The following is a 288358-nucleotide window of genomic DNA, read 5'->3' as shown; positions in this document are numbered from 1 at the left end:
GTAATATACTCTCTTAGAGTCCTTTTCCTCTACTAGTTTTATCACAGCTTATGACTCTTTTATTATCTATGTCCTTTTACATCTTTTAATGTCTCTTTTCCTTACAAGGTCAAACAGACTCCATGAGGGCAGTCTGTTTGGCTAACTGCTCTGCTCACAGTGCCCTCAGCGTAATTATCTAGGAACTGGGAGGGGGAAAAAAAAAGTCTGGGAAGTCACTTGAGAAAATCAGTGTGATATTATTTCTAAAGCCATTCAATGTTAAGTGACATTTGCAGTTTAATCCTATATGGAAAGGAAAACCCCAGCCTTCCATTTTTTGCACAAATTGAGAGCTTTTACTTCTTATAATTCTTTGCAAATCACTTAACTGCATATAATCCCTACCTCTGGACTCATTTTTTTTTTTCTCTGTCCTGGTTTTATATTAGTAAATAACAAAGTCAGGTACCAGTTTTCATCCTCTCGGACTAAATTACATTAAACCAACGACAATGAAAAAGAAAACCAGAATTGATTGGCTTCATTTCCCATGTACACAAGGATGCTCAGTTTAAATAATAGCCTTAAGTGTTTCATGGGTAGACTCTTTCCACACGTTTCTGGTTTCAGGCTGCCTCTGTGCCCTGATTGTCCTTGCAGTAAATAAATCAACAGGGTGTGTAATCTTGTTCTGTAACCTCCTGCAAATCCCAGGGATGTGCAGAATTCATCAGCTCCAAGGTATGTGAGGCTGGAGTTTGAAGAGAAAATCCTCTCCCTCTTAAAGAAATGCCCTTAGCGGGGATTTTTACTGATCGGTCACCTTCACCTTAGTGATGTGGATGTATGTTTAATTTTTCACCAAGAAAAGTTCATGGAAACTGAGATCCTGAAGGAATGTTACATTTGGGCTGGTATGTCTTATTAGTTTATTTTGTTCCCTAAAATCTGGTTCCCAAGAAAATAGATATATTTAAAATTATAATTGAGAAGAATTAATTGTGACTAGGTGGCATTATATATTTTTTAAAGCTATGCATTTATAATTTATGTTGTACAAATTAGAAAACAAAATCAGAAGGATGTTTGTAATTTGGAAAAATTGCAGACATTCCCCAATTACTATTATTATTTGTTTTTACTTTGGAAAACGAAGGGAAGGGAAAAGGGATTTTTACGTTAGTATAAAGTAAACAGGCCCCTTGACTCTGAAAACCAGTTCAGTAGTAAATAACCGAGATTTGCTAGCCATTGTGACCCTATTTGAGAAGATTGTATTGCTTTGTCAGATCCGAACTTGTGTCAGAGAACCACGTGTCAACTTTCCACTTAAAGATTAGGCAGCCAAGAGTCGGTGTGTCTGGTTACACAGAATACAATCTGTCCTTGACCTGTGGCTTTACACTTGTTCTTTGCTGCAGAAACAGTTTCCAAGAGAGCTCAGAATGGTGCTGATGTGTAGGAAAGAACTTCATCTCATTACTTCCCTCCAAGCAACCGATGCCACAATGATAATAAGAAAATAGGAATATTATTGAATTTTCTTAATGGCGTCAACTTACTACCCTCAAGTCTGGTATTTTTCAAATCCCATTAAAGGTTTGTAATCCATAGCTTTTTAAAGAAGTCCTTTCCCCTTCTCTAAAAAGACAAAGGAAAAGATTTTGTTACTGTGCACACTAGAATAGTATGTCTTCAAAAGTAGAATAATTTAATTTTAGAACATTATAGATTTCCTTAAGAGCAATTTATGCTCTGTGTCTATGTGTGGGATGTGTGTGTGTGTGTGTGTATTTGTATGTGTGTGTGTGTGTGTGTGTGTGTGTGTGTGAAAGAGAGAGAGAGAGAGAGAGAGAGAGAGAGTTAAAATCTCTCAACTGTCTAAGTTTGTCAGGGTAATTTGATCTTTTCCTCTGGGGCACACATGGAATAGTATTTACTGAGACTAATGTTACCAAGATGGTGAAAATTTGCCCTTGATATATAGGCTTTCAAATGCTGAAGAAGTAAATGTAAATAGGTAATGCTAACCTTTGTTACTTAGTTACTTAGGAAAGATATACTATAGCTCCTGCCCCTTGCCTTCCAACTGTCCTTTCTCAGCACACACTTACTGACACACAAAGTACATTCTAGATTTATAATCAAATTACAGGAATCTGGAGAGCCCAGCCACTGTAGTAAATTGTTTTCTGAAAGTCATGTTTGTGATTCACAAATGCTGGAAAAGCAAATGCTAAAACTAGAATTTTTAAGTGATAGGATACCCTTGGAAACATTTCATTTAGGAGCAACATATATATATATATATATATATATATATATATATATATATATATATATATATATATATAAAACCCCAAACCCTAAACCTGGCATGTTCGATTTAGCTAGCTTTTTGCAATTTTTTTTTAAAACTCAAGTTTTAATTCATTTCATAAGTATTGAGATGATTAAAACCTAACATGGAAGAGTTCTGAATATGCTTACAAGTTGATGCTACCCTTTAGTTCACTAAAAAAAAAAAAAAAAAAAAAAAAGAATAGGCTCAGAAATGTTGGTATGAATTCAAGTCACCATATGTCCTCTTAATGATTATTTGGAAACAACTAGGAACAGACCTCCCACAGACAGCTTTCTGTATTACTAGATTTCTTCAAAGCATAGACTAAGAGTCCAAGTTACTTTGAGCTTCAGAATGGGTGAGAAGCAGGCTCCAAGTAGACTTGTAAATGAATTTAACTGGTTTGTTGGATGGTTATGCAGAAAGACCTTTTTAAAAAACAGACAATGAATTGTATGTAGCCTCTGATCTGTTTGTATTCAAAGGCATTATACACTCAATATTAGAAAAAGTGGAGGGAAAGGGGGTCATAGTGACTGGTAGGGGAATCCATAAAACTTCTGCAGTGCCAAAGATTCCTGACTTTGAAAAGAATGGGGTTCAAATTTGGTAAATCATTCTTAAAGTTTAAGCATTTGCATTTTTTACACCGTTGTACAATATCTATGATGTTTGTAAAAATTAAAATAGACAACGTGTGATAAAAGTAATTTATTTTTTTCTTTCTACATTTTTATTGGTGCATTATTGTTGTACGTAATGATTTGTTGTTAGATATTTGCACATGCACCTGATATAACTGTAACTTGGCCAATGTCGCTCTGTAGTACTTGCCCTTCCCTCTCCTACTTCTATCCTTGGTGCCTTTCCTATACTGATCTTCCTTTGATTTTCATGAGACCCCTGCCCCCCAACCTTCCCAACCTTTCTTTTCAATAAGCCAAAAGCACCATGGAAATGAGAAGCTTACTATTATTTGAAGTACACAACAGAAAAGAGTTGAGACCTGTATGTACATAATAAAATAGTAAAACTTTTGTAGGGGTAACTTTAATGAAAAGGTAGAACAATGGAAAGGCTCATGCTAGTTTGTTCAGGCTGGTGAGAACTAATTCATATTCAGGAACCATGTGAGCTGGGTTGGCGGCATCATGTTAGTAGTTTGAAATCAGCCATGGATGGCAGGTGGGGTGATACTTACACCACAGAAATTGGCAAGTACAACCATTAGGGTTTCGTTCCTTTCCCTCCTTTCTGTGAAGAGGTGGACCAGCAGGTCCCTGGATACTTAATTTTGAAGGTTGGGATATTGTTTCAATAATCTGTTGCTATGTAGCAAAGCACTCTAAAATTTAGCAGAGACATACAATGTCTACTGTTGATTATGTCTCAGATTCTGAGCAATGACTGGTCTCAGCTGGGGGATTCTTCAGCTTCATGTAGAGTCAGTAAGGTCTGTAGTAATCCAGAGGATTACCTGAACTGCAGGATCCCAGAGGACTGATTCTTAGGACTGTTGCTGCTGGTTGTTGTTGTCTGGGAGCGCCCCTGGAACTGTGGATAGGAACACCCATGTTATCTTCCACCTGGTCCTGTATGTAACTCGGACTGCTTATAATATTAAAGCCGGGTTTCCAAGTAGAAGCATCCCAAATGTGAACATAGAAGTTCCAGATCTCTTAAGGCCCAGTTGTAGAAGTTGTAGACCATTACTTCATTACATTCCATTGATATAAAAATAAGCAACAAAGAATTTGTTACTATATTAAACTCATCACAGATAATGATATCCAGATCCATTTAAATCCAAGAGTATTCAATCAATTGTGGATATCAGAGTTTCTAGTGATTCCCTCCCCTAATTAGAGATAAAATTTCCTTTTTTTTTTTTTTTTGGTGGTATTAGGGATTGAAATCAGGGCCTTACCCATGCTAAGCAGGCATGCTATCACTGAGTTACACCCCTGTTAGGGTCTGTAAACAAGTCGGGATGGCTCCTGGCATTTTGCCAGAGGGAGTGGTTTGTGAGGTGGTGCCAGAGAGCCATTAAGTGTGGAGATTCTTTATTGGTTGACTGCTGTATTTAGTTTATGTTAATTAAGATAAGCTGTGTGGAATGTATATATACCCCTCCTGTCCTATGAAAAACGGCTTTCACTCCTGCTGTATCAATGTACACAAGTTGTTCGTCACCCCCCAGTTATTTTGCTGCAGCCGGACTTCAGCACACCCCCAGCCCTTTTTATATTATTTTGAGACAGGCCGCTACTAAATCGCCCAGGCTAGCCCCAGACTTGTGATCCTCCTGTTTCATGTTCTTAAGGAGCTGGGATCACAGGTGTGTGACACTGCACCCAGCTAGTTTACTGTTTCAGATGATATATTTTGCCATGCTTAAAGTTCCCTTTAGTCTTGGTGTTTCACCTATGCAACTGGCCAAACATCTAACTGTTGAAGACTTTCTGAAAATAGATTTTTTTTTTTTAAATTACAGCATATCCTTGAAAACATACTGTATGCTTTAAGGGGAATTTTGAAGGATGAAAGGAAGCCAACCATAAGCCTAATCAGGATTAGGAATCATTTGGGTGGCTGAATGGTTCATGTCTGCAAGGCTACGAAAGACAATCTCATAGGTAGCTCAGGGGAGGAAATAGAACTGGGGTAGGTGGAGAGTGGGATTTACGATGAAGTCTAAAGGGTCCCTGTTGGTCAGTAAACCTCACAGGAAGGATGTGGACTTTGTGTCAGAATGTTTCCTGCTCTAAGATATCTAATTAAAAGAGAATTATCATCCTACATAGTAAGAACTCCTGATCATTGTAGGGTTGGTTAAAACAACAGCTCACTCTGTCAAAGGTCCAGTCTGCTGCTTTGTTCTTCTCCGGCCATCCCTCCTCCCCATGGGTGACATGATATTGTATTGCCTGGACCTAACACACCAAATCTTCATATGGCAAAGCCCAAAGGCAGAGCAGATCATCAGGGGAGGGAAGAATTGGTAGTGGTGTTTCATTCATATCTCTCTCTGAGACAAAGAAAATCTTCCCCACATACCACTGAGCAAATTTCTTCTTACGTCTGATTGGTCAGAATTGGATCTCATGCTCATCCTCCAACCATCACCACCAAAGGAGAATGGATCAACAATGATCCAGCTCAGCTAGTCCCTAGGAACTCTGGAGGAAGCTCAGTATTTCTTAAACATGTCATCCTCTGCTATCTTGACAAAGTTCGTACTGGCAAAGTATAAGGGGGATGTGGCTATGGGAGCAACCGACAGTATCTGTCAGGTTTGTTCTTAGAATATCACCACAGTTCTGTTGGATTCATCCATCCAGTTAGCATCTTTTCAGGATCTAGAAGTGCAAGGTTATGATGCAGACCCAAGAGGCAGGTGTGGGGCTCAAAACAGATAGACTTCAATTCAGCATAGTCCTAGAGGAGAATCAAAAAAATAGCAGATATAATTTAGATTTACTAAGAACTTACCGTGGACCAACCACCGTACTAAGTACCCACTCTCCATCCAATATCCTACTTAATACTCGAAATAGAGGGTGTTTTTGGCTTCAAAACTGTTGAGAGTTGGTAATTCTGAAAATTAAAACTCACCGTCTCTTTATCTTCAAGGGTGGTCTGGCTGAACACGTTGATGAGCAGTTCTTTCCTGTTCTACCTTACGGTAGCATCCCTCTTTCCCAATTGGCCTCCCTAGTACTCCCACTTTCTCCACCATCCCCCCAACACTGTTGAAAGAATGGAAGTCAGGGAGATATAAGAGCTAGAGGCCTCAAAACTTTCCAACAGATCCCAGTTCACCCTCTCAAAGTCCTGGGATAATGAGAAAAACAAAACAAAAGTCATACAAACAATGGTGACAGCACATCGCAGACTTTCATTTCATGTCAGTGACCTCATCATTTGGACCAATTTAAGGTGGACTGATGGTTGGATGCATCAGTATCAAGGGTGAATATCCTGAATACTCAGATTAAAACTCAAATTGGTTTTGAGATTCAGAATTATTTTGATATTGGATATTTTCACGGTTAATCGTACTGAAAGACCTTACTGCATAAATGCTTTGACCTCAGAAATTTGGCGAGATATAGAAGGAGATTACCTGTATGTCCTTATTATTTCTAGCTGCTTGATGGAGAAAGGGAATGATTGACCTCTGTTATAGAGGACATTTCAGCAAGAAAACAGTCATTAGATTCTTCATGTGGCTTTCCTGACCAGGCAGCCAAGTTTACCAAAGATTATTATGTTTTCCCTGAATCTTCAGGAGTCCATTGTTTATAGTTTTTTTTTTTTTTCCTTTGGGGAATATTTTCAGGAAGAGCTTAGTCTAGGAGATTTTCTTGTAGGAAGTCTGGGGTCCAATCGGGTAGGATATTTTCAGCCCATAGATTGGGGTGTTTTATGGGCTCATAAACACATTGCCCTCCATTAAGCAGAGTGAAACAAACTTAAAGTCAGTCCCCATGATATTTTCTAACATATCATGCTTCTTTTCTGACACATAATCAATTTCGTAGGATGGCAAGCATCCAGAGGGGATTGTGAAATTTAGGCAATTATTTGGTTCCTCTCATCCCCAACTGGTTTGATATTAGTTTTATTTAAATATTTTGCCAGTGGCTATAGCATTATGTAGGCTTTGCAGTTTTTATTTCTAAAACAATGCCATTAAGACCATTCTTCAACTTCAGAACTGCAGAAGTGGGATCAGATGTCTCTCTCTCTCTCCTGTCTCTTTTGGCAATGCCTTATTTTCACTAAAAGAGAGCAGGAACTTGGTGATAATGGATCTGGAAACAAAGGAAAACAACAAGCAAAACCACCCAATGGAGCCTTTATCCTAGTTTCTTTTGGCTCAGAACATCCCTACCCCTGGCAAAGCATGTCTCCAGGGAGACCATCCAACCAACAGCTTGAAAAAAAATAGTACTTTTAAAAGTCTTTGGTTGTGAGAATGAATTGAGGTGATTACTGGGGTACTTGTTTGGCCAGATTCTTTGTTCTGTTAGTAAAATAGCAGCAGTGAAATATGAAAGAAGAACGCATTTTAAGAAAAGGAAAGCAACTCTACCCGAAAAACACACTGCACTAGCTATAGTGGTCCTTAGGTTCTGCTAAATTAGGGCAATTGTACACAGTGCCTATGTGTGGGGTGCATGTGGCACAGGCATGTGCTGGGGACAGGGAGGGAAAAATTTATCCAGCTGTTGCTGAGTGAGAGGAGGGTCTGATTCATACATAATGCAAGCGGTTAATTATGCATGCGCATGCATATAATCAGACATATGTGCCACAGAGGGAACAACAGTCATTTTCAGCTTCAAGTCCTTCTAGGGAGGACAGAATGAAAGGCCCCTTTGTCCTTTTGTGTACCTTGAAGGTGGGCCTGGAAAGTTCTACAGGTAAGGTGTTGAGAGAGACCCTGACTCCCCTGGCCATCTCTCTTTGACCAGTGTGGAGGGGAAATATTTTAAAGTATATGTCAGTAAAGTATCTATCTGATTATTTACTCATTTCCACAGGAAGCATGAACTCTGCTTAATTTCTCTTAAGATTTCATGGACAATACTGTTAGGGAGGAAAATGCATCTTAAGTTTTTTTTTTTTTTTTAAATAACTTTCTTTTTCTATTCGGTCTCCTTCAGTTATCATGATCAGGAAGAAATTAATTTCCTGCTTTGGTAAGAAAGGGTTTACTTTCCAAAACAGACTTGACTCTCCTTCCCCCTCTTTTAAACTCTGTTTCCTTTGCCTCTCACAAAGAAGAAATTCTGTAATGAAAAGAGTGTAAGTTTAGCTTCTTTCTAAGCCGGTCTCTGCCTGACATCTTTCACTGAATTACACTAGTTGTATGGTGATATTTGGGAGGTATCTAAAGATAACCAGAAAGATTCACAGTGTACAAATCTATCATAGACTGTGAACAAAATGATAAATATATATGGTAATAATTATTAGCACCCATCTCTCCTGCCCTAATTTCTAGAATCTTGTCTCTTTTTGGTGCTTCTAATTCACAAGAAGTATATAGTAGAAATGATCATGTTACATGATAACTCTCTGATCATGGCGATTGATTCAAGGTTAGCTAATTAAGTGGAATGTATTTTTTTCCTTGGGTCAAAAAAAAAAAAAAAAGAAAAAAGGCCCATCTGACTGGTCTGAACCATAACATATATTGCTGTAGTTTTTCACATGTAGTAAAACCTGGACTGTATTGATAGAAAAAGTAATACTGACAGTGTTGCTCTTGGTTGAAATTCTTTTTTTTTTCCCCCTTTCTCTGAGATGAAGTCATATACACTTCTTGGGTTCTATGAAACAACTTAGTATCTTCATTCATAATACATACTTTTCTCTATGTTTAAACTAGTTTGAATTGGGTCTCTGTCACTGGCTGGGAAAAGAGTCTCAAGAGACACAGCAGCTGTCTTTCAAAAGAAAGTCAAAAATTTGCTCCTGGTGTGGGTCTGTGTTTCTTACTGGAGGAAGGTGCCACACTAGCAAAATGGCAATGGAGTTTAGAGCCAAAGGTGGTATTAACTTCCTGTTTTGTCCTTTATAGACTCTGGTCCCTTCAGAGAATCGCTTAACCTCTCTGATATTATTGTTTTCCCTGCAGTATTATTTTTGAATTGAGAAATAGCACATGTAAAGTCACAAGCATGAGAAGCACCCAATGAAGGGTAATTGGACTCTAAAAATAACCATTGCAATGACTTAAAACAAGCTCTCACAAGTGTAAAACTGCAAACCGGAGTTTGAGTTTATTTAGGTGGTTACTTTCATCTTTGCTTCTCTTCCTCCTCCGTCGTTTCCTCCTCTTTTCTGTCTTTGTGCCTATTTTTTCCTTTTCAGCTCATTTTCCTTTTATAGTACTAGTGATGGTACAAAAGTTCAAATATTCACTCACAGGATTGCGAAGAAGAGGCAGCTTCAGGGTTAGCTTGGAACTTTCGAGCACAGGGTATTGCCAGAACAATTTTCTCAGTGGTTTTAGATTCCCTGATTTGGGGTCCAGGATTCTCAAGGTGACCCTGGGTTTTGGTTTGGGAGCCTCAGGTACTCAGAGGCAGAGACGTGAACACAGGTGTGTAACAGGGGAGTGATTGTGGAATAACATGAACGGGTCAATCAGAAAGCCAGCACCGCAGTGAACAGAGGGAGAATTACCCCCGACTCCAGGTAGGAGCAATGGAGACCTCAGCCCACCCCCTGCATAGGGACCTCTAGACGGGAATGATCCTTTAGAGGGTCCCAAATAGATGTAAGGTGATAGACCTTTGTGTCTATGTCCAGGATGTATCATGGATGCAGGAGGTTGAGGCTGTTTCCCTCAGTGAAGGGCAAGTTCTAGAGAGAAACTCTTCTGGCAGCAGTTAGCAGCTTGCACTCCCAGCAGCTGGAAGAACAAGACCCTGGTCCTGAAGGAGTATCTAACCTGTGCACACAGCAGCCGAAGTCTTTGCACCCCAGGCCCACCTCTGAATCCATCATAATAACTGAATACTGAGCAAAGGGCTCTTTGTCGGTTGCAGAAGCCAATGATTTAAAAAACTTTTAAGACTGTATTTTTAAAAGATTGCTTTTTACTCCCTCCATTTCCGAGTATCTGTTGACTTCTGGGATTTGGGAAAAAAATATTCTTCGATCACAGTGTACTGGGAGGAAAATACTCCTTGTGGCAGAAAGTGATATTTAGATGTTGCTAATTATAGTCTCATTTCTAGTGCCCAAACAAGGTGCTAAATTTCATGACATGAGGCCATCACCTCCGTTTGAGGTTGGGAAGCCATTGCTGGGCTGATCCTAGGAAATGGATCCACTAATCTCTGTAATCCAATAGGGCACAGAGACAAAGGACCTGCATTGTCAGCACAGGCTGGGAAAGGACCCGCTATACTAAAACTGATGAGGCATGAAATTCAGGGCCTTTAAGGGCTGGATATAATGGATTAATAAAGAAGAGAGAATAAATAGAGGAGAATTTAAAATTTCACCCTACCTTATTTTTGTTTCTCATTCAAAAGAGGATGGCTATCACTTGGTCATTTTAATCAAGTTGAAACAGCTCTATTTTGAGGACATCTGAGTGATTGTTCCTGTTTTATTTAGGTCAAGAGCTGGAACACTTAGCCTCAAGCAGTTCTGTTGTGGGGTCTTTGGATTTTGTTGAAGGCTCAATTATTCTTTCATTTATTGGGCTCCCATAACACTAAAAGTTATTAGATAGCTGGGTGAGGATATAGCTCAGTGGTAAAGGGCTCGCCTAGCATGAGTGAGAGATCTTGGCTTTGATCCTGTGCATAGCAAGAAAAAGTCTTTACTTTAAATGGTCCAATTTGTACTTTCTATTAATTCTTTTTTAAGGGGGGGGGGGGGAGAGAGAGAGAGAGAGAGAGAGAGAGAGAGAGAGAGAGAGAGAGAAAGAATCTCTCTTTTTTTTTTTTTTGTAGATGGACACAACACGACGCCTTTATTTTTTATGTGGTGCTAAGAATCGAACCCAGGTCCCGCCTGTGCTAGGCAAGCACTCTACCGCTGAGCCACAATCTCAGCCCCATAATTCTTTTTTTTTTTTTAATTGAACCCAGTGTCTCATGCATGCAAGGCAAGCACACTACCACGGAGCCATATCTCCAACCTTTTTATTTAACCAATTTATTTATTTATTTTTGAGATAGAGTCTCTTTAAATTACCCAGGCCAGCCTAAAACTTGCAATCCTCTTGCCTCAGCTTCCCAAGCAGAGGTGGACTTGGATTGAATTATAGGTGTGTGCTCTGAAAATTCTTTTAAAGATTCTTTTGGTTATCTGTGTAGATCTAAACTCTGGTCAAGTGATTTAAGCTTAGAGTGGGAAGAACTATGATGTATTCAGTTGTTTAGCAGGATGCTTTCAAAAATATACTGAAAAGAAAATAATATTTTAAGAAAATAGTATGGATTTCTGTGTCGTGGTAGATATATGTGGGTTTGGATGCCCAGAGATTTTCCTTTCTCCTGGAAACTACTGGCCTTGTGATCCCACTCACATAATTGTACTGGGAAATACAAAATTTTAATGTGACAGTGCCTTATACTACAGTTTATGGTTCTAGGATCAAGCATTTGACTAAGACTGGGTAAGATTTTCTTTTCTTCCTTCCTTTGTGTGTGTGTGTGTGTGTGTGTGTGTGTGTGTGTGTTGCCAGGGAGGGGATCTAGGGGCTCCACCTCTGAGCGACATTCTAGCCCCTGGGTTATAATTGTCCATGAACTCCTCCAGATGTGAGTCTGGGAGATCTGGTGGCCTTGGTCCTAACCATGTAGAACATGCTACTCTATGGAGAGAAGAGGGAACTAATGGAGAGAAAGAGAAAGAACAGGCAATGTGTAAGTATCTGTTTCCATTTTTTCCCTAAAGCTTACATGAATCCTTAACCTTTGCAAAATCTGACTGATCATTCCTGACTTATTTCAGATACCTCCAATCCTTCCCTAAGCAAGCCCAATTAGCACAAACTATATTTCTATCGTTTGTAATTAAATATAATTACAGCTAAATATAAGTACATATAACATAAAGCGAAGTTTTCCTTTCTCTTAGACCAGCAGCAATTTGGTTTTTTTTTTTTGGCTATTTTAACAAATTATTACAAACTTAGTGGCTTAAAACTGAAACATTCTCTCAGAATTCCAGAGGCCAGAAAGGGACACTCCAGGTTTTTCAGGATCCCAGGGAGAATCCTTCCTTGCCACCTCCTGTTTCTGGTGGCCTGAGGTTCTCCTTGGCTTCTGGCAGTGGCGGTTCAATACAGGGCTCTGCGCCTCTCTTTTCTGTCACTCTTTTCCCTGTCTTTTTGTACCTTCCAAATTTCCTTCAAATGGTGGTTCCATTTCTAGTTTTTTTGAAGAATCTCAATACTGCTTTCCAGAGTGGTTGCACCAATTTGTAGTCCCACCAGCAATGTATGAGGGTTCCCTTTTCTCCACATCCTTGAAGAAACAGCGACAAACCCACAGAAATACAGTTACCTCATACTCTTTAATAAATGGTGCTAGGAAAACTGGAAATCCATACGTAGTAGAATGAAATTTAACTCCTATCTCTCACCCTGCACAAAAATCAACTCTAAGTAGATCAAAGATTTAGATCTTTGCACCTACAAGAAGAAAAGGTAGGCCTAACCCTTCAACATATGAGCACAGGAACTAACTTCCTTAACAAGACTCCTAAAGGGCATGAAGTAAAATCAAGAATTAGTAAATGAGAGGGCATCAAACTAAAAAGCTTCTTCATAGCAAAAGAAACAAGAGGGTGAAGAGAGAATTTACAAAATGGGGAAAAAAAAAACTTTGCCACCCTCACCTCAGTGCATTAATATCCAGAATATACAAAGAACTCAAAAAACTTAGTACCAAAAAAAACCCAAATAACCCAATCAATAAATGGGCAAAAGTATGAAACAAATACTCTTCAAAAGAAGAAACGCAAATGGTCAATAAATATATAAAAGAATATTCAACATCTCTAACAATTAGAGAAGTGCAAATTAAAACTAAACCGAGATTCCAGTTTACTCCAGTCAAAATGGCAATTCTTAAGAATACAAGTAATAATAAATGTTGGCGAGGATATGTGGAAAAGGGAATGCTCATAAAATCCAGGTTTTGTTTTTTCTTTGAAAATCCAAACTACACCTGCAAAGACATAGTGGCCCCTTATTCAGATATGTTCATATTTATAGGTCAGTGTCTGGTGAAAGTACTTTTGGAAGGGGCCACTATTCAACCTGGCACAACTGGTTCTCAATAAGGAGTGGTTTTGCTTTCCAGGGTTATTGAGCTCAGAAACATTTTTGATTGTTACTACTTGGGTTCCTGGTGGTAAAGACATGTTCAGAGGCCAGAGATGATGTTCAACGTCCTGCAGTACACAGGACCATCTCCTATAAAGAAAAAATTTTCCGATTCACATTGTCACCAGAAATGGAGACACCCTGCTTTAGGCATAAGATTATTATAATAATATATCAATCTGCCTAATGCTGACTATGGACAACTGATGTAAGTGCTGACTAAATACTGAGACCGAACTCATTGAGTCAGCTATCATGTAATGGAATTGTGACTACATAATTTAATTAGTAACCAATTGCAACTAATAAGAGTGCCATCAAGCAGAATAATTCTTTAATTATTTCATACATATAAAGGCTCACAGTTCCCAAAGAGCTTATATGCCTATTTTCACAAGTTTAGGATTCATATTTTAATCATACTGAAATGTAAAGTGCCTCTAATGTATATGTTTAATGTGGCATTGATTCCTACTTTGCTTCAAAAACTGTTATTAAGTTGATGGTGTGTCTTATAATATGTGTTGTCTTAGAATCAAAGACATAATATCACAATGTATTTTTTCCTTCTAAAAAAAGCAAAGAAGTAAGCAGATACAAAGTGCTCTTCCAGCTCTTTTTTTTCTTTTCTGTATAAATTGGAAAGCATTATACAAGAGATATTGAATCACAGTCTCTGGAGATGAGACCTGAAAGCAGCATTTTAGCAGGTTTCCAAATGATTCACATTTAGATCATGGAGTCAGTGCCCACTTACCAGATTTATAGATTGCTAGTATGTAGAAAATATTTTATGCTTGGAGAGAAGGTTTTAGTCCTTTATTAATTGTATGACCTTGGGCATGTGCAAAGCTCTGGGTTCAATTCTCAGTACTAAAAAAAAAAGACAGAGAATGAAGAAAAAGTAAAGAAAGAAATTCAGCATACTACAGAGATATCTTCATACTCACATTATCATAGCACAATTCTCATTGGTCAATTTATGAAATCAGCTTAGTTGCCCATCAACAGTTGAATAGATAAAGAAAGAATATTATTCAGCCATAAAGAAAAATCAAATCATGACATATGTGGGAAAATAGATGGAACTAGGGAGCATCATGTTAAGTGAAATAAGCCAGACTTAGGAAGACAAGTGCCACATGTTTTCTTTCATATATGGAATCTGTAAAGAAAAAAAAAAAAGAAGGCAGGAATGTAAAAGAGAGAATATTAGAGAAAGGAAGGGAATCAATGAGACCAGGGGAGCAGGAAGGAGAGTAAGGGTGGGCTATGGAGGAATGGTAGAAAGAATATAAAAATATATTATATACACATTTGAATATGACAGTGAAACTCACTCTTTTGTATAATTAATATGCACTAAAAGTTTTTTATAAAAGTGAAATAAAAGTAATCTTACTTCTATCCTTTCCCCACATTTGGGGGATGGCTATTGATTATTTATATGCTGAAGCAGTAAGAATAATTGATAGAGTTTAGTTGACTTTTTAATCTGATTAAAAACTTGCATCCATTTATTTACTCATTTTTAGTGTTGCTGGAGATTGAACCCAGGGCCTCGTGCATGCAAGGCAAACACTCTGCCAACTGAGCTATATCCCAGCTTGTCTGGAAGGCAATCAGCACACTCACTATCAGAAGCTGAGTTCATGCAATAAAGACAACTTTGAGGGAAGCCCTTTGTTAATGATATAGAGTAAGGTTGTTATACTTCAATTGTGCAATTCTGATTTGGCAAGTGAGTTCTGAACACTACTTCAAAAAGCAATGCTTGGTCTGCAGCTGGTGTGGACATTCCCTGTGGCCCATTTTTGTAAAGTTTGATGGGAACACCCAGTAATGGCAATCTGTTTATATGTATGGTCTGTGGCAGGTTGGAGTAGGTGCAACAGAGATGGGAGAAGCTAAGCATCTTAAATTTTTATTATCTGGATCTTTTGCAGGAAAGTTTTGCAGGCCCCTGGTCTAAAGTGATTAGAAACCAGAATCAGAATGTCTAAGATTGTATTCTGGCTGTGCCACCCGATCCACCATGCTTGTCAGCTTCTCTGCATCAGTTTCCTGTCTGTAGGAAGAGGATAATAATAGCACAAGCCTCATAATGTTGCTGGAGGATTAAGTGAAACCATGCAGGTGAACAACTTAGTACACAAATGCAACTTTGCCTAAGATACCTGGGGAGAGTATTTTTTTTTCATTTTTAAAAAATTTTAATTTGTCATATATGAGAGAGGAATACATTACAATTTATATTACACACAGAGAGCACAATTTTTCATATCTCTGGTTGTACCAAAGTAGAGTCAGACTATTCGTGTCTTCATACATGTTCTTAGGATAATGATGTCCATCTCATTCCACCATCTTTCCTACCCTCCTGTCCCCTCCCTTCCTCTCTCTCCTCTTTTCCCCTTTGTCCTATCTATAGTTCATCTAATCCTCTCATTCCCTCACCCCCACCACATTATGAATCAGCATCTTTAAATCAGAGAAAACATTTAGCATTTCTTTTTTTGGGATTGGCTAACTTCACTTGGTATTATATTCTACAATGCCATCATTTACCTGCAAATGCCATGGATTTTATCCACTTTTAATGCTGAATAATATTTCATTGTGTATATATACCACATTTCCTTTATCCATTCATCTACTGAAGGGTATCTAGGTTGGTTTTACAGTTTAGCTATAATGAATTATGCTGCTATAAACACTGATGTGGTTGTGTTCCTGTAGTATGCTGTTTTTAAATCCTTTGGATATAGACTGAGGAGAAGGATAGCTGGGTCAAATGGTGGCTCCATTCCCAGTTTTCTAAGGATTCTCCATACTGCTTTCCATATTGGCTGCATCAATTTGCAGTCCCAATAGCAATGTATGAGTGTGCCTTTTTCCCCACAACCTTACCAACACTTATTGATGTTTGTATTCTTAAGAGGTGCCATTCTGACTGGAGTGAGATGAACTCTTAGAGTAGTTTTGATTTGCATTTCTCTAATTATTAGAGATGTTGAACATTTTTTTCATATATTTGTTGATTGATTGTATATGTTCTTCTGAGAAGTGTCTGTTCAGTTTCTTGGCCCATTTATTGATTGGATTATTGTTTTTTTTTTGGTGTTAAGATTTTTGAGTTCTTTATATATCCTAGAGATAGTGCTCTATCTGATGTGCTTGTGGTAAAAATTTGTTCCCAAATTATAGGCTCTCTATTTATCTCACTGATTGTTTCTTTTGCTGACAAGAAGCTTTTTAGTTTGAATCCATCCCATTTATTGATTCTTAATGTTAATTATTGCGCTATAGGAGTCTTATTAAGGAAGTTGGGGCCTAATCTCACAAGATGGAGATTTGGGCCTACTTTTTCTTCTAATAGTCACAGTGTCTCTGCTTCAACCTAGGTCCTTGATCCACTTTGAATTGAGCTTTGTGAATGGTGAGAGATAGAAGTTTAATTTTATTTTGTTGCATATAGATTTCCAGTTTTCAAACCCAGAAGCTATCTTTTCTCCAATATATGTTTTTGGCACCTTTATCTAATATAAGCTATCTGTAATTATGTGAGTTAGTCTCTGTGTCCTCTATTCTGTACCATTGGTGTACCAGTCTATTTTGGTGCCAATACCATGCTGTGTTGGTTACTGTTGCTCTGTAGTACAGTTTAAGGTCTGGTATAGTGATGCCACCTGCTTCATTTTTCTTGCGAAGGATTGCTTTAGCTATTCTGGGTCTCTTATTTTTACAGATGTGTTTAATGACTGCTTTTTCTGTTTCTATAAGGAATGTCATTGGGATTTTGATTGGAATTGCATTAAATGTGTATAGTGCTTTTGGTAGTATAGTCATTTTGACAATATTAATTCTGCCTATCCAAGAACAAGGGAGATTTTTTCATCTTAGAAGGTCTTCTTTAATTACTTTCTTTAGCATTTGGTTGTAGTTTTCTTTGTAGAGGTCTTTCACCTCTTTCACTAAGTTTATTACCAAGTATCTTTTTTGGAGGCTATTGTAAATGGCATAATTTTTCTTGTTTCCCTTTCAGAGGATTTGTCATTGATGTATAGAAGTGCCTTTGATTTATGGGTGTTGATTTTATATCCTGCTACTTTAATGAATTCATTTACTTGTTCTAGGAGATGTCTGGTACAATTTTTGGGGTCTTCTGGGTATAGAATCATATCATTGGCAAATAGTGCTAATTTGAGTTCTTCTTTATGTCCATATCCCCTTAATTTCTTTCATCTGTCTAATTGCTCTGGCCAGTGTTTCAAGAACTATGTTAAATAGAAGTGGTGAAAGAGGGCATCTCTGTCTTGTACTAGTTTTTAGAGGGAATGGTTTCAGTTTTTCTCCATTTAGAATGATGTTGGCTTGGAGCTTAGCATAAATAGTTTTTTCAATGTTGAGATATGTTTCTGTTAGCCCTAGTCTTTCTTTCTTTCTTTCTTTCTTTCTTTCTTTCTTTCTTTCTTTCTTTCTTTCTTTCTTTCTTTCTTTCTTTTTAGTTTTAGTTTGACCCAATATCTTTATTTTACTTATTTATTTTTATTTGATGCTCAGGATCAAATCCAGGGCCCCACATATACTAGGCAAGCACTCTACTGCTGAGCCACAATCCTAGCCCCTTTCTAGTGTTTTGAACATGAAAGGGTGCTGTATTTTGTCAAATGTTTTTTTCTGCATCTATTGAGATGATCATATGATTCTTATTATTAAGTCTATTGATGTGATGAATTATATTTATTGATTTCCATATGTTGAACCAACCTTGCATCCCTGGGATGAACCCCACTTGATTGTGGTGTACTATGTTTTTGATATGTTTTTGTATTCAATTTGCCAGAATTTTATTGAGAATTTTTGCATCTATGTTCATCAGAGATTGGATTATTGGTTTCTTTCTTTGATGTATCTTTGCCTGGTTTTGGAATCAGGATGATATTGGCCTTATAGAATGAGTTTGGAAGTGCTCCTCTTTTTCTATTTCCTGAAATAAATTGAAAAGTATTTGGCATTAGTTCTTTTATAAAGGTCTTGTGGAACTTGGTTTTGTTCCCACTCAGTCCTGGGCTTTTCTTGATTTGTAGGCTTCTGATGGTGTTTTCTATTTCATTGCTTGAAATTGATCTGATTTAGTTTATACCATCCTGATTCAAATTGGGCCAATCATATGACTCCAGAAATTTGTCAATGCCTTCGATATTTTCTATTTTATTGGAGTACAAGTTTTCAAAATAATTTCTAATTATCTTCTGTATTTCTGTAGTGTCTGTTGTGATATTTCCTTTTTCATCATGTATGTTAGTAATTTGAGTTTTCTCTCTTCTCTTCATTAGCATGGCTAAGAGTGTATCAATTTTATTTGTCTTGTCAAAGAACCAACTCTTTGTTTTCTCAAGTTTTTTAATTGTTTGAATTTCATTGATTTTAGTTCTGATTTTAATTTTTTTTTCTGTCTTCTACTGCTTTTGGTGTTTGTTCATTCTTCTTTTTCTAGGACTTTGAGATGTTAAGTCATTTATTTGTTGACTTTTTCTTCTTTTAAGGAATGAACTCCATGCAATGAACTTTCTTTTTAGAACTGCCTTCATAGTGTCCCAGAGATTTTTATATGTTGTATCAGTGTTCTCATTCACCTCTAAGAATTTTTTAATCTCCTCCTTGATGTCTTTGCAATCCATTGTTTATTCAGTAGCTTATTATTTAGTCTCCAGGTGTTGGAGTGGCTTTTATTTTATCATTGACTTCTAATTTCATTCCATTATAATGTGATAGAATGCAGGGTAGTTTCTCTACTTTTTTTTTTTTAAAGAGAGAGTGAGAGAGAGAGAGAGAGAGAGAGAGAATTTTTAATATTTATTTCTTAGTTCTCGGCGGACACAACATGTTTGTTGGTATGTGGTGCTGAGGATCAAACCCGGGCCGACGCATGCCAGACGAGCGCGCTACCGCCTGAGCCACATTCCCAGCCCTCTCTACTTTTTTATATTTTCTAAGAGTTGGTTTATGGCAAAGAATATGGTCTATTTTACAGAAGGATCCATGTGCTGCTGAGAAGAAAGTATATTCTCTCATTGAAGGATGAAATATTCCATATATGTTAGTTAAGTCTAAATTATTGATTGTATTATTGAGTTCTATAGTTTCTTTGTTCATCTTGTGTTGGGAAGATTTATCTAGTGGTGAAAGAAGTGTATTGAAGTCTCCCAGAATTATTGTGTTGTAGTCTATTTGACTCTTGAATTTGAGACGAGTTTGTTTGATGAATGTAGATGCTCTATTGTTTGGGGCATATATATTCATTATGGTTATGTCTTGTTCATGAATGGTTCCCTTAAGCAGTATGAAATATCCTTCTTTATCCCTGTTGATTAACTTTGGCTTGAAGTCTACTTTATTTTATATGAGGATGGAAACCCCTGCTTGCTTCTGCAGTCCATGTGAGTGGTATCTTTTTTTCCAACCTTTCACTTTTAGTATTTAGATGTCTTTTCCCAAGAGATGAATCTCTTGGTGACCGCATATTATTGGGTCTTTTAAAAAATCCAATCTACAAGTCTATGTCTTTTGAGTGGTGAGTTTAGGCCATTAACATTCAGGGTTATTATTGAGACATGATTTGTATTCCCAGCCAATTTTGTTTATTTTTTGTTTTTAACTTGACTTGGTTTCTCTTTCATTAGTTTTTCCTTTAATGTAATACCTCCCTTTGCTGATTTTCTTTGTTATTTTTCACTTTCTCTTCATGGAATATTTTGCCGAGTATATTCTGTAGTGCAGGCTTTCTAGTTGTAAAATCTTTTAATATTTGTTTATCATGGAAGGTTTTTATTTCATCATCAAATCTAAAGCTTAATTTTGCTAGATGTAAAATTCTTGGTTGGCATTCATTTTCTTTCAGAGCTTGGTATATGCTGTTCCAAAATCTCCTGACTTTGGGGGTCTGGGTAGAAAAATCTGCTAAGATACAAATTGGTCTACTCCTATATGTGATCTGATTTATCTCTTTTGCAGTCTTTAAGATTACATCCTTATTCTGTGTGCTAGGCATTTTCATTATAATGTGTCTTGGTGTATATCTGTTGTAATTTTGTACATTTCATGTCCTATAAGCCTCTCATATTTGATTTTTGAATTTATTCTTCATGTTTGGGAAATTTTCTGATATCATCTCATTGAAGAGATTGTGCATTCCTTTGGTTTGAAACTCTGTGCCTTCCTGTATCCCAATAACTCTTAGATTTGGTCTTTTAATGCTGTCTCATGATTCTTGAATGTTCTTCTCATGATTCTGTATCATCTTCACTGTGTGGTCAACTTTTTTTTTCTAGATTGCATACTTTGTCTTCATTATCTGATGTTCTGTATTTGCTCATTTAGGTCATTATCTGTTTATTGATGTCATCAATGGATGTCTGTATTTGCTCTCTTATCTCTTTGTTGAAGTGTTCAAATTTTTATGTATTTGCTCATTTAGGTCATTCTTTAATTCACAGATCATTTTAATTTGAACCTTCTGAACTCCTTCTCTGACATTTCATCCACTGCACTGTCCACGAGTTCTCTTATTGTAGTATCCTGGTTTGTTTGGGGCACTTTCTTCCCTTGTTGTCTATGTGATTTCCTTACTTGCCGTGTGGGTCTGAGGTATTACAGTTTCTACCTTATAATCTTGTAGTACCCATGAAAATTTTCTATACTTCACTTTGGTGTTGGGTTGTCAGACCCTGCAGGTGTCACAGGATGGATGGTACTGTAACTATAGGAGGTGGTGGCAATAGCAGGAGATAACTTGAGATAACAGTAGAGATGCCCCAAGATGGATGCAATGTTTCTCAGAGATGGGACTAAAAGGGTGGGACTTACACTGGCTTTGGGATACCTGCTCCAAAATGCAATTGCTTCTAGGCCCTGTCTGTTGTCCCAAGGTAGAAGTTACTGCATAAGGAAGGCTATGGGGATGACTGCAGTGTCTCAAGATGGATGTGGGTTAGACCTGGGCTCCCAGGTACGGGGAGCAGACCCAAACTTACCCTGGACCATGGCTCCCATGCAGGTCAGTGAGGTGGGTCTTGGGGAGAGTGTTTAAAGTCTAAATTCCAAAGCTCTACTTCCAGAGATTCCACCCAGGAAGTCTAGGGTGGGGTTTGTGAATCTTTTGAAAACTGCTTTCCAGGAGATTCTGGTGCAAGTGTTCCACAGTGTCACACTTTGAGGTCAATATGTGGCAAGTTGTCAGCTCATTAAGTGTTTATGCCCCATCCAATTATCTCTTCTCCTCATCTCTATCAATCATCTGCAGCAAGGGAGGGTGGGACTTGTTACTCTGCACCTCTCAGACTTCAAGTGCTCCACGTCAACCAGCCCGAAAGTCCAAGTTTGTTTTCCTACTTGTCTACAGGATGCCAGCTTTAAATTTGTTCTTAACTTAATAAGAATTCTTTGGAATGGACAGTTTACTCACCTGGTACTCAGAGTTCCTTTGGGGTGATTAGGTTTGCTCTTCTCTGTGGCTCTGTTATTATTCTCCCTTGGGTCCATTTTTTATTATATTCTGTAGGTTCAATCCAGCTGTAACTTGAGTGTATCTCTTAGGTGGAGTTTGACTGACATTTTGAAGAGAGGATCATTGAATGTGGGTAATCGGTTCTTATTGTTATTGTCTGAGGATGGCTGATGGGACAACTGATTATCTGGTAAACAGATGATCTAAGGAGATTAGTATGGTTTCTAAACATGTGGCCCGATTCCCTTTTAAGTACTTTGCCTTAGAAGTAGTAGGTTCAAAACTTTTTGAAAATCAGTGTGTTTGATATTATAATTCTCAATGAATCTTCTTTAATGTGACAGTGAAAGTGGTAAAACTTTTCTCAACTGCTCCCTTAATTTATGCCAAGTGCCTGTAAGTACACATACACAAAGTCTCATAGATTTGAATGGATTTTTATATTACAGAAGAAAGCTGTAAAATGCATATTAAAAGTCTTAATATTACCAGTTTAAAATTCAAAGTCTTAAGACTGTCTTTTTTAACCTGTTAAGAATTAGCTGTGTCTAGAAATTCATTTTGTACCAGTAATTAGCTTAGTTGTGAACAAAACCAGATCTGAAACTTTTTGAGTAGTCTCAGATCTGCCCTTTGACATTCTGATTAATGAAGGTATCAAATATATCATTTCTGAAGACACAGAGTATTAAAGCTCTTTTATAAGCTAGTTGAAATTCACATTTAAATATATTTTTTTTAGTTCAAAATTTCTAGTCTAGAGCTACCTTTGACCTCTGATAGATTATTCTTGAGTAAGATTTTTTTCCCTCTATATAAGCTAAGTCAGATGGAATACTAAGCTTTCCAAAGTTTAAAATATTTGCAAATGCTTTTATTTTTTTTTCTAAATAAGCTTAAAAAAGTAGAGTCATATTTATCTCATCTTATTTCTGGTCCTATGGATTTTTATTGGTTTAGTTTAAGAAATAGAGGCCCTGACACATTCAAACTATGTTGACTGAAGCACATCGAATCAAGCAGAACTACTTACATTTGGTTATGACTTTTATGTTCTACTATTAATTTTGACACAAGATATGTTTGCTTAAGTTTTACTTTTTTTTTTTTTTTTTTTTTTTTGGTACTGGAGATTGAACCCAGGGGAATTGTATCATTAAGCCATATACCCAGTCTTTTTAATTTTTATTTTGAGACAAGGTCTCACTAAGGTACGCAGGCTGGCCTCAAACTTACAATCCCCTGCCTAAATTCCTGAGTTGCAGGTATGTGCCACCATGCCAGGCCTCCTTCACAGCAAGTTGAACTATAAATTATTTTCTTCCTTTTTGCCCATTGGTATTCCTATTTCCACTTCACTCCACAGGTGTAGAGTATAATATATATATATATATATATATATATATATATATATATATATATATATATATAGAAGCAAAAATATAAGCATGAAAACTTCACTCAGATCATGATCCTCTTTTTTTTCAAAAGCCTTTAATGTATTTCCCTCTCTCTTGTTTATTGCCAAGTCTCAACATGGCCTTTATACAAGTGGCCTTGGCTCACTTTCATGTTTCCTGTCGTACCATTTTCTCCCTGCTCATGCTAATGAAAGAATAGGAAGAGTTGTGTCAAGAATGATCAGAGCATAAGGAGTAAATTAATCTTGTATTGTTGCCTCTTCTTTTCCGAAAACTCACAAACACTCAAACATGAATAAGATTTTAAACATCGATGTTCTTTCCAATTGAGGAGAAAACCCTGGTATCTTAGCAATGATATCATTTGTTGATTACTTTCGACAGGCTACAGGCTTAACAATTTATCCACCTTTTTATTTGTTAAGTAACATTCATCAAGCCCCTGTTTCACTCATGTTCTTAGTCCCAAGGGGAGGAGGATAAAATAAATTTTCTCCTCTAATGGAAGAAAGCATTCTAATCTTGTAATAGAGGCATTAAGCAAAGAAACAATCATATAGTGTATGAATAGTGATAATAAAGGGGATGGAGCAGGATGAGGTAAAGAGTACCATATTAGGCTATTTAAGGAAGACTTTAATAGGCTGGAGGGTGAACTCGGACTTGAAGGGAGTAAGCAAGTATGCTCTGAGATAATGCAAAAGTTCTGTGGTAGAGGGTTCTCTGCACATTTGAGGGAGAGTATGAAAGTTAGTGTAGCTACAGCAGAGTGAGCAAAGGAGAAAACAGTAGGAAATAAACAAGGAAGTGAGTGGAGGTCAACCTTACAAAGTCTCAAGGTCACAATAAGGACAACACCATTGGAAGATTTTGAGCAAATGAAGATTATGATCTGAATTAAGTTATAAAAGGATCATCAGATTGATACCATGAGAAAAAAAAATTGTAGACACATAAAGGTGGAAGAAGGAAAATCAAATAGAAGTGCTTATAACTCCTGTCTAGGAGTCAAGTGGCAGAAATCAGAGAGCTATTTACCAAACTCATGTCTTCTTTCTTCCAACCACACAGCTAGGCTGTTTCTCAGCCTCCTTATAGTTAGGTGTGACCATCTGATTGAGCTCTGTCTAATATTCTACAAGTACCAGTAAGGCACATTGCTTCCAGATCTGGCCCAGGAGATCTTCTTGTGCAAATATCCACATTCCTTCTGTTTTAGCTGTAGATGCCAACGTTGAAGATGTGCAGAAGGACAAACCATAGAATCACTGCTTGGGTGATAGCTAGCCACTCAGCAAGAGTGAGAAATAACTTCTGGGATGTTAAACAACTGAGATATTCTGATACCACACCTACCTTAGATCATCCAACCTAAGAAGCGAAGGATAATTTTCCTTTGGACAAAGGTGCAAGAAGTGAAGAATGATAAAGTGTGATCAGATTCTACAAATATTTAGCTGAGAAACAGGACTTCCTGAAAATTTGGGTGTGATAAGATAGAGAGGAGTACCAGATGCCCACGATGTTTTGCCTTGGACATTTTGAGATAGAAAGATGGAAGAAAGAATAGCCCTGTGAAGCAGAAAAATCAAGAATTTAATTTGGAACGTTAATATTGAGATGCTTGAGGCCATCTTTGGAACCATCTTATTATATAAATCTAATCATCTTGATTTTTGAGATGAGGAAACAGAGGCTTGGTAAGGAAAAATGATTTGCTCGGGGAAATAAGTTTAAGGATAAGAATTTTAATCCAGTGCTCTGTGATTTTAGCACCTAAATTAAACTCCCAACTACTTTAGCGTACTGTCCTTTTTTCAGAAGGTATCAGGAGAACAAATGTAGCCAAATATATTAAATACATTAAGCACACTTACAAAAAATATTTTCAATTTTCAATGTAGTTTCACTTTCTGACTTAGGTAATTAAAAGAAAAGAAAGGGAAGGGAATAATAAAAATGCGGAATGCTACAAAAAATGACTGTATTTTGGAAAAGTGGGATTTTTTCAGGAACTTTTCTCTGCATTCTCTAATGTGAAATCTTACTTCTTACTCTGAAAGGTGCATCCATTCACCTTGAGGAAGATTCAGATCATTTCAGATCTAAAGAACCAGTTGGAGTAAATATTCTGTCCTTAAGATTCAGAGTAGGATGTTTTAGAGTTCTCAGCCAGACAGAAGCATTTTAAGCAAGACTACAATGAGCAAAGGATTTACTTCTAAAACTCTCTTAGCAGCTCTTAATATTAAAAGGCAGGGCTAACCTACCATGCCAGATCTTGGAGTTTGTTGGAGAACTTGATGATAATACCTCTTCTACCACTTAGACTGAGCTGTGGGGCTTCGTGACTTCAGGATGAAGAACACAATGACTTAGAGGAGATCTATGCCAGAAACTTGAGTAAGGAGAAAGCCTGTCCCTTCTACTCCAATGATATGTGGGAGAAGAGTGAACACAGAAGGGGAATAAAGAAACCTAACATCTCTAGCTGTGTTCGGGAATCAATTTCTTCCTCTTGGGCTAGAATCTTGACCAGAGGAGAACACAATACATTTTTTTTTCTTTTTCTCTTTCTTTCTTTTTTTTGAGGGGTGGTGCTGGTGGTTACTGGGGATTGAACTCAGAAGTGCTTCACCATTGAGACACATCCCCTTTCCTTTTTATTTGAGGTAGGGTCTTCTTAAGTTGCTGAGGCTTGCCTCATGTCTCCTGCCTCAGTCTCCTGAGTTGCTGGGATTGCAGACATACAATAAGTTCATTTTGATGTTTGAGATCTTCCTTAAAGCACTTACCTACACTTTAACAGAATAAGAAGTGAATGTTTGTGTTCCCTAAAAATTGTATGTTGAAATCTAATCCCCCATGCAATTGTCACTGAAGGTGGAGACTTGAGGAGGTAATTAGACCATGATGGCAGGAACATCACAAATGGGATTAAGGGGCTCAAGAAAGATGGCTAGGAACTAGAAAAAGCAGTTTTGAAATTTATTTGGGAAAATAAAAGACCCAGAATAGCCAAAGTAATCCTTAGAGAGAAAAGCAAAGCAGGAAGCATCACAAAACCAGATCTCAAATTATAGTACAGAGATATAGTAATAAAAACAGTACGGTACTGGCACCCAAACAGACATGAACACCAATGGAACAGAACAGAACACAGAGAAAAATCCACATAAATACATTTATCTCAAAAGTGCCAAAAATATACATTGGAGAAAAAGAGAGCCTCTTCATCAAATGATGCTGGGGAAACTGGAAGTCCACACGTAGTAGCATAAAATTTAACGCCCATCTCTCTGTGCAAAACTCAACTGAAAGTGGATCAACATCTTGGCAATTAGACCAGAAATCCTGCAACTGCTAGAAGAAAATGTAGGCCCAACACTCTTAACACGTTGGCATAGGAACTGATTTTATTAACAAGACTCCTAAAGTTAATAAGTAGGATGGCATCAAATTTAAAAGCTTCTTCCCAGCAAAGAAAACAATCAAGAGTGTGACGAGAGAACCTATAGAATAGAAGAAAACCTTTACCACCTGCACCCCAGATAGGGCATTAATATTCAGGATCTACAAAGAACTCAAAAAACTCAACCCCAAAAAACAAATAACTCAATAAATGGGTAAAAGAACTAAATAGATACTTCTCAAAATAAAAAAAAAAATGGTCATCAAATATGTGGAAAAATGCTCAACATCTCTAACAATTAAGAAAATGCAAATTAAAACCACATTGAAATTTCATGACTCTAGTCAGAATGGCAATTATCAAGAATACAAGTAACAATAAATGTTGGTGAAGATGTGGAGAAAAGGATACACTCACATTTTGTTAGCAGAACTGCAAATTAGCACAACCACTTTGGAAAGCAGTATGGAGATTCCTCAAAAAAAATAGTAATGGAATGACCAAATGACCCACTCCTTAGTATATATCCAAGAGATTTTAAATCAGTATCTTACAGCGATGCAGCCACATCAATGTCTATAGCAACACAATTCACAATAGCCAAGTTTTGGAGCCAACACAGGTGTTTCCTGTGGATAAAGAAAATGTGGTATATATACACAATGGAGTATTACCCAGTCATAAAGAAGACTGACTTTAATGGCATTTGCTGGTAAATGGATGGAACTGGAGACTATCATGGTAAGTGAAATAAGCCATTCTTAAAAAGTCAAAGGTTGAATGTTTTCTCTGATATGTGGAGGCTAATCCAAATAAGGGGGAGGGGAATAAAAAAAATAGAAGGTAGATCAGTAGAGTAGACAAAGGGGATTGAAGGGAAGGGAGGAGGGATAGGATAGGGAAAGACAGTGAAATGAATGTGACCCAACTCTCCTATGTACATATATGATACCACAGTGAATTTCACCATTATTTATATCCACACAACACTAATAAAAATAACTATATGTAAGTAGCAGAGAGATCAGTAGCATAGAGGGAAGGAAATGGGGGGGGGAGTACTGTGGATTGGATTAGGACAAATTATGTTCCATGCTTTTATAATTATGTCAAAATGAATCCTAATGTTTACACACACACACACACACACACACACACACACACACCTAAAAATCAATAAAAAATAAATTATTTAAAAAGAAAGAGAAAAAGTTAGCACATTACTTTTTGCCTTCTGTCACAGGTGGAGACAGAGAATCATGAAGCAAAAAAACAGGCCCTCATCAGACACAGAACCTGTTGGTGCCTCCAGGTTGGACTTCTCAGCCTGTAGAATAGGGGGACATAAGTTTCTGTTGTTGAGAAGCTACTTCTATGGCATTCTGTTATAGCAACCCTAGCAGAATAGCACAGCAGGTTGCAGGTAGAGAGAGTCCAGCAGGGGGTAGGGGGCTGGGTCCAGCATGGTGGGGAGCGACACTGTTGTGTGCATAGAAGGAGGCGACTCTGTAGATGAGCCTGCAGGAAACCCCTTCTTCCGAGTAGAGGGAGTGTCTTGATGAGCCAGCACAGAAGAGCTGGGATGCTGTGGAGCAGCTGAGTCCTCAAGTGGGAAGGAAAGCTTCAGAGTTCAGGGATGATGCTTCTAAATGTAACAAATCCAGAATTTGGAGGAGTTCTAATAAATTATAAGCTTAAAGGAACCGGAAATGTCTCAGCTGATCATATTCCTGAAACCAGACCAGATTAGCGACTTCACAGCAGAAGTTGGTGAAGACTCTCTGACAGTCTGCAGGCAGAGGTCCCCCGCTACCGCACTGTGAGCGGTCACTCTCCATACACAGGTGACATCTCAAAGATGAATAAGGAGAAGAAAAGACATCTCTAAAAGACAAAGAAGTTAGTTGAAATATCCTGAGTCATTCAAAAGAGACGATTCAAATAGAAACATATTGAGACAGCATTATTTGGTATGTTTTAAAAATGCCATCTTGTCCCCCACCAGAGTAAGGATTCATGGCGAAGATTTCATCAGTTATAGAAAGCAAAGGATTTCCTTTTCTTTGTCCATTTAATTCTGCGTAGTAAGTGTATGGTCCATTTTAAAACTGAGGTTTTTGTTCTAATGATACTCCTTCTTTAAGTCCCTTAAGACAAATGTTTAGAAAGAATTCTCTGTTCTACTCTATTGACCAAGGAAATTTCCATTAATTTGTTTGGGGTTTTGTTTTGTATGTTTGCAGGGGGGTACTGGGAATTGAACCCAGGAGCACCATACCACTGAGTTACATGCCCAATCATCATTATTATTATTATTATCATTATTATTATTATTATTATTTTGAGTCAGGGTCTCTCTAAGTTCCTAAGGCTGGCCTCCAATTTGCAGTCCTCCTCCCTTAGCCTCTCAAGTAGATAAGATTTCAGGTGTGCACCACTGTGCCTGGCCTATTTTGTATTATTTTTAAATCAACATGTCAGGAAGCCAAAATACCCTATATGTGGAGAGGACTTCCAGCTAATTATGGAAGTGAGCTAGTAAAATCAAGAAATTAAAGCTCTCTGTTGGAGAAAATATACAAAGAAAAGACCATGAGCCATTATGCACTTGATGCTTTTTACATTATGTCAGTCTCCACTAACTTATTCTTGATTATCGTAGCTCAGATTTTTCTTATTCTGGATTTTATTTCTTATTTACTTTTTATTTTTTAATCATCTATGGATATTTATTTATTTATTTGTGGTGCTGAGAATCAAACCCAGTGCCTCACACATACTAGGCAAACGCTCTACCATTGAGCTACAATCCCAGCCCTTCTGGATTTTCTGTCTTTTGTTCCTACATTCCTGTCATGGACTCATTTGGTATTTTTCTACCAGATCTTATTTTTTGAATCTCCATCAACCATAGGCTCCAAGTTTTACCACATTCTGCTCTTAGGGAAAAAAGAACTCAAGACAATCTTTTAGGATCTCTGTAAAGACTGAATAAGAAATAACCTGTCCCATAGAGTCAGTCTCCAGTCTCCAGAAGTGGTCTGCAGCAGTGTTGGGGCCTTTCTAGAATCAACTCCTACAGAGAAGAGCTTCAAAATCCACGATGTTAGTGGTTGGACAATGGGGTTGTGTTTTCATACAAAGAACAGCAACAGCAATAAGAAAATTGTCAAGAGAGATGATTAACAAACAAACAAACAAACAAACAAAATGGACCTAAGTGCAAGAACTAGCTCTAGAAGTAAAATAAAAATGAAAAGCCCTATCATCCAAGAAGACAAATAGAAAGGACAATTTTACATAAGGAAAATCAAATTCCAGTTATGCCATCTGAGTTCTATCAAAGCCCAGAGGTAGAAACAGCTTTGTGATAAAGAAAAAAAAAAAAGTTCTGCTGTGGTGATATTTACATTTATCACTTTACAAAAAGTCATAAAAACTTCAAACATATGCACAAGTAGAGAGGAAAACCTATAAATACCCAAGTACCTGTTACCTTAAAAATGAGTAACATAGCTGGCCATGATGGATCATGCCTGTAATTCCAGCAATTTAGGAGGCTGAGGCAAGAGGATCTCAAGTTCAATGCCAACCTCAGCAACTTAGTGAGACCCTTTCCCAAATAAAAAAAAAACAAAAAAAGAGCTGGGGATGTGGCTGAGTGGTTGACTCCTAGTGGGTTCAATCCCTGGTACAAAAAATAATAACAATATATTGTTCATTTCAAAAAACAGCTGTAAGAGATTTTGAATGTTCTTACTACAGAGAAATGATGATTGTTTCAGGTGATGGATATGCTAATCACTCAAATCTGATCATTACACATTGTATACATGTATGAAAACGTCACGCTGTGTGCCTTCAATATTACCCATTAACATTTTTATAAAGTGAAAAGAACCCCTACCACCACAGGCCGGGAAACAGAAATTTGATCAGTATTCCAGAATTTTCTAATCTTTGTGAAGAATGCCATGCACAGTATCTGTACCAAATAAAGTTCCGTTGTTACTGATGTGTTGGTAGAAGTCTAACTTCCTTTCTGGCTCTCATCTTCTAGTTTATTTTCCTTTCTGCAAAGCAGAAGGGAAACGCTCAAGGAAGAGCGACTTACTCTGGAGCCAGTACAGAGTCGGCTGTGGAGCTGCCCATCTGGGCTCCTCTGTCACACAGGAGCAATTGGACAGGTCCCTCTGGAACTCCAGAACTCTCTTCCTTTCCTCAGGCCTTTTCTTTAGGGTCTAAGCATTTTAACCAGATTTTCAGAATCGACGCTTCAACCCTGGGGGCTCCCCACTGCATCATGATACATTTTGTGATATATATTCTGTTACATTGAGCCATTCTGTATCTTTCTTTGGTTAAGTAAAATTACTGTTGTTTTTTTTTTTAAGTTAGAGTAAACATAATAGCAGCTGATATTTATTGAATACTGGCTGTTTGCTATGTACTATAAGTAGCTATTCTAATGTATGTTTGTACTTTTTCGGTTCTAAGGAATGAACTCAGGGATACTCTACCACTGAGCTATATCCCCAGACCTTTCTTTTATTTTTTTGTTTTGAGACAGGGTCTCACTAAGTGGCCCTACTGGGTTCAAACTTGTGATCCTCCTGCCTCAGCCTCCTAAGTAGCTGGGATTAGAGGTGTGGACCACTAGGTCAGGCTTAGGTTTTCCAATTCAACTCTATGCAATAGGTACTATCAACAGTTCCATTACCTTAACCAAGAATACAAGCCAACAGCAAATGGTAGAGCTACATTTTGAACTCAAGAAGGCTGATTCCAAAAATCTAAGCTCCTAGACATTACAGCACAGGGCTTCTTGCACATGAAAGTACATATCTCCCTATTTAATAAAATAATAATAATAATTAATAAATAATGGATCTACCTGCCTTTAAATAATTTGCCTCTGATATTTATTATATTCTTTGTTCTTAATATTCTAAATATAATTCTGTTGGTAGGGTTCAATTCTAAGTTTTCATATATGGGATGAATTCTTGTTTAATTTTCTAGCAAAGTCCCATAAAATTGCATGCATATGATGCAGAGTGGCAGGGGAACATTCCAGGACCATCGTGAAAAGTCATAGAAGTCAAGTATTCAGTGTTTCATGGTTGGGCTGGGATGTGGCACTCTATACAGGGGTTGGTAGAAGAGGAAACTGGGAAGGTCAAGGCAGGCCAGCTGGTCCTTAGAAAGGGCAGTGAGTAGCAAACTGTTGGACATGTACTCTACACCATTGGTGCTGAAAAGAATTTTAAGGGAGAGAGTGACATGATCTTTGTTATTAAAGGCAGCTGTAGCAGCAGAATTAATAGTGTTTCAGAATGGACAGACACCATTGATATTGGACACCAAATCTTGACTTGACATACTTTCAGCATTTGCAGTGCTAAAGGTCATTTTGCATGTCAGCACCTAGAACATGAGGAATGACATAAATCAGACTTACCTATTCTGGCCCCAGAACATTCCTTTTTGTGTTAACTGACATTACAGATTTCTCCACATGTGAGGGAAAAAAAATGGGTAGATTTCTGTATGAGGATATTTGAAATAGAAGGTGCATTAAGAGATTTATAACAAGCCATACTTTAAATTGCTAGTAAATCTATGAAGGAGATGTCTCAGGTTATCAGAAATTATAACTTCCAATTTGTGGAACATCAAAATCATAGAATGTGCTTCAAGAAGTGACTTAATACATCATTCAACACTAAATCTTGTCTTCAATGATGGCACTCACATGCCATTTGATAATATTAAACTCTGAACCTTGAAATGCCCCTTTTCATTTTTATCTAAAGGTATTTACCTTGCTAAAGGAAACCACTATATCCATTTTTAAAGGGGAAAAAAATAAATGGGCCTCCATCTGAGGAAAAAGTCCATTTTTATTCTAAATCTTAGCCAAGGTGTCCCATGAATAAAGCTAAAGGACAGATTCTCATTTCATCTTTCACCTGCATGTGAAGTTTTCATAGATTTAACTATAAAACTTCAAAAGTTCCTTATCACCAGCTTTTTATCAGAAAAATTCATAGTTAGAAGTATTGGAAAATGATTTCAAGATACATTTCTATAGGTAAGAAAAAGTAAGCTTCTTTCTACTGTATATCAGCTAAAGTGTGTTTATAGAAAATTTCACAGAAATAATCATATGCCCTAACAGCAGACAAAGAGATGTAGCTGCACCAAGATGGGGGATTGTGAGACCAGAGTTTGAAGAGAACTAAGCAAGACTCAGACACCTGCAATAAGAGCAGCCTGGATTTTACTTTTACATTTCCCATGAAGTTTACAATGGAATAAGGTTATCCTACAGGAACAAAGTAGTAAATGAATGATTTGAAAGCTGGTGAGGGACAGGGGCAGGATGAAGAAGGACCAAGTTCTTGGTTAAAATGCAGATGTATTTTAACAGATCTCAGGTGGAGTCCCAAGGCGCCAATGTGGCAGTGCTCTGCAGGATTAAGAGTTGAGTTAGAATCTGGAGGGTGTTCAGTTCCCAGCTGGGGATGAACGAATAACATATTTGTGCCCTCAGCTCCCTCCCATCTCTGTGGCTTTGGCAGTTAGGAAGCAACAGAACACAGATGTAGCTAAGAAAGCTCTGCCTGGTGCACTGGAGGCCAGAAACTCAATATTAAGATAGGTTGACAAATACTGCTTATTTAAGAATATTTTTCATTTAAGAGTTAGGTCCAGCCAGGACAAGCTGAATCCAGGTGTGTTTGAGGAGAATTGGAAGATTGAATTTAATAATAGCAATGATGGTAGTGGTATTGGCAGTAGCAATAGTGGCAATTTAGCAGCTCAAGGACTAGTTCACACCTGTAGAGACTCACCTTAAGAAGGTTTGCTCCAAGAACTGCATGTGGGTAAATGTGATCTCACAATTCCAGGAGACAGGCACTATTGTCATCCCCATTTTGAAAATAGGAATCCAAAGGAACAGAATCATTGAGTAATTGCAGAAGTCATAACTGGTACCTAGCACAGTCAAGATTCCCGTTCATTTAGTCTGGTTCTAGAATGTGTGATGAAGACACAGCATGCTAGCTCTTACATAGATCCCATGGAAAGAGCAAGGAATTTCCAGGAGAAGATGGAGATTCTCATTTTGGTTCTGTCCTTGGTTTCCTGTGGGACCTTGAAGAATATTATTACATATACATTCATTTGATCATTTAGGTTTTCTGAGCACTCCTTCTATGCCAATTGTGCTAGATGCTTGAGATTGATGGTAAACAAGGACAGGTCCCTGTCTCAGGAAATTCACAGTTGAGATCTTAATTATTCATTATGACTATAGAAAGTGCTATTTAAAAAAAAATAAAAAGTTCAGTTGCTATTCAATTGCTATAAGTTGAACTTATAGAAAGGGATGCTCCCTAGCCAGGGACCAGCACAACTGAGCTTCAGTTCTTCCATTTAAAATATGGAAAATATATTTCTTGTTTCATGTAATTGTTGTGGCAATAAAGTGAGCGACCATTTCAGAACATGCTATATAAAAGTAAAAATTACCTACATTTAAAAATATTACTATGGTGATTTCTAGAACATGCTAATGTTTCTGAGAATCTGCTTCACATCAGTTTTTACTACCCACTAGTACTCTGTACAGAATTCAGTTACTTTATAGATATTAAAAACCTTACTAGGTGGCCTATAATGACTGTCAGGCTTTCTAGCCAGAGAAGAGGCCCTGGCTTGGAAAGAAGTAGAGATAAAAAGGCAAAAGTGATAGTCTTTCCCTCTTTGTACCTGTAGGCACTTTGCAGAGGAAAAAACAAACCTGCATTTTATCAACCTCAGTGTTTGTCTGCCCTCTAACTGTATTTCATAAGTCATATAACAGCATACTTAAATGCCATCCAAAAATGTTTCCCAACTTTTTCAGTAGTTTGCTTTTCTATCTGACTTTTTAAATATGTATTTTTTTTAAAAAAGTCAACTCTGAGATGAAACATTTTTTATTATACATTTTGAATACAGTATTTAAATATGCCTGGCAGTCAGAAATGAGATTCATGTCACTGTATTTTAGAGTTTCCTGTTCAAATTCTGCAGCCAACCTAAGTATTGTTTTTCTTCTTGAGAGTAATTAAATCTTATTACAGTGGCTCCTTCTACCTGAGATCACTTCTCTGACTTAGAGTTCATTACTGTGGCTTCAGCTAAGAAAACAGACTGTTCAGCCTCTCGGAAATTCAGATTTCCACACATGTACTTTATTCTTTTAATCATGAAATAAATAAAAGCCCTCGTGCTTTTAAAGAGAAGAGGCTTAGCTTTTCAAATTGCAGGGTTGATTCTTTTTATTACTATAGCAAGGCATTCTGCTGAAATCTACCTCAGTTACAGGGCCGGGTGTGTGACTGGAGACAATAGACAGCATAGTAAAGAGAGAGAGAGAGAGAGACAGAGAGGGAGGGAGGGAAGGGAGAGAGATGGTTTATATTAACATTTAGATGGCTTATTGAAGCAATTTTCCACTGTGGGCTTATAACACAAAGATCTTTGCTGAAGCCCATTACTTTTATCCATCTATCTCTATCTCTAGCTATAGTTTTATCAAAGAAAACTTTCTTAGGTTCCTAGTGAGTTCTTTTTTTTTTTCTTTTTTAATTTATGCATATACTGAATCCCAGATTTCTGGGTATCACAAAGGAAAAGTTTGATCTATCAGAGAATTTTTCTTTGGGGAAGCACAGTACCGACATCATTTCATCTCATCTTTGGATTCCAACCAAGCCACCGGGTCCTTTGATTCCAAATAAGAAAAGGAAGTGCTTTAAAAAAGGTAAAAGCTTCCTCCTCCATCGGTTTATTTACTTCTCTTTATTTTCTTTCTGGCCCACCCACTGTGATCTTGGTGACGGCTGATTCAGGGGAAGGATGATTCAAGCTGCTGTCAAGCCAGTTGTGAAGAAAAATAAGAATTTACGTGTTCTCCTTTCAAAATGATTGATTTCCCCAGCTCCACATTTATCATTTGCCTCATCATTACCAACTCTTCTCAGCCCATTGCAGGGTGACCTTGTTAGCACTGTCTGTCCCCTTCCTGCTACACTGGGCCGCCTGGAGGCTTTGTCTGTGTGGTGTAGGTTAATGAGGGTCTGACTCATCCAGTGAGGAGCTCACCTTTCCAGTGATCAGGCCCAGAAATGCTAGAGAAAGGCACAGGGCCTGTACTCAGATCTGCCACAGTGACGATAAAGGAATGTCCTCATCTTCTGGCTGAGATCATCCACAGGACCTGCGCTGCATAATTGTCAGACAGCCGAAAGGCCCCTCCTAGACCTTGCTAAGTCCTGTGCTCTCTGGGGTCAATTCATCATCCCAGATGACCTGCTTGGCCAATTGCAGTGTGCATGTCCTCTTGGGGCAAGGGGTGGGCAACAGGCCTCAAGCCAGGCAGCCCCAGTATCCCACCGCAAGTGTCCCTGAAGCATCCCTGTTTTATGTATCTGGAAGATTTTAAATCTTTGATAGTAAACTGATGATCATGTTTGGTATTGAATGCCAGAGTTAGAGAAGTTTTAATGGTGAAATGAGAAACTTCAGAGAGATTTTGCACTTGAGGCAGGCCCTGAGTCCCTCTCTTAACCTCTCCCATCATCTCCATCTTTCTCACTCCTCTGCTGCTCCCGGGGTGGTGGTAGGGGGTTCAGTGGGAAAACTTAAACAAAATATCGCAAGACAGCATTTTCCATCCAGTGGGTCATGACCCATTAGTGGGTTATAAAAATAAATTTATTGGGTCACAGCCAACATTTTAAAAAATGAAATAAAATAGAACATCTGGGTTGCCATGAAACACATTATTTATTGAGGATCATGACAAAAAAATATTTCAAAGCTTATGCCCTCAGTAATAAATTTCAGTAACATCTTCCTATACATAAAATAATCATTTAAAAATTCCTCAAGTTGGTTAAAACAAATATTTTATAATGACTTGATATTGACCACATCTGATGATTAACAGAAGTGAAAAGAAATCACAGGCTTGCCCTCACCTAGCCTGTCACTTCATTAATTTTTCTTAAAGCAATTTCCAAATTGTCCACTGTGGAGAATACAACTGATTGAGAATACAGCTGATCCAGGACACAGGGGTGTGTGTGTGTGTGTGTGTGTGTGTGTGTGTGTGTGTGTGTGTGTAATGAAGAATATTTACATATTTACTTTGGCCTCTATAGAGAAGGAAGAGAAAGACACATTGCTAGAAAAAGGAATCTTTGGATGCAGTTCTTTCTTTCAAGACTTTTTCTTTAGATGATTATTTTAAAAGTTTTAAATATAAAATGGTTTCGATATTGGCATCTAAATCATGTAATCTGTCTTCCATATGTTGTGTTTGTCTCTCTCTGTGTGTGTTTTCAGTCTGTGTATATAACCCCAATGCTCAGAAGCATTGCTTTATGTTAGAATCATTTGCTTCTATGACCTTTGCCTTTATTGATTTGTTTTCTTTTTCCCTATTTTTAATGTTGCCTTTGAGATTAAAGTCATTTTTCTTCTGCAATAGTAGATGAACAGGAACTTTGATGTTAGGAAATAGAAATTCTGATAAGGGGAAAAAAAAAAGAATGAGTAGTTCCATAGTGGGTTTTTTTTTTTAAAAAAAATCTATTCAGAAAGCAATGAGATGTAAGTACCGTCTCCTTCATAAACACAAAGGTTATATAGCTAGAACGCACACAAACATACACACACATACATACACACACACACCGAGGTCGTGAGACAGAGAAAGAGAGAGAGAGAGAGAGAGAGGGAGGGAGAGAGAGAGAGAGAGAGAGAGAGAGAGAGAGAGATAGAGATAAAAATAATACCTAAAATTTATGGAGTACTTATTATGTACCAAGAGCTATTCTAAGCACTTTAGAGATTATCTCATTTAATTATCAAAACAAAAGGGAAGCATTGATATTATTTGAACTTTTCTGAAGCTTAAATTAGATTTATGGGGGTTAAGTATTTTACTCAAAGCGCCATAAGCAATAAATGAAAGATTTCAGAAAGGTGGTCTAACTACACCAGCTTTGTTCCCAACCACTGAGCCTTGGCTAAAGTTCTTCAAATCACAATCCTTTGCCACCTCCTTTATAAATAAATGGAAGCATCGGATATTGATCATGTTCATCATATTCGTTCACACCCATACTCATTCAATTCAACAAATATTTATCAACTGCCTACCATATGCTAGGACCTAAACTAGATACTGGGAAGATCATGTTCAGTCGAGTCAGAGATGAATAAATCTGTAGCACAAAGTAAAATATGTAAAAGTATATGTTACCCACGTTCAATTCTAATCAGTTTTTTGTCAACTCTGTAAGTGATTGGATAAAAGGATAGAGAGAAGCAGCACATTCTGTGAAGTCCGTTTTAGGAGTTTTAATAATAACAGCATGGTAGGATGTATCACGAATTAATTTTGTCGCCCGCATCCAGTTATTCCTAGACATTGTTCCTAAAAGGAGCTATGAACATGATGGAATTTTATAGCCAATTTGTTTAGCTTCATTACTTTACCAAAAGGCTAATAAACTAGCTAAGTTTTAAATAATGTCCCATTCTGTTGTCCGAGGGAGCTCAGAATGTGGCAGTCGTATCAGCCACAGGAGCAAAAGGACCAAGGTACTGGGAGGAAAAGTACCTCAGTGAGCTTCTGTTGTCATTGTTAGCATTTCCTCCACAGAAAGCACACGCCCACCTGGTTCTTCTCATGGCTGCCATCCCATGGTGCAGTCATAGAGTGATAGCCAATCAACCCTTTCATTCCTAGATGAATGGCTCCCACCAGAAGCCCTAAGCATTGCCTGCTAGTGCAGGTGAGAAGACTCAGAGAAGGTGCAGCCTCAAGTCTCAGCCGGGTTGGGTTCAAATCCAATTCTGCCTCCTCCGCAATGGCTGTGTGACTTTCAGCAACTTGCCAAACTAGTTTTTAATTTCTCGTCTTTCCAAAATGCTCCAGCCACACAAAAATGTGTAGAGAATGACAAAATGATAACACCTACATTCCATTCCTACCTTAGCAAGAAAACATTCAGAGAGGAAGCCCCTATGTGTATCTTCGACTTCATTTCTCTCTACCAGAAAAGAACCATTCTAATTTGGTGTGTGTCATTTTTTTGCACATTATTCTTAAGTATTTTTACATGTGTATTTATGTCTAGGCAATATGCACCTTTGATGGGAATGTTTGAAACAAAACACATAAATTGTGTAATACTGTTAGTATACTTTGTCATGTGTGTTTTAGATGGAAGATTCTGTTGGGGAGGTATAGTTATCTCTGAATTTCAGTTTATTCTCTGTGAAATGAGCACAGTAGGCATGTTGCATTAGGTAGTAAGCAGTGAAGATCTTAAATTATTGTGTCAAATGCATGTGACACTGCATTTGGCACATTGTTGATATTTAAGAAAATGTCATTCCCTTTCAGTCCCAGTGTTCTACATCTGGAAACTGAAAGGAAGCAGCCACATGAACAGCAATGTTCAAATGACAGTTTGCTACTAAAAATTCCCATTGGTATCAAAATGGCCCCACACAGGACAGGCAGGCTGATTATAGACATTAGTGTCTAATGTTCCCTAAGAGGACCTAGCCAAAGTATGCTGCTTTACATAGTTATAGTCATAATTTCCTTCTGGTCTTTCAAACCAGGATTAGATTTCTGAATATGAAAAATATAAGAGTCCATTTTATTGAAAAGCCTGTGTCAATCATCTCTGATGAAGATATTACACAAGCACAAACAAGTGGCAGTGTAATTTAATGTACTCCACTTCTATTTTTTTCCTCAGTCTATTCTTTCTACACTCTTGTGTGCAATTCCCTATTTTTGTTATTTTGTATTTAATTGCCTCTGCTGAAGCAAACATATTGTGGAATTGCCAATTATCTTATAAATATTCAAATCATGTATTGCTTTCATTGAGAGGGTTTTAGTTTTTTCTGGAATCCCAACAAATTTCAATCCATCATTCACACCATAAAAAAATGTTGTAGTTTAGAAACCTTTGAATGCTTTGCCTGAGTTTTAGGTTTCTTATAACATGTGGCCTAAAGTTGGCTGAAGGCATGCTTACATAATGTCAAAACATGGTAATTCAAACATTCAATAAGAATTGCTGTCAATTTGTAGGGCAAAAGAAGGGAGAATCAAACTGAATTTTTAGCTTTGTACAAAGTAAACAACTGATTTATTAATGCAATATTTTGCTTTTTTTCCAGAATATTTATCTGATGTGTGAATGTAGGCACAATCGTAGAGAACACAAACATTTGCTTGCAGTAAACAACATTAAAAAGGAGAAATTCTCACAATCTCAATGTAATAAAACATGTTGAATCACATCCTAACAGTAAAGGTTTCGTGGGAGGAATAGAGCTTTTGCTCTAAAGGTTTATTATTTTGCAATTGAACTTGACTTCCTCGTAAAAGCCAGCACCAAGCCTTCAATTAGAAATACAGTGGATGGCAGTTGTGTGTAAATCTGATTAATAACCTATCTGAAAATCCTCTTACACCAGCTGATTAAAGAAGATGAAGTTGGTCATCTAATAAAAGGGAACTACTAAGTCTCTAAATTATACCTATAGGCAGAAGAGCTAATTGTTAAAAGGGTAATGCTCAAAGCATCAAAGTTCTATTCTTGAAGCAAGCTTAGTCCAAGGTAGATTTAGTGTGATTTACAAAACAAACATAAAGAATTATTATTCCAAAGCTATTATCTTTCTGTAATTCTTGTTCCCCATTTACAATGATGACATAGTATACAAAATGCTAGGAGATGCTAAAAATATCTATCTCATTTGTATTAGGCATTATTCTTCAGAGGTGGCAAAAGCTGCCCCAAAATTGCACAACACATTACTAAAATATTTATTTGAAATAACTATGTTTAACTGAAAATTCAGTTAACATTGATAAACTTGGTTTCAAGATTTCGCGCAGTCAATAGGATGAGATTCTTCTCAATAACTGCCTCTGCTCTGACCCACCAAAATATTTAGTTGTCTTTAAGAAATTCAAATGGGACCTCAATTCACATGTAATGGGCCTCTCAGGTATTGTTTAAATGAGTAGTTATATGAAAACGAGGCCAGTGATTTTGGCTAGATTCTTGGCAGTAGGAGGCACAAAATCATTCTGTTTTTTTTTTTTTAAATGTTAGCATCTGTTATTCAGTTCATACAGTTCGTCAAATTGATCATTACTGTCAATAGTCCAGGGACAACTGAAAAATCACATTTTCCATAGGTTGTTACAGGCAGCCCTTGCTTCACACAGTGGTGTGGGCTGTTAAGAGTAACGGTGTGTGTTACACAGCTCTGTATCACTGTGACAAAATACTGATGCATTTAAGCAAGAACAATTCATTTTGGCTCACAATTTTGGAGGTTGCAGTCAATAGTTAGTTGGCCCATTATTTTTGAACTTGTGGCAAGACAGCACATTATGGTGGGGTCTTGTAGCAAAGGAGGAGGCTCAGCTCTTGGTGGCCACCAAGCAAGAGAAAGAAAAAAAAAAAGGGGGTTTCCAAGGATGCATTCTCAGTGACCTAACTTCCCCGCACTGGGCACCACCTCCTCAAGATTGTTTCTTTTCCTCAAAGTTCCATTTGCTGGGGACTAGTCCTTTAACACATGAGCCTTTGAGACACACTTATCTAAACCATAGCATTTTGCAAGCCGAAGTGCAAAATTCTGAAATCTTTAACACTTTGTCAAAACACTAATATTATGTAATGTTATTATATTATGCATTCGTGCAACATTAATCGTACTGTGATATAGATATACATATATATATATGTATAGCAGTAAAAGTGATATTTATTTAGTGCACTATAATTTAAAATGTTAGAAATATTTCTTTTGTTAAAAATGCGTAGCAAGAGTAATTTAAACAGTACTCATTTTATTCTCCTCATGTAACTTATGATGCACAGTAAGTATCATTCCTATGCCTCAGCTAATTGTCATATACCTTAGTTTGATTAGCTACCACCATTTTATCCTTTACATTCAGTACCCTAATCTGAGAATCCCTTTAATGTGAGGACTTTGCTGCTGTTTCTTGCTCTGAGACCTCTTCCAATGCCACACGATTTCTGCATTGTGTTGGCAAGTTACCTTCACTGGGTTCCTTTCCCTATGTATCTAGATTGTCTCGAAAGGAAATAGTGTCAATCTTTCCATGCTCCACCATTTCTCCTATAACTCCATGTTCACGAAGGTCAAAATTCACTTACACTGATCACATTTTTTTCTTCACTGCACTTTCACCCTTGTTGGTATATTCACTCTTTCGGTTATCAATTTTTTTGTAATATGTCATATGGGTTTATCACCAGGAGATTAGAAGGTGATACAATTGTATGTGTTGCTGTCTCTGTATGAACTGAATAACAGATGCTCAGTGACCTCGCCCTGACAAACTTCGAAAGATGTGATGTGATTAGTCACTGATCATGATGTGCATCTGTTATTTACACAGTGATTTGTGGACTGAAGAGCTAGCAATGAAGTTTGGACTTTGTGCAATTACTCCTGGTAATATACCATGGTAACTAAAACTTGAACCATGCTTTTGAGGGACTGCTGTTACACCATGGTAACTGAAATCCGTGCATATTAAACCATGAAAAGCAAAGCCTGCCTGTATTTGATTGCTCAAAACAATTCTTGGGAGATAGATTAAAACAGCTATGATCAGTGTCACAATAAAAGAACCTGGAAGTATTTAATTCCTTGTATCAACAAAGCTCATGTCTCAACTTTCAATCATAAATAAAAATGTAATTTCATCCCCAATTTTTTTTCCAGTGTGGAAGGTTAAAGGAGGGGAAAAAAGGTCAGTCTAATTATAATTCACATCTTGGAATTTAAAAATGTAGATACTGATCAAATTCTCAATGAAAAGATTTTTAGATTGACAAGCAAGTTAATTTCCTAGGATCATATTTGAGTAATGCACAATTATTCCTAATAAGATTTATCATACATTAGCATAAACACTGTCTTACTCATCTGTTCGTGCCTAATGTTGTGTATAAAACAATAATATTGAACTTATAGAATGTAAAAAGATCAGTGTTCAGATGTAGAAATAATGTTTATATATGGAATTTATATATGAAACTATAACATTACATACACACAGAGTCAATTACTCTGTAATGCTTATTTGAGAATATGCATTTGTTCCATTAGGGAACAATTCAGCATAATGCAAATTTTGCATTTGCTTATGCATGATTTCACATGAGAGAAGCACTAGAAGAATGCAGAAAATGGCACCCAGATGAACCAAGCTGCCCAGGAAGACACAAAATGCACAGACCTCAAACATCTACCAGCTATGTTATTTTACTATGTGCATGTTGAGCCGCATTCATCCACACTAGTATGACAACTGTCTGTTGAATTGCAGATGACTCTTTTTCTACCAATTCATAATAACTTTAAGCTACAATTCTGATGCCACTTTGACATGCAAATTTCAGGGATCTTTTTGAGGTAAAATAACATACTTATCATAGTATTTTTGCACATATTAACCATTGAAGATAGAAAAAAAATTGTGTTGCTGGTTTAAGTTCCTATTTCTTTTTTATATTTTGCTGACAATGGTCTCCCCCAGCCCTGCAAGGTCTGTGGTTTTGATTGTGCAATTTTGCATAGTGTAGTGATTTTGAGAAACACATTACCTTTTAATATATAGTAGACTGTTAAATAGAATGTATTTATCTTTTCTTTCTCAAGATAAAATTAAGGACTCTAAAATTACTTAATGTTTAAGTGGTTGGTTCCATTGTAATACGTTTGCTTTCTAAGGCTTTAAACATCTTGTATGTAATAAAGTTAAGTTAAAAAAAAAATGCCAAAAGAATGAGTACCCAATCTGACCTCTGAAAAGAGACCTGTGACAGCAGAGGTCATTGCTACTCTCTCAGTAAAATCTGGAGCTGAGAAGGAGAATTTTTCAGTTTCTGCAGAATAAGGTTCTACCTGTCTAGCTTTGAGTTGTCTAAACTAGCTGTTCTCAAACTGGAGCGTGCTTCGAAATTACCTGGAGGGCTTGTCAAAACACACGTTTTGAGTTTCTGGTTCATTAAGTATGGGGTAGGGCCCCAGAATTCGAATTTCCAGTAAGTTCCCAGGTGATGCCAGGAACAACTTATTTGTCAGGTACAGTATCTATAGCCCATTTTATTTTTACTGGACTATGAAAATAGTTAGATTTTAATATTTAGTAAAACAAGAGAAATAATTGACATGATAATAATGAATATATTTGAGGAATCCAACTTAGACTATACTTACCTTGATATCAATTCATTTCTAAGTTGATTCTAATTTTTTTTTTTAAACAAAGGAAGGGACACATGAAAGCCAAAGTGGCCCTGATCCTTTTAAGTCATGACATGGCCCTGGGCGGCACTGCTGTAAGAAGCATTTATTGAGAACTACTACTACAAACTTATTTATCTTTGAGATGTGTTAGGGCTCTGTGTTTTATTATAGCTTGTTTTGACTCTGTGACATTTTTACCCAAAAGAAACAATTTTTTAAACCTTTCCTATGATGCCAACATAGTCAATTGGGCAATGATCTAATTGTTCATGAGGAGACACAGAGAACAATCAATGATCCAAAAGGTACATCTGATGTGTTTGTTCTATTCTTACTCAGATGTAAGTTGCAAATTATAATTTGCATGTATTATGTTCCCAGAAATTGCAAATGGATCAGTATAAAAATCCAACCAGCTGGGAGTGATGGCACATGCTTGTAATCCCAGATATTCTGGAGGTTGAGGTAGGAGGATTACTAAAGCCAGCCTCGGAAACACATCAAGATCCATCTCCAAAGCAAAAATGAAACATGAAGGAAACATAAAAATTCAACCAGTGAATCTGGACCACAATACAATAGTTCAATAATACTCTACGTTTGAACAGACACTGTCCTGTTCAAAAAGCACTTTCCCATTTAGATTTATTTGTTCCTCAAAACCTCCTGTTTAGTAGGTGGTATGTTGAGCAGCAAAATTGTTATATCTAGTAGGAGAATAAACAACAACAACAAAAATCTCCACCTCACAAATCAACCACAGGAGAAATAAAGTCAAAACCAACAGCCCTTTACTACCTTGGCTACAAGTCTAGTGTTTCTCATCCTTCCAAACTCACTGTACTACAAACTACAAAATCTCAACTGGCCCAATCAGCACATTTGTATTATACTACATCTTTGAAAGAGGTTATCATTGAAAATAATAGACAAAATTTTTTTGTATTCTATTTGAAAGATCGTACACATTCATTTTGGAAAATATGGGACCTATTTGCTATCAAGTAAAAAATAATAAAAAGTAATCTGTAATCACTCCACAGAGACAACTGTTGGTAATATGTTGGTGTTATTTAAATACATTGTTGCTTGCTTCATATAAGGCATTTTATAAAACAGATGATACAGTTTATAATGTTTGCCATTTAACTTTAAAGCTTATTAACATATTACAAACATATTAAATCCTTGAGCTAAAGTTATTTTCACAGTACTCCATATGGACAGAGTTTTGTTCTTACATAACTGATTCGGATGTTTCTTATGTTTTTCTGTTGTAAACAATGCTCTGGTGAATATTTTTTGTGCATGTGACTAAATATTTACTTAATTTGTAGAAATGGAATCTCTAGGGTACAGAGACTGATATTTTCAAGATTTCTGACCCATATTTTCAAACCACGCTTTAGTTCTCAGAGTCCTCAAATCACAGTGACAAGGAGGTACTATGTCGTGAGATCATTATCTGGTACAAAAAGACCAAGGGACATTTACCAAGAATTGAATTCTGCAGCAAAACACACAAAATGTACTCTCTAATTGAAAGGAATAGGCCAAGGCAAGCTGAGGGCAAGAGAGGAGACAGACGAGGACACAGGGAACCAGGCCATGCTGCCTGCTGTCTGCCTCTGCTCCCTGACTCCTTCCATTCTCACCAGCTTGTGAGGGATCTGTGTCTGCTACTGCTGGAGAGGTGGTGATGGCAGGGGGATTAATTCCAGAAACTTGAAAAATTACAAGAATCTCCCTTTTAAATTGTAGTGCCCTGTGCGAAGCTCTGACCACCTCATCCAAGTTATAGCTCCAAGAAACTTCCCTAAGACGAGGGAGGTTGACTGTTCCTGTCTTTACCTTGTGGTTCTGGAGAAGTGGTGCATGCAGCCTCCGTGACACGTGACTCCACAAGTGCACTTCCAAAAAAAAGGATGATAAATAAGTGGTAAATAACCCTAGTGTAGGTTAAACTGCATTAGAGTTAGTTGAGTCTCTAATACTCTGATAAAATACGGAGATAGTCAATTTAGAAGAAGAAAAGCGTTATTTTGTCTCCTTTGTTCAGAAATTTTAATCCCTGGTCACTTGGCTCTGTTGGCTTTGGTCTAAGGTGGTACAAGACATCATGGCAGGAACATGGGGCAGAGGAGGCCTGGTCACCACATGGTAACTGGGAAGAAAAGACAAAGGATTGGGCTAGAGTCCCTATAGCCTCTCGGGGCAAGCTCCCGATGACCTAATTTCCTCCAACTAGTCTCTACTTACTAAAGGTTCCACCACCTCCCAGTGGTGTCTGAAGCTTGAGACCAAGTCTTTAAGACACGGGGACATTACAAATATATACTCTAGCGATGCTTAATGACAATGAAGGAGAGTGGCACCCTGGAATGCTATGTTGAGAAGGTTCCTGAAGCTACAGACAAAATAGGTGGGGTAGAGAGCTGCTAATGGTTGGCAATATCTGCCAGAGGGGCCGAATGAAGCAGGTATCACAGATGCTCCACATTCACTAGGTCTCTTCTAAAGTTCTCTTTTAATTATTGTCTTACTCTTAGTGACCAAAACAATAGCCCATTGACTGACTTACAATGTAGTCCTTGTACAATGCATAACTTGACCTCAGTTATAGTGATAGAAATCCACTTGGGCAAGATTTTCTGTTTTTAATTTTTTAAAAATTTTTGCACTATAATTAAATATAATAGAGGGATTCATTATGCCATATTCATATATGCACATGATAGAACTTGCTCAATCCTCCTTCCCTATCCTTTTTTAAAAAAATTTTTAAAATAAATTAATGCATTTAGCTTATTACAATTTTCCTTCATGTTTTGGTTTCTTTTCTTTTTTAAAAAAGAAGGTAAAAATATCTAAAGGCTATTAAAATATATCTCAGCTCTATATTATGAATAGTGAGCATAAACTCAAAAAAAGGAAATCATGGGAAAAAGGAAAACAGAGACCAAAGGTGAAGGAGAGGCCAGTAGGAATTTAAAGTGGGAAAGAATGACAACTTATGTAGTTGGGGAAAAAATGAGGATAAATAGGGACTAAAGCAATAAAGAAAAGCAGTGGGGGTGGGAAGGACTAGGCGGGTAGGAAGGAAAGAGAAAAGTCTTACAGTTCTCCAAAAGACTATTTTTGTACAGATGAGCTAAGACTGAGCACAGACAGAAGGAAATTCCTCCATAATCTTATCAAGTCATTTGAAGTAAGCTTTGAGATGCTGTCTCCATGGAGCCCAGAAGGACTTACTTTTGTTGAATATGCAATTACATGTTGAATGAGGAACCCAACAAGTGGTATTGACCAGTTTCTTCTAACAACTAGCTTTGGGCATCCTTAGCTTCTGTTAAAGCTGATAATTTATTTGAGGACAATGAGTCACAATAGTGACATCTCGTAATATTCTCATATACAAATTTCCTAAACTCAATTGAAGAAAATGCAAATCTGCTGTCAGAGGCAATAATGTCTAGTAAGACACGTGATGCAAATAATCAGTGTAGGGGTGTCGCTGTTATAGCAGGCATTAAAATGGAAATGACATTTCATCAAGGTCACTCTGATTAGTTTGAATATTATAAACAATTCTGAAATACCAATATGTACTTTTCACCAAAATTTTCTTGGTCACTTCCTGTGAAAATGTTGGTACTTTTGGAACATTTTGTTCCTGTTTAAATATTCTCTTTGAATCTTCTAATATTGAATAAAAACCAGGTCACCAGACATTTCTTATTGGTAGTCCTTTCACATAAATGACTTACGGTATGTTGCATTTTTTATGGCTAAAATATGTGATAACCACTTTGTGAAATACCAGATCATTTATTTGTTATCAGCATATAAGTGAGAATATTTCTTATTCTGTCAATTCATGATATAGTGTATTTATCAGAGTTCCCTGAAAGAACATCCAAAAAGAGTGGTAAAAGAGAGTTTAGTATATAAATTATTTTTGAAAAGTGTGAACAGGTCAAGGGAAACTAACAAGAGTCAGTGAAGTACCCCAAGGCTGACAGCCATTAGAGGTTGCTACTAGTCTTGGGTAAAAGGAAATAAGGGGGTGGTTGCTAGAAGCACATGAAGCCTGCCATTGGGATAGGAGCCACTTACTAGAAGCCATGTGCTCAAACAGAACCGTAAGCGATGGCCTGGCAGGAAGAGAGTGGGGGAAAATAGACTGGAAGCTCTTTCCCTCCTACCCTTCAAGTTCCAAACAGAACCTTTCATTGGCTGGACCCATTCAGAATCCAGGGGGCAATAAAGCCCAGGTAAAGTCCACAGACTATTAGCTCCCTGAGATCAGAACAGAGTAAAGACAACAAAGAATAGATTTGGAGAGACAATAGAAAACACCCAGCACCAATAGTTTTTGTGTTAATTTTGCTTCCTCCCTCCGTATTCGATTAGCAGAGAAGTTCCAATATGAAAATGTTCCTAGTATGTGACTCTGCCTATGCAGGGAGAATGGGAAGTGGCAGATTGTTTAGTACAACAGCATTCAAGGCCCTTCTCTAGGCTCACGGACAAGAAAGTAGCTCTAACTGAAAAGTTCAAATGGTGTGACTGGGATAACAGCCTCCAGGGTGCCCCCACTAGCAATAGTCTTTAGAATGTGATTTGGAACCAGGTAATACTGGTATTGAGTCCCTATTTCTGGTATTTGCCAGTCCTGTGAAGTTGGGCGAGGTTTGTGCTGTAGCAATGTGGTAGCCACGTGTGGTTATTTAAATGTATATTTATATAAACTAAAAGAAAGTAAAAACTCAATTCTTTATTTGCTCTGGCCACAAGTGAAGAGCTCCATAACTAACGGTGGCTAAGGGGTTACCATATCGGACAGCGCAGGTATGGAATACTTCATCACTGTAGAAAATTCTGGACAGTGCTGGGCTAGATACCTAAACTCTTGGAAGTCTTCCTGAAGTCATTTGTAAATTGTGACTTTCTCTGAGGATTAAATAACTTAATACACGTAAAATTCCTAGTAACCTGCAGGGCACAGCGTAGAGGCCCAAAACATAGAAGCTATGGTAACGATAACAGAAGCAACACGATTGTAGTGTGTCATATCCCTGCTAGGCACCTCTAGCAATATGGTCACAAAAGGCTCCTTGCCAAGGCTGTTGAGGCTGCCAGGCCTTAACGATGATCACACAGCTGCTGCCGATAAGGGCTGGAGGTCCCGGAGTCGAGAGGTCCCTGGGCATTGCTAGGGGGTGACTGGCAAGCCTCTGGGTTGCAAGTGTGGTCATGCGAGTCCTTGTTGAAAACACTGCTTTGTCCTGAGACATCATTTCCTCAATCTTCTGAATATGAAACGATACTTATTTTTTTTTTCTAAGTGGTTTGGAATATTGTGTGAACATATTCTTTTTCACAGAATCTGATTTTTGTTTTCCTTGTATCTGCAAAGAAAACGTGGTTCTAGTCTTCTGCAGGACTTCTATCAGCCTGGGCTTATAAAGCAAAATACCAATGTATCTCCATATCATAACAAATGATTGATTTGACTCAAGCTCAGCCATGGTACTTAACCTCAAATAAGATAGGAAACTTTTAGCCAGGTGCAGTGTGCACGCCTGTAATCCCAGTGGTTTCAGAGGCTGAGATAGGAGGAGAGAGAGTTCAAAGGCAGCCTCAGCAATTTAGCGAGATCCTAAGCAACTCACTGAGACCCTGTCTCTAAATAAAACACACAAAAAAGGGCTGAGGATGTGGTCTTTGAGTTAAATCCCTGCTAACTGGGGCTTTTAAAATTTTGCCACTGGTGTTATTTACTTATTTGTATTTTAAAATGCTGATTTAAAAAGCCCTAAAATCAAAGCTCACCTATTATTTGACTATTTTAAAAAATATAAAATAAGAAGTGAGAATCACCTTCTTCCTTACCAATCCTAATTTCCCAGGATGATCCCTGCTAAGAATTAGTGAACAATGTTGGATTTTTACAAATATAGACATGTGCGTACATGCATACCCCAAACACATTTACAAGTATGGAATCGTATTGAACAAGTTTATTTGCCTGTTTTTTTTTCCATTTAATACTATGTTTAGACTTCTTTTCCCCCTCAGATCAAATTTCATTATTTATTTATTTATTTATCTATTTATTTATTTTCTATTATTAGTTGTTCAAAACATTACAAAGCTCTTGACATATCATATTCATACATTTGATTCAAGCAGATTATGAACTCCCATTTTTACCCCGTATACGTATTGCAGATTCACATTGGTTACACATCCACGTTTTTACATACTAGTGTCTGTTGTATTCTGCTGCCCTTCCTATCCTCTACTATCCCCCCTCCCCAAATTTCATTTTTTGGTGATTGCTTGCTATTTCATCGCACAAATGCACTACAATTTATTGAAAATATCTAATATGTGCTTTAATTTGCCACTAAAATAAAGCTACACTCAGCATCCTATATGACATTTTCATATATCCTTGCTAATGTTCTGACCAAATAGATTTCTAGGAAAAAAGAAATTTAGGTAAAGGGGTTTGCTAACTTTATATTTTAATATAGATTAAAAATTACTTAGCAAAAAAGAACTTGATTTGTACCTCATGAGATTGTGTATTTCTTCACACTCCTGCCTGAACTGAAAATATATTCAATTATCTACCCATCAAATTGGCAAGTGTGTGTGTATGCATATGTGTGTGTGTATTTATGTATGTGTGTGTGTGTGTGTGTGTGTGTGTGTATAAATATATATATATATACTGGTATATATAATAAGTGGTAAATACACACCCATATATTTGCCAGTTTGATGGGTGAAACTGTCAGCTTACTACTTCAGTTCATTTACTTTACCTTGGTTATTAGTGAAGTTGGTCATCTCTTCATAGTTATGTTGGCCATTTATATATCTTTTTCTGAAAATTGTCTCTGAATTCAAAATCTTCAATAGTATTTATACTGGACATTATCTTTCATATATTAATTTTCAGATGTTCTTTGTATAGCATATTGAAGATAAAAGCCTTTTAAACTGGTAGTGGGTGTTACAGACCCCTTTCCCCAGCCTTAGATTTCCCCTCTCTCTCTCTCTCTCTCTCTCCCCCCCCCCTCCCCTGAGCTTTACAATGTGATTTAAATGCCCAAACACTAATCCTTTTCTAAGGGTACCCAGAGCAGACAGATCTCTATCCAGAGCTGAGGCATGCTCTTAGATAGGATAATGGTAAACTCATCCTCTTTCACATTTTTAAGATTCTGAGGCTCTGAGCATGACCACATTACCGGGAGAAATGAAAAGCTGAAGTGGATGGGACTCACAGGGAATCACGTAGAAGACATTTTCTATAGAAAGCACCTAATACTGAGCACAGTTCACAAAACCCAATTATGAACAATTGGTTGTGCTGAATGAGGTCAGTCCCACTACGATCTGATGAGATGAGCAGGTCATTAGAGTTGTCTAGTTGCTCAAATAAAGGACTCAGGTGAAACGTTGAGAAAAGAATCAGGTGTCGTTAGCATTTATTGTCTAATATGAAGATTGTTGGATGATAAGTGGCTGAAAATTTGTATTTGGTGATTTACTTTTCATATTTCTCCACACACATTTATAGAAATTATTTTCCCCCACACCCGGGAAGATTGCATTAATGCTATAATGAGATTTGAATGTCAGTTGACATGTCCCTTTGTTTATCCCCACGTCTGGCTGTGCAAGCTACTTATTTACATGATAGTCCTGAATAGCACTTGTATGGCTATGATTTCATTCATCTTGAGTTCTCTGTTATCTAAATAAAAATGAATCTCCTCAGGCATCAGTTTGGGATTGCAGTCTTTGAAATACAGTAGTAAACTGCCTGCCTCAGCAAATGTGGAGTTCAGCTCATTCTATCACCTTGCAGAATTATAATTCCCCATTTGGAGTCTTGAAATGGAATGATAGGGGGAAATGGGAGAAAAGACATGACTGATCAAAGAATTCATGGTGCTACAAAATGAATTTTTATGCCTTTGCTCCACGTCTTCTTTGTGTTTGAACAGGTGTTGCATTTTGCAGAGAAGTTAACATTTTTTAAAAAGTTGACTCTAAGTTGAATTTCTGTATATCACATCATGGTAACTTATTGACTTCTATAAAATTAAGGGTACATTTTTTAAGGGGAAAATATTAACCTTCACATATTAAAACTCAAACATGTATCACAAGAACATTTTAAAACTAAAAACTTTTTACATGAAGCCTAAGGAATAAATCTAAGAATAAACTACAGAGTGAAAAAAAAAAAAACCCACAAAGGAACTTGGTCATTTTTGCATTTGAAAAGAAACGTGAAGATTTAAAAGAAAAATAACAACACCACTGTGCTGAACAGAACATGCCAGGGGCAGAATTAAACAACTGTCTTATGAAAGACATTTTTCATTTTTAACCAGGGTATGCCTATGTGTGCAAAAAATAATCAAGTGAAGAGTGAATAATTCAGCTCATCAACAGGTTGCTTCATGTCAAATTGATACAAAGCCAATGAGGTATTTTGGAGAATTTTAGAGTATTTGTCTTACCAAACACTTTTAAAGAAAAAAAATGCTAAGCTCCAGTAAAATAAGCCCTGAATTTAGAATCCAAAAACCTAGGTTCTTTTGTTGCTTGAGGTTTCTGAATCTTCATTCCCTAATCTAAAAATGGAAAATGTTATTATTGCCTGAAATTCTGGTGAGGATAAAATGAGATAATGCACATAAAAGTATGTGGGAAGTATTCAACACAAAAGACAGGGCCCAGGAATGGCCCACACACTTACATTTTATACTGCACCATGCATTGTATGAACACTTCTATACTTCTACATCTGCATTAAATTAATAGTTTATATATGACATCCAAGGATAGCCATGATAGAGATGGATTCTCAACCTTACCAACAATAAACACAAAATGTGTCCTTAGGACAAAAAGAAAGCTTGGCTCCTGCTAGTATTAATTTAAGAAATAAATAATTTCTAGCTATTCATTTATTCATGCAATAAAGCATCATTTGTGGCCTACAAGGTACTACATGCATGATAGAATTGAGGGGGAAGGGCTCTGCTCTTTGCATTTTTATGATCTATTTGTGAAGGTAAATAATAAGCAGAAGAGAATAACAAAGTGTCATTAGTGCTGTAAAAGAGGTTGGAACAAAGTACAGCCAGAAAGAATTTGTATCAGTCCAGCAGAGTGTCACATAGAGGCAGATATTTAATAGATACTTTTGGTAAAAGGTTTAAAAAAAGAAGATTTAGCTATTGTCTAATCATCTTGACATCTCTGCATGTAAATTTGTATGTGTGTTTGTTTTCATTATTTGGATTTATTTTTCAAAACAGTCATTCAGAAACGTCTTTCCTGGAGCTTGGGGTTCACTTGGTGATCTGCCAGGTGGACTTTGATAAGAGGTTTTCTACCAGATGCAAAAGAAAGCAACATAGGCAATGGGATCCTTTCTTCCAAAGATGTGGCTGATTTTGATGTGATTAATCTCACTGGTCAAATAAGACAGCCCTGTGCTGATTGTGTTATTTAATTTATATAGGTTCAAAGACTGCCTTTCGATGTATGGTAAAAGTACAAAAATTCGAAGAATCAGTCAGGATATATAATGTATATGTGACTTGTATTATATTTTTATAGTCTGACATTCAGCACAAACCTACAATCACCAATTCTCTAGATTCTCCACATCCTAATTACCTAGAATGTTTGATTCTCTGAAAGATGTGAGACTTGCTAAGCTTATTGGATCTTGAACAAATTTACTTTCTAAGTAGATTTCATAAAAAGCAATTTAACTCTGGGCTTCTTAAGGACATGTAAAATGAAAGGAAGGCATTAGGTTTTCAATTTTGTTTTCTCCACTAGCCTCACTTCTCTGCAGTTTTTTTCTTTTTCTTTTCTTTTTTTTGGGGGGGGGGTCCAAAAAAATTCTGAAGGCAGTGCTCTATGGAAATTATCTTATTGTTCCATTGTTTTGTTTGCCTCTGTGCCTGCCCTGTACCACCATTTGAGAGCTTGTGTGGTGTGAGGGGGCAGAAGATAAATAGAAATGGAAGGGGTGATTGAGAATCAGAATCCCTTATGAAGCTCTGTCCCTGTTTACTCTAATCCCACTCCAGATGGTTGTAGAACCAGTGGTCAAATAGCTACAATGGCCCATGAATATGTTTTGAAAGAGCACAGGACTTGAATCATTTGGCTTAGACTTTACACATCTTGTCAAAAATAGTGCTCATAGGAGTTAACTGGATTAGACAAAAGGGAATGTAGAGAAAGGAGGGGGAATAGGAATAGGAAAGGCAGTAGAATAAGTTGGACATAACTTTCCTAGGTTCTTATATGAATGCATGACCTGTGTAACTCCATAACACGTTCAACCATAAAAATGGGAATTTACGCTCCATGTATGTACAATATGTCAAAATACATTCTACTGTTATATATAACTAAAAAGAACAAATAAAAAATTGAAAAAAAAATCCACAGTGTACATAAGGAGTAGAAAGGAAGTTCAGGAATGTGCAAGATTAACTGGGAATTGTTAGCAGATGATTAAGAAATTAGATTGGACAAATCCTTGAGACAATCACGCAGACACATAAGGTTGAAAACTGTGATTCACAAATAAAGAAAAGAATTCACTAATTTGGACTCACTAATTATGAGTAATTAGCGTAGGTTTCTCCAGAAGCAAAGCTCAAGTCAATCTTGTATATAAGTATAATAGACCCCCCTTATCTACAGTTCCCACTTAACCACAGTTATGGTCCACATACTCCAGAAACAGTAAATGATAATTCTAGATCTAAGCAATTCAAAAGTTTTAAATAGCTTTTATTATAGCACATTGTCATAATTATTCATTTTATTAATTATTGCTGTTAATCTGTTACTGTGCCTAATTTATTATTAAACTTTATCATAGATATGTATCAAAACATTATATATGTTTGTATATGCATATGTGTGTGTATATATATATATATATACACATACATTATATATATGTATACACATACATTTAGTTTAATACTAATTTGTGGTCTTAGGTATTCACTGGTGTCTTAGAACATATCCCCAGGTCAAAAGGAAGGACTACTGCAGTCACTTTGGGAATGTGATCCTAGGGAGCAGTAGTTCAGGGACAAGGGAGGTGAAACAAGGATGAGGGAAACCTGAGAAAAGAGGCTTTTGCAGGTGCCCATAGCTGCAGTTGTCTAGTACTTGTTACATCTTTTGAGAAGGCTTAGCAGATGTATCTGGGAGCTGTCCACAGGGTGAAGTAAGGGGAGGTGATATTCATAGGATCCCAGCCCATAGTAGTCAAAAGTGAACCATGGGCATTAGCTCTGGGATACACTTAGATTGCATAAGTGTGAGGGCCCTGGCATCCACAAACATCCTGAGCTGAGTGTTGGAAAGTGGAGGTGGGGATCCTGCAACCTTATACCTGCTTGAGCTGGTCAGCTTTGTGAAACTGGTTGTTGCAGCCATGGTTAGAGAAGAGGAGGATTGAAAGGACTTCAAGTCTCTACAAGCATTTTCTTTTATACTAAAAAAAAAAAAAAATCTTTCAAAAGTAAAACAAACAGAGCTTTTCACAGTGAGCATATTTAGTACCTAAATGAACACTGGAATATCCTGTGGAGGATTTTTAGTAAATAGAAGTGTGCGAAGTGGATTTGGTATGACAAGGACAGGCCCTACATTTGACAGTTGCTGGCAGTGTGAACTTGGACAGGTTACTGTCCATTTCACCGTGGCTTGGTTTCCTGATCTCCAAAATTGAGGGAAAATAATATCCTTCTCATGGGATTCTTGAATGCTAAATGAGATGATGAATGTGGTAGCGTGGTTAGCATTTTGAGAAAGGGGCACTCATCATAATAATTATTTACAATCCATCAAAGACGGCACACAAGGCAATGCGGAGAGGCCTTGCCATTGTTAGGGGTGCAGATTTCAGTTGGCCAGAACCAGGAGACACAGAGAGAACAAAGCAGGCAACAGCTGGTGGGAGCTAGTGGAGGAGCTTTGTTGGACCCTGGGGACTGCAGATTGCGCAGAACAATCAAAGCCAAGTTGGGAGCTGGGGTCAGAGATCATACGGAGGGCAGAGGTCAAGTGTGGCGACTGCTGGTCTAAAGCTAAGAAACAGAATGCTCAGAAGCTGGAGCTCAAATCCCTGTCAAGGGTCAAAGGCAGGCAAATGGTCATGCCAGCAGACATGCTGCTCCATGAGAGGCCTTCATTGTCATGGATTCCTGCCACCCTGAAAACAAATAGCTGATTTCCGAGGTGCGGTCAGCCAGCTGTCGGAGGAATCAGACAGCCTTGCAAATGATCAGATCGTGAGACAATTAATAGGCGATGTTCCAATAAAATACCCATGTTCTTATTCCAAGAAGTTATGCACTATTACTAAAGATGCACGCTGTTTGAGCAATTCTTGCTTACAATATATAAGGTGTAACCAAATTTTCAGATTTCCTGCCTATTTCTGCCCTGGCCTTACTCCTATAAATTGGTATTGTGATCAGAATTCATTTAAAATAAATTCTCTTAGTCTCGTGCTTCCTTTTGTTCTAGGTCTAAAAATGTTTTACACCGTTCCTCCCTTTACTGATTCCAAAACTTCCATCCATCCATTCATTCATCCATCCAACCGTTCAGTGATTCAGTCATTTCATCATTTAACCAGAAAATATTATGTATCTTCTATATTACTGCTTCAAAGAGTTGTCAGAGTAAAATGAGACAATGGCAAACAGTATGCCCTCAATTCAGGGCCCTGGGATGGCTCATCTGCTTACCTTTTACAGGATGCTGTGCATTTTGCAAACTCGTCTTTATTTTGGTTTCTGTATTAAGTTAATAGTTTCCATGTGACATAAAAGGAGATAGGTGTCCAGTGATACCTCCCTGAAGTTTCAAATTCATTTAAAGGCTGATTGTGTTGAAAGTCTTTTTATGCTCGAGAGCCACCAAATATCTTCTCACTGATACCTCTCTTCACATCTTTTGTCCATTTTGCTAACTGGATTGTTAGTTTTTCACTGCTGAATTTTGAAAGTTCTTTCCATTTTCCATTCTTGGCTATGTGGTTTGCAACTATTTTCTTCACAGCTGTAGCTTGCTGTTTCATCCTTTTAGCAGGCTATTTCACAGAGCAAAAGGCTTAATTTTGAGTAGGTCCAATTAAATCTAATTTATCATTTCTTTTCCTTTTATGGATTTTTGTTTTGGCATCAAGACTAAGAACACTTGGCCCAGCCCCAGATTCTGAAGATTCTCTCCTACGTGTCTTTCTTTCTAGAAGTTTAAATTTTGCATGTTTTATATTCAAGTCTATTATCCTTTCTGACTCTTGTGTAAGGTGTGAGAATCAGGCCGTGATTGAATTTCTGCCTTGGCTGTTCAGCTGCTCCCCATGACATTTGTTGAGAATGCTCTTTGCTTCATTAAACGCTTTTGCACCTTTGTCAAAGATCAAGGGGTTATATCTGTGTGAATCTATTTCTGGTTCTATTCCTTTGCCAATTCCATAAGCTCTTGATTATTGTTGTTTTATGATATCTTCAAATCAAGTACATGATTCTTCCCACTTTAGTCTTTTTTTTTTTTTTTTGAAAGTTGGGTTAGCTCTTCTAGTTTCTATGACATTCCATATACATTTCAGAAATAATTTTGTATATATCTGCAAAAGTCTTGCTGGGATATTGATAGTAATTTTATCAAACCAGCTATCAACTGGTAATAAATGACACCCCACTATGTTAAGTCTTTCACTGAATAAATGTGGTATGTCTCTCTATTTAGTTGGGTCTTCTTTGATGTCTTTCGTCAGAATTTAATGATTTTCAACACATAAATCCTGTATAACCAATCCACCGTTTTTGACTGATTGTAAATGATATTGTATTTTAAATTTTAGTGTTCATGTATCCATTGCTAGTTTACGTAAAAGCAATTTGGGGGGGATATGTTTTTGTATTTTTATTTTTTGTTTTGCATCCTGTAACTTCGTTAAAATCACTTATTAGTTGTAAGAGGGTCTCTTTTTTTTGTTGTTTGGTTTTGTTTTTTAGATTCTCTATGGGATCTTCTTCATAGAAAAATCCTGTCATCTGAAAATAGGGGACATTTTATTTATTCCTTTCTACCTGTTTATTCTTTGTTACCTATTTAAAATATAACTACCTCAAGTGATTTTTCAATATGCATTTAGAACCACAAAATTTAGAACACAGTGGCATAATTTTTGCTCCAGCCATCAAACATAATTTGGAAAACTCAAGAGAAAGTCTATGGCATTTAACCATATTTTTTTTGCTTGTTTCAAATGTTTTATACAAAAATATTGCATTTTTTTTCTTCCTAACATTCCAAGGTTTGTCTTTTATTATTTTCTTTCTTTAGCCATTCTTTTGTAGGGAAAGGTAGCTGGTGACAAACTCTCTTAGTTATTTGTTACCTGAGAATTTCTCGATTTCCCTTTTGTTCTTAAAGGATATTTTCTAGATGCAGGATCCTACACTGACCATTCCTTTCAGCACTTAATACATGCTGGGCCATTTCCTTCTGTCATGAGTTTTGATGAGACATCCAGTGTCACTCAAGTTGTTCTTCTCCTGCTAGTAGGTGTTGTTTTTCTCTGCTTTCAAGACTTTTAAGTTCGACTCTGATGTGCCTTGAGGTAGATTTCTTTGGGTTTTTCCTGTGTGGCTTTAGCTTGGCTTTTTGATTCTATAGGTTATGTCTTTTGCCAAATTTTGGATGGTTTCAATCATTATATCTGCAGTTTTTGTAGTTCCAAACTCATCCACCTCTCCTTAGCACCCCCATGTCACAAATGTTCAATCTACTGGTATAGTCCCACATGTTGTGAAGCTCTGTTTATTTTGTCCACTGCTTATTATATTTTTGTTGTTTATGTTTCTTCATTTCATTTTTTTTTTTTAAAAAGAGACCTGTATTCAGAAGTCAAAAAGGCAAATACTTCAAACTCAGCCTAATGCATAAGATTAGAAAACATTGCCCTTTAGCCCAGATGCCTTGAATTTTGGCCCAAGACTTCAGTCCCACCACAGACCAATGAATAGGATGGACTTGGAAGCAGTTGGTGCAGGGAGCACCCAAGTACTTCTGCACTCACCATCTCAATCCACACAACAGAATGGGTACAACTCTCATCACCATCTTACAAATGAAGACAAAAATGAAGCTTAGAAAGAGGCAGGATAACTTGCTAAAACAGCCCAGGCTGGTTAGGGTGAAGTGGGAGTAGAACCACGGGGCATTCCTGAGATTGTGCCTCATAGATTTTCAACTCCATGGTATCTTACTAACCAAAGGCTCCAGCTACTCTTCATGAAAACTCATTGCTGAGATGCTATGATAGGTCAATTCCTGGATATCATGGACTCTGACAGCTAAATTTGCCTTAAGAACTCAAGATTCTTACCAAACCTCTCTTAGACTTTACCACAGTCTTTAATACTTCAACCCAACCAACATTCCCTCCTTGTCCTTCACTTGAGATCAGTCACATTGCAATGACGACTCTCTCAACTTTTCCCAGTACCCTCCCCTATTTTTTATCCAACTTAGTCATCTCCCCATCTCCGTTTTGCTCCCACTGCCCCAAATCTTTGTATGTCTGATAAATCTTGACATCTGCTTCCTAGGAGACCCGAACAATACATACAAGCAGGTAATGTGATTTAAGAGACTAAGCAATTGACTACCACCCCATATGTAATAGAAAGAAACAAATGTTTCTGTAGGATTACTTGACATTCCACTGAGAAGATCAAATAAAACATGGGGGAAGATTTGATCATATCTTTAATTGAATGCAAATGCAAGTTTTCCTTATTATTCAAAGTTCATACAGCCTGGTTTGCCCTGGGCTCTGCCTGTGCTCAGACACTGGCCTAGGTGTGGATCATTTCTAATTTATCATTTAATCTAATTCTGCATTTCTTGTGAGAATTGTAGACTTATTGCTTTAATCTTTATAATACTTAGCAGAGCACAAAATTTATCTGGCATGCTAGTGACATTACAACTGTAAGGTCTTTTTTTTTTTTTATCAAAATAGATTGGGATTTGTCAACAACATTGCAAAAATTGATGTAATTTGCACCCCAGCAATTATCCCATTCATCCCCATTCCAATTTTCTAAATGGTCTTTAAACAGGGGTGTGGTGAATTCTTGGAGGACTGATAATAGGCTACATAACCAGTCTTACCTGTCCGACATCAGGGGTAATTGAAGCTCACCTGTTATCCTCTGGGCCACTGCAGCTGGGAAGCGAGAACCTGAGTGTGAGAAGCTTTTGTTCACATAGGCCACACAAATTGATTTCAATGATTCACTTAGTTACTCACAATAACTAATGTACAATGATTCTGTTGTTGTTGTTGTTAAACAGACTACTGACACTGAAGAGTGTCAGAACAAATTGAAGTTTTACCAAAATGCCAAGAACATTCAATAGCATGTTTCAAAGCATATTTGCAACAAGAAAAAAAAATGAAATAAAAGTAATAGACATAGAGTAGATGGCATATTGTTAATGTGCAACAAAAATGAGTGCAAATGTTCTCCATTCCTAGTGCTTTCATCTTTATCATTAAATCGCAAAACATGGAAAATAGAAGTTCAGTTTAAAAGAAAGAATTTAGGGTTTGAGGTGTAGGTCAGTCATAGAATGGCTACCTGGCATTTTCAGGGCCCTGGGTTCCACCCTCCGCACTGGGGAAATAAAAAAGAGTAAAGAAAAATCCCAGATGGGTGAAAAGATGACAAGAAATCATGTGACAATTATATGAGATAAAGTCTGTCTGAATTACATTTCAGGGAAGAGATAATCATGCCAGACATTGATTATCAGATGCAATAATTGCTCTAAATGCCTGATATAGATTCTCTAAGTTTATCCTTAGAGGGATAGACGGTGAAAAGTTGAAAGGGATAGAAGTTGCTATTATTCACATTCATCCGATGAAAAAACTGAGGCCCAGGGAGATTAAATCACTTGCCCCCTGGCAAGGCTGGTAGTTTAGCACAGATCACATGACTTTAGAGTCTTCCATAGAGTATATGGTTCACAGACCAGCAGTATTGTATTTGCCTGTGGATGTGCAATCATAGGCTTGTGGAATCAGACTCTGCACTTTGATAAGGTCTCTTGGTGAGTCTTGTGCACATTGAAGTTTGAGAAGCATTGCTCTGGAGCCCAGATGCTGACTCTTAATCATATGCTTTGCTACCTAAAGATCCAGTGCTTATGAGTACAGAACCCTATGAAGGGGCTTAGGAATGAAGAAGTACGAAAGGGATAGAAGGCGAGGGATGATGGACAGCCTACCATGAATTTCACAAAGGACATTTGAGGGAGGAGAAATCAAGAGGCTAAAGACCATTGTACCTGATATAACCTCCTGGCAAATGATAAGTCAGAAAGCTCAAGGGTGATCATGAAGAACCAATGTGTGTTCACCAAGAAACATCTGTCCAATCGACCTGATTGATTTTATGGCCTGACACAGATCTATCTATCATGAAAATACCACAACTCTATTTCACATGGATGTCAGCATTAAGAATGAATTCAATAAAGTCTTTCATGCTACGCATGTGTATAACATGGATGCCTAAGGAAAATGGATAGATAACTGAAAAAAAAAGTATCCAAAGCAGAATGATCAATGGAAACAAATAAACAAAAAATTCTATTCTTTCATTCATCTGAAAAATGTTTATCGAGCTCCCGGTGCAATCCAAGTTCTCCTCTAGTGCTGGGGGTGTAGTGATGAAGAAGACAATATCCTGATGTCATGAAACTTAACAACTAAGCAAGTAAAGATAATGACAAAACTCACACGTTATCTCAACGGGGAAGAGAAGACATTTGAGGTGCTGATATTTGACCAGAAATCTAACGGATGAGATGAAGCAGCCATTGGGGGCTCTGATGTAAGAACATTCTAAGCCAAAGAAATAGCAAGCAAACGAAGCCTGGGCTTGGGGATGAGCTGGGTGTGTTGGCAGAACAGTAAAGAGGCCTGCGAGTCCAATCAGTCAGTGTAGTCTTGAAAGCTACGGCGGGTACAAGAGAATTCATTGGAGGATTTTTAATTGGAGCATGATGGGATCCAACTTAGGATTTAAAAAGATTATAACTTCCACACAGAAAATGGATAAATAGACAAAAGGTAATTCTAAAACTTTTTACTAGAAATTTAGATGAGGACTCCGTTGGTTTAAGGTTTAATGATTAAGTTTGTACAGACATCTTAGCTAAGGTCTTATATGGTAGGTTTAGAATTTGTAATTAAATGTGAAGTCTAGATATAGTGTCCAAAATGAGCAGAAATACTGTAAAAGGATGTAAAAAATAGAGGTCTGAGCTTAGATTAACAACATAAAAATGTCCTACAGTCCAGTAGGACTTGAGAGAAACATAGTTTAGTTGAATTTACAGGAAAAGGGTAGATGTTGCTTAACTGTATGCCCAGTGTGGGATAACATAATCATTTTAAAAATTCTGATGGAGTTTTGGGCCGCATGGACAGAATAAAGATTCTTAAACTTGAACGTGTGTTAGAATCACTTGGGAAATGCAACACATACACATAATTTTCTAGAATTGTCCACTTTAAGAGTGGCATGCAGAAATCTACATTTTTAAAAAAGGTTGAGGGCTGGGGTTATAGCTCTGTGGCAGAGCACTTGCCTCGTACTTGTGAGGTACTGGGTTCGATCCTCAGCACCACATAAAAAAAAAATAAAAAACAAATAAAGATATTGTGTCCCTCTTTAAAATAAAATAAAATAAAGTTGAGGCAATAGGTCATATTTTGGGAATCACTGTTGTCGAGTAGCAAGGATAAGAAAATTGTGCACTATTTTCAGAGCTCATTAGTTTACCCTACAGTTTTGGGTTCGATTAGGGAACTACAGGTATTAGAAGGACTAAAATGTAGCAGGATCTCTTAGAGATAATAGTGGCAGGTCTCTTTAAGGTCTGGTGCTTGGAATTCTATTTCTAATTCCCACTTTGTTTCTGTCTCTTTCTCCTTCTGAAAAATTCTCCTATTTTTCACACTGATTGGAAACAAATACAGAGGTGGCTTAATTTTGACTATTTATATAACTACTTATATTTTACTGTGTCTATAGCTAGTTGTATAAATTTATGAACTTGTGACATGTTTTCTAGAATTTAACATTCCTTTCCCTTGCCTCAGGAACAAAGTGGAGAGAAATCTTGCCCAGCTTAAATCAGAGTGCACACAAAAGAAGGTAAATATTGAAGAATTAGAATAGCTTCAGTGGGGGAAAATAAGTAGAGAAACCACATCATGTGAATACTGAAAAGAACTTGAGATGATTAAACTGAAAAAGTAATTTTTCAAAAAACAGGGAGCTGGAATAAGAACAAATTATATGAGCTTCATAAAACATGATCAGCATTAGTTCCGATGAGGCAGAACTTCCTAGTAATTATTTATATCTCTCACATACTCTGATGAGTTCCTTATTAGAAAGGAATCAAGCAGAAGATGTAGGAAAAGTAATGGACATTGAATGAGACTATTGAATAGGAATTTGCTAAGATTCCTTCCAATGCAGTCTGTGATTTTTATCTCTTCTATTGAGTTGATCCAAATGATCTGCTGAAATATGCCATCTCCAAGAAGAATGCAATCATGGAGTTAATCTTGTTATGGCAAGCTGTAACTATAGCATAGTGCATAGATCAATTGAAAGGCCATATCTGGACCACAGCCATCTTCCCATATCATTCAGAATAAATCTTTTTAAAGAGCAGGAGTATGAGGCATGAGCTTATTCCAGGGATGTTTACCATCCCAACCAGAAGGAAGGAGGTAGACTCAGGCTAACTAAGACAAAAATACATAAACAAAACAAAACAAAAAAAAATTAAACAATTCTAACTGATTTTAAAGTCTACCTGTAATTCATTCAGTTAAACTTAACATTTTCTTTTCAATCACTGTTTCTGGTTATTTTTAAATGGAATTTCAAAACACTCTAATACAGAAAAGTAAGGTGGTTAAGCTTTTTGGCATAATGTAAAACTCATTACAATTTTATGTTTAGAATGAAATTAACCGATTTTAGATTAAAAAAAATCTGTGTCTATGGAACTTAAAAATGTGTCTTCTGTTTGCATAAATGATCGAACAAGTTAAAATACTTGCTAGGATTTGATCATTATTGTGTATCCTTCTATATTTCTGTGATGATAGACTCATCATCACTTAATAGTTAAAGAATATGAGGCATAAAAAGACTTAGAAGAGTCTTAAAGTCATCAGTAAGAAAAGAGAAGTTTTAAAATCATCAGTAAGAAAAGAGAAATTGATCTATTTTATGTAAGCCCTGTCCTAAGCCCCCACCCCCATCCCCAGTTCTAAAATCCTCAACTCTGTGATTTGATAAGCTCCTGTGAATAACTGACATAGGGAGCCACTGTTATTGATAAGCATGGGTCATATTTTTTGGCATGATCTAGTAAGAAAAAAATGAAGAAATGTTACATCCAAAGCAACCACCCTCATGCTCTTACTCCAGATACTAAAACAAGGCAGCACTGATTTTTTTTTTTAAGCACAATGTGGCAGACACTTACAGTACCCACCCCAAAATCATTGGCCTATCCTCGATATTAACAGAACCTTGATGATTTGGGAGAAAACATACTGGCATTCCTGAAGACTTTTCTTTAGCTCGACGTGGCCATATGAAACAGTCTGACTGTTGGGAAATGTTTTTCTTCAATAACAGGAAGAAAGATGAGCTGCTCACTTTCAAGTCAAAGTTGATGCTTAAGACTGCTCACCATCCTGCCACCATGGGAATAGGACCAAAGAGTCTCAGAGATGCCAACCCAGGGCCATCAAAAAACAAAGGAACTACCCATCTGGACTTAATGTGAAATAGGGTAATGAATGCCTGCATATCTGGGCCCAACATAGACTGAACATCCTGTAATTGCAGCCAAATACTCTCTGACGTTAGTCGATTTACTATTAGCCTTTCAAAATCCTTTGCCTGGAATGCTACTTGGATTAAGTATCAGTATAGCACACCAATTGGAAGCTTGGAGTCTGGATTATATCCCAAGGGTTTAAAGTCCTCAGCAAAGTAACTGGATGTAAAATCAATATGCATACATCAAAGGCATTTTTGTACACATCCACTGAAAGAGAAACTAGGAAAACCAACCCATTTACAATAGCCTCAAAAAAAAAATACTTGGGAATAAATTTAACAAAAGAGGTGAAAGACCTCCACAATGAAAACTACAACACACTAAAGAAAGAAATTAAAGAAGACCTTAGAAGATGGAAAGATCTACCTTGTTCTTGGATAGGCAGAATTAATATTGTCAAAATGATCAAAAGCATGTATAGATTCAATGCAATCCCAATCAAAATCCCAATGACATTCCTTATAGAAATAGAAAAGGCAATCATAAAATTCATCTGGAAAGATCAAAGACCCAGAGTAGCCAAAGCAATTCTTAGCAAGAAGAGTGAAGCTGGTGGTATCACTATACCAGTCCTTAAACTAGTCTACAGAGCAATAGTAACAAAAACAGCAAGATATTGGCACCAAAATAGACTGGTAGACCTATGGTACAGAATAGAGGACACAGAGTCTAACCCACATAACTACAGTTATCTTATATTAGACTAAGTCACCAAAAATGTACATTGGAGAAAACATAGCCTCTTTAACAAATGGTGCTATGAAAACTGGAAATCCACATATAACAAAATGAAATTAAACCTCTGTCTCTCACCATGCATAAAACTCAACTCAAAGTGGATCAAGTACCTAGGCATTAAACCAGAAACCTTGCACCTAATGGAAGAAAAAGTAGGCCAAGATCTCCATTATGTCAGATTAGGCCTCAACTTTCTTAATAAAACTCCTATAGCACAAGAATTAAAACCAAGAATCAATAGATGGGATGGATTCAAACTAAAAAGCTTCTTCTCAGCAAAAGAAACAATCAGTGAGGTGAACAGAGAGCCTACAGAAGGGGAGCAAATTTTTACCACAAGCACATCAGATAGAGCACTCATCTCTAGGATATATAAACACTCAAAAACCTTAACACCAAAAAAACCAATAACACAATCAATAAATGGGCCAAGGAACTGAACAGATATTTCTCAGAAAAGGATATACAATCAGTCAACAAACATATGAAAAAATGTTCAACGTCTCTAGCAATTAGAGAAATGCAAATCAAAACTACCCTAAAATTTCATCTCACTCCAATGCTATCTCTTAACTTCGCAACATTAGCAATGTGCTTAAACACTCTGTGTCTGTAACATAAGAATAATAGTAATAATAATCCTGATCTGCAGAGTTTCACAAGGTTAAAAGAGAACACATTTCAGGCATTTTGAAAGAAAGTGACTTGCATATTTGGTAAATGCTCAATAACTGTTAGTTATTGTTATTATCCTAACAATGATGTCACTGCTGAAAACTTGTGGAAATCTTTATCTGAAATTGCTATCAGAGACTGCCTGAGGATCACACAAGGAAATCAAACTCTTTATTGACTGCATCTGTATCTATCTTGTTAAAATTAATTGACTTGATTTTCTAAAACAGCCTTAGGTTTACAGTCAGCAGAAAGCACAGAATAAGCAGAAAGTACTAGATATCCCTTCTTCTGCAGACCATTTTCCTATTATTAGCAGGAAGCATGGAGATCCATAGCAATAGATTGGTTTTATTGGGAACTGAAACCAAAGGGGAAGGGTGAGCACTGGCCGGAAGAAGAAAGCAAAATAATTCCTGGAAGCAGAAGCAAAGCAATGCAGGAATGACGCACGCACTAGGGGAACTTCACCTTGGAAATGGCTGCAGCACATCGACAAAAGGCAGATGGAGAAATAGACACATCCCAAATAGTAGTAGGTAAGTTACACTGAGTAATTATCATGTGCCTTGCAGTCTTCTAAGTTCCTATTATGACTGTACTTTCATCTTCACAATACCCTGCAAAGTAGGTACTACTATGATGTTATTATTCCCATTTTATAGACAAGAACTGAAAGATGGAGTGTTGATATGTGTAGCAAGGTCTTGGCTGAGATTTCCACCCAGTCTGGTATTAGGATACCTACTTTTATTTACTATGCCATAGCAATTCTCAGGTATATCATGCCATGATGAGTTTCATACTGAATGCAACCAGATTTAAAGCAGAAATACAGTGTGATCTACACATATGTATATAATGTTTCCAGGAAAATTTGTGTCTTTAAATTCTTTGACAACTACTGTTTATCCTAAGCCTCAAGTAGACACAGATTGATATGTTAATCTCAATTTTATCTTTAATTTTGTGATGCATTCAGCAGGTGAACAAAAAGATTTAATTATAAAATGCTTTAGTAATGAAATGCCGGTAATTCATTCCCAAGTAAGCAAACCGCCAGAGAGTCCCTTTCCAAATCTAACATATTCTACAGAGATTTTCTCTGTCTTCTAGCAATAACTGAGATCTACCTCCAATCTAAGATGCTATTTTGTTAGCTTTCCCTGGCTTTCGTAATTTTGGATGATTGTCTATGAAGCCCCGAAACAGAAGGCAAGAAAGTTGGCTCATAGTGTTCGTCATACTGGACACGTGCCTCTGAGACAGCCACTTTCCCAAGAGCTCAGTGATTTCACAGAAATAGAATTACAGATAATCAAGAAGAGATGTGCGAGACTTTTAGATACGTTATCGTATTTTAGTGAATTGAAGAAATGTATTGATAGAATTACTATTCCATGAAAGGGGGTCTAAAAATACAAAGTCATAGGAATTCAGTGCAAAATATAATTTTGTGCCTATCGTGGTTCAAAGAGACCTTAAAATCCAGCAAGGCAAATGGACATGGAAAAAAAATAACAGGTATCTACAAAGTGTTATGGGGAATAATAGAGAAGAATGGTACTTGTTCCATTCTGGGAGTTCACAAGAGGTTTCCTGGAAGAGATAATGCTTTAGCTGTGTATTAAAAGATGAGTCAGACATAATTAGCCTGTGAAGAAGGGTGGGAGGAGTGTTCCAGATGGAAGGGCTAACTCCCACAGAGGAGGGAGCTGGGAACACACGTGGGGAATTGAAGGGGAATTACAGGGGCATAAAGAGAAAAGGGGAGTTATTGGGTGGTAATGTTGGAAATGGAAGTCAAAGAGGGGCTGGATAATTAATTTCATGTTTTGTGTTTAAATGATGGGAGTTTTAGAAGATTCTGAGTAGTTTAGATTATTCAAGCTGCCATGTATGCATAGTTTTTAACTGGTTAAGGCAGGAGATAGAGGAACCAATTATGAGCAAACAGGATGACTCTGATTACTCAGATTATGCTAATAATAATGAGAGTGGAATGAAGGAGATACATTTAAAAAGTAAATATTTATAATATAAAATTTACTCAACTTGGTAACAGATTGGATGTGTAAAAGGTGGGTAGAGATGGAGAATTAAAAGCTGGCCTCTTTGGGGAGCTGATGAAGTGGGGTGCCACTAACAGAGGTGGAAAACAGCAGAGAGGAACAAGTTGGGGGCTGATATGCTAAGTTCCATCTGGGCTCATGGCTGGAGCTTTCCATTTTACATTTAGGTTGAGAAGTCCAGGCTGAGGCTTGGAATCAAGTCTGGGGCCAGATAAATAGATTGGAAGATCATCAGACTGCAGGTGCTAGGTGGATCTGCGAGACGAGAGAGGCTACTCAGGGATAGTGGGAAGAGGCATGGTACAAGTAGCTCACTTGGACTTACCAGGTAGATGTCTGGTGCCAAGTTCGGGCAGAGTCCTGGGAGCCTAGAGATAGTCAGATCTGGATAGGGGAGATTGTCATGACGTGCTTCCTGCTTAGGAAATTGGTTTAGGGAACTAGCAACTTGCTCAAGAAGTAGCAAAAATGAATCAAAAGATTTGAACCTAAAAGACCAAAGTTAGTTATTTAAGGAAGTCCCTGAGTTCTGTCTCTCAGGAATATGGATGATTCACACCCCTACAAGATATTCATATTTCACTCCTTCTTGGTTTTTTGAAGTTATAATGAGAGAAGTGTGAATATAGGAGACCATACTCCTTCCCAATGCTGAATGATTTGTCATAAGCAGGGTCTGAAAACTTGCTCATAGTGATTTCAGGAACCTTTCCAGTTCTGTTCATTTGGAAAAAAAAATTCCCCCAGGTTTTGGGTAGTTGTTTATTTCTAGTCCTTAGAAAAGTGCAAATTATCCCAAAGACCACTGGGCAAATGTGGTCTTGCCCTTGGGAGTAGCCTCGCCCTGGAGAAGCATCACTTGGAAGACATCAAATTCCCGGAGCTTGTCCACACATGACAGCTTGTGAGAGCTCCTGAGGAAATAGAGATTATAGAAGAAAATATCATCAGATAGCACGCAGGTCTGTCTTTCCCACCTCCTATGCCTTTTGCTACTAAGCAGATGGTGCTATGGCACTTGTTAGGAGCCTGGGCCTAATTCAAGAGCATATCTTTGTTTTCACTGTAGCTACTGAATTTGAGAGACCTGGGGAGAATTAATATACCTCAATATTCCTCTAACATCTTTTCCCTGTGTGATACATCCATTCTCACCTGCTGTTTTCATATTGTACCCCTCTCATCCCTCTGTCTCATATTGAAAGCCTGCTGAGCTGGAACACAGCCTCCATCATTCTTAACAGGCTGCACACACCGCCAGAATTTGGCAAATGGCAATGCCCTTCTAGTGGAAATCTTTTCCCAGGGCTTCTTTCCCACATGCTCCAGGCCAGCAGGGGTTAACTAGCATTCTACCCCTGAGTCCATCTCTGGGAAGCAGACGTGCTTGGACTTGCCTGGCTTGGGACTTCTGTAGACTCTTTCACTGTTTTAACATGTTTTTGAGTTGGGCAAGGGAGATCTGGGACAATTGTCACAACTATTGCTAGAGAGAAACTCAAAGCAAGACTGACAATTAGTTCAACTGGAAAGTGTCCTTTAATTACAAATTCACCAAACTTCCCAATCATATCCACCACACTCTGCTTCTCCTCCAAATCCTCCTTCAAGCTTACAGATCCCTGTCTGCTCTTGGAGCTCTGATTCCCCATGGAAACGGGATTTCATTCCTGGATAGAGGTGCTGAATTCTACCACTACTGGCCACACCCTCAAAAGAAATCTTAACAGCTCAATTCAAAAATTTGTCATGAGGTCAAAACTCGACTCAGCATCTTTGTGGGTCACAAGTTCCGTGTACCTTGTTAATCTAGGTGGATGAATGGATAGATCGAGTGAGTGAGTGAGTGATGTTTAATTTTGTGTGTCAATTTAGCTAGTCTACAGTGTCCAGATATCTGGTTAAACATTATTCTGGATGCTTTTGTGAGGGTGCTTTTTGAATGAGGTTAACATCTAAGTTGGTGGACTTTGGGTAAAGCAGATTAACCTCCATAATAGAAAGAAGGTGAGACTCTTCTATTCAGTTGAAGGCTAAGCAAGAGGGAATTCTCCTAGCAAACTGTTTTTGGTCTGGAACTGTAACACTTCCCTGAGTTTCCAGCCTGCTGACCCACCCACCAGATTTTGGACTCTGGAAATTTTCACATTCATAGGAGCCATTTCCATAAGATTCGCTCCCTACCTCTTCTGTTCATCTAAATATCTACATCTGTGTGTGTCTACATTAGTGAGAGTTCTCCAGAGAAATAGCACCATACATACATTGAAACATTTGATGATTTAAGCAACTCTTGGTTTTCTGTCCAGTCCTTATGAGAACACTTGAGTACCCAGGCTGCTCCAGTCTAGCTCTAGAGGACAATTCCTGATAGAGGAACAAGAGTTCCCCAATCGAGTAATTTCACTCAATGGAAATTACTCCCTGCCTTTCTGGGGTATAACTGCTTCATTTTAACCACGTTTTCCCCCCTACACGTATCAGTTTGAATAATTATTATTCATCTGCTGGACCCTTCACCGGATGCTGGTTGTAAATAGCCCTCATCATCACCCATCACCACAGCTGGTAATGAAGAGAAATGTGTCAGGTAATAAGGAGAGCGGCTGCCATCATGGTAATGAAGAAAAATGGACAGAGATATCACGGGAATGGCATCTCCACTATTTCTTGGGGGAATTGGCATGAGGCAATTACTTTCTTTAATTCTCCCTTGCTTTTGTCTTTACAAACTACTTTCAAATTCCTTACATTCATCACAGAATAGAAAATTGAACTAGAGCTTCAAATTTAAAAAGGTGAAAGAGCTCATTGTTGTGATGCTAGTCTTAAAAACAAATGAGAAGACTGGCTATGGAATTAATAAAAAGTATAATAATTTGGGGGACCATTCCTTTTTGTTGTTATTTTTTGTCATTACAACTAAACTTTCTGTCGTCTCCATGTAAAGACAGACTCCCAAGAGAAATAACTCTGAATATGCTCTAAACACACACACCACAGCCACACCCATTGAGATAGCACCCACTGGCAAGAGAATTGAGCACACGAGGCAGGCCTACTTTCTCTTCTGCTGGTAAACTCAGGCCTAAGAGCAGCATAGAGACCAGGCTCGTATCTATGTATATAAATATATTAGGGAAGGGATTGTTTATTTGGGGCCCATAATTTCAGAAGTTTCAGTCCATAAACATTTGGCTCCATCGCTCTGGCCTGAGGTGAGGCAGAATATCATGGCTGAACAGTGTGGTGGAGGAAAACAGGTCAGGACATGATGATCATGGAGAAAAAAGAGAGAAAGAGATACAGAGTGCGTACATCTCGAATACTGAGCATTGTAGGACATTCCTGCTATTGAGTTTGGGTCAGATTCTTCAAAGAGACAATGGTAAGATATCAGAGTCTGATATTACAACACTTGTCATGTTGCATTATCAAATATTCCATTCTTTCTCCCCTGTAAACACCTCCTGGACGTAAGAATATGTTGGCATCCTTCCTTACTGAAGGATTTGCAAGTCCTGTCATGTGTGAGTAATGCGTAAGGGCCCTGAGACTCCTGTCTCCTGGTTATCTGTGGTGACCAGCTAACCTTGGGTGTGACAGTAGTCTCTCTGAGACTTCATTGTGATCTCCATTGGATGTTAGTAAAATGGGATCATTCTACCCAAGATTGGATCCCTTAAAATTCCTTCCAACTCTAAAATCCCAATCCTGTGGACTGAGTCTTGAGGGTCTTCTCCAGGATGGTCCCAGGGAGCCATACTTACACAGCTACCAGGGTGATCAAAGAATTTTTTCCATCTCCACATTAGGAATGCTCCAACCCAGAGCAGAAGTCTAGCTTGTACCCTGAAAATTTAAGAAATATGAATGAGTTTAAGAATGAATTCTCAGTAAGATTGTGAACATCTATGGTCAAGGCTTATTTACAGGGAACTTCTCATCTCAGCAGGAAGGTGGCATTCAAAGGGATGAAAACCTGGTTGAAGGTCCCGTTTCATCAGGGTTGCTGGCCTGGAAACTACCTAGGGCAACAAGAGCATTTATATATGGCTTAGCCTGGATATACACATGGCTGGCAAAAAGCTAAGAAGAAAGACTTCCCAGAGAACGAAATGAAAATATGTTGCTTTCGTTGTTTTGACTGACTGATAGCAAATGAGTACTCAGAGCATCTTCTGCAAAAGCGAAACAGCAAGTAATTGCTTTTTCTTTTTCTTTTCTTTTTTTTTTTTTTCAGAAGAGTTTTTCCATTTCTCGTTGAAATGGAAGAGTCCTTATATGTGGGTTCTCAACCAGTCCTGTGGGTAGATGGTGAAGCTTGATCTGAAAATGGCTTTTGGGGGGGCTGATCGCTTCCCCAGGGAGGAATGAAACAACTGGCTGGAAACTCCCCACCCCCAACCTTTGACCTCAAAGCTTCAGGAAAAAAATGAAAACAGGAGTGAGCAGAATGTCTCCTCTTGATAAAAAGATTGAGGATCTCTGTTGCAAAATATGACTGTTTCTTTAAGGCTTCCAGGGAAATGGAAGATAGGTCAAATCTATTAAGGGAGTGGGCGAGGCATTTCCTCAAGAAAACTACAGAATAAGAACATTTTTTTTTTCGGATAAAATCAGAGTATCGCTTGTTTGTTTTTGTTCATTTCACATTTATTTACAGATGGTAGAAATAAATATTGTAATTTGGGTTTGAGAATAGCTAATTATTAGAAAAAAAAAAAAGAATAAAGACCTTCAAAGATGGAGTGCCTGCAGTTCCCATGTTGTGTGAACTTGCCCCCGATCCCTTGGCCTTTCCTTTGTCGAGTCTGTCTCTAACCTCTCAGCTCCTAGAGAATCATCAGGAAGTAGCCCTGGTCTAACACATATTTTATTCTTCTCTCTAGCCCCCAATAAGACATCGTATTAGATTTAGTTCCATCATAAGAGAAACAGAAGGGGAAGAGAGACACATATTTTTATATTAATACGATATCTGCCATCTGCTTTTCTCCTGGAATTTGTGAGGTTTCATTAGACATTCAAAAAGCCCTTCAGAGGACCTCACAAAATAAACCAAAGGTAATGCAATGATTTCCTAAAGCCAACACTTGTGTTTTATCTTTGATGTCCCCTGGACTATGCCAGAGTTTGGTCAGATAGACAAAGGAGAAATATTAAACCATTTTTATTTCCGCTGACCTTTTTCAGACACAGAAGTAATTTTGTCTGAGTGCTCTATTTCAGTATGGGGCAATAACAGCTGGGCAGGGATTTTACTCAACACTTTGTAAGGTTTATACTCAACTGCACTGGACAGATTGGCATTTTTATATTAAAGCAATAGAACATTGTTATTAAGACACAAGTCGGCTACAGCTTCAGGAAGGTCCTGAATCAAGTAACTTTGGCGGGACCTTTAGAGTCTCCATGACTATAAAAAATCTGGCGTTCTTGAAAAATCTGTTCCAGCCCAGGAAATATTCTAGTAGAATGATCTGGAATCAGACTACCTGGGTTTGAAGAGATACTTGCTTACAAATGCTGTGATGTTCAGAGACAATAGGTCCTAGATGTTAAGAATACAAGCTTTGGAACTAGGTTGCTTGGGTTGAAACCCGAGTTTCACCATTTACCTGCTGGATAATCTTAGGGGAGTTCTTCAGGGCTTTGGACCTCAGTTTCATCATCTGTGGAATGGGGACAATAATGGCATCTCTCCAAATGTGGAGGACAGGGATGAAATAAGGTGATGCAATAAAATGCTTTAAACGATACCTGGCACATAGTAAGCCCTCAATAATTATGTTATCTAGAGTGATGCTATTATTCTTTCCAAAACTTCATCCAAAGCCTGGAAAAGTCAACAAATAAAGGGAACTAACAAGGAAAACTCTGGGGAAAATGCTAAATTTAGTAAAACTGGAAATCAGGCAGCCTGTACTCTTGGACACTCTCTGAATTTTGGACTTTCCTGTCAGTTCCAAGTTCCTCCTATAACACTGTACCCAAGATTCCTTTTGCTCTGCTTCTCACCGTACCACTCTCATAAATTACTTTTTACCCACATTATTTCCAAGGACTTTGTCCTTCTCAGATGACAGTTAGCAAAGCATCAAAAATTTTGAAGGTATTAATGAATATTTGTGATTCAGTGTTACCTTTTGACATTATGTGTACATTTTTCTAGAATAAAGATCGACTACTTACAGGAGGAGTGACCAAACCTGAGAACTTTAGGTAATAAGTAGGGTGGGTAGAGATGATATTTTAAGACAGGTAGAACCTTTGTTTTTATCTGAATCACAGTTAAGCTGCTATTTTGACAACCCACAGAGCAGGTCCTAGAGTTAAGCGTTTAACATAAAGGATTACAGACAGATTTGGGGGCTACAGCAGAACACTGTGCTTAAACCAACCTTATTAGGTTGACAGGCATGACATCAAGGCTCTAGTGTGCAGTTCCCAGGGCTCCTGTCAAGAAATCATGACAAATTGGACCAGCCAAATCTTTCAGTCACATCCAGTTTTCTCGAAGATGCAGATACACCTGCTTCAGATGCTTCAGATGCAGGAAAGCCAAGATGGTAGAGCCAGCAAGGACAGAAAACATAGCAAAGGCTCAGCATAATTTCCATCATCAATTATTACAGATCTGGACTAGGGAGCATTCTGAATTAGAAAAAGGAGTCAAGAGTAAGGGTACTCCAGTTCTAGATCTGTCTCTACTACTAAGCGACTGTGTCTCTTGAAGCAAGTGATTATGCTTTCTCTTCAAGGATCTTATTTGCAGAACTAGGGGAGAGGTGCCTGAAAACATTGTCTCTTCATTCTCCCAAACACTGTCTTCCTCATTCCCAGTGAGCTTCTGAGGAATCCCTAAAGCTTCACAGAGCAATTGTTAATGCCACTCTATTGGAAGGCAAATGGCGTTTCCTGACAGGTTTTGGTTTTTCAAAGTTTCTCTCTCTCTCTTGAAGTAATCTTTTGCTACCTGTATTTGCTCTCTTATGGAGTGATCAGTTTTTGCCTGTATTTGCTCATTTAGGCCATTCTTTAGTTCACAGATCATTTTAATTATGAGCCTTCTGAACTCCTTCTCTGACATTCATCAACTTTGCTGTCCATGGGTTCTGTTATTATAGTGTCCTGGTTTGTTGGGGGCACTTTCCTCCCTTGTTTTTTCATGTTGTCTATGTGTCTTCCTTTCCTACAGTGTGGATCTGAAATACTACAGTTTCTTCCCTATATTCTTATAGTACCTGTACAGATTGTCTGTACCTCACCTTGATGGCTTCCAGACCCTTCTGGTGTCCCTCAATGGATGCTACTGCATCTAAATGTGATGGCGGCAATACGTGAGTTAACTTGAGATAATAGTTAAGGTGCCCCAAGATGGAAGCCATGTCTTACAGAGATGGGGCTGAAAGAGTGGACCTCACACTCCGTTTGGGATGCTCGCTCTGAGATGCAGCTGCTTCTAGGCCCTGTCTGTTGTTAAAAAGTTAGAGGCTACTGGATGGGGAAGGCTATGGCAATGACTGCAGTGTACCAAGATGGAAGTGGATTAGGCTTAGGCTCCCAGGTGTGTGTGGGAGGCAAACTCTGACCTACCCTAGACCTGGGTCCTGCCAAGTTGGTGTGGATGGATCTGAGCCAGGCCTGGACTCCCACAGGAGTCTGCTGGTCAGAAGAGGCAGTCCTGTGCTGGAAGTTAGGCTCTGGCAGATGCCTGCCAGTGGAGGGGTGGACCCAGGCTTACTATGAGCCTGGGTCCTGTGTGGGCTGGTGTGGACTCAAATGGCGTTTCCTAAGCAAAGGAAATCATGAGGAAATCAAGATGCCAAGATTCATGTAGGCTAGGGGAAAGTAAGATGGGATAAATCAAAGAGTAGAAAGAGTGAATCCAAGATTACCAGCTCAAAGACTTTGATAGTAAAAGGTAGTCAAATAAGATGGGGTAGACAAGTGTGACCGTCACCCGAAGGAGATCCTTTTCCCTTCTTCTTTTTAGTGATGCATTATAATTATACATAATAGTGAAATTCATTGTTGCCTATTGGTACATAAATATAGCATAATTTGGTCCATTTCAATTCACAGTACCTCCCCGTTTCCTCTCTACCTCTCTCCTTCTGGTCCCCTTCTCTGCTCTATTGGTTTCTCTTCTATTTTCACTTAACATAATGAACTCAAGTTCCACTGATTTTTCTTGCAAATGACATAATTTCATTCTTCTTTATGGCTAAATAAAACATACACACACTCGTGTGTGTGTGTGTGTGTGTGTGTGTGTGTGTGTGTGTGACATTTTCTTTATCTACCTAGGTTTGTTTCATAATTTACCTGTGACAAATTGTGCTGCTATAAATTGGAATGTATATATGCTATAGTGTGCTGACTCTAATTCTTCTGAATAAGTACCAAGGAATGGTATGGCTGGTTCATATGGTAGTTCTATTCCTAGTCTTTTGAGAAAACTCCAAGGAGATTTCAAAAATACAGATGCCCATGCTCTATCCTGAGCAGTTATATGGGACTTTCTGGATCTTTGCTCTCGACTTCAATATATTTTAGAAGTTTTCCATATGATTCTAATGTTCAGTCAGTGATGAAAAACATCAGTGATAGATTAGGTTTTCTGTTTTTTAACCAAAAAAAAAAAAAACAAAAAAAGTAAGAGTTTTGAGGACTGGGGTTGTGGCTCAGTGGTAGTGCATGTGAGGCACTGGGTTTGATCCTCAGCACCACATATGAATAAATAAATAATAAAGGTATTGTGTCCACCTACAACTAAAAAAAATTAATTAAAAAAAATGAGAGTTGTACCAAGAGACCTCTAATGGCAAACTCGGGAGTGCCAGTTACCTAGGAGAGATAAAGATCAGGAAAAGCTCCAAGATGAATCCAATGGCAAGTGAGGGAATCTTAAAGAACAGTGATGCTGTGATATGAATCTTGGAAACAGTGGAGGGGAGATGGTTCTGGAAGGAAGGTGAGGAAATTGAGTTGGAGTAGACAGCAGGACATCTCAGAGATCCCATCTCTTCACAATATTTAAAGTAATTACTTTGACAGTAACTTTAACCTTGAATTGGCTACTCATTCACTTTAATAAAAAATCCAGCTGAAATAAAATGGAAGTAAAGAAAGATGGAAAAAGAGCATGTCATGGGTTTCTCTGACCTTTTGTTTCTGGTGGTGGTTTGTTTGCTTTGTTTTGTTGGCTTGTTCAACTTCTTTGGGGAGATGTTAATAATTCTTTGTATATTTATGAAAGTTATGAACCCAATTCTCAGGAAAAAAAAGGACACTCTAATGTAGACAAAAAGTTTTATTGGAGTCCATGTTAATAATCCTTTTATTAAAATAGGAACTAAAAGAGACCAAGGTAAAGTTTTTCTTGGCACCGTTATTACCATTATTGTTGTTGCTCTTATTTTAAGATGGAGATCTACAGACAGAAGACACTAAAAGTAAAGAAATATAGGAAAAGGATGCACTATATAGACATTTCTTTCCCCTTTAACCAGGAGGTCACTACAGAGTCTCAAGAGGAAACATTTTCTTTCCAAAATGCTTTGGAGCAATTTATGTCATCTTGTTCTTTATTCTTCTGTTAAAGGCTGATGTGAGGATGGGAGATGCAGTGGTAAAGAGCTTGCTTAACATGGGTGAGGCTCTGAGTTTGATCCTCAGCACTGCAAAGTAAATAAGTATGTAAATAAATAAATAAAATGTTGATATAGTCTGTGTACCTCTTCTTAAAACATCTTGGTAACCACAAGAAAATGTGCCAGCTCCTGATAGCTATCTGTATTTTTTTGGTAATGTCTGCATTTTCTACAAATAAAATTCCAGTGTCTAAAACTTTTGATTTCAAAAATCGTGAAAACTGCTTTTGTTAGTTCTAATAGAGAAAGGCAGCTGGATCTCCAATGCTCTGTTTTAATTTGAATTTCTCCAGCCAGTGATTTTATTGAAAGTGAAATTCATATTCCTGCTTAGTGTTAGCATTTCAGCTCTAAAACAGGAAAATCACAGCTTTAGTAACAGAATTGAGAATGAGGTCTTGGCATCTTTCTTAAAAGGAATTTGGATAAGACGTCTTAGTAAATGCTCACAAATTACTCACACCGTATGTCTAAATATACACAAACAGGTTTAGAAAACCTGGTTGAATCCGATGAAATGACTAGGTATGCAGAAAATAACTGGATTTTCTTTATGAGATTCTTATCAACGTGAGCCGTATCTGTTCCAAGGTAGAGAAGAAGGGAGATGGGGTCAAGATCACGACCAAGAAGGAGGTTATATACCTGAGCTCTCTTTATCTTCATGAAGAAGTTCATCTAGAGATCAGGAAAATGGGCTATAACTAGACTACGACTATCAGGAAAATGGACTACTAATCCCTATCACACTATGGGAAGAGGATAAAGAAGGCAGTTGTGACTCTGCTCGCTTCCCCTGAGCACTGGCTTGTTTAGAGTTTGAACAAACCCTCAGGCCACCCAGGTCACAATCAGGGTGAACCCCCAAATATCATGAGGAATATTTTGAATCTGCTGGAGGAGTTTAAAAACTCTAGGAAATACTTCCCTTTGGAATTTTCCCCAAAGATTAGAATGATTTATAAGACTAGAGGTAGCACTTATTCATAATTCACTTGAGATGACTATCCTCACATTGATAGAACTTCTTTCATATAAAAATATTGTTGTTTTGTTCTGAGAAAAAGGATAAAGAAGGTTTATTGCTTTGTTAGTAAAGAATGTACTCTTCTTGTACCAGAGGCTGTGATTCTGCATATCAGCAGGAATAGGGGGCTTTTAAAGAGATGATTTGAAGGCTACATTTCAGTGTTCTCTTTTGGAGTTGTAATTCACTTGTTAAGTGACCATCTCCTAGGATGGCCATTTCTGAGATCTTCTGGTGCCATCCCCAAAGTCTGGATTACTTTGTCCCTATGGTGGTTATATTCAAATGTAACAGTGGACCACTGTTATATTTCCTTAGTGTTAATTTCTACATTCCATTTTTGTGGAAAAATGGAAGATGACATCTAGAAGCTGTTTCCTACCAAAAGAGGGTAAAGTTTGGGGAAATAACCCAAAGTCCTCATTCTCTAGCAAGTGGGATGTGGACAGTTAAGACTATTCAGCATCAGAGCAGTTCAGAGGTCCACAGTGGCAGATGGCAAGTGACTGGACAAGGTATACATAAGTCAGGGATTATTCTAAGCCAACAATAAATAAGACAGCAGAGCATTATTTTGTTTTGAATAATTAGCACAAAAGCAATTAGCATTTCAGCCAGTCTCTAAAAACCCTGAAGAGAGTAACATATAATCATATCAGTGGAAAATAGATCAAGTTTATCCATGTAGGAGGTTAGAAAGATTTGTATGTCCATGAGATTAGACTCAAATTAACTTAGAACAAACTTGTATTTCTACAGTTTTTTATGATTATTATTAGGCACTCCCACACAAGAACTCTTCCTCTATAGCTGCCAGCTTTACTTACTTTTAGTAGAGCTGACAAAAATGTGCATCTTAAGTTTCATTTAAAAAATTTATTTCCTTTTAAAGGTCCACATAGCACTGCACTTAGCCTATGCTCCTCTGCCATGTGTTTAGGACCAATTTGGTCAAAATTGACCTCGTTCCGAACTACTTTTAAGAGTCAACTAAGATTCCTCAGAGATTATTCTTTGGAATGTGTGTGAAGTCTCTTGGCTTCTTTAGCTTTCCTCTACCAGTTATGCCATCTGCCAGAATGGATCAGGGTCTGGCTGACCATGTGCAACTTCTCTTAGAATCATCAGGGATATTTCCCTCTTTGATGACCCTTCTATTTGCAGAATGTGCACTTGTTGGCTTCCTGTTCTCTAGGGTCCTCTCAGTCTCCCTGATCAACAGATTGGGTAAATCACTGGAGTTGCAGGGCCAAAGAGGGGTCCTGAAAGTTTCTGGGTCCTGGCTGACCTTATAGGGCAAGGACCAAAGTGTTGGCTGCTTTTCCCGTGGATCTTTTTACTTTCTTGACTTTGGTTTCCACGTTTTTCGTTTTAAACACTCTGCAGGCCAGTTTCACCAGTCTTAAAGTGAGAGTAACAGGTTATAACTTCACTATCTATAATTTACAGTTACCACTTTCATTTAATTGGTGTTAATATTGGTACTGAAATTCAGCATTATATACTATTAGTCTTATAGAGGATGGCTTATTATGTCAAATTAACTAAAGTTGTTTTATTAGAAGTAGTCTCTCTGCAAAACGCTAACAGGCAATAGTTATAAAGTTTACAAGGAAAATACAAAATGAAATTAACAGAGCAGAAATAAATTAATTTGTATAATAGCTATAAGCCAAAACTATTATTTTATAATCTTAAAACTTCACTTAGTTGTATATTATATTCCCCTGTTTACTTTGAAATCATAGTAATCTTTACAACAAAATTTGATCTTTTGATCAAACAAATTTTTATCTTTTGAGCTCAAGTCTAGCCTATTTTGGAGTCATTCTAACATGGTGTAAGGTGGGAGGCAGAGTCTTAACTCAGGTAAGATGTGGCTTTTGACAAATAATACAATGTTAATTTTACAATGTCACCTTTAACACATCAGGCTTTTATTATCTTCCAAAAATACATTTAAATTTCAATTCCAATGTGAAGAGTAACACAAAATTATTTATATAACTTATTGACAAAAAGATTACTTTAATCAGCTATAAAACATCAAGTGACATGAATAAATAGCAACCACATTTGTTATTTCTATACAAATCTGAGACTTTTGCTACAGACCATTTTAACACCAATTTGGAAAAGTGCTCTCCTAAGCTTTATATTTAATGAAGTTTAACTTATAAATATAATTTAGAATCCATAGTTTATGATAAAAATAAATCACAGGTCTGCATGGGTTAGCAAAAATCAAAGGTTAGCCTTAAAACTCTTAAACATTTAGAAAATAATGGTTATAAATTGACATAATCAAAGCAAACAAATATAAGACAGATCTTCAAATGACAGTGTGGCCCTTCTATGTCAAATCCAATTCTAAAAAAAAGAACTTATTTATTATCTTGCCCATAAACTTACATAAACTTTCATTTTATAAACTTTTACATGACACTTAGACAAGGCTTAGTCAGATATAGTTCTCAGATACGTACATATACCTATCTAGTCACATATATTAAGGGTGTCAACTATATTGTTATAACCTACAGAACAGTTGTTTAAACAGTTACAAAATGATCATTTAAGACTTTAAAGCAGGTACAAACTCTAATTCCTTTAGGACTTTTTTTCCCCAAGTATTAAGACCAAATAAAAACAAGAAAATTATCTTGATAGATAAGAGCACATCAATGTTTCAAACTTTGCTTCATATCAGTTCAAATAACTTTGTGCTAATTATAGCCAATTTAATCACAAACACAAACTTTTTGAGATTTATCTTCCACAAACCTTCTGCAACTTACTTAAACATTTACAACTTCTTTACATCCTTAGTTTTATCTCCTTTCATCTTGGAATTTAGAATATTACTTTACCAGACAAAATACTTTCTCATCCAGAGACAGTTCTTTTTTAATTTTTTTTTTAGTTGTAAATAGACATAACACCTTTATTTACTTTTATGTGGTGCTGAGGATCAAACCCAATGCCTCACACATGCTAGGCAAGTGCTCTGCCACTGAGCCCTAAACCCAGTTCTAAGAGACATTTCTTTTACCTTCTAATTTCCATACTAAAATATTTCCATACCTCTAACTTTCTTTCATCTTTTTTAGTTTCAGACCCTTTCTCAAATTTATATTCTGAAACAAACCTTATAAATGTTATCTGTGCATGTGATTAACACAGTCATCCCAGGAGAGGTTTGGACAATCTGCCATACACAAAAACTGTCTTATTCTTTTCTCTCCCAGGTGGCATTCAAGAGGTTGTAGCACAGGATGCTTTTGAGGCTGACCTGTCTGCCTCATCATTATCCCAATGACATCAACTTTAAGTGAGTTCTCCACTGCCAACTGTACTCAGAAGCTCCTTTGGGGCCTTTTTCTTACACTAGGCATATTGATATGCAATGGAGGAGGCCCTTTCCAGAGTTTTCTTTAGGCTTCTTTAAAGATCCCTTTGCAGAGGCTGCCTACAAAACATAGGTTGGTCTTAGTTTGTCTTTTTATTTTCTGGGTGCAGTTATGTATTCTGCCAGTCTCCCCATTTAGTTAGATGGAATATTGTTATAGCAAGAATTTCTTTGCCCCGTGATGGATATGCCTTGGCCAAATGAGGTGTTCTGTCAGTTCTTAAAAAGGGAAACTATTCCTGTCCCCAGATCATAAACTAACATTGCTGAAACCTACTGCCACATCCTTTGTGGCCAGCAGGCTCCTGGGCAAAAGGGGATGAAAGGCAGGGCAGAGGCCAGGTTCTCTTTGACCATTTTTCTACAGCTTGAGCAGCTTTTCTGGAATTTTTTTTTTTTCCAGTTAAAGGCTAGTGTTCTTGACCACAGTGAGGCTCCTTGACCACAGTGAGATGATCTGCAGCTGCCTGGGGCCAGGCTGAGAAACAGTTCTGGGTTTAAAAGAGTTAAATAATTTTAACCCTTTCTCTGGTATCCTGCTATCTTTGAACACCAGAGCAAGTGCCTTTGGCACCTTCAACTTATCATGCAACTGCCTAAATGCCTGTACACACAGAATCTCCTTCATATCCTTTACCCCTGACAGATCAACTTCAATGTCAAGATTGTATGATAATCCATAAAAGTCATTCAAAGGCCATATTGTGTTGTAGTAAAACCATCTTTTCTCTTAGGCTTATACCAATAGGTGGCCCATTCAGCAAGATCTGTCTGCTCAAGTGACTACTGGTAAGATCAAGGCAGCATGGCTCATGTCTTAAAGGGCCAGTAACAGATACAAAAACCAGATGAGAGAGTTTCACAGAAACCAGGGCTCACATCTAGAAACCATTAAAACTGACAGACCTTCTACTTACTTTACCTTTGACAGACCAATTCCAACTGCAAGATTATATAATAATCCAGAAAGCTATTCAAAAGCCAGATCATTACAGTAAAACATTATCTTAGACAGGCTTATATATATATATATAGGTGGCCCTTTCTTCAACTTACTTTACCTCTGATAGACCAACTCCAATTACAAGATTGTACAAAGAGTAAACACACAGAGAAAGAAACAACAAGACACAGAGAGTGACAAGAGAGGAGCCCCAAAACCATGGCCAACAGATGGGAACCTTTAAATTGACCAGCCAAGATCTTACCCAAGAGATTACCTATGGGATCAATGCAGTACTGGCCATGTCTTAAAAGGGGCAGTAGCAGATACAAACAAAACACACAACTATAGGGAATTCCCAAGCCCAGGGCCAACAAACAAATGAGAACCTAGAACAGACCAGAAGGGAATAAATAACCCTGGTTCTCAAGTTCCATTTAACCCTGAGTCCTACACCAGTGGTGCTACAGTTGTCCCCACAAAGATGAACCAGATGGGGCTGGGGATGTGGCTCAAGCGGTAGCGCGCTCGCCTGGCATGCATGCGGCCCGGGTTCGATCCTCAGCACCACATACAGACAAAGATGTGTCCGCCGAGAACTAAAAAATAAATATTAAAAAATTCTCTCTCTCTCTCTCTCTCTCTCTCTCTCTCTCTCTCTCTCTCTCTCCCACTCTCTCTTAAAAAAAAAATGAACCAGATGTTTCTACAGAAGAACCAGATGTGTAGAATCAAGGGTCTCTTTATGTACACCAGGGAACTTACCTAATGGCCAAAGGTGTCGTGACTTTACTGAGTTCAGTTTTCTTTTTCTCAATGTGGACTATGGTGGAGCAACCTATACTGTTCAGAGAGAGAAAGCAGGAGTTCCCTGAAGCAAAAGGAGATTTGGCAGCTGCTGGGATGGTCTATCAATTCTTCTCTTTATTCACAGGAATAGCCCCCTGGTTCGACTGGAGGCAAACTCACCCATAATCTAACTCTCTTGAAATTCTCACGAAGTTCACCAGCACCTTAAATCCTCAGCTTGAAAGTAGGGTTCTTTGGAGAGCCAGGCCTGCCCAAGAAATTTGCAGCAGGGGCTGCTCTCAGATCCTGTCTGGGTCGCCAAATTTGTTGCCGAAAGCTGGATCCTCGTCCCTGATGTCAATCCAATAATGAGGACATGATTTTGCGAAAAAGGAAAAAGACATTTTATTGCTTTGCTTTACAAGGAAGAAACAAAAGGGACTCATGTCCCAGAGGTTGTGATTCTCAATATAAAAATACTTGTTAGGGGAACTTTTATGTTCTCTTATCATTAAGCACCTGCCCATATTAATAATGCACACCAGAACACAAATCTATAACTGCCAAAGCCTGCATTCGAACCCCAGCGTATTCCACAACAATTGAAAGTTCAACCTGCCTACTGTAGAGAAGAGCCAGTGTTTTAAAAATTTGAACCAGAGGATTGACATTGATTGAGTCAGCCTTACACTAACCTCAAAATTTTTTCAGACCAGAACTCCCAAACTCAACCAAGAAACAATGCTTACCTACATCATTGCTCATGTTGCTTCTTACATATACAATTTTCTTCTTATTTTCTTTACCTTTGACAGACCAATTCCAACTGCAAGATTGTATAATAATCAACATGAGAGCTTTCATGCATACCGGACTGCTTCTAGACTGCTGTGCAATTTGGGTCACCATGGGCTGAATGGATGGCAGAAAAGATGGCCTGCGGATTGATGGCCAACCTAGGGCAAGAGGAGACAAGAGAAGCCATGGGCAGCAACAACCTCTGGCATATAGCAAAGTAAGATCTTGAGATAAATGTGCCTCCTGGTTGCACAAATTATGTCCTAGTTGTCAGTATCATCTTCAGAATAATATTCACAAAGATAATGATAGCAAGAGTTAAGAATTAAATGTCAGAGGATATTCTAAAAGTTTTCATGTATTTAATCCTCATAGCAACTTCACAAGGTAAGTAGTGATCTTATTCTCATGTTAGGAAACTGGGGATCCAAGAAATCAAGTAATCTGCCCAAAGTTATATAGCTAGAATGTGCCAGAGAAAGGATGTTAAAGATGCAGCCTATCAAGAGCATCATGTAGGTATCTGTGGTAGGCAGGATAATGGCCCCTCAAAGATATATGTGTTCGGAATCTGTGGATACGTTATGTTATATAACAAGGAAGAACTGAGGTTGCAGACGGAATGACGGTTGCTGATCAACTGACCTTAAAATGAGATTATCCTGGATTTTCTCAGCAGTCCTCATGTAATCACAGGGTTTCTTTAAATGTGCAAAAGAGAAGCAGAAGAGTCAATGTCAGAATAGTGTGATGTCAGAAAGACTTGGCTGCCATTGCTGGCTTTGAAGATTGGAAGGGGCTATGAGCCAAGGAATGCAGGCAGATCTAGAAGCTGGAAGAGGCCAGAAAATAGATTCTCCCCTAGAGCCTGAGGAAGGAATTCTCCTGCGATATTGATGTCATATTGAATTTCCAACTTCCAGATCTGTATGATGATAAATCCATGTTGTTTTAAGCCACTAGATTTGAATTAATTTTTATAGCAGCAAAGTATTCAGCAACTGCCTGGGTAACATGTAGAATTTTTTAAAAATTTATTTGTTTGTTTGTTTTATAGTAGAATGTACTGGGGCATATTGTACACAAATGGAGCAAAACTTCTCATTCCTCTGCTGTCTATGGTGCAGAGTCCCTTCAGTAGTGTAATCATACATGTAATAATGTCTATCCCATTCTATCAACAGGTAGAATTTTTAAGATACAGACTGGTAGACATCCTTCCAGTGGCAGCGAATCACTTGCTCTGACTTCAGCAGTGAATGGAAATTATCATTCTGAAAGTCTCCCTCTCCTTCATACCTAAAATTACATGATTCAAAACAAAGACTCCCATGAGTCTACTTCAGTTGAACAGGGGCAGAAATGGCTTAGAAGAAGTACGAGTACCACAAGTATTGCTAAGATCACCAGTGTGATAATGAATCCTCTTGATTCAACCTTATCTGGAAAGCCTCTCAGAGCAACATTTTAATTGGGTTTTTCCTAAGAAATAGATATAGAAAGGAGGCAAAGGTAGCAAGCCAAATACATGTGGATTTACATCCAGCCACACTGCTGACTGCCTACATAGACCAAAAAGTCAAACTCCCTGAAACTTGTTTTGTTTTGTTTTAATTGTAAAATGGAAGTAATGATATTCATCTCTTGCATTAAATGCAATGAAAATAGTCTTTAATACACTTTAACCCCTTTCTTTCTCTTCCACACCTTCTTAGCTTTAAACAAGACTTGCCATGTCTTCTTCCTGATAAAGTAATAAGAATTCTGTCTTTAATGCCATGTGCAAATTAAAGACAGAGAGTTACCCTAAATTCATAGGAGGCTGGAAATTCACAGTAACTGGGAGGTTAAGTTTTAGACACCTCACTGGTAGTTCTCTGTTTTATTTTCTTACTCCTTTTACTATACAGGCACTGTTTGTTCCCTTTGGCATTTACAAATTTACTCTTTTTTATTTTTACAGGTGTAGATGGATTGATTCAAGAAGAGAAATAGTAGCATCAAAGAGCACCCCATCCCCGAGCATAATTCATTTCAGAAAGGGGAGTGTTTTTTGTGATTAGCTACGTTTGAATGTTTACAAAGCACCAGTGACTGTTTCGCACACCCCCCACGTGTATTTCCATTGAATCCTCAGAGCCCCAGGAATCCCATGTATTCACAGACAAGGTAACGGAGGCACAGACTCATCAAGTGAATTTTCCAAGGCCACACTTTAATATGTGGCAGTCCTAAGATCTTAACCCAGACAAATCTAATTGGGGGAGGCACTTTCTCCCTCTTCAAAGCTTACCCACCTTTTATCCCAAAAGCCCAGTCTATGTTACATCCAGAGAAGACCGTTGGGACAAATACAGAGTAGAAGAAAATGAACCCTGAAGAACATTTGAAATAGGTATTGAGTTTATGTCATTGAAATCTGATGCTGTTTTCAAATATTCATAGTAGAAGCACTAATATTTTATATACGGGCAGGTAACAGTCTGATCAACCTTGTTCTCCTAAGTAATGGTGGCAGAGAGTCAACTGACAGCCTTACAAAAGGGTTTGGGCTTCCCTATTATGTCTCAGTGCTCACATTCCTTGACCTGAAACAATCTCAAGGTTTCCAAGGATGGCCAGACTGTCAAGACTGCTTTTTTAGAGGCAGGAAATATTTCTATTTCAAGGAGATGAAGTGAACATTTTCTTGGCCGAGTATTTGATCATGTTTCTTTACTGGAAATACCTACATTTCTTTTTCCTGAATCAGACTTCTAGAACTTTTTCTTTCATCCTAAAAACAGACCATTGATCCCATTTGCTTCCTTCCCTGTCAGTGGCCATGAAGGAGAGGTCAAGTCCTTGGAGTTCTCTGCCTTATCTAGAAGATTCCCTGGGATTCCGCATGCAGTTCCCCCACCTCCTCTTCTGGTACCCGGGCCAGTTAGCCACATGCATTTCTTTCTCTGACACACAGGCTCTTTTTGGCCATCAGTAAACACACTGACCTTTGAAATATGGAAAGAAAAGCGCTTTGAAATAAAACTGGCACAAACAGCGGTCAGACAGCCGTCATCTGGAGGCAGAAACAAAGGGGAGCATAGTTTTCAAGCTGTCTTGGTAATTACACCAAGCAGTTATCACTCAGGCCCCAGTCTGCGCATTACCCCCCAAACAAACAGCGGAGGTCTGAGAAAGTACATAGGCCACTTTGTTGCTGAAGCAAGCTGGGGCTGCAGAGCCCCCCAGCTAAAAATCACATGTGGCTGGGAGTGTTTTCCAGGGCTGCGGGGCTCTTTCCTTTCTTCCTTCCCCATTAAACCCCTCTGCTCTTCTTGGCAAGGGCCTTCAGGTGAGGTAAGTGCCAATTAACAACAAAAAGCTTGATGTATTTCGAGTTTATGGCTTGGAGCTGAGTTCCCAGGAAATACATTCTTCTTGGCTGGTCCAGAAATCGTGATGGGCGGAGAGCAAGGATTCTAAGTGTGATTGAGGTTTGGTTCATTGTTGCTACTGTCCTAAAAATGATGTTCCTTTTCAGTATTTTTTTTTTTCACATGGGAAGCAACGTAAGCAAACCTGGCAAAGGACAAAAACAGTCTGAAAACTTCAGCTTTGGAGAAAATGGAAGCATAGGGCTCAGGAAACTGGGCTTGGTGTGGGAGATGATCTTAAATTTCTTATGAATTTTGTAGAAGTAAATATGGCTGGACTTGAGGAGTAGGTGAGATGAGAATATCGGGTCTTGGGGACACGTAAAGCCTTTTCTAGCTTTCAGCTTTAGACTGGATGTTTCTATACTAGGATGGTGTAGTCATTTTGCAATCATCTGAGCATAATCATATCAGTTTATGAAAAATGGCTTTGTGAATTGCTTTTAGACCATAGTGATCTGAGATTTGATCAACAAAATGATCTGATTTGATATCCTAGAGCCCTTAAAGAGGCTTGGCAATAGGAATATAAATAAGTGAAAATATATTCCCGAACAATTCCTCTAATCATTAATTGTACTCCATTGTTTAATATTTTCAGAGCCTACTGCATTTAGCAAAAGGGAATGACAGATGCATATTAAAATGCATGCAAATGCTACACATAAGCCACATTTTAATATATTGTTTTGCATTCATCATTTTAGTCTTGTGATTTGTATTTTCATTTGCTTGGGAACAAAGACTTTCTTCTTTCCCCACTTGGGAAACAAGGAAAGATTTGTTTCTGCCAGCATCCTAATAGTATTCCTGAAAAAGCAGCAAACCTAATGGTTCAGGAACTGCTCTCCACCACCTGCTTGCTAGCCCTTAACACGGATCACATTTACAATGCATTTGAAAAGGTAAAAATATGCGATCAATCAGTTGCTTTGTCCCATAATGGCAAGCAATCGTATATATATATATATATTTTTGTATTAAGACTGAAGAGACTGCCTTTTGGAAAAATTAAATTGTTTAAATGTACAGTCTTTTAAAATAGAGACTGGGGCAGAGTGACTGCTATGCATTCACCAAATCCCCTTCCCTTTTAATCTGAGGCCACAGACAAGCAGTGTTCCCCAACCACCCAAGCAATTAGGTGATTTCTGACCAGGGGAATGTGGGATAAAATATTACACACCATGTCTAAGTCTGGTCCCTCTAAACTCCTGGGCATTCCTGACACTTGTGCTTCCATTGCTTCTGACTTTTGGCGAGAAACAGAGGACCAGGGGGAGAAAGTACAGGGCTCTTGGGAATCCTCCAGATGACAGGAGATTGGGTCCTGGAGTAAAATGACACGAAACAAAATTCTACTTCATCCATCTCCTCTGATCAATGACTTACTATGAATGTGATACATATTCATTATGTGGTAGTTAGCCGTAAGGTCCCTGTTCTTCTGGTATTCACACTATGTATCCCTCTCCTACATGGCATTTGGGTTTGCCTATGTGACCTACCTCATATGGCAGAAATGATAGAGGCCTGCCTGTAATCATGTGAGTGAACTTAGAAAATGATTCTCCAGGCTTAGTTAGTCCTACAACTCCAGCCCATTGTTTGAGTTCAACTTTGGGAGAGACATTGAGCTAAAATCACCCAACTAAGCTACTTTTGGATTCTTGACTCCAGAAACTGTGTGAGATGCATGTTTACTTTAAAGCCACTAAATTTGGGAATAATTTGTTACATATAAATAGAAAACTAATGTCATATGAATAAAAAATAAACCTTTGTGAAGTGTCTGAGGCATTGGGACTGTTTGTTATAGCACTTAATAAATGCTGATGAATACAGTGTGACAGTGCTTGTAGTTACTATGTACATGACAATGAATCGGGTGTTAAAATTTCTGAGGGTAAAGACTTTGATTTGTTCTTCCTAAGATGGCACTACCCAACACAACCGTTGAACAGGAGTAGGCTTGAATAAAAGATAAAAAAAAATAGGGATGGGGATGTGGTTCAGTGGTAGAGTGCTTACCTAGCATGCTCAGGGACCAGATTTTGATCCCCAGCACCATAAAAAAAAATATTGTGGCTTTCAATAAGATCCATAATATAGTCCTATGTATTGTAGGTACACAGTTAACATTAATAAGTAACTATTGCTCTAAGGCAAGGCTGGGCTACTGTGTATCTAACCCTGGAAGATAGGACCAAATGTACCTCAGAAAAATGCTAGGCTTATATTCCAATCAAATGCATAAATTGTCATTTGCCTGACATTTATGTAAAGAGGAAACCATAGGCATATAGTTATGCTTATGTTTGCAGATTATCATGTTTATATTTGTATAAGCCAAATTCTACTTTAATAGTTACACATGTTAACTTATTTAATCCTCATATAACAGGCGGATAAAGAAAGTGCTATTATTCTTCTAATTTGACTCATGAGGAAATAAACTCAGTAAAGTTAAGCACCTTGACCTTTGTGTCAGAGCAATTCAGTAGCAGTCTCTTTACTTGATCTCTGGACTTGCACAATCCAAGGATCTTGGGGTTACTCACTATACCATTTCCTCCCCTACCTCATTTGAATTCTCCAAAGAGACAGAACAGAGCTGACCAGGCCATGAAAGAGCCACTAAATTGGAGTGGAGAGAGATATTCTCATGAGGACAGAAAATAATAATCAAGACTCTTGGTCTTGAGAGGTTGAAGTTAAGAGACCCAATGATCAAAGTTGATAAAATCCTGAAGTGCATGTATTTATTCACCCAAACTGATACATACCACAGGGATGGGGCCTTCCCTGTAGCTTGTCACAGATAATTTAGGAAAAAAGTACATTCCGCTTTCAGATGATTGGATGTAACATTCTCTGCCTGCATTCCAGCTGCATAGAGAAAAGACCCACCGTCCCAGAAGCTGCCACAGAGAAGAAAAGAATATTGCAAACCACAGGGCAATTAGGTTTGTGTTGAGCAGCCAACAGGGGGATGCTTGGCCTCCCTGCTAATTGGCAAAACCCTTCATAACTAATTCCTTCCAATGCTTGCAAATCAGCGCTAGCCCCAAAGAAATCAGAAATGAGCCAAAGAAGCACTGATAATGGGCAGACATCTCGGTGTCTGCCTCTCTAACCAGTCCCCTCGGTTCTTCATGGGAACATGTGTGCTCAGTGAGAGCTCGGGGCGTGTTTGCTGCAGGCAGGCCCCTTAGTCCACTTAGCCCAGTGTTGGGGAAAGGGGTGGAAGTTACTGTGTACAGAGAACGCTGCCAATGTGCTCCTGGGCATTTTTCATGACTTTTGAATGTTTGCTGAACTGAAGGCTTTTGAAAACTTATTTCAAGGCTGACCTAGCATCTTGGCAACGTGGATTGTGACCTGCAGAAAGAAGTTGTGGCTGACACAGAAAATTCTCACTTATTTCAACTTATGAATCTTGGTTACCAAAATATGCTCTCCTCACTCTGAGATAGGAAGGCAGATTCTAAGCCTATAATAGGGTTAGGTGAACTTTTAAATTTATTTATTCCTCTACTTCATAGAGTAATGGGTTGGGACAAAGAAGTGAATGACACATCAAACTTCTGCAAGAAAAATAGTACAGTTGGATAGCATAATAGACCAAAAAATTTGGAAGGACTTTTTAAATAAAAAAGTATTGATATGTCAATTATACCCTATTCTAAGTAATTTATATAAGAAGGCCCTGAAGGTTCAATTCTAACAGGGACCATTCAATTTCAAGAATGTATGCTTGAAAATAAGAATGAATGATTTATAATGTTCTCTAATGTAGCACGTTCACACATTTATGCTAGTAGTTAGTTTATCCCAGTCATTCTGAAATAAAGAGCCTGTCTCTACGCAGTTTTGCAGTCTTTTCCAGCTGTGGTTCACAACATCAATTCCTTGGCATTAATCCATCACGTTTAGGTTTTTCCACTAGAAAAAGAAGATAATTTTTAAACAGTCAATAATTGTCATTGTATAAATAAATTTAGGGTCCAGTAATGGATTACAAATGTACAAAGGCAGTTTTGATGATATTTCTGACGTTGTCCTACCTCTGTTCCAAAAGTCACATGTGCTCCAGCTGTATACATTCTTTTATTTCTCTCAAGCCACACAGGGGGTGACAGAGTTGAATAAAAAACTGCCACAGATTTCAATGTGTTAACTGTTCCAAACTTTTTATTTCTATTTTTTTCTTCAAACCACCTTACCCTTTGGCAGCCTCAAGTGAGTTCCCACTCTCTTGGGCTTCTGCCCTCATTTGCTCTTTTTGTCAAGACCCCGTTGGTTACACCCCAGCTGTGCCCCACCACCCCACTTCACATGCAGTCTAAGCTGACTCTTAGCTCAGGGCCATGCCACCCTAGACCCTGTTGGTCAGGAAGATTACCCAACCAATACTGTGACCACCAGGGAACTGGGGAAAACTCTTATATTTCAAGAAGCTGATCTGGAGTTTCCAGGATGGTCCACTCTTCCTTTCTACCAAGTATGGCGATTTTCCCAAAGACCAACGAACAGCTCTTCCCATTGAGAAATTTGGTAGAGGAGTCTCTTGGTATCTATCTCCTCACTTTTTAAAGAAGAAGAGCAAATACCTTATGGATACATTTGTATGATTTCAAAAAGTATGGTTGCCATAGGAAGGGGAAAGTGATTGCTAGTTGAAATAGAGATGTCAAATGGAAAATAAATTATTTAAAGAATAGTTTCAGGGTTTCAGTGTTAAGCTGTGTTTTTAAATTCTTGGCAGGCTGAAAGTACCCCAAATTAACATCCCTTCACCCTAGCCTGAAATCACCTCAGCCATGGACTGATAAAGCTAATGGGTAAATCTATATAGGATATGGTAACTCTGGAGAATGTGTTCTTGTTGACTCTCCAGTAAGATTCAAATCTGGCTACCTACCCTTTCTCTCATGCCTTCCCCCATGCACATTTCCATACATACTGTGGTATCATCTTTTCTCCCCAAATCAACTACATGAACTTGAACCAATGGATTGGATATGCTTTGGATACAACAAGGATACAATTGATCAACATTTATTGAGCCTCTATTCTATATTCATTATATAGTTGGAGAGAACAATATATAAATGGATAAGCTACTTTACAAAACAATTAGTACAATGATAGATCTCCACAAAGTGTTTATTGGAGCATAAGGGAATTCACACGGTTTAGTGGCGATTATAGGAATAAGAGATGATTCAACTAAACTCTCTAATCCAACCAACATTTTTTTTCTTTTTTTTTTGTATATCTTTTCCTGGTAAAGAGCATCTCCATTCACTTAACTACCCTAATTAGAAACATTTTCATCATCTTTCTTAGTAGCCATATCACTATTCTTGAATATTTCTTATAGAAATTAATCCTTACAGCTCTTGAACTAGTCCAGAGTTATCTGGATGATCACATGGTCTTTTACAGCAATGTCAAGTAGCTTTTCTTCTAAGGGAACATGCCATTCCTGTGGCCTCTGAAGCATTAGCAGCTGTCAACAGCTGTATTTTTCGGGCTGGGCACTCCTCCCGCTGAACCAGAGATGGTCCCCACGGAAAGCTAACCTACAGACTGGTCAGTGATCTGGAATGAAGTATCAGATGAAGAAAAGGAACAGGCCAATTAGACTCTTTCTCTTGGGAGTTTGAAAGAGAAAATATTCATAGAATGAGACAATAGTGTAGGAATTGAAAGTAAGATTATATAATTGAACTTGTAGCCATGAGAAATGCTGGGAAAATTAGGTACTGAGGGAGTGGAAATCTTGAGTTGGAAGGAGGTGTGGGATAGATACAAGAGATAGAGGAAGATAGTGGATGGACAGAAAGATGAGGGGTGTAGGGAGAGAGGTGAGGGCATATTAATGGTGGAACTCTCAAGGGAAGGCTGGCAGCCTGGCTTTGTGATTTTTGACCTTCCTCTGGTCAGGTGGTTCAGCTTTCTTCATGCAAATGTCTTTGCAACCAAGGAATACTTTGCATATGTTTTCTGACAAAAAAATCTATGATTTTCCTACTTAACTATACCAATAGAGAAACTTCTGACTGCTTCCTGCTTCTTATCTTTGGCTCCTATCCATTGCCACACTGACATCTGAATACTCTATCTAAAATGCAAATTTGATCATGTTACTCTCTTGCTACAAAATGGCTTCTCCACAACTGAGTACAATCCTGTGGTGCTTTTCAAGATCCTCCATAACCTTTCTCCAGCCTATCTTTTCCCCATCTTATACTTCCATTTCCCCTTCTTAGCTCCATAGTCACCGGGCACCTGAACAGGTTTACTCTCTCCACCTTGCCATCCTTCACCTACTTTCCTCTCAGTCTGGAATTCTCTCCTCCCCTCATCTGCCTATACTATTGTTGGTTAAGTCCTGTATCATTCTATAAGATCGAGGTTTGCATTTTAGAAGCCTCTACAGTCTCCCAAACAGAGAGAGCTCTTCCACCTTTAGCCATCCACTAGCCCAGGTACAGCATTTGTGCTACTTGTGAAACTTTATTTACCTCACTTCTACTTTTCTCAGTATTTCTCAAAATGTGGCCCAAAGAACAAGTGCTTCAGAAATACCTGAGAAGATGCAAATGCATGGTTCCTATTTTAAATAAGCATCCCTGAGACCTCTTAGGTTGCATAAGTTGAAAACTATTGCTCTAGACTTTTAAATCCTCAAGGGCTGATACCAAATACCAGTCTCCTTTGTACCATCTCTACCTGCCAGAAAATAGGTAATGAATAAACAAGAACAGTTAATTTCTTTCAAACCACAGATTAGTGTAAATGTCACAGATACAGGAGCTCAGGATCCAGTCCTGTTCACCATCTTTTCTATCCCAGATCCTAGCCCTAGACCTTGGTGTAAGATAGGTATTAAAGAAACACTTTTTCACTGGCTGAAAGAAAAGATGGTCTAGAGAAGCAACGAGTGCCATGCTGCAGGACGGAAATGCAGCCAAAGCATCAATAAGATTAGCACAAGGCCTGTTCGGTTACTCAGGAGGAGGCACCACGTAAGAGCAAGAGCTGGCAGTGCTCTGCTGTTCCTTTGTAGAAATCCTTGATGTGGGCTGTGAAATGTCAAATCCAGATTTGATTAAGCCCAACTTCAAATCCCCAAGGCAAATGTGTATCCACGGTCTTAATGTAATTATTGGAGCCACCTCCGTCTGCTATTTTCAAAAGGGCTGAGCTAGCACCCCATCATTGATACCAACTCCTACAAAATGAAGCCTGCAATTAATTCATCACATCCCAGGCGGATAATGCCTAAAAAAGCTTGATCTGGCTCTTTCCTGAAAATTGAAGTATTAAATTAACCCCCCCCAAAAAAAATAAATAAATAAAAAAGACAAGAAAAAGAAAAACAACCCTCTGATCCTAATCCTGAAAAGTCAAGAGAGAACAGGAAAAGGAGTGGGTCCTAAAGGCCACAGCAGAAATCATAGTTGTTTCTTTTGCTGAGGGATAAACTTGTGTCTGTTTTGGAAATTTTCATTTCCTCTTGAAATGATAACCTACCAGTTTTCAGTCAAACCATATTTTAAACTTTTTTTTTTTTTTTAAAGGAGAAGCCAATAAGCAGCATGAACTGCTTGCAAGGGTAATGGACTTCCAGTTGAATGATTCAGGATATACTAGTGGAAACTTGGATTTTCTTGCTGCTACACCCTTGAAAGATGGGGGCAAAAAAATCAGGCCAAAACCCAGTCCCAAATCAAAGTAGGCACACTGGGATCTATTAAATTAAACCCAAATGCCACAGATTCACTGGAGCAGACCAGATTTCACCACTACATTCTCCCAGGGAAGAGGGGTGGGGCCATCTACTCCCAAGCTCAACCACAAGCCAGAGTTCCACTTTGTTCTGTGAAATTCAGAACACATTTGCTCTCCCCACCCCCCACCTTTAAAATTTATTCCTGCCTTATTTAGGGTCTGCCTGGAACCAAGACACCAGAAGGAAAAGGCTGCCTTATTGTGAAATCCAATCTAAGTAAAAGCAAGACGGATCAGCAATCCCTTGACCTTACTCAGTGGTGAAATCTAAAACTGATCCACATGGTGTGGAGAGAGAATTTGGAAAAGATCTGATGAGCTGTCACATCACTGAAAATTTAGAGTTTTGTTTGTTAACCTATAGACAACAATTTCAATTTCTAGGAAAAAATTCCAATTTCTAGGAGCTTCCTAAACCAGGGCCAACAAGTTGGAAGAGACAAGAGTTTCTGGGTGATCCTAGAACCAAGCTTCAGTGCCTGTGACTATCTGGACTAACGCAGACTCTCTGGAGGTTAGAATAGATTCTGTTGGACATTCTGCACCAGATCTGCTATAAGAGATAGAGCATTTCCAAACCATTATCTAATATAGGAAGGTGTGGGAAGCAAATGGTTTTTTTCACGATTTTTAAAAAGTTTTTTACTTTAGGATTCTAATCCCAGACGTGGCAGTGATATTAAGGCTGGAACCCTGGTAGTCGCTGTTACTGGGAAGACTAGTACCATATTGCAGCACTCTTATACACAAATTATATTAGACATAGTTATTGCCTTTGAGAGTTTTTCTTATCTAAAAGCATCCATCCCCCACCCCTCAGCCTATATATGAAATCTAAACACTTATAAATCTCTCCCCACTTACCTTCACCTATTTTTCCATATTCTTACCATCCTTAACATATCTTCTGCCCTCTATATCAAGGGTGGAAGATCTTTCAGTAAAAAGTCAAATTGTAAATATTTCAATCTTGCAGACCATGTGGTCTCTGTCACAACTACTCATCTCTGCTGTGGTTGAACACAAGCAGTTCTAGATAATATATAAGTAAATGAGCAAGGGTATATTTCTTTTTTTGTGTGTCTATTAGAAATTAGTAGATGTAGGTCTAATTCTTAGTCCTACTATTGACAAGATATATGTGGCAATTTATTTCCACATCTCAAGGCTTCCACTGCAAAAATAACTTATTTTTAAAATTTTTGGTTTTTTTATACATATGACAGTAGAATGTATTTTGATATATTATACATACTTGGGAGCAAGGGTATATTTCAATAAAACTTTATTTACAAAAACAGCAGGCTAGATTTAGCTCCCAGGCTATAGTTCGCCCACTGTCTATTTTAGACAGACCAAATTTATTCCATTGTAGATACTAGTTTCTTCTGCTTGGTTATCTTTGTCCTTTTATCCAAGCTCAAATGGATCAATTAAAATTCTTTATGTACTGAATGATTATTGTGCTGGGCCACATACTGTCCCAGGATCCCAGGATGCAGCAATGACATACAACATTTTCAGCTGTGTTAGAATTTAGGTTCCAGTGGAGGGGAACAGACAATAAATAAGAGCCCCAAACCATACATTCCAGAAATGATCAAAATATAGAATAGAAAGAAAATAAGGAAGGATACAGGGATGGGGGTTATTCTAAGTATAGTAGTTAAGGCTTTGATGAGATAATAAGGTAGCAGAGAGAAAAATAAAGCAAATTTCAAGTTGTTTGGATGCTGTGGGTGGGGTGGGAGGGATATCCCAAACAGAGGGAACAGCGAGTTTAAGTTGCCCTAGGCAACACAGTGTTGGTCCCTTGGAGGAAGTGAAAGGACTGGTATTGTTGGAACATATTGAAGGAGCCAGGGAAGAGGCCAAAGTGTTATCCAAGGGCAAGATTTTAGAGAGCCTTACCAGTGAAGGAAAGGACTTTAACTTTTACTCATAGTGAGGTTGGAAATCACTGAAGGGTACAGAGCAAAAGCATGATATAATCTGCCTTATATTTTAATGGGATCGTCTGGAAGCCATTGGTAATACAGAGTGCAGGAAGGTGAGAGTAAAAGCCGAAAAAACCTCAGAAGAGAAATGCAATAATTTAGATGACAAGTGTTATCTGGGAAGGCAAGGGAGAGGGGTGAAGAGTTGTCAGATTCTGAATACATTTTGAATGCAGAGTTGAAAAGTATAGTGTAAAAGAAATATAGAGCCAAGAGTTTAAAAGGATGGAGTTACCATTTATCAACATAGTGAAGAGTGTAGGAGGAGTAGATTGGGTGGCAATAATCTGGATTTATTTTTTATCATGTTATGTTTGAGACGTCTATTGGATCTCTCTTGTGGGAGTGTTAAGTAGGCGGTTGGACAAATGTTTTGAAGTTTAGTGGAGACGTCATGGGTAGAGGTAGACATTTGGGAATTATCTGCAATTGGTGAATATTTAAAACCATGAGATAAGGCAGGATCACTAAAGAAGAAGTGAGAAGAGGGCAGGGATGGAGCTCTGGGACACTCAGATATTTTGAGTTTGGGTGGATAAAGAAGAGCCAACAAAGAAAACTTACCAAAAATGACCAGTGAGAAAGGAAGTGAAGTAAGGAAGAAGAAATCTCCTGGGAGCTAAGTGAAGAAAGTCTCTCCAAGGAGGAAATAAATTTTGTGAAAAATTTGTGCAACTTTGCAAATGTATTGAGCAAGTTGAGGACGGAGGCATGACCCAGATTTGGCAACAGGGGAGCTTCTGTTGACTTTGCCAAGAACAGTTTAAGGAGTGGTCAAGATGAAAGCTGATAGAGTGTACACAACAGAACATAGGAAGGGACCAAATGGTCCCTCCCTTGTTCTGAGATCCAGAAGTACTTCATTCTGTATAACGTTTTTCACCATTCTAATTATGGCTTTTATTTCCATTTATTCAACTAACCTTGAGCCATTTGAATGCTGAGTCATGTCCTACTCTTCATCCTTTATACAACACAGTACCAGGAACCTAGTAAATACTCATGAAATGTTTGTTAAATGAATAAGAAATTGTAATCTAATAAAGGAAGATTTTGCATCAATGACTATCATATGAGTATCAGTGAGTCCCATGAAGACTAGAAATATTAAAATGGATAAACAGCATTAAAAGAGGGAGTGGGTACTATATATTATATAATTTTGCATAATAATTTTATGCAAATTATTTTCCATGTCATATGGTGAGATCGCTCTGGAGAGCCAGTCCAGTTTTGTTAAAGGGAATGGATGAGGCTCTGGGGGAGTTAGTTAGGAAATTGGCCCTGTTTGTGTCCACTGTGTTGTACTTGGTATAAAATTTCATAAAATTTGTACCTCTGCTTTCTTTCAAAATTCCAAATTTACTAACTCACTATCATTGTAAGAAAACCTTCCAAATTTCTATTTCCCTATCTTTTTTTTTTCTATGATCACATTTTTAGAAATGAGATTCATCATAGAGTGTGACCTTGGCATCTGAATAACATTTGATTGATTAATACAATCTTGAGCATTCAATTCATAGAGCTATGACTATTAAGTCGAAAAGGCACAAATTATTACATGATGATTCAAGTGACTTTCTGGTTATACTATTTAATAAAATTAGCATTGAGATCTGAAACTCTGTCCAACAGTCAAATGGTGATTTTTTCCAAGGGTCCATTAAAAAAAAAAAGTAACTTCACTTCAAAGGATAAAAACTGCAATCTTTCTATCTATGAGTAAAGTTAGTGTAGTTAGTTACTGCAAATTAATTATTTGGTTAGAATTTATTTAATCAATGTGAGGAGACGTCTGTGTAAGTGTTGAGTGAGTCATTTCATAAGACCAAAGCCAAGCAAAATCAGTACTCAGCTGAAGATATTTTTCTTGCAATGAAAAGATTTCTTTTTGGGTATTTGACACACGTGGTCAAATTTTGGCATGGAGAGTAAGAAGTCATGAATTTGAAGTGCTTTAGACATATTTAGACACATTTAATATAAGAAGCAAAAAGCATATGCAACAGAGGAAATTAGGTAGAGCACTTGAATATTTTTCCCTTTGACATTCCACTTGTCAATGATACCAAGGATCAAAATACCTGTTTTTTACATAAAGGGCACATATATTTTTTTTTCTGTTTTGCAGAGAAATAACCTTGAAGAAAACTCCTCCTAAAAATCATTATTTTGTGCCTATTGAGCTTCTTATTTTGTGGGTCATAGATTTAATAGGCTGTAATGCTATTTAAACATGGTAGATACTTAATGCACCATGAAAAGCCCTTAAGCTATGGGAAATTACAAAAATACCTCAATGCCATGGTCACAAAAGTGAACGGTCTTCTCAACATGAACTTCAAAGGTAAAATTAAATTACATTTTCCATTGATTCCTGAGGGTCCTCTGACCAGGGACCATGGTGACCTGTGATGACAATCATGCCTGTCTTAGAGCTCCTATCCAAGCCAGCCAGTCGATTCTTAGCTATAGCAGCTCTGGAAATTCAGCTCTCAAAGACATCAGGAGCTTTTTGGACACACAAAATATCACCTGGTCCAGGTCAGCATAGTTTCCTGGTATCCTTGATGTCAGGATAGCAAGGCTATCCTGTTACTCAGGAGTCTTTGGTCTAAAGAGAGAATCTATCAACAAAACAATCAAATGGCCAATGAATATTATCATTTTCAATTTTGATAAACTAATACAAATCAACAGATTTTAAAATGGGTATCTAATAATTACAAGTATAATGATATTGGTTTGGAGTTTGGAAACACACTAAAACATACAGATGGAAATAAAATACCATGGTCTTAGCACTTGGTGGGAGGGTGTGCTAACAGAAGAGGAGTGACTTCTGTACAGTTGGGTTTTTTTTTTTTTTTATGTGACTTTTTGTTTTTGTACTTACAAAAGGGTCAGGAAAATGTTTACAAAATTTTATTTTATTTTATTTTATTGGTTAGAAGACTAGAAATGCATGCTTTCTCTACTAAATGGGAGAAATGCATTTTTCTCCAAGGCAATAGTGACCATCAATTGATGAGATGACCTGGATGTCTGCTCCGTAACTTTCTGGTACTAAAGATAGGCACTCTGTATATCACATTCAGAAGCAGGTTTTCAATTACAGCATCACTTGCAACTGTTTTGGCAACAGGACAGCCAAATAGCATGCGTTCTGTATGAAACACTTTTGAAAATCAGGGTGTTTTCTGTCCTGCCTTGCTCTAGTTTTAAATAACAGCTACTTTCCATTCTTTTCAACATGCTCCACAGACTATGCATGAACAGAAAATGCTCTCATTCTTTTTCTTTTCCTTCCTTGTCTTTTGTTTCATCTTCCTTCTCTTTCTTTCTTCAACCATTTTCAAGCTGGTAGAGCGAGCGTGTGTTTTGTAAGCAGGTTGGTAGAGCCAGGTTGGCAGCTGATCTCAGCTCTGACACTTCCTAACTGTGCCCCTCAGGCTAGTTATTAGACTTAACTCCGAGCTTCAGATTGCTCATCTGTAAAATGGAGATATCAATAACGACTTCCTAGGTTACTTCGGAGACTAATCGGGATAATATAATTAAAACATTGAACAGAGTGCAGCATGAGTCATAGCTACTATTATTGAAAAAAAAATTGACTTGTAAAAAACATAGGCAACATTAAAATTCTTTTGTAGCAATAACATTTGTGAGGAACTCATGAACCCAGTAACAGAGCAAAATTAGCTCAAGATGACGTTAATAGGAATGAAACAAAAACCTATGTTCCCTGTCTCTAGGCAAACTTCACTCAGCACAGACACCCAGAAGAGACTGAGGGAGGCAAAACAGACAGCTGCTAACCTGACATTTAAAAAATTAGTAGATTTTGGCTCTTCATTTGGCCCTGAAGAGAATATCTGGCCTAACAAGCTGAGAATATGTGCTATGGGTCAATTAAGGTTATAAAATAACACAAAGGATAGGCTCTCATCAGAGTTTGGTGCTTTACAATAGATGAAAAGGCAAAGAGATTTAATCAGCTTACATTGGTCTGGGCTTCTCTTCCCTACTCTTAGGGGAAGGAATCCGTGCTTTATTCTGGCTGTTTCCTGAGGAGAGCCCTTCTCCCTCCCTCAAGGATTCAGGCTAATTACAAATGCTGAGGTAGTTTCCAGGCTGAATTAAAAAAAAAAAAAAAGAAAAAGAAAAAGAAAAAAATCAAAAGGGAAGGGGTGGGGAGTGGTGTGGATTTCACAGGGAAAAAAAAAATAATTTAAGAAAAAGCATGTTCTCAGAGGGGGGAAAATTAGAGAATTAGGTCACTGAGCTGGAGCCAGGAAAAATCCACATGAGTGGAAATTGGAACGATGAAAAGTATTTCATATTAACACATCCAAAGGCTGAATGTGCCCGGCTGGGAGGATGTTCTTCCCCTCCTGGAAAGGGGAGGAGTCTGAAAGACCTCTAGGCTTTTCTATGTCATGTTCATTCACTAATCAGCGCTATTCAGTCAATCCAACACGTGGTCACAGATGAGGTGCCCTGGAACACACGAGGGCCACAGAGCAGCGATTATAATCAAAACCACTGGAGACTCTCATTTCGGCTTCTGAAATACAAAGCTTCAAAGACAGACAGGCCTCTGATGAGAACCAGCACTTTTTCTTTCTTTGCCTCTTTCTTCCTGTCTGTCTGTCTTTCTTTTTTTTTCTTTCTACTAAGTCTAGAGTTTTAGATTCAAGTACTCGATAATTATATATCAATAGAGACAGAATACATTTTGCCTAAAGCAAAGATATAAATGGCTGAAAGGGCAGGCAAAGTGTCATGTGTCACTAGACACTAGTTGAGGTTAAACTCTGCTGATGTGACTAGAATATTGACATCTTGGTTAGAGTCAATATCTTGAAATTGGTGGTGTGGCTTGACATACAGATCTTTATAATGACTTCCAGTGTGATAGGCAAATACCAAATTGGACTCCACACTGAGAATCTCCAACTTCTTCTTTTCAGATTGTCACCAAGACCCTGTCACACCTTTTCGTTATCCAAATTTCAATTGAGAGCAAGACATAAGTAATACAATTCTGAAGATACTGGCAAAAAAAAAATCAGTATTTCCTTTTGAGATTAAAGCTAATCATACTGCAACTGAGGAGATGCTGGGACAGAATTTGGGTGCCTAGTCCTGTTTTTTCCTTAGGGAAAAAAAAGGCTGTTATTTCATTTGCCTCCTAATTTATTCACCTCTGAGTGCTGTATTCTCTATTTACCTTTCTGCAGCTTGTCTGATCTAATATAGCATGCTCTTGACATTTATCTAGAAAAAAAAAAGGGAATTTTTTTTGTTTGTTTATTTCGCTTGCTAAAGTCTCGTTGCTCTGTTTCAGCTTGACTTTCTAACTCAGTACATAGCACTTACTAATCCATCTAGACTAGTGGTTCTGAACCCTGGTCCTATGTGACAGTCTAAAGAGAGCTTTTAAAATGCACAGATCCTCAGGCTTGACTGCCTGAATTAGATTATCTAAAATTGAGGTCTTGGAGCTAACCATTACCCTTTAATGTAGAGATGGCGAAAGTCTTTCCTATCTACTATGTTTTAGTGGTCTGTTGTTATGTTTCCAGCCATCCCTATATCTAATGACTTAAATCAACAATGATTTGCTCTTTTCCATAATCCTGTGGGTCAGGAATTTGGACAGAGCTCAGTAGCCTGGCATTTACAATTTGTCTTCTGGTGTTATTCAGTTGTATTCAGCTAGTGGCTGGACTGGCTTGAAGGTCTAATAAGGTTTTATTCACATAACAAGCACCTCGGTTTATTCCATGTGGCCCGTCATCTCTCCATGTGGCTTGCTTGGGTTTCCTTATAGGACAGTGTACTATAGTTAGTTAGGCTGTGTTCTTAATCAGCAGCTGACTTCCAAAGGAGAAGAAGCAAAAACTAAAAATCATCAACCATTTTTAGTAAAAACATCATTATTAAGATCACCATACATTATCACTGCAAAAATTATATCAAAAGAATAAAACTTAAGCTGAATTGTTCCTTATTCTAAGAATTTCTGCATATTTATGCATCTATAGATTTTTAAATGTATGTTTAGTAAAGTTAGTTTTATAATTTTTTGTTTCTGTTTTCAAGATACACATTTGATCAAATCTATTTCTTTTCACTACTTATGGGAAAATATCAGACCACATGTTTGGTCAATTTATTGGTCAATTTATTTCTGGTACAAGTTTTTTTGGGGGGGTGTCAAAATTAATGCATGAAAAGTGACTATCATGTGATGGGTGCTTAATAAATGTTAGTCATTCATTATTTTGGCAAACTTTCAATTCTAGAACAGTTTTAAATTTACATAAATATTGTGAAGAGGTGCAGAGTAACCACAGACCCTGTATTTTGTTTCTTCATTGGCACTGCACAATCATATGACAAATCATATAATGCATTTCTTATAAATTAATGAACCAATGTTAATATATCATCATTAATTAAAGCCCATGCATCACTTAGTTATTCTTAGTTTTTCCAAATTGTCTTTTTTGGGGGCCCAGGATCCTATCCCTGGAACCACATCACATTTAGCTGTCCTCTTTGCTCGGGTTCCTCTTGGCTATGATAGTCACTCAGATTTTCCTTGATTATCATGAAATGGATGGTTTGGAGAAATACTGACTAGGTGTTTCCTAGGATTCCCTTTAGTTGAAATGTACTTTTTTTTTTTTTCTTGTGATTTTACTAGGATCATGGGTTTGGGGAAGAAAGAGGTAAACGACTGTTTTTGTCACGTCTTATCAAAGGGATACAGTATCAGTGTGGCTTGTCATTCTTGAAGGTTCACTTTGATAACTTGGCTAAAGGAGTGTCTGCTAGTAGCTTCTTCTATAAAGTTACTCCTTCCCCCACTTTCTAAGCTGTGTCTTTAGAAGGAAATCACTATGTACTGCAGCTTTTCAGGATTACATTCAGCATTGCACTCCACTCTCTGAAAGCAGAGTCTCTACATAAACTACTTGGAAATCTGTATGGGGAATGCATCCCTTCCTTTCTTCTTCTTCTCTTTCCCCTATTATCTTACTTATGTACATCAGTATGCACTCAAGGATGTACATTCAATTTTTTAAAATTTAATCCAATACCACTTTAATTGCTCAAATGGTTCCAGCTTTCATTATTGTGAGCTCTTTCAGTTAACTCTAAATCCTTTAATGCACTCCCATTAATTTAAGCTTGCTTTTTGTTGGCATGTTCTTTTTGTTTGTGTGTTTTAAATACTACCTTTCTTCCAAGCACTACAAGATGCTTCAAGCTTGATCTATGTATGTTTTATATTTATACATATATACAGATATATCTATTGTTTTAGTCAGCTTTTTCACTCTTGTGGCTAAAAGATTCGACCAGAGCAACTGTAAGGAGGAAAAGTTTATATGAGGGCTCACAGTTTCAGAGGTCTTAGTCCACAGGAAGCCAACTCCATTCCTGGAGGTTGAGGTGAGGCTGAACGTCATGGCGGGAGAGTGGGGCAGAGGGAAGCAGCTCCCATGAGGAAGCAGAGAGAGAAACTCCACTCTCCAGATACAAATATATACCCAATTACCACCCCCTTCAGCCACACCTTACCACTTCAGTTAATCCCTTCGTTAACTCACTGATTAGGCTGAGGCCACATGTGAACTTTCCAGGGAATCATCACACTCAAACCATAACATATATATTATAAAATAAAAACACATAACATAAAATAAAAATATAATTATATGTTCATATATTTCAATGTATGTTTTACACATATAAACACACACACACACACACACACACACACACACACACACACACATATATATATATATATATATATATATATATGTTTTTGCCTTTTGGAATAGTCACTTCTCAAGAAAACTTGGTTTCTTGTACTGGAGAATGGCATTAGAAAGGAAGAACTTGACTCAGGTGTTTTCATTCCAGCTGAGCTCTTACTCCTTTGCCTTCTCAGATGAAAGAGCAAGAAAATACATATGTGTATAGTAGCCCATCGATGGACACTCATCTCTCTATATTCCTATGCCTATATTAAGCTAAACATGAGCTACTACTAATGTCTCCAACTCTAATCCATTACTACAAGAATTCTTCTAACCTCTTCCCTTTGCTTATCTGTAACCTCCCAATCTAAAAAACAAAACAAAACAAAACAAAAACAAAAACAAACTGGCTCCAAATACTTATTCATTTACTAAATTGCTCCATTCTTAAGTCAGTAAATGGTATTGGAATTGTCAATCGATATCTAACTCTATCAACTAGACTACAGTGTTTATGTGTGGTTTCTTTTGACTTTAGTTCTACAAACTTTCTCATTTTCAAAGTTAATTGATGAAGAATCTTCTCTCATCCCCTTTAGTGAGATTGTTTCGCACATTTGTAACATAGGTAGGTTGTTTTCTCATATTCTATATTGAATCCAATCTTCTAAATGAGGTTTTAAAAGTTTTTATACATTAAGGTTTGCTCTGTGCTACAAATTTCTTTGGGTTTTGACAAATGCATTATTTCACATATCTACCATTCTATCATTATTTTTATTTGTTAAAGATTTATATGGTACTTACTATGTGATAGACACTAACTCATTTAAGTCTTACAGCAAACTTATTATACCATTATTGCTTCATCTTTCATACAGAGAAGAATATTAAGACATAGGGAGTTTAAGTAACCTCCTTAAACATCAGAAAGATAATATGGGTAGATCTGGCTTGAGAATCTAGGGCATTTGTGGTCTTAACCACTGTACTATCCTATCTCTCTGGAGTCATGATTATTTTTTCTCCTATTTTGCTTTTATGACTTTTGTATTCCTCCTTTCCTTCCCTAAACAATTTCCCCTTTATCACTCACTGAATATATCACCTGCTACACCTCTTTACTAGTTCTCTCAATTATTATTGATCTCAGAAATTCAAGATATAAAGACACTCAGGAGTATCACATTAAGGTCATTACACAAAGACATAGTTATTCTGATTCTACCAACATGTGAGTGAACACATTGACTGACCTTTTCTGCTTTGGAATGAAAGGTACTTAAGCATAAATTTAAAACTTTAAAGAAGAGGCAATTTTAAAATTAATACAACTTTCTAGTCACTTGCAAATGTGTGTTTTCCCCTGTTGTTCTTAACAAAAACAAAACAAAAAAGCAGAGCAGCTTCTCTAACACTTTTATCCATTTCTAGAAGCTGCTGAACAAATGGATAATGTTTTGGAGAGCTGGATTCTGATCACCTTTGTGTCACTTCTTTGGGGGAAATAGGGCACCTAAGTTGGAAGTATTCATAAAAAGCTTTCAAGAGGATGCAAGATTTGGACAAAATGCTTATACTAATCTCCTCTCAATAGATTTAGAATAAAAATACAAATGGAAAGAGTAGGAAAATTTATTCTAGCAAATATCACATGGGTATTAAGAAAGAAGGTCATTCAATTAACTAATTACTTTTTCCATATCCTTGGTGTAACAATCAAAATCAGTTGCTATCAGAAAATCTGGGCTCAGAGAGGCGAACATCCAAGTTTGAAATTCACTTGGTTTTTAAAATCTCAACAGGCAGCATCCACAAGCTAAGGCTGTGGTATAATTAAATATTGACAAGCAACATTTCTTGGAATTCCGTGACATTTCCTTTTTACTGGGCTTTTCATCAACCAGGCCAAAATTCAGGCCAATTGCAGTATAAATTATGTCTACCAATCCTTGGATATTTTTCTGAAGCTCTCCAAAGGACAACAGGGGGAAAGAAAATTAAAGTCTATTATGTACCTACTAGATACCAGACATTTTTTACATGTTTCATTTACAACACACACACACACACACACACACACACACACACACACACACACACACACACAAAACCATGTGGATCTTGGAGACAAAGTAAAGAACTTGCTGTCTTTAATGCAAAGGGAAACTATTTAATGTAAAAAAAAAATGGAGACCCTGGGCTATTGTGTGCAGTCTCTTTCTCATGCCGGAAGTTGACGTCGTTAGAATCTGAACTAACATCTTGAGCCTTTAAGCTCTCATTCATTTGTTTTTATGGCATCTGTCATTAGCCTCTGAGATCCTGAGCTGGAGAGCAGGCTATTGGGAGATGGGCATAAGTAATAAGAAAGCAGCCATATAGAGGAATGGGAGGAGAGAGAGCACCAGGCCACCAAGAGTCCAAGCAGGGGATCTGAGGCCAGGGAAGGATTGAATAGGGGCCTCTACTTGGGATGGTGGACTGAAGGTCCCTGATTTGTTTTCAAGTTTCTATTCCTCTTTTAGTTCCAAGTTCATGGGACATCTCTAGCAGTCCATGGGGAAGTCCTCCCCTCCCACTGGCATAGGGCTGACCAGAAAGTGGAGGTGTCCTGGCCTCCTGCAGCATAGCAGCACTTCCTGTCTTTGGCCTATTTTTCCTGGGCCAGGCTCCTGAGAGGTCTTGGCTTTTCCAAACCAATGGGACCTGGGACCATCCGGCAGTAATTCTCCAATTTATTGCCCCTGTTCTACATTCCTGACCTATGAGTATTCACGGACATAGGGGCCAGCTTTCCAAAAGCCTAGTGTAGCTGCTTTAATTTTGTCATTGTCCTATAATTTCATGGAAATGGCTGCTGTAAAGCCAACAAGTGACTAATAAAATCCCTCTGCCCACTCATTTTTAATGTCATTCTGGAACTCCAGAACAGGGACCATCTGGTCTCTGGGCTTACTTTAATATAAAAGAGTGGCTGAATTGAAAATCACATTTCTGAGAGAACACTGGAATAGGTCTTGTGCTTGGGAACCCGAGGCACAGCAAAACAAGCCACACGTGACATCTGGACAGTGGAGAGATACGTGAGATGCCACATTCTCAGCTCTGTCTATTCACATACATGTGACAAATAAGCTTCAGTCCTTATTGCTAATAGCTGTCACATTTACTAAGCACCATGCCTGTGCTAGACCATAGACAAAGCTCTCTAGATTACTTTGTAAGAGGTAAGTATCCTCATTTTATAGGGAAAATAGAGCTCGAAAGAAATTAAGTGAACTTTCTCCAAACACAGCTATACTCAGAGCCAAAGTCTGTCACTTTCTTCATATGACTTAAGCAATTGGTCACATTTTACTTGTTATCACAGTAAGGGTTTTTCGGGGAAAATCCATCCTCAGCAATGGCTAATTTTTCAACGATGTAATTTGTAGAGACTCAAAGATTTGTGGAGAAATTTTTTTTAAAAATTAAGCCTTTTATTTTGAAATAATAATAGATCTAACAAAATTGTTGCAAAAATTGTAGGGTTCTTAAATACCCTTAACTTAGCCCTCTGTATTTTATTTTTGTTGTTGTTGTTGTTGTTAGCATCTAAAATAACCATGGTATATTTGTCAGAACTTAAAAACTAATTGGCACAACACAGTGAACTCAACTATGGATTTTATGAGGCCGGGGAATAATTTTTATTTTGCTATTTTTTTTTTGTAATTTTAATTTGATCAAAGTTTTTAAGATATATGGGTTTGTTTTACATGATATGAAGTTGAGTATATTTTTCATTTGTATTAATTTGTATACTTAACTAGATCTGCTCTTGCCTGATGTTGGGGACTCCAAACACTACCATAAGCAGAGAAGGTCCAGCCACACTCTCCACTGCTGATTTTCAGCATCTTCAACGCCATCTGGCTTCTTTGCTCAGATCTCAGCTGTATCGCTTGCTGGTCATTCTGCCTCTGCTTTTAGGTGCTTTCTACAAAGATCTGGCAACTTGACTCAACTTGAAAGTTTCTAACCTAAATTTCTAAGTCCCATATCCATTTTCCTTCAGGACATATTATTATGGCCAGAATTTAATTGTCCCTTGAGCTTGGTATTTGGATTTTTGTGACTTTACTTACCTCCGTAATCACCGTTTCTAAGGAGGAACCCCAAGTCCCCGCTACAACATTCATTTTGGCCTCTTTTAATAGAGCAAATGAGAACCTAAAGTGATTGGTTCAGAATTCATAGCACTTGGCTAGAGGATTAAAAGGCCCAGGAAAGGAGAAGGGACTGCCTACACGTCCTTTAGCTGTTAGGACAGACACCGCTTAAAATAAACAAATAAGTAAGCAGAGATCAAACATCATAGAAGGGTATATTTTAAAGAAGAACTTAAAAGTCCTTTCTCTGCCAAATGGCAGAAACTTTTCAGTCCCCTTTTGGAAAGGAATGCTGTTATTAGTCACAGTATTTAAACTTGGGCTTTGACCAGGCAAAACAAGTATTAAAATCAGATCTAACATGTCTGAAACAAATTTATCAATTATATATATGTATAAATTTATATATATGTACACAAATATTACATGCACACACACACACACATATATATGTGTGTGTATATATATATATACACACATATATATATATATATATATATATATATATATTTTTTTTTTTTTTTTTCCTGAAACCATTCCTTCAACTTGCTTTTCCTGGTTTTATTCCTGGGACTGAATTTTCCCAGGCACCCGGTTAGGAAATTCAGTGTCACCTTTCCTTCTCTCTACACTGACATGCAACCAGCTACTGAGAGTCCTGCCCGTCTTGCCTCTGCAGCTTTCATGTTTGCTCCTGTCTTTCCATCTTTTACCATTCTCCTTCTTGGGTTATCTCTCAAATCACCCCAACTACATGCCCCTAGAAGATATGTGGGCAGATTACTTTTTGATGCCACTACCAGATCAAAATTTGCTCCAAAATAATGATGACATTCCCATCCCTACTGGGATTAGAATGGACTTCTTACTGTGGCCTTTGAGGTCTCCGGTACTCCTGCTCCACATTTCCAGTTGTATTTCTATTATTGCACCCTTGGCACATACATTATGAACTTCCATGATAGTTTGTGTTTGTCCTTGAAAGGACGCTGCCATCAGGCATTTGCACATGCTCTTTCTTCTGCTTGGAAGAGCTTTTCTGTTCCAGTTCCTAATCTCAGTTTGTTGGTATACCATCCAGCAGAGGTTAGCAAACCTCAGCTTTTGCACCAAATCCAGTCTGGAAACCTTTTTTTTTTTTTTTAAAATAAATTCTTACTGGAACACACCATACCCATTTGTTTAGGTACAATCATGTGCCACATAATGACATTCAAAAAACTATAGATACAATGGCGGTCCCATAAGATTTCATTCCCTGGTGATGAAGTGCATACTCTGATATTTGTACAAATGACAAAATTGCCTAACAGTGCTTTTCTCAGATTGTATCCCTGTCTTTAAGCAACGTGACTATGTATTTTCATCTGTTCTTGCACTAAAACCGCAGAGGTGAACAACTGGAATATTCTATGGCCTGCAAATAGTCACTTTATGGTCCTTTGCAGAACATGTGTGAGGATGCCTGTGACCATCTTTAGTCAATATTGATTGCCCTGTGTATCCAATTGAATGTTTTTAGCAAAAAAAAAAAAAAAAAAAAAGCCCCTTTTATGTGCTAAATACACAAAAGCAGAAAAGATGGGATCTTCCCTCAAAAAAAAAAATTCGCTTTATAAAAGCTATAAATTTGTAAAATCCCTCTACAATCTGAGAAGTAAAATAATAGCAGGATAAGGGAGAGATACTTGATGGCATAGAGTGGGAATGATTGATTTTCTGCAGGCACTGAAGTGGGGGATGGATGCAGCTACTGGCTGGGGTGGGCTTAAAATTACATAACAGAGTCTATCAGGGTGATGAGGGATTAAAGCCATTACAGGTAGATAAAGAACATATGCAATGTCTTGGAGGGACATGCTACATGGTCCCTTTGGAGAACCTTAGATAGACCCCGGTGGAAGTGAAGTGGAAAAAGAATGAACTTTGGAAGACTGACTCTCATGCTCATTAGCTGAGAGGCTTTGAGCAAGTTAGCTTCTCCATTTTCTTCTCTAAGCAGAATTTATATGAACTAACTGATATGACACAGGTGAAAGTTTATAGCATAATGTTTGACATGGAACATGTGTATGTGTACACACACACACACACACACACACACACACACGTTTTATTTTTAGTATTGGGGGTTGAACCCAGGGCTTCTGGGAAAGGTAAAAGTACACACATTCGTCCACGTACAAAGTGGCTGCTCTCTCCTCTGCATCTCACATCTCTCTATTCTTCCAGTAGCACTTATTCTTTCCTGTGTTTTGTGCATCTGTTGTGTTGATGGAACTCTGTCTTCCAAATAGGGAACTTCTTGAGAGCATGGATCCTTCCTTATTCCTTTTGTGCCTCTCAAGATTCCCTGCATTGTGTCAAACAGAGCACAGACCTCTAATGAATATTTGTTAACTTTTTAGACCTTAGATTATGAAGGAACGTTTGCAGCAATCAATCCGTTGTTTCATAGGAGACGGAGAGGAAAGGACATGTTTGCTCAAGCGTTTCCAGTTTGGTGATCACGAGTTTCACTTGTAATTTCCAGGAAGGTGAACTTTGTTTCTGTTATTTTTTTCCTCCCCTCCCCTCATGGTCTTATTCTGGTTCAAGTTTACTTTTTAGAAACAACACCCTCTGTCTTACCCTAGGTATGTCCACTGCTCTTAAAGGTGTGGCCTCAATTTGTTGAGACAGTCACACTGAAGTGATCAAATTTGTATCATACTTTTAAAAATTTTTATTTTTAATACTTTTGGTAAGCTGTGGAAAGGAAACTTGAACAATCAGAAGAGCATTCCTAGTGGAGTTTTTGCAACCAGGAGGAAGCCAATATAATTTCAAATCCTTCCAAAAAAAGGAAACCTAGTCTGCCCTATATAAGGATAGTTCTATGGTTCTTGGAATAACAGGACCCTTAGTTAAAGCAGTCATTGTAGCTATCATGGGTTGGAAACTTACTATCTGGTGGACACTTTGCATCTATGTCTATCATTCAGAACAGCCCTGCAAGTTACAATTCTGCTTTTATAGGTGGGGACACTGGGATTTGAAAGGTTAAGTAGCTTTTCCAGGCCACATAGCTAAGGGACAGAGTCCAGGTTTTCTAGCAGAAGACCCAGGGCTCATGGAAGTGTCTTTTGATTTCCCTGAAGCTAAGAGGGAAGTAATGTTTCAGACTTCAACTTCCAGGTGTCCCTTTCTCCTTTCCAGCACTTTCCATAGGCTGTTCCTTGGAATTTTGGCAGCAAAATTATGGCAACATAATGCTCCAGGTCAAGGGCAACAAGCAAACAAACAGAAATAATTCTTTGATGAAAAAGAAGAGGGGGAAAGTGCCGTCAAATGTATTAAAAGGTAAAGTTGTAAAGTTGTTGGTTTGTTTGATACTGGTGATTGAACCCAAGAGATCCCAAGCCACGTCGTTTCAGCCCTTTTTTAATGCTTTATTTTAGAAAGGGTCTTGTTACGTCTTGTTAAGTTACTTAGGACCTCACTAAATTGCTGACACTGGCCTTGAATGTTTGATCCTCCTGCCTCAGCCTCCTGAGTGGCAGGGATTATAGACATGGGCCACTATTCCTAGTTAAATGTAAAGCTTTTATCCTTCCTCTATGGTTTCTCTCTTGGCTTGTCATATTAAAAAAAAAAAGTTATTTAGTAAATGAAAATAAACATTTTATATTATTAGCATGGACTTTATTGTTCATTTTTATATTGTACAATGCCAGTTTTAAATGCAAATGTGGGAGCATGCCCAGAGTCACCAAACTGACACAATTTATATTTTGTAGCTCATATATGCATGTGTATTTCATTCTTACCAGAAGAGTAGGTATACTGCCCTAGTTTAATTCCTTTCTTAATATATGCACATTCTGCCTTGGGCCTACTGATGAGTAAGGGCTGCAAGGAGGAGCTGAGGGCAGCCCTAACTCTTCCCCGGCTAACACAAGGAAGTAATAAGTAAGAAATAACATGATAAAATTCCTAAATTACTGACATTTCCTAGAATCCTTTTTTTTTTTTTTTCAATTTTCTGTTCAAAGCACATTTTGGTTCAGATATAACCAAAGCGGAGGCCACACCCTCTGCTGACTCAAAGGTTACCTTGGACTCACTTTCAAACTTTCTGGCCTTGCCTGCAGCGCAGGGGTCCACCTACAGAATTCTAGGTTTATGGGGGCATGACAAACACTGTATGCAGATGGAATAGCAAGCAATGGCGGACACCAATATTGTGCGTATCTTCTCTGTTCCAATGCATGCTCCACCATCCCATGGAATTTCACTAGCAAAGGACAAATTCTAAAATAAGATTTTCAAGAAGGTGACAACTGGACATTAAACAAAAACATGAAGCCTGTGAAACTGTGTATCATATGCACAAGAAGCTGGCCCCACCTAGATGTTGAGGTGTGCTCAGGGGGGAGGGTTCTGCAAGCCAAACTGTTGGTGAATCCTTTCTCCAATCTCTTAGTAGACGTTCCTGCTTACCAACCTCCTTTTCACCAGTGTTCAAATCTCCCTGGAAACCTTCAACTCAACTGAGCCTTATGAAGCAGAGGAAGAGACCCCCCTCGGGCCATTACTCAGCTATTCAGAGTGGAATTAACTCTCTTCTCAGTAACTCTACTTGTCTTCCTAGTGGTCAAGCTCCAACCCTCCACTCTGGTTGCAAGCCCTCATCTTGGGGCTTACCCACATCTTTATACCTTGCCTGAGTCTGCATTTGGTGATGGTACTTTAGTCTAGGTCTATAACTTAGTACAATACTGAAGAGAAAAAATATTTAACAGAAAGAAATCCAATTATTCCAAATTCTCTATACTTTGCCTTGCATGAGCATTGTCTTTATTTTTATTCAATATCAATAAGCATTGGCCAGATGACTTCTGCTGTGAGCAAGGGCCCTTCTAGGACAGAGAGAGAGAGTGAAAAATTAAAGCTCTCATGACCTCTCACCTTTGGAGACTGGAACTTGGTAATGAATGTATGATTTAAATTTAAAAAATGTTCTAGGCAGACCCCTGCTTCTCTCCTTTCTGCTCCACTAGTGTGGCTTGAGAGAAATGTGAGGGCATGTGTGCATTATGCCAGGGCAGCCCTCCAACCTCTCTCTTTTAGAGGTGACTTTTAAAAACACACACTTCACCCTATATTCAAGTTAGAAAGGTCCTCCCTTAATCTTGAATGCTGGGCCAAACTTTTCAATACCCTCTAACTGTGGTTTTCTAATTGATTTCCAGATTTCATCCCAAAGAAGTATATGGAATTTCAAGTGTCTCTGGCTTTTCCAGGTTCCCTACTTCCCTCTGTGAATTTCTGTTTTGTGTTCTTAACTCCTTTTCTTAAGAGCAGGCTTGATGTCGATGCCAAAGGTGCAGAACACTTTCAGTTCTAAATTTGAATTAGCCAAAGATCGGGCGTGAATGGTTACAGAGCTGTACATACACTTGAATTTCACCACTGAAATGACAGTTTAGTTTTAAAGAGAGTGGATTGGAAGATTATAGCTAACAGGATACAGTTTGGAGGTGGGGCAGGATGGGAGAGGGAAGGAACTAATTGTTTATTTAAAATCACCTTTGTCTGTGACTTGAGAAATTGGATTATCATCAGTTCTGCTTTGTCACGGCCAAAGTTGAATATTTTCCTCATTAGTCACTCATTCATTCATTCATTGGTCCATGATGGATTTTTATCTTGGGTCAGTTACTGTAGCAATTTTGAAATATAACAGGGAACAGGACTCAGCCCTTCCTCTGTGGTCAACGATTACAATGTCAGGGTAATATAATAGAAACAGAATATGGGACAGGCTAGCAAATCTGATCTGGAATATCAGGGAAAATGTTCATAAAGAAGAAATAGGAAATCCAGGTGTAATGCAGCATACCTGCAATACCAGCAGCTTGGAAGGCTGAGGCAGGAGGATTGCAGGTTCAAAGCCAGCCTCAGCAACTTAGTGAGGCCCTAAACAACTCAGAGAGACCTGTCTCTAAATAAAATATAAAAAAGAGCTGTAGATGTGGCTCAGTGGTTAAGTGCTCCTGGGTTCAATCCTCAGTAGCAAAATAAATAAACAAATAGTTAAGCATCCAATAATTAGTTTTCAAACTTTAGAGAACACTCTGATTTTGTAAATCAGAGACAGCCAATAATCTGCATTTTAAGCATCACAGGAGGTACTGGGGCTTGAACCAGGGCCGTATCCAAACTAAGCAAATACTCTTCCATGGAGCTACACCCCCAGCCCTCACAGGTAATTCTAATGCAAAGGTCTTCAGAGTAATCTTCAAAAAATATTTACCTAAGCAGCATTATGTTTCCATTTTCATTTTCATTTTCATTTGTGTCATTCCTGGAAAACAAAACACAGTGCTAATTATGTTTTTCAATAAGAAGTACAGTTAAGTTTTTCCCCTATTTAATTGAAAAAAACTTGCACATATTTATGGGGTACAGTATAATAATCCAATACATATATAGAATGTATAATAATCAGATCAGGGTAATGAGCATTTCCAGCTCCTTAAACATTTATTATTTTATTGTGTTGGAAACTTTCAAACTTCCTTCTTCTACTTCTTTATAAAATATGCAAACATTGTTGTAAACTGTAGTCACTCTACTGTGCTCAGAACACTGGAACTTAGTCCACCCATCCAACTGGATTTTGGTACCTAGTATCCAATCTCCTCTATCCCCCCTCTTGGCTTCCCTCCCCAGCCTCTGATAACATGTGTTTTACTTTCTACTTTTATTTCATTTTCTCATATAAATGAGATCAGGCAGTTTTGGTCTTTCTGTCCCTGGCTCATTTCACTTCCTATGATGTTCTCTAGTTCCATCCATGCCAAAGAGGCACAGTTTGATGATACATTCCAGAAAAAGTTATCACTCACTTGCACTTTTCTCCTAAAGAGTAAAGAGTGGGGTGAGACTAAGAAGACATAGGATTTGCTTCAAGACCCACTATTATTACAAAGATTAGAGCTGTGCTAATGATCGACAGGTATTTTTGTAGCAAAGTGTCTCATATATTTTCTTGAGAATTTGGAAATAGGATGCTTATGAGAATGCCCATAAGTTAGTAAGGAAGCACTATATGGATTTAACCACTTTCACTTTAACAGGTTATTTCACTCCATTTCCTTCACTTAGTAATTATTATTTTTTAAAAGATGTAGGTGTTTAGTAGTATTTTAAAGAACTAATTTTAAAACCATTAAAGTTGACATTTTTGAATTAGCATTTTATTAGAACACAATCTAATTTATAAATTCAAACCATGAAGGAACTCAGTAGATAATTATAGTCTTGAAGGAGCTTCAAATCCACCTTAATGGGACTGCATCAACCAACCAACCAGAGGCCACATTTAAATTTTTCAATAGCGCATTAAATAATTAAACAGCATAACGAATTATGTTTTGGATAACTGTCACAGCCTAATTTTTTGAGCACTCTTAAAAAAAAAACTATAAATGGTTCATTAGAGGTACTGTTGAAGCCAAAAATGCTAATGCAAGTCACATGGAACTCCTAAAATGAACTTGGCATGAAGCAGGGAGTGAACTTGCTTCTGGAAATAGCAGATTAAACAAAAACTCAATCAGTGTGGCTATAACTGAAGCATATGTATATAGACACCATGGACTTCTATGGTAAACACTGATGATCTCACTTTCTCTTTCTGCCTCAATTTTACATGGTTTTATAAAAAGCCTTTGTTTAACCTATATCATGATCAATTTCACTACAATGCCTTACTATGTCCATGAATAAAAAGAGTACTTCATGACTTTTAAGACACCAAGCCTGGAGCCACAGAAGACAATATCAGTCTTTGCATTCAACTTCCATCTTTGTTGACACAAATTCCTTTGTCCTACAACTGCAAGAAAACTATTAGATATTTTATGATGACAACCAGATGCCTGTTTCATGGTACATTTCCCCCCCCCCAAGATGTGTTTAAGAAATGTGAAGGTGCTGCTGGTTATTTCCTTCTTGAATTCCGTTATTCTATATCCCAAATAACAGTAAGTGTTAGTCAAAACCCAACATATATGTGATGTTGATGTTATCACGTTCTCTGCAGTGATTCTTCCTTGGAGGTGTTTTTAAAATACTGTGTTTTTTTTTTCTTCCATTTACATGATGTTAGTTCAATCCTACATAATCCAATCATCCTTGGCTGGAGGATACAATGGCAAAATTTCTATAACCACACAAGACTATACATTTTATATGGCATGCCTGGTTGTACTTTCTAAGGAATAAAGTGTTCTAAGGCTCTTTATTCTGAGATGGAGCCAGATGGAAGCAGGGTCCAAGGAACCTTAGAAAGAATGACACCTAAAATGCTTAACCAGCTTCAGATCTGTTAGTCAGCAGAGCGGCTCACCTGAAAAAATGAGCTCTAGTCGAGGGAGCTTGAATTCATTTACACCAGTTCAATCAAAACAACTGCTTAATTCAGCAGCCATCACAGTTGAGTCATTTATTTGACTGGGCAAGGAAAGCAGAGTTTGAACCAAAAGGCGTCAGCAAACTTGGTTTCTAGTTCCAGTTGTCACTACCAGTTGTGTGTCCTTGGGAAAAGAGTGTCACTTCTCTGTGCTTCCATTTCCATAAAATGATGGGAATGGCATTCAATCATCGCTAACATCTCACCTAGCTGGAAAATTCAATAAGTCATTTAAAGCAGTTGTTCCAGCATAAAAGGCAAGGCTGGGAGGCATAGCTCAGTGGTAGGTAGCACACTTTTCCAGCATGTACGAGGCCCAGGGTTTGATACCCAGCTCAGCCAAAATGAACAAAAAATAGGCCACTCAGGAAAGAGAGTTTGGATGAAGGACATCAGAGATCTTTGCCTGTTGAGGTACAGACTCTGCTCTTTGTATGAAACGATTAATTCATCCCAGACACCCGGTCTGCTTGTTCATGGGTTGGCATCTTCAAAACATACTTGGGTAAGGGAGAAATGAAACCTGCTCTGACCTCAGTAGCCTCTTCTTCCTCCCTCAGTCCTCTGAAAAGATAAACCCAGGATACTGGGGGTGGGGGAAAACAGAGGAAGGATCTAAATACCATCTGCCTCCATCTGTGAGGGCTCTGTGGGTGCTAGGGTTTCTGAATTCAAAATCTCCATAACCAATCAACCCAGAGGAGAACATTTTTCACATCTAAAATGTGAAATCTACATTACACTCACACTCTTAGCCTGTTTGCCTCTGTGTGTGTGTGTGTGTGTGTGTGTGTGTGTGTGTGTGTGAGAGAGAGAGAGAGAGAGAGAGAGAGAGAGAGAGGTATGAATTTCACAAAATGTGTTTCAGTCTTCAGAATGTAACTGAGTATGGCTACTTCCATAAATGTTAAACATAGAAACTTTAGGGCTAGTCTCAGTTTGCATTTCAAACCTAATTCCATGCCAGAGGATTATTGATACTGCTATTTTCTATAGTGCGTTAGCCTGGCATGTAATTCTAAAACATGTTCTTGTACAAAATGAATATTTTAAAAGATTCAGTCCATTCACTGGACTCATCATTTCCATTGTAACCGATTTTCCTATAAGAGTGTAAGTAGCTCCTGGAACCTTAGAAATATGACAAGGTTTTCACAGCTCAGATTCAATAGTAAACATAGAGTAAGATGTCAATCCAAATTGCATTTTAAAAATGTAACATTTGGAAACCAGAAGCAAATGAAAATATTGTATTATTTATAAAAGTATTTTTCATAGGGCAATGTGGAAAGGTGGAGAAGTGCTGGGATTTGATTCGATTTGGCTTGGCCTGGGTTTTATACCCAGTTCTAACATAAACTTGGAAGAATATCTTAAATTTCAAAGTTGCTCACTTCTGTTATCTGTGAAATGGGTGTGATAATACTTATTCTATCTATTCACAAAAGTAGTATTGAGGTCAAAGGTACAAATTTATGTGGAATATAATCATTAGCTTAAAGGTGGGATCAGGCATCCCCAAGACAAGGCTCCGCTCTGCTGTGGTTTTACCAGTTTGGTCTGTTCATCGCAACACTGTCATTAAAATGACCAGTGTGGGAGGGGAGTCACTTACTTTTCATTAACAGCATCTAAAGGGGGTTTTAATAAAATGAACCATTGTGAATGCCTGAACATACCACGGCATACCACGGCATGAGAATGGGTCTGGTGTTAACATAGGAGTTGGTCATTCTCTACCTTGTGGAATCTGGATCCTTTATCTTTTCTCTGATTTTGACTTTTCAGATCTGTGCTCTGTGTATCCTGAAATGATCCAGAATGGTTGAAATGGTCGTTTCCCTGCATCTGGCTATTTGCACTTTACAGGTATTTTATGAATTCAGTGGAATTTGCATTAGTAAGTTGTGCATGGCTGATGTTCATTGGGCAGCGGCTATTTCCTACTGGGAATGGCGTGTCTGTTGAATGTGCTTCCTGTTCTGCTTGGCTCTATTTTCTTTTATACCTACTGTGGGTTAAAGATTGGGTGGGACTCCCTGGATGCAAATTATCACTTGTGAAATATCACAAGTGACCAATACTAAATCTACCTCTCTCTCCCTGATAGGAACCACATTTTGCTGAGCTGGTTTGTGAGAATAGAGGAAGTTGGATACACCTAGATTTGGGGCAAGATGAGAAATTTGTTTAGGGTGCGTGACTTGGAAATGGTTCCTCTGTTGTGCAGAATTTTGGGAACCCAAGGTACTTCTGGATCTCCTCAATCTCTCATTGTAGCATCATTTAGTAAGTGCCTACTGTATTCCAACTACTTTAAATATATGATCTCATAGAATCTTCAAATCCTCATAGAGACTGCAGTAAAGTATCTTATTTGACAGGTGCAAAAATGCACACAAGAAGAGTTAACTTCCCTACAGCAACAACTCAGCCAGCTGAAGTCAGGGCCATGTTTTAATGTCAATCCTCAATGCCTGATGCTAAAGCCGTGACTCAGTCACATCTCTCCATTATGCCCCTCATCCACATCAACTGTAGCCACTCTGGACTCTAATATTTCACTTTTTAATGTTTGTTTTTAAGGTGATTTTTTTTTATGAAGTTAAAAGTCCTAAGTAAGGTTTGAGTTTTACTTCCAAACTATACACTTGCCCTTAGTAACATTGTTCAGCAACGCGGTGATGGAATTATCCCTTTAATCCCTTTTAAATAGGTTTTGAATGTGCTCTTAGCATTGTAAATGCTGAGAAGTGACATTAAAGGGTATTTAATGCACACCCAAATTTCCTCTACAACATCTCATGAGACTCACTTCTGCTTGAATAAAGCATTCCCCTGTCTGCACCATCATCCCATTCCATCTTAGCCAATGCAGACCATGAGGCTGTGACTCTGGTTCATGAGCAAAAATGTCAGTACTCGATTAGGGTGGTGCTGGCCCAGCCCATACATACATAATCAACATCTGGACACATGTCAGTTACTAGGATTAGTGCTGAGAAATTTATTTTTTCTTGCTCTCAGTGGTTGAGATCCTTATCCACTAAAATAAAGAAGGGTAAGCTTGCATAGGAATTTACAATTTCACCTTTTGCATTCTTCCCTCAAGGGGGAAGGGTATACCTTAGCCTGGCAATAATCTCGAAGACTCAGCTTTACAATCACAGCGCACTGATGAGCCTATATTGATGGTTAATAATGATAGGAAGCTAACATTTCCTTATACACTGTCAGGCACTGTGTTAAGCACTTTTAAGTCATGCTTTTATTTAATCCTTTGAAAGGAAAATACCACTTACGGATGTGATGAGGACTATACAAGATAAGACAGAAAAGGCACTTAAAACCATACCTACCTGAGTGCACTGTAAGCCTCCGTGATTGTAGGCCTGATTTTAATCAGTCACTTCCTTACTCTGGAAGGGTGGGCTAGAGCAGGCTGGTAATAGATAATTGCCCTCAATATTAACTCACATTTTTTTAAACTGATACCATTTTCAATCTTCCGTGAAACTGTATCCACACCCTAAACTGATTCTTTTAAGCAATCTCCACATGTAGTCCTCTTTCACTGCTGATCAAGTCTGTTTTTGCAAAAGAGACTGATCTAAAGTCTGAGCACAGACAAAAGAGAATGCATTGTTGATGGAAAGAGTGAACCCAGCCCATGGCGATCAGACTCGTCTGTCTCTCATGTGTTGACATGACAGCTGGACTATTTGAACACTGGGAACAAACAAGTCACGGCAGCTCCTGCAAGTCTGGGGACTAGTGTACAGACAGTGAGGTGCATTTTAGTAAGAATCCAGACAATATGTTAGAGCCCATTAGCACTTAGCATCACTAACTCGTTTTCCCAGAAACTGGAGGAAGGGGAAGGGAGTGACTAGCCAACAATGTTTCGGTAACAAAATCTTAATGTGCAACTTCCTTTATTGAATCCCCAAATTTCTACCCATCACTGATCCTGATTAATAATAAGTCTCATCTCCAGCATGAGAATGGGAGGAGGCTGGTGGGCTCTGCTTTCCTCTAATGTAGTGAGAAGGGTTTGGGCAAGTAGCAAGTAATATTTTAAGTTAATTGCCATGGTTTGGATCTAAAAATGTCCCCCTCTGTGTTGGGCTGGTAACATGTTCAAAGGTGAAAAGATTGGATTATGAGAGCTGTAACTCATCGGTGAATTAATCCAATTGATGGATTAATAAATTGAATGGACTACAGAGTGATAACTGTAGGCAGGTGTGGTATACGTGGAGGAGTTAGGTAATTGGAGGTGTGGCCTTGGAATATATTTGTCTCTGGCCCTTTCTTCTCTCTCCCATCTCTCTGATCTCTTTCTCTGTGCTCCCTGGTTGCCACGACCTGACAGCTTTCCTTCATCACACCCTTCCACCATGAAGTTCTGCTTCTCCTCAGAGGCAGAGCTATGGAATCAGCTTACTGAGGACTAAACTCTGAAACTGTGAGCCTAGGACAAACTTTTCCTCCTTTATTTTATTCTCGTCAGGTGTATTGGTCACAGTGATAAAAAGCTGATTAACATTAAGTAATCATGTTATATTATATTGGAAATGACATAGAATAAAGAAGCTCATGAATTTTCTGGATTCCAATTAGCTATATATTTGTTAAACTGCTTTGAGTTGGCATGCTTTCTAATGATGAATGGATTAAAACTTATCTAGCCAGATTTTTCAAATAATGGTTTAACAATTCCAAGATTATCTAAGGCAGTCTGCATGGCCCTCAGATCATTGTGATTAGTAATCCCTTGTGCAGAAATTGGAAATCAGGTATACAAGCAAAAATCTGTGAAAAGTGGGAATGACGAGCAAAAGAAATCTTGATTTCTCCCTATACATATTAAAGCATTTAATTTGGAAAAAAAAACACCTTATTTACTTTCAAACTGTTAAAAAGTTCACAATTTTTAAAATTGAAATTTTACAACAAAATTTTTAGTACCAGGTTTTTACCCCCTCAATTCTATGTCTATTACCCACTTTCAATCATGTTAGATTATTTTGCAATGTATTTTAAATGCTATTGATTAATTTTAAAAACTTATAGACCCTGAATACTGAACATTGACTTCCTTTTGTGAAATTAAGTATTAGGATTTTTTGTTTTTGTTTTTAACCTCGACTTTTTCCCCTATAGGCCTAATGTGATCACATAAATTTCTAGTTAAATAAGAATGAGGACAGGCTACACAGGCTGATCCAAGATGGAAAACTGCAGAGAATAATGACTTTTTACTTGGATAAAGCTTGCTTGAAATTAGTAACAAAGCTACTAACAAGTAATTCAAAAGATGCCCCTAAGTATCAAGCTACAAGTGTTGGACATCAGCCTTTGATGGCTGACCTCGTTCCTCTGGCACAGCTTGAGTTTAGAGTGTCAGCACAGCACATACTATAAGGCCTTCTTAAGTTCAGACAGAGGTCACTGCTGTTGAACATGTCTTTCATGTAGGTGATGGAAAGTAGGGCCATACCAGCACTCCAAGGCCCATACTATCCTTGTATATTGGTTGATTTATAAAATAATTCTAATTGTATTAATTTAAAAATTCCACATAAAAAGTTAGAGAACTATATATCTGAGTGCAGCAAATAAATAAACAAACAAACAAACAAACAAATAAATAAAACTTCCTGAATATTAAAAATGGTATAAAGAGAATAATTCTTTTTGGTACGTCTTATATCATGTAATCATCAAAAAAGCTGCATCTAGATCTAAAATCATGACACTGGGAATTTCTTGAAAAAGTATTTTATTTAGTGGGCTTTGTTTTGGAGAAGTTGTAGTTCATAGACCCATTGAGCAGAAGGTAAAAATATTGCATAAAACTCCCTCTCACACTTGGATACCCTCCCATCATTGGTATCCCTCACCAGAGTGGTAGATGGTTTCCACTGGTGAACCAACTCTGATGTGTCATTATCCAAAGTCCACAGTTCACAGTAGGCTTGATTCCTGATGTTATATTGGTTTGGATAAATCTGCAATGATGTATATTTACCATTATAGTGACATACATAATGATTTCACTGCCCTCCAAATCCTCTGTGTCCTATCTGTGATTTTATTATTTTTCTATAAAATTGCTTACAATCTTCTTTAAAATTGTCCTTCAAAATGGTTAATAAATTTGACATTTTTGACAACCTTTATTGACTTTTCTCTGTTGACTAGCATATTTTTTTTTTACTGAGAAAGTTCTCCATATGTGTTGAGGTATTTTATAATTGCAGAGTAAATTCTGCTCAATGAAGGATATTCTTGAGGGAGTTACTGAATTGCATAACTATCTTAGTCTATTTTCAAGGTACCTTATTTAGAGTGCTTCCTTTTTCAAATATTTTTCAGGAGACAAAACATACCAAGGAAGTTTTCTCTATTTGCAATTATTTTAACATTTTGAAAAATTTAAATGCAAAATCATGGGCCTTCTTAATTCTCTGTGGTTCTGAAATCCATTTTAAAGTGGTAGTCCATGAAAATATTTTTCTCACAGTTGAGATATTTCAAACAATTACAGAATTTCAAAATTAAATTTGTTTTCTATGTGAACTATAATTGTTTAATTTGTTCAATGATTTCCTTATTTTTATAGGAACAAATTACAATTTGTGTTCTACTCAATAAAATACTATGGTTAATAGAAAATAAAATATAAATCACAAAAGGAGTGCAACTTTCCATATATCTAGACAAAATACAAGACATTTAATGATATTTTACATGAAGAATAATTTACTCTTTACTTAGGGATTGTTTTAGTCATTTTTTTTTGTTGTTTTTGATACTATGACTAAAGGACCCAACCAGCACAACTGTAGGAGGAAGAGTTTATTTGAGGGCTCACAGTTTCAGAGGTCTTAATGCACGGAAGGCCAGTGGCTTCACTCCTGAGGGCTCAAGGTGAGGCAGAACGTCATGGAGGAAGAGTGTGGCAGAGGGAAGCAGCTCACATGGTGATTAGGAAGCAGAGAGAGAGTCCACTTGCCAGATACAAGTGTATACCCGAAGCCATGGCTAATTCCCACCTTCAGCCACCTTCCCAATTCTCCTTCAGCCACACCCTACCACATCAATTACCACTCAGTTAATTCCTATCAGGGGATTAAATCACTGATTGGGTTAAGACTCTCACAAGCCAATCATTTCTCCCCTGAACCTTCTTGCATTGTCTCACACATGAGCTTTTAGGGCCACCTCATATTCAAACCATAACAGTGATCCAAGAGATTATTTTAGAATCATGGAAGACCTCTGCGTTTTAACTCTGAATGTAGTTAGTATATTCAGATGAAGATGTGTCAACATAATAGTAAAAGTATTAAATTCTAATGAATAATAATAGTTCCTATATTAAAATTATTAGGATCCCACACATTCTGGTGATCTCTGTCATCTATATCAGGGTCAGCACACATATTCTGTAAGGGCTCAACAATAAACAATTTCAAGTTTGTGAGCATAATGTCTTATTGCAGCTACTCAGCTCTGCATTGTATGCTGAAAAATAGCTTATTATAGAATTGCCATGACCAATATTGCAGACAGTAGTCATAGGTAAAAAATGAAAGAAGCCATGTATCAATAAAACTTTATTTACACAACAAAGTAGGCTGGATTAGTGTACTGATTCCTGATGTATATGCAGATAATTCTCAAATTTCTACTGCATTTCTCTTTCATTTTATGAGTACATCCAACATGAACACTTAAATCTAAAAGATTTAAAACTCAGAATTCTGTCTCTCCAAATAAGATGGATGTATGATTCAATGTATTTTTAATTTCTCTTCCAATATTTGTTCTCCCAAATGCATTCTTCTTTGCTCCTCAACAATTCCAATTAGTTATTAATGCTTTTAGTTCTACATTAATAGTATATTCCACATCTACCTTTTTACTACATTTCCTTTGACATTGTCTTAGTTCAGGTTTTCATTGATTTATCTGGACTCTTGCTGTGGTCTCATATACAATGTGTCTACTTGTATGCTGTATCTTTTCTTATTCTACATATCCACAATTGCTAGGTTAGTCTTCTCACAGCAAGGCCTGAATATATCACTTCTTAACTCAGAAACATACAGCTCTGGTTAATCAAAACAAAGCCCAGTGTGTACCCATTCAACTTTACCAAATATTATTTCTTATTTCACTCATTCATGAGCTCAATTCCAGCTGAAGTGGATAACTTATTTTCTCCTTCATGCAAACTTTGTACTTGCAATCTTTTCGTTTCATTTATTTTCTTGTGTTATGGGCTTATTTGTCTAGAATTGCCATGACCAATATTGCAGACAGTAGCCATAGAGTTCTTCAGTTGATAGTAGGCTACATGCGGCTGGTACCCACCATATAAAATAAAGAAGAGAGGGAACGTTTTCACTATTACACAAGATTCTATCCAAGTGCCCTAGAATATCCTGCTCATATTGCCTCTCATTTAGCCCTACGTAATTTTCATTTCTGAGCTCAAATACTATCCTTTCTGGTCATAGCATTTTGTCAGCGTTGGTATTATGGCACATACTATTTTCCATTCTGAAACATGTGTTCTTCTATGTAGACTGCTATTTTCATTTGTTTCATTCTTTTGCTCCCAACCCATGTACATGGTAGGTATTTTTAAAGAATTTTTTTTTTTTTAAGAAACTTCATTGAAATATTCTCTAAAGCTTTGTAAATACGAAAATGCTTCTAGGACAAGGAGTGATGATTCTGCTTCACAAATTTACCAGTTGGAATTAAAATTTGGAACATGGAGACTGTTTGTAGAAATGATGGCATATTTTAGAAAGCCTAATGATAAATCAACATGATTTCCATCAGTTGTGACTGATTTCCATCAGCTTGGGGAGGCAGCATGGCGTAATAAAAAGAAGATGGATGTGAGTACCAGACGGCCCTGTTTTAGGATCTTGTTTTCATCAGTTACTGACTTGTCTTAGCCAACTTACTTCATTCCTCAAAGCCTCACGGAGATGGTAATAGCTACCTGCATTAGTTGAAACTCTTTGATCACAAATGACAGAAATGGAACTCCATCTAGCTTTTTAAGGAAAAGATAGGAATAGACATGTAGCCAGAAAAATCCGGTCTTCAATATGGCTGGATCCAAAAGTTCAATTAGTGTTACAGCTGTTTTTCAGAAAACCTTGAGATGCCCCCAGCAGCAGAAGGATCACATGCTCTTTATAACTCAGGGTCCCAGAGAAAGACCATTTTAGCTCCAGCAAATATCCCAGGGGCTACTGTTATTGACCTGTCTTTAGTCAGGAACGTCTTGGAACCAACTGTGTCTGGAAAGTGGAGTGGTCAGATAGGCCAAGCCTGAGTTAAGTGGCAATTGGAAGTCTGGGTCAATGTTCACCATATGGATGGAGGCTTGTGGGTCTTCTAAAGAAAGAAACCAAGCAAATCAGAACAAGCAAAGCAGGCTATGTTTTCTAATCCAGGACAATCACATTGTACAACTCCAGTGGGAATTCTGATTGTGTTCTATGTGAATGTGCCTATTGGAATTAGATGGAAATCTCTCTCTCTCTCTCTCTCTCTCTCTCTCTCTCTCTCTCTCTCTCTCTCTCTCTCTCTCTCTTTCTCTCATAGTGATTCCTAATGATGGTATAATGTAGATACAATGACAAACAACTAGTAGATATCCCCAAATATCTTCTCTTTTTAATTTAATTTTATTTTCTCCCCTCTTTCTGCTTAAACTGAGAAAAAGGCAAATCATTCAATAGTGATTAATGTCTGGAATATACTACTCCGGATTTGCTAACATTTATTCTGAAGTAAGAGGAAAAACTTAGTTTCCTCCAATATTTCCACCTCAAATAACATTCTATAGTAGATGCAGAGGATCAAGACTATAATAAGAGAAAATAATTTAGAGATGATCTACTATTTTATTATTAGAAACTCATGAAAGGTCATACAAATCCAAAGGTGCTTGATAAGTATCTTCTAATTCAAATATTACAGTAGGGGAAACTTTTTGAGCAGTTTCATCCTTATCTCTTCCTCTCCCCTGAGAAATTTCCTATTTGTCATTTTCACATTCAATCATGAACATTTACCAAATCAACATTAAGAACTGCCCTTTTCTGGTAATGCAAAAATCTTCAAATAAGCTGCTGATATGACATAGTAGTTCCATAATATTAGACGCTCAAGTTCCATCTAGCTTTCTGTTTTCACTTCACTGGAGTGTGGTGCCATCTTCATGTTCTCAAGAAAGTTGTTAGAGCCCAGGCCTTAATGTCCATGATTTAACCAAGCTAGAGGGAAAGGAAAAGAGCAAAAATGTAGAAGTCCATTTGATTTAGTCCTTTTAGAAAAGCTTTTGTAGATAACTCATTTTGTATCTTCTTTGGCTGAATTTTTGCCATGTAACAACCACCTTTAGGACAAAAAAAAAGTTGGAGATTTGTTAATAGTAAGGAAAAGCAGAGTGGCTATTGATTGGGCAACTAACAGACTCTGTCCCATATAAATTAGCATTATTTATAAGATTTTGTTTGAATGAAAGGTTCTAGTCCTTCTAGAAAACAAACCAACCTAAAAACCATTCTGTGATCAAATTGTGGGAAGAGAGCAGTCATGTGAGTTTTGTTTAATGGTATGATGCTCAAAGAAAGCAAGGTGCTTATGATATTCACACCATAGATCACAAGCACTAAATACACCTCTCTTCATAGATGTTTGGATAATAAGTAATACTTCCTTAAGATGCCTTTGAAAACTGAATTAGTAGCCTTAAGCTTCTGTTTCCACTCAGCATTCCACTCACATCTTCTCATGGTGTCCTTGTACCCATGCAGACCACGAGAATGATTGAAAATAAAGTCAAATGGGAAATGGGTGGTGGGTGCAATGCTACATGAGGGGGCTGTCACTGAAGCCCAGGCTGCCTTCCGGGGCTCCTCTACAGCACACAAGCTCCAGACCAAGAAGCTCTTCTTTCTTTCTTCTTTCTTGTTTCTTCCCATCCAACCATGGGGTAGTGATTAGGTCAGCAGGGCAAATGGCTCATTAATTTGGTTGGGGACCCAGAGTAGCATTTGCAAAAATAGCCACACATTTTAATAGGCCAACTGGACTTTCTCTCCAAGCTGCAGATTTGACAGTAACATCAACTTGCCTAAAAAAGAGAGGAGGGAATCATTTTTACTAGTTTTTTTTAATATTTATTTTTTAGTTGTAGTTGGACACAATACCTTTATTTATTTTTATGTGGTGCTGAGGATCAAACTCAGGGCCTTGCTCGTACAAGGCGAACCCTCTACTGCTGAGCCATAACCCCAGCCCCAACTAGTTTTTATCCAAATTGAAAAAGTTATGCTTTGCTTTGATTTTACCAGTCTCAACGAAGGGTTTATGGTATGTTCTCCATTCTTTACCTCCTGTTTGAGTTCCGCATGTTCTTCTAGTACTGACTCAAGTCCCACCTCTGAGCAGTTTACCCAATTGCTGTAGTCTCTCATAAAATGTGGTCCCATTCACTCACAGCCCACATCACATAGTTGGTATCCATCACATGTTGCTTTTCTGTTTGTGTCCATGGTATCCCTAACTGAATGTAAGGTTTCCAAGTCTAGGGGGCTGGATACTTTATGATCCATTGTTTTAATCAGCTTTTTTTGCTCTTGTGACTAAAAGATGCAAACAGAATAATTTTAGGGAAGGAAAATTTTATTTGGGGGCTCATGGTTTCAGAGTTCTCAGTCTATAGACAGCTGTCTTCATTTCTTGGGGCTCCAAGGTGAGACTGAACATCATGGCAGAAGAGTGTGGTAGAGGGAAGCAGCTCACATGATGATCAGACAGCAGAGAGATTCCACTCATCATATATAAAGTATATAACCGAAAGGCAGGCATACCCCCAGAGACCACCTCCTCTACTCACACCCTAGTTACATTAATCCCATCAGGGTATTGATTAACCAATTAGGTAAGGCTTTTGCAACCCAATTATTTCACCTCTGAATGTCCTTACCTTGTCTTACACACCAGCTTTTGGGAAACACCACACATTCAAACCATAACACCCAATAGGGACACTTTTGAGAATGAAGAGATGTTACTCATAATTACATCAGCAAGCCTGACCTGTCCACGTCGATTATGATATGTGGCCACTCTGTTATGGTCAAAGGTCAATACTTGACACTTCTCTTTCCCATTACCCAAAGGATGTAGTGTGATTCATATGCAAATAACACCAGACTCTTACAAATCTAGCTTAGCAAGGCAGCAAAGTTTCTCCTACAATAGCTGTTGTAGGAGAAATAGGTGGAAGATGGGAACATGTCTCCAGTGGTGAGAAATTTAATAGTTCAATATAGGAAGAAATCACAAGGTAAAAGCTTTAAATAGTCAGGTAATGATTGATCAGAGAAGAAATCAGCCTCGAATTTATATGGTCACCACCAAAAGCTCTGGGATCCAAATAGGAATTCTTAGCATAAAAACAGAGAGGGGGAAATTGAGAGGGAAAGTGTTTTCAAAGGGAATTTTTGTAGAGCATATTCTTGTTTCAGAAGCATCACATCTCCTAACCATCACACCCAAATCTGTACTAGTCTACACAGGAGGAAATAGGATCAGAAATTATAGAAATGGAGACTCACAGAAAGGTGGATGAATTCCTGTAGTTGGTACCATTCCCTGATATAATTTTTTTTTATTGTCTGGTGAAGCTCTGGAGATGACTGGAACAAAATAGAGAGAAGACTATCCCAACTAGAATGACACGGGACACAACAGACTATAAAGACTCAGGGTGGAATCTTTCTGGAAGTAGGCTCCCTAATGTGACCCCGGATTTTGTTCCTCTGAAATGTGGTTAATCCATCCTATCACACAAGGTTCCCCTGAAGAGCAAATCAGTGAGTGCATGTAATGTGCCTAAAGTAGTTGCAGGCATACCATAAGCGCTCAGCAAGTATCAGTCACTACAATTAATCATCAACAGCATTGTTGCTATCATATGGAAACTAGAGAAAATGTTCCTGAATAAAAATTCTATAGCTCCATCACAACAATTATTTGTAGAATGATGGACACTGACAGATGATACACCTCTGTTATGGAAAAAAAAAAATAGTTTGCATCCTTCTCAAGTTCATGGGTAGAAACTTAACCCCCAGTGCGATAGTATTTGGAGATGGGGGTAATTAGGGTGAGCTAATTACCTCTGGGAGGTAATTAGGATGAGCTAAGGTCATGAAGGTGGGGCCCCCATGGTGGAATGTGTGGGCCTATAAAAAGAGGAAGAAGGATCTCTCTCTCATGAGCTGGAAAGACTAGGTGAAGTCACCATCAGAAGGCAGCTGACTGCCAGCCAGGAAGAGAGTCCTCCCCAGAATCAGCCAGTATCACCTTAGAATTCCCAGCTTCTAGAAACATGAGAAATAAGTTTCTGTAGTTTAAGACACAAATCTATAGTATTTTGTTTTGGGAGGGCTGAGCTAAGACAACATCTATATTGGAGTGAGAGACAGATATGAATGGTTCTATAAATAATTGGAAGTAGAGGTATTTATGTTGCCTTTGGCTGCTGGCTACAGAAACCTTCACTCAACCAGACTTAAATAATAAGTACATTTATGATCTCAGGCAACTGAAGTGCTGAGGTAATGTGGCTCCAAGGTCTATGGTATGTGTGTTTCCAGCTTCCCATCTCTGAGGTGCTCCTCCCTCCGCTCACCATGTACTACTGACTACATCCTCCGACTCATAAGTGTCACCCCTTCCAATACAGTGTAGTAGGGTATAAAGATATTATGGCATTCAGAAAAAAAGGGTTTGGAACTTCTCTCCCAGTATCTCTTTCTTGGGGAAAAGCTTTTTCAGCATTTCCAAGCTAAATTCTTCTCATCTTTCATTGGTTGGAATTGGTCTCATGGCTATTTCTGAACTATGAATCAATAAAGGGAAGGAGATTAAATGATTGTCTTAAACAAGTCCCCTCCTGGAGCTGGTAGGGGGCTCCCTTTTCCTGAGTCCTCCTAAAACTGCTGCGAATACAGTTTAAAAGAGCTTTGTTTGCCATCAAGATACTGTGCTCAGAGGAGCAGACCAAGTTGCATTCCTCAATGGACAGAAACATCTACACCATGTGTTCTCTATTCTATAGTAGTATATTTTGTATATATTCCAACACTTTCAATAGCTTTAATCATTGCTGCTGAAAATGACATAGAATGATATTTTCCTCCTTTATGGATCACAACTAGATATATCTATCTACCTCCCTATGCCATTGTCTTTATGTAATTTCCCACATTAACACTTTCAAAATTCTACTTTATTTTCTATGTAGAGGCTGCTTTTCTTATATGCTTCCTCCTAGGCCCCATTGGATGATAACCTCCCTGAGGGCAGAGTCTGAGTTTTTCTAGGTTGATCATAGAAATTTTCAAGAATAAAGGGGTCTATGAGGTCAGGTACTTCCCTCTGAGGAGCCTTTTTCAAAAGTTAAGTGAGATTTTTGTCTATGAAAATATTGTAAACAGCAACGCTCTGTATGGATGTTTAGTCTCCTTTTTGTTCCCCATTTGAATTCCCCATTTGAATTCTGTCTTTGAATTCTGTCTCTCACAAGTAGACTAACACTGGGTCACCAGAACACAAATGTACAGTCACAAGGTTTTAAAAAAAAAAATTCAGCAAAACAACTGGTTGTTACATGATCCTTGACAGTTGGACAGAATTTTCCCCTAAATTAAATGAAGAGTTTTGGCAGCCTGTAAATGTAGCCTAAAGTATAGCAAGAGAAGAGAATTGTTTTTCTTAGGGAGGCTGGAATTTTAACAGAAGTTCACCTTATACATTTTAAGATCTATATTGTGAATGTCTCTGTTAAGCGCAAAATGAATATAATTAGTTATGAGATAGCTTGCCCTTGGCTATGGTACACATTAAGCTGCAGCATAACATCATTCACAACCTATTCATACTCTGGTATATTTCAGGACATCCTGTGCTGTAGTTTCTTAAAGCAAACACTGTATATAGTTTCAGAACCGAACAGTTGTTCCTTCAGAAGGGTTAGTAGTGGGCGAAACACATCTGTGGCATTCAAATAATCCAGCCAGACATATAAATTCCTTATGGACAGGCTCTACATTTTTTTCATGTATGGATCCCTTGCATGTAAATGAAACCTGGTACAATAAGGTAAGTGTATGTAGAATAAATAACCGAAGAGAGAGATCTCTGATGAAATATCCAGTGATGTGGTACACACACAAAAAAATGACCATTTGGGAAGGATTTTAGAGAGTTAATGCTAAGTTCCACTTTTCCAATTTTCCCACCAGAAATGATCACCATGGTACAGCTGTAATTACTAAATGGTTATGGTGAAGTAGGAAATGGGCATGTCATTCTTGGTACCTCTTAAGTTTGGGATCATTGCCCCAGCGTGCCAAATATGGAGTCCTGAAGAATAGGTAGATAAAAGGGTGAACATGCACCCAGTCTGTGTCAGAAGGGAGCTGTTTTTAAATAATAAACATTATCAAATATCTTCATACATTGGAAACCAGGAAAAGTTGAGCCTCTTCCTATGTGGTTTTCCTGAATTATTTTGCAGCCTAGAAAAGCCAACTTAAAAGGGAAGACCACAGTACATACAATAAGAGTTCTGTTTATGAAGCCTAGCACAGGAAGTGATGCTATATCTGTCTCTACAGTATGGTTAGACTTTCACAATCAAGAGTCAAGCTCTCTAGCTTGATAATCATTTAGATGTAGGTTTATAATCAATTGGGAACTCCGTGGAAACTAGGATGGACTTATCTGTTTTGTACCTAACACTACTTTACATTCTTCCACATGCATCTTGGACACAACAAATGCTGGATAGCTACTTGGTTAAAAAAAGGTTAAAAGAGACTTTCAAAGTTATAACTTATTAATTGGTAAAATAATACGTTAAAAAAAAGGAGGGGGAGAAAAAGAATTTCAGTTAATTATACTTCTTCATTTACTGTGTAAAAATCGTATGTCAAGTACCACACCCTTGGAAATGATGCAAAAGTTATGTGTGTGGTATCATTCCTGCCCCCATGAAATCACAGTGGTGTGGTTAACTGGGAATTTAAATAAAAGAACATGTCAGTTGACAACATTTATACAAATATATTCATTGTTGTTGGAAATTATACAACTGTGGTTTGCCATAAGTGTTAAGGAACTGAATTCTTCTTATAAGTCTAAAATGAACCTATTTGATATCATGAACATATTACAATAAATGACCTGCAGTCATTGACTTTCCAAATTATCTACGCCTAAATAGTGCCAGAAAAATCATCCAACTTCAATTGCTTCAATCCAATAGGTTGTTAGGTGATCGAATTGTTTGGTTTTCAGTCTATAATTTTGATTTGTAGAGATAGCCTGTAAGAGTCCAATTCTGTCTTTAATACTAAAAAATTATTATATAGGCGTATGCGTATATACACATATGCGCACATACATACATAAATATATATCTTTAATGTACATTTTACTTCACACGTTGTACATTGTGTTTGCATACATGTACAAACACATACATTACTTGAAATATACCATTTTTGATATCATTGTTACACACAAAAAAACAGATCTTTTGGTGAAGCTTTTCTCCTAGACTGTAATAGCTAGCTGTCTACAAGAGTATTACTGAATTCTTGCTAAGCAACAGGAAAAGGAATATTTGAAAGCATAATGGCCATGCAAGTGCTTAGATATTCCTTGCACACCATGATGATCACATCTGAGACTCTGTTCCTGCTTTTTTATTCTGGTATTTTTTTCCCTTTATTTCTTACGAAAGAGTCCTATCTTTGGTATGAATGTGTAGAAGTAAAATGACTAGTTCCTAACAGAGAGTGTCAAAGACTGTTGTGAGTACAATGCAGAAATGCAACAGTGAAACTGCAAACTAAGAAATCAAGCGAGGGCAGAAAAGCATAAGGTTTGAGAGTAAATTATGCAGAGGACAAACTTGTAATCATTTTGAGAAGGAGAAGAGAGGTGAATGTAAACAGTCAAATAATAAAAAAGGAAGTAACTATTCAATAGAGGCTGTCTAGCATAATGTTTAACAGCATGGACTTAACCCCCCGAATGAAGCTTCAATCCTGAATCTCCCACATACAAGTTGTGTGATTTCAATTCAGAACGTCAACTCTTTCTCTGTATCCCCTCTCTCCTTTTGCACAAGGGGAGAGGAATGCATTCTTCTTAGGATTGCCAAAAGGATGGTTCATACCACAATAAGTGGAATTTATTGAGCACCTACAGTGTGTCAGGCACTGTAGGAAGCCTATCTCATGAATAAATTCATTAACCCTCAAGTTAATGCAATGAGGCAAGCACTAATATTACTGTTCAAGTTGTAGGAGAAAACTGAGACTGGACTAGGTCAGGTGACTTGCCCAAAGTGACAAAACTCAGATTTGAATCTGGGAGAATGGTTTTCAAGCCTGCAGTGACAGAAACAGGCTACTGTATTGCTATGTCAAAGGTTTGTCATAGCTTAGAACAAGCAGGCTTCCATTTATAATAAAGAGTCATCTGAAAGAGATACATTAAAAATTAACTAGCCAGGCATAATCCCAGCAACTAAGGATCCTGAAGTAAGAGGATCACAACTTCAAGGCCGGCCTCAACAATTTAGTGAGGCCCTCAGCAACTTAGCAAGACCCTGTCTCAAAAATAAAAAAGGTTGGAGATGTGGTTCAGTGGTTAAGAGCCCCTGGGTTCAATCCCCTGGAACCAAATAAATAAATAAATAAATATATAAACAAAATTAATCAAAGTGGAAGACCAAATCACTCACCAGCAAGAAATTGGCCTGGTTCTTTCCCTGAAAGATATCATGGGATATAAGGTACGGAATTGTGGGAAGATGCCAAGATGCCCAATGTTCAAGAGATGTGATGCATTCCTGGGCCCTGAGCAGCATTATGCACAGTAGCCAAGATATGGAATCAGACTAAGTGTTCATCAATGAATGTGCGGGCTTTAAAAAAAATCTATACACTATGGAATACCATTCAACTTCATAAAGGAAGGAAATATTATCATTTGCAAAAACGTGGCTGAACTTGGAAGACATTATGCTAAATGAAATAAGCCAGGCATAGAAAGACAAACACCATATGACCTCACTCACAGGTGGAATATAAAATAATTGAAATCTTAGAAGCAGAATGAACGGTTGATACCAGGTTCTGGGTGGCAGTGGGGAGATATCGGAGAGATGTTAGTCAAAGAGTACAAAATTTCAGTGAGGATGAGTAAGTTGGAGAGATCTATCATACATCAGGGAAAACTGTAGTTAATAGCAAGGCATTGCACTTTGAAAATCACTGAGAAATTTTAAGTGTTTGTACCACAAAAAAAAAAAGGTAAGTACAGGAGGTAATTGATATGTTAATGAGACTCAGTCAAACATTTCACAATATGTATTTCAAAACAACATATGGTACAAGATAAATATGTACAATTTTTGTCCATTTTGTTTTCAAAAGAAGCAAATGATGAGTTCCTGAACAAATTCCCTCAGGAGAGCCCTTCCTTGACCTCTTTCCAAAGAGTTATGCCTAAATTGCTCACCAGAATCTTAGGCTCAACTTTGCTGGCACATCCTGTTGGGAACAGGTGTACCATCCGTTTCACTTCCTATGATATCCAGAGAAGAGACTTGAGCCTCATAAAGTTAGTCTAGACTTGGGTGCCAAACTCTGTCTTCAGAGCAGACTTGCAGTTGCTTTATTGATGAAACGCCCTTGATCTGTTGGACAGACTGTGAGTGTAAACACCTCCTGGGAGCTGACCTTGAATCCAATTTGAAGATCAGACTCCATCAAAGTATCCAATAACCTGAGTATGTTCGAGGGCATTTGTAGAGAAAAGAGGTGGACAGGGGTATTGGATGCTTTATCTAGCTACCACTGTCCCCTCTGCCAAGATGGGAAGTGGCTGTGGCTTAAGATTTCTGCCCATCTCTATTCCTCAGAAAATGGACCCCTCCTGCTTCCTGACCATCCTTCTCCTCTCCCCAGACACTGAGGGAGTGTACACCCTCCACACAATGGCCCTTGTTGAACTCAGGGTCCACAGGAAACCTGTTGGCCCAAATGACGGTCACATTCTCATGTGTTCAGCCACAGGAAGAATTTCAGTTTCTGTCTCCCCCACCATGGAGAGGAGGCTGAGGTCACAAGACTGAAAGGACCCTGTCTTGTCTCCCAACAAGAGGGGTCTGTGCAGCTGCTGGGCCCACAGCAGACAGAGGCATGCAGCAGCTGAGGCTCTTGAGAAGGCCTTTTCCTCCCACTTCCTCTGTGTGGCTTTGATTTCTTGGAGGGCAGATGCACTTATTCCAGAGTCCCTCCCTGATTCATCTGGGCAAAAAGTCTAAAGAAACCCTTTCCTTTTCTGTAGCTCCTTTTCTTTGTCTGGGAGCCTCTTGTCTGACTTACCAGCTACCAATTCTGACACTCTTTGCATTCAGAGCGGCATGAGGTAGAATTTTGTTGAATGCCAAATCGTCACTGATGTTAATTACGAACAGCCTCAGCTAAGAGGAACGGCTTTGAAAAGAAAGCCAAGGTGAGGAAGCAAGATGGATAGGTAGTAAAATGGAACCCGAACCAATTTCCCAATAAAGAACAGAAAAAAATACAGAACCAAGATCCAATTTGTCCAGCAGTTGCTGTGTGGTCCTCCATGGGCTGACCTCTGTCTCTGTTCTAGTTCATTTTTCCTTTAAACTTAGTGCATCAGCAACAGTGTTGATTTTACCTCCAAAATATTGAGCTGCTTCATGCTTCTGTGCCTTCTTGGATTCCTCCCTCTGTCAGAAATGCCTTTTCTCTCTGTCTTCCTGGAAATATCATCTTGGGCTTTTAAAACCTGGTGTAGGTACTGTTTCTTCCATCCCCAGTGATTATGATTTCACTGATCTGGATGCAGCTTGAGCATTGTGAGGTTTAAGCGCTCCCCAGGTCATTCTGATCTGCAATGGAGTTTGAGAATCATTACTCTGGGCCAGTGGTTTTCAAACCTAACTGCGCTTCTGAATCAGCTGGAAGGCTGGCTAAAGCACAGTGAGAGAGGTTCATTCCTTGAGTTTAGAATTCAGTAGTTCTGCAGCCTGAGAATTTATGTTTCTTGCTTTTTTTTTTCCCCCAAGAGTTTTGCTGATGTTTTTTCATTAGTAGTAGTACACTATTTTGTCTTCTTAAAAATAAATAAATAAATAAAAGAACCTTTGTTTTAGTGGGCAAATAAAAATTGTATGTGTCTGCGGTGTATAACGTGTTTTGATATATGTATGCATTGTGGAATGGCTCAGTTGAACTAATTAATATATGCACTCTCTCACATGCTTTTTTGGGGGGTGAGAAATTTCTCTTCTAATGAGGCCTCAGAGGATGCTGATTCTGCTGGTTCTGGGACCACATTTTGAGAATCAGCATTCTATTCAAACTCTCTGACTTACACAGGTTCCCGATCTTGCTTTTGTCACACTACATTGTTACCAACCCATCTGCTTGTCTCTTTCTGCCACTGGAAGGGAAAGGCGTTAGTTTTTTATCTCACCATGGGGCACAATCTCTGATAGATGGGAGATGTTCAATAAGTGGTTATTGAATGAGTAAATATTTAATGTCCAGTTTTCATGAAGAAAGAAAATCGTGCACCAGATTTATGCCAATCTGAGGTAATTGATCTAATAAATATGCCAGGCTGCTGAACTTCAATCTAGAAGAGGGCTTTCACAGCCTCTATGAATTACATCTTGGATTTTGGTGATAGGATTGGGTTGGCAAAGTACTCCTCAATACACTGGATAAAAGGCCTCATGCAAAAGCAGATTATATTACATTACATCAACAACACTTCTTTTTAAACTGACATTTAATGAGCATCTCTATCAATAAAGGCCATTTAGGAGCTCTCCATAAAATGTTGTGAAAAACGAGAACATTTAAAATACAGGCAAACAATGAGTCCCATTCATACAAATTCCCTCACATGATTTCTCCAGTATCATGGATCTCAAACAGGCTCCCTCACTCTCCTCCAGTGAAGTTGGCACACGTTAACCATATTGATTGTCTGATTACAAATATAGACTGTGGCAAAAAGGACTTACAAGAGGAACCCATTTGTCCCTGTGGATTATACAGCAATGTCAGACTTAATATATACTCCACCACAAAGAAATGGAACCAGGTAGTAAAATGTTATTCCCAAGTAAATTAGACTCCTATTCAGAACAATGACTTCATTGTTTCACACAACCTTTTAGAGTAAGTCCAAAGATATATTTTTAAAAAGAGTTGCTTAATCCTTATTAATTTAAAAAATAGCTACTCTCCAGCAAGAATAAATTCGCTCTCTAACTTATTGATCAAGAGAACACAAAAAAAATAAGGATGTATTAGTTTAATTATGAACCCAAAACCTAGAACTGGCAATCTGTTTGGAAGGTGTGGGGCCTCTGTGTGTGTGTGTGTGTGTGTGTGTGTGTGTGTGTGTGTGTGTGTTGTATGTCTTGCTTGCTGCCCATTTAGGCAGACTTCTACTTTCATGACCACCTGCCTGCTCTGGAAAGACAGTATTATTTTTCTGGTGCACTAGGTGACGCCATCTGGAATTTGGATAGCATCCCGGCCACACTTCTCATTGAGTTAATGGAGGATCCGAGATGAGCAACTTGCCCTTCTAAGGTTCTGGTCAATTTCTATTAATTGGAGCTCTGTGTCCCTGGTCACCTCTAATCTTGGCCTTTAGATTGGGTTCTCAGATTTGAAAAAAATGTCAAAATACCTGGATATTGACTTCTTGAATTAAATATGTCACAGTTGAGTTCCAATTCAGTAATAGTAGGTAACCCATGATTTGAATATGATTAAATGAGAAATGAAAGATACTGTAAGACCTGCTTGGCTATTTTGTCATTTTAAAAAGTACAAATCTGCCTAAAATTTGTGGGAAATGCACTCAGAATTCAGAGGGACTATATCTAAGATGTGAAGTCCACTGTGAGATCAAGAAGAAACAGATGCTGTGGCTACTTTGTGTTGCTTTCTGTTCTGTGTCTTTGATTGGTTAGTTGGCTTTGAAATTAAGACTACTGGTTTTATTTTTCCTGCTTATCCTCATCAGCCTTGGATGAGAGGACCACGTGCCCTTGGCAGGCCAGCTCCAGACCTATTAGGGTTCATGTCAAGAGTACAGAGGGCGATGTGCCTTTTATCTAAATATTTAGAATTATAACTGAAGCTTCAGACTGTTTAATAAGCTATCATCTATGCTTTTCCTTAATGAGTAAATATTCCTAATGATAAAAAGATTGTAAATGTAAAAACTATTGATTTCATTAAAAACCTACAAAATATCAAAGATGATCAAATTTAATGAATATTAGACATGTATAGGCATTCAATTGATTGGCTGTCAAAGTTCAGGTGAGCAATCAAATAAAATACATATAATTTAAAAGTTATTACATATTTAATCCACAAAATTCATTTTTTGCCTTCATTTCAGTAAATCAATTTGATTCTATTGGTAGCAATAATCTAAAGTATTAGCAATAGAAAGGTAATTATGCCTAAAATATACAAATTTCAAATATATTTTAATCAAAAATATAAAGTAAATCAGTTTATAGTGTTACAAATTTTCTCACAGTTTCAAAATATTATTTTTTCTTCTCATTCAATTTGTTTGTTAAAATGTGATGGAAAGCATAAATTATAATTATCAAAAATGTAAAAGATTATTAAATGAATCATTTTATTTTCTAAAAATGGAAAAGACTGAATCACAATTCTACAGGAAAATATGCATTTAGTTAACAAAGTAAAGAACCAGTATCTTGATTCACACACACACATCACACAGGAAGAAGTGGACAAGTTAAATAATTTGCTTTCTGTTTTTTTACTTTATCTAAGCATCCCATCTTTCAAATGCACCCCATCTTCCTGAGCAGTTTCTGATATACACAGCAGCAGCGGCACAGCCCACACGCCTTCCTGGCATGCAGATATGGTTGTATTTGGTTCTAGGACATAGGTCAGATGATTAGAAGAAGGATTCCTCTGGAGCTTTAATGGTGGCAACCTCAGATGTGGATGTTTTAGGGGCTTAGTCATGCTGAGCTGGCTGTGATTGTAGAATTCCAAGTCAAGGAGACTCCCATGTGTTCTCCAATAAATGTAGTTTTTCTGTTTGTGATACGCATAGCACTCGGACGTCCAGAATTCATCAGGTCTTTTACTCTCATAGATCTCTGCTTGGTCTCGGCAGAGATTTTCCACCTGGATTATTGAAGTCATCTCCTTAGGGTTGACCTTTCTTCTAGCCTCATTTTTTCCTTCTGAATCATGACTATTCTGCACTAAAATATATGAGCTAAGAATCACTGTTTCCTGATTTTAAACCCAGATCCCAAGATCACTTGTGAATAAATGAGATAGAGCAATAAATAAAATCAAACTCAGACACCCATGGCTAATGAAGCACTCAGCCTCCTTCACCCAGTTTATCAGAAAAAAAAAATGGAACTTGCCCATTTGGCAGAAGCAGTAGTAGTCTGATTCCAATTACTGACAGGTGAACAGCATTCAAAACAGAAATATTACTTTGTGATTAGTTTTCATCATTGCACGACTGGGCTCAGCTGCAAAGCATGAAATAATAGCCAGTATTAAATTGGGCAATCATTATGTTCCAGGCACATTGCTGAGAGTTTTGCATGCGTTAACTCATGTGATCCTACCCATTCTCCTGAAGTCAAGATAATGTTATTAAACTTCCTTTAAAGATAAAGAGACCGAGATTTTAGAGGAGTTAATTGCTTGCCTACACTCACACAGTGTGGAGGTAATGGCAGTGAGGTTTGAACTTAGGTGGTCCAACACCAAAACTCTATGCCTTATTCCATTGGGCTCGCCTGTGTCCTATTGGCATTGGGCAGAGAGGTGGGAGGTTCTGAGATTAGGTAAAGCTACGGCCAGGAAAAATGAATCACCTACCAAATTGTGTCCCAAAGGAGCAACCACCAATGCAGTGTAAGTCCAAAGGGACACAATAACCTTTGATTATTTTTTTTTAAATCTTTGATTTAAAAAAAAAAATTCTACAAGTGTAGAATCTGACAGGGGGTGATACTTGAAATAAACTCATTGTACTGCAAGGATGAGACCCCAGCCTAAGGGAAGATAGAACCACAAATAATATTATTGGGACTTAGTGCACAGTAGGGCCTTCACACTGCTTATTTTTTGAAACAGACTTAAAATATATGTATGATGAGCAAGCCCTGCAATGGGAGAGGGAGATTCTCCAGTTTCCCAAGTGAGAAAAGGGATTACGTAAATTTGCCAAAGATGAAACGTCTGATAAGATTATGAACATGGGAAGAATATAGAGTAGCATGACTTCAGATTTGGGGCTCTTTCTATTAAATATGTCCTAGTGCCTCTCACATGCTCCACCAAACCCATCTAAAGGACTAGGTAGGAAAACAGAAGCATGATATCCCACCCTCATACTTAGCCCCTTGTTCATATTGAATGATGCCTATAAAATGTCCTACAGGATATGGGGAAAGATCTTGACTCAGGGCATGTGGATATGGCCAGGACTAGCAGGCAGAACTAATTAATTCTGGAGTCCTCCCATGGGTGGGGCTCCAGCCGACCTAGGTCAAAGGTGATTCACAAGTTGAGCTGAGCCTGAGTCCCAAGACAAGAGCCTCAGTGATGGGACTGATTAGGGCCCACCCACACTGAATTTTGTCCTGTTGATGGGACTCTCCTGGGATGATAAGCCTACTGGTATTTCTAAAAGTGAGATCATTATAGATCTTTGATGCCTGTCCATGACTAGACCCACACCTAACACAAGTATGTGGGACTCAGAAAGGCCTTGGAGAAGATAAGGACATCACATGCATGTAAGGAAGAGGAGACATTCCTTTCTGTCGGAGGTTGTCCAAGTGTGTGGTTAATGGGAAGAATATGGAGATTTATACCTGCTGGGCTAGAGGACACAGAATTCAGATTGCCGCCACCTGCCCTTTCATTTCAACCAACATTACTAGCGCCCCCACTATGTGCAAGATGTGATTCTTGTCCCCAGGAAACTCAAAATACAATGCCAGGGATAGAGATAAACAGCATTCAAGTCAAACAGAATCAAGTAAGAGTCAGGACACAGGTACCAAGGATGTGTTATGATAACAACAAATAAAAAGGAGCTGTTTCTGGGGACAGTAGGAGAAAGGAGTGTTGATGTATCTTTAAGGAGACAAGAAGGTCATTCCAGGAGGAAAGAGAATGATCCAGCAAGAGTCCAAAAGATTCAGAGAAGGAAAAGGAGACCAAGAAAATGTTATCACAAGAGCAAATAAATTAGCTCAAATCTCCCTGAATGATGTCAACTGTCCCTGCTTCACTACAACCATTTTCCCAGTTCCCCCTTCTCAGTATGGCCAAAAGTCTTATTGCTTTGCTGGGGTTTTTTGTTTGTTTGTTTGTTTTTACAAGTGAATCCTTTGACCCTTCAGGTTTATTGAAAGGTATTGTCCTCTCTGCCCTCCAGGCCCCATCTTTGCTAAAACTGATTTCTCTAAAACCTCGTACTCAAGATTCACCTGTAAGCGTGGCCTCTGTTTCCATACGCCTGGGGAACCCACTCAGGACCACTGATATCAACAAAGCTGCTCCTGTGTGCCAGACACGGCAGAAGTGCTTCACAACAAATATACGTGGGGACCCAGACTTGAAGGCAGCCTTCAAGTAGCCTTTCATTCACACCCTTGGGTGGTCCACTTCTTGTTGTCCTGGGATTGGTCTATGACCAAGGGAAGACTTCAGAAGTGATGGCACATCCCTTCCAAGCTTGGCTGTACAAAACGGTGGCTTCCGTCTTGGATGTTCCCCTCTTTTAGGTCACTCATCTGGGAGAAGTCAATCCAAGCCATGGAGTAAGGAGATGAAGCCTCCTGCCAACAGTCATGGGATTAAACTGGGAATTAAATCATTCAGCTCCTTTGGAGTCTTCAGACTGAAATCCTGTCTGGGAGCTAGATGGCAGCTTCCTGAGTCAGAGGCACCCAAGGAAGCTACTCCCAGATCCCCAGCCCTCAGAGACTGTGTGAGATGATAAATGCCTGTTGGTTTAAACTCTATGTTCCGGGATCAATTGTTATTCAGCAATAGACAACTGAAATAGTATGTGTGTCTGTATCAGCTGATTCTTTTTGAGGTACAATTCACACAAGACAAAATGCTCAGATCTGGAGCATTCATTTCAGTGATTTTGACCATTGTATACAAATGACTAATCACCACTGGAAAAAAGATATGCAACCCTCCATCACCGCAGACAATTCCTTTATGCTTTTTCTAGTTAATTCCTATTTCCTACCAGAAAATCGTCGCCATTTTGGTTTCTGTCACCTAATTTAGTTTAGCCTACTTTTAAAAGTCACCTGAGTAGAATCATGCAATAGGTACTGTTTTGTGTTCCTCTTACCAGAACATTTTTGAGATTTACCCATATTGTGGCATGTATCAGTCGTTTTTTCCTTTTTATTTTATTGCTGCGTTGTACCCTATTTTATGAATATACCACAGTCAGTTTCTTTGCATTGTTGGTGAACACTTAGGTTCTTTCTAGTTTTTGGCTGTTCTGAATAATACTGATATCCTTGTAAAAGTCTTTTTGTCGGCTTAAGTTCTCATTTCCCCTGGGATGAGAAACAGAAACACTAGTTGGTAATGTAGATCTGTCTCTATTAGAAACAGACAAAAACTTCTCCAAAGAAGTGCTTCATTTTATCCTCACCAGCAATGTGCATGAGGATCCCAGGTACTTCACATTCTCTCCAATGTTTGGTATTGTTAGTTCTTGTTTTTTGTTTTCTTTTTCTTTTCTTTCATGTTTGTGTGTATACATGTTATTGGGGATTGAACCCCAACTGTATTTTACTACTGAGCTACGTCCCAAAATCTTTTTTTTTTTTTTTTCATTTTGTATTTTGAGACAGGGTCTCACTAAGTTGCTGAGACTGGCCTTGAATTTGTGATCCTCCTGTTTCAGGTTTCTCAGTCATCGGGATTACAGATGTGCACCACGGCACCCAACTTTTTTTTTTTTTCTTTTTAACAGTGCTGGGGACAAACCTAGAACCTAAAGCACATATAAGGCAAGCACAACCCCAGCCCCATCAGTCTTTTTTTTTTTTTGCCATTTACTGGGAATAAAATGATATGTTCCCCTGAGATTTAATATACTTAGTGAGTAATGACGTAATCGTTATTAGACATTCATATCTTCTTTGTGAAGTATCTACGTTTTATCACTGTTGCCACCTGGAACTTCTGTCTACTCAGCTTCCTCCTTGAAAACACTGGCTGTTAAACTAGACCTGTATCCAGTCCTCCCTGGAACCTTACACCAGCCTTTCCCCCAAGGATCTTGCCTTTCTACCCAGTCTCAATGCCGTCCCTCACCAACCCCCATCTCTACCCCCATGTTCAATTTAGACTCAACAAACATTGCCCTAAAAACCACAGCCCCAGTAATCACCTACTAAATATCTGCCCTCCACCCAGCCCTGGGATCTTAATGTGAGGAAATAATAAAGATAAGAGCAGGGGCAGCCTGGTAAATATTTAACAACTGGCTTTCTGGAAAAAAAAATAATTAATTAATTTTTAGAGTTTTGCTTGGGGGGATAGGTTTATTGGAACTACATTTACGTCTTTTTCTCTTTTTCCCTATAAATTTTTATTTTCTACATTTATGGCTGATGTATGGGTCTCTATTCTGGGGACCTCCCATTTAAAGTGTACATTCCCCTCCCCCAGAAAGATCAACTGGGGTTGTTTCAAAGGCATGATGTAAGGCTCTGTACTTATTTACCAAGATGAAATGAATTGGGGACATCTTTTCCAAACTCCCCTCTCAATTGAACGTCCCATGGACCAGGCAATGCTAGGCAACCAGTTAGTAAGAAGAAAAGAACAAGAGGAAATGCATATATTGGCCATAATGGACTATAAACATTATAGTCAGAGTGTGAGAGTATGAGCCAAAAGGTAAAGAATGGATTTTACTGAGAAGGCAGAAGGATGTCATTCTAAGCATTTCTTAGCCATAGGGGGTAAAGTGTGAGTTTTTGTAACATCTCTACCATTTCATTAACAATGAATAATAGCTCATCACCATGGCAAACATGTCCTGCACACTTGCTACGTGCCAGGTGCTGTCAATCATTCGTCTGCATGACCTCATTTTCTCCATGCAATGTCTGCAGGAGGAGGTGCTGTTGTTATCCCCACCTCATAGCTGAGAAATTGGAGGACTGGGGATGTTTAAGCAACTTGCCCAAATCCCAACAGCTAGTAATTGGCAAGGCTAGAATCCCAGTCCAAGTCTGGATCTCCACATTGGAGAAAACAAAGCTTAACGGGGAACAGAGCTTGGTTAGGACAAAAAGGGGCCACCATTTAATGAGCAGCAGTTATGCAGTAGGCCACGTGTGCAGGTCACTCCACATCGGATGGCATTCAGAGCACAGCTCTGAAAACAGATCCCAGAGAGCAAATGGATATATTGGGCAATACGGGGAGGCCATGTAACCCAGGCTTACCCCAAATACTCAGGGGATGGGAATAAGATTCATGCCCCCTGTTACTCTCAAGAGCATCCTGGTTTGGTCAATAAATTATACAGGCACCCCAGGCAATATTATCATGTAGCAGCAGGCTGTGTCCTCCTGAGGAGGAACAAAATCACCCTGAGAATGAAAAAAAAAAAAAGTCGTTTGGTTGTTCTAGCTTTTCCTTTCTCCATTCACTAAATGGGATGCACCCATTAAGAGTATGAACCAAAGGGAAAGATATAAGCCAAAGGGAAATCACTTGGCACATAGTTTTGGTCACACTACCGTGTCCTCTGGGGTTCTGGACCTCGTGTATCCCCAATCTCAAGTCTGCCCTTTGGAAGCATCCACCCAATTCATGTTGACCACGAAGCAGCCAAAGTGGGACCAGGAGCATCTCCAGGTAAGCTGAATGTTGACAGGATTCTAGCTTCTGCTCGGGGTGTTCTAGCCCTCCCTGCACACCCAGCAGCTGCAGAAGAGACAGAAAGAGTATAAGACAACAACATTCGAAATTACCAATGCTGCAAATAATCCAGGCCTTTACAATTCTAAGTCATGCTAAGAAAACAAAAAGTAAGCACTTTCCAAAGGGTTCATTTATGCTAGGGGTTAAGGGGATCTTGCCTGTAGATATTTTGATGCAAAAGAAAAGAGAAAAAGCAGGAGGTTTGGGATCCATGTCCCAGCCTACTGGATCTCCAAAGACTTCATCACACTTATTTACGATTGATCACAACTCCTGCCCTCCATAACATGGAAGATGGGCAGAGCCACAGGCAGGCAGGCAGGCAAAGCTATTGCATGATGTATTACATCTCTTTCCCAAGGAGCTCCAGAAAGGGAAGTAAGTTTCTCTAAGGACATCACCTCATGCTGACAGGGGAAAAAAATATAAAGAAGAAGGAGGAACAACAAAGAAGGAAGAGGAGGAACAACAAAGGCAAAGGAAAATAGTTTAGGAGAAACTAAACTATTAACTATTTAATCCAGTTAAAACCACGGATAGAACTGGGGGTGTAGTCGGGGTAGAACTTTTGCCTAGCATGTATGAGTTCCCAGATTCAATCCCCAGCACCGCAAAATAAAAACAAAAACCCTAAACTGAACAGCCCCGTTTATTGTTTCTTTATGACAAATGCATTCAAAATTCCCACCGTGTGTTGGCTCACACCTGTAATCTCAGCAGCGCAAGAGGCTGAGGCAGGAGCATCATGAGTTCAAAGCCAGCCTCAGCAATTTATAGAGTCCCTAAACAACTCAGTAAGACCCCGTCTCTGAATAAAAAACAAAATATGTCTGGGGATGTGACACAGTGGTTGAGTGAATATCCCTGGGTTCAATCTCCAGTACGAAAACAAAGAACAAAAACCCTTTAGTTATCACATAGCCAGCTCTTCCCAGTTTCAACATTCTTTATCACACATAAGCCTAGATGAAGGTGAGCAGAGGAAGACAAGGTTGGGGGCCAATGACTTGAGTTTGAATCTTGGCTTTTCCACTTAATGTGTTGCTAAACTCTCTGGACCTGGGCTTGCAATGTCTCCATCAAAGAGCTTTGTGTGAATGGAGTGAAGTAAACAGGGGTGCAGTACTCATAGCACGGCATGAACTTGGCAAATGGTAGCTTATTGATCCTTCATAGCTCTTCCCACACAAGTCTCTACGCAGGCCTGTTGAAGGGTTGGCTCCTTCTGCAGAGGACAGTACTGAGGCCTGGAGAGGACATGTGGCTTGTCCAAAGTCACAGCTGGAGAAAGGGTAGTTTTCTGGTTCCAAATCCAGTGTTCCATGCAGTATTTTTCTGTGTAACCTTTGGGTTTGAAGTTGTATTTGCATACATCAGATACCAGAAGGAGGAAAATATTCAGGGAGGTCTTTTCTTTGAAATCAGCCTTTGATCTTAACAAAAATTACCTTGTTATTTTCAAATAGAATAACTTTGCAACATGCTTTTTTTTTTTTTTTTCAGGAGCCTGCGATCCAACCTCACACTTCTGTGAAATAATTGCTTATACCTTCAGACTGCCGATTCGTGTTTGAGTTCAGACATTGGGGGAGTTACTGAAGTTATTATCAGTCACTGTGTCATCCATAGATGGGATGAAAGGGGTGGGTATCACAGTCATGTGGCTTTTCTAAGATGCCCCATGTCTTATCTTCAGTTGACAGCAGTACAACATGCCAGATAGAAAGGTCCTGGCAAAACACTCCTGAATTCCTTCGCCTGTACTGAAAACAGATGAAGAAACAGTTAAAGAAATCTGACCCCGGGACCTAAGAATTATTCCTATACCCTCTTCTGTAGCATGAAGTTGAATTTGATAATCTTTATGGTCTCTTTCCATTCAAAACACTAAATATTTTATTCTATTCCTCTGCCCCTTTTATTGTTGGCCTTTTAAAAGTTTGGTCAGATTGGGGCATCCTGTAATATTAGTGTTTCCCATTGAAAATTAAATGGAGATGAGCTAATATCCAATCTGTTCAAAGTTTTGTATTCCCAAGCACCCTGCTCTTGATACCCGATGATAGTATTACTGACTCAGGGATAGGGATTTTCTTGGGGTGTAGATAGAGTTTACAATCCAGGATTCACTGGCACCATTTCTTAAAGGCACACACCAACAAAGTTCATCTGCTCATCCATCCTATTTCTATTTGACCATCTATTTATCTATTTACTCTTCAAATATTTATCTACCAGTTGCTATGGTCCAGGGACAGTGCTAGATCCAGGGGCTGTGGCTGAGATTTAGACCTTGCTCTCCTAGAGATTATAGTAGGAAAGATGGATAAAAACTAATCATTTCATCAAGTCCTTTAAGGAGAAGGACAACATGAGTGGGAATATGCAATTTCATGAGAGAGACAACTCCGCCAAGTGGGTAAGAGGATGGGGCGGGATTGAGATCTACCAACAAGGCTCACGTCTTTTTATCCATCCTGACGCTGGGCCAGTTTCTCCATCACACTACGCCTCAACTTCCTCAGCTGTCACACAGAGCTATACCAGTACCTCGCTCCAAGAACTGTTGTGAGAATTACATGAGACAGTACGTGCAAAACATTGATATCAGTTTCTGGCACTAGCAAGTGCTCAGCCCAGGGTGGGAGGCACACCTGGTCTGTGCTGTGGGTCACTCTAAGGAAGGGACTTGTAATGTAATCAGTGGCTCCGGAGGCTGTTACTGGAGGATCATGAGTTCAAAGCCAGCCTCAGCAACGGCAAGGTGCTGAGCAACTCAGTGAGACCCTGTCTCTAAATAAAATATAAAATAGGGCTGGGGATGTGGCTCAGTGGTTGAGTGCCTCTGAGTTCAATCCCTAGTACCTTCCTCCTCCCCCAAAATAAAAGGGACCTGTAGGCTGGGACATGAAGCATAAATCAGAGGCGAAAAGAGGTTAGGAGATAGGAGAGAAGGAATAGGGAGAGAGAAAGGGAAGGGTAAAGAAAATGTAACAAAAAGGTAAAGATCCCAAACAGAAGAGTCATGGTACTTTAGAAAAAAATAAAGAAGATGCCAGACACAGTGGTGCATGTTTGTGATTCCAGTGACTTGGGAGGCTGAGGAGGAGAATTGCAAGTTGGAGGCCAGCCTGGGCAACTTAGTGAGACCTTGTCTCATCATAAAATATTAAAAAGATTTGGCAATGTGGCTCAGTGGTAGAGCATTCCTAAGTTCAATCCCCAGTATAATAATAATAATAATAATAATAATAATAATAATAATAATAGTAATGGAGGCTAAGATGAGGCTGTAAAGAACGGACAGCCAGATCCTGCAGCACTTTGTAGGGCTCTTTGTTAAGGGTTTTGAAATCTATCCCAAGAACATTCAGTAATTTGATGCACCATTCATGCATCTGAAAATTCCCAACAGAAAGGCAAACAGCCTATTTTTTAATCTTTAAAGGAACATATACTAATTGATAAAGAGTCAGTCTCAATCAAAAAAGTTAGTAATAAAATATCTTAGGTTTTTCTGTGAGTGACAGCCCTTCACATGTGCCCCTATCTGTACTTCTCTTTTCTCTGTCCCCAGAGGCCATTGCTGCTGTCCTTGAACATCAAAGTACACTCGCAGAACTGCATTTCATTGTCAAATGATTACATCCAGATAATTATATTATGGCTTTTAGGGACACGTGATCAATTTTTATAAAACATGAAGAAGAGTCTCGAAGAAACTAATATTCAATCCTTCTTCAGTTCTATTTTCCTCTATCTTTTGCTTAGGGCTATAGAAATATGCAGTCTTCCAAATCTGTATCTTTTTTTTCTTTTTCATTAGCTTTAAAATTAACTTTTAATAATCCTCAAAAGTCATTTCTATTTTCAGTGATGAGTTTAAAAAAAATCAGAAACAGGGCTGGGGATGTGGCTCAAGCGGTAGCGCCCTCGCCTGGCATGCGTGCGGCCCGGGTTCGATCCTCGGCACCACATACCAACAAAGATGTTGTGTCCGCCGAGAACTAAAAAATAAATATTAAAAAAAAAAAATCAGAAACAAACTGATAAATGAATATACCAGGGATCTTGGTGTCTTTCAAATCTGGGTGCAAATCCTGTCTCAGCTGTGTATTCTGGGCAACTTATTTAATGTTTCTGAGCCTCAGTTTCCCAAATTGTAAAAATAATCATAGTAAGGTTTATATTTCATTGTTGTGAGGACTATATAAGAGAATGCTTATGAATACATCTAAGTCTAGTGTCTTATAGGAAGGAAGGAGAGAAGAGAGTCCACAAAGACGAATTAATTACAAGGCAATGCGTACATACCATGACTGAATTCATTTGTTCCAGAATCAATCAGAGATTTCTCCAAATGACATCTTCTAAAACTATAAAGATAGATACATTTTTTAAAAAAATATTTGGTATTAGGTCTTTCTTTAAATTTAGTTTGATATCTTGAAGGATGTGGACTCTATACAATTCAACACATATTCTTCTGAATCAAAGGCAATATTGATCTCAAAATTGTTAACTTTTAAAAAGTCACATTGAGAAGTCACCTAAAACTTCTCTGATGCGTTCTTGTGACTATCAGCCAGCCAAGTTTCTTCTTTATGCTCATTATCTTCCAGAATTAAAATAAGAATCAGACTGGGATCCTGGGTACACAGGATATCAAGGGGAGCATCTGTGGAGAATACTGAGTAGAAAAAGAAAAAGGCCACTTTAGATGTTACCCATTCACCAAAGTACTGGGCATTATCCTCACTGATAACAGAAAATCCTCTTTAAATGGGACACTTTGCTCCCAGAGACTTTGTAATGTTGATTAGATTAGAAGGTCATCTTAGGAGCCCAGGTAATATAAGAAGTGAGTCTGAAGAGGTTTAAATACTGCATTTGGGGGAATTTGACACTCAGGGGTAATAAGGTAAATCGCCTAAGATTGTTCTTTTGAAATGACGCAGCCGATTTCTGGGATTCTAAGTTTCTGGCTAAAAATTCGCAAACAGTATTTGTTGAACTCAAGAAAGTTATTCTAAGATGAACAGAATCCCCTGACCCCTGTCCTCCATAGCTGTGCATGTAGGAATCCCAAGATGAAGTGTCATCTGACAGTGACCAGAACAACAAGGCCAGGCCAGCAGCCATCGGGACAGGCCTCAAGGTGTGCTCAGGGCATTAGCTGCCTTTTCTAAGTCCTGCATGTCCAGTCCAGGGGGCCACATGGCCACTTTCCTCCACTGCGTTGTGTCATAAGTGTGTTTCCATAAAACCTTCCACACTCCAACTGTAAACAGTCAAGGAGTCTGCACATCAATGTTCATTTTTGCTTCATAAATCACTACTTTATGGTGCCCTGAGAAAAGGAGAGAAAGGTTTAACAGGAAGACAGTAGTGAACCCCACCTTCCATATGACGGGAGGGCACTGAAATGCCACCTACTTCAGGCATTTGAAAGCAAGAACGCAAATATAGTACAGGGCTTTCTTTCCAGAAGACTGGTAGGGAGAACAGACACCTCAACACAGGGCCTCCACGTCTGTGATGAACGTGTTCCAAAATCCCCACGGATAGTTTAGAAAGCAATCAAGTAGAACAATTATACAATGTACTATAACAAAAATGAAAACACAGTCTCTCTTTCTTTCTAAAAACTTCTTATTGTGCTGTCCTTGCCCTTCTTCTTGTGACAATGTGAGGGGATGCCATCCCTACAAGATGAGGTGACATAAGTCAGCTGACACTGGCACTGTGATGTAGCGTTGAGCTTCCTTGAACCCAGCACTGAAATACCCCGACTGGCAATCTTTGACGGCAGAGCTGGGTTGCTGAGTGACCAACAGTGGGTACCGCACAGCCTGGCGATACTGCTAAAGGGATGGTCCCACTTCCAGACCAGAGGGAGTGGGAGAGCATGAGAGTTCATCCCGTTCCTCAGAAGGACACGTAATGTTAAACTTATGAATTGCTTGTTCTGGAATTTTCCATTTAATATGTCTGGACCATGGTGGATCTGGAGTAACAGAAACTGAGAACTCAGGATGGGGCAGAGTGGAGTGGGCATGACTAGAGGTGGTTAAGTCCAATGAGTATTATGAGTATCGGGGTAAAACTGTAAGTAGTGACCCAAAGGAGAAGCCATTGAATCCATCTGAAGAAGCAGTGGGAGTTGGGAGGGAAAAAAAAAAATCAAAAGAGGTAAAATATCTACTATAGACTTTGCACCCAAATATGTGGGCTATATGAGATCTTGAGGGCTTCATTCCATGTTGGAGGGCAGTTGTAAGGTTGAGTGATAATGTCCAATACATCTTTAAAATAAACACTGCACAAGGGAAGGTGGACAGGCTCTACGTCACCCACAGAGGAAGTGGCTCTGGCACTGTGCTTAACTGCCTCTGGGAAGATCCTCAACCCAGAGCCAACGACAGTCTACAGAGAACAGGGAGTCACATGCTCAATTTGAGAGATCCCCTCAAAAGACCCTTTAGCCCCAAGTCACTGTTTATTGATGCCACTTGCCAATGCTTTAGAATCATGTCTCCTTTCCCTCTAAAAGCCATTCTTTTCTCTTTTTAACTCTGAAATAACTGGGCCATCCCTTAATAAGCATGCAATTCTTTTTCAAAGATATTCATATTTCAGATAACATTTGGCAGAAATAAACAGAACCCACAAATGTCGCTGCTCTGCTCAAATAGAACTGAGATGTCCATGATGTAGCTCATCCCCAGAGTAAAGCCCACCCGCCACTCAAATTCCAGAGACTATGTACTGCAGCCAAATAGAAAGAGCAAGACTGAAAGCCATGAATGCTGGTTTGAGCCTCCAAATAGTATTAGCAGAAAGGCAGATGCATTTTATTTTTAAGTTCACTTAGAGCATTTAGAAGGCACTCAAAAGTATATGAAGAGTGGCAGAATTTTAAAAATGATCCATAAATTGAATCTTGAAAGAAAGCCTGGGGATAAATATGGATGACTGAAATCCCTTTCCACAATGTCAGAATTTCTAATTAAACTATGGGTACCAATAAAAGTATGAGTATCTACAGTCAGTTGTATTAGCATTTAAATATATACCCTCATCTATTTTCATCTAATCTTACTAGTCTGACGCATAGGAATATTTGTGCTTCCTACTTAAAATCTTTACAAAGATTATATTGTCTGTGTCATGCTTTTTAGTCTTGTTGAAGAGGAATGTGTCTGGGTTTTATGTGTATGTGGTTTTACATTTAACAAAATGCCATAGTAATATCTGAATCGACGTGCCAAGGCAAAATCACTTGTTTCTATCATTTTCAGAGTATATGCTTTCTAGTCTTTTCTATATTCTTAAATTCTTTCTTCAAAGTCAGCCAAGGAGATGATAAAAAAATATATTTTCTAAATCGCCCAATTACTTTTTAAAAAATCTCTTTTCATATATAGTCCCACCCTTTATTTACCATGCAATGTTCAATTCTTCCCTCACTGGTCTGAGACTTCCTTAGATACTGGACAGAGAGAGATAAGAACTTTAACTTTGGCCCACTAACAATAAAGTTGTTACCTAGCTTATCCAAAGTGGCATTGTTGTCTACTTTTTATTTATGCATCTTCTGGTGTCTCCTTTCATTACATACATACATCCTTACTAACTTACTTTAATGATTTATTTTATACTCTTCTATTCTTTCCCTGATCATAAGTTTGAGAGAATTATTTTTATGGGGGAAAAATAAATTCTAAATCCATTTATTGAGCATCTACTATGTGTTAGACATTTTGCTAAGAGTTAGAGATGAACAAATCCTCATTCTTACCTCTTTTTGTCCTCCCTCCATCTAATCCCTTGATGAGTCCCATTTGGTGTAACACCAAAATGTGTCAACAGAATCTGCTTTGCTCCATTTTTCTGTTGCCACCCTTTTGCCTGGAATACTTCAGTTCCAGAACTGCTTCCCTGTTTTTATTCCTGTCACCCTTGAATTCATTTTTCTCACAGAATTCGGGTGATATTTTTGACATACAATCAAATCATGTCACACTTGTGCTTCACTTTCTTCAAAGGCTTACTACTGATTTTGGAATAAAATCAGGACACTTGACTCCTACAGGTTCCTGTAGGATTTGGACCTGTCCCCTTTCTAACCTCTCCCCCACCCACGTCACTTCAGATGTACAACTCTCTTTTCAGGCACAATTTGATGCCATAGACAAGTCTTTCTAGAAAATTCCTCTCCTCAGAGTTTAAGCAGGGCTCCTTTGAATCCTTTGGTCTCAGCTTCAATGTCACTCTTTGAAGGAGCACTTCTCAGAATGACCATTTAACATAGCTCTTCCCTTGTTTGCCTTTGTTCCTTGTCTTCTTAGTAACATGAATTCCCTTGGGAAAGACATATGAGCTTACTTGTTTATGGTTGGTCCCCACAACTAGAATATAGGTTCCAGGAGGGCAGGGCTTTTGGTTTTGTTCATCTCTGCATTATACCTTGTGCTTGAAAGAGTGCTAATTCTGTAGCAGGTGCTAAAATACGTCTGTTGAAGACATAAATAAAACTCTGTCAGAGCCCTAAAGACAGAGAGTCTCCCACACAACCAAAGGGCCAGAGATAAGCCCAGAAGGTGAATAACACAGCCAGGTTCTGTTGCTCAAGAAGTTCCTTATTAAGCAAGAAAGTTTTTTTTTTTTTTTTAAGAATATAGAGCTTTAGAATTTTTAAACGAACACTCAAATATTATACCACATTTTATCTATGTCATACTGAAAATACTTTGTTGTTTTTGTTCTGCATCATCTAATTGCATGGCAATCCACTTGACAGTGGTTGAAGCCATTGCGTAATGTGGAAGCACTGGGACATATGGTGGAAATGAATACCCAAGAGCTGAGTGTTATGGTTTGAATGGGAGAAGTGCCCCCCTAAAGCTCATGTGTGAAGCAAAGCAGGAATGTTTAGTGGTGAAATGATCAGATGATGAGAGCTGTAACTTAATCAGTGAATGAATTAAGAATTTGAATGGATTAATGGTGGGTAACTGTAGCAGGTAGGGTGTGGCTGGAAGAAGTATGTCGCTGGGATTGTGCCCTTGGGGATTATATCATCCCTGGCTCCTTGGACTTGAGCTCTCTCTACCTCCTGGCTGCTTTGAACTGAGCTGCTTTCCTCTCTTGGGCCCTTCCACCATGATGTTCTTCTTCACTTTGGGCCCAGAGCTATGGAGTTGGCCGACCATGGACTGAACCTCTGAAACCATGAGTCAAAATAAACTTTTCCTCCTCTAAGTTGTCCTTGTCATATTGCTCTCAATGATGCAAAACTGACTAACATGATAGGTCACTGTGAATCACCAGGGAAGGCTGAGGATGTAGTCAAAACTACAACCACCCCAGAAGCTTCTGGAACTAAAACTCACAAGTTTGCTGGTTGTTTAGAGGCAGAGATAAGCACAGAACTCTAGAAACAGGAAGCAAAAATGCAGATGACAGGTATAGGGCATATTGTAAGTCGGCCCATATTTGGTGAAGAGTGAGATAGGCTTGTACCATTTAAATATAGTTCAGGGAACATAAATAATCAGAGAAAGAGGAACTTTCTACAGAAAGGAAGATGGTTTCATAAGCTGTTAGAGACAATGACGCTGCTCAATGTGAACTTCTCTCTTCATGGCCTGTACATTCAGACAATGAGTAAAGATGATTTATGGGTTAGGCAACCTATTATATGACCTACAAATCCACCATTAAATTTTCTCTTTGAACTTGGGAGTGATTTTTTTTTTTAATTTAACAAGCAGAGGCTCAGAAACTTTTAAGATACATTCTCAAGGTTCCTAGTAACTGGCAGGTCTTGAATCCAAAAAGTTCTTTCGACTTCCAATCCAGTTGCTATTGTCTACGTCATACTCAAAATATTAGACAGAAGTTGGGATTTGACTTTGCCCAACTTTGACAATTCTTTCATTCACTTGGCAATTTAGTTTTCATCCAATTTTATCAAATGAGAAGAGCATTTAGAGAACCTCAACAGTAAGTTTTAATTTCTGTAAATAAAATGTGCTTTCTGAATGCATTGTATTACATTAAGCCAAGCAGTGGAAATAAAGATCTGAATGTGCTGGGCTGGAAATGGGAGAAGAATAATTTTAGGCATTTTCCTCATTCTGTTTAGACAGACTGAAGATTCTTTTTGGCAGGAGGCCTTTGTTTAACCAGTGTTGCTGAATATAGAATAATCATGGGTGGGGAGTATGTTTTCCTTAATTGAGTATGTTTTCTTGAGATAAATGTGGATCTCAGGCGCCTAACTAAGTTAAAGCAAAAGTTTCCAAATTGTGGAAGGTTGTAAAAACCTTAGAGGGAGACTGCTCAGAGACAGGAAGCACAGAGCCAATGTGCCTACAAGGAGGTTAAAACTGCATACGCAGATGGGACCACTTCCACTCCCATCACGGACTCTGTCTTCCCTTGCTTCCTGAGTCTCTCCCACAAAGATCGTGTCCAAAGGCATGTCCAGGAGGCTATACTATCAGTGCCCCACTTGCTTACTCCCCCTTTGCTGCTGGTTTCAATGCAGACCTCCCCAAACACAGATGTGAAAGCTGAATGACTGGTTGAATCCTCTTTGGGGAGCATTCAATTGTCTTTTTACACTTAAGGGATTAGTCCTTGAAACAAACAGATTGTCCCTTCCCTTCTCTTTGGCCCTATTGGTCTAGGAAACCCAAGTAGGACAGGATGCCCACCCAGGTAGCACCTGCATACATGTAGCTAATTTCTTCATTGCTAGCTCAGCTGCAGGAGATGAAAAGGGGAGAGAGCCTTTAAACATTAGGCCTCAGAGGGTCAGTTGGCACCTGGGTTGATGCTGCCCCATCACAGACTGGATATTAGTCTCCTAGGGCTGCCATAACAAATTACCATCAATAGGGTGGCTTATACCATAGAGAAATTACCTTCCATGGTTCAAGAAGCCATGATGCCAGCACTGAGGTGTTAGCAGAGAGAGCTTCTTCTTGGAGACCCAAGAGAGGAGCGCTTCCAAGCCTCTCCCAGCTTCTGGTGGCTGTCATCAATCCTTGGTGTTCCTGGGCTTGTCGCAGAATCACCCTAACTCTGCCTCCATTGTCACAAGGCCTTCTCCCTGTGTCTTCTCGTCACCTACTTTTTTTTGGTCTCTTCATGTCACTTCCTGTGAAGATACCAATAATTGGAAGAAGCCCACTCAGATAAATCCAGCATAATCTCATCTTAACTAATTGCATCTACAAAGACCCTCTTTCAAAATAAGGCCCCGAGTTAACGTGAATTTTGATGGAATTTACACACACACACATACACATATACACACATACACACACACACACACACACACACACATATATTTATCTGTAGTTTTCATTTACTTTGCTCAACTAGCCATTGGACATCTTGACCTTGTAAAATATCTATCTAGAAATTTCAGGACAATGAACAAACTCTTACCGCTTACATATACCAAAGTCTAAAATTTCCAAACTTACATTTTATACTTTGAATTGGGCTTCCTTAGATATAAAATAACTCCTTGACTGAGTCACACATTATTGTTCCTTGCAAACACCCTTTGGTTGAATTAATGTAGTTAATTTTTAATTTCACCCACAAAGAAATGCAGCATGTGAGGAATCTCTCCAACCTGTCCTGATTTTCAGGAGTGCATGACGATCAGATAACCTGTATATCCAACAATTAGGTTCCCTTTGAAGCATTCCATTATTCCATTGGCCCAGAAAATAATTTCTGGTCAATTTGAACAGTTAGTTACCTAATGGCTTGCTACTCAAAGTCTGACCTTTGGACCTTCATTAGTAGAGCATGCCAGAAATGCAAAATATCCCAAGGATATACTCAAACCTACTGTATCCGGGTCTGCCTTGAGTGTTGATCCATCAGGGATTCGCAAATGCACATTAGAGTTGGAAAACACTGCTCTAAAAATATCTTTGTAAAATTGAACTGAGGGAAACCTGGGCTTTGGGATAGGATATTAAGGCCAGGTAAAGTTCCAAGGAGTGGAAAAAAGGTATCTAGGAAGACTGGGGCGAGCACAGATAAAGAGAGTAGAATGTGCAATCGTAACTACCAGGGACAAGACATAGTCCAGATATTTTGTTTTGCAGAGATCATCTCTTTTAGTGTTAAAAAAATTAATAAGTTGGGTACTATAATGATCACGAGCACTATTTTTTCCATTTTTTTTTATTGCTGCATCATAGTTGTACATTTTGATGGGATTTGTTGTTACATATTTATACATGCACACAATATAATTTGGCCAATATCACTCCTCAGCACTTCTCCCTCCGTGCCTTCCACCCCTTGGTTCCTTTCTTATACTATCTCCTTTTGACTTTTATGAGCACTATTTTATATGTGAGGACACTGAGGCAGAAAGGCTTAGGAATGTGCTCAACATAAGGGTAAGCATTTGACCCTGAAGAGTGAGATTCAAAAATGGAGTTCTTAACCACTAGGCTCTTCTGCTTACCAGAGACCAGGTTCAGAGGCCCCTACTCACTGGCAAACTGATTATGTTAAACTTTGGTTCAGAGCCCCGCTTGAGCATGCATTTCAGCTCATACTATTTTGAAGGCATAGATGACCCTGGAATGAATCCATTTCCTTCATTTTAATCAAGTCAGGCAATTGCTCCTGGAACTCATCCTTAGACTCCCAAATTCCAGCCCATTCGCAGGGTGTGGGATCACCATCCACTAACACTGAAACCACAGCAATTCGTCCTGAGCCTGGAATCTTCCCTCTTGCAGGGCCTTCTTTTGAGCATTTGCCTGGAGAGAGGTGACTACAGCTTAGCTTCTCTAGTTTTATCCTCTCCTGGGCCACTGGAATAATTTACTCTTACTCACCAAACCAGTAATTGTGTGTTACATGTAAGTGGTAAGATTTTTAGGCAGATGAGGGTTCTAAGTATCTGATGTGTTCCTCAAATGGCCCTAAGATTTTGCACAATTATTTGCAATTAAATAAAATCCAAATTGCATTTAGGATGAGAAACGTATTTATAACTTCTTTTGTGTTGGGGTAGGGGTGGGGAGTCACCACGGGTGTTTCTGATTCATTTACTCTTAGTTCTTAAAAATATCGCCCTCAGGAAGGATGGATGTTTGTTTGCCATGTCAAGAATATTTTATTGGTTTCCTTTTAGAGAAAAAAAAAATCCACATACAGCCAATTTTAAACTGACTAGAGTGCCCTAAAGATGTTTACAGATTTCAAAATTCTGTTTCTCTCCAAATACCTTCAAAACATTAAGCGGGGCTCTGTAGAGAAATGCGAAAGGAGGTGAAATGTGGAGTCTCATGAGCAGAAGGTTAAAAAATCAGAAAAACTAAGTGAAACTTAGAGGAACTCACAATTTATACTAAGATATTCATACTTTTTGAGAACTGACTTTGATGTTGCATCTGATTATGTTTAATTTCAGTGACTTTTTTCATTCACATCATATTATAAACACATTTACTTACAGACTTCTTTTGTTTATAGACACTTATAACTTTGCATTGATAGAAAATCTTGTTGCTTTGTATGATCCTGACTTTGTATGATCATGACTCTGGGGTGAACTTGATCCACTATTATTATCCTCTTTTACAAACAGGAAAACTTGATTGTACAACACATATACGGCAGAATCAGATCTTTAATTCTTTAGTTCTTAGGGAATTATTTTTTCCCATGACACTCACACAATGGCAGGCAGTTTGGGCAGAGTTGGGAGAAACACTTGAACATGTAAGATTTGTCAGGATAAAGTTTTCACTACAAATATTTAGCATTAATTAACAACTCACTACCACAATACGCTAGGGAAGCCTTCATAGCCCTCTTGATGACTTGCAACACATAAACCCAACGGGTTCTGTAATCTCTAAACTACTAGCTGCAACAGATTTCACAGGATGGCAAGAACTGCAGAAAAATAAGTGCCTGTGGCTAGATGGCAACCATCAAGTTCACAAAGAATAGAGCTTGTGGGAGGGTGATTTCCCTCCTCCCTAAATCCCCAAAATCCTGTGGTTGTTTTTCTCTTCCTTTTTTTCTAAGCAGAGAACCTAGAACATTCTATGTGAGCAGAAACTACATCTCCTTAAACTGAATACATTCATTGCAGAGTTGTCTTAGTTTAGTGTCATATTTATGTTTACCTGGCTGGGAGTTAGGCTGTGTTTACCATTTGTGGTATCAGAAACTAAGATTTCCTGTGTCCCCTGTTGTTTGGGGGTTGTTCTAGACTCCTGAAATAGGGTTTGAGGCTTGCAGTTTTTTTTGAGTTGCAATCTCTGGTTATTATACAGGAACATATGATATGTTGGTATGTGTGATGTTCTACAGTCCTGTGATTGGTTCTGTCTTTTCATGAAGCTGAATTGGGTATTTCCCTTCCCCAGGCTGGTTTGGCCCCTGGTAAAACCCCCATGAGTCAGGCTCCAATGAACTAGTTTCCTTGAGGCTGGGTCTTATTTAAGAAGAACAGAGAGCTCTGGGTATCTTTCAAACAGCTACTTCCCCTCCTTCCAGAAAGAAGAGGGGTTTTTTTTTTTGTTGTTGTTTGTTTGTTTTTAAATTGGTCTTCACAGTAGAAACCTGATGGAGGTAAAATTCAGGAAAATGTGGAAAGGCCCCTAGAATTGGACCCTCTAGAGTTTTTCCTTCCGAAACTTGTCCACATGGACCTCCCAAACAATGTCAGTTAGCATTCAGGTCACTGGTTTCTGGAGAGGTTTCTGCTTCTGCACTTCTGCTTTTGGTAAACTGAGGTTCTCTGTATGCCTCTGTCTGTCCAGTTTTGAAGCAGTAATCTGTGACCTCAGTTCTCTGAAGGGTCTAAGAAGAGTCTCTAGTTTTCAGTTTGTTCATGTTTTTGTTTGTTTGTTTGTTTGTTTTGTTTTTCCTTGTATGTATGGGAGTGATGATTTCCAAGTTCTTTCCATGTCACATGGGAAACTTGAACAGCCCTCAGTTTCTGTACACAGTGTTTTTTGTTGTTGGTTGTTTGTTTGTTTGTTTTCCCAGATTCCCTTGAACCTGGAATCTTCCCAAAGGTAATTGTGGTCCCAAGTCCAAAAACTAATAAAATTAATGGGAATCAAGAGTCTGGAGCCAACAAATTGGGCAAACCATAAGGCGGGGCCCAAACTTTGGAACAGCCTCTCTTCTTGAGGTGTTCTGTTCCCAAATGGGCCCACTAAGGGCAGCACTGCCCTTTCAAAGCCCACTGCTGAATACGGGGGATGCAGACAGAATGTTCTCTTATGCTCACACCAACTGCCTTTACACACAGGCCAGTTGTTTAGAACTGCCTCCTGGGAGGGTGACTGAATTGTTCCGTTTTGTAGATATTTGAGTGCAAAATATAATTGCTCCATATTTTCCAGTGTAACATTTACAGATTAGTGGAAGCCAGTGACATGGAAGAAGAGAGTGACACATGGAAGTTGCAGCAAGAGGTTGTTGGGTAAAGTGATAGAAAGGAAGCATCACTAATGATTCCAAGTTCACCAACAGAAACCCCAGCCTCTACACAAGAGGGAGAAGAGAGGGGGAATGGAGGACAGAAGGGCAGGAAAAAAATAGAAAATAAAGAAATAGGAGTCCTCTTTAAGTTTCTTAGTGATCTTAAAGAAGGGAAATGAGAGTCATGGTGGACTTAGTTCTTTAAGGCAGTACTTCTCAAACTTTAATGTGCCTCTGTATCACATGAAGAATCTTGTAAAAATGCAGATTCTGGTCTAGGGTTGTAGCTCAGTGGTAGAGTGCTTGCCTAGCATGTGGGAGGCACTGGGTTTGATTCTCAGCACCGCATACAAGTAAAAATAATAATAAACATCCATTGATAACTAAAAAAATATTTTTAAAAATTCATATTCTGATTAAGTGGCTCTGGGACAGGGCCAAAGATTATGCATTTTTAAAAAACACCCTGAGGACAGTGACAGCATTGGTTCTTAGAGCATATTTGAGGAGCAAGAGTCTAATGGGGCATCTTTACTCACTTATTGAAAAACAGTAACATCTACTCACCTTGCATCCTGAATTCAACATGTATGTCCTTAGTGAAAGATAATCTCATTTCTGGGACAACATCTGGCCTCTTCTCTGTTTCTGGGTCCTCAACGTCACTCAAATATCCCTCCTCTAGCACTTGAGGTCTCTGTAATTAATGACTTCTTAAGACCTTTCTTGGTGCTTAGCCTTCTTTGCATGCATAGAAGGCTGCTAACCCTGTACATGCATCTCCTAACTAGATTGCAGCCTCTCAAATACAGAGCCTGTGTCTTATTACTCCTTCACTCTTAGGCCTAAAACAGAGCCTTGCTCATTAGGAGATTGGATTGTGTAGTGAAACCATCCCAGGCTTGGGTTCAAATCTCAGCTCTATCACGCAACAGCTGTTGAAGCCAAGATAAACGGTCACTCCTTGAGTCCCGATAGTGGTGATATATGCATGGAATATTTATATCCCACAGGATTTGAAAGGAAATGAAGAAAATAAAGTTAGCTAAGTGCTGAACCAATTGTCTGACACAAAGTCAACACAATAAATTTAAATCTTCTCCCTGCCAATCCATTTATCCTCACTCACTCCTGAATAGGGTTTTGATGATCTATTCTCTTGGTGACACTCTTTCTTTGAAAAGTACCACGTCAAATACAACAATTGTGGAGATTTTCTTTTATCTCAGTTTAAGGGTCTGTGAATACCTTGGAGGAATGCTCCCTACTTCATTTAAAAAAAAATACTCCTCAAATCCATAGTTAAAACCAGCAACATGCATGATATCAATTTCTGATATGATCAGAAATTTAAAACATATTTGGAGCCAATACCACCAAATCAACATGAATGCTGTCTTTATCACTTTCCCACATTTTCCAATGTTTGCATTTTCCATGAGAGTTCTTCAATCTGTGTGGTGACTCTCAATGTATCCAGGGGCCTGCAAGGCTGGTATTTATGTCTGAGGGATGATCTCTCTGGTGTTTGGTGGCAAGAAATGTAAATGACCAGACACACTGAAAAAAAGTGACCTACAAATTACACATGCTTGGGCTGAGGCTCACCAATGAGTATTAGGATATGAATTGATACAGAAGGCCCCTTTTGGGAAGCTATACCAGACAGCCTGGACTACTAAATTAGAAAGGAGATATCAAGCCCGTCACCTGGCAAAGCAGAGAAGGCGACATGCATATGAGGTGATGGGACAGACCCAGGCTTGACAATGCAAGCATGTTGGTTTGAATGTCAGCCTCTTGCTGTTAGCTGTGTGACCTTAGGCAAATTTCTCAACCTCTTTAGCCCACTCTTTAAAAACTGAACTAGCATGATCTATCTTACAAGTGTGTTCGAGAATTAAATGGAACCAAGCACCTAAGGCATGCAAAGTGCCAAAGAGGGTAAATGTGCATACCAGGAGTCCAGTGAACATTTGCCCCCTTCTAATACCTCAGGGACAGATGGCACTTGGGGCAGACAGTCAAGAAGGTCTCGCTGTTGTACAATTCTCCCATTGGGTGAGTTTTGAAATGGGACAACACCTGAGACTGAGTGGCTGAGGAACAAACAGTTCTGCTTTTTGAGTCTTTAACAGCTGGTGCTATTATTGTTATTCCTTTCCTCTTCCTCTTCCTCCTTCTCTTTTACTTCCTCTTCTTTTCCCTCTCTCTCTCTTCCCCTCCTTCAAATTTGCTTTAATGGTAACATAGAAACAAATGGCTTATCCATAGTAGATCAGAAACGATTGTTCATAAATTGACTTGGAATTCTACCAAACCCTTGGTTCCTCTGCACTGTGGTAGTTCTGTTTAGCTGTTCTTTTATTTTTTTCCCCCACTATTTTTATTGGTGCATTATAGTTGTACATAATGATGGCATTTTTGTTACATATTTGCACATGCACACAACATAACAATATAATTTGGCTAATGTCACTCCCCAGCACTTCTCCCCCCTCTCCCTGCCTCCCACTCCTTGGTTCCTTTCTTCTACTGATTTCCCTTTGTATTAAGGAAACCCACCACCATCTTTCTTTTCCTTTCTCATCTCCAGCTTCTGTATATGAAAGAAAACATATAACCCTTTACCTTCTGAGTTTAACTTATTTTGCTTACCATGATGGTCTCTAGTTCTATCCATTTTGCTGAAAATGACATAATTTCATTTTTTATGGCTGAATAAAATTCCATTGTGCATATACAACATATTTTCTTTATTCATTCATCTGTGGTTGAACACCTAGGGTGGTTCTGTAGTTTGGCTGTTGTGAATTTTGCTGCTATAAACATGGGTATGCATGTATCACTTGTAGCATGGTGATTTTAATTTTAGGATAAATACTAAAGAGTAGTACAGTTGAGTCGTACAGTGGTTCCATGGCTAGTCTTTATAGTATTTTTTTTTTCTGGATCAGGGATTGAACTCAGGGGCACTCACCCTCTGAGCCACATCCCTAGCCCTATTTTGCATTTTATTTAGAGATAAATAAAATGTATTTTATTTATTTAGGGTCTCACTGAGTTGCTTAGCGCTTTGCCGTTGTTGAAGCTGGCTTTGAACTCACGATCCCCCTGCCTCAGCCTCCTGAACCACTGGAATTACAGGTGTGTGCCACTGCACCCGGCTCCATGCCTAGTCTTTTGAGGAACATCCGTACCAATTTCCATAGTGGTTGTCCTATCAACAGTGTGAATGTTCCTTTTTCCCCACATCTTCTCCATCTGTTTGGTCTTTATGAATGAGCTTTCCCACGCTGGACTTTCTTCAGAGTTTGAAGGTCTCTCTGAATATTAAATTCAGTTATGAACTCCAACCTCTTGGCTTCCACAAATCTTGAAACAAGCATATATGGGAAATGTAGGGAACAAACATGATCACCCAAGTCCTGTCAATGACACCGTACCTGAAGGCCACACATAACTGCAGATGCTTTTACAATGGGAAATCACATCCTGATAAATCCATTGTGGGTTGAAAATATCTCAAGTTGAAAAGGCACTTAGCACATCTTGCTTCCAGAACATCATAGCTGAATAACACATGAAGCTGTAGAGAATTCTGTGATCACATAGCTGTCCGGGAGCAGCAATTTGCTGTGGCTGCTGAGTCTCATGAGAGAGTTTTGTACCACATATTTTGAGCCCATGATAATATCACAATTCTAAACTTAAAATACAGTTCCTACTAAAATCATGTTGTTTTCATGCTATCGCAAAGTTAAACAATTGTGAACTGAACTATCATAAATTGGGAATCATCTGTACTCAAGACAACTTTGGCAGAAGTTAGGGAAAGAATAGGAATTTTTTGTTGTTTCTTTATATCAAATTTACATGAACCAGTCACTTAAGTGATCTAGAAATACAGTTACAAATCACTCTTGCAGTCTGGGAGTGTAGCTCAATGGTAGAGTACATGTTTACCATGCATGAAGCTCTGAGTTCAATCACTAGAATCCCCCCCCTTCGAAAAAAAAATCATTATTGGATTTTTATCTTAAAACAGTACACTTGTATTATAACAAATTCAAACAATATACTACTTTTGATTTATTAATTGTTTTTTTTCTGTTAATGTAAATTATTTTGGGGTAAGCCCAGGATGTTTTCTTTATATGAGATGTCTAGTCAAAATCACATGCTACCCACTACTAAGCAATGCAGACTGTGGGTCCCCTACATGTCATGGATGGAGGCAGTGTTATCACATTGGAAACCATGTCCTTGTTCAGAAGTAATCCATTTTAAAGCAGCCAATTCTCTACCCAGGGTCAAAGTAGAGAAGGCAGGAATGAGGAACTGTGATCAGATGATATCCAAGGATTGAGGCAGGGTAAAGAACCTCTAGCAAAATGCAAAGGTCTTTCTTGTGTGTATCACTCTTCAGGTCTTGGGGATTAGCTCCCAACGTGTTTCTACAAAAGGAAAATGTTAAGAGATCAAAAAAAAAAAAAAAAAGAGAGAGAAAGGCTGGGATTAAAGGAGATTTCTTTCAGTGTTAAGCCCTAGGAAAACATCACATGTGCAAGTGAATTTGAAAGAATCCATAGAGTCTTGGATAACAGGAAATATGGGTGGATAGAAGTGGCTACTGCAGGGGTAGATGGTGACTGATTAAAAGGAAGCAGCCACACACCCACTCATTTCTCTGAAAATTAGCAGCTGTTGGCTGACAGACACCTTTCCTGCACATGCTCCTGCTTAAGTGATAAGAAGTGAGAAGAGCTCTAGGCAGGGCTATTTTGGGTTCCAGGCGATCTGTGTTGCTATGCCATCTGAGATTCGTGGTTGGGTTGAAGCCGGATGTCGTCCAGCAGCTGATCGCAAAACCTCTAAAAGTTCAGTTCACTTCTCCGAAATCATCTGTCTGTGTGGGCTATTCGAGAAGGTGATTGGACTGTTCTGTTTCTTGGGGTTTCCCCACCCGCAGCTTAAGTGTACTAAAGGGATTAGTGGCATTGGTTCTATAAGCACTTTTTAAAAAGTCACCATGTTATTTAAAATGCCAGTATGAGCTCTCCTAGACTGACTGGAGTTGCCACTAATTCAAGTATTGCCCTGTATTTTATGGTGATCATTTTGTAATTGCACCAGAATACCATTTCAGCTTCTTACTAATCATTAGGTAATAGATACTTATTGAAGCATGATATTTCAAAGTGAAATGAATTAGTGAAAACTGTCCCCTAAAGGGTATGGGATACTTGTCACCTGAGACCTTACTGTGGCAGTTTGAAAACTAAACTTGCAGCTTGGGCGTGGAGAACAGCAGGGGCTAAAGCCACTTGTGAATGGCAATTTTCATTCCACATTTAGGGGTGCCCACTTAATTGCTTTAGCCACTATGTAATCCTGGGAAAGATACCCAAATTTTTCCTGCTTCTGTTTCTTCTTCTATAACATGTAGTTAATAATGAAATGCCTACTCCATAGGTTCCTGACACACAGTATGTGCCTGATTAACATTAGCTTTCAATATTGTTATTATTAAGTATTGTTTTGACTACAGAAAAGGCCTACCTATCAGTCTCCCACAAATCATTTGCAAAGATCAACTTTGATAAAGAAGACCAGGGAGCTTGGTGGTTAGACTCCAGAGTCAGGCTTTTATAGTTGTAAGGTGCTTGTAGGAGCCCTGAAGACCAAAGAGCTTTAAGAAAGAACATCATCCAAGAATACTTAGAACAAGTATTTTAAAAATCACCATGTTCCCATTTCCTAGACTGGCTTCTGGTGCTGCAATCCACTGATTTATGACAGATATTATGAGAATCACAGGATACCTGGAGCTTTGGAGATCATCTACTTCAATCACTGAGAAGTCCAATGCCTGCCTGAGGGAGTATCTGCAGCATCACCTTCTTATTCTGCCACATATTTTGTCTCCTCTCTTGTCCTCCTTCTCCAAATTCATATGACCTGGCAGCATATGCAGAGAAATGCCCAGCTCACAAGGAAAAAAAAAAGGGCAAAGAAATTCATGCTGAGACAATGGTGTGAGATTTTATACCCAGAAAGTGTGTGCTGGTGTTTTGTTTGTTTTTAAGTTTTCAAAAGGAGGATAAATAAAAGTCCCAAACACCAGCTGAGTAGACATCCCAAAAGATATTCACACTAACAGATGACCTCAGCCAATCCTCCCGAGTGCTAGTAAGCTGCGGTAGTCACTGTGAGTTAGCAGGTGAACCTCACCTGGGCAGTAACTTGCCCTCAGATGGAAAAGACCAAGTACAATACACTAGAAATTTGTGGACATAAATATAAAAATCTTCTCTTGAAAATAAAAAAAGACTTATAGTGATATAAGAGATCTGGCTCCTCCATCGTGTTTATATAAAATTTCAAAAATTTTTCAAAGAAAGTAAGATCAATATATACCAAGTGGGTGTAGTGGTGAGTAAAAAAGCTAATGAGATATTAGGCTACATAAATAAATGGATAGTTGCTAAAAATAAGAATGCCCTGGTTCTTCTGTTTTCTGCACTGGTCAGTGCTTACCAAGATCTTGTAGTCTGCTAAGTGTGCTACCTTCTTCAAAGGGCTCCAGACACAGGGGACCACAATCTTAGAAGAGTGAGCAGATTAGGGCAGGAAGCCAAATGAGGTCATGTAGGGAATAGATGAAGATTCTGGAAGCACTCAGAATCATGGCAGAGATAACCTTCAAACACTCAAGGATAAAGATGAGCACAAACAGAACCAATCTGTGACATATTGACAACTAATTGAGAGTTTATTACACGTCAGGCACAAGTTAGGAAGAACATGAATTGATTTACAAGAAAAAAGACTCTGAGAAACTAAGAATTGCCCACAGTTGATAGAGTTGGGGTATAAACTCCAGCAGCCTGACTCTGAAGCCCAGGTTCATAAGTTGTGTGCTCTCTTGCCAACGCAACAAAACACAGTTCAACTCAACAGAACAGAACTCTCAAACTGCTTGGGATATCCAAAGGTGAATTGTGCCACCTTACTCAAAAGGTAGTGCATTTTTTAGTTTCCCCAAGTAGTGAGCTTCCTGTCACTAGAGGAATTTTAGGGGAGACCACATAACCAGTCAGAGTCAAGGCAGAGATGGCTAGCGTTACTGTCCTCGTTTTCTTTTTCTGGGTGCACAGTTCCACTGCAGTGCATTTAGGGGTGGGCGGATGACTGGGTTCTGGCTGATGAATGTGGGTGAAAGTGGTTCATGGCACATCTGAGCTGCCCTTCTATCCACCCCACCCCACCCCGACACATGCCTCCCCAGTGCATGGGCCTCACCCTCTTACCCCATCTGCTGACTGGAAGGAGACTTAGCTATATCTAAATGAGGGCAGAGCTATAGACAGAAAAACCTGGGGCCCCTAGTAACACAGCCTAAGGTGAGCTGCTAAACAGAGTTGGGGTAAACAGAAGCGAGAAATGGTCTGCACTGAGGTGAAGCCAATGAAATGTGGAGGCTGTTTGTTAAAGCCATTACTCTCTTCCAATACAAACCCATTCTATGGAGAAAATTTAGATACTTGATGAACGGTTGGAATTGTTCTCTATGGAGGTCTTCTCAATTTTGACATTCTTTGATTTTTAAATTAAGAAGCAAAGCAGATTTTGAGACTATCCCAGTAAAGAAACTCAGAATTCAATGATTAACAAATGCCTGGAGAGAGAGAGAGAGAGAGAGAGAGAGAGAGAGAGAGAGAGAGAGAGAGAGAGAGAGGAGAGAACATGAAAGAGAGACTCTAAAAATCAATACAGAGAAGAAACAGTTTCTTCTGCCCTACGGACTATTTTTTTGAGAGGATCTCTGGGGGGTGTAGCTCAGTAGCACAGTGCTTGCCTAGCATGTGTGAGGTCCTGAGTTCAATCCCCAACTCTGAAAGGGAAAAAAAAAAAAAAAACCTTCTCTAACTGAATATGCAACTCAGCTACAGTTAAGTTAGAAGGAATGTAAATAGCCAAAGCTGAACCTGTCCCCAAATACCTTTAGTGAAAAGCATTTGTCCAGGGAACTTATAGCCAGGCTGGCAAATCACAGCCCTGTTTAGCTGTTCAGAAAGTGTTCATAAATGAGGGAGGTGTCAATGTACCACATCTCCCAGAGCATGGCTGCAGTTCTGAGTGCAAAGGGCTCCACACATCCACCCCTTGTCCCAGGCAGGTATAGGGTGGTTGTAGAGAACAGAATCTGAGCTTTAGGGAGTTAATCAACAACAAAAGCCAGCAGACAACCTAGAAAAAGGAGAATAGCTAAGCCTTAGAAGGGACACAGACCAGGGTATCTGGGTACTTTCTCTTCAGGATGTCAACTACTATTGGCATGGACCATCTTCAAAATTTCTGGCTTCCTTTATCATTTAGCTCAGCATTCCAGTTGCAGGAAGAAAGGGTCTAACAGGCCAACTTCTCATTATATTACTTTTCTATTGCTGCTGTTACAAACTACAACTAACTTAATGGCTTAAAACAATTCAAATTTACTTCCTCAGAGTTTCTGTAGATAGAAGAATTTCATAATGCCTAAATCAAGATGTCAACAAGTCTTGAGTTCTTTACTGGAGAAACTGGGGAATAATTGGCTTTCAACTTCATTCAGATTGTTTGCCAAATTCAGTTCCTAGTAGCTGTAAGGCTGAAGACACTCTGGCCTTGCTGGCTGTCAGCCTAGGCCTGGTCATTGCTCCTGGAGTCTGCCCCCATATCCCTTCTCATGTTTTATATGTGACTCCCTCCAGCTTTGGTATGGTGGTTCTCTTTCATACTTTGAATCTCTCTGACTTTTCCAGAAGGAAAAGCTGCATCTTCTGACTCCAGTTGCAGAACGTTGTCTGCTTTTAAGGGCTTATATAATTATTGTGCATCCACCAGGAAATGCAAAGTTCATCTATCTCATAATCGATAACCATAATTACATCTGCACAGTCTCTTTGGCTATGTAATGTGACATGTCCAAAGGTTCCAGGGATTAGGGCATCTTTGGAGAACTATTCTGTCTATTGCAGTTATGCTTTGACTGCCAGACCCATCAGGCTGGACTTCCCTGAGTCAAGATAGGTCTCCCAAAGGAATTCAAGGTGCTATTACTAAAAGAAGAGTAGATAGCATGCTAGGAAGATTAAAGCAAAATCTCTTTCTGTCTTTCCTTACATTCCAATTAGAGCTAGCATCCAGAACCAATCTCTGAAATAAGCAGATTCTTGACACAAATGTCTGAGCAGCTAGGCTCAAGACCAGAAAATTAAAAAGTATGAAAAGATGAAAGAGAATAAATGATGGGTTCAATCTTCTTAAGTCACTCCAAGCAGTGAGTTTGGAAATTTATTTTTTTTTCATTGAATCATCAACCAACCGCACATCAACAGTATCATTCAAGACTCTTTGTTAGGGGCTAGATGCAAAGTCACATAAAACCCCATGCTCTGGATTTAAAGAGTTCATATGGTCTGCAAACTTTGGAGGTCCTAAAAATTATTTAGGAACTTGTTAAAAAAATGAAGATTCCCCATCCTGCTTCTATGGTTGGAATGTGGAGCCCCTCCAAAATTCATCTTGGAAACCTAATCACCAAGGTGATAAGGTGATGGTACTAGGAGGCACATCCTCTTGGAGGTGATTAGGTTGGGAGGTCTCCTTTCATGAATGGATTAGTGCCCCGTAAAAACAGCTTTGGGGAAGGGGTTCACTTTCTGCTGCTCTTCTGCCATGTGAGGATATAGGTTCCTCTCCTCTGGAGGAAGCAGCATCAGGCACCATCTCGGAAGTAGACAGCAGTCCATATCAGACCATTAAATCTATCAGCGCCTTGGTCTTAGCCTTCCCAATCTCCAGAACATAAGAAACAAATTTCTATTCTCTAGAAATTACTCATTCTCAGATATTCTGTTATATTAGCACAAAACAGACTGTCGACCTCCAAAAATACTAATTCAGGAGATATAAGGAAAGTTCCACAAATCAACATCTAATGTGATGTCTGTCACATACTAAGTATGAGGCAGTTTGGATGAGTGAATGATTGAATTTAATAAACAAGCCTGGTGATTCCAATGAGACAGTCTGGGGAAAAGTTGACCATCAGGGTAAAGACAGAATCATGCAGTTAGTAGAGGATCCATTACATAAGGTACTTTGGCTTTATAGTTCAAAATGTTCTCAAAAAAAAAAAAAAAAGAAAAGAAAGAAAAGAAAAACAGTTCTTTATGAAATTGTTACCTGTTTCCTTTTAAAGAAACTCAATTTAGTCTAAAAGTAAGAAGTGTGGAACCAGAAAGGAAATAAGAGGCATATCCAGGAATTTTAAGCAGAATGAGGTCATAGGAAGCTGTTGTTTTCCTGCATCTTTTTTTTTTTTTAAAAAAAAGCAGAAAATTTCCACCAAAGAAACAGACCAGTTGATCTTGCACCTGTGCTTCTATGTCTGGCACTTTCCTGGATCAAACTGGGGAGAGCAGTTCCAGGCCCTGGAAATAGATGACCCACCCTATCTCTGGGACACACAGCACAAACAACCAGTCTTATTGACAGCAGTTCTCACCCAGCATCTTTGTGGGAGCAGATTCCATATCATTTTAGGCAGCATAGCAGACTAACAAAATCACACAGGGTTGTCCTTCCCTTTCCACATGCATCATCTCCCAGTCCCAGATGCATGAGGTACCTCCTTTGGTGTTCATGGAAAGGCAACTGATATGTTTTGCTTTCTGAAAAGTTAAGAGAACAGGTTTTTTAGTTCAGATGGTCTGGGCTCAACTCTTACCAAGAGTTTCCTAGGCATGGGCCTTAGGACCAATTATATAAGCTTTCTATCCTCAGTTTACTCATATTTAAATTTAAGATGCTAGTAATACTCACCTCTTAAGGCTCCTAGGAGGATTCAATGAGAAAATGCATGCAAAGTACAGTACTCAGAATGCATAAGTGCTATAGGTCCAGTCAGCCATGGCTAGAAGCTATCTGAGATTCTAGTCCTTTCTCGGACCTGTCTACACTCCTGGATAAACCCTGACTTCAGAGTTCATGGGCCAATCTACAGCCAGAGATCCCAATTTGGTGATGGTTCTGTGTCACTGCTGCCCAGTGTGTGTTCAGAGTGTTCTACCCTGCCGTCCCAATTATACCTCAGCCTGCCTCACCATATCTGTAAATTGTGGCCATTTTTCAAAGAGGAAAGCACTTATTTAGTTGCTTTGATGACCGACATACAGAGAGAAGCACGGTTTTTCAGATTAACTCACAGACTAATTCTTACCCCTTAAGTCACATCTCTGAATCTCACACTGTAAATGTTAATCATCTTTGTTTCTTAACAGCCATGTCAGTCCTATAGGGAAACTGAGGTATAAATGACATTCAAAAAGCACTTGCGATTTTTCTTTGCCAAACACTTAGAACTTTTTCTCATGTAACTTTCAAAAGCCCACTGAAATATTTGTATGTATCATTTGCAGGTGTGGAAATTAATATTCAAATGGCCCAAGTTCTCGCAGTCAGAAAATGAAGAGATGAGATTGAATTAAAGATCTCCTACTCCACAGTTCATGCTGTTTTGATTAAGTTGGGGGATGAACGTATGAACGAACATGCTTCCACATGTTTCAAATGCTTATCAAATACACATTTTCTTCTAAGATCTGTACTCAGATCACCTGCAGCTGCTGAAGACTTGTCCTTTGGCCTTTATCACTCTCCATGGGACTTTGCTTTGGCAAAGTTTTATTGTCATTAAAAAAATATTATTCAACTCTAAATGCCAAAATCCTGGAAATTGTGTTAAAAAATGTGACTAATGTCACATGCAGTGTCTCACAATCATTTCTGAAAGTCTTCATTTCAAACATAAGCAGTGATCAAATTAATTAGGGAAGATTTTTAGAAATCGAAGTATTTCTACAGAGACATGTTTCAAGTGGCTACTTCTAGATTTACTTTCTGGTAGCTTCTCTAGTTAGAATTTGGTATCTGTGATTGATGTCTATTACCATTCAGCTTGGTAACGTTTGTGGAATTATAACTGTCTTCACTTTTTCTGAATGAACTAGGAATGAACTTTCAGATTAAATTCAGTTTATTAATTTTCTGGTTCTTCAGTAAAATTAATAACATTTTTTTCTTACTGTGCCTTCCACAAATGAATAACTTGGATATGATTGCTCTTTCTTTTCTCCCTTATCCTATCAAAGGAGTTACTAATAAAAATTAGCATGGCTGGGCCAGAATAATGAAGGAAATGTTTGACCATGAAAGTAGAAAAAAATTCAGTATGATTCAAAATACCAAATATTTATTGAGTAGTGATTCTATATTCTGTTGGAAATTAAAAAGTGATATATGATCTCTTTCTGGTCTCAAGCACGTAGAATCTAGCTAAGGGAACAGCATTTATACATAAAATAAAATTTGACAACACTATGAGCTAGAATCTCCATGAGCCAAAGACTTTGGCAAAGACATTAGTAACCTAGGGAGTCAGGAAAGAAGAAATTACTGTGGGCTAGAGATGGCTGGGAACATGAGACAAGGAAAACTGGCTTGTGACTGGTTAAAGAGAGAAAAAGAGAGAGACAAAGAGAAGAAATGAGAAAAAGTTAAGTTGTCAGAAATAACAAGGAAGGAGGGGGACAGATAAGTAGTACTTTTTCGTACAAAAAAAGCAATGTAATCAGAAATGGCCATCCCCAATGGCCAGGCTGGACACTTGGGCCTTCCCTCATTTTTATGTGCAGAGATTCAAATCTGGAAGACCAGAATAACCTAACAGTAAATAAGTGCTTTTTAAAATTACTAGTACATATTTACATCAATGTTTTTTTTTAATTTTTTAAGAAAAATCTGTTCCCCACTATAACATATTTGTCAAAACTCTGGTTTCAAAATACTTGCTCTACTTTTTTAAACCAAAGGAAGGAATATTTTCTCTGCCAAAACTCTCTGACCTTACTTTTAACCAGTTTCTCCACCACGTCTGCACTTAAGCCTATTTAATACCATGTGCAACTTATTTCTAAATAAATCCCCTAGCAGCCAGGCATGGCAGCCCTTGCCAATGGTTCCAGCTACTCAAAAGACTGAGGCAAGAGGATCCATTTAGCCCAGAAATTTGAGGACAATCTAAGCAACATAGCATGACTCTGTCCCACCCCCCACCCCCCACCCCCCCACAAAAAAAATTAAATTCTACATAATATTCTTACAAAGATATTCAGGTAATTCAATGGCTACTTCCTTATAAACTTAGGCATTTTCAGGGGATTCTTCATTGAAATGGCCTCTTGCTATGCTTCTACTGGGTCCTGATTATTACCACTGTAACAGTCTAAAGTGCATGAAGGCCACCTACTAAATATTTCATTTCCTTGGTGGTCATTTACAATTTCAAGGTTTTTGTAATAGTACAGAAAGATTTAACTTACTTTCTAGACTCGTCCCAACTTATGATTTCTATTAAGATAAATTTCCTTCGTGTTACATAGAAACTTTTGAAAAAGAGAAAATTAGTGAATCTATTCCGGCCAAAAATGAGAGCAGCATTCTATCAAATTCTGGAAAGTCACTGCTGAAAATTATTCAGTTAATGACAATGATGACAATTAATTATTAGACATGTGTATGTGTGTGTGTGTGTGTGTGTGTGTGTGTGTGTGAGCCACATAATATGTGAACCATGTAGATTTTAAAATGTAAATGTGAGAAGGTTCTAGAAGGACCTTCCTGATACAATTGCTGATGATTTAAATGAACTACTACATCCAAAGAACTCGGCACAGAAATCAGTAACTTTTAGTTTTTAGGATTGTTACTATTCTGATATTTGAATTAAAGGTTAATAAGCTGAGAAACATTCATAAGAGTGGGCCATTTTAACATGTCCAAACCTCCAGCACTGGATGTTTCTATTGTAGGTCTTTGCACTATTTTCACCTTTGGACTAGCTCCATTCTGTAGCAAATGTACTTCTAAACACCAGATGAGTTTTGTACCACATCTTGACAGTTTTGTTTTTACTATGACTCAGCTTATAATAAAACAAAGCCACACATTTTCTCTGCACTGTTAATCAAAGTAATGAAAAGTTGACTTTATGAACAAAATTATCTAACTTGTGGATCTTCTCATTGTTTTCCTTGCTAAGGACATTAGGACTTGACTGTCTTGCACAAGTCAATTATTATGGACTAAAGTTTATCACAAATATTTTACAAATATTTTCAAGTAATAGGAAATGTTGAATTTCACCTAGATACCTTTTATTAGTAAATTATTTCATCTGATTTTAAAACTTTTTGAAAATATTCTGCAGTCATGGATTTTATAAATGATTTTATGACATTGCCATAGTTCCTCACCATTATTCAGAATGTATATCATAACTGTAATTTAATATTTTTACATAAATTATAATTCAAACAAAGACTGATCAGAACAAGAGCACACATACATTTTACAAGTGCTGTGAAAATTGGAATATGCCACCCTGACCCCACCGCCGGGAGAACAGTCAGTATGTTGTCCTCTCTCAGGACCAGAGACCTGGTGTTCCTGAAGTCAACACCACACTTTGCATTTCAGAGTGACACCTCTGAAATCTCTTCGCTTCTCAGCCCCCTTGGAGAGTCTTCTCACATAGCACCAAACAATAAGTGTAGGAAGTGAAGTTCCTAGAGTGAATAGGTTTCTAAAATTAAAACTGAGAACAATTCCAAGGACTGGGAAAGGGAGGAAACATTCTACAGGAATGTAACCGAAAAAATACAAGACAGTGTGACTTCCTATGGGGATGGCCCAGAAACTTGGGAAACACAGGAAGAAAAAAAAGAGATCGGAGTTTGAACCCCACTGCGATGGTTCGTTTTCTGCATCAACTTGAATGGTCTAAGTGATACCCAGATAGCTGGAAAAGCACAATTTCTGGGTGTGTCTTTGAGGGTGTTTCCCAATGAGACAAGCATTTGAATTAATAGACTGAGTAAAGCAGATGGTCCTTACCAGTGAGCGTGGACATTATCCAACCTGGTAAGTGCCCTGTAGAACAAAAAGGTTGAAGAAGAGCAAATTCCCTTTTTCTTCTTGAGCTAAGACATTGATCCTTTCCTGCCCTCTCACATCAGACATCCAGGTTCTCTGAACTCTAGCATTTAAACAGGTGGCCCTTGCTGTTCTGAGGCCTTCAGTCCAAGACAGGATGTTAGACCATTAACTTACATGGTGCTCAGGCCAGAGAACTCAGACTGAATAACACCTCCAGCTTCTCAACAACAGCTCATGAAACTTTTCAGCCTCCATAGCCATATGAGCCAATTCCCACAATAAATCTTCCCTTACATATCTGTATGTATTCCATTAGTTCTGTTTCTCTGAAGAATCCTAACATATACAAACTCTTTGAGCTTGTACCTAATAACAATGACTTTATGGACATTTTCTAGCATAATTATGTGTGATTAAGATGGTGGTGTTCCCAGAATCAGGAGTATGAGCTAGGATGACCAATCACCCTCATGTGCCTGAGACCGATGAGATTCCCAGGATGTGAGACATTCAGTGCCAAAGCCAGGAATATCTCAGGAACTTGTGGATGAGCTGGTTGTGCCACATGAGCTTGATTATCTAGATGGCCATTGAAAACTTTCCGTGGCTCTCCACTGGGTTGCTTTGCTGCCCACTGGAACTTCCCCAGTCAGATTGGAAGGAAGCAAAGTCGCAGTGAGGGTGAATTCATCACTGATGTTTCTACAGTTCTTCTCCTGGTATGTGCTCCTTCTTGTCAGGAACCCTATTTGCTGAGAAACACCATAATATTTTCCTTCCTTAGAGCTGTTCAAGGTGCCCTTTCTTATAGATTTTTTCCTAAACCACTTCCATTAGGTCAAAGTACAATATTCCCATCACCATAGCTCATGGCCCTTTTCCTGACCATCTGAAGATAAGATCAGCTCTTCTTTCTTACACGTGGCTAGATAGGAAGAACCTATTGTTAGGTAGTGAAATATGACCTGGAATAAAGGTAACTTCAAGGTAAAGCTCAGAGAAGAAAACATGTTCTTCGTATGACAGACGCAGGGGGGAGGAGAGAGCGTCTGCTAAGCGAATGGGAATAAAGACCAAGGTCAAGCTTCACAATGGTAGAACTCATTTTAAATAAAAGGCATTGGGTCAAATCTTTATGAGAGTTTCCAGCTTTCTTCTCTTCCAAATAAGTGCCCATTATACATGGATCTCAAGAGCAAAATTATCAAGGAAGTTCATGTCCATGAATACTTCAATGTCTCTCATGAACTGTGTTCCCATCATTATTCAACATATTGCATGAACAGTATTCTACCCAAAATGGGTACTCTGTAATTGCTGATGAGATAATAAAGGGTCTTGTGCACCACAATCATTCATGCAAACGGCCCACAAGAATCACCAGGATCTTGTATGCACCTTTTGTTTTTACTTTTTGAAAAAGAAACAGTGGTTTGTCTTGGACTCCATGGGTTATGAGAAGAAAAGTGTTAGGACCATGAGTGTGGGGCCATGGGATAGAAGAGAATTAAGGAGAAAGGGAAGAAAACAGAACTATGGGGCAAACAAACCTATAAAACCCGAGAATCTTTTAAATGCTAAAATGCATGCTCACTTAAAGAGAAAGGTGCTAAACAGCCAGGCTTCTCCATTCTTGGCAGCAAAACACTTAGCACTGTATCCAAACTGCCTTAGGAAATGAACAGTAGATTCAAACCTAAAAGCACCTGAAATTTTTAAAAAATACCAGTTTACATGTTAGTTAAGAAAAGCCAGCAGATGGGCCTGCTAATAATGTCAAAATCCAGTTTACACAGAGAAAAACAAATATGGATCCCCAAGTCAAACGAGTCTGAAATTAAAAAGAAACTATTTAAAAAGAAATAAACATGGACAGAAGTTGCCACCGCCCTTCCTTTGCCTGTGAAATTTTGGCACCTCTCATTTTCCCTTCTTCTCACACTTGGGTCAGGGGCAAAACATTCAGGGACCACACACTCTGGCAAAATGCAGGAATCTTGGCAAAGCCAAGGTTATCTTTGGGTCTTCTGCAGGGACTTGAAAAGAAAGCAAAATATGCTAAAAAATGGCTTCATGTCTATTGGTTTGAACCGTGTGAAATTCATAAGTAAAAAAAGTATACATATTGGCAATTTCAAATGATTAAAGCTAATAATGTGTGGTTTTGATTATAGATTCAAACAGATGCAGGTGATTATTCAAACCTTATATCTACACAGTTCAATACAAAGTCAGGTATATTCCTGACTATAATTAAAACAAAGACAGTTTCCTTTAGCTTCTAATCCTTTTGATGTTAGGTATGAACTATCAAGTTCAAGAGCCCAGTTGTCCAGGTCTGGGTTGTTTCTCCACTTCTCAGTGGTTCTGCTCTCCTAGCCATTCCCCGGGTTCTGAGTAGTCAAATAAAATGACTGCTGTGGCTCTACTTCCTCGTGTTGGGGTGTGTTTTTATTCTTGCAAGTTCATTGGTCTCACTTGGTATATTTTACACTCTAGTTCCCAAATTAGTGTTCTTGTTTTCATTGGCATTCCTCTTCCACGTTCATGTGTTTCTCCTGATCTCTCTCACCTCCACTTTTCTTGTATTTTCTTCTGTGCTTCCCTCATCCCATAAATGTCACTCAAGTGTCTTCTTTCTTTTTCCTTGGCATTTTTCTGATGTCCACAGACATAGCCTTTTATTTTTGATCTGAAATGCCATTGTTTGGAAGGCAAGCATTTTAGCAAGGCCACTGAGAATTTCCCCTTAAGAGAATCAAATCACTATTTCCCTCATTTCCTAGATTCTAGGAACCAGACCCAAACAATTCACTACCTCAGCATGGTTAGCTTAGGTTCAACTTCAGCTGAAATAGGGTGACCAAAGTGAACTTCTGAGTGCTGATTCAAACATTTGGCTTTATCCAGAGGCAATTAGATACAAAACCAATAGACAAGACTTATCTATAAGTGTTCACTATCAATAACACAAAGAACCAAGAGGTCATTAGTCACTGAAGTCCTCATTTAACGTGACTAGCTCATTATAATTAGGAATATTTCCCCCTTTATTCTCACATGATCCTCAGTGTGGGGTAATGAATGAATTGACCACCTCAGTCAAGAGAGGTAGGAGTCAAAAGAAGGTTTCCAGTCAACAGAACTCAGTATAGAACTGTATACAGACAGAGTTGGATTTAACACAAAGGATGACTACTGGGCACCTAGCACCACAGAGTGTGATTGGACAGGACAGATATTTCCACAGTACACAAGCAGTAGAGGAATGGAGAACTGGGTCATAGCACAGAAGGAAACTTCAAGTTGACAAGCCATCACCTTCAATTACCCGAGAGCCCTCTGGGGAAATTATAATCTGTAATTATGATAGAGCTGACACTGTTCAAAGCACTATGCTAAGCCCTTTAAATGGATTTTTTTTTAATTTAATTCTCATGAATAACCTAAGCAGTGCATACTATTATTATCCCACTTTACAGAAGGGAAAATTTAAGTTCCTAAAGGTTAAGTACCAAGACCAAATTAAAAGAACTTGTCTGGCCAGACATGGTTGTGCACACCTATAACCCCAGTGACTCAGGAGGCTGAGGTTGGAGGATTGCAAGTTCAAAGCCAGCCTTAGCAACGATGAGGAGCTAAGCAACTCAGTGAGACACAGTCTCTAAATAAATACAAAATAGGGCGGGCGATTTGGCTCAGTGGCTGAGTGCCTCTGAGTTCAATCCCCAGTACCAAACAAACAAAAAAAGAGCTTGTCTGCCGAAGTTACTAACTCCGGTAGTCTAAATCAGGTACAACAGCACTTTTACAGTGTCAGATATGCTTGAATTATAGCAGCATGCTCTCTAGCTAAAAGAACATATGGATCAATTTCCTATGAGGGGAGAAAATATTGTATAAAGTGATAATGCAAAATTTCAATTTTTTGTAAACCGTCCAAATTTAGGTATTACTACTGTGATGGGAGTGGGAGGGAGAGAAAGAGCTAAGAAATAGAAATACCACAGAAAAGGAATAAAGGGAGGAAGAGAGTAAATTGTCTTCCAACATTCAGTCTCTAAAAATTAGAAAAATGACATTTTTCTTATAATTAATGAAAAAATACTTCATCTAATATTTTATTAAGACTAAAAGATGCTAGAAAAACAATTCATCATTTGGCCTAATATAACTTCCTCAGGAAAAGAGAAAAGTAAAGAGAAGAGTAGAGAAGCAAACAAAACCATGCAAAAAAATATAAAATTGGAGAAGGTTGTTAAGAATTTGGGCTTAAACTAAATTATATTATAATCTTAGCATCCTATTTCTTCAAAGTTTAGTCTGCATCAATATCACCAGGGAACTTATTATAAATGCAGAATGTTAAGGCATACCCCAGACTTGCTGAATCATGATGCATATTTTGAAGAGATCCTCAGGGATTCATCTGCATATTAAAGTTTAAGAAGCTCTGATGTAGCATGTGATTGTTTTCCATAATTTAGCATACCTAAATTTCTTATGGATAAAACCCATGCATTAGCTTCAGTCAGACTTGTGTTTCTTCCTTGCTGTGAAACTCACTAGCTATAGGGCCACAAGCAAAAGACTCCATCTTCATAAGCCTTCATGTTCTCATCTGTAAAATGGGGATTATAATAATTTTCCCTTTGGTTTGTTTTGGGGGTATTATGGTTTGGATAGAAGTTGTTCCCCAAAAGCTCATGATAGACAATGCAAGAATGTTCAGAGACAAAATGATCAGATTATGAGATACGGAAACTGATTAGTAAATTAATCCATCTGATGGATCGATAATTTCAATGGATTATTGGGTGGTTCAGAGGGTAGTTCTAGTGGAAGTTCAGAATCTGCTATCTAGGTGCTAATACCTCCCTCCACCTCTCTATCTCTCTCTCTTTCCAAGGTACCATAAGCTAAACAACTTTTTTCCCTTGTGCCCTTCTGCCATACCTTAGACCTAAAGCAATGGAATTGGCCATCCATGGACTGAACCTCTGAAACCATGAGTCCCAAATTAAACTTTCCCCCTTCTAGGTTGTTCTTTTCAGATATTTTTTGACACAGCAATGAAAAGTTTACTAACACAGAAATTGGTATGGAGAACTGGGGTCATTTCTGGGACTAACCTGAGCCTGTGGTTCAGAAGTCTTTGGAACTGGTTTATAGGGAAAATTTAGAAAACTTTGGAGATGCAGGCTGGAGAAATCTTAGAATGCTGTAAGCAGATTTTAGTTAATAATTCTGGTGGGGGTTCAGAAAACCAGAATTATTCTGCCCATAGGAATGTGGACAATGAAATACTGTGCTCATAAGGCTTCGGAGGGAAATAGCCTTTTGGAAATTGTACTAGAAGTCATTCATGTTACATTTTAGTGAAGGCCTTGTCTACATTTTGCCCATGTCCTGAGACTGTGTGAGGCTAAATTTAAAGGTGATTAATTAATCTGTTGGAAGGCATTTTTTACTAATTTTTTTTTTTTTTTGAGAGAGAGAGGTGCTAGGGGTTGAACTCAGGGTGTTTTACCAGCTTTTTTTTCATTAAAAATAAATAAATAAATAAAACAGGGTTTCACTTAGTTGCTTTAGGGCTTTATTAAGTTGCTGAGGTTGGCCTTGGACTTGTGATCCTTCCAAATTACTGGGATTACAGGTGTGTGCCACTGTGCCCAGCTGGTAGAGGAAATTTCAAGGCAGTACAGCATTTATGTGACGGCATTGATATTGCTGGCTGGTTTTAGCCAGGTTTACTATGATAATCAGGAACCAAAAGCAGAAAGCAAAATTTCAAAAAGCTTGCAGAAGTTCTTCAGCTGTAAAAAAATATAAACCCAGATCAAATTGCAAGGAATTATAGTAACTTCCAAGGAAGTTACAATTGCTGCAGAGATTACCTCCATTACAGAGAAGCTAAGTACTTCCCACAGAAATTATAGAAAACATGACTTGAGGGCATCTCAGGATTCAGTGAGACCACACTTACCACAGATTCAATTATGTTAAAGTGAAAACTCAACTGAAAAGATACTGTGGGGGCACCCTGGTCACACAGGGGGCCTTGGAAATTGTTTCCCTGGGATTTAATTACCTTGCTTAGTCACTAAGGCACTAGGAGATCATTGCTTACCTGTGATCCAAGAGGGCCTACCCTGCTTGCACTGGCAGCAGACCTTGGTATCATCCATATGATACTGGCTCTGAAAGAGTACGAGATGCTGGATAAATGTGTGTGTGTGTGTGTATATATATATTTTTTTCATCCCCCACCAGATTTGCACAGACTTTACCATTCTCCTCATTTTCCCAGCTGCCACAAGCTAAAAAACTTTTCTCAACCAAACCCTTCTGCTAAGAGCCACAGCCAAGTAATATGATGCATGGCATTTTTGTTGAAAGGTGATGCCAGCTAGCCATTGAGATGATATGATTATGTTAAAATTTGCATTCATTTGCATTCATATGGATATTGGACTCCTGCTGTTCACCTCGGCCTGCTACTCCTGGAGAGTTCCCATTGGTTGGGGACCCACACCACGTGGGTCAATCGGGATTGTTGTGGGGGGGGGCGTATGGGGCATTGGCGGCAGTTTCAAATAATAAAGTTTGTTCCTGCTTGAGTGGCTCGTGATTTTGTGTCTAGCCAGACTGGGGCACCCTTCTGCTATAATGTTTTGCCTGGATTTCCTATGGACTGAACCTCTGAAATTTTGAGCCTTAAATGAAGATTTTTTTCTTCTCTAAGTTGGTCATAGTGATGAAAAGCTGACTAAACAGGGGTTGATCAATAAATGTTCCTTTTATTCATTTATTTATAGAACCCAACTCAGACAAGTCTGCTACCAGTCTTTGAGGTATTGTTTGCTTTCTAAAGTTAACAGTATATGTAATTTCGTGCTACCTGGTTTTATCTAAACTAAATTGATTATTCACTATTTTTTTCAATACAATAGAATATGGCTTAGCAAATTGCCTCTTACGGATATTATTTTACATTCTATATTCTCTTACCCTGAGTTGATGGGTAAATGATATGTCACCTCCATAAATCCAATTACATTATTTAGATAGATAGATAGATAGATAGACAGATAGATAGATAGACAGATAGATATAGATAAATAACAAGCTTGAACTTATATTATATTAACACATATTGAAAAGCTGCTCTGTGACCTGCACTAGGATAGAATGCACCATATACTACTACAATTAACTATAATTATTAATAATTACCTTATAGAACTGCTATGAGAATTAAGTAATAGAATTTTCCTCCATTATACCAAGAAGGAAAATAAGCTCAGAAAGCATGAAATGCATTAGTGATGACCACATGTAGTAAGTAGTAAAAATTCGGAAATCTTTTTACTGATTATATAGCTCTTTGGGAAGGCATACCAGGAAATAATTTCTTAATAAACCCAATTTTTCTTATTGAGATCCAAGCAAAACCAGGCTAACATGAACCTCGGTAGACAGATTCTTTCTCAAGCTATAGTTGAGTCCTGAATATCTGTGATCCCAGTACTACCACACACACACACACACACACACACACACACACACACACACACACACACAATGTTTTCGAGGCCAGAGGGCAAGTGGGTCTTACAGAATCAGGCTTAGGTTGATGTTTTGTTCCCTTATATCAATCATCTCTACATGGTAGCCATATGAGTACCAAGTCTTTGAATGCCTAGTCTTTTTACACCACTCTGCTTTGATTTCCTGCCTATCAGATCTATGGTCTTCCCTAATTAGAAGTTCTTCAACTGTAAAAAATATAGACCCAGATCAAATTGCAAGGAATTACAGGCGATAATTGAGAAGTCCATGAGAAAAACTGGCTTCAGACGTAGCTCAATCCAAGGACCAGGCACTACTACAGAACTAAACTGTCTCTTTCCCTACCTCTTTCGTTGCTTTCCCCTTCAATGGATTCCTTTCCAGACACAAAATAGAGGCTGGCAGTCACAGACTCACACACTGCCATCTTAGTGCTCCAAGAAAAGGGAACTTCTCTGTGTCTTTGGTCCAGCCTAAGTTCTGGCATTACGCTTCTCTGGACTGACATGGGTCAAGTTCCCATTCCAAGGAAGGGGGATAAAATTCTCTGGACTTACTAGTTCTAGCTATTCATTCATCCCGTGGTGGCCAGGAAAGGACTTCCGTCCTACTCCATCTGGGAGGCCTCAGAGATTAGGAATGGTTCTTCAAGGTAAATCAAGGCACCAAGGACAAGTTTATAGATGGTTGATAGAAAAAAGTAAAGGGCTTCTACACACAGGTCTATTTAGACATGTGGTGTCTCTTTCTAACCTAAATCCAGACATCTGGACTATTGGGCAGACATTTCTTAACCTTCAATCTTTCTCTTTAATCTCTGGATGCCCTAGTCTCAGCTCTGCACACACACACACACACATTGTGACCAACTGCCATTGTGGGAAAACCTTCAGGGCCAAAAAAGAACTAAAAGCTTCTCTAATCATTTTAGTTTGGAAAGTAACCGAAGAAGCTCTGTGGAATCTATGAGACCATCTATTGATGCTTTGTAAATTCTACCTCCTGAACTCAGTCAATGATCCTGAGGAAAGAAGAGTAGGTAGTTCAAGGACTAATGAAAGGAGGCCTGGGCAGAGGACGAAATTCAGGAAAGCTTTAGTCCATTTTCTTGTCACTATAACCAAATAGCAGATAATTTATGAAGAATAGAGATTTATTTAGCCCACAGCTCTGGAGACTAAGAAGCATGCCGGCATCCACTCAGCACCCTGTGAGGGCTTTCTTGCCGCCTCATAACACAATGGAGGCCATCAATGATGAGACAGAGCAAATGTACCAAAAGAGCTCTCTTTTATAACAAAATCACTCCCATCATAACCCATGGATCCATTCATTCAAACCACTTCCCAAAGGTCCCACTTCAAAATACCATTAAGATAGGAGTTTGGAGATTAAGTTTCCAACACATGAAATTTGAGGGACACATTTCAACCACAGCAGAGAGTCTATTTTTCTAAATAACTCCTTCTAAGTTGGGTAGTTATAAATTTATAATAGGTAATATTTTGACCATTGATTCTGAATTTCAAACTAAGTTGATTGGGCAATAAAATATATGTCTAAGCATCCTATTGATGAAATCCATGGGAAAAAAAGAAAAATGTTACATGCTGTCAGAGAATATATTAGTGGCAAATACTTGAAAAAGTAAAAATATCATGCTATAATATTAGAGCACATTGAAATTTTAACAATATCTATGAAATGATTCAATACAGTTTTCCTGCTTAAATATCCCAAAGTCCCTGTATACATATGCCTTGCATGAGTTAAATTACATTTTTGAGTTAATTTTCAAATATCTGGTCAACTTGTGCCTTTTTTTCCCCAGCTTTGAAAATAAAATTTAAAAATTTTCAATTCTTTAATAAGCAAAAATTAACTTAATCACAAATAGATCTGGGAGTAGGAACTGGAAGAGGCCAATGGGTTAAAAAAAATAGATGTGTACATAATTAGGGTTAGAAGAGCAAAAATGGACAGAATTGTCTTCCTTATACCTAACTTTCCTAGATGTCCTCATAACCCTTTATTCTGGCTCTGTGACCTCTTCAGAGAAACTCTTCATATGTCCTTGTTTATGACAGGACTTTGCTGAGCACCTGTCTCTACCTTCTCACCATCTGTATTTTTTTCCTTCATTGAAATAACCACGTTATGGTATTGTATGATATACTTATTTTTAAATCTGTTCAGTTAACTCTTTTCCACAGAGTAGAAGCTACAAAGGCAGATGCCCATTGTGTTGATCTGTGTATTCTTCAGGCCTCAACAGGGGCCTGGCATGGGGCAGAGCATTAATGGTAGAATCGACATCTTCAAACTGTATTGATGATTAAATTCACAAGTTAGGAAAGGATGATATTGTGATTTTTATTACTTTAAGTTTAAATTTTGAAAAATTAGAGACTGGTGGAAATTTCTGTTAGTTTCTCAACCTACAGAACTCTGACTTCATGCCACTGAATATAACCTTGAATGCAAGTGTTTTTGGTGAAGAAAACAGCTGTTGGGGTCTGTGTTCCCCAGTGGTCATCTCATTGTTGGCCTATTCTTTATAAATTTTAAAAGATAAACAAAAGCAAACAAAGAAATCCAAACCTTCTATCTTTCAGACACTTTGTGAAAATCCAAGTTCATTCTGAATGGATGGAAAATTACATTTGGGGAGAAATTTTTTCAAAAGATCAACAACGATGTCATTAGCTGGTGCTTTATAATCCCACAGAAAACACTAAGTAGTTATTTTAATTCCTATTTTCCCATTCACCCTTGAATTTATTAAGTAGCATGTAATGTAATATCATGGAAAGTTTAAGAAATTAGAGTTTTAGGGTTTCAGTCCTGAATCTATTAATTCACGGCCATGTGAGTTTGGAAAAGTTATGCATCTTCTGGAATCTTGTTTCCTCATCTGAAAAAATGGGGGGAAATAACAAAACTTACAGCACCAGAGTTATAAGGTTTAATGAAATGATGCAAAACTAATCAACAACAGTCACACAAGCCCTTTAAGAATTCTTTAAAATAGGGCCTGACATAGAACAGGGACTTGCTAAATATTTATCAGTATTACTTCTTCATTTATTCTAGGTTTTCAGCCAAGAGTTTTGAATTTCAACTTTTTTTGTGTTGGTAATCTGAAACAGATTCAATACAGTTTTCCTGTTTAAATATCCCAAACTCCCTGTAAACATATTCCTTGCATGAGTTAAGTTACATTAAAATCATATTTATGTGAGATATTATAGACTAAAGTAAATTAAAACAATGTTCCACATAAGAAAATGAAGAGCATTTCAAAAAATGTGTGTGCACACTCACTTGTTTGTATGTGTGTGTGTGTGTGTGTGTGCAAGATACACTTTGGTTGTCTCTATAAACCAGTGGCTATGATTTATAAGTCTAAGTTTCCTAAAGAAAATGAGATGATAACAAAAGCCCTCTTTGTGTTTAACTCTTATCAGGGGCAAAAAAAAAGAAAGAGATAAAACAGCATGAAATGATGAGACCAAGTGATGAAATTCATTCACAATGATTACTTTCAAGAGTAATTTCTCTTGGGTAATTGAGCGGCCTGTTACTATGGCTCTCCAGAGTGATAGCTAATGTAAATGAAGCTACTAAAAGTGGATTATCATGGCAAGAATATACTCAACCAATAATGCAATAGAAATCCATTCAAAGCATTCGGGAAAAATTCAAAAGGAGAAATGCCCTTTTTTATTTTGTTTTATTTCAGTTAATGACCTACAAAACACTTCTTCCCTGACTAACAACCAGTAAGCACTTAAAAATATCCAGCCAGGAAAAGAAATGAGTCAACTCATTTGGATGAAGTAGGAACCCACCTGAATTGTCGGCATTTGTGTTTGGTCCCAGGGACTCAGATTCTGAGCTAATTCTTTGAGCGATCTTGGCAAAAGTCTGAAATTATTTTTTGCCAATTTTTCTTTATCCTGGAAAAGATAGAGTAATGTTTTATGGATAGGTATCAGGGAACTTATTAATTTCAGAAACCTTTCTTGCAGATGGGTATAGTATTTTAAAGGTTTTATTGAAAATAATCAGTATCCTGTAGCATGAATAACACTGGAAGGATGCCTTCTTTCACAAACCCATACAAATTGCTTTTTGAATGCCCACACTGAGCAGCTGTATCTTTCCTTTCTGTGTATCTACATCTTGGCTGGGTGAAGACAGGTTCTGAAACAGTGATTCTTGCTGTTCTTTCTGGAAATATTCACCCTTGTCAATTGATTTACAGGTTTAAGCCATGTCCTTATGGCCAGCGCTGATGGAGGAGCAGCAGGCAGAGGAGCAGAGTGAGTTACATTTAGAAGCCTGCCCAGGGAATGTCATGCAAGAGGAGATAAACTCAAAGGTAGTCTTTGCATAAACAGAAGAGGTGGGTGTGATTCTATGTGGGGCAGAATCTGTTCTCTGAAAATTCTGATGAGAGAAGAAAAAGAGGAGAATCAAAAGAATTACAGTTTCATCAACTGATTTTGCAGGAGGGAGAATCAGCTAAAGAAAAGGAAGTCAAGTTGGCTAAGTCTCACAAATCCAGGTGTAAATAATGTGGACTAGAGTAATTTCACTAAGGACAGGAAGAAAAATCACGAATAATAATCCAGAAATCAATGGGCTTTGACTTTTGGACATATTTGGGGACTACTCAATTTGAAATGAGAAGGCACTTGACATTTTTTTTCCTTTACTCTTTTTTTTTTTTTTTTGGTGGGGGCTCGTCTTTTTTTAGTTATACATGCAGTAGAATCCATTTTACATAATAATAAAAGCATGGAATAGACCTTGTTCTAATTCAGTCCCTAATACCTCTCCTTCTCTTCCCTGTTCCCTTCCCTCTATTGATCTTTCTGCTATTTACCTATAGTTATTTTATTTTTCATAGTTAGTTTTTAAATTAATTTCTTGCAAATGTACACAATGGTGAGATTCACTGTGGTATTAAACAAAAGATTCAACCAACCAATGAGTTGATTAAAAAAAAACTTGAAAAGTTTTCTTCTTCTACTCAAACTTAATCTAACTCCCTCTAATTTCTTATTACATGATGCAAAGACATTATTTTACTTATTTATATATTTATTTTGAAACCCAAAGGAAGAAACCTACCAAGGTGGAGCAATTTTATTTCTACTTGTAGCAAGGGTGAAGTGGCTAACAAGCAGAACTACTGTGGAAGGGAGCCTTTAAGTTGTCCTCATGTAAACTGAGCATGATGGTGCATACCTGTAATCCTAGGAAGCTGAGGCAGGAGGATCCCGAGTTTAAGGCCAAATTGGGCCACTTAGAGAGTCCTTGCCTCAAGATGAAAAAAAAAACTTTTAAAAATGCTGGGGATGCAGTTCCGTGGTAGAGGACTCACCAATCCATGTGTGAGGCCTTGGCTTCTATTCCCACTACATTAAAAAAAAAAAATGGCCCCATGTGAGTGAATTTTCAGAGCTCCCAGATCCTCTTTCTCATCCTTTTCCCCATTTCCATTGTTTCATAGTAGATGATGACAATATCTCATTCCTCAATCTTACGAGGTCTTCTCCCATTTATGAAAACTACTTTCAGGGAAATTTTTAAACCCTGTCCCCCAAAGACTGGATCCCTACCCTAGATCACAGGTTTGAGCTGAAGGAAGGAAGGGAACCTAGGAAATTTCAGACATCCATGAGTCAGAAATTTGTGAAACCATATCAACAGCTCTCACTTAGTTGACCACCTAGCATGGGGCAGGCGCTGCCCTTTTATTTCTGAAGAGAGATTAGTGAGACAAGTAAAGTTCACCCTTCTGAAAGAGGTGCTGCCTCATCCTATATAAACCCTACTATTCTAGAGACTAAGGATTTTTCTAGCAGATTGGAGTATCCAGTAGAAAAATCTCAAGAGTGAGAACTATAAGGGTGCCAAATATTTTAGAATAAAGGGCAGAAATATTGGGAAAAATGGAACCAAGTCATAAATATAAGCAAGACAAATACTGGCAGTGCAGCCTAGTGGTAAAGAACATGGACAGCAGACATGGACCATGGGGTCAAATCCTGGACCATTGCTGCAATTGTGCAGTCTTAACTGTGGTTCTTTAAACACCTTGTACCTCAGTTTGATCATCTGTAGAAGAGGGGTAATGATAATAAAAGCGTCTACCTTCTAAGTTTATTAAAAGCATTAAGTGCTCAAAACATGGCTCCAAAATAGTTTGTTAAATGAAAATCTTAAGAAATGATTCACCCCCATATAAACCTTCACCTCTTAATCACTGGAAATGACCAAGCCCCAGAATCTGAGCAGGTCTCCACAAAGACAAAAATTCTCATTTCTTTTGCTCAGAACTGTGCCTAGATCCATACTCGGTGATAGGTCATGCTCGATGAATATTGTTGAATGAATAAATAAACCTATTTTGGTAGTTATACATAAATGTTTTGCATGAGTATAAATTGCAACAAAGTGACCTTCAGGAAACTTTCCACTTTAAGGATCTGTGATTTCTTTAAGGAACTAATGAATTGGAATGGTATGACTCCAAAAACGTGCCTTTATGATTTGAGAAAAAAAAAAAAACTCTCTCTCAATAGCTCTCTCCCCTCTATCCCTCCCTCTCTCTGTAAAACAGAATGTGTCTACTAAGTGAATACCTTTTTCTAGTTAAAAGGTTAAACAGGAATGTGAAGCACAAGAGTCTCCAGTCACCTCCATAGTGTCAAATCATTATCTTCTTTTACAATTTCCTATCTCCAGGCCTTTCAGTTGGGTCAGGTTGGCATTTCAATGCCCTTTGTGTGTGACAAGTAAAAAAAAAAAAAAATACTGGGAAAGAAAAGAAACACAAGTGAAGAAACCCAGAATCCACACAGCAATATGAGGATGGTGGTCGATGGCGCCCACTCTGCTACCTCGTCAGGATCCAGCATCCTGCCTCTGGCTCACCTTGCACCCTTGTGTCAGTTCCATACTTCCTTTCTCAGAGCATAGTTTCCCACTCTTCTGCATGCCACCCCACACTTAGCCAGACAAGCAAACAGGACCCGCAAAGCTGACCTGCTTCCCCAGGCACTGATGTCATGCCTTGCACCCCAAGGATAGAAGTCTCAGGCTGGGTTGTGGCTGAGTGGTAGCATGCTTGCCTTGCATGTGTGGGGCACGGGGTTCAATCCTCAGCACCACTTCAATAAATAAAATAAAGGTATTATGTCCATCTACAACTAAACAATTTTTTTTTTTAAAAAAAGGATAGAAGTCTCCCAGAAACAATGTTGAAAAAGTGTGGATCCCCCAAATTCTCCCTCCTAAAACTCAGTTCTCCTAATTCCCTCAAGATACTAGAATGTGACTGCTTACTTCTCCAAAGAACTGAAAATAGTCGATTCAGATACTTAGATCTGCTTAAAAAAATCTCAACCCCAAAAATATTAGATAATTTTTGTTGGAACAATGAAATAACTAGCTTGCTAAAAGTTGGACATCCACAGATGTGGGGAAAATATTTTCGATCAGGTCAAATCACTCTACCTTTGGGATTATAAATTTATTCACATTCTCAAAGAAAAAATATTAGTTATAGTGGAGAAGATAGAATTAGTCCTTTAGCTCAATAAGCAACCAGAAGTTCTTCCTTTAAACCTTGACATTTAATCAATCTCAATTTGGTTTTGGAAAACTCTCCACCTGTAGCATCTGGACATCTTTGACCGCATTGGTCAGACTTTCACTGGTCAATTTCCACCCAGGTCTTAACTCCCAACAGAAACAGTTAATACTGCCTTCTCTTTATGTCCCCTAATGGTGACAAATGTTTGTTAAAATTGAGCATTAAGCATATTTTATTTCATTTGCCCCTGCATGGGCTGCTAAATTTTGATCTAATTCAAAAGATTGATAAAACTCTTCAATATTAATAATATTTTGTTTTTGCATTATCTTAGAATTTATCCATTAAGACAGATATCTTAGTATGGTCCCCAATTTTTGAAAAATAAAGCTAAGATTCAGAAGTGTTAAGAGAGTCTTCTGAGATCACTCAGGTAACAGAGTTGGGTTTTGGTCCAGGTCTGTCTGTCTATATCTCTCAGGGACATATATACCTTTTTTATAACATGTCATGAATTCATTAACAAGGCCATGTTCAGGGACACAAGTCAGAGGCCAGCAACCTTTTTTTTTCTGAAAAGAACAAGTGGTAGTACCTTAGGCTTTGTGGACTATATGATCTGTGTCACAACTCTTCACCTCTGTCATGTAGCACAAAAGCAGCTGCATGAAAAATAAATGAACCAAAGTGGCTGTGTTAAAGACACAAACACCCTCACAGACACACACACACACAAAAACAACCTTTATTGCAGAAAATTGGCAGCAGGGTAGATTCAGCCCATGCACTATAGATTTCTTGACCTCTAAGTAAATCTGACATTTAGAGGCAAAATTTAGATTGTGTCCTGCTGAGTAGGAGTAAGACATTGCCTCAATTGAAGGTCAAGGCTAGAATTGGGAAGTGAAGAGGATGTCTAGAGCTAATGGTAAGTGAAAAGCTAAAGTAGAAGATGCCAGTAATAAGAAGCAGAGAGGTACAATAGTTATGATCAGAGACATAGGATAGAAATGTCTCCATTCCTGGCCTGGGCACCCTAGTTGTGTGGTTTTGGTCAAGTGACCTATTTTCTGTGTGTCTCCATTTTCTTACCTATAAAATAGGAATAAAACAGACATTTTTCCTTGTAGAACTGTAAGCATTAATACATGCTAAGCGTATAAATAAGGTCTAGCCTATATTAATTTGTCCATCATAAATGCCAACTATACTTGTTTGCTATATATTTTCATTCATTATCAACAAGTATTGATTTACAAATTGGCAATACAAGGATGGAGCATTACTTGATATGGACCAAGTTAAGAAAAGGAGGAAGCAGAAATTAATGTAAAGATTATTCCTGTTACTGTTGATCTGTAACTGCCTCAGAATAGTGACTTACAGGAAAACAATCATTCATTTTGCATTCAGCTCTGCAAATTGGACATAGCTTATCCGGGAAGGTTAGTCCTTGTTCCATGTGGTTTCTCTTGGGGAAGCTAGATGGAAGGTTGAGTGTTCACTTCCAAAATTTTCAGCTCCAATTTACTCACAGGCCTGCAGGCTGGTGCTAGCTGGGGCTGGGAGCTCAGCTGGGATGGAGAATGGGGGGCTTAACTTATTTCCATTTGGTACCAACCATGTGGCCTGAGCTTCCTCACATCAGGATGGCTGTATCACAAGGATAAGCATTCCAAAGAGCCAGGATAAAAGTGCATTATCTTTTAAAACCTAGACTTGAGAATTAGAGTAGCACCACTTCCAGTCCTAAAGTATGTTTTGAAAGTGAGTAACTAAGGTCAATTCATATTTAAAAGAATAGGAATTAAACTCCACTTCTGTGGAATAAGTGTTGACAATATTATGAACATGTTTTAAACTCCACAGTCTAGGTACTTACCCAAATTATTTACATTTCTCCCACATACAAAGTACACTCATGTGTTCTATGCCTCTCACAAGACTCAGATGCAGATACAGATGAAACCCCTCAGATGACGTTTCTTGTGTACCAATCCTCTCAAACTGAACACCTGTAAACTAAGTGATAAGTTATTTGCAACCTACACCTGTAAAAATCAATGGTTACATATACTTAGGATGGGCACCATAGAAGCTATTTAAAGCAGAAGAAAATAAGAGCACATGAAAGTCATTGATTCATAGTAACTATGAAATCCAGCTAACAAACACTATCTGTTTTGTTTTGCTTTGCTTTGGTCCCAATCCCAGTGCTTTGGAAGGATCCTCTACTACTCTTGAATCTCCTAGAGTTCTTGGTTTTTGGACCTCTTTTCATTTAATTCTATTCCTGTCCTCTTTAGTCTAAGCTGACAAAATACATGTTAGTGCAATTCTGTTAAAAATTCTTTAGACTTCCTATTATTCTTATTAGCATATATTCCATTAGACAAAAAAAAAAAAAACCTACCTACAAATATCTTTGATGGAAGCTCTTCTTTACCTAGGTCCCTGCAAAGTGCTACAGACCACAACCTTAAGATTATTAGAAGTCTTATTCTTTAACTGAAAGAATCTGCTATGGCCCTTAGATCCCTAGAAGAACTTTGACTGTTTTAAAGGGTTTATGAGACACTACTCCATATCTTTCTAAAGTATTAACAAAGGTTCTTTTTCTTTTATATTTGATATTTGACCTTATGCCTTTTCTTAATTTGAGAATTCTACTGTACAGAGGAACTCAAAAGGAGAAATAGTTTTATAGATGTATTTCACAAGTCCCCAATCTTTTATACTTATTATTTAAATTTTCTTGAAACGGTGTCTTTGTGAAAGTCATCTTTCTACATACTTATATCATGTGATGAAAGAAACCATTGACATTTTCAATATTCAATGGGATTTTTCTCAGCCAAATCTACCAATTCCTGACATACATTTGGTATTTCCCACATCATGGCAGATGACAGTTCTGCTAAGACTTCTGCCACAACCCAACAAGAATTCCTTTATCCAGTTTTTAGTAACAGTCTCCTCACTTTTCTTTAAGCCATTACTGATAGCCTCTCTCCAGGGCTTCTACTAAAAGTTGTTTTTAGCTCCTTTCAATTTCTGCCCATCAACTAGTTTCAGTGTCAATGTCCCATATTTTAGGTTTTCTCACAGTAGCAAATAACTTCCAGTTCTTAGAACCTATTCCGAACATCTTTTACTGTGTACAAAATATTTCAAAACTGTAGTTTCAAGCATTAGCACTTATTTTGCTCACAAATATGGAGGTTGGCTGAGTTTCAGTTAGATAGTTCTCTATTAGAATCTTCATGAAGGTGTCCAGGCTGGAACTAGGAATATCACAAAGCCTTCTTCATTCTCACCTGATATCTAGGCTGGAAGGACTCAAAGACCAAAGGGCTGAATCCGTTGGGGCACTTTGGTCATCATTCTCTCCACTTGGTAACCCCACATGATTTTTCAATGTGGTGGGTTCCTGGTAAATGGACTTCTGGAGAGGTGAAAGCTTCCAGAGTCGCTGTTTCAGGAGAAATTAGCAAAAGCTGCATAGACTTTCCCAACACCAGCATCTCAGTATTCTGTTTTTCAAGTCAGACCTGCCAGGTAAGCAGGTGGGACTTTGACTCTACCTCTTGATTCCTTCTCCTATAACATCACATCAGAAATACTTGGAGACTGTTCATTTTAGTAGGAATGCAATCCAAATGTCTAGTGATAGTCTGGTTTCTGCCAATGATGTCAGAAACATCCCATGGATGAGGCTGTTGATCTCTGTGGATGATCAGGAGAGAGATGGCTACCATTTTTTTTAAGAAGAAGATAATGGCATCAACTACTTGAGGATGTGGGTCGGTAGAAAAAATTAGAATTCCAAAGAAGTGAAGACAATCACATTCTTAACACGTATATAGATCCATCGTGTTCAAGAAGTGAGAATATGTTTTTAAGAACAGGGAAAATTGAAAATGATACTCTTCCTTCAGATTTGGGGAAACTCCAGGGTATAACCCTATGTTCCAAGAATCTCAGGCTTATTGAATATGCTCTATTGGAGGCAGGCAGGAAATCCCCTGCTGCAGAGCAGCCAGCATCTTCATACCCTGTCCTGTGAATGCAAACAGGAACTTGCTCCAAATTTTTATTGCCTTTCAGAAAGTTACGGGGCTTATGCCTTTGTATTCTCTTTATTTCTGCCCTTTATAACAGCCAGCTCAGGATTCAGCTATTGTTATAATTCAATACTTTTTTATCTTTTATCTGAGAATCTCATTCCCTTTGTACCAAGTTCGGGGTTACAATAAAGATTAGCGAAGTCACACAGAGTCAAGATACCTGGATTCTGCTCTGCTCCTCTTGGGTCACCTTAAGTGCTGTCTCTGAGCCATGTTTTCTTGTATATGTACAGAGAATGGTGGATATTGAATTGTAATGGAATTTGCTCCCATGTACAGTTTTCTTGTTTGGGGATAAATAAGGAATAAAAAACAGTGTCTTTGAACTAATATCTCTTTAGATCCTCTCACACTGTGTTGATTGCAGAAACAGGTGAATTCCTTTATTTTCTTCTTTTTTGAGACATTGAGATTTTTGAAGTATCAAAACCATCTTTAGATCTAGATTAATTTCTGAAAAACTGTGCTATCCAGAATGTTTCACCTTTTTAAGAAGTCTCCATTTTCATGAGTGTAAGAGTCTGGTCTATAACTCCTTGCTTGGAACCTAAAGCTTGTCTTTCCAGAACTTGTTGAAAAAAATGAATTGATTACTTTCTCTCTTGTATACATCAGAGACCTCTGATCCTTCCCTATTGACACTTTTCTCCATCTTTTGACACATTTCTCCATCTTTTGATATTCACGTAAGATGTTTGGGATTCTTCACTCTTCTTCTGGTCCAAGCTCCTGAAATCTTGCTTGAAATATATCATGACTCATCTCCATTCCCAAGTGTCATAGGTTTAGATTTCCTGAAGTGAACACACACATAGAATTTGAGGTACAAGATGTTTGATAGGAATTGACCCTGGTGAAAGGAAGGTGGAGGAAGTGGGATTGGGCTAAAGGAGAAGTCTGGCTGTCACACAGTAAAACCCTCAGAAAACCCAGTGCAGAGCTTACAAGTAAGTATCGCCTACTAGAGTTGACCCAGGTCAGACCAAAATTCCTGGCTATTTCTAACTGTGTCTGGTTCAATCATGGGATGCAAGCTGTTTTGGAAAGGGTTTGACTGGGAAAGCTGGATGCCTATAGCTGTTTGGCATGTTTTCTAAGAGGGATCTGTATGATGCTTCTTTACATCTACCACACCAAACATGGCCTCTTAGACTACTTGCTTCCAAATACAATATGCATGCACATGCATGAGGACTCTGGGAATAATGGGATAGAATGTGTGACATAAGGATTGGCCTAAGCCATCTGGCCTAGAGTTTACCCTAATGGTTCTGAAAAATTCCCGAACAGTGGTCTGTCCTGGTTATAGAATGATCTATAGGAAAGAGTGATAGCATGAGATTCAGAGGATTGGATTCTCCCTTCATTTTATTAGTCTGCTTTTTTCATTTTTTAAATCCAGACCAGTTCACATTGAGTGGATCCACTTAAATGAGAAAGGTCCAATTGTGCATGTGCTGCCACTAATCCACACACCAAATCAAACCATCCATTGATGCTCAGACACATCCACTGTCAGCTCTATGTTCTTGCCCATGCCATGCCCCCTGTCCATTTTTGCTATGGTTTTTTATGTCACCCTTACTAAGAAGGCCTCCCTTTATGTCCATAGCCACAGAGCCTCTCTCTCTCTCTCTCTCTCTCTCTCTCTCTCTCTCTCTCTCTCTCTCTCTCTCTCTCCCTCTCTCCCACCCTCCCTCCCTCCCTCAACCTCTCCCATGGCTTTCTCCATTAGACTATGAGCCCAGGGTCTGGCACAGTTTGTGGCACATGGACAATGTTGTCAATTGCTTCCAAGCTTTCTGCTGTCAGTGGTTGCTTTATACATTTACAGTTTTGTCCTTTCTCTGCATTCAATGTGGACTATTGTGCATTCCTGTTTGTTTTTTAGTGCCTTTGTCCTGCTCCTCTACCTATATTGCATGCTCCAAATGCCTGGTGTCTTTGTGGATGCTCCACATATACTTGAAAAATGAATAAGTTTGTTTTCTCATCACCTTCTAAAATGTCTACATGCATTAGGCCTCAGTTGGAAGTTGGAGATTATGACATTTCTAAATTCGGATGCACACGGAAGCTCTTATTTCTCCCATCTTGAGAAAGTCATGCGAACATTGGAGATCAGACAGGAATGGACTAGTTAATACTTCCAGACAGTCTGCTATTCAGCTTAGGCTGCTATAATAAAATATCATGGACTGCATGGCTTAAACAACATTTCTCACAGTTCTGGAGGCTGGAAGTTCAAGGTCAAGGTGCCAGCATTATTAAGCTCTGAAGAGAAGAAGGTCTTCTTACTAGTATGCTGATAGCCACAGTTTTACTGTGCCCTCACCTGGTAGAAAGAGAAAGATCTCTTTCTCTTACTATAAGGATAACAATCCCATCAAGAGCTTCGCTATTCTAATGAACTCAACAAAATCTGATTATCTCCAAACTCCAAATGCCATCACATTGGGGGTTATGGCTTCAAAATATCAATTTTGGACACAAACTCTTGGTCCATCCTGTCTGTACTCCAGAGAGCACGCTGGCTGCCTTTCATCCCACACAGCTGTAACATGAGTGGCCAGGTCATTTGCCAACTTGGATTCATTTCCTATCTCTTGACCTGGTCTTGCAAATCTACTGATATCATCAGGTCATTATATATTTCCAACTCACTCAGTTCCCAGGAAAACATCTGCGGTCCTAATCAGCTCTCAGTAAGGAGTGGAAGCTGTGGTAAGAACAACAAACAGACTTGGACTGAGACAAGGCCTGTTTAAATGTTGTTCCTGTGAAACCCAAGGGCAGCATTTGCATACATTTCCTTAATGATGATGTGTTAGATTTGGCTTCTTCATGCCATAATCAACTGAAAACAATCCATTGTTGGCAGTATTTTATCTTCTAATCAGTTTAGCTTTGTAGATCTTATTATTTCTCATTATTTTTAAAACTATTAAACTGAACAATAAGTGATCTTTCAGGGAAATGCTGCGAGGGAAGTGGTTTCTGGAGAAGGCCTCTTCATGGTCCTTTATGATATCTAATCAGTTCTGTTTCTTCTAAATAGTTTACTGAAAATATTCAATTGCTTAAATGACCTCATTTGAAAGAGGGACTTCCCCCCCCCCCCCCCCCGCCATTGCCTTCTTGGTTTTTTTTTTTTTTTTTTTTTTTGTACCTGAAATTGGACCCAGGGGCACTTAACCATCATCTTTAATTTCTGTTTTTAATGACTAAAAAGTATAGTGATTACAGTGTTCACCTTCCCTGTGACTGTGATTGCAGTTTTGGACATTCTACATTCAAAATGGTAATCCCCACAAGTTCTTCAAGTTGCCACACACAGAAGTGCTAACTAGAAAGCAAACAGGACCCCTGAACCCCATTCTGCCCTGTGGTACAGATACATTGTCTAGTAATTTGCTTTAGATTCATATATACCCAGAGTCCCATCTTTCCAATACGTATCACTTGTCTACCTTAAATCCCTTCATAGATCTCAATGCCCATGACTACACAAGAGAGTGGTGACCATCTCATGGGACACCATCTGGGTAAATGAGATAATTTTTATGGAGTATGTAATATAGACCCAGGAGCAAAACAGGTTCAATCAATGCTATCCATTATTACCACATCTCAAAGCATATCTGACTGCTGTGGTTCTGCTGGGGGGAAAGATTTCAAACCCTTCTTGGCATGGGGGTATCAAATATTTCATTATTTATTTCCAAGTTCATTGAGGGTCTCTCCCAGAAGTTTGCAAGAACACATCATTTGAACAGGCTTGCCTTGTTGGTGCGGGTTTCTTCACATCTAAAACAATTTTTTTTCTTTACCTACTGTAGACACATTTAGGAATTCCTGAGAGTTTTCATGTCAACACAATGAAATGCAATGATACAGGCTTTGCAGCCAGAGACCTAGGAGACGTGGATAATTCATTAACATCTCTGGGCCTCTACTTTCTCAGCTATGAATGAGGTATAAGACTTGCTCTGAAGGGTGATGATCAATGTAACAGGAAAAAAAATTATATACCTCTGAATGCATTAGTTTGGCATCAGATAATCTAGAGAGGAACAATATGGAAAATCATTTTATTGATTCATATTATTCATACATTTTTATTTATTTTTACCACTTTTTACTGAATATTTGTGTTCCCCCTCCCAAAATAATTTATGTGGTGAAACCCTAATTTACAACGTGATTGTATTTTCAGGTGGGGCCTTTGAGAAGATTTAGATGAGGTCAAAGGGGTAGAGTCTCCATGATTAATGCCTTTATTTAAAGAGAAAAAAAAATATCCCTGTCTCCTTCTCTTCTCTCTCTCTCTCCCTCCCTCCTTCCCTACCCATTTCTCTCTCACTTTCCACCTGTGAAGAAAGTGAAGATATAACCAGAAAATGACCCTGACCAAGAATCTGACCATGCTTCATTCTGATCTTAGACTTTCTGCCTCCAAACCCTAAGACATATTTTCCATTTAAGCAACTCAGTCCACAGTATTTTGTCATCGCAGCCTCAACCAAGACACCTGCTAATACATGTTCCTTTCCTTCTCCCCCATTCTCATGGCATATGTTACTGGTGTCTAGAACACCTCTCATAGAAGAAGATGATAGAGTGATACTGAATTGGTCTCAGCCATGGGAAAGCTTTAGGCCAGAAGAAAAAAAAAAATATTAAAGTCAGCTAACAGGAAGCTGGCACCCTCTCTTGCCAGGCTTCGGCAAAGAACTAATTCCCATGGGTAAAAGGAGTAATTGTTACAGGGAAACAGACCACGTGCATTTATATAGTGAGAAGTGTTTTATGGGATTAAGTGGGTGATGAAAAGTTATCATTATAATAATTTTATAACATAGACATAAAAGAGAGAGCTCAAAGAAAGACTAGTTCTCTTGTGAAATGGTTGCCATTTAATATCTTTTTATCTTCGAGCAAGTCCACTTATATCCTTATAAATCAGCAGGAGCTAGGCACATATATTTAAGAGAAGAAATGGACCATGGGGCACCATCTCCCTGTCATAGAGCAATAGGCAGGACCATCGGGGGCAAGTGAACATGTCAAGGTCAGATGCTGCCAATTGTTCTCACTCCCCGTAGAGAGACCTTCTCATGATATACACTGCCTCTCTCTTGAGAATGAGGTAAGTTCTGCTCACTTCTAGAAATAAGGTCAGTTATAAATGCCTGTAGCAGCCACCTTCTATCTTATTATTTAGAAAATGCTTGTCCGGACTTGTTATCAGAAGACACAGACTGAGAGAGAAGGGATATATTTTTTCACACGTCAGGAAGCCAGGGGCAATGTAACCTCCACATTGTAGAGAAAGGCCAGATAATAAATCTCCATGAAATACAGACTGCTCATAAGCTGCTTTTGAAGTCCCGGCTTCTTGTTAAAGAACCAAAGGCAACAGAGAGTAAACTCCTTACCTGTGTGCTTTCTGCAGAGGTGTGTGGGACTGAATGCACATGTGACATGTGATCATGGGGATAATCAAAGAAGGGAACGCTGTTTTCAGCAGAGGGGAGGAGGAAGGAAAACAACGTTTGCTGAGCTGTCTTTGGCCCTAGACATGTTTTTGCAAATGGGAGAGTCAGGATTTGACCTAGAGCAAACTGAAATTCAGAGCCCAGGTTATTTCTCAATAAGCCAAAGAAATTTCCCAACTTCAGCCTGTTCCTGGCATCTCTTACAGACAGGAATTGTGCGCAGTGTTGGGGAAGAGGCCAGTAGCCAAGGTGCTCAGCATCAAGGCAGTGACAACATGAGCTATTCCAGGAGAACTGGTCATCACAGGTGATTAATAAGGGAAGATCTATTTCAGACTGAAGTCTGCAGGCATCTCATCACACCCTAATGTCGACAGACTAAACTGGGCAGACTAAAAATTAGATCAGACCTTGTTTTGGAAACTTAAGTGTTTATGGAGATAAGGAAGGGGATGAGCTTGCCTGAACACAGACTGTGAACAGTCCAAGAGAGTTCCTGGCCGAGGGAATTCCCCTCAACATGGCAATCCAGTATTTCAAGATTGAAATTGCGATGAGACATTAAATGGGGATGGTTAAGTCCCTGATCATGAAAGTCATAGAGTAATAGCTCTTTGTGTATTTTTAACAGCAGCACAAGTTTTACACACATTCTTCTGATGGACTCGCTGAATTTGAAACGGTCTTGTCCACTCTCCCTCCTGAGACAGAGCACCTATGCCTCCATTAAACATGTTTATTGAGCTTTGTAATGTTGTGAACAACCAATAAAAAAAAAAAGAAAATGGAAAAAAAATAAATAAGTAAAAATAAACATGTTTATTGGGAGCTCAGATGGGAGAGTGCTTTGTCCTCAGTCTCCAGGGCCACTTAATTGTCTAGGCTCAGACAAGCAAAGCTTTTAAAAAATAAAATACTTGCTGCAACCCACAAAATTTCCTTCGCTTGATGTCTCCTGGTACACGGGCAGGACTCAAGGAGGGAAGCCCTCTTCTTGGCCAGAGATCTCGGGACTCCAGCCCACCTCTCCATCTCCTCTAAGACCTTTCTCCTTGCTAGACGGTCGGTCATCAGGTCAGGTTTGCTTACTGACCATTTTGAAGGTGACATTTACTATTAGTATTGAAGGTGGCACCAAATAATCAACTCCCTTGAACTTAGTCTTCTTATCTATAAAACTAGGGATAATAAAATCTATTTCATAAGTTTAATTATCCATATAAAGTGGAAGAACGCGTATCAATCACTCAGCACATATGATGACCCTTTGAATGCACATTCATGGAGCAGACAGAGCACTTCTGTGTCCAAATTGCCCCGGCTGGACTTGTGTTAAGCTCATTCTCCCCCCAGGGACCTGGACATCTTAACTCTGGGTCTGAAGGGATTCTCAGCCTCTTCTGACCTGGCTTTAGGCACACTGTATAGGTAGAAGCTAATTGGCATTTTCAGCTGGTTGTACTCTCTCACTCCTCTCCCTGTCTCCAGCCTCAGAATCTCTTGCATTAATTTTTCTCCCAAAATTCCTGCTGAGGTCAGATTTCATAGTTCTATTTTTTTCAGCATCTGCTCTTAACTAATTCAAAATTTCCCAGGTCTTATTTCAGGCTATATTTTATTAGGTATCTCCAACACTTTTCTTAGACTACAACCTTTATGCCCCCCACACCTGGGATCCATGTGGATTATGATATTTTCCACAGTTTCTAACCCTGAACCACTATATGACTCTAAGGAAGTTTCTAAATAGAGGTGTGTGGAAGGTTGGTAAGTGTGAATGCTATTTATTCATTCTATCTTTCTTTCATCCTTTCTTCATAAACTACCTATTGAACTCCTCCTACTAGTTGGCATTTTTAAATTTCGGGGAATACATATATCCATGCAAAGTAATTCCAGCTCTCAAGAAACTTCAAGATGAGCACAAAACTTTTAATACATAATGTTGTAAAGTTCTCAATAAAGCAATGGATCTCAGTATTTGCTGAACCCTGGAATCATCTGGATCCATTAAATGTAGACACCTGGCCCACCCTATACCATCCAAAAGAATAAAAATTTCAGTGAATAGGGCTTGTGCCCTGATGTATATGATCTCTTTCCAGGTGATTATGTTATGTAACCATGTTTGAACATCCCCTGGGTAGGAGGAATCATGGAATATCTTGGAATCACAAAGCAAAGGCCCCTACCCTGATGAATAAGCTCCTCAAGAATACCAAGGAAAGATGCACCTGAGCTGAATCTTGACTAGTGACTTGCCCATATGAACAGATGAGTTTATAGAAGTGCAAGTAATTCTGGGTAGTTGAAAGTGATAGAGCCTGTGGACTTTATTTGGCCAGCAATGAGAGTCATTAAGGGATTGTTAACAGGAAAATAATATGATCCATCTTGTGTATATCTAAAGTATCAGGACATCAACGAGGGAGCCAATTTTTCTTTCATCACAGTGTCCCCCAGCAAGAACTATCCTTCCCCCATAATAAAACCTTCAACACTGCTGGCACCTCCCTTGGTTTCAGACCTCACAAACAGGAAACACTACCCAGGAGCTAACCTTCACCCTATGCTTTTCTAAAACAAAGAACAGCTGTTCTCCGGCTTAGAAATGCCTGGAGTCAACGGGGTCCCCCAGGTTTTCTTAGTTGACTGCAGAGACATGACAGAGCTCCATACAGATTCGTCATGCAGAAGACTGCAGAGTCAAGTGTACTGAGACATTTTAGTTTTAAAAAGTATTTTGTCACTGATCCCATGCTGTCAGAAACCCAGGGATCATAGCTGCTACAGACAAAATGCAATTTATTCCCTGGAAGAGAGAGGAAACTCTAAAGAAATTAAACAGCAATGACACTTTAAATGTTCCTCCTCTAATTTTCAGTATTCAAGTTCATTCATACATCAATCAAGCCTATGGAGCAACCTAGGTTAGTGCTCGCTGGTGGTAGTGTTTATGTTTGCTTGCTTGCTTGCTTTGACTTTAATTCTATGATGTACAATCAATTTACTCACAGCTTTACAGGGGAAAATGAGGAGACAGAGAAAGAGAGAGAAGGAAAGAAAAAGATGATCAAATTTAATGTATGTTTTAATTGTGAACCAATCTGGTTATAAAACTGTTCAAATATATGTGTGGGCAGGGGATGAGAAAAGTGTGCCCTATACTAGAAAAAATTCCCAGGAGGGAAGTGAAAGATATTTAAAGGTACCAGGAATGTCATAGTCAATGGCAGCAAAAGCCTTATTTTTAGACTGAGAACTCTGAGGCCCAGGTAGATTGGGAAACTGGCTACAGGTTCTTGAGGGAATTACTTGATAAGAGGAGCCAGAATCAGAAATCTCATCTCCGATCCTCAGGTTTGGTTTGCTTTTCATGACACTAAAATATTCCAGGTAATGTCTGAGAAGAAAAAAACCATCTCATCATTTTTACTCATATTCATGTGGAAAAAAAATACACATATCTTACAGCTAAGTCCATTTTAGCCAAAAAAAAAAAAAAAAGGACCAGGTCTCAACACACATTTGCTAAATTTATTCAATGGTTGTTATCTTGAATAGGTGACACTCACTTACTTATCAAATTATATGCTGGTATGTCGAACTGACAGGTTTTGCTTGCTCTATGGTTCCCAAGGCTAATTATTATTTTAACACCTTCTGATATGCTAAGTGAGGCTAATAAGAGTAGGATTTCTCATATGTTTATTAGTCATCACCATCATCTCACATATGTATATATATTTTTTACTCCTTTCAACGTGTCAATAAATGATTGCATTTAAACCTCACAAGCAGGTCTTATCGTAGTATTTTTTTTTCCCCTAAGAAATACTTAATGGGAAGAATGGTGGTAAAAGGTATAGAACTGGAATGTGCAGTTTCAAATTTGTCCTGTCACAGCCAATTCATGATCTTGAGTATGTTACCTGATCTTCTTGTGCCTCAGTTGCCTTATCAGTAATAGGGAGCAACAGGATCAGGGGATTCGCACATCTATTTTTAGAATGAAAAATAAGGTATAATTCATGCAAGGTGTTTAGCAAGTCACCTGGCATAGTCTAACTATTCTATAGTGTTAGCTCGAATATTTATCCATTCATAAATGATGTATTTTCATTGCCTGTAACCAAACTTAATGAATGTTTATTATATACCAAGTATTTTTCTAAGTACTTCACAAGTAGTACCTCATTTAAGTTTTATAATGACCCTTTGAAGTAAGAACAGCGATTATGATCGCTGTCTTACGGGTAAGCAAATTGAGACACAAAAGAAGTAAAGTCACTTGTCCAAAAATCTCAAAGCTGGGAAGTTGCAAGACCAGGACTCAGTGTTGAAAAGCCTGGATTTAGGCTTTGCTCTGCTGCCCCCTGGGAGGGGCTCTGTGCTGGGCAGTGGGGTGACAGTTGTGAGAATCATACAGTCCTGAGCTCAAGGAGTTTACAGAGAATCAGCGCAGTGAGTTGACCCTAAAAGTCAGTAAGCCCTCTGCAAAAGTGTGATACAGAAGAGAGAATTCTGAACTCTCCCTAAGAGCTAAGGGGAAGCATCGGTTATTCCCAGCCCTCTGTGGAAATTCATTTTACAAAACAGAGTCCTTCCTGTCACATTCACTACCATGGAGTCCAGAGACCAAGAGAAAGAAAGGAAAACACTCAGGTTATGAATATCTGCCCCAGGAACTATTTCCTGAAACCAATCTAACAAAACAGCCTGCTCTTTTATTTTGTTTATTTTTTTAAGACTAGTTTTTCTTAGCAACTGACCATGGAACTGCCAACCAGAGCCTTAAAACTAGCTCTACGTAGTCACTGCCTCATCCACCAATCAGAGCTCACCAGCTCCTGTAAACACCAAAGATGCCAAGGAATTTACATGTGGAGATTTCTCTGCCCTAATAAAGCCCCCAGTCTTCCCTTTGTTCTCTGGACATGGTAAAAGCTACGTGGCCTCTGTATGTGTGCCAGATTGCAACCCTAATCTTTGTTTATTCCCAAATAAAAGTTCCTGTATTAGGGATCCATCCATGTTTCTCTGACTCCTATTGTTTAGCTCTGCTTGCTGTATAGTCATGCACATGCCTGAGGGTCACCCTCACTCTGGCTGCTTTTCATGACACTTGCTACCTTAAGCTGGGCACCAGCACCCAGATTCCAGGTGTCAGACTATCTTTATATATAGGCCTGTCATTTTCATGTAACCCTCTCTCATGTTCTAAATTGCCTTTCTATGGGTTGCCAGGAAAAAAAAAAAATTGGCACTCCACGAGAACTCCTTGTTCAAAATGCCACACATTACCAAGCTGATGATTCAACCTGCATTTTCTGAGTGTATCCAACCTATAAGCTCCAGTGCGAGAAACAAGTTCACACTCCTTTTACGCTCTGGCACCATCTTTCCTAAGGGCGGGGCTCTTGTTTCTTCTGTGTCCAACTTCTCATACGTATATTATGATTTCTGCTTTTGCAAAACAGGACGTTGCTTAACCAAGTCCTTCTGGGAGGAAGCACAGCCCAGCAAGCAGAACAATGATTTGAAAGTCCTGGGTTCTATTTTCAGCTCCGCTGTTGACTAGCTATGCATTCAGCTCTAGGAAGGTCAAAAGCAGAGGGTCCTTGCACTGACGACTTTGTCTGTGCAGCTGTAGAAGGAAAACATATCAGGCATCTGGCTCTCAGCCTAGGGAGCTACAGTCTTTAGAGAATAGATGTATAGTTGTGCTTTGTTTTCAGTTTTAAAGCCAAAGAACAGGACAAACTTCTGACGTGGGGAGAAAGGGCGGGTAGAGAATGAAAAGAGGAACCCGATAACCTTTTAAACAATCCAGGGGTGAAAGGATTGCTTGAGTCATTCAGATCAAAGAAACCTCTCTGGTACAAGCTGAAGTCTCCTGTGTTTGAAAAGGAAGAGGCAAAGGGAGCTAAGCTTTGACACACTTCTCTAAACTTTGAGGATAGCAGGGGGTCCAGACTCTGCCTCTAGGGTCCAGACTGGGAACCCAGGTTGGCAAGGCCTGTGGACAAACCAGAAAACCTTGGCTCCTTCTAAATTGGTCTGCAGCTGCTAGTACCAATCTCACATCATAGGGAAAAGCAGGCTACTGTTGCCAGTATTGCTGAGTTTTTAAGAGAAACTCAACACTTAGATTTTTGTCATTAGAATTTCTGATTTTTTAAAATGACTCTTAAAGAGATATTGGGCAGGCAAAGATAAATAGCCTAAGCTGTGCCCTTCCCATGTCAACTTCATATGTTGATGGGATGGGTTCCATAAAAGTTTAAATCATTGTTCTGCTATGAATGAACAGCAGTTGTACTACATGCAAAGGCTGTTAGCAGTGACACTCCACTCCGACTATATCTTAGAATACCTGGGAGTTTTAAAAATACCCATCCTTAGGGACAAATGCAAGGATTCTGATCTAATTAGAGAGGGATGTAGCCTGAGCATTGGGAGTTTTAACTGCTCCTAGTTAGTCAAACAGTCTATGGTGATTGAGACGCTGTGTTAGGGTATTGCAAGAAATTTTTAAAATTTCAGAAGGTTGTAAAACATGATAAAATGCACAGCCATTTCCTAAATGTGGATGGGAGAATTGACATTCAATATGAACCACTTTTTCTTTTTTTATTAACTCTCTAGTATCATGGCTGGTAGCCTTCGTGTCTTTGGGCTCATTAGGAGCCAGCTGACAACAGACACTCACCGGGCAAAACGGGTATTGTCATAAAGGTCAAACACAACAAAAGCCAAAGGACAAGTGCAAGTCTGAGCATAGACAAGTATTTAGAGGAGAAATTGATTTGTTGTCTGATGGTTATGAACTGGGCAGTAGAGCAAAGTAAGTCTTTTACAAGGGAAATTCAATCTCTGTCCACATTCTAATGGCTGCAAAACTCACCATATGAAGCTAATAAATGATGCATAAAACTAATACTTTTAGTTTTTTTTTCTTCCTTGTTTTGTAGATTTTTGCATTATAAATAACATGATCAAGTCTCAGTGGTTCTATCTATGGCTAATTCTTTTCATCTTCAGTTCCTCTTGCTATTTGCTATATTTCTCATGAAAGGTGCTCATATGGATTGAGTACATTAAATAAATCATAGACAATGGGATATTAAGTGGGGGCACTTCCTTTTGTCTAGGTATAACAGAAGAGGCCCAACACAGTTGATGCCAAAGAACTCCTTATTCTAAAGCAAAGTGGGAAAGAGCCAAATGAGAAACACTTCAAATGGGACACCCTGGAAATCTTGATACGTGTTTTCTGGACTTTAAGTAACATCAATCCTGATGGCTGACTCATACCTGAACAGGAGACTTGTGTCTAGAGCTGCCCTTCCTGATGTCTGGGACAGAGCAATGTTGTAAATAAGCAGCACTACTAAAATTTAGTGGGGCAGATAAGGACTTTGCTCAAGAAGGGCAGACGGGGTCATCTTGGAAGAAAATTGCCTGGAAGGGTACCGTGACTCCATTACTGTTAGAAGCCAGGAGAATGAAGTCATAAGTGGCTAGCCTGGGAAGGAATAAGTGGAGTCCAGGGAACAGTTACTGAAAGATGCTTGTGATATAGGGGGAAAGAGACATCTTGTAATAGAAATTTCAAAAAACCAACCAAATGTCCCATGAGGTGAAAATCCATGAGGGTCTACTACACCCAGAGGACCCCAGTGACAAATTGCAATAGCCCTGATCAAGCTAGAACTTCTTATTCCACCTTCCCACCTTCCCCCTGCTCCTCTGGCTTCCTCTTTGAAGAGGCCAGAAATTTTAGCTAGACAAAGGGAGGAGATGGAGAAGAAGTTGGGGAAACCAGCCTGGCTGCTCCTTCTGTTCCTGGATTTCCAACCTGAGATACAACAGAGCTGGGAGAGGAGAAGAGACAGAGCTGAAATGTACATGGATTAGACTTTGGACTAGATTTTTTACTACCTTGGAAAAGAGACTTTTTAACTTCATTTGTTTTCTGTTGGTGATTACAAATGCCAACAGAGATCTGCCCAGAGCTTTATTGGTTAGTGGAGCCTGGGAGTTAGGGGTAAATAGTCAAAATACCAGGTTTGAAGGGGCAGAAGCAAAATAAAAATTGCTTTTGACTGTAACCCACTAAGTCCAGCCCACATAGTAAAGCTATTAAAGTTAAATAGAGAAAAAGGTCTTGTAGCATGGATTCAGTTTTGGAAGTCTGCAATGTGATGTCATGGTCATCCATTAAATTCTGAGCTTCAGAGTGAGCTTTGCTCCCTGCAAGATATATTGGGGTAAGGCAGCATTTCTGCAGGAGGCTAGTAAGTAGTCCCTAAAAAACAGCTTCGTGGTCAAAGATATTGGTTAAAAACTTAATTACTCAAAAATAAATAAATAGACTTATTTACTGTAGGTCTTCCTGAGACCTTTAATAGGTTAATATGGGATGTGAAATCTGTAAAAAGAGGCCGCATGTTCTCTGTGATCTGCAAATGCTAACACACAATAAGGGGGTAAGGAGGGAAGAATAGCAAGTTCATTGGATTAGACAAAGGGGAATGAAGAGAAGGGGGGCAATGGGAATAGGAAAGACAGCAAAATAAATCAATCAATCAGACTTTCCTATGTTCATACATGAACACACCACTAGTGTAACTCCACGTCATGTTCAAGAATGGGATCCTAATTAGAATAAGTTATACTCCGTGTATGTATACTATGTCAAAATACCCTCTACTGTCATATATATCTAAAAATAAATAAATAAATAGAAGGGACAACTGATGCAACATTTTTACGTTCTTTTGTCCAAGGAATATTATTATTCCCCAAACTTCAGGCTTTCTTTCAATTAAAATTTTCTGAGCATCTACCACGTGCAGGTATGGAGGATGGGTATTGGGAATTAACTGAATATATTACATGTGGTCCCTTATCTGAAAGACCTTATAGTCCAATGACTGCTTATTTCACTCCTGTGTTGTTTAGTTTGAAAGTTTTTCAAGGAGCTCTATTCAATTCCATTTTCTGGGTTTCTGCCACTGCAGACCTTTTTGTTAACAAACATATGCAAAACGTCTGAGGAAGAAGTTGCCATGTATAAAGAATGTGCTTTTGTACAAAAAGGGAAAAAAAAGGTAATGAAAAAGGGCATTCACGGCCAAGCATAACAAAAATACTTTGGTAACCTGTTCCAATCCTTGATGTGTTTTAGATGACCATGGAAAGCCCTTGATTGAAAGCCTAAAGTCATTCTCTTCTTCCTTGGATCTTATATCCTTTCTGTATTAGATACCAAATGGCCATATTTCTCTCCCTCTGCTCGCTCGGAAAAGATGTGACATCAGCCATGTGGATGTGCTAGGACTTCCTGGAGGTATTTTGACAAATATTTTTGTTATATGTTGTTGAATATTGCTGGATAGTTTTGGTCATTCTCCTTCACCAGCCTAACACACATGCATACACAAATATGTACATACCTACGTGCACACACATACCCCCTTCCAAAACACGACAAGTCTAAGATTCTGTGCCCTTGCAGATGAAGCAACCAGTATTAAGTGACAGAAATTCCTCTACCTCAAAGGAATACAAGTTCCCAGCAGATATTCTCATCCAAGGGTTTTATATGTGATGGCTCTCCTCTATTTCCAGTGAAAGGTCTTTCAGATAAGGGGCCACATGTAATATATTCAATTAATCCTCAATACCCATCCTCCACACTGCACATGGTAGATGCTCAGAAAATTTTAATTGAATGAAAACTTCAGGGAACGGAGCCTGAAATCAAAACCATAGGTTCTAGAGACGTGGCTTAGTGGTAGAATACCTGCCTGGCATGCATGAGCCCTGGGTTCAATCCCAAGAGCAAGAACTACCACCACAGGAGAAAAAATAAAAAAAAAAGATCCAAACAATAGCAAGTTGTTTTATAGCCTTGACCCAGTCAACATATTTCTTAAATACATCTCAACTTTCTTCTACCTTCTTCCATCATGCACATCACTATTAATGTCTAAGCCATCATCATCTAGAAGCATAATTACAGGTATCAATGGGTTTCCCACTTTTGCTTCTGTCCACTATAGTTAAATTTTCACATAGAATAAATGTCCTTAAAACTGAGTTATAGTATACAATTTTGGCCAAAATCAAGTAACAGGACTAACTTGAAAAAACTAGAAAAATGAAAAACACACATACACTTTCAAATGTTGGGCAAAAAAAAACCCACAACATTTAGGGCTGGGGTTGTGACTCAGTGGTAAAGTGCTTGCCTAGCATGTGTGAGGCACTGGGTTTGATTCTCAGCACTGCATATAAATAAATGAATAAAATAAAGGTTCATCAACATCTAATATATATATGTGTGTGTGTGTGTGTGTGTGTGTGTGTGTGTGTGTGTGTGTGTGTATCCAACATTTATATTTTTCAGATGCAAGATCCAAGGTAGAATATTACTTTGATCCTTACAATAAGGGAAAGCAACAATGTGATATGGTGTCATCAACCATTTCTTTTGACCCAGCTTGTCTGAAATGTAGAGAGGTTCCCAGAACTGAGCCTTTCAAGGCTAAGACTAGGAAAGTCCTGGAAAAATAGAATGAGTTGTACACCTAAAAGTCCCGTGTGAATGGGTGACTGCTTGTGAGGAATTGATAAGGTACCAAATAATATTACCATTCTTGATGAGTCGAGGAGATAGAGGTAGACGTTTAGACAGGCAGGGAGGCTAGAATTTGAGAGATGACTATCAGAAAGAAGGCTATATGGAGAAAGGATTCTGCAGATATACAGAAGGGTCCGTCCCCACAAGTCATTGGCTGAGTTCTGATTTGTACATCCGTAACAAGCAATTCCCTGAGACTGAGAAATGAAACACCAGAAAGGAATAGTTAGGAAATTCTTGTACCTCTCACAGGACTGGGATTAGTTTCTGATCCCCCAAGCAAGAAGAAAAATGCTTCACAATGTAGCAAACATTGGGTAGAATTCTTAGAGCGGCATTATCTTAGTAGTGGGAATAAATAGTTATTCCCACTACTAAGATAATAAATAGTTAATAATAGATTAATGACCATTCTGGACCCATCCTAACAAACTTTACTTGATGGGATGTCTCTGTTTCCAAGTAACCTAACTTGGAAAATGAAATGACAAAAAACAAAACAAAACAAAAAACCCTAACATTACTTTAGAAAATCCATAAATCCAGGAACAAGTTAGCAAATAAAAATAAATAAACAGAAATGACAAAAATGCAGCAACTAGCAAATAAGGATTTAAATGTCTATTCCAATATTCTCCACATGTCCAATATGGTTAAAGAAAAATTAGAAAGATAAAGAGAAACCTGAAGATAAAAAAAAAAATTCTCAAATGGAACTCCTATACAATAAAAAATCTGATTTAAAAAAATGCTCTAAAAGGTTTATGGAAGATTGGACACTGTAAAAGAAAATATTGGTGAACTTGAACATAGAACAAAAGAAAGTGATTCAAAATGAGCACAGAAAGAGAAAAAAGAAAGAATATCATTGATACAGTTTACATGATTACATGTAACATGTGGGCTAAAAGATCCAAGAATTTCAATGAATCTCAAACAGAAGAAACCTTTCAAAAATAAAAAAATTTAAAAAAGGAAACCCCCAAAAATCATGACATTGGGGTGGGAGAGGATGATAGAGGCAAACCCTTAAAGCAACCAGAGAAAAAATATTCTACAGATAGGAACAAAAATGAAAATGAAGCCATCTCCTCAAAAATTATTCAAGTCAAATACTAGTAGAAAAGAATCTTTAAGTTATTGAAAAGTAGAAACCTTTAAGTTATTGAAAAATAGAAACCATCAGCCAAGAATGTTTTACATAGTGAAAATGGATTTCAAAAAAATAGTTAAGACTTCATTTTCCAAAAATAATGAAGATTTTTATGATAGCAAGAGGAGCAAAACACTAAACCAGCAAAACACTAAAGAAAGCTTTCTCAGTAAATAAAAAACAGCAGGTAGAAATGTGTGTCTATGTAAAGGAATGAAGAACATCAAAAATGTAAAATTCATGGAAAACTGTAAACAGACTTTGGTGGTAGTTGTTGTTATTTTTACAACCTTTTTAAAATATGGGTGATTCTTTAATAAACTTTTTTTTTAAGTAGTGAATTCTGGGTTTTATGTTACATAAAGAAGTAAATGGCACAACACAAAAGATGGAAGGGAAAACAGATGTGTGTGTGCTGGTGTAACGTTCTTACATCATTTGTGAAGAAGTATAATTACTTGAAAGTTTGAACGTAAGCATGTGTTAAGAAATGCATACTGTAACTCCCAGAGAAACCACTAAAAAGTAAATGAGAAAGTCAATAGTAAAATTAAAAATGTCATAATAAAAATACTTTCTAATTTCAATAAACAGGGAGAGAAGAACGAAGAAACCAAAAGAAGACAGATGATAGAAAATAAACAGCAACATGGAAGATTTGAAACAATAATATCAATGACTATGATAAATGCCTCAGGTCTAGCTACCTCTATTAAATAGCAGGTATTATTGGACTGGATAAAAGAACAATAGCCAACTATGTGCTGCCTGAAAGCCAAAGATATATACCATGGAAACACTAACAAAATAAAACTGACTGAATTAATATATGACATTTATAGTTACCACATTTATAGTTGGAAATTTGGGCACCTCCCTGTTAGTAATTCATAGCAAAAGTAGACAGAAAATCAATGAGGATATAGAAGATTTGAACAATACTACCAACCAACTTGACCTAATTGAAATTTATACAACACTTCATCCAACAACAGATTGCACTTTAAAAGTGCACATAGCACATTCAATAATAAAGATAATATTCTAGGCCATAAAACAAATCTCATTAACTTTAAGAGAATTAATATTACACAAAGTGTTTTCTCTGAATTGAAGATAATTAAGCTAGAATTCACCATAGAAATACAGTCCAGACATTTGGAAATTGACCCATAGGTCAAAAGGGCAATCACAAAGCACATCAGAAAATGTTTTGACCTGAAAGGAAATAAAATCACAACATATCAAAATCTGTTAAATGCAATAAAAGCAGCACTTAGAGAGTTTGTAGCATTAAATACATGTTTACATTAGAAAAAATCAAATCAATGATCTTTGTTTCCTTAGAAGACCAGAAAAGCAAAGGGTATTAAAGCCAATGTAAGCAAAAGAAACTCATAATGAAGATAAAAGCTACCTTTCTTGAACATTTACTGTGACCCAGGCATTGTCTTAAGCATTGAAGGGCCAGTATATTTTCTAATCTGGCCACAACCTCTTGGGTTAGTCATGATTATTATTCTTTATTTCAGATGAAGACATCAAATCTTGCTGAAATTCAGTAATTTCTCCAAGTTCACGTAATTACCTAAGAGCGGGACTTGTGATTTGAACTCAGATCTCTATGCTATAATCCTTTAATATCCTATAGATTTTATTGTACGCATTTACACTATTAGGCATATCTTATTATCCACATGTTTGATATTTATCTGTTGTGTGTGCCTATATTATGTTGAATACAACATACATACAACGCAGGTATGCATATATTTGTACACACACATGAATTCTTTGTTAACCTAGAACCAGAAGGCCATTCTTCTAACATGATGGAAAGTAGTTTAGAGATCAATCCTTCTTCCTATAATCATCTCCGAAAATTGTTCTACCAATGAAATGATCTACCATGAAGGACATTTATGAAAACTGTGTGACTAGAGTCCATGAAAAATTTCCACTTGTTCCTGCCAGTCTTTCAAACTACATGTCCTTAGGTCACAGAGACATGGATGAGCAGCTGGGTGTCACACTGTCTTGCAAGGCCACCATGGCTTATTCACATTCTAATGTCACTTCACAAGAAGAAATCCAGCCTTCCTAAGATATTAGGAAATAAAACCTGTATTCTTTATGTGAGAGGCCAAATGTATCTCTCTCTTTGCACAAAGTAATAAAGGGCACCAGATACTCGATTCCTACTTCTGGGACAAGTCACTTCATTTTCTGTCTTCTCAGTATTTTTAGTTGTCAAGTGGAAGCAAGAAAGCACCTCCAATATTCTCTTCCTTTTAATATATTCTACCCCTTCTCTCCTATACAGTTTTGATTTTGATTGCCTTATCAAATGACTCCCACACAATCTTACGAGTATTCATGAAGAGAAGAGTCAGACCATATTAGTTACCAGCTCCAAATCCTCCAATGGCTTCCTATTTCACTAAAATAAAACCTAAGTCTTTACATTGGCCTCCCAACATAATTCTCCCCATCTCCCAAGCCTAGCCCCCTATTATTTCTCTGATTGTATCTACTATTCTTTCCCTCTGTATTAATTTGCTAGGGATACCATGACAAAATATCACAGGCTTAAACAATAGAAATTCATTTTCTCACAGTTCTGGTAGCTAGAATTCCAAGATCAAAGCCCCTGCAAGTTTAGTTCCTACTGAGGTCTCTCTCCTGTGCTTGCAGGTGACCACATCTTACTGGGTCCTCACATGGTTTTTTCCTCTGTGCATACACACCCCTGGTGTCTCCTTTTGTGTTCAAATCTCCTCTCATAATGACATCAGTCTGATTGGATTAGGACCCACCATGACAAACTCACTTTAACTTAATTACCAATTTAAATACCCTTTCTCTAACTACAATGATATTCTGATGCACTGAAGCTTCTGAATTCAACGTTAATTTGTATCTGATCTGTGCCAGGTGAACCATACAATTCATCCCATAATACCCTCACTTACTCTGCTCCAGCTTTCTGCATATTCTTCAAACACTCTTTTGCCTCAAGGAATTGCACCAGTTGTCCTTTTTCTCTGGAACACTGCAAAATACATTACTGTCTTCTAAAGTCTTTTAACTTTAAGGACATTCTCATAACCTAATGTGTATGTTAACCATTAGCCAGAATACTATATTTTGAAGATGCATACCAAACTGTTTTGGCCTCCTTCCTGCTTTTTTTGACTTATTTCCTTTTCTCTCCATAAGTCTTCACTCAAACAAACAACACCTTTATAGTGTGGTTTGGCTTGTTTCATTCAACCCAGTTTCTGACTTTCATCTTCACTTCTAACATGGCTACTATATTAGATTTTGCCGAGTCATCCATTCAACAAAATGTGTTGAATGATAGTTAATGTACCGTCGCCATTAGAATCTAAGCATACACAGGGAAACATTAGGTTCTGGATCAATCAACATTAAAATCATGGTAGTGGTTACACATCGTCTCAATCAGTCCAGAGAAGAAACATTTAAGTGACTAAGCATCCAGAAAATATCTGGGAAGAGTTGGCAATACACTTGAAGTCTGAAGAATGTTCAAAAACCTTGCCAGTAATATAATGGGGGAAAGTATTTTCTAGACTGTGCTGACATCAAGTGTGAAAGTGTAGAAGCATGAAAATGTATGATGTAAACAGAGAAAGGGACATGCAGAGAATGTGAAATAAAGGGGATTGATTGACATAGGGCTAGAGAATAAAAATTATGTGTGCTGAAATACTAATGTATTAAGAAAGCTCTAGGGAGCATTACAAAATTCTTAATAAGGGAATAATTTGGCCAATCTCTAATTAAGAAATTTAATCTGCCATCATTGAAGAGAGTGATTTATAAGAGCTAGCTCCACACAAAGGAGATGAGTCAGACATTATAATAATTCTCCTGTGAAGAAATAAGGATCAGAATCAAAGCAAACGCAACACAAAGAGAATAAAATATATGACCGGATAATATATTAAGGAAATTGGATACACAGGACTGGTGTTGAGTTTAGACATGAAAGCTGAACAGGAAGAAAAATCTAATATAACCTAGGTTTCTAGGTTTGGTAATGAAAGAGATGATAGTGTCATTCATCATGAGAAGGAGAAATAAAAATGAAGTAGGAGAAACATTGAGTATCCAAAAGAGACACCCAGTAAGCAGCTGCATACATAACTTCTGCAACAAAAAGTGAGAGTATATGGTTGAGGATAGGAAGTTTCAGTGGGCTGAGAGTTACTTAGTCATTTTGTTTCCTTGTCAGAGTTCTATAGAGCTGCTTTTACATGAGACCAGGTATTACCAAGAAGATACAGTATACCTCTGCAGCATATCCTAATGAGCAGATATGCCCTGGATCCCAAAAATTACATGTGGGTGACTTAGTGTGACAGGGGAAAAACACCACACTACAGTGACCACACAGTATTCCTTTGACTCCCTAATGTAAAGCAAAACACACTACATTATTAATGCAAATGTATAATGCTTCATAGGTAACCAAATGTTTTCTTTGGACCTCAGAAACTTAGTAGACAAAAGACAAGATTATTTTGCCCACTTTCACTTTACTGATGAGTAAGCTGATGATCTGAAGTTAAGCAACTTGTTCAAGGTCATACTTAGCCTTTGATAAGCAAGACTAAGTTTTCTGTCTCTTAATATTGCTCCTTTCAAGAGATCACACAGGTTCTCCTAGACAGCATGCTTTAGAAGGACATATAATCTGTTCCCTATAATAGTTTTACAGTAACAGCAATTTAATCTTCTAAGTAATCAGCCTAGGCTTTTTCACTTGCCAGTGAAATTTCAGGTGGAAACTATAGAACTTGAAACTCTATCTTTCACATTTCTGTATTGATCTTCTTTGATGGTCAGTGATATTAAAAGAATAAATGCCAATCATCTAATGTTACAAAACCCAGCCTTTCAAAGTAGATGAACACGACACAAAAGGTGCCCTTTTACCTTCTTGACTCTGAAGGTCATTAAATGTGGACCTTTTTAATTTTTTCTTCTTCTTGGCTTCTTCAGACAAACTGGCTTTATGCTAATCATTATCATTATAATTAATATTTTATCAGTTCTATTAAGCGTTCACTAAATTTTAATCTGGCTTGGGATACCTGCTGAGATCATATTTTTATATGTACTAAGCGATAGTGTCATAAATTACCATCTGCAAAACACTAATATTTCAGAAGCTGTAATTCTCTGTCAGATTCTTTATTGTGTTATCATACTTTGCTGTGTAGATTTTTAAAAAGTTAAATTTTACATATTCCTGCATTAATGACTTTCTTTTGATTCTTGTGGTGTCTCAGAATTGCTATATGGAGGGTTTTCAAAAATGTTTTTCTTTAGTGTGATAAATTAGGACATGAATCTTTTGCAAAAGAGAGAGAGGACAGTATTAAATACTGTCTCTGCAGAGACCGCAGTGTATTTGGGAAAAGCTTGAAATCTTTTCTCTTTCTCTAATAAAAGATCAAATTCTAAGTTGGACTGGGAATATGGCCCAATGGTAGTACATGTGTCTAGCACGTGTGAGATCCTGAGTTTGATCCCTAGCATGGCTAAATATTATTCTAGGTTTAAAACAGTCAATTGTCTCCTTTCTTTTAATGCCTTACTCCCGTAGCATTATAATATAATTATTCACAAAAGTATGCATTGCTGCTCAATCACTATCTTTCCCTTGGAAATTTCAAAGGTAGATAGACAAAATAGACATCAAAACGTTATTCAGAAATCATGCATGGTAGCACATGCCTGTAATCCCAGCATCTCTGAAGGCTGAAGCAGGAGGATCACAAGTTCAAAGCCAGCCTCAGCTACTTAGCAAGGCCCTAAGTAACTTAGTTAGACCCTGTCTCTAAATAAAATACAAAAAAGGGCTGAGGATGTAACTCAGTGTAAGTGCCCCTGGGTTCAATCCCCAGTACCAAAAAGATTCAAAAAACATCTTTGTATTGGTTTTGCTTTTAATAAGTGAAACGATGTTCTCACTTTGAAAATATGTAAAACTCGTTGAGTTGTTCTTCTTTCTCCACAAGGCTTAGGAGGCTCTGCATACCTGTTCTAGCCTCACCTCCTTCCACTTTCCCCAAAGTCCCTGTCCTCTTTTCAATTCACTGAAGAGCCTGAGCTAAAGAACTAAGGGACTTTGCATCTGCCTTCTCCTTCCTACCCACCACTACCTCTAAGGTCTATTTGAGTTGGTTTCTCCCATTTTTTTTTTCCTCTTTGATTTTGCCCAACCATTTCCTTAGCACTTGTCAAAATTTACAAGGAAAAAAAAGTATTCCTTCTTAACTTTCTTGTCCAACTCCTTTGGGGCTGTTATCATGTCTGCATGGGATGCCATATAACACCAGTGGCTAGTACCAGGTCAGATACATCATCATTGCTCAACATATATTTGTCTAATTACTTTCTTGGAGTTTGAACTGTAAATTATGGGACGTTTTCCATAATCAAGGGAAATGATCCTGGTATTCTATTTAATTCTACCAAAAAGACAGGGTCTTTCTAAGAATCTACAAATTACTCCAAGAAAGTAATTAACTTAAATAACATCTAATTTAAAACCATTTATGTGTTTGGTTTTCCTTCGGACAGCCCAAACTTTTTCTTGAAAATTAAAAAAAAAAAACAAAAAACCATTCCTGAATTTTTTTAGAAGTCATTCTGAAATTAGTAACTCATTTCTGAGTCATCAGTAGCTTGAGTTTCTTAATATTAACCTTCGGAAAATTCCTATTTTTACACATAAACATGGTTTGTGAAGGATACAACATACTTAGATACATTTAATGCAAACTAAAATGTGTCCATGCAGTGACACTGAAAAACTTCAATATGGTAGTCAGGAGACCCAAACATCACCCTTTGGTTTTGCAGATACCTGAAGAGAGAAAAGAAGCAACACTTTTTTTCTTGTAAACTTTTATAAGCACTGTAAAGGAAATGAATAGGAGGGAGGATCAGAGAAGAAAATGGGAGGAACCAACACAAATAGACCATAGCGGTGGTGGGGGATAGGGAGGAAGAGGTGTCACCAAAAGGTTTCATGCAAGCTCATCCTTGCCCTCTCCTCCAGTGGAACATGCCTGAATGGCTTCTATTATGTTTTGGATCTTAAATGTTATCCAAAGGCCCTCATGCTCAAGGCTTGGTCACCGGTCTGTGGCACTATTGGGTGGTGGGGAAAATTTTAGGGGTGGGGCCTAATAACAAAGAAGTTCAATCTTGGGGGTGTACCGTTGAAGGAGATATTGCAACTCCAGCCCCTTCTTGTCTCTTATGCTTCTTTGCCACCACTAGGTGTACAGCCACCTCCATCACACCCTCCCTGCCATGATGCTCTACCTCATCACAGGCCCAGAGCAACAGAGCCAAGTGAGCATGAAACCTCTGAAACCAGGAGCCAAAATAAGTTCTTCCTCCTTATAAATGAATTATCTCAGGTATTTTGTCACAGTAATGGAATGCTAACTAATGCAGCTACGTTAGGTGGTTCTGTATGAAAGAAAGTTGATAGAAAATGTAGCCATTATATTATATTAGCCAAATGTTGACAAACATTTCCTATAATATTTTACATAAAGTGAGCCATCTTGTCTATTACAAACACACAACTCTGCCATTGTGAAGGGAACACAATCACAGGCAGCAAATACACAGATTTGCAAAAGTATGTATCTTTCTTCAGGCTGCTATTACAAAGTATCATAGACTGAGTAGCTCATAAATAATAAAAAATTATTTCTCACAGTTCTGGAGGCTAGAAGACCTAGATCAGAGTGCCAGCATTTTCAGGAATGGGGAGGGTCTTTTCTGAGTTATAGGCTCATATTTTCTTGTATCCTCATATCACAGAAAGAAGAGGAGAAAACTCTGGAATCTCTTTTAGAAGGGCACCAATACCATCTGTTGAGGGCTCCACCGTCATGACTTAATTACCTCCCATAAGTCCCACTTCCTAATACCATCATTTGAGCAGTTAGGGCTTCAACAAATAAATTTTTAGGGGCACACAAACATTCAGTCCATTGAAGTGTGTTACAAGAAAACATTATTTACAAAAACAGGTTATGGGCCAGATGTGGCCTGCAGACTGTAGTTTGCTAACTTATTTGTTAGGTGATCATTACACAGATGGTCCTGTGATGGGAGTCAGCCACAGAATAAGTTCAGTCAGTGAACATTTATTAATCACTTACTAAATGCCAAGGCTTATAGATAATTTCATAACTAAACTTCATACCTAATATGTATTTAGTTGGTATAAAATTTGGAACTGCCTGCCTATTCAATTATGCAACAAAACCATGAACCCATTCTCTTCCTTCAGCTAAAAAAATAAAAAACCTAGGTTTAACCTTACCTTGTTTGTTTTTTTTTTTTTTTAACCAACTGCATGTTTTATAGAAAATTGATAGACTTCTGTGTAGCTCAAGGTCTTCACCTGCCTCATGCAGTAGTTACAAGAATTAAGATACAGACAGCAAATAGTACTTTGAACAGCACTCCTCTCAAAGCAAGTTCTAGCTTAAACACAATTCTGTAGACACCTAAGCTTCCAGATGGTTCTTTCAGAGTTTCCACAAAGATTTAAGTCAAACAATGTTGTTAAAATGTGTTTTTTAAAACTATTTAAAATACTTTAATAAAAAGAGACACATAGTCATACAATGTCTACCAAATTAACCCATATTCTCACTCTCCATGTGAAATTGTGTTGTCAGTAATTTCTTTTGTGTTTAGACATTGGAGCAAAGCTTTTCCTGTTCTGTTTATTTAAAGATTTTACAGGGAATTCAAGAAAAGCTGATAAAAATAATTACTACCATTTGTAACTACTTATCTGTGTGAATGAGAATTGTTGTGACACTGTGCATCCAAAGTTAAAAGAATCTAAAATTGGAGGTCAAATGGATTATAAGATTCTTATCTCTAATTTTGTGATAATCCCAAAACTTCATTATTATCTTTGATTGACTTTATAATAAGTAAATATTATACATTATATTTTAAGCCTTTATATAAGACTCATTATTTTTTTGTTTTGTTTTCTATATTGAAGGTTCATATAAGTTTTCATTTGGAGTTAAAAAAAAGACATTCTCCAGCAAAAACATTTAATTACCACTTAACTAGACCAGAGCTGCTTCTTTAGATAGAGGCTTTTTTTTTTTTTTTTTAGATCAGGGTTTGAAATTCTTAGCATAAGAGAGATGGTTATGTATGTTTTCACAAAATCAGGCTAACAGTTACCCACGTGCAGTTCCTCATTCTCCTCCATTTCTCACTAGTCTTGTTCTGCCCTCCATGCATTACATATATTTTCTCCTTCTTCATGACAGTCTTCTGAGTTTGCCAGACTGCTCATATTGGTCTTATAAATGAAGAAGTTGAATGAGAGTATAAATGACTACCCAAGATCATAATATTAAGCAAGTAGCATGGTCTAGATTCAAAACATAACTAGAGGCCTAAAATCTTTCACCAGCAGTTTTGTTTTGTTTTGTTTTGCCTTGGAAAATGTATTTTTCCCACATTTTTTATTAGTGCATTATAGTTGTACGTATTATTAGATTTGTGTTACATATTTGTTCATGCACATAATATAAAAATACAATTTGACAAAGCCACCCTCCCTCCTTCCTTTCTCTTGGTTCCTTTCCTCTACTGATGTCCCCTTTATTTTTAGGAGATCTGCCCCCACTTTGTTTCGCTTTTTTTCTCTCTAGCTTTTACCGGTAGTTTTGATGTCAGAGGGGGCTGGAAACTGAAGAGGACTTTGGGAGTTCACAGGTCACCCTCTGGCCGTTGCTGAAGCTGATCAAGATGCAAGTCACCAGGCATATCTTACCCCTTGATTGATTTCCTATGTGCTGATCAGGCTCTCTGAGGATGATGGAGCAATCCAGACACTTGCCAAGTGTTTTGGTTTATTGTTTTGGACTCTGTCTCACTTTCTCTAAGAGTCATTGCATGTGATGTCATGCTCAGAAACCCACACGTAGGTCTCAAACTTGGTACTGGTTATGAGCTCCTGGAGTCCATGCATTTGAGGGGAGGGGAAGCATTGAGTCTTTGTATTCAAAGCACATGAGGTATCCGCAATATCTGGGAACGCACATATGATGGAGTCAGGCATTACTCTACCTCCTTATTCTGTACATCTCTTTTTTTTTTCTTTGCTACCTCTGATTTTGAACCACTATGACAGGAACATTATAATAAGTTTGTAAGTAATTTTTGATATTTTGATCCTGCCTTTCTCAGATTTCTTTTGCATACTACCATCAGTCTGATCTTCTCAAAGTATCTAGCAAAGTTCTCCAGGATATCTCAGAGCAAGGCCAATATTCTCTTCCTAGGATTCAAGTTTCTCCATAATATGGACATGCCTTATTGACGCACCCAATGCATCCTCTCCCCTCCTCACAGTCCTCTCTATAAAGGGAGTTTTCATTGCTACTTTTGGTCTTTGCCATTGCTAGTTTGTTTGCCAGGTTTCCTTCTCTTCATGTTCAAATCAGGCTCATGATTTTGGACCTAATGCAACATCCAACTTCCATCACTCTACTCCAACAATTTTAGCCCTTTAGAATTTTCATAGCACAAATTTTCTACTTGATGACACTTGTATTATTTCATGGGTTAGTTCAATCTCTCCAGAGACTGTAGGCAACCATGTAAATTACTTAAATCGTACCCACATTTTCCACTCTTCCCCCACCGTATGCACCCATTTTCTGAAATCATTTATAGATGTAATTAAATTAAAATCATCCCAAAGCACAGATACAGAAAACATTTTTCTGAGACAAGTGTAACCTATGGTTCATGCTCTGTCAAGATAATTTTCCACCATACCTTTAACAAAAGAGACACTTTTATTATAGTTTGTTTCTCATTTCCTCCTTAGGCATTCCAATTGTTTTGGTATTTATTAAATCTGTCACTGAAGCATAAATAGACACTGAATTATTAAAAAAAAAAACATTTAACAACCACCTCTCTTCTAAATGGTTAAACAAAATGAGTGATGGTTAAACAAAATGGTAGCTAGTTAAACTTCTCTCACCTGGGAAAATCTCTATCAATTTCCTTTATTATTAACTGGATGATTTGGAGAAGTCCAATGGCATTCCAAAAGATTTCCATGAATGGGACATAATTCTACTTTCCATGAACACCAACTAGGAAGACCAACTAAATTTTATAAGAAGATTCTTTTGAGCAAAATTCTGTCATTCTTCAACCTTAAGTGCTTTAACAACAATAGCAACTAAAGTGTGAAGAAAGACAAATTCCACTTGTACATATGAAATAATAAGAGAGGAGCTGTGGGTTGTTCATAGCAGGGGAGGCTTTGCACCTGTTCTGGAAGATGAATATGTATTTTGTCTTGGGGCCAGGTCATAAGTCAAATTCTTTCTAAACAGTCAGTGGCCTGCCAGTTCTGGCTGCAGCCAGTGTTGGAGAAGAAAGGGTGAAGAAGGGGGGCTACCACCAGCATGACATTTTCTGCGCTCTGATATGTAAACGCTCTTTCTCCTCCTGAACATGGTGTCAGGGTGATGGAAAAGCAAGAGCTAGCATGCCTGAGCAGAAGCAATCTGTTGTATTCTGTTCTTTGAACCTAGAGACTATCAAGGACTGCTATTGCAGATCCTGGCTAACCTAACTTTGAGTGGAAAATGAACTAGGAATGTGAGCAAACTGGACAGTTTATGCATGTTAAAAAAAAAAAACAGCATGCCTCGTGTAACTGTTCAGACAAAACTGATTTTTTTTCTCGTTCTCTTTATTAGTCACTTGGATTTTTTTCTGTATTCCAGACTCCTGTGTTGTTGTGGGATTTAAACTATTGGATGGGAATAAATGAATTAAACTGTGCTCATTTCCAAAAAAGCACAGAAAAGATATATAAACGACATAAAATTCTACCCTAGGGTAGAAATTGGCAAGGTGAATTGGGACCGAACTTTATGAAAATTTTAAAAAGTTTTCCTTAAATTCCTTATTGGAAATTGCTACTATTTTTTTTTCTTTTTGTACAAGGGATTGAACTCAGGGGCACTTGACCACTGAGCCACATCCCCAGCCCTATTTTGTATTTTATTTAGAGACAGCGTCTCACTGAGTTGCTTAGTGCCTCACCATTTCTGAGGCTGGCTTTGAACTCGTGATCCTCCTGTCTCAGCCTCCGGAGTTACTGCGATTACAGGTGTGCGCCACAATGCCTGGTAGAAACTGCTATTATTTATGTTGCTTTTCATTAGTCATTTAATCCTTGATCCTGTAGATTCTACTGACTACCCGACTCTTGGGGGCAGGAAAGAAAATGTTGAATATGCATGCTTTTAAGAAGAAGAGCTGGTAGGAGTGGAGAGTCCTTGGCACCCCTTCCAGCACCTCCCTGTGTGACCTTGGATGAGGATCCTCACCCCTCTGGTCTCTCATCTAGGGTAAACAGAAGAGATCAAACTAAAACAGAACTGCAAACTGTGCTCATTTAGTGCAGGAGGTGGGTAAGAACTAAGCCAGGCCAACCATGGTCCCTGTGCTCTGCTCTCTGCTTCAATGAAAGTTTCATTTTCCTTCCTGCCAGCTTTGTGTAGGAGAGTAGTACAGAAATGGGGGGGGGGGGCTGTGGGCTGGGTAAAGGGAGTGGGGAGAACATTTATTAATTCGAAGCAATTGCTGATATCTGAAAATAAAACTTTATCCATAAAAGATTTGCAGCTTCTTTTGGAGAACTGGGCCATCCAACGCACTGTTCCCACCTGCTCCATGTTCTCCATGCAGATCAGCATATGGCCTGGTTTCTTCCCATTGTTCAATTCTCTGCTAGAATTTACTCCCTTAAATGTCATCCCAGACTGTTCTATTATCTCCTTTCCCAAGGTGTCTCCCCATCCCTTACCCTATTTTGCTTTTCTTCTGGTTATCGATCACAACATGTAAATATGTACTTTTGTGTTCTGTTTTGTTGGTGGTATTAGCTGTCTCCTTACTCATATTTCCTAGAATACAAACATAACAAGAACTGGCATCTTGTTTGTTTCATTTATGTCCAAAACAGTACCTGATAAAGAGTAGCACTTAATAAATATGTAGTCAATGAGTGAATAAGTGAATTCAAGGCAAAGGCAGTGATGGCCTAGGAGTCAGTTGGAGGTGTCCCCTGTGGGTGCAATCAGTTTGCCACAGTCCCCATTGTTCCTCCTGTGTTTCTGAACTGAGTTCGCTTGTTATTGAGGTTGCTTTTCTTATACCCAGCCCACTTTTCCATTGATGTTCTTGCTGATCGAAGTAGGTCTTTTCATTTATACACGATACCACTCATCTAAGATTTCATTTGAAGAAAGGAAGAAGAAAAAAAAAACAACTTCTGCTGCTAAAAATAATTTAAAACTCCTAGACAAGAGGACCTTTCAAATCCCTTCCAGTCTTAACAACCGGTGAATTCATGCTCTGTAGCCATTCAGACCCGTAAGTATGAAATACAAGACATGTGTGCTCAACTTTCCTTCATCGCCTCCTTGAAATGTCTTCTTTCCCCACTTTCTGAGTCAATCGGACAGAGACCAGGAAGCGATCAGTGAGTTCATTCCCACCTGCTACCTCCAGCCTGCCAACAATCTCGGCTTCATCACTCCATTCCTGATTATGCAGAACCATTCCAAGCCTGAGTGACAGGATTTACAAAGACAGCTGTTGGACTCCACAAACATTGGAGGGAGGGGAAAATGGGAGGTTGGTTGCGACATCTGACTTTCTCCCACTCCTTTTTACTGAAAGAAACAGCTGCAATCCTCACAAGTAAGACAAGTAAACAAAAGCTTCTACTACCCAGGGCCAGTCAGCAATAAGCATTTGAATGGACTTCTCCCCATAAGCATGGCCACCCCAACAACAAAAAATCCAGTCTCCTTTTCCCTCTCCCTGTACACTAGAGAAGCCAGGTATTTGCATGTCCTGTTCACTGGGCCAAACACTGCCCTAGATGTGCAATTCAACCCGAATAAACAAATAGTGATTCAAGTGCCTGAGACTTTCAGCATTCCACTACTGGCGATCACTCACGGCATTGTCAGGTTCCAGAAACCTCTGTGGGTACCCGGCAAAAGTGCAGTGTTTATCTGTATTCCTAGGCTCATCAGCAGGAGTATCTCTTCTGGACTGGCTATCAGAGAATTAGATCCCTGAATGGGGAAGACCAGGTACCTTTAGAGGGACTCTCAGGTTCAAGGACAGCTGGCTCAGTCACTTCATTTCACCTGCCCTTTCATACACTCCCATAGAAGAGAGAGTATTTTTTCTGCCTGCCTCCTTGTTAACCTCCATCTGTCCACCTGAAATCGTCTTTGGTTGTACAGTTGTGAATCCAGGTCACAATCAAAATGATGATGGCTCCTTAATGTGGACTCTAAAGGGGTAATGTGTCTGTTGCAAGTTCTTCAGATAAAATACTGTACTCACTCAACTACAAGACTCAAACCTGCAAGCCGGCCATATGCTGTCATAATCAAAACCCATTAGTCAGGGGCACTATTTCCTAAATAAGCCTGAATTAAACAAGTTCTTTTAGAAAGTCGATGAGATGACTGATGTTTTGCATAGTTACATTTTCAATCTCTGGTACTTAGTTTAACACTCAAGGTCCTTTCTTTCATGTGCATCATCGAAGATAGCTTGATTGACAGATAAACGCCCTGAAAAATGAAAAAGAAAAAAAAAAAGCCAATGCTTTTATGCCTTGGCCTTCATGAATCCAGTGATTGTATATATTCATACACATTTGATTTTTAATCAAAGATGCTCAAAGTGGGCAAAGAATAAAGAAGGAACTTGTCTGCAGGGTTCTTTTATTCCATGATGCCTCAGGACACACAATTGTATTAGTATGGGGTTTTGGTTTTTTTTTGTAAAATCATTGATACGCTAAGTATTGATTTAGTCTAGTTAAACATGTCAAGTGAGAGGAAGTGATCAATGGATTGCTTCTTCAAAACCTTTGTTGCCCCCACGGAATCTGCTGATTTTCAGAAACTTAAAGAGGCAGGTGCAAGAGTTGGGAAAAGATGTTAAGTTTTGAAATGTTTCCTCTACTCATTTCCATGATTCCAAGTTAAGGGAAACTGTTCTCTCGCCTCCTTCTCTACCTCCCGACATTATCATCACCTTTTGTTGTTGCAGTGTGTGTCCTGAGGAACATCCTCAAATATCTGGGTTTCAAATTCAGTTTATCTCTTAAGTGAGGTGGGCTGGCCCACCGCATCCTGTGCTGCCTCTTTGGGCCCAGAAACTTGATCCGCAAAGGCATTACTTGCCTCAGCGGGGAAAGAAAAGCAGTTGCGGGACTGTGGGCCCATCTCTTCACCCATCTCCTGGATTTTAGTGGCCTTTCCTGAGCCAGAGATCAGGAAAAGTCACTCGTTCTCAGACCATTTTGTGATATTCGGCCATGGCGGAAGATCTTGTAAATGCCCCATGGAATGAGGAAATAATTCATTTGCATTGATCTCTCTAATTCAATAAATAGTATTTTCTAAGATAAATGGAAGTCACCATATGACAGGTGCAGCCGAGGATCAGCCCAAGAGGAGTTTATGACCAATGTATTTAAAAGTTCTTATTTCAAGTCAGTTCACCTGAGAGGGATCCCTAGGAGGGATTCTATAGCAGAATCACTGAGACCACAGTGCATCCACCAGACCAGCACCCTATTATTCCTGACTGCCTTTCAATTAGCAGAATGGCCTCACTTTTGCTGAGGCTGGCTTTGAACTCACAGTCCTCCTGTCTCAGCCTCCTGAGCCTATGGGATTATAGGCATGTGCCACCGCACCCAACATGTGTGTGTTTCAATACTCACAAATATGCAAGACAGGAGCTAGGTGCATTTTTCTCAAATTGGGAACCTGAGACATAAGAGTGGAAGACAACTTGCTCTCAGCCACACAATTTAAGAAGAATCAAAATAATACAAATGATATAAAAGGGCTATCTTTTCCAAAGAAGGCAAATAGATGCAAAGTGTCAAATTCCTCCACATTTTAATGTTTTGGAAAGCTAAATTAATTCCTTATTATTTCCTAAGACACTATTTATAAGTGCTCTTACGAGGTTAAGCTTCATTTTATGTACTAAGTACTTATTTGAAAGGATCATTGCCTTACTCAATGTGCTAATTTGCAGAGAAAAGTTTATATATTTGAGGAATTTAACTTATTCCTGCATTTTATCCAGGAAATTAAAGCCAGATGTTTTTGGAAATTTGTTATTTGCTTTAAATGAGATCTTTGGTTAAGATAAGAGAAATATATTGATGGCACATTACATCTTTCTCTGGAGAACATAAAACCTTTTATGTTCTACATCTCCCACCCCTTAAAACTTTAGGACAGATTCTAAGAAAAGGAAAACTTTCTGAATGTCCCCTCACTTATAGAAAGCAGGGATAAGAAGGTGCACTCAATTAATCTAAATTCAAAGCTAAGGGCTCCCTGAGAGGCAGGGACCCTAAACAAATGTTCTTTCCAGGGTGCATCCACTGCCAGGTTCTAAGGGAGATCACAGTCCTGCACTCCTGAGGCCGGATCCTTCAGATTTCAATTCTGCTTCAAGCAATGACACTCCAGGAGTAAGAGTTGCTCACTGCAGCCCTGCCCACCTATTTCTTCTGGCTGGACATCCTGTCTAGCATCTCTACATCTCTTCTTCTTTCATATTCCCTTTTGTGACCTTCCAAGCAGAATGAATTAGCTTTCCAAATACCACCCTAATTCATTCAACAGCTAAAGGCAAGAGCGAAATAGACTGAGCTCCTGTGGAGGGCATTAGCAATGAATCCCCTCTCTCACTCAAAGATGTTGAGACAATTCATCTAAAAAAACTCTTTAAGTTTTTCATTCACAAAATTGTTGAAGAATTTTATAGAGTTCCCATTTAGCATATCCTTTAGAAGAAATGAATATCCAGTTTCCTAGTTTTCCTTTTTCCTGAATTTGGAGACAGAGAGCCCAAACATGGAGAGAAACCTTGCACCTGGCCACCCGCACTTTTCCTGGGAGAGTCTAAGGGCTCCACTGCCTTGCTCTGTAGTTCCCCAGGAGAACAAAGAGCTGCCATATTTGTGAGGGGGATGGCTCATATCTTGAAAAGCAAGATTCCTTCTTTTACTTGCCTTTGAAAGTGTCTCCACTATGATCTTTGAGTCAAAGAAGTAATCTATTATACATTTAGAGAACTCAACAGATTCTTTGCATTCCTGGAAATTACATGCAAAACTGTATATGTATTTTGGGGGGATGTTTGAAAATATCATGAAAACAACCCAAAACCAGCTGAAGAATGAAATTTATACTTTAAAACTTAACAGTGTTATGATCTTGCCTTGTACCATACCAAAGTGGATCTCAGTATATTATATCTCATTAAGACTATTTTTGTTATTTTATATGGATATATGTCTTCAGATCATCAAAACAATTCTATGAAACCTGTGAACCAATAAATGAAGTCCCTTGCAATAATATAATTGTGTTTTGTTGTTAAAAAAACAAACAAACAAAAAAAAAAAAACTAGTCTTACCCTTCATAGAAGTACACCCAAAAGAATTGTGTGGTGATTTAACATCTGGGACAAGGGACAACAAGCAATTAAAGAAAACTTTAAGATTTTGAGTCTAGTAACTAAGAAATGATTGATAAAATTCAAAGATTTTTTTTTAAAGAAAAAGAACAGAAGAAGAAAGAGAAGAAAGTTCTGTGGAAGATAATTAAGTAAAAATAAATGGACAAACTGAAGTTAAAGATTCCAGAATTGAGATGCTAGATGTATAATCCAAATATTCTTTTTCATCACAGCAGAAAAATGCCAAAATTTAGGGCTGTATGCTGACTGATAACTTTGAGTCTTGTATGAACAGAGAAAAAGCCACTTGAAATTTAGACCCTGAAAATGTTATAATTCTAACTAGCTTAGAGATGACTGACTTCAAATCCCTAAGGTTATAACTGAGGAAATTATATCTGAGAAAAATTAAGGAACATATCTCTATTCTGGTGCCTGGTTGCTAATCCTGGTCTCTGTCTATAATTAAAGGGGGAAAAAAAATCCAGATTTCTAAAACATTTCTGAAATTAAAATAACACCTAAATTTTTCAGGATAAAAAATATTTTTAAAATAACAAAAATAGTCTTAATGACATATAATATACTGAGATCCACTTTGGTATGGTACAAGGCAAGATCATAACACTGTCTGTTAAGTTTTAAAGTATAAATTTCATTCTTCAGCTGGTTTTGGGTTGTTTTCATGATATTTTCAAACATCAGTCCTCATAGAATCCATTTGCCATAGGAAATTTACACAGATTCTTCAACTATGAAGTACAGAAAAACACACGGCTCTGTTATTTGGGTTGGTGAATTAGATTCCACAAGTCCTTTGGTTTCCTTTTTGATGTTGTCTTGCCAGTTTCTGAGATCAGAAGGAGATTAACTCTAGGAGAGCTTTCTGCGTATACCTTAGCGTCTTCCAAACTATCTCTGCCCCTCTGAAGAAAAGATTTTCTGCGTCACAAAGGATCTCACAGATCCTGTTCTGCATCAGATAGTCATATATATGCAGGTATAAATGACACGGATATAAGACTTTCTGATGCAGAACAGGATCTTGGAGATAAACACATACACACATGTGTGTGCATATGTGTATGTGTGCGTATGTGAACGGTTTTTCACTGCTTCATTTTTTTATCCATCTGACAAGGTCAAGGTGGGGCTAAAACAAGCAAAATTTGGAACTGATCCCATTTGATATTTATTTCCTGAGAAGGAAAGAAAAAAATGTATTTAATAATCTGAATGCTTATGGCTATTTACACAGCCATGTGTGTTTGTGTGTGTGTGTGTATGTGCGCATGCGTTTCTTTTTTTTTTTTTCCAGAGACTTAAATTAAATACAATTTTGATTGAGAGTTGCTGAAATGACTGGGTGTCAGCTGCTATAACTTCAAGTTTAAATACTAAACTCAAATGCAGGCTTCATGTTCCAATTCATACTGAAGCTTTGTAATATATGGCCTTGGAGTGGAGGTATACTGATCTCTTGGGAGAGGCAGGATCCAATTAAAATTCAGTTTGCTGTCTTTAGGAAAGACATAAGCAGTTATATGTCCTTTGAGAGGGTCTTAAGAAATACACACCTGAGCTTTAAATGGCTACTCATTTGACTGTGAAGTTGAATTTCAATTCATCTGGGAGTCAGAGCACAAGAAAGAATTCAAATAACAACACTCTGATATTTCCCGGTGTGTTACCAGGGAGAAAAGAGCTCCTAGATAATGAATGCCTTACACATTTGCAGATATCACCAACCACTTATAAAAACAAGGCTATTGTTATGCATAAAACTCACTCCTTTTAGGGGAAGCCTAAGAGTGAATTGAAATGTGGCTGACATTTCTACCACAAGATAAAATGCTTTTTTTTTTTTTAATACTATGTTTAAGTTCTCACAGTTAAAAAAAAAAAAAAAGAAAAGAAAAGAAAAGAAAAAGAGAAAGAAAAAGGAAGGGGGAAAATCCATAATCCAGTATTCATAAGCAATTCCAGATACGTCATCCATAAAATAACTCTCTGGAAGACATTATACTTCTAAACACAAAAGCTATTAGCAGCCTTTTCTAATTCTCTTTTAGTTCAGCAGGGGAATTACTGGCTATATTTTGCAATCCCACATATTGTTTCAAAAAGACAAAAATACAGAGCAGATTGAACTGAAAACATACAGACAAATACCTCTATTTCATCCGCTAGTTGACTGCTAAGTGAAACACTCCAACAATGCACAAGAGCTTCCCCACCCCCACTGGGGTTTTTCTGCTGACTTCTTTTGCACAACAATGGTTTCATGGATTTTTAAAAAAAATATTTTTTTAAAAGCCACTGCATTGCTGCAGAGCAACTCCTTCTCACTGCTCCACTTTAGCTTTTTTTTTTTTAAATTCTGATTGACTATTATTGTTTTAATGTGAGATTACAGAGAGATGGAGAAAATAAGATCAGTGGGTTTATTATACAACTATTTTGGGGTACTCAATGGCACTATACTCAGGGTGATTTAGTTGCATAGTTCATTTATTCCTTTGACAAATTTGTTAAATAGCAGTATTAGTTAAGGCATTGCAAGATGATGTGGCCTAACACCTTCATTTTCATTTATGGGAACAGTACAACACAAGGGGCTTGCATGATCCAGGGAGCCAGAATCCTCCCATTTCATGCCACCATCATCTTTTAGGGTTTTGGAGCCCTCTGTATCTATTCAAGATCAGGGAGAAGTTTAAGATGATACACCTATTTTTTACCCACCTTCTGCTCACGTGCATCAGAATCAACCCATCCCACACCCACACATAAAGGCAAGGTGGTTTAGGAGTGTATTTTCTGAGTGGGCAGCTACTGCCTGTGATAACATCACACTCTTGAAGGGGTCCGCTGCAATAAGACATGGTGCAGGGCACTGTGGAATTTTCAAAAATAAATCAACCTGGGATCGTGTCTTCCAGAAGCATGCACTTTAGCAAATTTTTTGCAAAAATCTTATTTTCTTATCAATAATAATACTTAACATATATTCAAAGCTTATTGTGCATCAGGCTCATAATGAATCCAGAGAGAATGTGAATGGTATTTCAAGGCTCACCCTGGTGTGTGGAATATCCAAAGTCATGCTCTTACCTACTGACCTCTACAGTCACTCAAGGGCGAGGCAGAACAGAAAGACAGCAGAAAGAGAACCAAGCTGGTCCTCTCAAAAGATCCTACCATAGGGCAGAGCTCACATCTGACAATTAAGAACTGTGTATCATTAAACAGATAATACCTACTGTTTGGAAAAGTATTACACTTAATCTTAGCCAAAAGGCTGAGAAGCAATGGGGTAATAAAGCCTGATTCCAAGTCAGAAAACAATGTACTCCAAAACACAAATTACTTATAAACAAATTTTTTGAGGTGCCTGCACTATTAATTATTTAAAAGGAAAATCTGAGTCAAATGAGATGGAAATGCTAATTCATAAAGATGAGTATATGAACATCAGTGGGGAAAATATTTACTTAAAAAGTATGAGAGACCAAAATGCGCAAGGTAGGTGAACACAACACTTTAACCAGAAGATTCTGTTAAATTCTCACTCTATATATGTATAGGCCTATCCTGCTTCACATGATCCTTTTACAGTTTGATGGCTTTTCTCTGAAAGAAAAAAAAAATGAAAGATTCCTCTAATTCTTGTTTCCTCTAATTACTCTAATTCTCCCAGGTTTTAGGGACAGGGCTTTATCAGAAGGAATTCTAGAGAGGCCCTGTCTTGGAACAGAAAAGAAGTGATTTCCATAAAGGATAGAGTTGGTTTGTATACTTAGGGAACGTGAATCCTTAGCAGGATTAGGTATAAATAACCTATAAGATGCGTAGATGAAATTCTGTCAGAGGAGAGAGATTATCTGCAGTTTTCGAAAGAAGTGAACTCTTAACTAGTCTTTAGAAATTAGTAAAATTGATTGAGGTTACCAAATGGAGTCTATTTGGATAGTCTCATTTGGTGTTCATGCATATGGAGCACTTAGCCAGCTGCCTGGCACAGAAAGAGTGTACAATGAGTGGCAGCTGTGATTTAAATGCCGATTCTACACGGTGTTTATTATTACTTCTGATGAGATGGTGAGATGAATCATGTGCTATAAACCGAATGTCTGGGTCCCCCGCCCCCCCGAAAGGTACATGTTGAAATCTAACCACCAAGCCAATGGTATTAGAAGTTGGAGCCTTTGGGATGAATAGGATCAGTGCCTTTACAAAAGAGGCCTGAAAGAGTACAATCACCTTTAGCAATGTGAGGACACGGAAATCCAGGCGCCGTCTTTGAAGTAGAGGTCAAGCCTTTACCAGTCACAGAATCTGCTGGAGCCTTGATCTTGGACTTCTCAGACTTCAGAACTGTGAGAATTGAATTTCGGTTGTGATAAGTTACCCAGTTCTCAGGTATATCATTATAATAAACCCAAACAAACTAACCCCAAGCTGAAGAAATCAGAAAGTTCAATGGCCATGGGAGTCTCCTGGGAGAAGGGTGGCCTGAGCACCAGCCACCTTGCTGCCCACCATGAGCTCCACTTCTAATTCTAATCAACCTCTAGCTACCTATCTTAAGCAGAGCACCTTTTGGGGCGGGTGATACATAGGGACTGGAGGTTACACACAAGGCCTCTGATCTGTAGGAACCTAGCTGGAGAAAGCCAATGAACTGATTTCCATGTACCAGGAGTGATGAACCTGGGGGTGTAGATCAGAGCACCATGCTTCCTGGAGAGTATGTGACCCTGGGAAGCAGAACTGTGAACCCCTAAATTCTACTAGCTTGAGGGGATTGTCTTTGGAGCACCTGCTAGTCTCCTTGGCTTTGGGAGGAGTCAAGAAGGAGTGCCACACAGAAGCTCAGGTTCCCTCTGCCCTTGATAGTGACTGATCTAACATGCCCTTGATAGTGACTGATCTCACATGCTACAGCTTTGTGGTAAGGAACTTCCTCTTCTTGATCCCTCAGCTAGGGTCAGACAGTGTATCAAGTGGGACTGAGACTACTGTATCTTCCTCCATTCCTGTGCCTCCAGGGTCCCCAAAGATATCCCAGGCAACTAGAATTAAGGGCAAGCAGTGAACATCACCAATATTGCAAGGGGACTCAGCGTTCTGAAGGAGGAATAACAATCCACACACTGAAATGAATGTCCTCTCATGAAATAGAAGTGCCAGCAGAGACAGATAACAACATTCTCAAAGAATAAAAAATTCTCTTGAAAAAAATATCATTAGACTACATTTCCGGAGCTCCAGAACTTAGGCTTTAAATTTTTAAAATTTAATCCAGTTAAGGAAAGGATAGTTTCAGATGAGAAAGTCTCACTAATAGCATGAGACAGTTTAAGGCAAATACCAACGAGTAGTATTGATACTCTAACTGAGCTAATGATTAAGACTTGCCTGCTAACCATCCAACTCACTTGGGATACCTGTTAAAAATATTGCTTTTTCAACTTACCTGACCCTTAGTAAATCAAAAGCTCTGCAAATACAGCCTGTGAAACTGCATTTTTGTTTGAAGTGGCTACCAGTTTTATTTGATGGGCACTGGTTATGAGGAACTGTCGAGCCTGGCAGCAAATGTTGGTGGTTATTAGGGTGAGAGATCACTGGGTCTGCAGGGATGGTCAGAAGCACAGAGAGGAGGGAGCTGAAATGGGCTGAGGAGTGGGTGGGGGTTACAGATAATGACAAAAACATGAAACAAAGATGACTGTTTTCTCTCTCTGAACCAAACTTTTTACTGGGGGTAGTCACAAATACTTGTCACAATTATAAATGAAATACTGAGTCTCCAATTTTTCTGTGTGTAGGTCTAACCCGAAATATTATAAAACACATTGAGTATATAAGAAGTTGAAGAACTGCAATTTTGCAGAAGCTTATAAAAAAAAAACAATGGGTCTAGCTAGTGCATATTTCCTTTATTCTGTGTGGGCACATTTGATAACTGAAATACACAAGTGAAATGTTTTTGCAGTCTTCTGCTTTTAACCACTGACAATAACTATGGTCTTTTATCTCCCAGGGTTCCATTTCAAGAAGGAAGGATCGGTTTTGGCAAGGTGTGGGTGAACAACACTCATAAATGGGGTACTTGCATGACAAATATGTAGAGGTGTGTTTAATTTAAAAGAATCCCCTTGAATATCTTCTCCCACATTTCCTGAACTACTCCCACCAAGGGAGAAAACACAGTCTTTGGCTTTAGCCCTTCAAATAGCTGTGTCTGAGTCACCAAGGTAAAAGAACAGGAATCAAAGCATTCATGGATCAGGAAAGATGATTCTTTGATAACTTTACAGTTAAGTCATTTCTTTGGAGCTGTTTGTTTTTTTTCCAGGAGTTGTGATGGATTTGAACTAAATGCATTCATAAACTTTCACCTATATCCTTATTTACCCAAACTTTCACCTATATCCTTATTTACCCTAGCTCCATGAGACTGCCTTTTCTTCAGAGACCCACAGCACAGCTACTTCCTCAAGAGAAAGAAGCCCAGTGTTTCCTGTGTCAGACCCATCGCACGGCAATTTCATGAAATACTCTATGACAAATGGAAAGCTCTCTGTCAACAAATTTTGAATATGATGTACATGCTGTTCTGGGCTATGGGAAACATTAGAATATCTGAACTTCTTGGCTCTGAAGTCAAGAAATTACTAACTCCTTTTTTTTTTTTTTTTTTTTTGGAGGGGGATCCAACCCAGGGCCTCGTGTATGCTAGACAAGCACTCTACCACTGAGCCACATCCCCTACCCCCTTTCTTTTAACTCCTGAATTATTGAACTTATATATTAGTTTCCTAGGACTACTTTAACAAATTGCCACCAACTGGGTGGTTTAAACTAAATGAATTGATTGACAGTTTTGGAGACCCTAAGTCCAAAATCAAAGTATTGGCAGTTTTGGCTCCTCCTGAGGATGTGAGGAAAAGGTCAGTTCTGGGCCTCCCTCCTTAACCTGTCAAGGGTTGGCTCCGTGTTCACATGAGCTTGCCTTGAACAACTGTCTCCAAATTTCACCTTTCTTAAAAAGACACGAATGCAGAATTAGAAACTCACTCTAATGATCTCATTTTGATTACCTCTATAAACACCCAATCCTCAAGGTAAAAAAGAACATCCATGTTAGGGGATAAGGGGACATTTCAACCCATTAGGCCACAGAGCCCTTTTCTCAATATGCCACCTATTAGCCTACATTTTATACTCTGGGAAATGTGACTGCAGCTTCATAAGTACCATGCTCTGCCTAAGTGGTTCACAAATGCTATTTACAATATATACACAGCATCACTGGGTTATACTGTTAGCCCCCACCCCCTAGTCAAATCTGCTCTTAGGGATCAACTTAAGAGCTTACTACTTTAAAACCTGCCCAGAAGATTCTGATGCATCACCAGGTTGGAGTTTCAGAAGTCAGTTTGTTCTTCTTTCTTATTTTATTTTTATTCGACTTGGGTCAGAAATCTTAGACAAGCTGCCTAAGAAGTGTTCCCCTTCTTTAAAGAGTGTGAACATAGAATGATTTCCTCATCTCTGCTTTTATCCCTTCTCTCTTTCTCCACTGTAATGCAAACTGCTTGATGTGCATAGAGACCTGTCTTATTTGTCTCTTTGTTCTCAGTGTACCAGAGTCAGCACATGATAAATATATTCAATAAGTATTTATTGAATAAGTGCCTGCAGAAATGCACGTCAACATGTACAACTATGTTACTATTTAAAAAAAAAAAAAAAAGCTCTTGATGTTAACCAGAACTTTATTTCCTTAACCTTGGGATTTTAAGACATGACCCATGGAGCAGTCCCTCCTTCCTTCTACTCCAGTTCTAATGGCTTACTTTTGTCTTCAGAATACATCTTACTCACTCCAACCTCAAGGATGATGATGTTGTTGATGATGATGATGATGATGATTTTGTACATGCTACTTTGAAATTCTTCTCTATGCCCTCTTTCCCCTCCCCACCTCCCAATTGCCACCACTATTTCCAAATGAATATTTAGACTGTCCTTTACATTTGAAGTAATGCTTCTGTTAAACATCTCCATGATGTACTTTGTTTTCCCATTGGAGACCTTGGCCATACTGGTAATAACGGGTTCAACACCTGCTCTCCCTGCCAGACTGCAAGCTCCATGGGGCAGGCTCCTTGTCCACTGTGTACATTTTTGAAACTGCAGAGACCTGCACATGGCAGGAAGTCAAATATTGAGTGGTTATCTACTTTTACCGTGGTTGTGGGTGTTTTTCCTCTGCCATTAAACTGGGAGCGCCTCTGGAGCATGAAGTAGATTTAATTCACTTGTCTATTTTTGCTACCTGGCACATTGCCTGGAAGACAGAATGTGTTTAATAAATTTTCTTAAAATGTGTAAGGCTTTTGTTTATTTGTGTGTTTGTTTAGTTGTGCCTAGATGAAAGCGTGGGATAGAAATTTAGAACAAGGGTCTATGTTAGTAGTGACATAAAAATAGATTTGTTCTTTCCTGACACTAGAGTCCAAACTTTAAATATCTGGAAAATAAAAATAAGCCAGAACAACAAGGACTATTTAATAGAATCAAGGCATCCCCAGACAACTGAAATGCTTTTGGAAAAAAAGCGAATTAAAAATGATAATAAATGAGACAATGGCTTAGTTTTCAAATTGACAAAAGTTAATTTTCCAATTGCCAGATGATGGAAAATGCATGATTTCAAATGCAGCTCTTGGCATATATTTTTAACGAGAACCTGGAACATTTGTCAAATGGCAATTCCACCCATTTATCATTTTCAAAGGCAGTGACAAGCCCAGCTGCAGGCCAGCTGGGATGTGTAGCAATGACCTGACTTCAAGTTACATAAGACATCAGGGTCTTAGTGACCTGAACCTCTTCTTCCTAAGATGCCCCTCCACTTTTCAACTTTCCGCCATTTTGCTCTTTGAGGGTCAACCTGTGGCAGTGTGTTGTTTCTTTCCATAACACTCAACTCTGGCTTTTTGACTTTTTGTTGTCCCTACTTGTAGGCAATCATGCAAGATAGGAGGGAATAGGCACCCATTTCTCTGGGGTAGGTAGGAATATGTCTTTTGACTTTTCCCAGTACCACTGCTGTACAGAAAGAAAAATTTTTGCATTGGACCAAATTGTCTCCTTAGCAATTTGGAAAGAGTTATATCTTATCTATTCTCCTTTAAGATTAAATGGACTTTTAAAACCTTTAATAGATGGAAATGATACCTGATGAGGTATCCTGGCAGTAAAAGAAATCAAACAGGGACCCCTTTTTGGTAAAAGGCATGGACTAGTGGTGATGTTGAACGTCAGGGTCTACTTCATAGCAGCCAAGACTGGAAGAGTCTTCTGATATAAATATGGCAACATGAGGAAATGGCTTGATGTTTTGAGAGAGTGGGATCCTTCCCACCTGAACAACCCCCAAAGCCCTGACCCAGCAATGCCATCATCATGATTGTTAATAGACATGCACCAACCTCACAGAAGGCCTTCCACTGAGACAGCATGCAAATCATAATCCACAAATGACCAGTGATTCTCCAACTATCTTGTCACCTGAGGTTTTCCAGCAAGACACCCATGCCCCTTTGTTGTAGAGTGGTTCCTGAGGTTCTGGGCCAACACAAGGAGATAAACTCCAAAGGAAGGAAAAGTAGAAGTTCCAGGAACCAGTTCAAATGTGCTTAAAAACAATGCTAGCTCCAAAAAAAAAAAAAAAAAAATCCTTCAGGTTAATGAATGAACCATAAATTATCAGCAGAGTTAATAGTTTCCTAATGCTCTTATAACATGTCACCATAAACATGGTGCTTAAAACAACACAGTGTATTATCCTGGTGTTCTGGTGTTCAGAAGTCCACAGTGGGTCCTACCTATGCTAAAATTAAGGTGTTGCTGGGTTTGCATTACTACCAGAGGCTGCTGGGGAGAATTATTTCCTTGCCTTTTAGCTTCTAGAAGCTGTCTACATTGATCACTTAGTGGCCTCTTACTCCAACTTCCAAGCCAACTCCTTAACATTTTAAAAATCTTTTTCTCTCCCTCTTCTCCTTAACTTTTCCCTCTTCCTCTATTTCCAGTCATATTTTCTTCTGTATTTAACCTTATCTTCCTGACTCCCTGTTATAGGGTCCCTTGTGAAAACATTGGGCCCAAGAAGAATACCAGCCTAGTTTCCCCATAAGATTAAGGTTTTAGCCTTAATCTGCAAAATCCCTTTTGCTATGTAAGTAACATACTCACAGGTTTCAGAAATCAGGATGTGGGCATACTGTGAGGAATCGGAATCGTGTTCATTATCCTGTCTACCACACTCACACATCATCATCTTAATGATGAGTGAATTATCAGCACCCATTATCACTTAAGCAGACAGCAGGAACTTTTTAAAAAGACAGTGGCCAAGATGGCAAAGGAAAATGATCACTTAGGCATGAGGTATCATGAATGCAATGGAAAAGATTTGCTGATTTTGAATTCTTGTTTGCATAGACAGTAAAGACCAGTAACTGAGATCAGAAATGCATAAGAAGTCTTCAGGAAAAATAAATAAACATGATGTTAAATATTTTTAATTTGAGATAAGATATAGCATCAATTACTTAAGCAGCAGAAGTAAATGCAATCATTCTCATGTATATAAAATATAAAATGATGTCTTTTAATATATATTTTCTAAGGATTTGACATATATTATTATCATTATGAGAAAATATAGTTCAGAAAATAATTCTTGAATTTGTAGAGGTATCTGTAGCATATACTTTATTGCACCAGACATAGTGTATCATATAGATAAATATGTATAAAAAAGCAAAAAAGTGACATTTAATCTAAAGTAAGGATTTCCTATTTTAACATAGGTAAGTTGTGAATATTCTAATTTACTACACATAATGCCCCTTGTTTTATGTCACTCCAATCTAAGTAGGCATAAATATTTAAAAATTTTTAGGGATCTGCAAGACATAGGGAGACAAAGTTATATAATATCTCATAACATGTTTCTATAGATATGATTGTGTAAAGAATATATAAGCAATAACCATGTTTTGGGGACAAAATGTAGAGTACTATGCATCTTCTTTTTTTCCTGAAATCCATGCTTTTCAGGGTTTTGACCACCACTGGCCTCCATTGATTGACACACTCAAAAGTTATTCTATGGAGAGGCTCATGTAGCAAAGAACTGAGGGAGGATCCAGGCTAATGGCAGTAAGGAACTAATGCTCTCAAGGACAATAGTCTATTTAGGAACTAAATCCTACTACCAACTACATGAGGAGTTTGGAGCCACCTCTTCTCCCAAGTGGGGTAGAAATACCTGTAACCCTGCTTTTATGGACTAAATTGTGCCACCTCCCCCACCAGATTTATATGTTGAAGCCATAACTCTCAACATCTCAAAATGTGACTGTATTTAGATCATTCAAGAGGCAATTAAGTTTAAATGAGGTCATTAGTATGGGCCTTACTTTGATATGACTGATATCTTTACACACAGAGGAAATAGGGACACAGACATATGCAGAGGGAGGGATTCACAGAGGAAATGTCCATCTACAAACCAAAAAGAGAGGCTTTACAAGAAACCAACCCTGTAGGCACCTTGATTTCAGACTTCTAGCCTCCAGAGTTGGGAGAAAATAAATTTACATTATTTAAGCCACCCAGTCTATGGTACTTTGTTATGAGGTCTTAGAAAACTAATATACACCTTAATTATAGCCTTGGAGGAACCCTGACTAAAGGACACAGCTAAGGAATGTCCAGATTCCTGACACACAAGCCTGGAGATGACAAATCTGTCCTGTTTTGGGTGCTAAGTGTTGGGATAATATGTTATTCAATAAAAGATAACAAATACATCTTCTGATATTGTCATATATATATATCATGACATTTAAGATATTGCATTATAGGTAATATATGTATTAATTTTTACTTCTCAACTCTGTCTTAATGCCCAAATGTAGAACTAATTTTTTCACTAATTTCCCTTTGAAGCACGATCATAATGGGTCTAATGTGATTTGCAGTTTTTCGTAAAGATCTGTGGAAGTATAGGAAGCAGTCACAGTACCTTGGATAAAGCCTTGCAAAGCCTTCTTCCTTTCTGCAACATCATCTCTGTTATGTACATATATAGTTCAGGCTCTGGAAATTCATCCCAGACCAGCTCCCAGTGAATTGTAGAACTCACTGGGAATGTAAAAGTTTCAGGCCCCACTTTGACATTCCCTGTGAGTTCTACATACAGTTCACTGGGAGCTGCAGTTTGTGCTGGAGTCAGAAAACTAGGTGGAAATATAAAACATTTTTGAGAAGCTCAAGAGATCTCAGAAATAAGGGGCCTGCATCTCCAAATGCTCTAGCAATTTTCTTGTGCTTTCTATTCCATTCTGGATATTCTCTTTTGTTATTTTGAATTGATTTGGGCCAATGGCTCTGGTGGCTTGTGGAATGGTAAACATTGATTTTAATAGCAGAGTCGTCTTCTGTTTGATATCTGTGTTTTCTCAAAAAGGCTCATTCAAATTTTGTGTTGGGCTTTAATAAACCCAACTATTCCACTTACCTAAATCTATCAAAGCACTTACCAAACAAAGATGATACTACCTGATGAGTATTTTCCATACTGGACTCCTAGATAATAACATTTTTATATAAAATCCATTTTCCTGCACCTGCACCATATTGGCCCAAGTCAATGTCTATGTCAATTCACTTTTTTTTACTTGGTGCTCATAAAGTTACCAGGTGTTCAGTCAGCATTTTATTTAAAAAAAAAAAGCTATATTAGATAAAGGAGTAGATTAATTAATTTTCACATGTGATTTGATCTAATGGATAAATAAGGGACTGAGCAATCCTGGGAACGTGTATTCGCCTTAATATTCCTCAGGGGGAATAGTGTTCTAGGATCACAGCCCATCTTGAAAAATCAAGGGTTAGGGGCTGGGGATGTGGCTCAAGCGGTAGCACGCTCCTCTGGCGTGCGTGCGGCCCGGGTTCGATCCTCAGAACCACATACAAACGAAGATGTTGTGTTCGCCAAATACTAAAAAATAAATATTAAAAAAATTCTCTCTCTCTCTCTCCCTCTATCACTCTCTCTTTAAAAAATAAAATAAGTATGCACCACTGTGCTCAGCTAATATTAAAAAAAAAAAGAAAAATCAAGGGTTCTCAGCAGATCCACATTCTTTTCCCCTCCATGCTATGGACAAGTCTCTAGGTTTGGTCATGCAGCTTCTCTGCCTGTGACTAGATGACCGAGTTTAAGATGGAAACCTGATCTGACCACAGGCCAAGCCTGAACTTCTAGTCCAGTTCTATCTACAAATATCAATAGTTATCAATAGTCAGTACTCCCATCGGCTTCCTTGTATCTGTGTATCTATTTTCCACAACTTAGAATGAGGAAGGGCATCGTCCTCAAACCAAAGTGATTCCTTGCTAGAGAACTGTTTGCTTTTCCAGGCCAGAAAATTCATGTTCTGAGATTTTCAGAGAAATATCGGTCCCAATTCAAAGTGATTTTAGGGAAACAAAAACAATCAAAAAACCCCCAAGATGAAGACATGAATTCTAGACTAATAACAGAATTAAGAGGAAGGTAGGGACAAAGGGCCTCTGAGATTCAGGGTGAAGGAAAGGAAGGATGGCCAAGCAGACCAGACAAAGTATCAGGAATGCCAGAGAAATCGGGGGAAAGACAGGAGAGAAGAACAGAGAGCCTGCAGGTCCCAGAGAAAGAGGGGAAGGAAGAAGATACAAGAGTCTAGAGAGCTGAAGGTCCAGCTCCTGAGGAAGAAGAGGGAGGGAAAGGAGCCAGTCAAGTGAAAGAGAAGGACTAGAAAACAGGAGAAAGATTTGTGGGTCGTACGTACACTGCTGGGGTGAGAACACAAGTTCATCTGTACAAGTTTTTATGTATGTTTTCTGGGACTCTTCTAGTTCTTTTACAATTGTAATTCAGAATTTCTTTAAATAACTCTTAAGAGTCATTAACTGGGAGTTAGTATACATCCAAAACAAAACAAAACCATTGCCAATGAGTAGGAGTTCTCATAACCCTCATCAGAAAGACCTGTCGTGTTCCCAAATCCTGTCCCTAGCAACCATGAAAAGTTTTAATGATAGTGTTTCCATAAAAGCCAGACTGAATACAATCACCACCCAGACCAAAGTGTGGGTGAAATCACAAAACTGCTTTCAAGTCCCAATCTTTTCTTTGAAACTTAAAATTATACTCTTATAGCAAGGGAACAATCTAAAAGAAGCAACACGGGATGATTTTAAAAAGTGAGGGGGGAGTGTGTACGTTGTCGGAATCAAGATGGAGTTCCTTTAGTCAAAGCCTCACAACAACAACGAATAATAAAGGCAGGAAATTGGAAAGCACTGGATCTCAGGAACAAATTCTTGATAACACGAACCATCATAAAAAAAATAAATAAATAAATCTCTGCCAGGACCACAGCTTTACACATAGGCTGCCATGACTTTACACAGAAAATACTTCAAAGACAATTGGGCAGATGTCACTCTCGTTATTGATACTGGTTACCAGAGTTGTTATTTTAAAATAGCTTATGTAATCCTCTTCATTTTTGCCTTTAAAAGCTTCCCCTCAACTCAACCTTTTTGAATATGCCCATAGTTTCCAGGGCATATTTGTGCTTCCTTACAATGTTTTCTGCTTATTCCCAAGAGTCTGTATCTCTGGGTCTTTGTTATTTAGATTGACAGTGTGAAGAAAAGACAAGGCAGAGTTTGATTACATCTCATAAAACACTTCTACGAAGTATATGAGATCTGGCTCCAGGGATTTGGGTTTAGAGATCCATGTGAAGCCTCAGAAAACTCCATAACCAAATGTTCAGGGGAATTGTATACCCCCGGTTTACCCATATCCTAGAAGTTTTCAAACCCTGCACTCAGTGGTCACTAAAATGGTCTGAGTTGCAGAAAACCCTTGTCATTGATCTGGGCCAATGGCTCTGGTGGTAGCTTGTGGAATGGTAAACATTGACTTTAAGAGCAGAGTCTTCTTCTGTTTGATTTCTGTGTGAAATTCTATGACTAGGAGATGTTTATGTTCATATGAAAATAACTGTAAGCAATCCATCTTTTGGATCCCATCTCTCCAGAAAATGCAAATTCCATCTTTAAAATAGGAAAACACCACAGCCAAATAATGCCTTTGGCCTATTATGTTGTAAAATTATCTGGAGGCTCTTTTTCAGTGCCCTAAGAAATCATTTCACTTTGCTTGCATCATGGCATATCACTCTTATAAGGGTGCATTGGGCAGTTGTGTCTTTAACAAGGCTCTTTAGGTAAGAGGAACAGATACTCAGAAGGCATCTCAACACATGAAGAACAACTGTATTTTTTTAATTTAATCTAACAAATGGATTTATTTATACCTGCCTTCTTCCAGAAAGGATTTAAGGATTTAGCTACTGTGAAGATCTGAAGGTATGAATACTCATGAAAGCCCCAGATTAATATCTGGAACATAGAACACGTCCAGATAGTTTTCAATTATCAATTGCATTAATCTATACTTGGAATGGGCTTTTAAACTGCAGTGAAATATCAACTAGCCTCAAACCTGCATTTTTAGAAAGCTATTTTGTCGTTCAAAGACCAGCACAATAAACCTACTGTTCCTAAAAAAAAAAAAAGAAAAGCAACCTGCTGGTGTTGCTTTGTTCATCTTATCACCTTATCATTCTGCAGCTTATTTAGGATCATGTGTGGGAAAGTGAGTGAGAATGCTTGAGCCCGATGCTTAGCCCAGGGATTTCTTGGAGAAACACATCCATCTTAATTGGGTAGCTACATAAGAAAAGGGAGAGAAATATTACTAATACAATGAAGGTGGGGGTTTTTTCAGTATGTTTCAAATCTAATGTTTAAAATTAAGAAAATATAGAGCAGACCATCTGGGTGATGTCTCACTACCCTTTGGGGACAACAGTTAAACTGAGATTATTAGTGGATTTTTGAAATAAGAGGGATAGAATACCATCTTTAAGATGGTAGGCCTCAAATGTCCCTCTGTTTTTAAGATTAGATGCAGAGTTGCAAAGAGCTATATTTTCTACTGAATCACTCCAACATTCTGTGAACATTATGGGATGAATATTCACACAGTTCTCCCACTATATCAGTATGAATTGAGGGCCTAAATCCAAACCCCAAAATTAATCTCTGTTGAGTTCTAATCTTAACACTGAAATAGATGCATTTGGAAATCCTGCTAAGTAGACTTTCCCCAGATGCCATCTGAAAGATGCAGAGAGGGCTGAACATCTTACAACTAAAGAATATTCATTCTTTATCTCTCAAGAGAAATGAGGGCCAGGTCAGTTGCAGATGTGACAAATAATTGATCATATTCTCTTGGACATTTAGAAGCTTCCCTGGGTTTTGTGAGTAAATTTGTTGACAGCTGATTAATTGGAAAGCTCATCTACTACTGCCACTCATTCTGCCTTTGTATCATGTTCTAGCCATCACTTCACTGAAAAGATGAATGAATATATGTGAAAAACTATTCCAAACACAGTACTTTCCACAGGGTTTGGTCTATCCTCTACCATTTCAGTTCCATTTTAGCGTAATTTGGAGTGATGATGTAAATGGCATGATGTTTTTATACTCCAAGCAATCAAAACCCAGTTTGGGAGACAAGAAGAATTCAGGAAATGTTTCCTTGAAAAAGATGTATTTACTTTCTTAACTTTTTGCTGGAAGGATTATTTCAGGAAGTGAAGGCTTCTTCAGTTTCCAAGTGATGTGAATGTTTGGTCTTTCTGGTAAGGATTCTTGGAAAAGTGTTTCGTTTCATTGTCTGGGATATTTGCACATACATCGGGATGGGACAGACCATTTCTCCATTTTACATGGCAGTTGAGATACTTCAGATTGTACCCAACATCTGATGTGATAAAAAGATGGAATCAAACTAGACAATTGAGGATAAAGAAATACATGTAAAATGGGTAATTATATTCACCCCAGCTCCCTCAGCCCCCAGAGATTCTTCCCTATTTTTCATTTCAAAATAGCAAATGAAACAAGTGTAAGTGATGTGGAAACTGAATTTCCAGGATTCACAGGTTACCTCCTGCTCCCAGTCACCTGAAAGGCTTTGGATTACCTGTAATGTTATATCAGGTTCATCCCACTATATCACTTACAGCATGTATTTTAGTTTTTGCCTCCCTCTTGCCAATGGAGTACAAGTTCTTTGAGCACAGCAATTATGATTTACACACATTTGCACACCAGAGCCTCAGAGTACCTGCTAACAGGTGGGATAGATGATCTCATCATTATCAACATCATCATCATCATCATTATTCTGCTTAAATATAAGTTGTTTCCCATTCCTTTTCTTTAACAATTATTTATCCTGAACCATGCATTTTATACACTTTACCAATATTATCTCATTCATCTTTGTGACAACCCTATGAGGTGACTGCTGTTGTTAGCTGCATTTATAAATAAAATAGAAGCAAAAAAAAAAAAGAGTGACATAGTTTACCCAAGATCATATGGCTCAGGATGGTAGCACCAGGGTATAAATGGACTTTTGACGACTCTGCTTTGCCATTTCTCTGTTTGCTGTCTTCCATGACACTTGCTTTAGAGCTTGCTCAGAGCGACTATGTATTACAATGACAGGTTGACACATATCCCTCAAAATTTTGATCTCCTTGAAATCAGAAGCTGTGTTATTTGTAAGATTATGGATTTAAGAATCAGACACAGCTGGTTCCAAATTCTGGTTCATCTTCCTCTTCATCATGGGGTAGTGGACTGATTTTCTTTTTAAAACCATCCATCCCCTTGATTAGCCATGAAGTTTGAATGGTATTAGTGCTGTATTCAGCTGCAACTATGAGTCTTGATTAGTTTAAATGAATCATCAATGCCCAATTTCCTGGCCTCTGCTTGGTTCAAGTGTGGCCACATGCCTTATTTGGACCAACAGGCTCAAGAGACATTTCACTAGTGTTTCTAGAATAGAACATCTTTGATCTTTTGAGAAAACTACCAGACAAGACACAAAGGTAAGCAGAAGGATCATTATGTTAGGAACTGTTGGCTACGTACTGCAAACATGAGGTGAGGTAGCCTGAGAAAGAGGAGGCCATCTTGGAAGGAAGTGCAGACATGGAAAGAAATTGGGTTTGCAGCAACATCAATGAACCACTTTAGTAGACCAACTCAAGCCTGATCAACTTGTCCTTTCAACTGTGCTGGCCATTATAGCCCCTTTTACAGTTTTAGCCTGTATGAGTTGTTTTGTTCTGTGGCCTGTTAATGAGAGGTTTCCAACACATACAGGCTTGAAAAAATTATACAAAATCTTTTGAGTGTTAGTTTCCTCATCTTTAAATAGAGATACTGCTATCCTATAGCAATTTTAAAGATTAGATTAAGTAATGTACATAAAGTACTAATGCATTCATTAAGAAAAAGTATGTCACATTAAAAAAGTGACTTAAAAACCAAGCAAACTCAGCAAGTTGGCAACCCAGGAGCTCTTCTGAGAGCTCAGTCAAATGAGAATGACAACGAGGACAGACTCAACCATTTTGCATCATCCAGGTAAATGAAAATGATCTGAATATGATCTCATAATTTTTGTAATAGGTCTAAGTATTTTCATTTGGTTAATTTCTTTTTTAAAAATTATTATTATTTTTAAAATATCTTTATATATTTATTTTAATTTTTGTTTATTTTTTTTAGTCATACATGACAGTAGAATGCATTTTGATATATAATACATACATGGAATGTACATACATCAATCATATTGTCTATCTGAATAGGATCTCATAATTTTTGTTATAGGTCTAAGTATTTTCATCAGGTTAATTTCTTAATATACTTCTTATGTAAGTCAAACCCTGAGCAGTTCCATGCAAGTCAAATGTATATAATTCAGTGATTACTGAATGTTCATTTAAAAAGGCAAAATATAAAGATACCAAACCATCATTAATTATTTTCATTGCTGGGAGTCAGTGAAAACTGACTTGAGATGAGAACAACTTCCCAAACCAATAGCTGAGAATGACTGATAGAGTTTTTTATGTAGCCAGAAGATGTGAATTTGCATCTTCTAGTCCAGTCTAATCTGCAGTCTTGAATCTGCCACTTTACTAGTTGTGGCTTCTTTTTTTAATTGTGAACTTTCTGAATCCTCAAGTTTCTTCTTTTGTAAAATGGAGATAATAATTCCAACCTCCTATCAGTTTTGTTGTGGTAGAGGTATCTGAAATGAGTTCAATAGGTAAAATCACTTTAAGACTATCAAGATGTATAGAAATATTATAAGTATGCCTTTATCAACAAATTATGAATGTAGCAATGAGTGATTCACACGAACACATTCTCTAGTTCAGGTTCTCATAACAAACAGAGAAAATATCTGCCTTATATCCATCACTATTCTGAGAATTTCTCTCCCCCATTCAAATACCCAACCAATCAACCAATAATAATGGGCCCCAGAAAATAGGGTTTATTGCTCAGTCCACATCCTTTCACCTGAGCTGATGGAATCAAGGGTAGACAACTGGCTCATTAAATTCATAGAATTGTGGAATAGAGACAACAGGATTATAGGAAACTGATTGGTGAGGCTGAAGATGCTGTTCCAGAGCTTTGATGGCTATATTCCAAATGGTGAGCAGAAGGCCTGTCTATAGAGGCAGAGCAGAGCACATAAATGGAAAGGATGAGACAAAGAGTGAAATAAGACAGAGAACACAGACGTAGAAACAGAGACGAGGAGACAACCAGAGATGAGAGAGAATTTGATGAAGCTGAATAGAGTTCCTGATGGATTTCCAGTTCCTTCTAGTTGCTTCTGATGCCTTACTGTACTGCCTCACACGGCACCCTTACAGACCTATAGTCATGAAATACATTTTTTTTCTTTAAGTATGATAATTTGGATTTTTATTATTTGTAACCAATAGAACTACAAAAGCATCCCATTTAAGTCAATACATAATATGAATGCTTATAATCAGAATGGTATTCTGTTCTTGGTAACAGAGACCCAGTTCTATGGCTTAAACACTAAAGGGTTTATTCTCTCACATTAAAGAAGTATAGATGTAGCATTTCAGGGGTGAATTGGGTCTTCAAAATCATCTGGGGCCAGGCTTCTTCTCTCTTTCTTCGGTATCACAGGCAGCTGTCTGCAAAGGTCACTTTATAGCACAGAGTACATCTATATCTGCATTCCAAGCAGCAGGAAGGAAAGCAAGTGGAAGAAGAGCTTGCCCTCCTCCTTTTCACTTTATCACTTTTTCTCACATCTCACTAACCAGATGTAGACACGTGGCCCCAGCTACCTGGAAAGGAGTCTCAGGAATGTAGGTTTTCAGCTTGATCATTGCTTGAGGTTCTAATAAGGAAGAAGTAGACAGTGGTTTTGGAATATGACAAGGAGCAGATCCCATCCTTTTACTACCAAAACGTATGTGTGTACTCATCCCCAGGCATAAGTTTTTACCCCCATTAGACCAAATATGAAGTGGCAGTGAAGGTAATAGGGAAATTCAAGAAGAAGAAGAAGAAGAAGAAAAAAAACAACTTTATTTACAGGGGTTGGGAGGGTGAATGGAAAGGAAGTAGTACAGCAGTTTCAATCCACCAGCAATGATCAAATTCTGCAGGGCGGAAACAGCACCCTTGATAGTGTTGTGTCAATAGGGTTCTGGTTCATCTTCCTCTTCGTCATGAGGTAGTGGCCTGATTTTCTTTTTAAAACCAACGGTCCCCTTGATTGGCCATGAAGTTTGAATGGTATTAGTGCTATTCTCAGCTGCAACTGAGACTGTGACAGCTTGAAGGAGAAGATCCCATCCTTTTACTACCTAAATGTATGTGTGTACTCAACCCTAGGCATAAGTGTCATTTGTCATTTCCCCCCACCCCATGGCCATAGACATCTGTAGGCTTTCGTATTTCTTTCTTTGGAGTTACCCAGCCTTTACAAATCCACTTCTGGGTGGTTTGGGACTAGGGGCCTGGAAATTTACTTAAGGAATTTTATAGTCATAAGCAATTCCAAGACAGGATTGGGGTTTCTTGGGATTGACTGTGGATTTCTCCTAAAATCTTGGTAGACTTCTAGTCTATCTATGTACTGTTAGTAAAATTCTGTGTAGATAACCACAGTCCAATACTTTATTTATTTTAAATTTGAAGGCCTTATTTCTCCTTCTAGTCTGTATTCTGACTACTTGTACATTCTGGAAATAAAGGTGATTACTCAGAATCCAAATAATAGCTTCAATTGAGAAGACAGAAATTTAAATACCACCTTGCTGTTATGGTTTGGATGTGAGGTATCCCCCAAAAGTTCATGTGTGAGACAATGCAAGAAAGTTTAGAGTTGAAATGATTGTGTTAGGAGAATTTATCAATCCTCTGATAGGGATTAATGGGGTGGTAACTTTAGGCAGGCAGGGTATAGCTGGAGGTGGTAGTCATTGGGGGCATGTTCTTGGGGCATATATTTTGTACTTGGTGAACAGAGGTCTCTCTCTGCTTCCTGATGGCAATGTCCTCAGCCACTTTCCTCTACCACACTCTTCCGCCACGATGTCCTGCCTCAACTCAGCCCCTGAGGAATGAAGCCAACAGTCTATGGACAAAGACCTCTGAAATGATGAGCCCCAAATAAACTTTTCCTCCTCTAAAATTATTCTTGCTAAGTCTTTTTGTCACAGCAGCAAAAAAGCTGACTAAAACACTTGCCATTAGCCCACCAACTTAGTACAGCCATCTTCTCCTAAGGATTTTACCATCTAAACTTCTGTAGACTAGAGAGTTTCAGCAACTGGGTTCTAACCAAGAGAACACAAAATCATCTTACTTTGAAGACATGAATTGTAGACTTCAAGCAGAGTACATCTACCTAAGTACAGAAGCATTTCTTTTTATCTCTTCTACAGATTGGCTAACTCTAGCTTGATGTCATATCTTTCTTATGGAACATTATAATTCAGGAACACATTGGATCAGCCCCTACCACTGATATTTGGCAGCTAGAAATAAGAAATTCTTTGAGGACAATCACTGAAATGCTATGGCTTATTGGCCAGGACATAGAGAATTTAAAGCTTCACACCTAGCTTTTGTAAAGTTCTTTAGTATAGTAAGAAGAGGCCAGTGCTTTTCTCACTTCCTCAGAACATTTCCAATGCTGTGCTTCTCACGGTTATAAGGCCTTATAACTGCCACTTTGTCCACCAGACCTTAGCTCTTAAGAAGCAAAACAAAAGGAAACCAAAAATTATCCACCACCCATCCACCCGACACCCGCTAAAAAAATACTGAGCTCTGTTCTGCAGAAATAGCTGTTGGCTTTGTGTCCTGGTAATAAGACAATAAGAGCTTTTACAAGGGACACCAATAATGGGTCTAAATGAGTTAAGGCTTAGAGAGAAGTTATTTAAGGAAATGTTTGCTTTTTAGATGAAAAGTTTCAAGATATTGTCATTCAATTTAAAATGTGTAATGGGTGTGGGAATTAGAGAATCCTCTAAGCAACTCTGTGAAAGTTGCACAAGCTCTTCGCTCAGTTTCTTGTAAAATGAAGGAGCTAGACTAGATGACCACCTACGCTCCCTTTAGCTTTGTCTTTGAACAATGATTTTTAAGTTACATTATTTCAGGTGTGTGCGAAATCCTCTCTGACAAATTTTCTAAACCAGTCTAAAATCATGAGGAACTGCCTACTTAATGTCCACCAGCACACACTAGGTTTCTATTTTTGGTCATACCATAGCCATCCTCTAGCCCTTGTCACTCAGAGACTCTGTTTTATGACAATAGCAAGGTATCAAAATGATAGTGAAAGACAAATTCTTTATAATTTTGGAATATGACAAATATCTCTTCTATTATCAATAGGTTCTAGAGTAACATTCCTAAGAATAATGCCATTCCCACCCTGCTCCGTGATTTCAGCAGCTTCTACTATCTGACATGACATCTTTTGCTTGCTTCCTCTTTTTTTCATCATGAAAATCTACGTGCTATCAAATGAAATTTTGAATATTGCATTTACATCATTATCTGAGGACCTGGGAATATAGTGGTCTCATAGTTCTTTATTCAAAAGGGTATAGGTGGTTGCTATTGTTTTAATCAATATGAAGAAATAGTCACTATAATATTAGCCATCATCAAATTCTTCATCTCAATCTAATTGCATTTTATTTCTTGCAAAATATCAAATCATTTTGGATATCTGTTTCTTGGAGTAATAAGTGGATACTTTCAGGAGGAAATGGAGGAAAAAACTACTGCCTTCTATTTATGTCGTACTCAATCAATAGGGACTAGAACAAGTTTATTTGAAGAACCTGCATATATTTTTATCAGACTAAATAGGACAGATAAAATATAAACCACATCCAATGCTCATATTTTTCTTCATTCCTCATATAGGAAGAAAGTCCTTATTTAAAATAGGGTATTAAACTGGACTAAACCACTTTAACTCTTAGGTAAAGAGTTAACTAATACTATCAGAAACATAGAGCCAAGAAAAGGTCAAGTTTACATTTTGGTTGTCATCAGAAAAAATTACTATTGTGGAAAAGAAGACCTGAAGTCAATGGTACTGGAATTTTAGCTGACATCCCAGTCTCCTGGGGAGCATGTCAATGCAACATAGGCTGAGCCTTAACCCCAAAGTCTCTGATTCAGCAAATCTGGGATGGAGCCCAAGAATTTGCATTTCTGAAAATTTTATAGGTGATGCTGACAGTGTCCATCTAAAGAATCTCATTTTGAAAAATGTTCCCATAAGGTGTCACTGGAAAGCAGAACACGAGTGCTTTGCTGAACCATTTCCATGTCTTCTGCTGAAATGCCTTTAGGATTGAGGGGGAAATTGCAGTTAAACTCTATATAAGACCCTTAACCTTTAGGTTGGGGACTGACAAGGCTGAGATACTTTTTCAAGCCATTATAAATAAGTATAAGGTATTCATTACCTTTTGGAGGAAATGGGCTTGAAGTCAGATTTTCCTTGGCAATCTTAACTGAAAAAGGGCAGGGAAACAACATGATGTTATTCTAACTCCCTCACTGACAGACATCTTAGTTTTGTTTCTCTTCCACTAGTGATAATCAAAAATCACCAGCAGAAACCCCTCAGGGATTCAGGCAGTGGCATTAATTAGACTGAATCATAATGCTAAGGTAAAGCCAAACAGGAGACTTTCTGGGTTACAAAAAATATGACAGTTTCAGTTGGAATTCCCAAATGTTTACTATGTCTCTAGCACAGGCTAGTTTAAGAATATGTCACACACAGGGCCTTGCATATAGCAGGTCCTTCATAAACATGAATAAATGAATGAAAATTAGTGCCACACTATCTGCTAGGAGGTATCACACAAGCCCAATAACATAACTGAGTTAAGGTCTACACTTGAGCACTATTTATCTCAACTTCTGTGCTTTACATCAACATGCATACTTGGTGAGGAAAGTACAAATTGTGGTGCTACTCAACCCACAGAAATTCATCCTGCATCTACCTCCAGTTAATGCAGTGAATTTTAGGCTTCTTCGTCTCAGGGACAGGACCAATCAGAATATTCTATTTTTCTTGCCACAGTGATAGTTGCAAGAAATGATCAGGTGACATAGGAAGGGTCAGTAGGAATCTTGCTTGGACTATTTTAAACTGAAATTCCAAAAGAGATATGACTTTTGTTTGTTTGTCATATTGTTTTTAGGCTATTACCTGGGCAGATGCCCACTAGGCATATAGATAGGTGACTTGGAAATCAAAAAGAGAGAAAAGAATTGAGAGGCAAGAGGTTATAGGGTAAAACTTTATAAGTGCAATTAAAGACTAATCCCTAAACCTATTTTCTTCTTTTCCTGGGTTCACATCTAGACTAAAGTTTCCTGCCCCCATTGAGGTTTAGTCTGATTCCATGACTAAATTCTAGAAGCATCCTATGAGTAAAAAATTGAGTGCAATTCCAGCTCTGGCCCATAAAAACCCTTATACCTGATCCTCATTTCCATCATCTTTTTCTTTCTGGCTTGTTATAAACATAGGACAACCTTGAAAGCTATGAATTGAAAACAGCAGAAGCAAAAAATGGAAGAAACCTAAATCTGCATTTCAAGGAAAGCTGTCAGCTGACCCAGAACACCTAGTTCCGACTTCATGTTAGCTAAAAATAAGTGTCTGTCAGTTTTAGTCAACAGTGCATCACTATAACCACAACACCTGACAAGAACAACTTAGTGGAAGAAACATTTATTTTGTCTTATGGTTTCAGAGGTTCTCTTCACTGTCAGCAAACTCCATAGCTCTGGGCCCAAAGTAAGGCTGAACAACGAGGTAGAAGGATGTGGCAGAGCCAAGTACTTAAGGATGTGGCAACCAGGAAACAGAGGGCTCTGCTCACCAGGGACAAAATATAAAACCCCAAAAGCATACCCTAGCTGCCACAGTTACTGCTCAGTTAATCCACACCAGTGGATTAATCCACTGATTAGTTTATATGATTTCATAATCTGATCATGTCACCTCTGAAAATTTTTTCATTGTCTCACATATGAGCTTTTGGGGCACATTTCATATCTAAACCATAAAAAGCATACTTAATCACTAAATTTTTAAAAATTGTGTGTGTTATAACAGCCAGCATCATCTTAACTAGCAGAAATTATTCAGTTTATGAATACCCTATTTAAAGCACAATGTTATACAACATATCCTAGGGAGAGGGGTTAGCTGGAGAGTCGAGGTGTTTTGAGCCTTGAGACGTTCCAATATTTAAAAATCAGGAAAGAGAAGGGAATTAGCAAAGGAGTCTGAGAAGGAATATCTAAGCAGGTAGAGGAGAAATCAAGGGAGCTTTGATGTTCTAGAAACAATGTGAGCAAAGCTCCCTTGATTTCTCCCTGCTTAGATATTCCTTCTCAGACTCCTTTGCAAAGTTTTTATGATTTCTAGAGGTCAAAAACCTGAATGTGGCTTAGCTGATCATTTGGGCTCAAGATCTTTGATGAGGTTTCACTCAAGTTATGGTCTGGGGCTGAAGTCTCATCTGAAAGATTAACTGAAGTGAGATCTATTTTAATCTGACTCATGTGGTACTGGCAGGTATAGGCTCTGCCTACGTGAGCCTCTGTGCAGGTTGCCTCACACCATAGCGATGGCTTTCCCCAGGATGAATAGCGTATGAGGGAGTTACGTCCTCAATAGAAGCCCTGGAGTTTTTATAAACTAATTTCAGATTATAAAAACCACAACCTATTATTAGAAGTACATCAATTAATTTATCCATACTCAAGAGAAGGAGAAGATTATCAAAGGCCTGAATACTGGTAGGCAGGGGTCACAGGAGGCCATGTTAGGGGCCCACAGACAGAGACTCTTTGTTGGCAGGAATCTAACTCCAATTACTTTAAGAAAACAGGAAACTTATTGGAAGAACATCTCACAGAATAAAAGAGGTGCAGAAATAGAGGGATCTCCAGAATTACATGGAGTACAGCAATCATTTCTTCTCCTAAGCTGTGTGCAGGGGAGTTAAAAAGGAATAAAATGACCCCTGGAATTGAGGGGACACGTTTTCAATGGCCATTTCCCACTTTGACCTTCCTAACTGAATTCCCATTTGGTTCAACTGCACCCCACTTTTAGTGTGTGTTTCCCTTAAGTCCTTCCCAAAACCAGAGAGTGGACCCTGAATAGGTACAATCCAATACCAGCCATCTGCATCTTTGCTAGGAATGTGCATGGAATACAACACAAGGCCATGGGGTGGGGAAGCTAGTCCCAAGGAGGCAGGACAGGAAATGGGTTCCATTCCCTTCTGGAAGTTGCTCTGTCTAACTTGACATGAAACCTGGAACCGCTCTGCCATCTTGGGCCCCTGGGGAATCAGGCTTCATTGGGAAAAAGTATCCTGCCGTACAACAGGAACTTTACCTTAAGAAATCATTGAAATTTAGAGATGAGAAACAAAGCCAAAGAAATACTGAGAAGGCTTGGTCAGAAACTAGGATGACAAAGAAAATCACAATAGGCCCTTACACGAAGGAGTCAAGGAACTGAAAAGAAGCTGGAGATTTGACAGGGCTCATGATGGGCCAGGGTAGGGCCCTGGTGGGGAAGTGAGGGGGGCCCGGAAGGCAGCAATTGGAGATAATAATCCTTCCTCAGCAGCATATTCAAAGAGATGCTCTTGACAAGGTTCCTGAAGTGATTCTAGGGTCAGCAAAAGTTTTGCTCTGAACTCTTCAACACATTTTCTTTTTAAAAAGCAACACTCATGTCAACCGGGCAAGTCCCTCCAACCGGCTCCACTACAGCTATTATTCAGATTCACCCTGTGAGTGTGAAAATGTGGGTTGAAATGGACTTTGCTAGTTGAAATTAAGTGTGATCACACTCGGGAGCCTAGGGAAGCACTCCAATTCAAGCCTCAATTATGAGCAGCTTTGAGCCAGGGGGAGCTGGGAGTGGCATACAGAAAAAGAGAAGGGATTTTTTTTCTCTGGGATTTTCCTCGTTTTCAGTCTGAATCCCTCATGAATGTTCTTTCCCCTCAATGATTCCTTTTTCCTGCTTTCAGTAACCTCTTCTCACTTCCCTCTCATAGTTTTCTCTCTCTTGCAGAAAGTTATTCGGACCCATGGGTGACCGTCGCATGTGACTTCGAGAGCTATTGGAATTAACTAAAACTTACTCTTTCCCAATAAATCTCCCCAGAGCCTACACACAGCAGCTGCGAATTCCCAGCATGGGTCTGGCCAAGGTACTAAGAAAAGCTGGCTGTGTTCCTGAATCTTATTCACTGTGGGTCCCAAGAATTGTCAGACACTGACACCAAGACATTTTGAAGCACAGCTCTTTACTTAACCTGCCTTTGATTTCCCAAGAAGTTTGGGCTGGGTTTGCTTTGGAAAAAAAAAAAAAAAAGTGAAGCACACAAGAGACAGAGTTCAGAAAATGATGATTAAATACAAACATGGCTATTAAGCAAGATTCAAGACTTTGGAAAATGCAAATAAAATCGCAGAGGGTTGTTTAGACAGTGGCTAATCAGAAGGAAAGGTAATACCTGGTGTAAAGTGTAGCACAGGCAGCTTTCCTGATTGAATGTATTTATGGGAGTTCACTTCTTTCCCTGGCTTTTATTTGGCTGGGGGCAGTGCTGGGGGGAGGGGAGGGGGAGGGAGAGTGACAGCCAGCACACAAAGTATTTACTGGCTAAAGATGCCTACACTTCTGCCAAAATTGTGTTTATTTGTTAAAAATATACTTCATTGTGCTGTTGCAAAACTAAATCCTTCCCCAGCCCCCACGGAGACAGGGTGATTGGTTTCAGGGCGAGGTTCCAGCTAGTGCTTTCGGGGCATTAATGTGCCAGCTGCTCCTTCAGCATCCGTTTTATTTCCAGTCCCTAGGCTGGTTTTACACTTTGTTTTTGTGTAAGGAAATCAGGATTAGAGGGCCTTTTGTTAGTGAGGGGGCTAGGCAGAGCAGTATCTCCCTCAAGCCCCATGCCCCCATGTACCGGGGCAGCCCAGCAGGGCAGGCTCAAAGCTCTGGTTGACTTCTTGCTCATTTTCTCAGAAAGGAAGGATCTGTGCATTGGTCGCTCTGCTGGAAACTTGCAAGGCAATAGATTTAGGAGACAGAGGTTTCCAGAATGCAATCTGGAAAACACCAAGCCAGGCTTATCTTTGAGTTCTGTGCAAATAAAAGCATTCCCAACCTGGCAAGAGGGGTTTGGAGGGAAAGAATGCTCCAGGTCACATGGAAGAAGAGCGTTTTCTGGTGTCTGCCTGCAGGATGGAACATGTGGGGTCCTTCTTGATTTTTTTAAAAAGTTAACTATTCTTACCCACCTGGGAATGCTGGACTGTCCCAAGTCCCCCTCATTGGCCGGTTCATCCAGTGCAGTCAGCTGCTGGAACAAGTCCAGCCAGATTTTCCTCTGCTGAGCAAATCACCCAGTGTCCCCTACCTCAAAATAGCCACCTCTTTTGTTGAGCAACCCTGTTGGAATTGCTAAATACACACACACACACACACACACACACACACACACACACACATGCTTGTATGTGTGCACACATGACAACCTATTTTTTGGTTCATACCTATGACTGGGGCAAAATGACTGAATAAAATTCCCCAATGAACACTTCTCTCTTTTATAAGGACAGAGAAAGACAAAGTGAAAAAGGAACCTACCCTATCCCTCTTCTCCTTCCCCCTCACAGACCAAAATTAAAACATTCATTCTAAGGATGGAGTCGGGGTGGAAAAGTTCAAGAAAATTAGGCCTTGTCTATTTGCTGACTCTGTGTTGCTTGGCAGCTGTTCCCCTGACCTCTCAGGAAGCCCTGCTGCAAGTAGGCTGGGGATGGCCAGTCACACTGGCAGGCAGGGGAGTGGGCGTGACATCTAATATGTTTTGAACCTCAAGAAAGATGAGCCTTGTTCCTCAGAAAAAGAGGAGAGATCTTGTTTCTGGATAGCTGTTATCAGAAACTGGTTTTAACCAAACATGGTTGGAGAGGGTGTGTGTGTGTGGGAGAGAGAGAGAGAGAGAGAGAGAGAGAGAGAGAGAGAGAAAGAGAGAGAGAGAGAAGAGAGAGAGAGAGAGAGAGAGAGAGAGAGAGAGAGAGAGAGAGAGAGAGAGAAAGAGAGAGAGAGTCATTGGGAATGAAAAAAAAGGAAAAGAACAGTCCAAAGGCATAATCTACTCAACCTTTCATTCTCTGTGTGTGTGTGTGAGTGTTTAATGTAGAAAAAGCTGAAAAATTTTGGCCAAATGAAAAGCTTTAAAGTGGTTGAGAAAGGCTTTATGACTAAGAGAGGATTACAATGGAAAAAATGTAAAAAGAGAAGTTAAACCAGCTGGCTTATTTAATTTTGGCTTTTCCCCCCCAATTCACTTCTTTTTTTTTCCCCCCTGCAGTTTAAACTAGGGGAAAATGTACTGTGTAAATATCCAGTGTTTTTCCTAGTACTTAGCCCTATCAAAATTCTTCACAGAACTAAGTTTAGTGAATCTCTGGGGATTGGGAGTGAACATGACATTTCACCCCTGGGTCACAGGTCACTTCCTGCTCCATCTTGTCAGTCATAGTTCTTACTATGCCATGAAGTAGGGTAGGGAGGGGATGGGGAGTGGAGTGAAGATGGGAGAAAACTCGACAATTATCCCTCACATTATTTTATTGTAGAAACATTTCTGTTTCCATTCTTGCATCATACCCAAGAATTAACTTTCAAAGCTCTTCTCCCAAGTACGCCAATAGATTAATACTTTTCTAATTTCTTAATTTACTCATATATTCAATAAGCATCATTTAAGCACCATTAATATACAAGGTACTATATAAAGTGCTGGGGCAACACAGATAATAAGGTAAATTCTCTATTTCGTATATCCTCAAATGAACAGGGACACGGATATCTAGGTCAATAATTACAATAATCATCATAAGTACTATGAGATGACAGGACAGGAAAAATGAACAAAGAAGCTTCCAGGAGTTGGAAAGAATGAAATGGAGTTTTGCTAGCTAAGGAGGAATGCACCAGAAGGCCAGAAAGAGGAAGGGCTTCCAGGCAGGGAAACTACCATGCACAAAAGCTTTGTTTTGGTGAAGCAGGACAAGTCTGCAATGCTGTACCCTGACAATGCTGTACCTGGGACAAAAATTGACTGGGATGGGATAGGACTGATCCATTAGGTTTAGACTTGGAAACCAAATGACCCCCAAAGGCATCATTCAGGAATAAGGGTGTCCTTAATCTTAGTGGAAAATGATACCTTTACATCATCCTATAGGCGAAAGTATAAAGATAAAAACCAACAATAGGGAAGCAGCAATTGGAGGCAGAAGGGATGTAGAACAGTGAGGAGGGAGAGAGTATAGAGGAAAGCCCTTACACAGAGCCACAGGGGACTTTTAGAGGAAAACTGGAGTATGTGTTAAAGGCACAGAATCTGTTTGGGCAGCCATGGAAGCAAGACAAAGCAGTCTGTGGTCTTGGAGTTAGGTGGTCATGGTGACAATACCCAGACAACTAAAGAGAATCATAAAAAAGAGGGAGTCATCACGATAGACTTTGAAAGTGGGCTTAATGGTTTGAACATCATCTGCCCAGCTGGGATTTCCCAGAAGGTGGTAGGGTACCATTGGTGGTAATCAATATGTGGTTACATGGTACACAAATACTGATAGTAGGGATATGTTGATTTTCATACAAACTAGATAAAAGCATATAACTATCACATTCAATCTACAACTACCAAGATACAAAAGTTGCTAAAGATGAAACTCACATGGATAGCACCATGGTGAACTGATCTATGGAAAAGAAATTAAGAATGCACTAAAAGAGGTACTACACAGATACAGCAAAAACTGAGAAGGTAGTCTTAAAATGGTTGGCATTTGAAAATGCTGGCAGTAGACAGGAGGAGACTCAGAAGTTTTATGCGTTGGACTCTCTTTTAGAATGCTGCTCTTTGAGGATAGGGGAGATTAAAGATTCTTATTAAGAGAGATCGCATGAACTTCCAAAACCACAGCAGACTTTGCATAGTTTTCATGTTCATGTTTCAAAATAAACTGTAATTTAAATCCCCAAATACTCAGACAATTCTTCAAGAACCTCTGTGTAATAATTGAGATATCCATGACTTATTTTATTTAATCTTGAATAACTCGATGCATATATTTATGTGAAAATTTTTGGTACAGTGGTCAAAAGAACTTCCAAGGTGTGGCAGGGTGAAGGGCTAACAAACTGAATGTTAGGTATCTTATCCAATTTGATCTAATAGATCCTAGTATTTTATTTTTTGCATATATCTGGTACATTATCTATTAATTGTAGGATTTTTAAAAATTTTCTGTATTTTATGATTCTTTAACATCTTAGGGTCTTGCAGACTAGAGTTGAATTAATTAATTCCTGATATGCTAAGCAACCTGGCTTTGAGCACAACTTTCATCAGCAAACCAATCAATTCAGAGTCCATACCCCATCTGCCTCTCTTTTATTAAATACTTTTAAAATTATATATGGAATCAATCTTTATTTTGTTTAATTATTTTGTTATGTGGTGCTGAGGATCGAACCCAGTGCCTCACATGTGCGAGGCAAGCGCTCTGCCACTGAGCCACAACCCCAGCTCCATCTACCTCTTTCTATTGGGTTTATGCAGTCTGGAACACTAACCCCCTGTCATAAATCATCCCAGAGCCAGATACCCCATTGGTAGACACCATTTCATTGCTAGATACCTAGAGGCTATCCAAAGGATCCAAACTATTCAATCCAAGACCTCCTCGGCAGCTTCCCTTGCCCATCCCTTTCTCTGAAAACAGAAATGCTTTCCCCTCACTCATTCTGCCTCCTGGGCATTCCTGGTACCTCCCCAAATGCTTTGCATGGCCTGGTGTGCCTCATCATCTTAAGAACTGTGAGCAATAAGCTCATTTTCAAAGATGGTTATCTCATGTCTGTCACCTAACCATATCTGATGGAAACAAAATCCCAGGTACATTTAAAAACACATTAAAGAAACTCAATAAACTAAATAAATTCTGTTATATAAATGAATGAATGAATATCTCCACCCAAAGTATGTCTCTCTTTTACCTGATTAAAATTGTTCTTACATGATTAAAAGCCATTTGCTTTAGCTACCTATGATCTCCATGCTCTCACTCAACCAAGGACAGGATTTGTGAGAAATCACAGCTTGGAGCAACTTACACATTGCAAAATAACACCAAGAAATTATGGTCTGTAAGACAGAGATGTTCCTTGGTTCCAGGAAGAGATCCAAAGAGGACATTCCCCCCAGCCAACACACCCATTTTGCCGTATCTTCCTGTGTAAGACATTACTTTTGTATGCCAAGGGGGATTAACTGCTCTAACAAATAACCATAAATCTCAATTATATAAGATAATAAAAAATTTATTTCTTAATCACTAAAATGCAGTGCAGGTGTTCATAGTTGGATAGCTCTCTTGCCTGCCTCTATGACTCAGAAATCAAGGATTCTTCCATCTTGCGAGGCCAACATTTTTAAAACGTGGTCTCCAAGATCACCAGAGAAAAGTGGGAAATTTGTGGAAATAGGCATAGCAGAGACACACTCAACCTGAGACAAAGTGCTCATCACATCTACACAGGTTCTTTCATTCTGAAGTGACATGACACACACACCCATAGATGCACCAGGGCCAAGAATAGTCTCTGCTGGGCTTCCACTTCGTACCAAACCTTCATGAGGAAATAGGAGCTCAGTCCTTTGGTGGTCAGCCAACCTTTCCCACCAAACCAAGATCTGTTACCCAGAGTTGAATCCCAGATGAAGTAACTAGGGGTTTGTTGATCGATAATATAAACAAGTAGTTCTTAAACTCTTGAGGGTTGTAAATCTGATAAAATGTATGAACCTTCTCCTTTTACAGAAATTCCTCTCTCTCCTACCACAATTTTTTTTTTTTAAATTGGTGTCTGGTTCTTCATTTGCCATCCCCTAATCTATTTCACATGACAATCAGAGTAACATCTAAATACTCAGGTTTTGTCATGTCACCACCCTCCTTGAAAACTTTCAGTAGAAAAAGACCCAGACCCTTGTCAAATCCCTGAGTAAGCTCACCCTCCTTGGTGTGGCATTGGGCAAGTCTTTGCTTTTCACGCCCCCTCCCAAATGGCCTTCCTCTCCCTTTTTTCCATGTCAGAGACCTTGTACATGTCTTTGAACTTCTTTTGAATCATTTTCCTCTCATTCTTGATAGCTCACTGCGCTCGGATTCCAGCACAGCTGTCATTTCCTCAGGAAAGCTTTTACAGAGAACCAAAATGAATCAGATCTCCTATATGTTCCTAGAGCCCTCTTTGAGTTTCTTTTTTATTTCCCCCTTGGCTTTTGTTCTTGTTTATAATAATAAATATGTGTGATTATTGGAGATGCCTGGGTCATTCTATTAAAAGGTGTAAAATACAGTCCTGGTATAAAATAGTAGGCACTTAAATATTTATGTGACAGATGAATGAATTCTGACCATTTGTTATGACTTGGATCTGGAATGTTCCCCGAAGGCTCAGGTACATAAAGGCTTCAGTGGCAATGCTGCAATATCCATAAGCGGGGGCTTTAAAAAAAATGACTGGACCATGAGGGTTCTGACCTCATCAGTGAATTAATCCATTCGATGAATTAATAATTTGAATGCATTATTGGAAGGTAGGATGTCGTTGGAGGAAGTAGGTCACTGAGAGTGTGACTGAAAAGGTTTAATCATATCCCTAGTTTCTTCCCCTGTCTCTGCCTTTTTCTTTCTCTCTCGATCTCTCCTTCTCTTTCCCAGCTGCCATGACCTGAGCATTTTTCTCCCACCCTCTTCCACCATAATGTTCTTCCTCACCTTGGACTCAGAGCAACAAGGTCAGCCGACCATGCACTGAAACCTCTGAAACTGTGAGTCCAAATAAACTTTTCCTACTTTAGGTGGTTTATGTCAGGTATTATGGTCACAGCAACAAAAAGCTCACACACTATGCTTTGCCTTGTCATGGGGAAGGTAGGAAGATAAATGATAAAAGGTCTTGAAACCAAGTTGCTTTGTTGTTGTGAGAAGTGAGGAGAATAACCAAGTCAGAGTTTGGTATGATTTTAAGGAACTTCACAGTTAGGCAATGTATTTTACTCTACTGCATTCAATAGGAGAAACAAGCAGTAAATGTATTCATTGTTATTTTATAAGGAGAAGGGTTTGTGCATGGAAGAAAGGCAATGAACAGGAGGAATTGGATAAATCCAGGAAGTGTTCCTGGAAGAGGTGGTTTGGGGGTTATGGTTTGAATGTCACATCATAACCTTCTTTCTTTGAAATGTATTTGATGGCCCAAAAACATTTTGCTCACAAATCTTCTTGCTTAGCTTTTCTGATGTTTTCAAGAGGATAAAGTATGAGACAGGTTGGGGAGGCATGGGTCAGCTGGCATGTCTACTCTTCAGCAGAGAAACAGGTATTGGACAGTGGTATCTCATACCCTCTGATAGATCATATTATTTCCCATAACATCCAAGTTCTCTTCATGAGAAAAAAATTTATGTGGGGAATGGAAGAGATGTGACCAGAAGTTTGAGAGCCATTACAAGGTTTCACCACCTCTCTCTTTTTCCTCTGACACAAGCCCATCATATCCCCAGATGGTCCTCTTTTATCAACTGGATCTCAAAATGAAGAGGGCAAGGAACAGAGCTACAACTGGCCTACAGTCAACATGGAAGATGGACAACATGTTAGTTCTTCTGGCACGAGGTGCTTAGATTTGAGGGCCACTTGTTACTGCAGTATAACCCTGTGAGAGATGATGATACACTTTTCTTTACAAAAAACTGCACTTAATTGAACTCCAACTATGAACTGCACATCTAGTGATCAGATGGTCCATTGTCATTGGAGTGTGTCATCCCTCAATTTTATCCAAGTACACAGAGTCAGGAAAACAGACGAAGGCAGGAGAAAGACAGTGCAGAAAGCCAGCCACTGAAGTCAATGAGATAACTTCAGCATTCACTGACTTGAAAGACACTGAAGCCCACTTGCCATGTGGTTGTCTGCCAGGTGTTGCCAAGAAGACTCCATTACAGAAGAAAACTAACAATAGATTCTGTCATCTAGAAGGGGATTTCCTTTTCTGGGAAAGAAAATAAATAATAAAAATAATGTTTGCTGACATCTACTGAAACAAGAATAGTCAGAGTTCATAATAATGAAACTTTTAATAGTAACATCTCATAAAGAAACATGAAAGAAACTTATTAAAGACAAAAATAGTTTCCAAAAACTATTTACCAGACTTCTGAAATTGAATGCACAGGCTAAGTTCTTACTTAACATTTCTTTCTCCTCCCCTCTCTTCCAACTACTTCTGTTACATTTTCGTTCTTCGTCTTTCTTCCTTGTCCTTGCCTAAAATCTACTCATGGCCAACTTAAGAAGATGCAGAAAGGATAGATATACACATAAATACATTAGATATATATTTTATATATAGCACATTTATAAATAAGTTCTAATATTTTGAAAGCCAAATATAAATTATATATGCACTTATTTCTAGGAGTACAATCCATAACTCTAAAATATTAAAAAGAAATTACTATGCTGGGGATGTAGCTCAGTGGTCAAGCAATTGCATAGCATATGCAAAGACTTGGGTTTAATCCCCAGTCCCAATCAGTAAATAAATACATAATTTTTAAAAAGAATTTGCTTAACCAAAGCCTCTAAAGTTCGAAAAATAACATAGAATTTGATGATTTGACACTCACTTTTAAGGATGCTAACCTGTATTTCCATTTCCCCCAGGGTTGGTTAGACATGAACAGCTTTAGTTCAACTTCACAAGCTTGCCTTGATGACTACTAGCCCCATAGATTCCATCTTTATGTACAATCTGAAGTTTAAAAGTATGCATTATCTTACTGGTAACGCATACTTTCATACTTTTGTCATGAACTTTTTATTCCAAGGTCAATTCTAGTTAAGTGCCCTCTCCTGTCCCACTGTTCCCCCAATGGAATCATGGTGCACTTTATCATATTTTTCTGTTTTCACACCATATGACCATCTCTCTATATGCACTGACTCTTTAAAATGTTCAGTAAAATGTACGCATGCAAAACTAGTCTTATCATTTAATCCCTGGAGTCACTGTTGGGAAACTGAGCACTGATACATAATGCAGATATCTAAGTGTTCAAAAATAGAAGCAGTTAGATTCATGTGACATGGTGTCTGAATTTGCAAAGATTTTCTGGTAAAAAAAAAAAAGATTTTCTGGTAACCTAAGGAAAATTATTCTCAGCAAATATTTTGCTATATTTTTATAGCTTTGTGATACATTAAAGAGTACTGGTTCAGGAGCCAGAAATTTGGGGACTGCTAAAAGGGTTCTATATACAATATTTTTGCAACCAAACAAAAAATGTAAATGGTATACAATTTCATGAGCATGAATACAGTGAAATAAACTCTTTTTTCTGAATTGTTCTATTCTAATGTAGAATGTTTATTACCAGATGACCTGTGTGAGAATTAAAGGCAATTACATATACATGGGGGCGGGAAGCTGATTTTCCCTAACAGGCCTATGACTTCAAACCACCAAAAGAAATGGAGTTTTGCAAAATGCACCACTTCAAAAATGCTACAGTCTACCAATTTAGCAATACATAAAGCATATAATGATGATAATCAACCAAGAAACAGGCAAGCTGGTTGTTAAGTCACCTCAAGATAAGAATAATGATTGTGAATACTTGGCTAAGTCTTCTTTCTCCCAGTTTGAACATAAGAGAAAGAAAAACAGAATTTCTGAGGTTACTCCTTCCTGGAATGCCAAATAGGTCAATGTCTTAGGATATCTTTGTTTTAAAAACCACAAAATACCCAATTGGTGACTTTAAAGACGATTAAGTCACTGAAGGTTAAAACTAAATGGAACTTTTAGACATCTTATAGTTCATTCATTTCAATTTAACAGTGTGACTCTTGAGTCCCAGAGAAAGAGATTAACTTGCTCTATTATCACAAAGCTAGCAATAACAAAAAGATAGAAAGAATTTTGCCCTAACCTATCAACTCTGAGACCAGAACTTTCTTCTCTGCCATGTCACTTTGAAATTAACACCAATTTCTAAAACGGAGCCCAGGAGTAGCCAGAATGAAACATGAAAATTTCATTTGTCATTCAGAGTTATGGAAGATCCTATTGAAGTTTTAAATCTTCCAAGTACCCTTAGCAATAATAAAAATGAAATTGTATCCAAGAGGCTTGAAGTATAATCACCCCTGTGTCTTATGGGGAAAAGATCTGTTACTCATATATCAGGCTACTAAGAAAACTCTGTAAGTTATTTCCTACTTAGAGTAATCTTGCATTATTCTTACCCACCCTAAATACACCAGAAAGGTGAAGGATTGCATGTGAAGTACTAAAGAACAATACCTAGTTTATAGAAAAATTACCTCTGAACCAGAACTACTGGCCTCATTTGACTTTCTTTCTTTGAATCAATTTTAGAATTTACTTTCCTATTATTAATTATGTATTTCTGAAACTAGTGCTTAAATGTTTACATCAGGTGACTATAAAATATAAAACCAAGTCTTGTAAACATGCTTAAGAGAATTCAAACATACAAAATATTGCTGTCAAGTGGCTACCTGAGACACTCAATGCTACAACACTTACATGCAACTTTTTTTGCTCTTAAAACATTTGCTTTTGATAAATTGCCTTCAGAGCAATGAATTTACATAAATTAAGTTTTATCTTACAGCCACACCCTGTATAATATCAAGAGCCTTATCCTTTTTTATCATCATTTTTCATCAGATAGCTCCTGATAGTTTTTCCTGTTTACAAAAATAAATTTTGTTCTAAAAGGGTAACAATCTGTTACCAATGAGGATCACTTAGAAAGAATACGAATCAAGTTTCATAAAATATTTCCAAGAAAATGTGATTCGCTATGGCAAGAGCATTGCCTTCCCGTCTTCACCACAGGGAGAGACTGTTCTCTTCAATAGAAACATACTTCAGCACACTTCGTCAACATTTATGTTTCTGAGTTGGACACATCGTGCATCTTATATTTCCATAGGTATACCTCTAAAAAAATTTCCTATGGGATGAATTGAAGTCAAATCTGAAAGCATGCCCACTACATGTCTTAATCTATTACTTTTCTGATGTCTTGTCCCAGAAGGGCTGAAACATCTAAGCTGTAATGAGTTTCATCTGCTCAATGCAACCACAATGCCAGCAATCTTGATTTATTAAATACAAAATATTCAAAAATAATACAAATTGTATTAGAAATGTATTAATTTGAATATAAAATTTAAATGTCCAGGAGGTGCATAAATGTATAAATGTGGGGTAGAAGGGAAATGGCTACCTGTGGTTTAATTATTCTCAGTAAAATACTTCTTTGACCTCCTCTAAGACAGTCATCCCAGCTCACCTGTCTGGAGCCCTTTGTGGGTATTTGGAGAAAAGAGATGGCCCTTCAATTCCCCTTTGTCACTGGGCTAGATCCTCCCTACCTCTTCCAAGTATCCTGATTCTGCATAGGCTCAAGACATTAGAACCTGTTCAGTGAGTAAGTTGCCCTTCCTATGAGAACTAGGGCTGCTGTCTCATCAAGAAATAAAAAACTATGGACATGACATGAGAAAGGACAGTTTCCTTCTTTTCTTAGAAGTATACCCTGGGGCGGAGGGGCAGGGAGACAAAGGTAAGTAGACTCATGTGCTAAGTTGGTAGGCGATAGAGTGTAAGAGAGCTTGTGTGCTGATATCCTGGATCTATTCAGCTGGGTTTGAATTGTGGCTATGAGTTTAATTTGCAAATTTAGATAAGATCCATAAATCCTCTGTGGCTCAGTTCTCTCATCTATAAAAATGGGAATTATAATACATACATTATAGCTATTATGTCAGAATTATTAAAACAATGCCCAGCACATGGTTAATACTCAATCACTACAAAGGTCTAAGATTGATTGAGAGGTTACTGTGATTCCAAGTGCTCAGTGAATATAGAACCTACTTCCCTTAGATTATTCACAATGAATTTCTATTTTCCAAAGTGAAATCAACTCAACGAGCTATTTATGTAATACCCAAAAATAAATACATAATTTTGATTTTGTACAGTAGTAAATTTTGCATTCTTAGGCACTGTCACGGTTTGGCTGTGACATGTTCCCCCCAAAAACTCATGCCAGGCAACACAGGAATATTAAGAGATGAAATGATTAGGAGAAATGTAACCTAATCAGTGGATTAATCCATTTGATAGGTTAATAATTTAAAAGGACTACTCTGCTGGGTGGTAACTGTTGGAAGGTAGGGCATGGCAGGAGAAAGTACGCCACTGGAGACATGCCTTTGGGTTTACATCTTGTCACTGGCACCTTGGCTCTCCCTTTCTACTTCCTGTCTACCATGTGCTGAGTGGCAGATCTATACCATAACCTTCCATTTTGAAGTTTTGCCTCACTTTGGACCTAAAGAAATGGAATTAGCCATCCATGGACTAAATCTCTGAAACCATAGCCAAAATAAACTTTTCTTCTTCTAAGTGTTTTTGTTGGGTATTTTGGTCAGAGCATCAAAAACTAAACAGAAATTGGTACTGAGAAGTAACTAATCTGACCACATGGTTCAGATGTCTTTGTAATGGGTCTGTGAGAGGAGTTTGCAAAAGTTTGGAGATGTAGTCCAGAGAAGCTAGAATGTTGTAAACAGAGCTTATTGGGTGATTCTGGTGAGACCTCAGGAGATAAGTACATTGATAATAAGAATTCGGGTAGTAAATACTGTGCTAATGAGGTGAACAAGGACTCAACTGGGAATTGAAGTAGAGGCCACATGTGTTAACTTCTGGCAATGAACTTGTCTACCATTTGTTCATGTCCTGAGGCTTTGTGGGGGGTGCAGATTTAAAGGTGATGGACAATTTATTCTGACAGAGGAAATTTCAAGGCAGTACAGCATTCAGGTGGTAGCATGGATATTGCTGGAAGCTTCTAGCTAAGCTTACTGTGTGAGTCAGGAACAAAAAATAGAGTGGAAGAATTTGCAATTTGGCAAGAAAAGTGTGTGTGAAACTAGAGCCAAGAAGGATTTCTTGTTTTTGAAGAGATTACCACCACTAAAGAGAAGCTAAGTACTTTGCACAGAGACAATAAGAAAGAACCCTTGAGGGCATCTCAGAAGTCAGCAAGGTCACCCTCAACACTGGCTCAAGATTGTAAAAATGAAAATTCATTTGAGAAGAGACCAAGGGGGGTACCCTGCTCCTATAGGGGTGCACAGGAAGTTTTATCCCAGGATTTGGAGTATGCTACTCAGTCACCTAAGCACTCAGAGGCCAATGGTCAGAGGCCAATGCAGTCATGGTCCAAGGAGGCCTGGCTACTGTTAAAGCTGGCAGAAGACCTTGGCATTGTCCATGTGATGCTGATTCTGCAGGAATGCAGAATGCTTTGATTAAGAGGTCACGGAGGCTTCCACCAAGAATTCAGAGGAAGGTCTCAGAGGCCAGGCAAAGTGTGATAAGGTTAGAATCCCTGCAGGCTGCACCTGAGAGAGCAATGTGTGAAGATTTGGAGGTGAAGTCAGAGCTAGAATAACTACTAGGATTAAGAGATGCCAGTAACATGGACTGTCTGCTGAGGAAAGCTGTCTGCTACAAACAGAGCCAGGGCAAAAGAGAGGGCATAAGGCTGTAACAAACAAGGCCAAAGGGATGGGGCTGCCCAAGTTCTTTAGATCACATCTCACTACCATGTACCCCAGATACTGGTTGTGAAACCTTAGAACTTGTTTGCCCAGCTGGGTTTTGGTCTTACTTGGGTCTCATTTCTTCCTTCTATGTTGCTATTCCTCCCATTTGGAATGGACATGCAAAATAAGTTTATTTTTGAGTTTTAACAGGGGTTCACAACCAAGAGTTTGCCTTAAAACTCAGAAAAGACTGTGGACTTGAAATTTGGGAAATGCTGACACTGTTATAATGATGGGGATTCTTGGAGATAGACTGAGTCATTTTTCATTGTAAGATTTGAATAAGCTTTTGGGGGTCAGGGGTGCAAGTTTATGCCTTGGATGTGTGGCATCCCCTGAAAAAGGTTATGTTATACAATGCAGAAATGTTAAGAAGTGAAATGTTTAAATTATGAGAGTTGTAACTAATCAGTGGATTAATACATTCGATGGATTAATAATTTGAATGGACTACTACCAGCTGGTAACTGTTGGCAAGTTGATGCATGGCTGGAGGAAGTAAGTCACTGGGGCATGTTTTGGGGGTTCATATTTTGTCCATGGCGTCTTGATTACTCTCAGCTTCCCGGTTACCAAGAACTCTGCATCTTTCCTCTGCCAGACCCTTCTACCATGATGTTTGGCCTCACTCTAGCCCCAGAGCAATAGAGTCAGCCAGCCATGGACTGAACCTCTGAAACTTTGAGCCAAAATAAACTTTTTCACCTCAAAGCTGTTCTTGCTGGGTATTTTGGTCACAGTGGAAAAAAGAAAATAGAAAAAAAGTTGACTGACATATATACTCATTCTATAATTCCTTAAGTCTATAAAAAAGGAAAATTTAAAAACAACTGTACAACCTTCACTGATTCCCACTACACTTGCCTTCTATTCATTCTTCACCGTCAACCAAAATAACTCACATCCTCAGAGAAAAGACAGGAAGAAACAAATCATGACAAATGCTTCTGCCCAGCTTCTCAGCACAGATCCAGAGGTGAGTATATCTGTGCTCTATGGGCAGTGAGGAGGATTACTAACCCTTCCTGGGGAGCCAGAGTCATGACAGCAATTGTGAAATGCTGGTGACCTTGCAAGAGATGAAGCAACACCAAGTGCTAGGTACTTTCAGAGCTGCCATGGAAGAAGTGGAGGGCCTATTTATGGAATATTGCTTGGATTGAGATGTCTCTTCCTTCTGTAAATGAAAGGGCAGTGGCTTTTTATTCCAGCCCTTTTGGTGGTTTCTTCAAGCTGGAGTCTCAGTCAGGAGCCTGAATCTAATTCCAGATATTTTTCATGTGCACCACAAACCACCACAGGGACAACAGGAATTCAGGCCCAGAAACTAATGCTAAATTGCAGCAATCACCAAATTATCTACTCTACTGGAAAGCCCACTTGAAAACAGACTTTCAAAAGAAATAGAACTTTGGAAGGGACTTACAATCCTTTTTTGCATCACCAGGAAAACAGTTTGCCTGTAATCCCTTAATAAAGAAAAGGTCTCATGGATTAATCTCCCTTCAGCAAGCAACATTACTGGCTTTTCAACTCCATAAGCAATTCAAGTGCAACAAATAAACTAAAATAGTGCTACCGACAATATTATAATAACCACATACTACTGCATTACCAGTGTCTTTCTTTCATGCAATGCTTTCCTATATATAAGATGTCTACCTTCCCATCCTTACTCCTATTTCTCATCCACTCTGATAAGAAATCACTCAATAATTCTGCAAAATGTCTACTGGGATTATTTTGAAGGACATAATTGCAGCTACTAAGAAAGAGACTCAATGTAATTGAAACTAAATTAGTATAAAATTGTTTTCAGGAGACTGATAATTGCACCTTGGGCTTTAAAATAACCAAACTTACGTCAATAACCTCACCCAGACCAAGGGCGGGTTCATTCACATACATCTGTCCCAGTGTTTCAGTGTGTCTTGGAGTGTAGCCAACCAAGTTTTTTTTTTTTTTTGCCTCCCACATTGGCACACAATTGTATTTATCTAAGACAGTTTCTGTATTTGCATATGAGAGCAAATGTCTACTGAGGAAATTAACCTGTTTGCCATTGTAGAAAATGTTGCTTTTTCCCCCCAGGGAAGTGTCTTATTGACTATTTCTCAACTAGATTGTTTTATCCCTTCATAACTTCTTGTAATGCAACCCAAACTAGACTGCTAGTGTTCATTGATAGCTGTATTTCCCTCTTCTTGCTAGGCACAGAGTTGGAGGAGGTTTTTCAACCTCCTTTGTGGTTGAGTGGTGCCTGTGACTAAGATCTTGCCAACAGAAAGTGGGCAAAAGTGATTGGTGCTATTCTAGTTCTGAGTCATAAGAATCTTCAACCTGGAAACATTGTTGTCTTTCCCTAGCTGAATAGGACTCTGAGGACATGGAACAAGTGGTGGAGTCACTAGATGGAGGGACCTAGAAGGGAGCAAACCAGACTCAGTCATGGTACCTTTCCATTCCACATTGAACTATGACCTGAGCAAGAATTAAATCTCATGCTGAGTGTTCATGCTGAGTGTTTTAGTCATATTTTCACTGCTATGACTAAAATATCCAACCAGAACAATTGTAGAGGAGAGGCAAAGTTTATTTGGGGGCTCATGATTTCAGAGGTCTCAATCCATAGACAGCAGGCTCCCTTCCTCAGGGCTCGAAGTGTGTCAGAATAATATAGTGGAAGAGTGTGGTGGAGAGAAGTGACTCACATGATAACCAGGCAGCAGAGACAGCAACTAAGCTCAGCTCACCAAATATAAACCCCAAAGTCATTCCCCCAGTGACTCATCTCCTCCAGCCATACCCTACCTGTATTCAGGTACTACTCAGTTAATCCCATCAGGGGATTCATTCACTTACTGGGTTAAGGGTTGCACAACCCAGTCATTTTTCCTCTAAACCTTCTTGAATTGTCTCACACATGAGATTTTGGGGGACACTTGACATCCAAACCATAATACTGAGTTTTGGGATTTTATCAGTTAGAGTCACTGACATTATCGACATTACTGGATAATTATTTTCTCACTTGCTTTTGTCTCTCCATTTCTACACATGTCACATTTTCTTTCTTTCCTTTTCTTTCTTTCTTTCATTTATTCTGCAAATAATTGTGGTGTACCCAACATACGTGCGAGGGACACAAACAGTACACTGTAACTGTATTCAAAGTAGCTTAAATGAGCAACCAATCACCATACAATTTAAAAATCACATAATTTATTTCTACTAATTCCTTACAATCTGGACTATTTTGTAAATTCAGTGTTTGAGGAGCAAAGTCAGACAAATGTATTTACATCTTATATATCAAGCCTTTACCTTGCATTGGCCCACAAACCCTAAGATAGTTACTATCTAGACCTTTATAGAAAAAGTTTGTTGACTCCCATGGAAAGGTTTTCAAAAGAATTCTCAAAGGAGATGACATATAAGGTAGGATTCAGTGGAGTGAATGGTGGTGGAAAAGAGGAAGGAGGTATTCCAGGGAAAGAGTAATAGCCAAGCAAAAAGTGTATAAGTTTAAAGGAACAATACCAAGAGAATACTTAGAAAACACAGAGGAGACAATGGTCTTCCCTCTGAGATCACCAACCATTTTATTGGAAATGAGCAACTAGAAGAACCATTGAGGGAGGAGATATTTGAAACAAGCAAAGCTGTTGGCCTTATATCCTTAATTCTGTCTGGGTACCAAATCTTAATGAATAATATTACATCAATGCTAAATAACATCAAGTTCAGATAAATGAGTTGTACAGTTCATCCATCACTTTATAGCAAAGACTAGTAAGGTTTTTGAGAAAATAATACATAGTGTGTCCCTGGAATGGTCTTTACTCATTAATTCTATAAAAATGCCTCTGATAAATCACATTGCTGTATCTTATAAAAAAGAAAAAAAATAAAGACACCAATAGCAAAAAAAAATGGAAAATATATATGTTTATATGTCCTTGTCTTAGTTTGCTTGAGCTACTATAACAAAATATCAGACTGGGAAGTTTAAATAAAAAAGATTTATTTTTTTCACTTTTGAGAGTAGGAATCTGAGTAGCAAAATGGTTCATTTCCAGAGAGGGTTCTCTTTATGGCTTATAGATAGGCACCTTCTTGGTTTGTGCTAGGTGTCAGGGATAGAAAGACCACTGGCATTTCTTCCTCCTCTTATAAGATCTTTAAACCCATCATAGGGTCCCACCTGCATGACCTCATCCAAACCTAATCACCTCCCCATGCCCCACCAACAAATACTAGAACACTGAGGTCTAAGGCTTCAACATATGAATTTGGAAGGCAAACAGTTTGGTCCAAAGTATTCCTCAAAGAATAAATGCAAATTTTCAATAAACATTAAAAATGTTTATTCATCATTTCTCCATTTAACTTTGAGTACCTATCATGTGGCAGGCAGTCTTCAATATTTGTGTATGTGGGAGTGAACACAACAGAGAAGGTAGCCTCTTTCGGTGACAAAGTTTACTTTTCAGTGACGAGATGGACAAGTACAGACAAATAACTGAGCAAGATAATTGTAAATTTTTATAAATGGCATAAAGAAAGACTGGGTTTGTTTAGCATAGCAACTCATGAAATATGTCATGAGGAATTTGCACATGAAGTCACATGGAATCATAAGAAGGAATCAGCAATGCAGGTTTTGAGACAGAGCATCCCAGGCAGAAGAAAGGGCACAGGTAAAAGTTTCAAAGAGAAAGAAAAAGTTTGCTACATTTGAGAAACTGAAATAAAGTTCATGTGTCTGTAGCACTGATAGGTCAGGGAAGAGTGGAAGATGGGGAGGTTGAGGTGTTAGTGAGGGGGGAATCTACTCATTGAGGACTTGTAAACATTAATGCTCAGTTTCACTGCTCAGAAAGCAAAATGTTCTAAAAAATAATCTTTTTACACTATTAAGCTTACCTTAAAATGAGTTTTCTCATTGGGTATAGTTTTAGGAAAAGTTATTTCTTCAATGCTGATCAGAGTGTATACTGGTACAATCTTTAGGTGGTCTGTCGGTCATGTAGCAAGACTTTAGAATGTGAATCACCTTGATCCAGCAATTCCTATTCTAAGAAATAATTCTAAGAAAATTATAAAAGACTCTCTTCATTCAAAGATGTCCTTGGTTGTGTTATCTATTTTAGGTTTTGAAATTTTTTTAATTGAAAATAAACTTCCTAGAGAGTAGACCCTTGTCATCACTTTTGAAGCCTTGCAGCCTACAGAAAATAGTCCCCTATGGACTGAGAAATCAGCAAAAGTTAGATTAAACACTGCCATAGACAGAATGCTAATGTCACCCTAGAATTCAGGTTGAAATTCTAGCCCCCCAGGTGATGGATCAGTAAGTGATTAGCGCAGGAGAGAGGAGCCTTCATAAATGTGATAAGTTCCCCACACCAGAGAAACCACTGCCTCTCCCACTACATAAGAACACAAAGAAAACAATCATCTGTGAACCAGGAAGTGTGCCCTCACAACACCAAGTGTGTTGGCCCCTGTACTTCCCAGCCTCCTAAACTGTGATAAGTAAATTTTCATTGTTGATTAACCACTCTGTCTATGGTATCCTGCCACAGCAGCCTGAGTGAACCAAACACTATAATAAAACGCTGTCCAACTAAGATTTGACAACAAGATAATAATAAGCCACCGCAGAGGTCTGCTTCTATCTCAGATACATAAAAGTACAAAAGTAACAATAAGAAAATCCTGGACAAAAATAATTTTTTTTTCTGTGAAACTAATAAGGAGTTCAAGGGAAGAGAACAGTGTGGCCTTGTTTAAGAGAAAATATAATCTATAGAACCAAACCAACAGATGGTCAGCTGTTTGAATTAGCAAAGACTTTACAACAACGATTATAAATGTATTTTTAAAATTCACAGCAAAAGATTGATGTAATGATAAAGAGAGGTAGTTGTTTTTAAATTCAGAAAATAGACACACTGAAAAAGAACCAAATGAAAAATTACAGAACTAAAAATTCAATACTAATTTAAAGCATTACATGGACTTAACAAATGTAGTTATAAACACATACTACTCACACCTCCCATGGTGGGAAGCAGAACTGACTGAAAGCCCAGCTGTAGTTTCTCTGGATGTATCTATCCTAGCATTCGCCCAAACACCAAGCTTCTATAGGCAGCTCCTGGCCAGTGACTGAGCATGGTGGGATACCAATGCAAACACATTTTTGTTACCAATGAGTAATTCTGGATTGAGAAATCCCCACAAGCCTGCCAAAACATTTTATAGGCCTTTACAACACTCCTAGACTTTTCTTACACAATCCTTTCTTCTTCTTCTCCTTCACAAATATCAAAATTCAGTCATTGTCTGAGGGTTCTCTCTACCTTGTTCTGCTCCTTCATCTTAAACTAATATTTTCCCAATATATCTTTTGAAAAGCTAATTTCATCTTAAACATTTGCTTTTTTAGTGAATTCAAAATTGGTACCAGAAGATTTTACACTTTGGAAGAAAGCATTAATGGACTTGAAAATAAGTCAGTGGAGGTTTTCTAGTCTGAATCTCAGAAAGGAAAATGATTGGAAGGAAAAAAGAGTATATCAGTGTCACAAGGGGTCAAAGAAAATGATCTTGTGTGGTTGAGTCTCAGATGGAGAGGAAGATATATGAAGAAGTAACGGTCGAGCAACTCTCAAGTTTGATTAGAAATATTCATCCCAGGATTCAAGAAACTCAATAAGTATCAAAGAGAATGAATATACGCAAAACAACACCGAGGTTCATCATTGTGATATTGCTGAAAACAGTATAATGAGGAAATCTCCTATGCAACAAGAGGAGAAGTTACATGGAATAATGGCAATGATGTTTGCCGACTTTTCATCCAAAGCTAAGTAGGCCAGAGGGCAATGGAATAATATCTTTGAGGTACTGAAAATGAGGGATTCTCCATTGACAGCCAGCAAAGGTATCCTTTAACGGTGGGGATGAGACAGAGATGTTTCCAGATTGTCAAAGCTGAAGGATTTTATTGCCAGGAGATCCACATTACAGAGGATGCTAAAGGAGTTTCTCTGCATTGAGGGAAGATGGTGGAAGGTAAAAGCTAAGATCTTCAGGAAATACTGAGGAGCACCAGAGATACAAATATGGAAGTTTCATTGTTTAAATATGTATTTGGTATCAAGTTAAGTGTTTAAAGAAAAAAATTACAGCAATATGTCTAGTGGTTTGTAACATACAGAAGTAAAATGCATGAGGGTCATGCCACCCAAGGCCAGAAAGATGGACGGAGGGAGGTATATTGTTGTGAGACTTTTGCCTTTTATATGAGGTAATGACATTATTTCAGAGTAGACAGTGGTGGAATGGGATGCGTATAATGTGATCCAGCAGCCACCTCTAAACAAATAAAACAAAGAGATAAAAGTTAAAAAAATGTAAACCATAATGACTATAAGATTTTTGGCTATGATCTACAATAAAAAATATTTTATATTGCTACCCAGTATGCAAACACCTCACAAAACTCACACACAAACAAGTGCATAACATATACAATTATTTAAAGCAATACTCATTGATTGCTAAGTGCAATGGATATTTTCTATTCTATTTCATTTTTTACATCAATTATAGCCTATTGAATCAATCTACTACTAAACCCCTATAGTGGATCTCATCTTACAATTGGGAAAACACTTTTCTATAGTATTTACTTTCTATCAAGTCATTTCCTTTTTCATTTTATTTATTTTCTTTTTAAAATTTGCCTTTGTTACTTAACTGATTTTCACCAAAATGCAGTCCCCAGACATTACCTCCACTTTAGAAATGAGAAAATAGACTTGGAGGTATTCACTAACAATTTCAATAAATATCATGAGGTTAGTAATTAGAAAAAAATAGAAATTCCATGTAGATATAAATATAATAAGTACAATTGCTGTGATCTTAAGCACATATTATTTCCACATTAATCACTATGTTTGGGGACCTGGGCATCATGGATGTGTGCATGGATGTATAGACATTTTTCTAGGAATGAAGGACTAGTTTTCATGTGTAACTTGATATATGCTAAAGAATCACAGCACTAGCCTGTTCTGCTGTAATTTGCTACCCTCGTTTGTTTTTCATACCATATAACTAGGATCTGTTCACGTGTTCTGAGCAGACACTTTAAAAAAGCTCCATTCACTTGACCATGATAGAACTCTGACCTTCAACATTTCATATCCTATATTTTTTTTGTATACATTATTGGTGGGTGGCAACCAAAATCTTCAAAACATATAAATGAGCAACTTTAATCTACTGAGGCTATTTTTCAGCTCTAAGATTCTATAACCCTATAATTCTAATCAAGGGCACAGCCACCTGCTATTCTTTCACTAAGCCACAAGATAGGCAGTTGTCTAAATTGCTCAGAAACATACACAAAGACAGGGCTTGCTTTGTTGCTTTGTTAGCCAACCCTGAAATTTTACAAGACCTAATGTTAATGAGACTCTCTTGGTACAATTTAACTGTATTCCTCTAAGTTTATTGTCTATTATAGAGATAGAATAATCTAGTTTTCCTTAGAATAATCATTTTTTCATATACTTGTATACTTGAAAATAAGTATTTATTCATCATTTAGCTTTTTCCTCTCTAGACTAAACAAACATAATCCCCTTAATCTTCCCCCATTGGTTTAACTTTCTCTGTAATCATTTTGGTAGTGCTTGGGAGACCTGTCTCTGGTTTCTCCACATACATTTTCAAGGGTGGAGACCCACATTGATCACATAACTCCAAGGACATGACCAATGCCAGGCAGACCTGGACCATCCAAGGCTCTTGTCTACAGTGTCCTTTCTAACATGGAGCTCAGTATTATACTAACATTTTCAAAAGTATTATTGATGGACTTCTGGATTGTCATCAACTAACGTTGCATCTCTCAATATAACTGCCGTGAGCCAACAGAACCAATATCCTACATTCTCTGTCTTAAAACTTATTTCCTCATATGCACGTGGATTTCTTCTTTCATGACTTGAGTTTTCATCTTCATGGTTTGTTTTTTTGTTTTGTTTTTGTTTTCTATTTCTCTAATATGACCTTATTGATTTGATTTCAAAAGTTTCATTTACAGTAAGGGTTTCATTTCTTTGGAGTTTATTCTTTTTTTTTTTTTCTTTTTTTGAGTTTGTATGGAATCAAACAGATGGCCCATTTTTCTTTGTTGCCATCAGTGATGTTTGAGTCATCAAGATTTGGTCAGCAACCGGACAGCTGAATGTTATCTTTCACATTTAACAAATATTTAGTGAGTGTCTACTAAATATTGAGGTCAGCCACTTTTCTGGCTTATAGATGAATAAAACCAACAAACCTTGCTGCCCTGGACCTTCAAGCAGTGGGAGGAGGCTGGTTTGCAAGGCATAAAGTCATTTTCTCTAAGTGTTGCTTCTGTAGCATGTTCTTGGCCACTTGTGAAGGTGATCACAGTTCTGTTACTCTGTGCTCTTTGTCGCTGCAGCTGTGTGAAATTGCTTATCCATATATTTTTTTTTCCATGTAGTAAACATGAACTTAAGATGTGAAGGCTCATGAGATGCTTCACAGCTTCTGTTTCCCTCGAGCTCCCATGTGACCTCTTGAGTCCTGAGACAATTGTCCCTAGGACTTCCTGCCCATGTTACCATCATGCAGAGAACTTAGGGCTAAGAAAACTCCATCTGGCACTGGGTCCGGTTTCCCCTGCTTGTGCACTTTCTAATCTCCAGTGATCATGAGATGTTAAATTACAGTACTAAGTTTTTTCCCAAAGAATTCTAGCTGAGGGCCTTAAAGCATACCTACTTAATAACCCTTTACTTTGTAGTTTTTAAAACTATGTTTTTTTAAAAAAAACTATGTTATCTATCATATCTATTCTGGTTTGTATGTAAAGTGTACCTCCAAATGCTCATGGGTTAATACAGGAATGTTCAGACGTAAATGATTAGATTATGAGAGTTGTGTTCTGATTGGTGGATTAATCCATTCATTTGATGGATTAATACTTTGGATGGACTAACTAGGTAGTAAGTGTAGGCAGGGGTCATGGATAGAGGAAGTAGGTCTCTGGAGGAATGACCTTGGGATTATATTTGGTCCCTGACTCCTTGCACATGCTGTCTGCTTCCCAACTGCCTTAAGGTAGCAGCTCTCTTTGCTGTACCCTTCCACCACGATGTTCTACCTTACTTAGTGCCCAGAGCATTGGAGTTGGCCATCCATGGACTGACTCTGAAACTATGAGCCCAAAGTAAACTTTTTCCTCCTCTAAGCTTTCTTCTGAGTTATTTTAGTCACCGTGATAAAAAGCTAACAAAATGTCCTTGTATAATTATCCTTCAATATCTAGAGAAGAATGGTGCAGGACCCCATTCAAATAACAAAATCTGCACACATAGTATTTGCATATAACCTATGCAAATGTAGGAACAAACACAGTCTTAGGTATCTGGTTGTCAGCCACAGTGAAATAAACCCTAGAAACTAAGCTGCCTCTCTGTGGATACTTCAGCTTTGCCTCAAGCACAGCATCACATATTGACAGATTTAAAATGTCCACAGTCAGGGCTCCCTCTAAGAGGGGAGGAAAGAAATGGAATATTAGGCTAGAGGAGAAATACAGAGGGACATATGAGTTATTGATTATTCTGGTACTTAGACTGGGTGGTGGCTTCATTGCTAAACATTATATCACTATATTTTATAAAAATGTACATTAATGTCTTCTTTAGTGTGTAACATATTTTAAATAAAATGTAATTTTAAAATATTAAAACAAAATAATCCTCTGGACAAATTTCAAAGAACACGAGAATTCAATTAACAATTTCTATTCTCTCTTCCCTGTCTCATTCTCCAGACCAAAAAAAGTATGAAGGCCAGGCCAAACCCTTTCCTAATAATCACATCTTTCTGGCAGCAGAAGGCCTGGGCATTATCAGATTTAATTTTCAGAATTTATTTGTGCTGGAAAATTGAACAAAATATCTTTCTTGCAAGGCTAGTTCTCCTTTTTTTCAAAGTTTCAACAGACAAAGAGAAAAATTTTAAAAGCAGCTTGTTTTACTGCTGCCAATTTCTCAGCGCTGCGCCAATGGGCAAGGACCACACTTTATTCCTCATTTAATATTGCAAAGCACCTGGCATGAGGCCTTGCACTTAGTAGGTGGACAATTAATGTTTGCAAATCAATGCATGAATGGATAAGTCTCACAATTTCCATGGGGACTCTTAAATGTCACTCTTCTTGAAATGTGACCATACTTTCAACCTACTAAAAATTTCATAATGAACCACCCACAAACACAATCTCGTATGAATATCCCCTGTGTTCCCCAAATCTTTTGTGACCTATGGACACAATTGCTAGATGTGAGTCATGGTTCTACCACGGCTCCCACACAATGGGTATTTTTAATGCTCCATCATTTCCTGAAGTCCAGCTCTCAGGAAATGGTTTTTGCAATAATGACCTCACCCTCCCCACATTCTCTTACCCCCACCGCAGAATCCCAGAATAGCTGAACAGGTGTCCAAATACCTAGAATTACCCAAGAAGCTTCACAACCTGTCTTCTATTTTCCTATCAAAGTCACAGAGTTAACCTCTTGTCCTTCAGAGTTTGAAAGGAATGTATCCATGAACTAGACCCACCCTTATTTGTGCTTTATTTATATCAAGTCACAGTTTGTTCTCAAGACTGGCAGTAGTCTCAACACACCAGAGGTAAACCACCAGTGTGACATAAAGGCTAAAGAATAGGGGCTCAGGTTCAATATCCCTGGTAACCAAATTCTGACCCTGTCCCTAGTTGCTTCAGACAAATCATTTAGCCTTTTGGAGGCTCAATATTCTCATCTGTAAAATGGAAATAAAAGAAGAAACTATCTCTTGGAATGCTGTGAAAATCAAATAATAGCTGGGCTTGGTGGCACAAGCCTGTAATTCCAGCAGCTCAGGAGGCTGAAGCAGGAGGATCCCAAGTTCAAAGCCAGCTTCAGCAACTTAGGGAGGTCCTAAGCAATATAGCAAGACCCTGTCTCAAAATAAAATATATTTAAAAAAAAAAAGGTTGGGGATGTGGCTCAGTGGTGAAATGTCCCTGGGTTCAATTCCCAGTACTAAATAAATAAATAAATAGATAAATAAATAAATAAAATAAAATAAAACAACCCACGGAAACCGTTGATCTCCAGACCTACTACGCAGTGAATATTCACATAAGTGCTGATCTTTACTGTTGTGTCCTGTTTTCCCAGTCCTCAGGCCTGGTCTCTCTCTGACATGGCCATTGTGATGCTTAGGATTTGTAGGTGCCTGACAGCTTCAGAATCTCATCAGACCCAAACTATTCTGGCAGGAACACTGTCTGGCCATCTTCTGAGGCCCAGAAACATCGAGAGAGATCAGGTGGTGAGAAAACGGAGTGGACTTGAGGGAGACTACGAAACTACCTGTGCACAACACCCAGCTTCAGAGAAATCCAAGAAGCCACCACTCCAGAGTGAAAGGCTTGGAACCCTCATGGCAAAAGTGCACACTTCAAAGGGGCGGGGGGGGGGGGGGAGTTTGTCTTAAGAGTTTTCTTAAAGTAGAAACCCAACAGCAAAGATGAGAACGAAACTGACGATTTTTTTTATACAGGAAACAGACTCCTGCTCTTCCCCTCAGAACATCTGATAAGCTTCCCCTAGGATTTTCTAAGTCTTCCTAATACCCCAGGCAGAGAAGCCACTTGGGAGGATGCCCCGGGATGCCACCACACTGCCATTGCCCTGGAAATCCGTCTTCAGCTGCTCAGACACCAGTGCAGCCGGTGTGATGCAAGCCTTCCAAAGCCACCAACCGTTCAGCCTGGTGGAGGAGCACAAAGAAAGCAGCCCCGGAAGAACTGCTCCAGAGGCACCCAGAGGAAGAATCGGACCCTGCTGACAATGCTGGGAAAGAGCAGCAGTGGGTACACGCTGGCCCTGGCCGTCAGCAACCGGTTGGCCCAGGCTGAGCAGAACCTTTCATGGCATGGAAGCAGACACCTCAGAGCTCACGCACCAAGACTGACAACACAAAGACATTAACCCGTCTCCTAAATGATATTTCACGGCCATCAAACTGCCGTCACCGTCCCATCAAAGGAGCAGCCCATCAAGGAAGGCTGGTGGAAGATGCTCCCAGCAATTTAGACACATTGGCAGCCCCAGAGAGGGAAGGATCCCCAGGGTCTCTTTATTTATGGAGGGCAGCACTTTGCATAACAAATGTTCCATGCATAATCTTTACTTGGTATAGTTCTTCCTGGATCCAGTAATGAGAATTACTCCCTGTCCTAACTAAGGAGAAAATAAAGCAGCTAATACTTCTATACATCAACAAGTAGGATTAGTATAAGGCACAAGAAGTATTCCAATTTCCTGAGTGACCGTATCACATCGTGTCGGCGCTCTGGTCTAGTTTCCTCATCTAGGTCTCTCGCCTTAAAGGGACATCTTGTGGCTTTTTTGGAATGTTCTCACCGTAATTTATTACCCATTTCTTTTAAAAATTGTAGTCAGGCTTAATATGCATGCAGTAAAGAACATAGCATGCATTTTTACTTAGAACTTTTGTGGACTTTTCAGCTGGTGGAAGAAGATTGGTGAAGTGATGTTGATTCTCTCTTTGTACCAGCATCAAAGGGCATGTTGTAGATGGAAAAGCTAGATAGTCAAAGGCACAGCGAACATGTCAGTCATGTCTCTCAGATTAGAATTCCAAAGTTTCTGCCTCCTGATATTTAGTCTGGTGTGCAGGGCTCTGAATGTTCCACTGTGAGCTCATAGAGTGGCTATTCATGATGAGGACATCATCCCTTGGGTCAGGGACAGGAGAGGAAAGAAGAAGCAGCCTGAGAAGAGATCTTTAGATCATTAGAAAGGCCTATAAAAGATGAGTGTGTACACATCTGGGAAATAATAACTCCCTTTGATGTTCAGGACCTGCCATAATATAATAGCTACTATTTACTGGGTGCTTGCTGTGTACCAAGCATTGCACTGAGAGTTTAACATGAATTATTTCATTTAATCCTCAAAATAACCCATGAGATGAACAATTTTATTACAGGAAAA

This window comes from Ictidomys tridecemlineatus, chromosome 6 (assembly GCF_052094955.1).
Source record: "Ictidomys tridecemlineatus isolate mIctTri1 chromosome 6, mIctTri1.hap1, whole genome shotgun sequence".
NCBI classification, from domain to species: Eukaryota; Metazoa; Chordata; class Mammalia; order Rodentia; family Sciuridae; genus Ictidomys; species Ictidomys tridecemlineatus.
Note: the sequence above shows the minus strand (reverse complement) of the source record.